The sequence below is a fragment of the Periplaneta americana genome, chromosome 12 (genome assembly GCF_040183065.1).
Source record: "Periplaneta americana isolate PAMFEO1 chromosome 12, P.americana_PAMFEO1_priV1, whole genome shotgun sequence".
Classification (NCBI taxonomy): domain Eukaryota; kingdom Metazoa; phylum Arthropoda; class Insecta; order Blattodea; family Blattidae; genus Periplaneta; species Periplaneta americana.
Window position 1 is genome coordinate 27,902,552 of NC_091128.1, and position 288,358 is coordinate 28,190,909.

The following is a 288,358-nucleotide window of genomic DNA, read 5'->3' on the forward strand; positions in this document are numbered from 1 at the left end:
TTAATATCACAATACCATAAAGTGAAATGATTAGAAGCAACAATTATATGAACTGGATCCCAGTATCTGAGCAATGTTTCATCCCAATAGTGTTCGAAAGATCTCTAGACTGTTTTATCAAGTGGTTGCAGTTCACAAACACATAAGAGTAAATGTAATGTCTGCGAACAAAGTAGTAATCTGTACTTAAATTATTTACATAGCCTACTTTAATTTTATCCCTAGATATTTATTATTATTATTATTATTATTTTATTATTATTATTATTATTATTATTATTATTATTATTATTATTATTATTATTAAAACTTTTGCAATCTGAAGTGTAAGTTCATACTCAACAATATAGTTAACTTATTTAATCGTCTTGTAAATTTTAATAGTTGTCGGACAATAAGGCCCGGGCCTTATTTACCTATTGTTGCTTGGGCCTTATTGCACGATCACAGACCTGATATGATTTTGAGGTTTTATCTGTGTCATGGAGATTTGGAAAAATTATTTTGAACCTGTATCTGGAACGATGAAATATCTCTCAAGCATAACATGCAATAACATTTTCAACATTCTGAGCATTGAAATATATTATTACATTTAACTTTACTTCCAATATTATAGTTTTGTCTCCTCAACAATGTTTCGGCTCATTTTCTTCTTGTTACTCCATTACTACCAACATAAGCTGCGCGCAAATTATTAGGTAGATGTTATTTTAGTTCCCCAACATGACTACAGAGTGATTACTCTTCCTCTTAGCCTTGATCCGCGAATTTCAACGTTGGGCCTTATTTCTCGATGGGCTTTATTGCCCACTGGGACCTTATATATAAATTATTTATATTAGCACAAGTCTACATTTAAGGAAATTTGATGTATGATGGAAATACTCTTTCAGTAACAGGCTTCTTATATTCTACCTTCTTCTTTAGGGACGAAAAAGATGGCTCCACAGGATCATTGTTTTTCTGCTATTCCTCTCCCTTCTGCACAAATTCTTTGGACCGATCCTAAAGAAGCGTCACACGCCTCGACAGTAACTATCTGCGTTGATGATAGGACACTTTCAACGTTCTCACAGTACTCAAGTTCTTTCAAGAAACAGTTAAGTTGATAAATAACACATTTACTAAGGCTTCTGATATCGGGCGCGACTGAGACATGATAGCGATTATAGTAGGCTTACTTGGTAAAAGTTCTGTTTGTTATGGGATATACTGTATTTACGGACGAACTGTAGCACAGTAGTGCCACAGACGAGCACTTGTCAATAACTAGCATTCGAACGGAGCGACAGTGGACACCAGAGGTCTGCATCGGACGTTTTCGCTCGAACGCAAAGTAGTTCATAGCATAAACCGATAGGTAGCGCACATGCATGATGGGTAAAATTGTTACGAGCGATAAATCCTCGAACGGTATAAGCCGAGCGTTAGACATTCGTACTTGTTACAGTGATGAACTGTGTAGTAACATCATAGATGTTTATAATTTCAAAACTTTGCAGTGTTTAACTAATCTCTCCATACTACAACTACAAAACTTGCTTTAAAATGTAATATAAACGTTGTTTTTTTTTTCCGCAAAGGAGTGATTTTGTTTTTGCCACATCTGATAGATGTTATTTAATGTAAATATAATTATTATAAACGGAGAACACAATCACGATAATGCAAGAACTGTATCAAGTTTTCTAGTAATAATAATAATAATAATAATAATAATCTCTAATAATTAGTGTATCAATCTTTGCGTCTGTAACAGTTGTGCAGCATGATTATTCGTTTTATTATATTTTCTGTGACGTTATCTCTGTACTAATGTTATTAATCTACTGCTGTACAGTCCGCGTCACCGTTTTTGGCGTGTGAAAAAGTAATGGAAACGTTAGCTTCGAGTGATTTACATTTGACGCAGTCAGTCTGACAAGTATGTTTAGCAAATGGCTGATATGATGTGTACAGGAAGTGGTACCATTCTCAGCTGCACTAGCAAAAACTCACAAACTGGGCACTATATATCTAGGACACACGCCAAAAACGCTGGCGCCAGCTATATCAATAATATTTTGTAAAACGTTTCTACATTGTCGCAGTATATAGGCGGAACACTATGTATGGACCTATCACATTATATATGTGGTAAATCAAATATTGAATCATATTTAATTAGCAATAATAACTGTGAATCGAATTTTTTCATACCATTTTATTTATAACTTCATGTTCCTGTTTTGGTACGTTCCATTGACTGTTCATTAAACGTTTGTCATAAACGCAGAAAATAAAGCCTTACAGTATTTTTACCTTGTGAGCAAAACATATGTGTATGTTATCTGTCGCCATCCATACAACATAAGACATGTCGGTGAGATGACCTTGTACTGTGCTTCTATTTATTACGAGCGTATCACGACCGATCGTATCTCACTCGAGGGTGCGGTACTCGACCGAGTTCAAGAGAGCGATTTAACTCCAATGAGCATTCTGGTGGGCACTGTGCATCAGTGATGGATTTCAGGCGACCAGCGAGAGCGGAAGTTCATAAAAGCAATGATGCAATCCGTCACTGAGCAGTACTTAACTGCCGGTCTTCTCGTCTCAGCCGGGGAAGGTGGAGTGGGGAGCTAAGGATAAATCTGCGATAACTCAATTGAGTTGATAGCGCCCAGGCCTGGTCTAGATCGTCATTCTCATATCATTCATTTTCAGGAACTGAACCTTCGGTCCATTTCGTTGCCACTGTTGTGAAATTTATTATGAACATAAGTAGAATATTCACAAGCAGTGGGAGTTCCATGTCATGTAGTGAGCATGGTTAAATGCTGCCCTTCGATGTAATGATTCTGTAAGACAAAAAGTTGCATCAGTTAAATTTTTAGGTTTGATTGTTAATGAACATTTAACATGGGATAAGCATATTTTGACTGTCTGAGAGAAAATTGCTCCAATGTCTGGTATTTTGAGAGGGCTTAAAAGATCTTTGCCTACATCTTGTCTCTTGAATGTATATTATGCTTTTATCCATTCTCATTTAATGTATATATATCATTTATTTGGGGACAAAATAAGAAAACTGCTTTGAGACCTTCACAATTTATTCAAAATAGAGCTTTAAGAAATTTATTGGGTTTTCATTATTTGACTCCAGTTAAATATCTACATCAATTTTCTTTCGTTCTACCAGTTGAATCAATTATCAAATTAGGTGCTGCTATTTTCATGTACAAAGTTATTAACAATTTAATACATACTAATATTACATTTCAGTTTAATAAAGATATACATACTTATTTAACAAGACAAAAAGACAATATATCTTTTTCTCAGTATAGCTCGGTAACTTATGGAACGAAAGAACTTGACCATTTTTTTAACAACAACGTTTAACCAACTTCCTTTAGAATATAGACTTTTACCAAATTGCCGGTGTTTTAAGAATTGTTTAAAAAATACGTTTTTGGGAAGATTACTTATTTTAATTCTTAGTTGATTTACCTATTTCATGGTTTCAAACTTTTTCTTCTTTCTGCCCAAAACTTTCTTATCTTAGTATTCGTTCTTATTTTGCTTCCTTTCTTTCATAAATTCTTGTGTTATTGTTTCTTTTTCACAGACTGTAGTTTCATTACGTTTTCAATTGCATTGTACAGGGACATCATTTTATTTTTACTAACATTTTTAATATTAACTTGCCTATACCTCTGGATCAACGCCGTTTGCTATCCCCTTCCACGACTGGAGTTCGATGATACTGGCGTAATATACAAACAAATCACTTTACTAGGTATAGGAGGGAAGAAAAGTACTTCATCCATTTACGTAAACTAGGAAATATTGCGCTTTTGAGTTTAATCATTTTCATTAGGTTTTTGTTTAATCAAAATACAGTACTGTATTAACAATAAGTGTTTCTACTCACGAACTGAGCTGTCCATGTGGACGTATTCATTATGCAGTGTTTATTATACTGTCTACAACACATTAGCGTACAATATAGAGAATGAAGTTAAATTGAAAAATAATCACAATATGGATATTAAAACACATTTCGATACCGGCTTCAGGTCTAATGTGCATTTTATCGCACTATAGCATATTGTATTTAATTCCAATTACCAGTTCTTCGTAATCCTCGGCCTCATCTCGCCAAATATCATCTCGCTATCACCAATTCCATCGACGCTAAATAATCTCGTAGTTGATACAGCGTCGTTAAATAATCAAATAAAAAAAATAAAAAAAAACCAGTTCTTCGTACTAGTAGGCCTAACTCATGTTGAAATAATTCTGTACCTACTCTATAAAAGAGTACCTTACGTACTGTAAATTCCATCTTCACTTCTGCCAGAAAAGATAAAATTACTCAGACATACTATCTACTGTCCGTCCAAGTGGTTATGTCGTAGGGTCGTAGAAAGGAGGGAAATCACGTGACAGTTAATTACTTAACGAGGCCCTTTTGTTTAAGTTATTTTAAACAGTTGTATAATATTACGTAGACGTCCACTTCTTAACAGAAATTAATGTTCTCAGAAAAGAGCTAAGACAGCCCAGCCACTAGCTGGCGAATAAAAGCTGGTTGGGGAAACCGGGATACGACGTAGGCAAATGGATGACAGTACCTGTGCGAAAATGATTCAATATTGAAAGCTCTTTCGTCACTGGAAAATGCGAACATATTTTTGGAACGTACTGTGGCTACTATGACTGTGTATGCGGTCTTGGATCTGTGTGGAAGACGGTTGAAGGGGTGGGAGTGAAGTACATTCAAAAACCCAGGTACAATAAAAATTTAAGTAAAAATAAAATGATGTCCCTGTACAATGCAATTGAAAACGTAATGAAATATAGGACGCACGCAGTACAAGGAACACAAAACCTGCTCTTATGAGAGAGAAAAATGTACACTTTCTTGCCGAGATTGGAAACCTGGTCCACTGGATTTGCTTGAACCACAACACGAAGTCTTAAGAGACAGTGTAACTACCACATTTTAATGATTTCAGGGAAGAAATTTCCAGAAATCAGAAAATGGACCAATTCTTAAATGCTATACAAGGCTTCCGCGCGTAATCTTTTCTCGGAATGCTTTGGTGTCTTTTGTTATTGCCATTTCGACATTACTTCACGTTGGCTCACCCATTCAGAACAGTTTCTGTAGTTTGGAAGAGAATTACATTATTTTATTTGTTTGAAGATACGAAGCCTTTTATATGCCTGTTTGTTCTGCGAATGGAAAAAAAGAACCTCATTTCAATGAGATACAATTTTCTAGCTCTTTCCTTCTTTTACGTTAAAAGAACAACAAACACACAAGAACCTTGCCCCTGGTGTTCTTTTATAACAGGTAATCGAACTCAACATCAGGAATTGAACTTGTAAAGTTTTAAACTGTTTTTCTTCTTTCAACTCTTTATTTCTTCAAATACTCCACTCTTCTTTCATTTGGTATTTCTTAGATACACAAAAGAAGGGAGCCTTCGCCTCAACTTCTCCTTGTTTGTGTCTACGTATGGTTGCTGTCATCACTTCGCCAAAACATCTTCCTTTTTGTTTTGTCTGGCCTGTCTTCCCTCCGCTGATACAAACTGCCTAATCTTTGCGTATGTCTAGCTTGGAGGTTAGACTTTCATATCTTATGAACTCTATTGTTACAAACCTGTACAACATTTTGACGTAAGCTTAAGTTCGTTTTACTCGTCTTTTCATATGCTTCTTTTCTCCTTTTTTCATTTTATATTTTTCCTCATATCATTTTCATCTTCCTTTGTTATATCGTCCTTTTCTACTTTTTTTTTTTGCCTTTCTCCGCACTTTTTTCTACATATACTGCTTCTCTTTTTCGATTGTAATTCTCTTCTTATATCTTCGGGTGCAATGCGTTTGCGCCAGATTTAGGCCCGATTGTATAAACCATTTAATCTTAGGTCAGAGGTTAAATTGATCCTTGTTTCAGCTTAACTTGGAATTTTGTGTTGTATAAAGTATAATCTGAGATTAATTTGTCTCAAACTAAAGTCAACTTTGACTGAAGAAATTTCTCCGATTAAGTTAGATGATCCAAGTTCAGTTATTTCTTTTCTGTTTGAAATATACGAGTGACAGATTGTGCAAATAAAATATCCATTATTAGTAATATTAATAGATATGTTAGGTACATTTATATATATATATATATATATTTCAATTTCTTGCCTTAATACACAAACATTCTTATATTTTATAAGGCTCTATCATGTTCAGCAGTATCAAATAACATAACCTATAATTATATTATGTTTATAACAACCATTAATTATTAATGGATATGATAGGTACATTCATAAATGTTCAATTAACTGTATTACTAAACGAAAATTGTCGTTTTATAAAGCTTTATAATGTTTAGCAGTATCAAACACCATAACATGATAACAACTTGGAGAACAGTCAACCTTCTTCTTATTGTCCGCCATTATTTACATTGCACAAAAAAAAAAACAGTGTCTCCAACTAAGTGTAATACGTAAAGTCGCCAAAAAGTAGTTGTAAAGTCGCTAGATTTCTCATTATCAACAAAGAAAGATTAAATTTTGTCTCTATGGGGTGCTAAAAAGGTCACTAAATCCCTATTTAAGCAATATAAAAGTTGAAAGAAATTGTTGTTGAAAAAGAGTTAAAGTCGCTAGATTGGCAATACTGAACAAACCTGTATAACATGGTCCGCGCATCACGTATTTCAGCTGTTTATGCGATGTTGCCAAATCCTTTTCACGTGAACTTAGATTGCATTTGAACCAAGGTAATTTGATCGCAGAAAAGTTTTATACAATAGAAGAAGTGTCTGAACTCGGTTCACTTTTCGATCTTCGATCAAAGTTGATCTTTAGTCAGGGAGTTTTATACAATTGGGCCTTATTGTTTATTTGCAATTGAAAAGTACGGTCATATTTAAGAGTAATGGGTTTGCGCCAACGACAGTTTTGGGTAAGAATTTTCATTTTTCTTAAGTCGGTAGAGCACGAAATCTACTAGTGCACGATACACAGATGGCGTGTTTTGTTTTAGTAGTACCATTGAGTGGGAGGACATAAACATTGTGAGGGAGACTAGTGACTAGTGAAGGTTGTCATGGAGGTAGTCCGAAGGTGCAGCAATAGAGGACAGGACTTAAGTTTCGCAAGGCGTACACATATGTAGATGGACGTATACCACAGTTTAGTATATACAGTTGCGAAGCTCAATACTTATAGTACTAAATATGCAAACCTAGACAGTTGAAATATGCATCCATAGATAGTTGCTAGCCACCAGGATCGCTACTATCGCCTCATCACAGACTCTCTCCCTAGCAGAGATAAAATGTATTGTACTTTTGATATCGTGTTCTTTTTAAAAATTAACACCTTCCTTCCACTATTGAAATACGAAATACATAAAGTTTATATATTATTTTCATAAAGTATATATTATATTTTATAAACTCACCTTCCTGGATCTTTCGAAATGAGGATAACTCTGATCTCTTTTTCTTAGAATTTATAGTGCAACAAACGTCTCCTTGTCCCATATTATTACACAAATTATTGTATTTTTAGCCATTTACAGTTATTACAACCGATAACGAACATTTCACAGTTTACGCAACTTTTCACAACAGTGCGAAATACGGCACAGTCAATGCCTTTTCGATCTAGACCAGGTCGTAATATATGTTCGGGTTTTCTATTTCAGTGTATGGAGCTCAGTGAATTATTATATTATAACTTTCTTGCGTATCATATCTAAGTTTTATTTAGTGTAATGTGTCCAAAAGTTCCCTTTACTTCTTGTTGCATAATATGTTGCAGAAATAATTACAAAACTGTGTTATATTGATGTGAAGAGAATTTTACATGTTAACATAATCTTTTCGCATCAACATTTTAAATTTAGAATGAAAGCTATTTTGAGGTTTAATAAAAAAGAATTTATATTGTGATTTTAATTTAGCACATCTACCTTCCTTGATAAAGACAGAAAATTTATCATACCACTCTTATGAAATTAGTGTACTTACGATTGTTACTTCGTCTCTTAGGTAGTAGATAAATACAATAATTCAATACTCAATTGTAGTATTAAAATACAGACAAATTGAATGTGCGGAGTATCATACATGACATTATGATGAATTATAATGTATAATTGCGAATTTAGGAATATAAGATATATAGTAAACATAACCTATAATATTTCCATATGAATGGCAGGGGATTGGAGACCACTAAAATTAGACAGAAAAGGGCAACTGGGACAGTAAACATAACCTATAATTTTAACATATCTAAATATTCGTGCGGTGCAACTGAAAATTATTGAATCGTGCATAAATGAATGTACAATAATTTCGCAATATTTAATCGAAATAAAGGCAGGTAGGTCTATTACACATACGAACAACGTAATTTTCACACAAAAAATAATATTACACTTTAACTCGCAAGGAATTATGTCTGAAGTGTCTCCTAATCATTGTTTTAAATTTTATTAATGGAATTACACTACATTTTAGAGAAATATATGTTACTTTTTATGCATTCCAATTAATTTATATGGTTGAAACGCCGCCCTTCGTGATCGGGTTAAGCGAGTCACATGGTCTGCCTTACGGCCTGTATTAGATCACGATGGCAGTGACACAGTCTATTGTTCCTAGTACACACAGCGCTCCAAGCGGCTAGCAACTATCGAGAGAAATGCAAAAAATCACCCCAAGCTTCGAGACTATATATACTAGACTGTGCGTATACGTTGGCGTTGTACAGTGAAGAATTGTCCTGCCAAAATAATAATCTTAAACAGTGAAACAAAAATTTTAGGTGGCTATAATCATTAAAGTAATGAAAGAGATCTTGTACGACAAAAAACACGTGCGTCGTGTAAAAGGAAAGCGACTAGTGACTTAAAAACCAGTTATCATAATATCTACAACATTCAATGAGAATCCAGAGCCTTGTGCTAGTGTATTGGATTTCACTGACGTTAAATTATTACGAGAAGCAATCTACAGATAACGACGTCACCATATGACGAAACTACCAACAACCTTACTTGAAGTTCACGAAGCTGTAACTGAATTGCAACCAATGTCCTCCACTAACGAAAATTTTGTATCGTATCGTAATATCTTAAATATTTTTTTTGTACCAACCTATGAACAAAACTGTTGCATATTACGTTTGCGTTACTGGCGCAATATACAGCAACCCATTTGGCGCAATTACAAGTGGTGCAATCATTGTGGCCCGATATCTTCCTTTCCTTTTATATTCTATATACCGGTAATGATAATAATAATAATAATAATAATGATAATAATAATAATAATAATAATAATAATAATAATAATAATAATAATGTCATCCGTAGCGTGACAGTCCATGAAGGGCCAAGGTAGACCAAACGACTGCTGATTTCACGCCTCCAGCCTCAGCAGAGGTGAACGATCATCCAATACGGTGTAACATGTGGTCAGCACGACTACCCCCTCAGCATTTATAAGTGGTTTTCGACACCAGATTTCGCTATCTATCGTAGCTCCTCAAATTCATCACGATGCATCACATTTCTTCCTTGATAAAATGTGAAAATGCTTCGAAATTCAGGAGTGTGAACGTGAAGTGGCAGACTATTGGAATGCGGAAGAATGATTTGCGATATATGACTCCGTCCCAAAATTAATTGAACTAAATAGATCCATTCTGGACTAATTATTTTTTTCCTACAACGAATTAATTATGATCGTTCAGTGTATGGGACTGCTGCCCGCTCAGCAACGTTTTCAGTAATTCTTCATAACAGAAAAACGTATAATCCACAGTTTGAAAAAGAGAGAGATTAGGTTTGCAGTAAAAAAAACTTCATTTTTCACAGGCATTTGGTCCCTTTATAAACATCAAAGGATTACAGATAAGTATAAGGACAGGAGTGAAACATCTATTTCAAAGCGGTGTCCTTAAACTCCTGGTAGAACCTGTACTTTCATCTTCGTTGTTCCAGAGTAAAGGTTAGCATTATAGTATATTATGCAACGAGCCTATAATGGTAGTAATTAAGACGCGAGTATGTTTATGAAACTCGCTTGCGCTCGTTTCATAAACATACTCGCGTCTTAATTACCATTATAGTCAAGTTTCATACCACTTTTTATGCTCGGCTATATTTCTAACTTGAAATTATTCATAAGTATTCATGTTATTCTTATCTGACTGAGGAGCGGAACTGACCTTGTACAATACCTCGTAAATTGTGAGATGTGCGCAGACGCGAAAGTATTCATTTTTTTTTTCCGAGAAACAAATGTCTCGCGCTAGTTGTCTTTCGATTGCATATCCGATAATAATGGATACTTGCGCTTTCATATTGCTACAATGCTATTTTCTGATTGGTGGAACACCTGAACTTTAATGAATAGGTGTGCTTTAATGAGGTCCATTAAAGGGCTGCTACCAGGTGTGTAATTACTACATGTCGGCATGGTCGAGCATAAAAAATAATAACTAAGGGATTACCACTTACTCCATTTCAATTATTTGACCTGATATCCTTCCTCACGTCAGCCAATCGGAATACTACGTTTTTATACAGCATTACCGCCAAATATCTGATTAATTGCTGTTAATGAATCAAACGAACTACTGATTTAACACAAAATATTCCACTAGGAATCAAGACATAGGCCTACTAATGTATGTAGCGAGGTTTTACTTTATAGGTTGTTAGACTTACCAGTGCGTTCTATTTCCGGCACTCTTGTAATATTTCTCCTCTTCTAAGAATATTATAACAACAATCCGTGGCACGACAGTCCATGAAGGACCATGACCGACCAGCCGGCTGCTGGCCTCATGTCCACATGCCAAAGCAGAGGTGGACGATCATCCAACCAGAATGGAACATTCGTGTGGTTAGAACGATGATCCCCCCAGCCGTTATAGCTGACTTTCGTAACCGGATTTCGCTACCTATCGTAGCTACCCAAGTTCATCACGATGGTGGGTGGGCACCAGTCCCATAAACTGACCGAAATTTCTTGAGAAAATTTCTTCCTTCATGAGAACTCGAACCAGCGCGCATTCCGTAACACGAGTCCTAGGCAGGATGCCCTAGACCGCGACGCCACGGCGCGGGACTTCTAAGAATATCACTTACAAATGGCTTTTAGAGAACTCGGAGGTTCATTGCCGCCCTCACATTAAGTCCTCTTTCGGCCCTTATCCTGAGCAAGATTAATCCAGTCCCTAGCATAACATCCTACTTTCCTGAAATCCTCCCACCTACGTCTCGACCGCCCCAAAACTCTTTTTCCCTCCAGCCTCTCAAGTAACACTCTATATTCATTTCTGAAATATTCATATTATAACATATTGTGTATGCTTGTGAGTTTGACTTCGTTTAATGTGCTCATTGCCATTGATGTGAAACAGAAATTTGTAATTTTATTTAATTAACCTTTTTGCATTCCGTTACAGATGCGTATGTATGATATATATATATATATATATATATATATATATATATATATATATTAGTTGCACCCGTGCGCTCCGCTGCACTTATTAGAAATAAATATAAAGAAATTACATAATTAAAATAGAACATTGGGTCCAGGGAACATTCGTGTTTGATAGAAGAATAAATCGTTTAATATGTTACTTAATTTAAATTGTATTTAAATACAAATCAAGCTTTCAGGTATAATTCCCTGTAAAGTTGATTTGAATAATTCGACCAAACCAAAGGTCTCGGGTTCGATACCCGGCCCCGGAACAATTTTTCCCTCGAAATTAAAATTCATTTAGACTACTGCCAATTTAATAGGTGATATAGTCCAATATTTCCAGTCTTAATAAAATTGGTTTCAGCTTTACTAACATTGCCATATTCCTCAGTTAATTTGGAACATATTTTTCCACTGTAAACTTCCTAAAGACAAAACAAAGACGCATACTTAGCACTGAAAGTCTGATAGTGGGTTGAAACTCGACTACATGAATTACAGGCTGATGTGCGACATTATCACATCCCCACATTCTGATTAAAACACTTCACGTATTATGTAGAACTGAATACTTAATTTAATTAAACACTTCCCTCAATATATACTTAATAGAACTAAATATTTACTTAATTTATGTGTACATTACAATAGTAAATTGTATAACACAAGAAAATAATTATCATATAGACAGAAAAGAGAAACTTCTATATAACTTACATGTAAACTGCCCAATTAACCAAAATGCACTGACGAAGAGCAAAGGTTTTGTAACTTTGTTATTATGGGCGGCATACTAACAATATGAATCAGAACCTCAAAACGTCATTAGTTTATTTTTGCGATAGCATGCTTCAAAGATTTTCCGATCACTTTAATGCGTCCTGGAGATGAAATGGTCGAGGTAACACTATTCATGCCAAAATATGCAGTGGAAACAATCAATGCTATAATTTGAATATTGCACATAAATAGTAGGGAAACATGCACAAAGAAAAGTTGTACAAAGTTCATGATGATGATGATGATGATGATGATGATGATGATGAAAGTGACTAGAGTGTTACATTGTTTGTATAAATCTGGCAGTTTACTTTCTTAATAAGTCTTTGTGTAAAATAAAATGACTGCAACACAAATTAGTACTACTGCCTATTTATATTCCTGATATCACCTACAAAGTGCTAGCTATCGAAAGATACCGACTTTTTAAAGAGAATCTAACGATTTCTTATATGAATGGGTTAGAAACACTGTGATAAAGCACTGTAATAACCAAAGGTCGTCTAATTATTTATTGATTTTGGCAGACCGAGAGAAAATGGACTAATGTTCTTCAGAAAGGGATGGTTTAATCTTTCTTGGTGGATGAAGATAAATATCAAAGGTCCTTCAGTAACTGTCTATTTTTTAAACCTAATGCATAATACAAAAGATTACATAAGGATACACATATAAAACACATATGCGACTAGCGCTTTCGCTATTAAGATAGCATCTTCAGGTCTGGTTTGCATATTATTAAGCTTTTCACATAAAGATATAGATGAAATGTAACACAATGAAATGTAATAAAGTACACGACGTGAGGAAATTACAATATTAAAATAACAGTGCAAAAAAGACAAAGTAAATAATGACTTGAAAAACAACGAATGGTTGTAATAATTCAAACCTCTATAACAGGCCTGCACAAATAGCGCTCGACGAGCGCGCGCGCTCCTTCGGAGCGGGAGAGCGGTGTTTACCGCTCGCCGAAACGGAGAGGAAGATACGTCAGAATGACATACACTTGCTGTAGGTAGAGGAAAGGGAAATGACCACCCATCTATCTAGTGGAGTGCAGTGTATAGGCCTATTCTCAGTAACTAGTTTCACGTTGCTTACCTACTGCTACAGTACAGTATGGAGGAATCTAAAAGACGGAACATAACATTTAACATTTAACGATTTGCAGCTCGAACTTATTGATCTTCAATGTGACCTAAGAGCTAAAGATCGTTTGAATAATACTACTAGCCTGGTTGAGTTTTACAAGACTAAACATTAGCAATAATATCCACGACTACACAAGCTGGCTGTGAAAATGATTGCTATGTTTGGCTCAACATTTATATTTGTGAGCAACTGTTTTCTATAATCAATTTTAATAAAGGCAGACATCGAACATCTGTAACTGATGTTTGATTATGATCAGTAGGCTACTGTTCCTTTCAGCTGCCAACAGCACAAAACCTTATTTTGTTGTACTGATAAATAAAAATATAACAAAATGATATTGTACATTTAAATAGCTATAGAATTTATATTACTTCCGTAAAATAAATATTTCTTTATTAATTAATAATAGTCCAAGACAGTTCTGCAAACACTGAACGGGAATTCATTTCATAAGCACTCGTAATGGTACTTCCTTTTGTATATATTTTGTACGAGATCCGCCCCTTCTTCTAGTCCACCCTATACAGAGCGCAGCTAATATCTGCATTCCGCTCATGAGCTGTGAGCCGGCTCGGAGAGCGCAAACCTAGTGCAGGCCTGCTCTATAAGATCTAGAAATTAAGATAGTAAAAAGTATGCCTTGAGATATCTATCTTAATTTCTAGACCTTATAGAGGTTTGAATTATTACAACCATTCGCTTGTTTTTCAAGTCATTTTTTACTTTGTCTTTTTTGCACTGTTAAGTTATTTTAATATTGTAATTTCCTCACGTCGTGTACTTTATTACATTTCATTATGTTACATTTTCATCTATGTATTTATGTGAAAAGCTTAATAATATGCAAACCAGACCTGAAGATGCTATCTCAATAGCGAAAGCGCTAGTCGCATATGTGTTTTATATGTGTATCCTTATGTAATCTTTTGTATTATGCATTAGCTTTAAAAAATTGACAGTTACTGAAGGACATGTGATATTTATCTTCATTCACTTGTTAACTTGTCGGACCAACATGTCTTTCAAATTTTGCTTGGTGGAAGAAAAATGTTCTAAAATGTATTAGATTTCTCTTCAAAATAAGCAAGAGATTTTAAAAACAATCTCCCTTAATTTCATTGAAAAATTTAACACCAATGATGTATACCGCTCTCGGAAACACTGAAGACCTCTGCTATAAATAGGAAGCATAAGAATATAATACGGGTCCACTGGCAAGGCTTTTGAACTTTGCGCGCTCACGGCCACACAAGTTACTTCGGATACCTGGGAGAGAGGATGTAATCTCCTCATTATACAGTGTTAAGCACAGGCTCTCAGCAAGGTAGGATAACCGTTAAAAGTGTCGTAATGCCACACGGTCCGGCCCAGTTGAACGTCCCACATAAAAGAAACCGTAATACTGTCATAAGGAACTAATACTACAGCCCATACTAGAGTGAATATAGACTAAGAACATAAATTAAAAACGAACGAAGGTTTAAATTATAGGGCTGCAGAATAGGACTTACAACCGGTTTTCATTCGACCGGTCAGAGAGCATCCATCAATGTAGAGCAGCCGTCGGCAAATTTGTACTCACGATGACATCACTGAACGTAACCCACAATACATAAGATGTAATATTAATCGAGGAGTATAGAGCACTCCGTTCGGATCCCAGTGGCGGACTTTCAACACAAGCATCTGACTAGACTACACAGTATTGATTTATAGATGGACAAATTATATTTTATTTCATCTTTATTTTACCTATAAAAATACGTCACAAATTCCCATTCTTAACACAACTCTTAAATTTTCGTCTACTAGTCACGATCTTTGTCTAGAGATTACAAGTTTTCGTTCAGAAAAGAAGTGTTCCGAAATATATTGAATATAGAGCCAAAATAGCAGCTATGTCAGGCGACCTATAATAGAATGACACGTATTTTCTGTGGAGAGCATTTTAAATAAATCTAAGCCAGTCTGGTGTGTTATTCCTGGTTCGACACCCAGCTCCGAAACAATTTTTCCCTCGAAATTATTCAAATCAACTTTACAGGGAGTTATACCTGAAATCTTGATTTGCATAATACACGTCACTGTTCGTTAACAGAAAACCACAATTTAAGTCACACAGAATTAGTGTGCACTCAATGTTGGTTGCTTGACGGTTGTCCGCTCACTTTGAGGTATGTGGATATAGAGGGAAAAATTGGATCGCTGTCTGGTAGAGTTCCCAGGTAGCTCAGTTGGTAGAGCGTTGGTACGTTTAACCAAAGGTCCCGGGTTCGATGCCCTGCTCCGGAACAAATTTTCCCTCGAAATTATTATGTTTTATTTAACGACGCTCGCAACTGCCGAGGTTATATCAGCGTCGCCGGTGTGCCGAAATTTTGTCCCGCAGGAGTTCTTTTACATCCCAGCAAATCTACTGACATGAGCGTGTCGCACTGAAGCGCACTTAAATGCCATCGACCTGGGCCGGGATCGAACCCGCAGCCCCTAGCATAGAAGGCCAGCGTTATACCGACTACGCTACCCAGGCCGACTTTATTTAGTGTTTAGAATTGTGAGATTCATATATATTTATATATGAAATTACATACATTGTATATAAAATATTTGGCATGTGTACTAGAGATGAACAAAACTGCCTGCCGCTCTCGCGCGCTGTGTTCGTTGCACTTGTATTTCGACTCTCGTCTCGTAACTTTCGTGCGCTTCAAGTCTTCCTCATCATTCTCTAAATAGCAATTGATCGGCGTGGAAAGATTTCGTAACTTCGAATAACATACATAATTGATAATTGAAATAAATAACATTAGAGATGTTTAATGCATACAAAAAGACAAAACAAAACAGTATCATAGTTATCAAAATGTTCTCGTGCTATTATCAATCAGATATTACCTACAGTATGGTGGCACAAATAGAAAAAATATCTCAAATACATTTACATTTCTAATAAACATAAAACAAACGTTAAATGAAAGAAAGATTGTACACTTGATCTCAAACATACGAAGAAAAATCCTAGCCTTTTAATAAGGGCCTCATAATTAAATAAAGATTAGGCAATGGCTTACTTTACACTGAAAGGTAGAGATCACGTTTCAATTAGGCTACTTTATTGTTTATACATATACTCGTATAACAGTTATAAAAACATGATAGTTAAGTTTGGTATAAACAACTATGACGATTCAAGGATGCTTGGCGTTCGAGAGTTGACTATTCTCAAAGTCTCGATCGTTCATTACAAGCAGTTAACGACGTAGGGAATATTGTCGTGCGGGTTTTCGGCTTTGCGGGCGCAGTTAGTCTTGATTTCTCGATCGTTGTTCAACTGTAATGTCTAGGGTAAAATTGCCTAATTCCGTGATACCCTAATTCCGTGATACATTTGTTCTCTGAATGGTATGGGATTGGGTATCTTGCTAGGAAGTTCACCGATGTCTCAAAAGTAGGAGAAAGATGCACTATTTCGAGAAAGATGTCTGGCGCTATGATCGAACGACAAAACTTTGACTGACATTCAATTAAAAAATAGTATCACGGGATTAAGGGTATCACGGAATTAGGCAACTTTACTCTACAGTATGTGTGATAAGTGTTTCGCAGACACATTGAGATCCTTCTGCTTAATTGACTTCTGTGGTGACTTACAGTGCATAATCATTAATCCCTTTACCAAATCCTTTTGAAATCAATGAAAATTAACATAAATTAATTAAGGATGTTGGACTCAGGAAATTACAACATTCTAGGAAATTTCATTAATCCAGTGATTGATGATATTAATTAAATCTACTGTTCTCCAACCAGGAGATCAATCGTGAATGGTATGTGCTTACTATTGCGTCATCGATTGGAGCGAAGTAGATAGATAATATTACCGTTATAGCGTAAGTTTAAAAACCATGCGCTCTCCTGCATATGTTATTTCCTCTATGGAGGGATTAAAAGACTAGGAGATTAACAGTGATATAATTTTGTAACTAGGGTAGTATAAATATGTGTGTATGAATGTTATGGTTTGTGCTGTGAGAGCTAGCCAATAGAGATACGAGTACCCACGTGTATGACCTTATGACATCTTATGACATCAACATTCATTCACAGCATTACCCCGCTCCGTCTCATTCCGCAGAGACTTTCTCGTGGTTGGAGTACAGTACATATCACATCGTTTTCATAAAGTACTAATTAATACTCTTTAAGTTTTAAGATTGTGCTATACTTAATTATTAATACTTACGTTAATTGTATGTATGAACTTTAAAAAATTGAAATGGTGTTTACGAGTAAATTAGTTGGGCCCGGACCCTCGTCTTATAGAAAAGGAATTTACCGGGCAGCGATCTCTCAAAGGTTGAGAACCACTGGCCTAGATGTCAATCAGTCTTTTACTACTTTTACTCTGATTTCGTTTAATAAAAAATGAATGTATTTAGACACCAGTGGCAATAAAGTGATTTCATAGAAACAAAGCTGAATGTATTTAAACACTTGCGACAATGAAGTTTCGTGGAGTGTAAATTAATTTCAATTTCCATAAGTTTTACTGCACAATCAAGCGAAGAACCAGTACATGACCGATCTGCTTACAAGTTTAATCGCCGACATACTGAAAGAAAAAGTACCAGAAAAGATTTCGGAATATGCATTATAGGCCTATGTCTTTCTGGTGTTAAATATTACTGTACCTACCAGGCATATTCAGAAGTGATATAATGTTGAAAGTTGTGTAATCAAGATGAAAAAGAAAATATTTATTGAAGATTTGGGTTTCTGAAGACAAATGTTTTCTCCTGATGGGGAAATCGTCCTCTGTGCAATAGTCTATGGCTTCTGAACACATATTACTTTAAATGTATTTTAATTTATACCATGTTCTTAAAACTCTACAATGTATTGTTACTACTGTATATACAAAGTGTTTAAAAAATACGGGGGATTATTTCAGGTATGTATTTCCCACATGTAGACAATCAAAATAGTTCATTACAACATGTGTCCGGAAATGCTTCATTTCGGAGTTATCGCCTTCACAACATTGAAATTCACCGGAACGTTTTTCTTTCCGCAGGTCGTTGCCGTCAAAGGAGACATTAAGAGGGCACTCTGACAGTTCATTCCGAGGCGAAGGTTACAGTCAGTGTTGTGTAGGCGTTAGACTGTGCGACATGTATTCAAATCAAGAGCTGGCAGAGATACTCTTCATGTACGGTAAGGCGGACGGCAATGCTGCGCTGGCTCGTCGTTTGTACCAGGAGAGCTACCCACAGCGACAATGTCCAGATCGGAAGACATTTGTATGTCTCCATTACCGTCTGTGCGAGTATGGAAAATTTAACTCTCCTGGTTTAGGAAGGGGACGACCAAGATCTACAATTCCAGAAGTACAGGAGGAGATTCTGGAGGCTGTGAACATGACTCCTTCTATCAGCACACGAAGGGTAGCGTTGCAAGTCAATGTTCCTCATACGACTGTCTGGAGACTGTTGAAAGAGTATCAATTGTATCCTTATCATTTGCAACGTGTACAGGCCCTGTCACCAGCAGATTACCCTGCACGAGTTAGGTTCTGTCAGTGGTTCTTGCAGCAGTGTGGTGTAAATCCGAACTTTCCTGCGTTAGTATTATTTACAGATGAAGCACAGTTCATACGAGATGGCATAACAAATTTCCACAATCAGCATGTATGGGCGTATGAAAACCCACGTGCAACTGTTCCATCTCATCATCAGGTGCGGTTCTCCCTCAACATGTGGGCCGGTATCATTGGTGATCGATTAGTTGGACCCCATGTACTTGTAAACAGACTTACGGGGCAGGCGTACACAAACTTCGTGGAAAACACCATACCTCATGTTTTAGAAGACACTCCACTGATCAATCGTCAACACATTCACTTCTTGCATGATGGCGCTCCTGCACACTTCAGTCGTACGGCTCGCCGGTACTTGTATCGAAGGTTTCCTGATCGATGGATAGGTAGAGGTGGCCCAATCGCTTGGCCGGCCTCCACGCTCACCTGATCTGAACCCTCTCGATTTCTACTTGTGGGGTCATTTAAAATCATTGGTTTATTCGTCTCCGGTGCCTGATTTGGAATCCCTTTGGAATCGAATTGTGGCATGTTCTGAGGACATACGCAATACTCCTGGAGTTTTGGATCGTGTTCGCAGGTCAATGAGACATCGATGTGAGGTCTGTATTGAAACAGGAGGTGGACATTTTGAACATCTTCTGTAATGACAACGACCTGCGGAAAGAAAAACGTTCCGGTGAATTTCAATGTTGTGAAGGCCATAACTCGGAAATGAAGCATTTCCGGACACATGTTGTAATGAACTATTTTGATTGTCTACATGTGGGAAATACATACCTGAAATTATGCCCCGTATTTTTAAACACCCTGTATATTTCAATTTCTAGCGTACGTTTTCAGGTTTTTAATGCATAATGTTCCGTGGTCTAGTTATCAGAATTTTATTGTTGTCTTTCTTTTCGAAATTTCTTTCTCTAGTTCACTAAGACTATTAAACCTTCTGTGTTCCATGGTTGAAATGTTATTTCTTCAGTGCTTGGGAAAAGAGACATAAGTCAGTTTCCACAAACCTTTTTTGATAAATTATTGACAACGTACACTGGTTTATGTCGATTTGATTTTTTTCTGTATGAATTATTGTAATGGGAGAAATACTTATGTATTTTTTTCCAAGCGAGCAGATGTTCCGTAAGTTGTCAATTAATTATCAAAAAATATTTGTGGAAACTGACTTATGTCACTTTTCCCAAGCACTGCAGATTTATCCTACGGCTTTTAACTGCTTATAAGCTACAGTTTAATGTACGTATCGCCCAATGTTTGGACCCTGTTAATTATGTCTCGGTTCTTCAGTTGTCTAGACTAGTCAAGTATAAGGGATGAGACAACAGGCTTCGAGCAATAGTATCCTCAGGATGATTGTTAATTCGAAAGGATTATAATTTTTTTGTTCCTACAGAATACATCTGTTATGGTAAAAATTAATATTAATAGGCCTACTATTAATTGTTACAAAAAATTTACGTAGATTCTTCGAGCAACACTACGTATTACTGTGGAATCCCGGCCACCAAGTCACTGAACTGAGTGCTCTCCTTGTGTAATGGCAGTTGACTTAATATAAAATGTCAACATACATGCCCAACTGGGAGTCAGGCCACAAAGGGAAAAACATTAAAGGAGAGGGCTTCGATCTGGTGCTGTGGATTGGACTTCGGCGTAGCTGAATGATGAGAGCGCTTGGTACGTAGAACCAAGGACCCGGGTTCAATCCCCGGCGCCGGAGCGAATTTTTCTCCTGTAGTATTAATTGTTACCATAACAGATGTATTCTGTAGGACAAAAAAATAATAATCTTTACGTAGATTCTTCGAGTAACAGTGCATATTACTGTGAAATCCCGGCCACCAAGTCACTGAACTGAGTGCGCTCTATGCATAATGACAGTTGACTTAATATAAAATGTCAACATACATGCCCAATTGGGAGTCAGGTCACAAAGGGAAAAACACTGCAGGAGAGGGGTTCGATCCAGTGCTGTGGATGAACTTCGGCGTAGCTCAGTGATGAGAACGCTTGGTACGTAGAACCAAGGACCCGGGTTCGATCGCCGGTACCAGAGCGAATTTTTCTCCTCTAATATTAATTTATACCATAACAGATGTATTCTGTAGGAACAAAAAAAATAATCTTTACGTAGATTCTTCGAGTAACAGTGCATATTACTGTGGAATCCCGGCTTCCAAGTCACTGAACTGAGTGCGCTCCTTGCATAATGGCAGTTGACTTAATATAAAATGTCAACATACATGCCCAATTGGGAGTCAGGCCACAAAGGGAAAAACACTGGAGGAAAGGGGTTCGATCCGGTGCTGTGGGATTGAACTTCGGCGTAGCTCAATGATGAGAGCGCTTGGTACTTAGAACCAAGGAGACGGGTTCGATCCTTGGCGCCGAAGCGAATTTTTCTCCTCTAATATTAATTGTTAATTCGAAACTTCGGAAAATATGGATCGCAACAAAGAATTGAAAAACACGAAATCATCGGTAGAAGAATATCTTGATATCTTAATTAATTAAAGAAGCATTTATTTTAAAAATATCAAATATGAATTACTGTACCTATACAGAGTTTTTCCTCTCTTTGTCAATGTCTTTCACTCATATACTTAAGAATTTAAGGAATATATTAACCAAACCTGACTTCTATGTTGCATGGAAATGACAGTTTAGATTCCTCTTGAAAACGGCTCAAGAAGTAAAATCCACGTTATACTTTCAGTTTTGTATTAAACAGAGAGTATGAAGATAAAAAAATAGAAGTTAGGAAAGAAAGAGAAAAACAGAGATGCCGAAATAGAGGTAAAGAGGGTAGAGAATAAATACAGTTAGTAGAATGAAGTAGTACAGGATTTTGTTCTCATCTCTGAGGATTGTTCAGTTCCTGCTTTCCTTCCTCTTTCTAATATATAAGAGCTGTCTCACCGTCTGTATCTGTTATATCAGCTCCGATAGCCTCGCCCGTGTAGAATGTCAATAGAGTCACTTGGACCCATTAATACCAAATGCGACCTCCTATACATACAGACACATCTAAAAGAAAAGATGAAGAAAAAATCAATACCGTTACAAGCGCTATCCATCCCTTGCGATTCTTTCTCTTTCCTGGACGATACCTTCGGCTATGTCTACTTCCTCCTACTCATTCTTATTTTCTTCGTTTCATTGTTCACACTAGAATTAAAAAATGTATCCAGTCTGCCTCATCACAGAATGCGACTATCTGTTGGAGTAACTCCAAGTTTCTTCCGGTAAAGTCTGATACAATGAACAATGTCACAAGGAGCTGTTATTACGTTGAATGCTTTATAATATTCTGTATATTCACCATATCCTAATTGATTGAAAAGAGAAAAGAGTTTAATTGACCTACATTTTTTTGCATTTATCGACTATGAAAAAGCATTCGATAGAGTTGACAGAAGCATTTTATGGAAAATATTAGAAACTAAAGGAATAAGAGTGGTGTTACAGTGTTTATATCTAAATAACACAGTACAATTGAAAACATCCCTTAATAATAAAATGGAATAAATAAATCAAGGAGAGTCCGTCAAGGATGTCCATTGTCACCGACACTTTTTAATTTATACATGGACGAAGTCATACGAATATGGCTGAATGAAATATCATTAGATTTTAAATTAAATGACATAAATTGTACTACGGTTTTATTTGCTGATGATCAAGTGGTCATTAAAGAGAGTGAAAATGCTTTACAACAGCCAGTCTTCAAATTAGATCGAATTTCATCAAGTTTTAATATGAAAATATCGACCAATAAAACAAAAGCGATGGCATTTATTGGATCTCAACCAATAAGAGTGAAATTGGTTATAGAAAATAAAATAATAGAACAAATCAACACTTTTACATACTTAGGTTGTTCAATAACATATGGCAAAAATGTGAAATCGAGGAAAAATTAAATAAATTCAACTATTTCTGTGGAACAATACGTAGAACACTGGGAAAGAAAGTGAGAAAGGAAACATTAATCAAATATTACAAAGTAATGGCAATTCCGTCCCTTCTATACAGCTGCGAATCTTGGGTTCTAAAGAAAAATGAAGAAAGAAGAATTGAAGCAGGTGAAATGAAATTTCTTGCATATGTTGCGGGTTATACACTATTGGACAAAAAAAAGAAATGAAGATATTAGAAAAGAATTAAAAATAGATAGTATAATTTAACTTATTAAAGAATATCAACATAATTGGAAAGAACATGTAAACAGAATGCCAACAAAAAGTATAACGAGAGCAGCCATGAATTATAATCCATCAGGAAGGAGATAATGAGGAAAACCAATAAAACGTTGGCGAGATCAATTTTAATGGAGGCAGAACAGGCCGAAAGGCCTAAACCTTGAAGAAGATGATGATGATGATGCTTTATAATAAAGAATATTTAATTTAATGAAAGATAAGTTGCGTAAAATAATTAATTTCAAGCCTTCTTGAGGCGATCACTTGCATTCAAAGGGAGCCGATGTGTACTTCCTATTTATTTCAAAGATCAGATATTTCAATGAACGTCCTGATGATCTCGTCTATCCGTTTGGCATTTACTGGATCCAACCATTCTGTGCAGAGCCAAAGAAAATATGTAAGACGAGTTTTCTCTACTCTTCTTGCATGCCTTATAGGCCTACAGTAAAACCTCGTTAATCCGGACTAATTGGAGAGATAAGTTGACCGGTTTAACGAAACTCCGGATTAACTGAAATAACCTAAAAGAACAGTAGAAAGGACATTATAATTCCGTTTATAGCGACAAAACACGTTTATTATTATGTATTTAAAGGAATATTCTTTTGGGACAGTATCTCCTTAGTTCTAATATGTAAAAGTAAGTTTAAAACAAGTTTCTTTAATTTCTCCAAACTCTTTTTTTTTTTTTGGCTTCCCTCCTGTTAAAGAACAGATACCTGTTTCTGCCCTTCAATCAATTCGTCGGAATAAGGCGATCTATTAATACCTGTCAGTGAATTAGATAGACTACTAGTTTACCACCTACTGACTAATATTGAACTTTGTTGTATCTGTATATGGAGATAGCTCTAAGGGCGTTCGGTCCCAAAATTGAAGATTCCGCTCTTCCCGTGTTTGTGTGGCTGACAGAGTGCTGCATTGGAGTTAAATCGCTCGCTTGAACTCGGTCGAATGCCGTACCCTCGAGTGAGATAAGATCGGTCGTGATACACTCGTAATAAATAGAAGCACAGTACAAGGTCATCTCACCGACATGTCTTATCTTATATACAGATAAGATACACATATGTTTTGCTCACACGGTAAAAATAAGGCTTTGTTTTCTGCGTTTATGACAAACGTCTAATGGAATGTACCAAAACAGTAACATGAAGTTATAAATAAAATAGTATGAAAAACTTCGATATACAGTTATTATTCCTAATTAATAATTATTCAATATTTGATTTACCACATATATAATATGATAGGTCCATACATAGTGTTCCGCCTATATACTGCGACAATGTAGAAACGTTTTACAAAATATTATTATATAGCAGTAAATTAATAACAATATTAGTACAGAGATAACGTCACAGAAAATATCATAAAACGAATAATCATGCTGTACAACTATTACAGACGCAAAGATTGATACACTAATTATTATTATAGATTATTATTATTATTATTATTATTATTATTATTATTATTATTATTATTACTAGAAGACTTGATACATTTCTTGCATTATCGTATTGCGTTCTCCGTTTATAATAATTACATTTACATCCAATAACATCTATCAGATATGGCAAAAACAAAATCACTCCTGTGTGTGTGTGTGGGGGGGGGGGACATTTACCTACAACATTTATATTACATTTTAAAGCAAGTTTTGTAGTTGTACTATAGAGAGGTTAGTTAAACACTGCAAAGTTTTGAAATGATAAACATCTATGATGTTACTACACAGTTCATCACTGTAACATGAAGAAATGTCTAACGCTCGGCTTATACCGTTCGAGGATTTATCGCTCGCGACAATTTTACCCATCATGCATGTGCGCTACCTATCGGATTATGCTATGAACTACTTGGCGCTTGAGCGAAAACGTCCGTTGCAGACCTCTGCTGGCTGATATTTAATTTCCTTTAATACCCTAATGACTAGAAGTCAAAACAGTCTATAAGCTGATAATATTATGGAATTGTGATAGCGAGATAGTATTTAGCGAGATGAGGTCAAGAATTCAACTTATGGTTGGAGAAAACCTTGGATGCGTTATGTCTTTCAACATCTGCACTGTGATCTTCTTCACAGTGAAGATCTTGCATCCCAGAAGTTTTAGTTGGTCGTCGGTGTATTTAGACAAAGATCCTTTGGCCCCAAAAGTAATAGTCTGAACTGACCGGTTTTTGATTGGGATGTTGTACTTGCTGCTGAAATAAGGCAAGCAAGGTTCATTTTTATTTTATATATTTTTTTATTTTAGTAGGTTATTTTACAATACTTTATCAACATCTAAGGTTATTTAGCTTCTGAATATGATGAAGGTGATAATGCCGGTGAAATGAGTCCGTGGTCCAGCACCGAAAGTTACCCAGCATTTGCTCATATTGGATTGAGGGAAAACCCCGGAGAAAACCTCAACCAGGTAACTTGCCCCGACCGGGAATCGAACCCGGGCCACCTAGTTTCGCGGCCAGATGCGCTAACCGTTACTCCACAGGTCTGGACAGCAAAGTTCATAAATGCCCCATTTTTCCTCGTCAATTTTGTTGGACTGTATTTTATCCGTACCAAATCTGATGGTTGGATCAAATATCATTCCTTGACTCTTTTTTTTTTTTTTATGGGACTACGTCAGCCTCCATAGTGGAATCAACCTGAGAGATGCGGTGTATTCCCTCATATACAGTGACATCATTTTATTTTTACTAACATTTTAAATATCAACCTGGCTATATCTTTGGATTAAAGATCTCGAACCGGAAACACCGTTTGCTCTCCCTTCCAAGGCTGGAGTTCGAAGATACTGGCGTAAAATACAAACCACTTTACTAGGTATGGGAGGAAAGAAGAGTAATTCATCCATTTATGTAAACTTGGAAATATCGTAATTTTGAGTTTGATAATTTTCATTAGGTTTTATTTAATCAAAATGCAGTACTGTATTACCACTTAGTGTTTTTACTCACGAATTGAGCTGTCCATGCGGACGTATTCATTATGCAGTGTATATTATACTGTCTACAGCACATTAGTGTAAAATATAGAGAATGAAGTTAAATTGAAAAATAGTCATAATTTGGATATTTAAACACATTTTTGAAAATGGTGGCCATTCATTTCGATACAGGCATCAGTTCTTTTGTGCATATTATCGCACTATAGACTATTGTACCTAATTCCAATTACCAGTTTCGTCCTTCGTACTAGTAACTCATGTTGAAATGATTCTATTCCTACTCTATAAAAGAGTACCTTACGTACTGTAAATTCAATCTTCACTTCTGCCCGATCCGAAAAGATAAAATTACTCAGAAATGCTATCTACTGTCCGTTCAAGTGGTTTTGTCGCAGGGTCGTAGGGAGGGGGAGGGGAAATCACGTGACAGTTAATTACTTAACGAGGCCCTTCTATCTAAGTTACTTCAAACAGTTGTATAATATTACGTAGACGTCCAATTCCTAACAGAAATTAATGTTTTCAGAAAAGAGATAAGACAGCCCAGCTACTAGACTTTACAGAGGGGCGAACAGAAGCAAGTGGGAGAAACCGGGATGCGACGTAGGCAAACGGACGACAGTACCTGTGCGAAAATATGATTCAATATTGAAAGCTCTTTCGTCACTGAAAAACGCGAACATATTTCTGGAACGTACTATACTCATTAACTCAATACTGCATACGCGGCCTTGGTTCTGTGTGGAGAACGGTTGGAAGTTTACTAGTAGAGGGAGTGGTAGTGAAGTACATTAAAAAACTCACGTACAATAAAAATTGAAGTAAAAATAAAATGATTTCCCTGTACTTCCCAACCGTGTTGTTTTAAAACATCGGCGAGCATAGAATCATCTACTTTAGAATTCACTGTTTCGAAAATACGAATAATAATGATAATTATAATGATAATAATTTTAATGATAATTATAATAACGATAATAAGAATAATACTAATAATACAAAATCCATTATTATCATAAATTCCAGAGAATAATCCTTTACATCTCTTCCGCCATTCTAGAGTTTTAAAATTGTTGGTTCAATTTTTCTAGATTAGGCTATCCCAAAATATAGATATTTCTCTCTTTTCATAATTGTATTGAGTTTTCGCTTACGCATTGTATACTACTTTTAGGCTGTGTTTCAGTAAGTTCGTTGCGCTTTCCACTCACCCAGTATTGGGCTTCTGGTTTGACAGAAATAACTTGAGACGCCCATTTATCTTGTAATTCTCATTTCTCCTCGTATATTACGTTGTTGGGAAAACATTTAAATATATTTGCTTGTTACGTACTTTGATTCCGCGTTTAAATTTTCACTTTTGATTGCTGGATTCCAAAAGCCTCATGTTCCCTCCTCGACCATTTGCCGAATCAACTTACCCAAATCCAATAACCCGAATGCTCATTTCCTCGAACGAACATTTGCCAGAATCAAATTTCCCGAATCTATTCCCCCGAAATCACTTACCCGAAACTAATAACCGGAATGCTCATTTCCCCGAATGTAAAACTTACCCGAACTCAATCATCCGAATGCCGAATAACCGGATTGTTGTAGTCATCGTAAAGAATGAAATGTCTGTTGCTAGGAAACGATACTTCGGTTTGAGATTAAATTAACCAGTTTGACATTAAAGTAACTGATTTCAGATTAAATTAACAAGTTTCAGATCAATTTAACAAGCGTGCATACTTTAGTATCATGGACGCTCAACCTAAAAGTATAACGTGTGATCGAAAAATGATACTTATTATGAACGGTTTCATTTATGTGAAAACTAAAATCGGCGAAGAAGGAAAAATCTATTGGAATTGTCAAAGAGTCCGGCACAAAGATCGGCGTGCAACCGTTTTCAGCTGGCGATCGGGAAACCTCATCCGAACTTCTTTCTAACACTAGCAGAGATTCAGCCTCAGCAAGCGTACACTGAGGTTATTGTGGAAGAGCTACGTCAGAGAAGAGATGTTCGGGCGCAACCTAAGAATAGTGGCTGTCGGTAGCAACCAGAACCAGAGGAATCGTCCTGGAATGCCAAGGATATGAGGAAGCATATAACAGGTTGGCATACTTACGTCGCATTCGCTATAATTTTTTACTTTAATACTGAAATTAATCTGAAAAAAGGAAATTCAGCATTAAACAAATAATAATGTAATATACAGTATGTATGGAATTTTTGTTTCATTTGTGTATTCCCATTCCCGAACATTTCCCGAATAACCCGAACGGTTTGTCTCGCTCATTGGGATTAAAATGTCATTTGTGCTAGATCGTGCGTATTTGCTTGTTTTCCGCACAGAACCAATACGCGGTAAGTGTGAAATACCACAGTCAGTATTCCCAACGTAACACACATAACAATTTCCCTCTTCTTACCGCTTAAGCGCGACATTCATTTTACTGATTTAGGCTTTTAACATATTATTTTTAGAGACGTTTAACATAGTAATAATTATAAATTGGAAACTTACCACTGCAATTTCACCTAAATTGCACTGTTAATTATTGTTTTTAAATATTTGCAAAAATTAAGTAAAGTCTACTACTCCACGAAACTTATTGCATTCCTGATACTTGTAACATTAAGGAAGCCGTGAAAAAATCAACTAGATTCCAGTTGCCGATGTTATTACTGCAATATGTTATATAAATAATATTGTTAAAATATTAAAATGAAAAATAAATCATTGCGTAACCTTACCGTTTGTTTTAAGTTCGCATTTATAGACTGGGGGAAAAAAAAAAGACAGACGTATATCACGGCCTGCTGGAGTATAGTAAACACAGAAAACATTTTATAGCAACAATGTTGAAGAAAGATATTTTGGTGTTCCGAAGTTGCCGTCATTAAACAGAAACCAACATGGAGATTTCATTGCAACTAATTAGAAATTCGTCTTTCAGGTATGTAATAAACGATCTTCGCACAAAATAATGTACGATACACGAGCGGTATGTTTGTTTTCATGTTCTCGGAAATTAAAAAAGCTCAACTACGTTTCGCTTTTTCAATCTTTTCCTCGACCATGAAAACGTCAACATACCGCTCTTGTAACGTATATTACTATTTCGGGATTGAGGACTATTAACGTTCGGGAAAATAGCGTTCGGGGCAACGGATTCGGGTTTATGGATTCGGAGAATCATCTATACGGGGAGATGTCCATTCAAGGCTTTTGATTCGGGATTTTCTACGGGAATTCATTGTTCTGAAGATATAGAGATATATTCTAATTAAAATCAGTGGTTACCGTGCTTAATTAAAAGTGCCTGTTATATTGAACACACTGCCTCTTTAGTTGTTAGTATCGAAACTTGAGTAACGTATCTGTGTTTCTTTGTTTCCAGGAGCAGTCATCCATTCAAGGTAGGTCACATAAAATTAAATTAACTTAGTCTAGATTAGCTTTATTTTGATGACTAGTCGACACAATACATCTTGAGACTACTGAGCTGGGACGAATGCTTCATAAACAGATAACTCATACTCTACGCCCCATACTTCTGTGTCTCTGAAACTTAGCTTAACTTGTCCTCTTTATCTGAGAGTGATGTTTAGTTATTTATCAACCTAAAGGGACTACCTCACCTTCACCCCTTTTCTTTAAAATATCCACATTGCACGATCCTCTTTACCATTGAAATTGAGATGTGAATAATGCTGAATTAGTTGTGTATAAGATTTAGGGTTTTTTCAATAATGTGTAAAAATTATGATGAATGGAAAGTAATTACCATTCCATTAACAAAGCCATGTAGCTCGAGAACTTGAAGAATTGACCACTCTGAATTTTCGAAAACAACTGAATCAAAGCAACAGAACCAAGATGGATGGGTGTGTATCGCCTTAATATATCACCTAAAACTGAGGGTCAGTTAAAGACAACAGTGTTTAAAATGCTTCTGCATAGTTACTGATGTATGATGGCGCTTTATAGACCAACGATCACAATCTGACAGTAGATCGCTTGAGACTTGAATGTAGTTTGAGACAGAGAACACACCAAAATATTCGTAGAGATTTGTATTTGCTTTCTCTGCCGACTAGATTTCGTTCCTTAGCAAATTTAAAGAATTAAAGTTCGTTTAATTTGTTTTTAGAAGTAACCATTAACTAAGATATAATAATTACCACTGTAGTATGCTGGTAATACTGTGTATTTCGTCAGTTGATAAAAGCACTGATTTCGTGTTGTAGTTTGTATCGTGGAGTTAAAAATTATGATAATGTATTATACCAGAACTGATGAGACCCAGAAACTAAGAAAATAAAATAAAAATATTAATAATTGATTAAATGGCGATCTTACTCGTGTTAATTATGTAAGCATGTGTGGCTTACAGCTGTTTCGATGTTACTTGACACCATCCTCAGAGCCTACTAGATCTCGGCGGTATCTCAACTTCGCTGCCTGTTGTATGGGTGAAAGCGCCGAGATCTAGTAGGCTCTGAGGATGGTGTCAAGTAACACCGAAACAGCTGTAAGCCACACATTCTTACATAATTAACACGAGTAAGATCGCCATTTAATCAATTATTTATATTCAAGTGTTAAAAGTAGTGTACGAAAGATTCAACATGGATAAAAATATTAGTGTTAGGCGGAAAGTTACCATGCCGCTGTTGCCTTAGCAGATTATAGTGATATATTGAGGGAAATCACTATTTTCGGCAAAAACTAAAATGTGTCGCTTTAATTTTTAGTAATAGAAGTGTCTTTACTGGCATTCTAGTAGTATTAAAAGGAAGAAAGAGGAACGGCGTAACAACACAGAAGAAGTACAGTTCAGAGGTGCTTATCGGACGGGACATGGATCATCCCTAAACATTTCAGTCTAATTGTAAGTAGGCTTTTTGTGCTTTCGTGGTAGAATGAGTAGGAGTGCCGATTGTGCTCCCAGGATGTTAGTTCCACCATCCGATACACTGCGTATTTCTCTCCAGCCTTAAAACCGTAAATCAAACACTATTGATAGTCTGCCGTACGTGACAGGTTTACATGAGTTAATATGATTAGGCCTACAGTAATTACATAACTTCTGACAATATAAAACAGCCGCAAATTCAGCTGTATCAAGAACACATACAATTAGAAAAGAATATCTTTGAATATCTAACATGAAATAATTACGAATCCTTAAACGTCAAACTTTACCTTTAAATTCTAAATTCACCTAGAGATAAAGGCTGCAAAAACGTAATTTAGGCACCCGAAATATGTCATATGATACACTAAAGTATGCTTACGAAGAAATTAAAACTATCATTTTAGTCACCTAAAATACATACAAATATTAAAATGTGTTAATGTAAACCCTAATGTTACAATCACTAGCAACTTGAAGAGCATAAATTCAGAAAACAAACATTAACTAATTTATTTATATATTTATTTATTTATTATTTATTTTTTTTAATTTTTTTTTTAGATAGATGCATTTATTGAGTAACATTTACATACAGATTTTATATTATCATAATTTTCTCTAAAATCCAATGCACGGATCTTCTGACCTTACGTGCTTTGTACCTAAAACAAGTCAATTTCTTACAGTGCCTTTGTCTGTTGCCTTTAAAATTAACTTTCAATTTTATTGATAATATATATTTTAATTTTTCTCTTAAAAAAAATGATTATTTAGATGGGCTGACTCCTTTCTTCAGTCCCGCGCCGTGGCGTCGCGGTCTAAGGCATCCTTCCTAGGACTCGCGTTACGGAATGCGCGCTGGTTCGAGTCCTCATGGGGGAAGAAATTTTCTCATGAAATTTCGGCCAGTGTATGGGACCGGTGCCCACCCAGCATCGTGATGCACTTGGGGAGCTACGATAGGTAGCGAAATCCGGTTGCGAATACCAGCTATAACGGCTGGGGGGATCATCGTGCTAACCACACGATACCTCCATTCTGGTTGGATGATCGTCCATCTCTGCTTCGGCAAATGGGCGTGAGGCCAGCAGCCGGCTGGTCGGTCTTGGCCCTTCACGGGCTGTAGCGCCACGGATTATTATTATTAACTCCTTTCTTCCGTTTCAACCTTTAAACGCCGGAAGAATTATACTACTATTATATGCATATTTTTCTACCTCCTAACCAAAGGTTCGTAAATCTGCATAATCGATTGAAATCTTGTTCGGTTCGTTAGTCGAGCGGTTTAAGGCACACAAATTATTTTCGGCCAGCATATTGTGCCTAAGATCGCAGGTTCGCATCCTGGCTACTGCAGTCAATTGAGCCTGTGGTAAAGGATGGGAAGGACCCTTTTAAAGCAATCGATGTAATAGTACGCAGGGTTTCATTTGACTGCAGTTGAAATGATTTTCCTCTTTTCAAGAAAAAAAAAACGTTACAATATAATAAATTTAAATCATTTTAAATTAGTTTAATTAAATTTAATGTTACATACTGTAAGATTTAAGAATACCAACGTACTTTATTAATAATACATGGTATTACTATTACTAGCCTCCTGGCTAATCTACAGAGTTTGCGGTTAATATATTAACCGCCAGTAATATAGGGTTAATAGTTTACATTTGAGTACATATCAATTATTTTTCTAAATATTCAGGATTTAAAATTTGTCGTTTATTATCTCAAACTGTCGTATTTTATGCTGGGAAAGGAATTTGAACACTTTAAGTGATGGATGCAAACGTAAATTTAGATAGCCTACATTTGAGATGCCTTATTCCTCAGGCTGGTCTTTATCCTCTCCATATTTGAGGGGCTCACAACCAGAATGGACCAAGTCCACCAGTGATCAATTTGTGGATTAATAGTCTACTGTCTCGGATGAACAAAACTTAGATTTATTCATTGCCATAACAAACCAAGTCCATAACTCATTTGTTACTCCACAGATGGCAGCATTTCCTACGGAAGGTGAATGTTGCTAAGCGTGAGCCAGGAACTTTAAGGCTCAATATCTCAGAACTATTCCAGATGGACTTGGTCCACTCTGGTTGTGAACCCCTCATTTATAACATTTGCCATTCTAAAGATAATTGCAAACCTAGGATGTGTTTTCATCACACTTCCATTTATCTCTAGTTTCTTCACTAACCATACCTGTTACATTTTTAAATTTCGTTTCTCTTGTCTTCACTAGAGAAGTTTGCTGCGGAAGTAATTTTGCATTTGTTTCATGTTTCATTATATACTGAGACAAAAAGAAAAATCAGATTAGATGTAAACAATATCCCTGTTCATATACTTTATTTAAAGGGGCCTGAATTAAATAAATCGAAATATCTCGCTTATTATTGCTTTTTGTGAAAAATTTTACATAACAAGCGTTTCTTTAAAAATGACTTCCGATAAGTTTTATTCTATGCAAAATTTTGATAGGACTGATATTTAAGGATATACAAGACTTTTAAAATAACATTACAATACACTTTCAACGCCGCCTCAGATTATAGCGTTGTTGTTCCTACAGTAACTCGTACGTGCAAAATATAAAATTTTTGAGCACGAAAAAAAAAAAAACACATTTATTCATTCCATGGCAATGGTACATAGGAGATCGTGAATTCTTACATTTTCGAAAGAATAAAATATAATTACATACCACTATATATGCTGTATCACTTTTTAAGTAATTTGAAGGGTTCAGAACCATATTGGGCCAAGCGCCATTTACTGAAGACGTAGAAAACAATATTTAAAATTAAGTTATTACCATAATTCAATGGAAATATATAGCAAGTAATATAGGGTGCTATTCATAGATATAGAACTAGCCTCGGCTCTCCACTGGTTACTAGTACAGAATTTAAATCATAACCTATCGCTAACACTGGTTTATGAATACAAAAAACGCTGATCATCTACCGGAAGCCCACGCTAAGATTATCTATGAATACGGCTCATAAAGTTTAACTTTAAAATTAAATTATATGTCAATTTTCATTAAACTATGGTTGCATGTAACAACAAATAGAAAACATGCTAAATGAATTGTCATTGCACCAAATGAGTGGTCTCTGGACCAAAATGATCGCATTTTAATTATTTAAATACAATTTAAATTAATTAACATATTAAACGATTTATCCTTCTATCAAACACGAATGTTCCCTGGATCAAATGTCCTATTTTAATTATGTAATTACGTTATATTTATTTCTAACAGGTGCAGCGGAGCACACGGGTACAGCTAGTTGATAAAATATCACAAGTAGAGGGACATCACTTTATTTTTACTAACATTTTTAACATTAACCTGGCTATACTCGGAAACCCTGTTACCCCCTTTCCATTACAGGAGTTCTGAGTTGCTAGTGCAATATGTAAACAAATCATTTTATTAGCTATAGGAGGAGAGAAAAGTAGTGTATCCATTTATGTTATAGGGAAATATAGTATTACGATTTTCAGTTTGGTCATTACTTTATAGTATTTTATCAAAAAACAGTAGAATAGTAACAATGTTTTTTTCACAAACTCAAGTCTTCAGGCGGTTATATACATTATGTAATGTCTACTTAATTCAGCATATTACTAACCTAATTTATTCCTGAGAATTTTGTGAGCACTTCCATAAGAAACCCCAATTTCTACAGCTAAATTCTTGACCGACTTATTAGGACCTGGCTGCATCCTTTCTCTAGCATCTTCTACAGCATTTTCTGTCACCTTTGTTGGCCATCTTACACTTTTCTTCCTTTCTGTACACTATGTTGCTCTAAATTTATCTACCAGATTACGAAAATATTCCGTAATGATATAATCAGGAAATTGTGGGGGGGGGGGAAACTGTTGTTCACATTCGGTTATATTGTAATTCCAGTTTCCATCATCGTTCTTCATACCTACAAATAGCAAAACAAAACTCTTGTTTAAATAATGCTGTTAAGTACCGTACCATATTATAGGGACCGTACTTTGGGTAACTCTAATCTTCACTTGTGCTCAGTCCACAGAGATAAATTCAGTTATGCTACACACCATACCTGTGTGAAAATAAACTTCAATAACATAAGCTTTTTCTTCTATAGAAAATGCAACATATTTCTGAAACACACTGTAATCTGTACTGTTTACTTCACTACTAGCAACAGCGGCCGTAAGTTTGTGTGACTGACGTTAGCAAGGACATTAGGGGTGGGAGTCAAGTACATTTAGAAACGCAGGTACAATGAAAATTGAAGTAAAAATAAAATGATGTCCTTGTATAATACCTATGACGTTCAGAAAAGGGAATCTGGCCAGTAAGAACCTTCGGTATCGTATGGTGGTCGTTGGTTCCAAGGTTTGCGGTTTCATTGTCGGCCTAGGACGATAAATTTAAAAAATAGATATAATTCTTAGCATAGGTAGCTTAATGTTATGAATCTCATGTCTTAGATTAGACACGAAAAAGAAACTTTCCTTAATAGAGGACTCTAGGCAAAATTCGTAGGTCATTTCTTGTCCACATTGAACACTGACACTGAATAAACTCTGCAGTTGGAAGCGTCATTAAATAATGCATAATGACTTTTGAATTACCTATTATAACGACTACTTTTTATTTTGGACTGGTTTGATCACAGCACAAATGTGACAGGATTTAACACGATTTATAATCTCGGAAAATAAAATTCTGTGGATTTTTACGAGGATTCCCAAAAGACCCCCTCGTGGAGATTAACTTTAATAACTAAAAATCGCGAGCTTTAAATAGCGAAGCAAAAACATTCGACACATGGGTTGTAAACTGAATAAAAACAGCAAAGTGCGTTATATACAATGATTATTTGTAACGAATTTTGCTTTAAAATACGTTGAAAAATACAATCAAACAGAATTTTGAACCTTCAGAACGGCAGAAGTTAAATAAAAAACTAATCTAACCGATGCTGAGGTGATTTTGCAGGCATAAGGTAACCATTGCTATCTTCCTGACTTTCTGGCAGTAGCTCATGTTATTGGTTATAGTACACCTGAATTATTTGAAGCTGTCCACTATCTCTATGGTTATAGAAAACAAAAAGGATATTATGGTCGACTGCAGCCAATATTAAAGAATTCTGTAGCCTATGTACTGGATGCTACATGTCGATGCGAAGAGATTTGTCATTTTGATTGCTGATGGCTATCTTTGTGGTTCTCGCAGTGAATGTAGCGAACATGAGTCTTCCTAGTGTTTCTATTCTCAATTTATCGCCTAGCATCCTGTTTCAGATTTTCAAAAAATAAAATCACTACTAGTTCATTCAAGACCTGGGGAGTACTGTAAAACTGAAGGTGTAATATAAAATGTCTAGCTAGTTTTCTTCTTCTTGCTTACACATATTACACAATATCAGCATCACCAAAATATAAACGAAGCTTGGTTGTTAAGTTTTGGGAAACTACTGTAATACCATAGCGAATTTTTCTAATTTTACTTGTCGACTGCTCATTATTGCTCTTTTTAGATTGTAGCCTGGTTCGTTAGGAATCTTTTGACACAGCTGCTAACGTTCTATCACTTCGCATTCTCCAGTTACACTGCCTCGGCTGCTGCTGGCCAGCCAATTCGTGCCTCAACATTCCCTCCTCCCGCGTATCGCTAGGTGACAGCACCAGCTCCAATTCAAGGTCACTTTGGATACATTGACTTTTCGTCTGTCAATTGCCTTTACTTCATTGGAGTATGTCGTGTAGTTTATAAATTATAGGAGCGACAAAATTCGCCTGAATGTGTGTCAGTTGACCCTGGGATGGCACCCTACTGTTGGACTGAATTTACAGACGTATTCACATAAAAATTGCGACCAGGTATGAAAAGGAAACGTTCGTAACTTGTTAAGTTATAGTCTAATCCAGGGATGTCGAACAGCGCTCTCAAACTGTGAAACGATTAATACTGTTTCCTACCAAAGTTGAGCTGAAATGACAGTCAGTAAGGTCAATTTGAGCTCGCTGTAGCGGTGTTCTGTACGCAGTGTGTTTATCAACTCTGGCGGCTGGGATGGATATGGAACGACGATTCAATAATAGAGAGTTGATAGAAAAGTATATATTTTTCTTAAAGGACTGAAAGGCACATTGCTTAATATGTACAAAGGAACTTGGATTATTAGAGGAGAAAAATTCGCTCCGGCGCCGGGAATCGAACCCGGGTCCTTGGTTCTACGTACCAAGTACTCTAACCACTGAGCTACGCCGAAGTTTCAATTCACAGCACCGGATCGAATATCTCGTCCAATCGTGCATATTACTGTGGAATCCCGGCCACCAAGTCACTCAATTGAGTACGCTCTTTGTATAATAGCGGTTGACTTAATATATGTCAACATATATGTCGAACTTGGAGTCAGGCCACAAAGCGAAAAACACTAGAGGAGAGGGATTCGATCCAGTGCTGTGAATTGAACTTCGGCGTAGCTCATTGGTTAGACCACTTGGTAACTTCAATCCCGGCGCCAGAGGGAATTTTTCTCCTCTAATAAATAATCAAAGACAACAAAACCTGAAAAAAAGATCTGGCCGAATATTAAAGTGAGTAACTGTACTTTAAAATGTTAACTGGAAAGTACCGAACTCGTACCATACAGTTGAAATTTGGCCCTCATGGCTTTACTTTCTTCGTTTGAGGAGGACACCGCTGGACAAGCGATGTACAGTATGTACAGTACGTTCAAGACTGAAAAACTAATTTTACGACGTCGTGCATCTAATAAAAAATGACCAAATTCAAACTTACTGTCTTTAATATATCTAAAACAACGGTTGTACCGTTTTCACTAACTTCACACAATGCTATAAATGTTGACTATATTCACAATATTAAAATTAACAGTCTTGATTGTACAGTTTCTCTAAATTGTGACTGTCCATGTTTAACCAATTCTAGTAAAGTTAAATATCTTGGAATATTAATTGATCTGCACCTTAGATGGGACACACTTATTGCATTTTTATGTGTGGGTCCCTATCACCACGGCATGGCGCGTCCTCAGGTTGCGGATCGAGGAGACGGCCTCCCGATATGGAGGGAGCTGTGAATAAATTGAATAAGCAGTCGCGGACAGTCGATGAGAGGTGGTCCTCCAGCTTGGGGGTTGGGCGAAGGGCTAACAACCCATTACCGTAAAAAAAAACCTTGTTACGAATCCTTCAAATAAGCCTCGGAATGGACTGATTCTCTGGCACGATCACAGCAAAGGAATAAGGTTTTGAGATGTGGTACTTGGAATGTTACAAGTCTATATAGAACAGGAGGGGTAACATTAGTAGCAAAAGAACTAGCTAGATATAGAATAGACTATGTGGAAGTACAGGAGGTTAGGTTAGATGGGAATGGCATAACACAAATAGGAGATTATTTGTTGTATTATGGGGAAGGAAACGATAATCACCAATTAGGAACAGGATTCTTTATTCATAAAAGAATAAAATCAACACTAAAAAGTTCGAATTTATCAATGTTAAGTTATCGTATTTAGTACTTTTGGGTAGATGGTGCGATATCGTACTTATAAATGCTCATGCCCCTACAGAAGAGAAAGACGACCATATAAAGGATAGCTTCTATGAGGAATTGGCTGTCAAAAAATCTGAAAGAACTTATAAAACAGTTATATTACCGGTTGTTCCTTATGGTTGTGAAACTTGGACTCTCACTTTGAGAGAGGAACAGAGATTAAGGGTGTTTGAGAATAAGGTGCTTAGAAAAATATTTGGGGCTAAGAGGGATGAAGTTACAGGAGAATGGAGAAAAATACACAACACAGAACTGCACGCATTGTATTCTTCACCTGACATAATTAGGAACATTAAATCCAGACGGTTGAGATGGGCAGCGCATGTAGCACTATGGGCGAATCCAGAAATGTATATAGAGTGTTAGTTGGGAGGCCGGAGGGAAAAAAAACCTTTAGGAAGGCCGAGACGTAGATGGGAAGATAATATTAAAACGGATTTGAGGGAGGTGGGGTATGATGATAGAGAATGGATTAATCTTGCTCAGGATAGGGACCAATAGCGGGCTTATGTGAGGGCGGCAATGAATCTCCGGGTTCCTTAAAAGCCAGTAAGTAAGTATATAATAAATTACGCAAAATTATATATTTGTTATACTTCATTCTTATTTCCCTATTAATACTTTAAGATTAATTTAGTTATCCTTGGGTCAATCTGTATTACGTTATGACATTGTCGGTTGGGGCAGAGTTTCTAAATGTATAAGAAAACCGTAGGATTTACTATAAGAGAGAACAATCAAAATTTATCTGAAAAAGTCTATTGATTATCTCACTAAGCTTCTTAATATTGGAGCAGATATATAAATGTACATTATTAATTTTCTTTCGTAACAACAAGAAAAATAGCATCATACATTGGCATAATTATAATACAAGAAGAAACATATTAAATCATTTTACTGAGTTGAATAATTTAATGGCTGCTGGTAGCAAACATCGCTTCAACTATGGCTTAAAAGTATACAAAAAATTAATTCCTCAGTATCCTGTTAACATAAGTACGGTTAAATTTAAACTTACAATTAAAGAAATATTAAGGGAACTTAACATAGTGTTAGATAAATAATTGAGGGATTAGCTGGAAGAAGGGCGTAACTCAGAAAACAAAGTTTTGAGATAATCAACAAAAACTATTTGTATCTCTTGACAGAATATGACACTATTCATATATATACCCTACTGTACAATATGTATATATAATATACATATTGTACAGTAGGGTAATACGTTCTTTTGTGATTACAATGAGTTCCATGTTTAATGTTTAAATATTGTACGAGAACGAAGCATTAATTTTTTTTTTATTTACGCCCTTCTTCCATAGAAGAAGGTTGAAAATATTGCAATACTGTCAGCTTTTCTATGTTTATAATATTGCTATAAGGAAGGCTACATATAGGTCTATACTACAATAATGAAGATATTTTATTTATTTATCTAAACGATAACAGCTCCCTGTATTAACAGGCTGCCATAGAGACAGAGCATATTGTGCAATAGGCAGTTGGAAGTATAAATAATATACATATGTTTAAGTTGAAGGGAGTCTTACAACAATGACAAGAAATGACTGAATAAATAAGTAGCTACTAATTAATTAGTTGAAGATCATTGTTGACCGTATAGATGGTTGCGAAGTATAAATATTGATCCTCTCAGAGCTGCAAGAACGATGTCATCAATTGCCTTCCTCTGGAGGCCGAAACGTTGCCAGGTCTGGAAGAGGAAACCGGGAATAGTTCCGCGCGCTCCAACCATAAGGCCTATTACTTCAATTTGTTGTAGACCGTATTGGTCCATGAAATATGGAACGGTACGTACATAGATGTCGTTTTTTTCCCCCTATTTACATCTTTAGGTTGGCTCTTTTGTTTTTCAAATCTAACGGTGGGATCGATGATGTAGCCATTGTTGTTATTTGGCGGGATGGCAATCATGTCTATTCTTCTTGTACTGCCATTGTCTGCCAGTCCGTGAACTTCTTCGAACACTTGAAAATTTATTGATCTAAACTGTTCGGCGATCATCGAACGAATTCTAAGGAGTTAAGGAGTACTTCACCGTGCGGACAAGAGTCCAGGACATGTGCTCGTCTCTTTCAGCAGTATTAGGAGACGAAAAAGTCTTTGTGAAAAAAGTATGAATATCATTATTGTTAATTGAATACGATTCATTTTTTGTTTCAAGTACTCTTCTGATCGTTTTCCTCCTCTGATTATAGAAAAGATACTGCGTGAGTTCATAATTGTATTGCGTTTTTTTTCCTATCGCGATCTCTCTTATTGGCCCTCACTGGATTACTTGAACTTTTGTAATTTTTGTGTTGTCACACTAAACGGTTTCTCCGTCTAGAAGCGTAATATTTGGTGGCCGGATGTTTGGGCCCGGGTAGAAAGTTAATACTATTTCTTAAGAAGCTCGAAAAATTTTGTACGTATGAATTGAATTCGCTATCATTAAGTTCAGCGGAAAATTTGTTTTTCCATTCAGAAACTTCATCCTTGAATGTTTTTAGGGAATTATCTGCAACATTATTACTCGAGGATTCATGATGTGTTTTGATAAGTTCAGTACTGTATCCATCATTATTGTAATTCACTTCATTACTTCTAGTTAATACATATTTCCCTGCTATCTTAGTTCGGTGTATATCAGGGTGTGAACGACTGATATGAATGTTGATACCCCTTTCGCTTTGAAAGAGGACATTTCGCCTCCAATCTTTTTTCACCACTATTTGATTTATCAACTACTGAAACAGATTGATTCAGCGACATTCTAACAGGAAAGAGAAGAAATAATTATGCTGAACTCGGAGACAGCATCAATAAGCAAATACTAAATAGTATGAAGCTTAGTTACCAAGATGAACAAACTGTAAAGAAGTTAATGTCAGTACACGAAGATGTAAATTTAGTCCACAATCACAAACACTTCATTACACTAATAACATCATTGATAAATAAGAATTTTAACTTTCAAATCCAACCACAACAGCAGCAAAACACAATGAAAATAAGTAAATAATACAACTTATAGCAACAACTTATACAATGTATGTTCCACAAAAAAGTATCTATATGTATGTTATTTTACTAAATTGTTATCACAGCATTAAAAATAATAATCCCAATTATTTCACGTTATAATTTTAACCGAAAGTACATAGGGTATAGTCTTACAAACACTATAGGGCTACTACTTTAAGTGATCTAATAACCTAACATAAACAACATCTAGAATCTTGTGAAGCTTATTGGAATGTTCGCCTCTCATATCTGTCATTACAGCATCACCTACAGTAGTTTCACTGTATGTTGTACAGTTATTACTCGTTTCTTAGATATTTTAAAAAAATGACAGAATAAAGGACTTGCATAAAAATTCTCCTCAGTCATGATACTATATTATATCCGAGAACTTTGTCATTGCTGTGGTTTTACAGTTGTTTGAACTTTGCTTAATAGTTCCTCTCCAAATACCCCATAAGAAATGTATCCTGTTGGTTTTCGATTCTAGTTTTTCAAAATCCTCAATGAAAAATGGCTTGTTCCTCTGTAGACATTTCATATTTCTTCTGGCAGCAACCGGCTTAAATGTTTTGCTGCTGACCTGTCAGAAATATGGTCGTTCCTAAATGGCTGACTGCTAGCCTGGATCTAACATTTTATAACACTGCATTCGCCTATATTATTAGTACCTTACATTCATTCTCCATTGCCAAACATAAATAGTAATACTGCATTTTTTTCACCATTTTTCCTGACCTACTTGTGCAAGCTTTGCCGTAATTCCGTCGTCGCTTTCTAGATTCATTCATTCATAGTGTTCTACCCATGGGCAGTTCTTTCACTGTCCTCCAGTTCTTTCCTATTTTCTGCCTTCCTCCTTGTCTCCTTATTGTATTGTATTGTATTTATTAACATTCCATGGTATTCATACATGCTTACAGCTAGACTATGGAACAAGTAAAAAAACTTAATACTATTATAAAATCTTAATTTATAGTCACAGTCTAGATGAAATATATACAGACGAGATTTACAATATAGTCTACTAGTACAACACATAGTTTTAGTATCAATTTCAGGAAGTGTTATTGAATGTCATGAATTCACCTACAGAATAGAAGGCGTGAGAAATTAGGTACTTCTTTAATTTGGCCCTAAATAATATTAAGTTTTGAGTTTCATTTTTTATATCGATAGGGAGGCTATTAAAAATTTTTACTGCCATATAACGCACTCCTTTTTGATAGCACGATAGACTTGCCGATGGAGTACGAAAGTCATTTTTTTGACGTGTATTTATGCTATGAACTGTTGAATTAGTTAGAAAGTTTTCACGATTACATACGAGGAAGACTATTAATGAAAATATATACTGACAAGCCATGGGCATTATTTGTAGTTTTTTTAAAATACTCCTACACGATTCCCTAGATTTGGCACCTACTATTATTCTAATTACTCTTTTTTGTAATAGAAATATATTGTTACTATCTGTGGAATTTCCCCAGAATATTATTCCAAAACTCATTACCTAGTGGAAATATGCAAAGTATATTGTTTTTAAGGTATTGATATTTACTATCTTTTGCATAGATCTAATAGCAAAACGAGCTGAATTTAGTTTGGGGGTAATTTCTTTAATACGATTTTTCCAATTTAACACATTATCGATTTTTAAGCCAAGAAATTTGGTTGTTGTTGTTTCCAATAGGGATCTATTGTTAATTATTGCGCTAGAAATTTGCGACGTTGAATTTGGACAGGATTTAAATAGAATTATGTTAGTTTTGTTACAATTTAATACTAATTTATTGACTGAGAACCAGTCACATATTTTAAAGAGAATTTCGTCTGTTGAAGATTGGAATGTGTTGGAGTTATTGGATGTAATTACTATACTTGTGTCATCTGCAAATAATATGGGATGACCTACATCTTTTATAAGGGGGGCAAGATCATTTATAAAGACTAGAAAAAGTAGGGGACCTAATATTGATCCTTGAGGAGTTTATATGATCCATATATCTTAATGTCGTCTATCTTCTTTTGCCCCGAACTCTTCTCCTGTTCACCATTCTTCTCAACCAGTGACCCAGCCAGTTCCTTTCCCTCTTCATGATCAGTTTCAGCATCATGCAAATCTAGTCTTTCAGGTGAAGCTCCCTGTAAAGGAGATTTGAATAATTTCCTGGGATCGATACCCGGCCCCGGAACAATTTTTCCCTTGAAATTATTCAAATCTCCTTTACAGGGAGCTTCACCTGAAAGACTAGATTTGCATAATATATACGTCACTGTGTACGTTAAGAGAAAACCACAATTCCAAGTCACACAGAGTTTGTGTGCACTCGATGTGGGTCCCTGGCGTTTCGTCAGCCCACGCGAGTTGTGTGGATATAAAGGGAAAAGTTGAGACGGTGTCGGGTGGAGTTCCCGGGTAGCTCAGTTGGGAGAGCGCTGGTACATTCAACCAGAGGTCCCGGGATCGATACCCGGTCCCGGAACAATTTTTCCCTTGAAATTATTCAGTTTCAGCATCATTCTTTCTTTATTCACTCTTTTCAACACAGCTTCGTTTCTTCTTCCTAGATTATTCTTTCATATTTTGTTAAACCATTTCCGTTTTCTACCTTTCCGATGTAATTCATTTTTACTGCTACTTTCCACATCAGAAAGGTTATATTCACTTCCTTTACGCGAAAGATAGGATAGATCAGAAAATTCGACAGACAACGTAAACACCCTTGCAGTTACCTTCGCCGGTCTTCGAACCACAGTAGTGAGATGGAAGACGGACGCAATTCAATAATACCTCTCTATTGCAGTCCCGATCACGAACATTTGATCATACGGGGGGTAACGTCTTCAATTTATATTTGTGTTTTGTTTCCATATTTGGCATGTACATTTTCGTTTGATGCATGTAGTAGTTTTTAATGCATTTTTGTTTCTATTATATTTAATATATATTTTTGTAGTTTCCTGACTGTAAGAATAATAAATCATTTATTCGCCAAAATATATATATATATGCGTGAAGGTCCATTCAAAATAAATATTAAATATATTTCAAATTATTCTATTATAATAATAAAGCACTCTTAACAATGATTATAATAATAATAATAATAATAATAATAATAATAATAATAATAATATTTGTAGATGTTGCAATTGCGAAAGAGACTGTACTGAAAAATAATGTGAATACAATAATTTTTTACATTCAAATGCTGGTGTTCTATTATAAACTCTACTCTTTGATATACGCGTATTTTAAGCTATTTTCTTTATCAACCTTTGTGCATTACCAGGCAGCTGGTATCTCGTCACTTATGGGGAGGAGGTAGCTACACAAGGTTAAAACCAGTAAATTAAAAAAAAATCCTTTAAAATAACCTTTGTTGTGTAAAAAATATATTTAATTAAATTTAATGCGAATGTAACCTTTTCAGCTGTTGTGACGCCATTTTAACGCTCTGTTGCACAAAGTTTTTAAATGGCATTAAAATTTGACTGAAATTTCCCGAAACTTTAATTTTTTGCTTTATTCCATACTAAAAGCTATATTTCTTCAGGACTATTAATGCTACGTGTATGAGATTTGGTACACATTTGAAGAGTCCACTGCAAGAATGATGGATGTCACTTTCTTGTCCAAATGAACCAATACTGTCAATGCATAGCTTAAGACATATAGAATGTACATACAGAGTTATTTATGGCATTAACACTGATAGTCATTGTCCAGTAATGATCGGAAAATCACAGTTAAGCTTTGAGCGTTAAGCATTTCAAACTTTCAATTGCTTCTCCTGCAAAATGTATTCCAAATGACATTCATCATTCTTGCAGTGAACTCTTCATTTGTTTATCTGAAAATTTTGAGAGCCAATATCGAAATTGTGATGCAACATTTTACAGAACATGCTTTTAAGATTAAAATGTTACATAAATTTTGAATTTATCTTTAAAAATTGCTGAATATATCTATTTTTGTGAATTACTGTATCCTCGCTTCTTCTTCTAATTTGGTCTCCAACTCTTTTTCCCAAAAATACCGAATTTAAGTTGGTAAATCAATGATACTTCTACATACAACAAATGAAATTTGTGCTTCAATTAGGAAAAAAAAAAAAGTCGAATTTCTGTATCTCCTTTCTGCCACAATTTAAGCTATTTTTTATTAAACTTTGTGCATTACCACGTAGTTGGTACCTCATCACTTAACGAAAAGAGATAGAAGTGAAGCAGACTCGTCTAATGCAAACAGTTGCCTTGAAACGACTGTCCTGATTCCCTCAGACCACTTGCCAACCCAAGTCAAGTCTTGAGGCCGAAGCGACTAGAGAACACGGAGGCTTAGACTCTAATTTCTTTTCCCGTCTATAGTGGACTTAAGGAGGGTTACTACATCGTGACTGGAGGACAGAAATGGTCGTGATTGCACCGACAGACAAGCTCATGTCTCGAGCTGTTAGACAACGAGATTGTTATGTGATTAGGGCCTCAGAAATAACGATTTGTAATAAATTAATCCGTTAGATTTCATTATGAATGTTACAAATGATCATTATTAAGTATTTTGCCCTTTTCTCCTCTAAATTTACATTTTACTTTTATCTTTCTTCTTTTATCCCACATTTTGCTTTCTTCCTCCTTATTTATACAGATTTTAATTGTCACCGTTTTCTCTATCACTATTTTTTCTATTACACTGATTAACAGCCATTTTGCATCTGGTTTGCGATAAATCAATTCATATCAATCTCTGGTTGTAGAATTCGAATCTGCCTTCGGTATTGCTGTGTCACTTAAGGCAGCGTTTCTCAAACTTTTTTGAACTGGGGACCACTTTTTTAAGTCAGAACAGTTCCGCGGACCACCTTACTCTTGTTTCCTTCGAAAGCAAATTTATCATTTTTGTAACATATTTTAATATCAGTATACTTATATTTTAAAATAGAATTAATTAATTAATTATAATACTTTTCTAATTATATTTTTGTAGCCAATCACAAGTAACTTATAACAAATTCTGTGCATTGTTGATTCATCGCTTGCCTGTTGGCAGTTGTTTTAAATCCTCCTTAGCCTATGTGGTACACGCTAGTAGTTGTTCAGGTCTCTGTTAAATAGTCCCATAATACATAATGGAAAACTGACTTCGATCCGGATCTTTGAAAAGAAAGGAACATGATGATACGCTTCATTTAGGCAGTGCTAATGTGAAGAAATATATTAATATCAGTGATTATAGTACCATTAAAGAAATATCTAGTCCTAGTGGTAGCTATTCAAAGAAAAAATACTTCCGTGAATATGACAAGAGTTATTTGAAATTGGATTTACTTGGTGTGGCAATGAGAGTGAACCAAAACCTTGGTGCGTTGTTTGTTACGAAGTGCTTTCAGACGAGTGAGTGTATGGAACTCGCGAAATTGAAACGGCACTTAGAGACGAACCACGCATCTGTAGAAAGTAAACCTGACGGATTTTAAAATAGGCGGAGTCTAAAATTTCTTATATCGTCATCTGGAAAAACAAATAAAATGGAGAAACATACCCGATTTTCAACAAGCAAAGATGCAATTTCAATGTGCAGACTGGGTGTCGGCAAAACTATCAAGACAGTCATCAATACATGAAAAGGTTCGGTACTTTGGTCCTCTTGTTATGAATTCTGGTGGTTCCTGGCTGGGTTAGAGGCTCGGCGCCAGATATGCAGGGAAACGGCACTTCATAGTACTTTAAATCCCTCTTTTGTTGCTGAGAGTAGAGTGGGAAGTGGGTAGACGGGTAAGGTAAGAAATTTCATAAAATATTAGTACTGGAAGAAAAAGTGAAAAGCGATTGCCATGTGTCATTTCCAAACTCTGAGATTTTCAGCTATAGTATCTTACGCAATTCATATGAATTTTATGTTTTCTTCTTTCTTTTATGAAGGATCACAAGGTCAAAATTCGAGGACCACAGGTGGTCCCCGGCCCATAGTTTGAGAAACGCTGACTTAAGGCTTTTGGGATATTTTATATTCTATATAGTATTTTTATATTTTTATGTTTTTCGTGTTCGCGTTTTTTAGGGAAGTTGTATAGTAAATTAATGGATATGATGCTGGTTACATCATATATTTGGCTGTAATATGAGACGGCATACAAAAGGAAAGCACTATCATCCCATTTTGCTGAAGGAAATTATAATTAAACAATGTAAATAATAAGACTTTGGATTAGTGCAAATTATTTAAGTGTCTTAGATGGTTTATATGATTTTTTATGTTACCAAGAAAGCTTTAGTTATGTTTATATTTAAAATGGTAAATATTTTTCAGTATTGTATTACTGTCTCTGTATTAGTGCTCTGTATCTAGAAAATGTGACATGATAGAAAAAAACTGATTTTTCCATTGAATTCAGAACCTCAAAATTAGGTAAAACCACTCATTTACAAACCAGATACAGAAAAAAAGTTTCAATTTGTTGACTAGTGTTGACTTTCGACACTCATTAATATTTACTTTATTTTCTGTCGTGATATATAAGAATCAGCGAAAGGAATAAAAAAAATCTATTAGCTTGAAATAGATACCGTTACATGTAAAATTGAGGGCTAATTTATTAAGGATTTGAATGGAAAAAAAGTACTCTCCCTTGAAATTAATTATTCGTACATTACAAAGTCCACCGCTATTAAGCTATAGTTAGCGGATAGCATGTTTAACCGTCAAACGACGAACCGGCGAACCGGCCCGGGCTTAAATCCTGATTTGAACAAGCTATCTGGCTAAGATTTTTCCAAGGTTTTCCCAATTGAAGCAGGATTACTTGGTAACTTTCGGCGTTGTACCTCGGATTCATTTCGCCAGTATAATTGCACTTTTCCTCTTCAATTATCATCATAATCATCATCATCATCAGCAGCAGCAGCGGTAGCAGCAGTAGTATCTTCTCCGTTTCTTTCCCATTTTTCGGGTTTGTTCCAATATAAAATGGGCTGTGGGCCGCCATCCAACTTGGATCCCGTGGTATGTGGTCATTAGTTGCTGGTGGTATTGGTATTTACCGTGGGTTCTCCCGTATAGCTCATAATGCTCGTGGATCTGGGATTGATGCCTATGCGGAAGATAAAAGAATTCTGTAGGCTTTAGGGGAGTTCGGTGGTGGCCCGCAGGAGAATCTGTAGCGCGAGGGACCTTAAGGAATGCACACAATTCCATTCTGGTTATCACAGTGGGTCCAATCTAAAGGAAACCGGAAACGAAAACGGCAACGAGAACGAGAACGGAAAAAAATGTTAAAATAAATGTATTTAAATGTGGAAATTCACAATAGTTAATTGTGATTGCTCACATTTGAATACATTTATTTTAACAATATTTCCGTTCTCGTCCTCGTTGTCGTTTTCGTTTCCGGTTTATTGTGAACCAGCCTTAACGGCCTACATGCAAGGGCAGTCCTCAGCCCGTGCCCCTCCTGTAAAGAGGTACTTACAGATAATAGATACATCATTGAGGAAGATCCACTGACATAATTTCAATCAGGAATAACCAGGCATTGATTTTCATTTCAGAATCTAACACCTACATTTATTAAAATTTGTCGCAGGTGGCGAAATGTTTCTTAGACTAAAAATTTGGCAAACCTTTTACTTTGAAAGATTATTAATGAGGGATACAAAGTACACCCTTTGTCACGGAAATTGATCGCTGTTCAGAGACCAAGTCCCACCTCGGAATAGCTCGGAAATCATCGTGTGTGCTGTGTATATGTGCACACGTGCGTTTTACATAGAGATATTCGAAGCCGTCTTTGTAAAGAGAAGAAAGAGCTCTATCGCTAGGCCATAAAGGCTTCGTAGTGAATATATCGCTTCGTGACTTATAGATAAGTCGTTGCTACGACTTGATTTCGACCTCGATGTGTAATATTCCCCTGTGTGAATCTTACGTTAACACGAATGACACAAAAATTAACGCTATAAGGGAGCGACCATTTTCCGTGTCAAAGGGTGTACCTGTTTAATAAGTAATACAATTTTATTGTATGTATGTATGTATTTATTCACACAGCAAATGGGTATATATCCGGGTGGCATTGGTAACTAATTACACTCAATAATGACAATTAATAATAAACACAACAAATAAATAATAATAATAATAATAATAATAATAATAATAATAATAATAATAATAATAATAAGGAGCATCCTAAATTAAATGAAGCATGATCACTTAAAATAACATTTAAAGTAAATCTAATTTGTATCTTAACCATAAGTTCGAAATAAGACCCACGAGTGTGACAGGTTCATACCTGCACAAGTACCTTTCGGCACTACTCTTATTTCGCTGTCAACTCACTCACTGCACTGATCCTATCCTGATTTCACTAACACTTCAGAAACATTTCACTCTTAAAATACTTTGCACAGCCACTTCACTGACACAAACACACTTCACTTACACAATAGACTTCACTGACACTACACACTTCACTAACACAGCATACTTCCTCACTGACAGAACACTTCAAATAACAAGATATCAATTACACCCTTTAAACAGTGTGTATAATATACTATCGTGTATTAGTAAAGTCCTTAAGCCTATTTTTAAATACATTTTTGGTTATTGGTAAAGCATTTAGTAAGTCTGCAGGGAAAGCATTCCAGTCCCTGATATTACGATTGAGAAAAGAAAACTTTCAAGTTTCCGTCCTCTGTCTTCTTTCCCTCAATTTATATGAGTGGTCGTTCCTTGAAGAGTAATTTGGCGGCTGCAATCTGTTTTTTATTTGTCTCCGCAGGCAGGCTCACCTTTGTATGTTTTGAACATTGCGCATAATCGAATTCGCGTTCTCCGGTCCATGAGCGTGTCCCATTTTAATGGTGAATTGTTACAGCACTTGAGAGCCCGTTTTTTAATCTTTTCCAGTATCTTAATATGTTCTAATCTGTAAGGATCACAACATGCAGAACCATATTCTATTACTGGACGAATTAGTGATTTATATGCAATCTTTTTCGATTTATCAGAGCCTTTTTTTAGTACCCTCATCACAAAGTGTAACGCCCTCCATGCCTTTCCCGCTGTGTCAGTAACGTGTTCCCCCCAGCCGAGATCGCTGCTAAATGTTATTCCTAGGTATTTACATTTGTTAACTTCCGGAATGGTTTCACCCCCTAGTAATAATACTTACTTACTGGCTTTTAAGGAACCCGGAGGTTCATTGCAACCCTCACATAAGCCCGCCATTGGTCCCTATCCTGAGCAAGATTAATCCAGTCTCTATCATCATATCTCATCTCCCTCAAATCCATTTTAGACTTGTAACATTCAAAGTACCAAATCTCAAAACCTTATTCCTTTGCTGTGGTCGTGCCAGAGAATCAGTCCCATTCCGAGGCTTATTTGAAGGATTCGTTACAAGCTGTTTTTTACGGTGATGGGTTGTTAGCCCTTCGCCCAACACCCAAGCTGGAGGATCACCCCTCATCGGCTGTCCGCGACTGCTTATTCAATATATTCGTAGCTACCCTCCATATCTGGAGGCCGTCTCCTCGATCCGCAACCTGAGGACGCGCCATGCCGTGGTGATAGGGACCCACAATACATGGCCCCCTAATAATAATAATAATAATAATAATAATAATAATAATAATAATAATAATAATAATAAATTTACGAGTACCGATACATTTCCTACAGCACCTGAAAAATGGTATTATACCATACTTTCAACTTTGTTCAGGCACAGCAAATTGGAATGTGAGATTTAATATTTGTTCTCTGTGTGGTTGTATTATTGGCTGAATGAAATTAGACCCTTCATTATTTTTGTTTCCAAAACCAAACCGTTGTTTATGGAGGATACAAGAAGAGACAGACAATCCACTATGAGTACGTTATTATGATAGCGTTCATAGTAAAAGGAAACAAGTGCCTGCAAATATTTAGGACTCCTAGGCTACAAGGTAAGCTTAGGCCTAGGCTGCTTTTAAACCATAATGATAAAATATAAATCCCTAAAACTTACAACTTTTGAAATTGTTTAAAATATGTATTTTAAGAAAGGTACTATACACTGGGTAACGGTATGGTACCGTTTGAGCAAGACTCAACTGTGACGTACACCTGACGCAACACTATCATACACAGAAATGGTAAACTAAATCTGATGACAGTTGGGATCAGTCTCAACAGTTTGTGTGATATATTGAGCTTCAATTCTTGCATCAACTTTAACTAATCTTTTATTTTTTTTTATTTTAGTACCGATAGATTATTTTACAACACTTTATCAACAGCTTAGGTTGCTTAGCGTCTGAATGAGATGAAGGTGATAATGCAGGTGAAATGAGTCCGGGGTCCAGTACCTAAAGTTACCCAGCATTTGCTCATATTGGGTTAAGGGAAAATCCCGGAAAAAAAACCTCAACCAGATAACTTACCCCGACCGGAAATCGAACCCGGGCCACCTGGTTTCGCGGCCAGACACGCTAACCGTTACTCCACAGGTGTGGACTCTAATCTCTTCTCCTTCCAATTGTTTTGTGGGTGTAATTGATTGATTGATCATCATCATCATCATCATCATCATCCGCTCTTTTTCTCCTTACATGAAATAAGGAATAATATCATGGACATGAGCTGAGAACTGTATCAATACGTAACAAAACCGGCACCTTTAATGAAACTATCAATGTCATTATTTGTTTTTCTATTATAATTATTATTCCTGTATTTCCTCTGTCGTCAATATGATTCCTATCACTTAGGTTTACTAACAGTATTGCTTGCACTACTACTACTACTACTACTACTGCTACTACTACTACTACTACTACTACTACTACTACTACGAATATGATTACTACGACTACTATTACTACTACTACTACTACACGATTATGATTACTGCTACTACTACGACTAACACTACTAGTAATACTACTACTACTATTACTACTACTACGACTACTACTACTAATACTACTCCACGATTATGATTACTTCAACTACTACGACTGCGACTACTAGTAATACTACTACTACTACTACTACTACTACGAATATGATTACTAGTACTACTACGACTACTACCAACTAATACTACTACTACCAATAATACTACTACGAATATGATTACCAGTACTACTACTACTACTACTACGAATATGATTACTAGTACGACTACTACTATTACTACTACTACTACTACTACAACAGCGAATATGATTACCAGTACTACTACGACTACGACTACTACTACTACTACCACTACAACTAATACTGCTACTACGAATATGATTACTAGTATTACTACTATTACTACTACACGATTATTATTACTAGTACTACTACGACTACTTTTACTACCACTACTACTACTACTACTACTACTATTACGAATATGATTATTAGTACTACTACTACTGCTACTACTACTACGAATATTATTACTAGTACTACTACGACTACTACTACTAGCACTACCACTACGACTAATACTATTACTACGAATATGAATACTAGTACTCCTACTACACGATTATCATTACTACTACTATACTACGATTATGATTATTAGTACTACTACTACCACCATTACTACTAATATTACTACTTCTACAACTATGATTACTATTACTACTACTACTACTACTACTACTACTACTACTACTACTACTACTACTACTACTACTACTACGACTACGATTATTACTACTATTATGATTATTACTACTACGACTATTACTACTACTACAAATTTTACTACGATTACTACTACTACGATGACGATTACTACTACTGCGACTATGAGTATTACTACGAGTACGATTACTACTACGAGTACGATTACTACTACTACGACTACGATTACTACTAGTACGACTACGATTACTACTACGAGTACGATTACTTCTACTACGACTACGATTAGTACTAGTACGACTACGATTACTACTACTGTGACTTCGATTACTACTGATATGACTATAATAACTACTATAGCTACGACTATGATTATTACTACTACTACTACTACGATTACGATGACTACTACTACGGCGTCTACGATTTCTACTTCTATTACGACTACGATTACTACTACTGTGACTGCGATTACTACTAATATGACTATAATAACTACTACAGCTACGACTATGATTATTACTACTACTACTACTACGATTACGATGACTACTACTACGGCGACTACGATTTCTACTTCTACGACTACGATTAGTATTACTTCTACTACGACTACGATTACTACTTCTATACTACTACTACGATTACTACTAATACGGACTACGACTACGATTACTACTTCTACGACGACTACGATTACTACTACTTCGACTAGGGCTACGATTACTACTTCTATACTACGACTACGATTACTACTAATATGACTACGACTACGATTACTACTAATATGACTACGACTACGATTACTACGTCTACTACGACTACGATTACTACTAATATGACTACGACTACGATTACTACTAATATGACTACGACTACGATTACTACGTCTACTACGACTACGGTTACTACTACGATTGCCACTACGATTACTACGTCTACTACGACTACGGTTACTACTTCGATTACGACTAGAATTACTACTTCTACTACGACTACGATTACTACGTCTACTACGACTACGGTTACTACTACGATTACTACGTCTACTACGACTACGGTTACTACTACGATTACTACGTCTACTACGACTACGGTTACTACTTCGATTACGACTAGAATTACTACTTCTACTACGACTACGATTACTACGTCTACGGTTACTACTACGATTACTACGTCTACTACGACTACGGTTACTACTACGATTACTACGTCTACTACGACTACGGTTACTACGTCTACTACGACTACGGTTACTACTACGATTACTACGTCTACTACGACTACGGTTACTACTACGATTACTACGTCTACTACGACTACGGTTACTACGTCTACTACGACTACGGTTACTACTACGATTACTACGTCTACTACGACTACGGTTACTACTTCGATTACGACTAGGATTACTACTTCTACTACGACTACGATTACTACTACTACGACTACGACTACGATTACTACTTCTACAACGAGACTACGATTAGTCCTACTACGACTATGATTACTTCTACTAAAAGTACTACTACTACTGCTACGACTACTACAGCTACTATTATTATAATTATTCTTATATTTACTCCAAGTACTACTACTACTACTACTACTACTACTACTACTACTACTACTACTACTACTACTTCTACCACCAATACCGTTACCAGTCTAATATCAAGATTGATACTCTTGCTATTACTGTCACAACTTTTACGTTTTCGATTCCTCGTACATTTTATTTATACTTTACATTATCTTACACCTTCTGCTTCTGCTCTGCCTTCAAATCTCTTCCATTTTACTGGTGTTTTTATGTTTAAATATGTTTCTTGTCTCTCTTTTTTGTAATTTTTAAATTTACTCCTTTTTGTTTTCTAGATACTTTGTTTCGTTTACTTCAGATTTCTATTACCCCCTTCGTCTAATTATAATTTCTTGCATATCGGTATTTACAATTATATTTCCTTTATCTTCCGCTTTCAGTGTTTTTTCCTACTATTCTACCTCGGTTATTACCTTCTTGCTTTTTATTCGCTTATACGGATTGTCAGCTTGATTTGTCTCCTATTTTTATATCTACAGAAGTAAAATTTATCCCATTAATATAATTAATGTTTCTGGGAACAATTTAATAACGTTATTAAATGCTTAGTAAGGAATGAACCTCTTCATTTTATATTTCTTAAGACTTTTGGCACATTCTTCCTCGATTATTAACATGCATATACAAAAGAGTCACCAGTTTTCCTTTGAACACAAGCAAGTACACGAGTTGTATACGTAGAATATAATTGCTTACATTAACAAGTAAGAAAAAAACAGCAACTTAGAAATTTCTCAGAAACTATCTACATTCCTACATCTATTGCTAGAGAAATCTCAGTTAACTTGTACGTTATTAAAGTAAATGTAATTATTTCACATGTGTTTGTCACATATTTATCTTGCAGCTGGGACATGTCGAAACCGTAGTACCATCGTTGACCTTAATGCAATTTTAATCCCGGAGTTGAAGCCTAGTGTAGGGGGAAGCAGGTCTGCCATTTTATTTTTCGCTTTCACATAATATATTACTCTGAAGGCGCCATATGGCTGGCATCTTCAGCATGGAATGTAAATGAAGTCCTGGAAATAGTGAAGGTTTCCCCTTCGCTACAAGAAGAATGAGTGTCGAGAAGGCAAGCACTGTTTTAAACACGCTAAATACCTTAACGCATTTGTGTTGCATACTGCAGTTTACCTAGAAAAATAGCAATTATGCTTGTTTGAAATGTTTAATTTTCTACAGTCTTTACTTATGAACGTCAAAGTCTATAATATTCACTATGTGGGAAGATGAAAATCACCTCAAGAGGTATACATTAAACTCAGTCAACTGAATTCCGTATATCTTTAAACAGACGTCGCAACAGGAAAATTATGTACAGGGACATCATTTTATTTTTACTTCAATTTTTATTGTACCTCAGTTTTTTAATGTACTTCACTCCCACCCCCTCTACTAGTGAACTTCCAACTATTCTCTTCACAGAACCAAGCGTATGCAGTCAAAGTCGCCTTAAGGTAGTAGTAAACACAAACAGTATTGAGTTAGTATAGTACGTTCCAGAAATATGTTCGCGTTTTTCAGTGACGAAAGAGCTTTCAATATTGAATCATATTTTCGCACAGGTACTGTCGTCCGTTTGCCTACGTCACATCCCGATTTCCCTCACCCACAAATGTTTAAAATAACTTAAATAAAAGTAATTAACTGTTACGTGATTTCCCTCCCCCCTTTCTACGATCCTGCGACATAACCACTTGGACGGACAGTAGATAGCATGTCTGAGTAATGTTATTTGTGCGGGTCGGGCAGAAGTGAAGATTGAATTTACAGTACGTAAAGAACTCTTTTACATAATAGGTATAGAATTTCAACATGAGTTACTAGTACGAAGGACGAAACTGGTAATTGGAATTAGATGCAATAGTCTATAGTGCGATAATATGCACGAAAGAACTGAAGCCTGTATCTAAATGAACGGCCACCATTTTCAAAATGTGTTTAAATATCCATATTATGATTATTTTTCAATTTAACTTAATTCTCTATATTGTACGCTAATGTGCTGTAGACAGTATAATATAGCCTACACTGCATAATGAATACGTTCACATGGATAACTCAGTTCGTGAGTAAAAACATTTATTGTTAATACTGTACTGTAGTTTGATTAAACAAAAACCCAATGAAAATTATAAAATTCAAAATTACTATATCTCCTAGTTTACGTAAATTGATGAACTACTTTTCTTCCCTCCTATACCTAGTAAAGTGATTTGTTTGTATTTTACGCCAGAATCATCCAACTTCAATCATGGAAAGGGGTAGGAAACTGTTTCCGGCTCTGAACCATTAAACCAAAGGTATAGCCAGGTTAATATTAAAAATGTTAGTAAAAATAAAATGATGTCCCTATATTATTCCACTACTTAAAGGACGGTCTCAGTATATTTGTATACTTAACACACCATCTGAAACTTGCAACATAAGCTGTGAGCAATAAATAATCAACCTATTTTAAAAAAACTGAAAAATACTTTGTTAAAAGCCTTAGACTTTTCATACACTAAATATTTAAAACAATTTAATTGTAACTTGCTTATATTTCATATTATATCTCATTTTTGTGATCCGTAGCTGTTATGTTAGCATTAAAGCTTTAAGATGTGGAACAAATCAAGAGTTGTAGAATTTTTTTTGCGAGATGAGATGAGGCCCAGAATTCGCCACAGATTACCTGATATTTGCCTTAAGCTTGGAGAAAACCTCGGAGAAAACCCAGCTCAGCTCCGAATCAGCAGGTAAGCGAGTCTGCTGACTGAGTTACGCCGTAGCTCTACAAAAAAATATACAGTAGGTACCGGTAGCAAGGAGTTTCGTCGGTTGAGCTATACGAAAACATACAACATATAATAATAATAATAATAATAATAATAATAATAATAATAATAATAATAATACTAATAATCATCATCACCATCATCATCATCATCCTTGCATGTATTGGACCTAGTGGCCCGTTACGGTCTCTTGCCAACGCTTGAACGGTCTGCCCAAGGATCTCTTGCCCACAGGATGGTAATTTAAAATTTGGCGTGGAATTCTAGAACGAGGCATTCTTATGACATGTGATCTCCAGTTTTGTCTGTTTTTCTGTAGGTATTCCGTAATCGATTCAATCTGCAGTTCTTTCATAATGTCAGAATTTATAATGTGATCCATTCTCGTGTATCGCTGTACGACGCATAAATCTCATTTCTGCCGCCGTTAATCTTTGTGAATCAATATTACGAACCGTCCAATCTTCACTACCATAACAGAGTATAGGTCTGGCAAATGTTTTATAAATTCTGGTGCGCGTGTGTTTTTGTACTAAGATTGGTTTGAATATCTGATTAATTATCCCCATTGCTCTGTTGAATTTAATAATTTTCTCATTCAAATCTTTTTCTTCTTTATATGAAATCTGGTAACCGAGATAACTAAAATTTTTAACTTGTTCGATGATCTTATTATTAATGCAAATTTTGCTACGGACTGGTTCCTTTCCTAAAAAAAAAAAGCCATCACTTTAGATTTGTCGGTTGAGATTTCCAAATTGAAACTTTCTGCCATTTGATTAAAGTTGTAAACCAAACGTTGTAAATTATCTTCTGAAATTGCCATAAACACAATATCATCAGCAAATAATAAGGTATTTATTTGGGACAAACGACTTATCGGTATACTTCAATGAGGTTTCAATCTCCATTCCTTAATAATGTGATTCATGTATATTATAAATAATAGAGTAGATAAACTACAACCCTGTCTCTCTCCTTGATTTATTCGTTTCCATTCTGAATATTTGTTTTCAATCCTAACCTGTATATAATAATTATTATAAATATTGTAAATAGCTGTTATTAATTGATTTGGAATACCATTATGTGCTAAAATATTCAACAATTTGTTTCTATCTACTCTGTCGAAGGCTTTCTTCATATCAATAAATGCCAGATGGGTTTCAATATTAAATTCTCTAGGTTTTTCGACCAAAAGCTTCAGTGTAAAATATCCATCTGCTCATGATCTGCTTTTTCGGAATCCATTTTGTTCTTCATCCAGTGTAGTGTCATAAAATTGGTTCAATTTAATTTTTAGTAATTTGGTATAAATAATATAATAATAATGATAATAATAATAATAGTAATAATAATAATAATGGTAATAGTAACTTTATTGGTCATTGAACATAGGCCTACATGTAAAGGCTGGTTCACAATACACCGGGAACGGAAACGACAACGGGACGAGAACGGAAATATTAAAATAAATGTATTTAAATGTGAACATTCACAATTAACTATTGTGAATGCTCACATTTAAATAGGCACTGGCTCAGCGAGGGAATTTGTTTTTAAGAATTCCCTCCACCCAGAGCCTCCCATAAAAAACGAAAAATTGTTGATTACAACATTATAACAGTGAGTTACTTTCAGTTATACAGAACTTTTTATAATAATGGCAACTCTCTCACTAACTACTCGTACTTCTCAAATATAATTTTCATCACTAAGAAAATGCAGGCCTACCTTTGGAACAACACAGGAGAGGAACGGCTTAATGGACTAATTCTCATGTACATATACTTACTTACTTACAAATGGCTTTTAAGGAACCCGAAGGTTCATTGCCGCCCTCACATAAGCCCGCCATCAGTCCCTATCCTGTGCAAGATTAATCCAGTCTCTATCATCATATCTCACCTCCCTCAAATCCATTTTAATATTATCCTCCCATCTACGTCTCGGCCTCCCCAAAGGTCTTTTTCCCTCCGGTCTCCCAACTAACACTCTATATGCATTTCTGGATTCGCCCATACGAGCTACATGCCCTGACCATCTCAAACGTCTGGATTTAATGTTCCTAATTATGTCAGGTGAAGAATACAATGCGTGCAGTTCTGCGTTGTGTAACTTTATCCATTCTCCTGTAACTTCATCCCTCTTAGCCCCAAATATTTTCCTAAGCACCTTATTCTCAAATACCCTTAACCTATGTCCCTCTCTCTGAGTGAGAGTCCAAGTTTCACAACCATACAGAACAACCGGTAATATAACTGTTTTATAAATTCTAACTTTCAGATTTTTTGACAGCAGACTGGATGATAAAAGTTTCTGAACCGAATAATAACAGGCATTTCCCATATTTATTCTGCGTTTAATTTCCTCCCGAGTGTCATTTATATTTGTTACTGTTGCTCCAAGATATTTGAATTTTTCCACCTCTTCGAAGGATAAATCTCCAATTTTTGTATTTCCATTTCGTACAATATTCTGGTCATGAGACATAATCATATACTTTGTCTTTTCGGGATTTACTTCCAAACCGATCGCTTTACTTGCTTCCAGTAAAATTCCCGTGTTTTCCCTAATCGCCTGTGTATTTTCTCCTAACATATTCACGTCATCCGCATAGACAAGAAGCTGATGTAACCCGTTCAATTCCAAACCCTGCCTGTTATCCTGAACTTTCCTAATGGCATATTCTAAAGCGAAGATAAAAAGTAAAGGTGATAGTGCATCTCCCTTGCTTTAGCTCGCAGTGAATTGGAAAAGCATCGGATAGAAACTTTTCCTATACGGACTCTGCTGTATGTTTCACTGAGACACATTTTAATTAATCGAAGAAGTTTCTTGGGAATACCAAATTCAATAAGAATATCATATAATACTTCCCTCTTAACCGAGTCATATGCCCTTTTGAAATCTATGAATAACTGATGTACTGTACTCTTATAGTCCCATTTTTTCTCCATTATGTGTCGAATACAAAAAATCTGATCAATAGTGTGGTCGTGCCAGAGAATCAGTCCTATTCCGAGGCTTATTGTAGGGATTCGTAAGAAGCTGTTTTTTTACGGTGATGGGTTGTTAGCCCTTCGCCCAACCCCCAAGCTGGAGGACCACCCCTTATCGGCTGTCCACGACTGTTTATTCAATATATTCGCAGCTACCCTCCATATCTGGAGGCCGTCTCCTCTATCCGCAACCTGAGGACGCGCCATGCCGTGGTGATAGGGACCCACAATATACAATGTACCATATACATAAAAAAATTCTCTGAATCAAAACAATGTACTCAGGAACTAGCTAAGAAACGCAGAAGGTTGAAATATACTGTTCGTCTGAAAAGTGTAATAAAAGAAATATGGTCATCGGCCATTTCCTATTTCAGCACATAAATATTTTTCATTTCGTCGCATGGAAATATTACAGTAAAATGAGAATTCAAATCTGTGTTCGCCTATTCTTGATATCTCTTGCTCTCCAAGTACTCTGTACGGGATATCTCGTTCGAAATTTATTCAAGATGAATAGTTCCTTGCGCGTGTTTGTCCATTCCGCTTTTTTTTTTACTCTTCTTCCCGTCCTGTCCGTCTGGTCTGGTCCTGTCCTTTCTATGTATCTAATCCGGTCCTTTCTATGTATCTAATCCTGTCCTTTCTATGTATCTAATCCTGTCCTTTCTATGTATCTAATCCTGTCCTTTCTATGTATCTAATCCTGTCCTTTCTATGTATTTAATCCTGTCTGTCTGTCCGTCCGTCCGTCTGTGTCTGTGTCTGTCTCTCTGTCCCTGTCTCTGCCTCTGTTTCTATGTGTCTGACTCTGTCTCTGTATGTCTGTCTCTATCTCTGTGTGCCTGTCTTCATTCTATTAGTGTACTCTTCATTCTATGCGTATATTTTTCACTGTGCGTCTCCTCATACAGGTCGTCAGTTGAGCTACACAAAAATATACAGTTGAACTTGGATAATTCGACCGTTTTTAATCCGAATTCGTGAATAATTATTGGAACTTTTCTCTCTGTCCCTTGCTATTCCTATACAGATAATGTTAAGAATAAAATCTGTAATTTAAATTTGACTTTCTTTAATTCGAAGTAGTTTCCCCCCCCCCCAGAAATGTCTCTCAAAAATTGTCTAAACGCGGAAATTTAAGATGTTAAATTTTTTCTCCGTGTTCCTGTAAAAGTTCATTGTTCCGAGGTTTGGCCTTCCCCCATCCACATCCAACACTTGCGAGTTTAGTTGTCGTTTGACGTTCCTGCTATTCAGTATGTTGCGAATCAGTTCCACCATATCTATTAGTAAACCGAGTGCTCAGTACAAGACTTTAACTTCTGCGAAAAAAAGTCACCGTCATTCGAGAAGTCGAAATGAGTTTGAAGAAAAAATCGGAAATCGAAAAAGATTACGGGATACCACCGAATACTTAGTCAACTTATCTGAAGAATAAGGACAATATTTTAAGTAGTGCCTCGAGTGAAAATCGAAACAATCGAAAAAGGTAAAGATAACCGGAAAAAGTTGATGTTGATGAGTGCGTGTTAAAGTGGATTAAGCAAGCACGGTATAAAAGATTCCTTGTTCGCACGAGAGTTGAAGAATTTTCTGCAAGTTTAGGTAAAAGTGAGTTCAAGACTAGCACCGGTTGGTTAGACGGTTTTAAAGAAAGAAATGGCATTTCTTTTTTTAAATCTCTGTGTTGTTAAAGTGGAAGTGTGAATCAAAATGCTGCAAATTCTTGTAATGATAATGTTTTGCAAATGATTGAAGAAACGCCGGCTAGAAACATTTTCAACGTTGATGAAACAGGTTTCTTTTTTAAATTTACACCAGGCAAAACTTTAGCCTTCAAGAGAGAACGTTCAGTGGGAAGAAAAGCAGTAAAGAAAGAGTCACTTTACTGATAGGGGATAATATGGATAGACGTGAAAAGCTATTTTTGCTCAAGATAGGAAAATCCGAGAACCCAAGAAGTTTAAGAAATATCAAATCAAACCATAAGAGTATAGAGCAAATAAAACAGCTTGGATGACTGCATACATTTTTTGCGATTGGCTGTTAAAACTAGGCAAAACGTACAGTAAACGAAATAGAAAAATTCTCCTGTTTATTGACAACTGCACAGCTCATAACTCTATTCCTCTTATGGACAATGTAAAGATTATCTTCCCCTCCCCGAACATGACTTCAGTTATGTAACCGGTGGACCAGTGTATCATTAATAATCTCAATCATTTTTATGGACGTTTTGTTGCACAAACTCTTTTGTCAGACATGTTGATGGACAAAAATAAGAACTGAAAGATAAGTGTCCTTGACGCAGCACGAATGTGTCGCACTGCGTCGTCACAAGTAATCGACAAAACTATAGTGAATTGTTTCTGAAAAGCAGGGTTTATCAAGAAAAATGAGTATGTTGACCCCTTAGATGAAAACGATGCCTCTCCACCGGATGCCTGGGACAACAGTACTTTTAATGAATATGTCACCTTGGACGAAAACGTAGTAGTGTGTGGAAGACTTCAGACCAAGACATTTCAGCAAAAGGTTTAAACAAGAATGGTGACGATTCTTCGGGTGAAGAGCAGAAGGAACAAGTTGAAGCTGAAGAGATACCAATTCCCTCATCATCGAAGGCGCTTCGTCATCTGGGTGAATTTCATCGGTACGTTGAGAGACAAGCCAACGTAAGTGGAGTTGTTTTTCAGTCAGTAAAAGTACTTGAAGAGTTTTCAAACCTTAACAGACTAAATTCTGCAAGGCAATTATACATTTATAGCTTCTTCTTAAAGTTGGAATTAATTTACGTATGGGATAAAATGTTCGATCAGTGTACTATACTACTGTATATTCTATTGAATACTGTTCTACAGTATTCTCCTTAGTATAAAAATGAATTACGGTATTGTAGAATTTAGTTAAAATATATAATTTTGTATTCTGTAGATTTAATTACAAATGAATAATCATAAAATATGAATTTTAAAAGTAATTTTGTAATTAGAATATTTGGATATTTTAAATTTTCCCCCCGTAACTTCATCTTTGAATTATCCAAGTTCCACTGTGCAATACATAGCAAGCAGATTCATTCCATTTACAGCATATATAATTAATCAGTTCAGTTGTACAACAATATGCCATACATAGCAAGCAGATAAATTCAATTTACAATTCATCAGTTGTGTAGAAGGTTATATGTAGAAATTTCGTCAATTCCGTTCTTAACCTTTTCTGATGTGCGTCGAAGCTTCAAGGTATTAGGAAGTGCATGGAAGACCTTAATACATGAATATAAGAGCTTAGGCTAACAGAGGGTAAATGGAGATCTGATTTGCTTCTTGTATTAAAATTATTAACGCTTTGATTAGTACTAACAGGTGGGTGCTCCTGTTATGGCCATGTTCCTGATATGGCCACCCCCCTATTGTGAGTTAGTTAACCAAAAAATCCGCTAAATTGCAGCAGCATCCAGTGAAAGGGTAACCTGGTATGTCACTTGATCGTTTTCCATCCAGTTAGGTTGAGCAATATGGCGTCAGTTGCCTGTTGTGCGGTTTTCATGTGACCTCTTCTTATTTTTCTTTGGTAAGTCTCCTTTGTTTTATGCATGTTTTTCAAAGACTTGTTTCATGAAAACCATCGTACTCCATTCAGTTTTTAATGTCTTGTTGATTGGTGTTGTAGTTGATGGCGTATCTTTTACGAGTTGTTCATAATCAAACGATTTTCGTGAAAGCTTACCTCCTCTTCACTTTTATTCTTTCACCTGACAAATTTACATGTCTTATAGCTGGGATTACGCAAAAATTTTGTATTTTAAGAAAAACAACTTAATGTTTTATGGAAAAACCTGTTTTGATTACACTTTTGAATTATAAAAAAGATTATTAAGTGTCATTTTTATTCATTTTACACCAAAATTATTTAATTTCAGCACAACTGCGCTATCAAAATGAAAACAATCACGATTTATAGAACATGGAACAAGGGTGGCCATATCATGTGCACATGTTCCTGATATGGCCACTAGGTAGACTTCTGGAATTTGGGACATTTTGGACAATTAAAGCTATTTTTATTGGGAAAGGTAATTGTTTTAAGGAAGTCCATTAGACTAAGAACGAGTAATAAAAAAGTGATTTAATTTTTTTTTTCAAAACGGCGGCTAGAAAAATTCTCAAACCTTAGCATGGCCATATCAGGGACACCTACCTTATCTTGGTTTTAAATATAAAAATCATCAGGAAAGACCAACTCACAAGACACTATGTACTATCGTAGCGAAATCAGCAGTTAGATTGACATCAAAGTAAGTGTCAAATGAGCTATTGCTCTTACATCATGTCATTTTGGACTAATATGTGTATGAACTTGGTCATCGTTAAACTTAAACGTAGAATTCTTTGTTTTCATAAGGAATCTCTAAGGAATCCGTATGTTTCTGTACAGCTATTTCTGCATTTCTGTTTTAGTGTTGCTTTTTAATTTGCTTAATCTTAGCAGTTGTTACCTCTATATAGTATCTCTTTCGCGCTTATCCAGTTTTAGTATTATTATCTACGTGTATTTATTGTGTTACTAAAATTAACAATGAAATAGAATACAAATTTATTATTCATATTAAACTTTACTGATATCCAATATAATGAAATGTAAAAGTCAACGTCTTCTTTTAAGTCTTTGCACAAACCGAAAGTGTTTTCTTTGTAGAATTATCATTCAATTCTTCAGGCTTCTGGATTAATTGTGTTCATGGTCGTTAATGACTTAGACAATGGGTTTACATTAGTTGAGACAGCCCAACAGGAGATTAGTCAGGCCCAGCCTCTGGGAATTGGATCTTAGTGGGGATTTATATCCGCGTTTTACTGTCCATGTAAAGCTAGAGGCGCCCATTCAACAGTTGTGATTGGATTCTCCTTCTCTTTGTACTTGTACTACCTTCATACATTCTAAATCTTATTTTATAAATTAAAAATATTCAGAAAATTAAGGTTAATTATAAAGCCTAATATTCAAACATATAACAATAAGATTAAAATATTTCCTATGTGTTTACATAATACAGAGAATGTTTATATATAAATTAATACAAAGGGTATTCTAAAGTAAGTTCCCCGTTTGATTTGTCCATAATTTTGGAAAATTTTAAAATTTTATATATATATATATATATAATTTAAAAAAAAAATATATATATATATATATATATATATATATATATATATAAAGACACTCTTTCAGCTTTCCCAATAACGGGACTGCCTCATTGATCAAAGCATAACACACAGAGTGAAAACAAAAACAGACTACAAAAGAGAAATGTGGGGAACGAACAAAACGGGAAAATTGAGTACAGTAATGATAATAACATACATATAACAGGCCTAAACGTAATAAAAAAACGGATTAGACGTTCAAACAAAAGATCTTCCTTTTTTAGGAAACAAAGTACAGGTGGTATTTTAAAATGGCAAGTGATCCTCTGATAGCAGTAAGGGAAACATCACGAATGAAGTCGTTGTTCAGCTGAAACTTCTTGCAGAAAGTGACAAAGAGGCGAGGTATTGCGCCCCTAGCGCCAACCATTAGCCCAGCTACTTCAATGGAATTGTGGGCTCATAAATTCTGCATTTTTCTGCGTGGACTTCAGCGGGCTGTTGTTCCTGTGCCTCGAACCTGACTGTCGGGTCGATAATGTAGGCGGATGTAGAGCCTGGTGGAATGGTAAGCATTTCAATTCGCCGACAGGATCCCTCTTGAGAGATGCCATAGACTTCTTCGTGTACAGTGAGACCTTTCTTCCTCAAGGCTTCGGCAATCATGGACCTGATTCTGTGATGTCTAGAGTTCCGCAGTGTCCTGCTGAAAGGACAGGCACCCAAAACGTGGCCTAGAGTTTCAATCTCACTGACGCAACGACGACAGTGGTTTCCGTCTCGGAACCTTCCTGGTATAGCACGCAGCGGACAAACATTAGCTGTCATTTTAAGTGCTAGTCTCCATTCACTGCTAGAACGCGAAATCCGTCAAAACCCGAAGTTCCTAGGAAATTATTGTTATAACTAAGCTCTTTAGGAAATTCTAGTTTTTACTTACGTAAATCAGTTACATCTAGAAATAACTATTTCTCTTTAGGAAATTTTATTTCTTACTAATATAATTAAGTTATAACTAGAAATAACTAATTGTTATTAGTAACAACCCCTTTAATGATTTCAGAACGTGTTTTGTGCATTATTTTTGAAGACGTAAATTGTTACTTCTTGAGGTTGTGCAAAAAATCTAGCTCCAACTATGAAAATTTCAACAAATGAAACTACAGAAATTCTAGTAGGACTGAAGTATGGCATGTTCATATTATGTAATGAGAAGCAACCTCTTATAACATGCTTGTAGTATACAAGATTTTTCGTAAAAAGTAAATCAGTATCAGTCGCCACCAAATCGTTTCAACTTTCACATGTATACACCCAGTTGTTTCTTTGTGTTTGCGAGACTGCCTGTTTCGACATCCTTTTAGTGCAATTTTTACAAACGGCTCACGTATTTTAATATATTTATATGTGTTTATGTAAATATAAATTGTGAACGTGCGAAATGTTAAATCATAGAGGTACAGTTCCAAACCTTGTTATTAGATTAAGAGACACGGGATCGCTGAACTTCAAAATGCGTGGGCCAAAACGAAAGGTTCTGACAGAAGCAAAACTTGATGATATTGGTGCATCACTTTAATAGATCTTTACGTCGTGTTGCACAAGAAGTAGGCGTATCAGCCCATACGGCTACTAAACTTTTAAAATTGAAACCTTACAGAGTTACTGTAGTCCGAGAATTACGGCCGCATGACAACGAAAGTCGAGTGAATTTATGTAATTGGGTTTACAAAACATTGTTCACGGTATAGTTGATCCAAATTTAATCATTTTCTCTGATGAGACATGGTTTCATTTACGTGGTTCTGTATGTTCACAGAACAATAGATTCTGGTGCACAGAAAATCCGCGATTAGTTCACGAAGTTCCCCTGCATGATGAAAAGATTGGTGTGTGGTGTGACGTAACAGCAAATCGAGTGATAGGACCGATATTTTTTGCAGATACTGGAAATTTAGAGAGGTATGGTACACAAATACTTGCACAGATTTATTAACAACTAGTCGTACCCGTGCGCTCCGCTGCACCTGTTAGAAACAAATATAAAGTAATTACATAATTAAAATAGGACGTTTGATCCAGGGAACAACTTTTACAACAGCGCAAGATAATCTGCTTCGCTCATTACCCAATTATTTTTGCATTGCATTTATTGCATATATATTTTATGTATTTTAACACGATTCAATTGAGCATAGTTAAAATTTGAATTATAAAATAATGGATTGCTAAGCTAACGTACTATTACTGCATACTAAATCAATACACTCTCGTTGTTCGTTAATTCTCTGAGATTAAAATGAGTGTACATAAATATTATTTTAAGAAATACAGAAAACGAATGTACAAAATAGCCTATCAAATTTTCTGTGAATAAGAAGCTATTTTAATCTTACCTGTCCTCGATTTACTCAAACGTTACTGTAATCACATTATAGCATTTTGTCCATCTAGAGAAACTATACTTTCCAATGGTGAAATAATTAATTATACAAATCGGTTAATTTAGCTTCTGATATTACTTCATACAAACACAGAAACATTCTCTGTAGGCTATGTTTAATAGCTTTTGATTGTTGATGTCCAAGGCCCCTGTTTCGATTGTTGTTATCCAAGGCCCCTTATAGACGAAGTCATTTGTTCTTAATTCATTGCACCGTCTTAGATGGCGTTATTTTAATTACTCATTTATCTCATTAAATATCAGTCCTATCAAAATTTTGTAAAGAATAAAACTTATCGGAAATCATTTTAAAGAAACTTTTGTTATGTAACATTTTTCACAAAAATCAATAATAAGCGAGATATGTCGATTTATTTAATTCAGGCCCCCTTATAACCCCCCTTTTAAATAAAGTATTTTGAATGCCATGTAGCCTAAAATCTAAGTTACAACGAACTTAATTTATACTCCAATTTTCATATAAATCGGTTCAGCCATTATCGCGTGAAAAGGTAACAAACATACAGACAGACATACAAACAAAAATTTCAAAAAAGCGATTTTCGGTTTCAGTGTGGTTAATTATATGTTAGGACCAATTATTTTTGGAAAATCGAAAATTACCAGAAAAATTTCGGCTACAGATTTATTATTAGTATAGATTATCTGATAACTTTTGCGTGTGAATTCAAATTTCATCAAAAGATGTCGGGAATGTCTGAATGCTAATGGACACCACTTTTAGCAACTACTGTAACACAGGTTAGTGAAATAAAATTATGATTGTGTGCATGCCATTAATTAATGACAGTTGTATAAATACAATACTCCGGAGATTACGCATCTAAAATGTCACGCTTTACCTGGCGCTCTACAGGCTTGCTCCCGCCCGCGTTCTTCGGATCAAGCGTGTAGTATCTAGGTGCGTTATATCTGTCTCTTTTTTCCGGATAACACAAAGTTTGGCTTATGATTCATACAAGTCTGGTGCAGGTTGAAACTCAAGCAGATACGTCCGATGTTAAGTTGAAAAGACAAATCTTGATTCCTTCTTGGCAGGTGTGGATTATCGAGAATATCTCAATTTCTCGCTGCGGTTTTGATCCCAAGTTCACATTGACATTACAGCTGCCGGTGGTATATCGGTTACTGTGCTAGCCTTTGAGTCCGTGGTCTACTGGTTCAAACACGTCCGAAGACGATGGGTTTTTAAAAGTGCGATAAATTCGTTAGCATGACCTCATTTATGAACGAAGTAAACTGGGAGGTCCGTGTCATTCATTTATCAACACTTAAATCAAACTGTTCTCCATAGAAGTTTCCAGACAAAAGGTATCATAACGGGTTCATAAGAGTGACCTATATGAGCAGGAGCTCCACCCCTAAATCCATTGTATTCTGTTCTATTTTTCCTGTATGAGAAAACAGGATATCAGATTTAAATTATTATTCATACCTTTACAGTTTTCTACCCAAGACTAGGTCTTTCACTGCAAACACAACATTCTCCAATCTTTCCTATTTTCTGCCTTCCTCTTAGTCTCCGCATATGATCAATAGGCCTATATAATATTGTCGTCTATCATCTGATTTCTTCTGCCCCGAACTCTTCTCCCGTTTACCATTCCTTCCAGTGCAACCTTCAGCAGGTAGTTTCTATTATCTGATATCTTCTTCTGCCCCGAACACTTCTCCCGTTCACCATTCCTTTCAATGCATCCTTCAGTAGGTAGTTTCTTCTCAGCCAGTGACTGAATGAATTCCTTTTTCTCTTCCTGATCAGTTTCAGCATCATTATTTCTTCACCCACTCTTTTCAACACAGCTTCATTTCTTATTCTGTCTGTCCATTTCACACGCTTCATTCTTCTCCTTATCAGCATTTCAAATGCTTCTTGTCGCTTCTTTTCACTTCGTCGTCTTGTTCATGTGTCTGCCCTATAAAATTCTACACTCCACACAAAGCACTTCACTAGTCTATTCCATAATTATTTTTCCAGAGTTCCGTAGGTGATACTTCCTTTGCCATAGCTGTCCCTCTTTTGACTTCCTGGCAGCAGCTCATGTACAGCTTGTAGTACACCCTAAGTATTCGTATTTGAAGCTGTCCATTCGCTCTACTGACTCATCTAGAATTCGTACCTGTACCTTTTTTCAAATTGTCTTCCACAGTTATCTTCATCGTATACTGCTCACCCCCTGCATTTAGGCCCTGTAGATAATCCCTTAGCTTCGTCTCCTCTTCTGCTAACAACGTCACGTCAACTGCAAACCTTATCCACTGTATTCTTCTTTCTCCTACCATCACCCCTCTCATGTCCTGAAAACAGTTCTTCACTAAATCCTCCAAGTAGATGTTGAACAGAGTATGTGATAAATGGCATCCACCTCTCTAATTCACTTCCTTCTGACTATCATGACTTTGACTCGTTGTTTCTTATATAAAGATGGCTGAACAGCTCTCTCTCTCTCTTCGCAGTCCACGCCGATTTTCTTCAGGATCCCAATCAGTTTATTCCAATTTTATTATTATTATTATTATTATTATTATTATTATTATTATTATTATTATCATCGTCGGAGACCGGAATTTAAGCATTACGAATCATTCAAATAGGCAGGCAGAAAGGCATCATAAGTAGCTAAAATAGTCAGGCAAAAAGGCATTATAAAGAGCTGAAATGCGCAATAAAAGGCAATTACAAAAACCTTGCACTAGATCCACAACCTTGCACTTTCCACAAAGGGTTTTCGACAGCAAGAAAAGCTTTACGTAAGTCGAATGCAAATTGAGATTTTCGGCTCGATGTTGCAATTATTGTTGGAAGCAAAGAAATCTCCTTCCCAGTAGCCTTGGAAAGTGCATTTTTGTGTTAGGTTGTACTAATATGTTGCGATATGTAATATTTAGCTAACTACAACAACGTCGCAATGAAAACTGAAAGAAAAATAACCGTTAAAAATAACGTTAGACCCGCACTCATTGTTGCTTCGTCATTAAACACAAGCGATAATTACAACGCTTACTTTATATATTTTTGCACGGCAGCACTCATTGCTGCAAAGAGAATATGAACTGACTGAAAGACAATAATATGCATTCGGTGAAGTCACTTTCATTGTAGCGGTTGTAGAAATAAATTAAAATATACCTGTAGGTAATTTTTAATCATAAATTGATAAATAATAGATAAATAATCAAATAAAGGCAAAAAAAGAATTTATTTTGTAAATTAGGCAGAAAAGGGCAACATAAAACTGTGATGTTTCAATCACAAAGGTATAATTCCTACAGATTTACTTTCATAATGAAGATAGATTTAACACATTTAAAAATACATTCTGCCAAAGTTCCGGTCTCTTATTATTATTATTATTATTATTATTATTATTATTAAACGATTTTAACGCAATATGTATTAAAATGTCTTCAAAATGAAAAGTTGTCAACAATTTACGACAATCATAAGTCGGTTTAAATTTTAAAAAGTGTTAGAAAATTATTAACTTAATATTTTCCAAATCAGTTATGAAAATAATTGTGATTTATTTCGACAGTAAACCAGAATATTATTTAAATATTTCAATAATTCCATTCGCATCTTCATGTCTCCCATTTCTCAACCACTTAAGAGTAATTCCGAGAACCAGATATCGGTGTCACCTGCATCTCTAAACTAGGATATAAAATGAACCATTAAGAAGAGAGAACAGGTATTCTGTTGCAATGTCAAAGGAGGCCGACAACTTTAAGTGTATTAAAAGTAAACGCAGAGAAGATAAATAATCATTATGATGTAGAATTTTATTTGAGGAAGATGAAAATGTTTACTATCTCGTTTATGAAATGTGTACAAAGTATCCTATCGTATTACTGAGAGAGAATTTTTATAATCATTATCATCATACTCATGATAACTATCACTACCGTCATAAAAATGTAGGTTGTTAGGCTTCATGACCTGTTCCGGCCCCTTTACTGATCCAGAATTCTTCTAAGAGGACGTAGTTGGCACCGTTTTCCTGTGTATTGATATTTTAGAAATTAAACTGGGTAACCTAATCCACGTCATAGTTCCAGACAGTCTCCATTTATTCCTGTACAGGCGTATTTTCACTTCAAACTCTGTGTATATTATATGTTTTTTTATGCTCGACCATGCCGAAATGTAGTAATTATACATCTGGTAGCAGTCCTTTAATGCATGTCATTAAAGTACACCTATTCATTAAAGGTCTGGTCTTTCAGCCAATGACGACTCAGGTTACAACTATTCAGCCAATGACAGGTCAGCTTTCTACAGATATAAAACCGCAAGTATCGATTATTCTCGGATATGCAATCGAAAGAGAATTAGAGAAAAGTCACGGAGGCTGGAAATCCAATACTGTCCAAAAGGTTATGTTCTGTTACTATAATAATTAGCGTTAATTGTAAATAATATTCAAATAAATTCAATTTGTCATCTCGTTTTTCAATGTCGAATTCAGTAATCAAAATTATACCAAGTTTAACGGATTACACAAGGTCAATGACATTATTGTTCCTCGGAAAAAAATCAATACTTTCGCGTCTGCGCACATCTCACAATTCACGACCTAGAACAAGGTCACTTCCGATCTTGTCAGATACAAATAAAATGTATACATCTGAATACTGTAATTTCAAGTTAGAAATATGGTCGAGCATAAAAAGTCGTATGAAACTCGTCTATAATGGTAATTAAGAAGCTCGTATGAAAATTATGAAACTCGCTTGCGCTCGTTTCATAAACATCCATACTCGCTTCTTAATTACTATTATTATAGGCTCGTTGTATAATGTACTATTATTTTATACTTATAGTTTTGCCATGTATATTTTACTTTTCATAAATTTCATCCTCACTGCATCAGTATGTGATTCACCTCTCCTTATAATGGCCTAAGGCTTACATCCATATAGAGTGTCTGTAGTGCCCAAATCTTAATCGTGTATGTTTCTGTATTTGGGAAGTTTTTCGAACTTTATTAATTATTTCTGTTTTTGGAATAAATCTTATAATTTTGTTATTATGTTTCGTTTTGATAGGAGCTTGAGCAGCCCAAATAATGCACTCGTATAATATGTTCCAATACGTTGTCGTTTATTCAATTTTTGTTCTGAATTCGTGCCTTAGTTTGAAGACCATTATTTTTGTTTTGTTACAAGACATCTTTAAACAATATTTGGCAGTAATGAATTTATTTATTTATATACTTATTTATTTATCTGCAAAAACAGAGCGCATACCCCAATAGTAGCGTTATACAAATTATGTTTTCTGCCTTAGGGATGACTCTTTAGTCTAATATTATTCATATAGCAATTTTTGTAATATGTACTCGGAATCTGTTATTTTTACTCGAACATTTTGCAAAAAATGATTGAATATCTTCATTTCTTGAGATTTTAATTATTTTTATATTGTCTTGTCTCATTCTTAGATTATATAATTAATATGTACCGTATTGTTGTGTAGGAATCAAGGGACATATTATTGCCGCGCTCTCATGGTCAACATGTCGGCATCATACAATAACGTGCGGTGTGCTTTCAAAACATAATTAGCCACCGGCGTGGCTCAGTCGGTTAAGGCGCTTGCCTGCCGGTCTGAAGTTTCGTTCGGGCGCGGGTTCGATCCCCGCTTGGGCTGATTACCTGGTTGGGTTTTTCCGAGGTTTTCCCCAAGGTAGTCTATGGCGAATCCTCGGCCTCATCTCGCCAAATATCATCTCGCTGTCACAAATCTCATCGACGCTAAATAACCTAGTAGTTGATACAGCATCGTTAAATAACCAACTAAAATAAAAAGAAAATTAAAACATAATTTTGCCGACCGATTGTTGCTCTGTAGGTTTCACTCTAAGCGTCACGTTGTCACGTCTACTTCCTCGATAAGAATAAGCACTAGTTTGTTATATTGTTAAATGGCTATTATTATTATTATTATTATTATTATTATTATTATTATTATTATTATTATTATTATTATTTCACATACGAGTACGTTGACATTCTTAACTCTTAATAATAACTCTTTAATAATAATTTTTAATCACATACCTTAATGTTCGTCCTCAGCACAAGACATTGCAACCTCGGTTTTAGTCCACGTGGATTAGACAAGTAGGTGTCATTTAATAATGGAAACAGCTTATTAGTTGCAACATTGAAATTCAGGCGAGTGATTGGAGCGGCGACATAAGAAATGGAAAACAATAATGCAATTAAGTTTCAAAGACCTCCCGATTGTTACGCACGAGGCCGCTCAAAGACCTACCAAATGTTAACCATGAGAGCGCGGCGATAATACCTGTCTAACACCGTTGTTAATTGTTATGAGTGATGTTTATTAATTACTTAAAAATGGCTTTTAAGACACCCGAAAGTTTATTGCCGCCCTAACATAAGCCCGCCATCGATCCCTATCCTGTTCAAGATTAATCCAGTCTCTATCATCATATCACAACTCCCTCAAATCCATTTAATATTATCCTCCCATCTACGTCTCGTCACCCCAATGGTCTTTTCTCCTCCAGTCTCCCAACTAACACTCTATATTGATTGATTTCTGGATTCGCCCATACGTGCTAGATGCCCTACCCGTCTCAAATGTCTGGATTTAATGTTCCTAATGATGTCAGGTGAAGAATACAATGCGTGCACTTCTGCGTTGTGTAACTTTCTCCATTCTCCTGTAACTTCATCCCTCTTAGCTCCAAATATTTTCCTAAGAACCTTATTCTCAAACACCATTAATCGTTATTCCTCTCTCAAAGTGAGAGTCCAAGTTTCACAACCATATAGAACAACCGGTAATATAACTGTTTTATAAATTCTAACTTTCAGATTTTTTGACAGCAGACTAGATGACAAAAGCTTCTCAACCGAATTATAGCAGGCATTTCCCATATTTATTCTGCGTTTAATTTCCTCCCGAGTGTCATTTATATTTGGTACTGTTGCTCCAAGGTATTTCAATTTTTCAACCTCTTCGAAGGATAAATCTCCAATTCTTATGTTTCCATTTCAATGTTTATCATGTTTTTTAATTTTATTTTTATTTTCATATATTATTTTAATTGCTGCGAGTATTGGATTTGACACGTTTTTATTTTTTAAGATGTTGTGTAACATCGAATGCCTTTTCAAAATCAAGAAAAGGACAATTTATTTGTTAATTGCACTCACTTTTTTTTCCCAATAAATTTAGGATGAAATCTGCATCTATTCAAGAACTTTCTATTCTGAAGCCACAATGTTCTAATTCAAAAGATTTTCTACATACAGGTTTTAATTTCTCACTTAATATTTTGAACAATAGTGAAAATGAGATTAAAATAGTTCGGTCATTTGAAAATAATGAATTAAAGAAGAACACAAAGAAGGGTATTGAAAGTGAAAGTCAAAAGTTGAATAACATTGGTAAGACCCCGGACTAGATAATTAGATCAAGTACACACAGATTTAAAAAGACAGGTCACGATTGGGAAAGAATCCAAGAGGAGAAATTGTGACAAGACAGGGCTTTGTAGAGGAGGTTATGTTCTCAGACGACGAAAAACTGAGTGGAAACATTTACTAATGATGATTGTGATGACGATGATGATGATGATTATGATGACAACGACTTAATATTTTGAATAACATGTATAATAAGTATTTAAAATCATCTTTTTCTGTAGTTCCTAGGGCCTTTCTTATCTCTATTTTTTTAATACTAATTTCATTTCGACTTTCTTATGGTATTCTTTCTTATATGCAAATTTGTTTCAGGAATTTAAGTAATTTTGTATTAATTTTTTTTTCATGAGTACTTGAATTACATATAAGCAAACTGTCTTCACCTCGGGCATTTCTTGACCACTTCTATTTCTTCCCCTTTTTACTTGATAATTCCCAAAATTTTGCGAAGTCCGATTTTGTCTATGGAAGTTTCAACCGTTTCACAGGCTTTTGAAATAATGGGAAAATATATTGATATCTAAATTACATTTAAAATTTCCTCCCTTATCATATCTTGATCTAATATTTTAAAATGTTATATGTTTAGTTTTATCCTATATAAACCATGTTCAATGTGTGAAACGAATTCCTCTCATAAGATATTTCCTTTTCCGTTCTATTACAAACTTCTGAGGTTTACCCAACTATAAGGCGAAAGCTATGTAGTCCCATAACAAATCTGATTCTTTTTACGAAATACTATCTCGCTATCACTAATTCCTCTCGCAGTTGTTACAGCTGATACTACTACTATTATTATTAATAATCGCGATCGACCAGGTCAATATACTGCGTCACAAAACTATAATGGCACACATGGATAATAATCTCATGGAAGAGATTAATAACAGGAAATAAATGTGCATATGCTGAAAACTGTAGTAAACTGTGCTGGTTGATGTGTGAGAGGTTCGCGGGTTCAAAGCCGGTCGAGAGTAATGGATTTTAGAGGTCTGTGCAGTTCGTTATATGATTTCCTTTTGATCCCATGTCATAGATGTACGGCATGTAAAATAACTCTGTCCCTGACACAGGACTCCAGGAAAAATTTGTCTGCCACTTTTGACACTGAATAACATGTTACAATTTACAAAATGATTACCTAAATATAATTACTACTACTACTACTACTACTACTACTACTACTACTACTACTACTACTACTACTACTACTACTACTACTACTACTACTACTACTACTGCTACTACTACTGCTGCTGCTGCTGCGGATGCAGTTACTACTATCACAGCTACTACTAATAACACGCCGTAGCGTCGTGGTTTAACTCACTGTCCTGTACATAGGACGCATTCACTTTATAGTGTCCTCTTATCTAGAGTTTTTGTAATATGTCACAGATTCTTAGTTGGTTTCTTCTTCTAAACTTTATTAAACGTACCTTGACTAAGAATTAGCTTAATAATGTATTTTCTTACCTCAAGTGCCGCATAACTTTAGCACTTGCACATAAAATTATGTCTGCAAGTGAGCATATCAAATTGATGATTTAGCTATCTATATGTTAGGATATGTAAGTGTAATACCTAGTTGGAAATGAAACACAAATTCTATCATACCTTGAAAATGGAAGTGGTCACATTCCATGTCCTAAATATAAGAACATTGGGACAAAATGGATTCTTTTTATATAATATTCATATTGTTGTATATGTTTCAACAAGAAAAGAGAATAAGCAGTTTTTGCCTTCTGGAGAGACAATTGGAGTATTTATATCATATCATAACAGGGTTCTTGAGGATTGTTTTTCACTCAGTATCATCCCACCTCCACCACATTCTGCAAATATTGATGGTGTTGCGATCATGATTGCTGAAGAAGCTTCTGACATACAGCGTGTTCAGTTCAAAGTGTGTCATGGCTCGCTGTATGCCGTCATGTGGCTAGTCGTTGAGCCTAGAGAATTCAATCTCCTACACTTCCGCAAAGGCGTATTACTTATGTGCCAGAGAAGTTGCCTGGCAAGTACGGCGTTCATTCTGAAGAGTACTTACCGATACATACGGTAACGCCTGTAGTGGCAGGAATGTGAACTGTTGGGAAACACGTACTGAGATGAGTTTTTTTCTTACTGTAGCGATATGGGGAGAGGGTTAAGACGATTACTTACGTACAGGGAACGGATTTATATGGACTAAAAATATATGAAATATGTAAATATATATGTAGTTATTTTTACCAAAATATGGAATTAAATATGGATTTTTACCAAAATATGGAATTAAATATGGACTTAAAATTATAAAAAAATGACTATGTACGTTAAATATTGGTACATTTTAATCAAACTAAACAAAAAATATAATGGACGTACCTTATCTTCCAATGTAGTTTCAACAAAACACAATTTTTATTGTCTGTTACCATAACAATAGGTTACAAACATTTCTTTCAAGTGCTGAAAAGTGAATCTTCTTCTATTGTCTCTGAGGATAGATTTATACTGACTAAAAGAGCGTTCGACGTCACAAGAAGTAACTGGTACATAATTCAATTTCACAATGTCTGCTGGGGATAAGTCCAAGTTAATCTTCACTGTTGATTCACCACTCATCACAGCAACAACCTTTTGTAGTTCTTCATATCCAGGGTTTTTTGAAAGTACAGTGTCCACCTTAGCTCTTACTGCATCTGCAACTTTACCTCTACCACGATTCAGTTGTTCCACAGTACTATTTATAATTTCAAAACTTTCAGATAGTGAAAGGTGCCTATTTTGGAGACTTTTGAGCGTTTGTATGATGCATGAAAATGTATGCTGAATGTGAGCTAAGTCATTCTTCACACTTATGTCACAGGTAACTGTTTTCGCAGTATCAATTGAGACTGCATCTTCAGAGTCCAATGCAAGGAGAACATTGTTAATAGAGTCTATATGTTCGGCATAATATTCAACTGCTTCTAGCCATGTACCCCATCTAGTTAAAATTGGCTTTGGTGGCAATGGAATTTCAGGGTACATTTCTTTCAACACGTTAACTCTACTGGGAGCTTTGAGAAATACTTTTTTCACTGATGAAATCAACAAATCTACTTTAGGGAAATTGTCTCTGACCACTTCTGCCACACGATGAAATGCATGCGCCACACAAGTAAAATGAGTCAATTTAGGATATACAACAGATAATGCTTGTCCAGCTTTGACCATATAAGGGGCAGCATCGCTAATAAAGAATAACACATTATCGTACATAATACCCTTTGGCCACAGGATACCCATAGCTTCGTTGAACAGTTTAACTATAGTTTTGTTATTGCACTTTTCTAGAACATCACAATGTAAAAGAATTCGTTCAGAATATTGTTCACTTAACAAACCGATAACTACATTACCAACAAGTCTACCTTCTTTGTCGGGAGTCTCATCAATGGAAACCCAAATTGAACTATCTTTAATTTCATCTCTTATCTTCTGTATTGTCTCATCGTAGATGGATGGAGCATACGTCTTCCTAAGTGTTGACTCATCCGGGATTGTATGTTGAGTATATTTTTCAAGGAATTCCCTGAAGACCTTATTCTTTAGTTTGTAGAGAGGAATATCAGCAGAGATGAGAGAACGGCACAGGTCGATGTTAAACTCAGATCTTACATTCGATGTTGTTGGTTGTGTTAAAAACAATTGTCTCTGCTTGGAATTTAGTTGTTTGTTGGCCTGATGTTTACTAGTTGTAATGTGTTGTTGCACCAGGAACTTTTGTGTAGATGATACTGCACACTGACACAAATTACAAAATAATATTTTATTGTCAGTTGATAAACCATCTTCTTTAAATTCTGAAATGTAACTTGTTAGTTTTGATTTTAAATTGACTGAATGACGTACTTTTGGCATATTTACCGTCTTTATAGTATGATTTACAAAACTGAACCTATGTGTACTCTGACTGGCATTTAACTGTTGAGCTGCACAACTGAAGTCTGTTAAAAATTTTAAATTAAATTAATACAGTTTTGTAACTTACTTTCCCATTGTTGATAGGACTGCTAATTTTCAAATAACTCTGATGTTAAAGGGATTACTGAACATGTGTTTAAATCTCTATTGTTGAAATGTATTTTTAAAAGTTAATGGAATTTTGTTTTGTTTTATTGTTAAACCTAATATAATATGGACTGTTTTATATGAAATATGGAAAATATATGGAAATTAACGAAAATATGTACTAAACTCTAAAATATGGAAAAATATGGAAAATAAAAGTAGGATTTTTCAACCCTACACATTGTGAAACATAAAGATAATGCAAAATATAAATTATATTAGCTTTATAAGTAAATATGTATTTACATATAAATCCTTTCCCTGGTTATTATTATTATTATTATTATTATTATTATTATTATTATTATTATTATTATTATTTTATTCTGTATGAAATGAAAAGGCTGAAATTCTTCAATGGCCTATATCGTCGTAATTATTAGATTCGGTTATCAGTTCACGAAACCTTTTACTCGGTGACTGCAAAAATAAGGTCCATTGTCACTTTATGAATCATCCTCCATGAAGCAAAAGTACATACGATTTAAAATTTAAAATTGCACTGTTGATTTTTTGTTTTCCACTGCGAATTGTTGGCTTCCAAAACTCAGCTGCCCTGCCATGACATTTTTCACGGAGGTCCATATTCTGTCAGCTGTTATATTCTGTTAATTAAGCGGGAAAACTCTGTCCAGTAGCTTTTCCCAACAGTTTCGCTGGGATAACTTGGTGTTAACGGCTTGTTGCCTTTTTTAACTGACATTAATTTTTCCCTAGGGTGGTGGGCTTCAGTGCTGGGCTGACCCTCAAAGGAATAAATGCTCTACGTTTCCAGTCCCCCACCCGCACTCGCTTTTGCTTACTCCTTTTGTCTAGACGTGACTAATTGTTCTTCTCTGTATACGTAATGAGTTTATATATCATTTTTAGGGAAGTGTGTGTGCCTTTGCACTAGGGGTTGTTTTTTCTATAAGCTACGAAGAGTAGAAAAACTGTGCAGAAAGGTCAGGCCTATTAATTTTATGAACGATGCTTCTAATGATACGAAATTTACACCCACACACACAGGGTACACAAGATTTTATTACTTTTTAAAACCTTTCTCTCTACAAGTAGGAGTAGGCTACTTAGAACTTCGGATAGATTATTCAACCAACATAACTTTAACATAAAATACCACAGGAGAAACTTGTTGTAAAATACTAATAACAGAAAATATTTCAATATCTATCAAATAACTCATACTGTGTAGTGCATCGTGAACTGTATGATGAAGATCTCTTTATAGTGCTGTTTAAACAACTTAGACTGCAATAATGCCAAAACAATATACTACATCAACTTATAGCACAACATCAGCCATAGATAGATAGATAGATAGATAGATAGATAGACAGACAGACAGACAGACAGACAGACAGACAGATAAAATAGCAAATATACAGCCCATAGACAACGTCAAAATACAAATATATAATACATGGCCTACAATAATATGGACAGATATTGAAATAAAATCAAAATTAATATACAATTGCCGGACAATTAATTAAATGTATTAAAGAAGTGTATAAGATCAGGTTAAAATGTACAAATGTGTCATTTACATGAGATTAAAATAATAGTATCTAAAACGTAATATTACTAAATTCATTGACACTTTAGAGTGGATTTGCCATCAATGCCTTTCTCTCTAGGCTTCTGAAAGTAAAATATGACTTCTTTATTATATGCATGGGTAAGGAATTATAAGGTTTATATTATATGGAAATAAAACTATTGCTTGCAGTACTAGATTTGTACTTAGTTAAATATGTATCAAATCTGGAACGGGTAGAATAATTATGAATAGAAGAGCAAGTATGTAGGAAGATTATACACATTACGCTTAGCATACAGAAGGCAATCGAGAATAAACATTGACGGCAACGTAGGTATTCCTAGTTGTACAAAAAGTGGTTTACAATGAGTTCTAGAAGACACACCACAAATAATTCTCACTGCTCTCTTTTTAAGAATAAACAACTTAGAAACCGAAGTCTGGTTACCCCACAAAAGCGTCTCGTTGCTTAAGTGACTATAAATATGGGCATAATAAATCGTAACTAAAGATTTATAACATAATTTTTGTCTGATGATTCGTAACATGAAAATTCCTTTATTAATTTTATTAACAAGATATTCTATGTGTGTACTCCAGCCCAGACCAGCTTCGAGGTGATTGCCTAGAAATTTAACTGAGGAAGACAGGTCAGTAATATTTCTGTTAAAAGAAATTTTAATATCTACAGTCTTATTAAAGGTGATGCTAAGTTTATTGGCATCACTCCAGTTTTTTTATCGTGAACGATGCTTTGTCAAACTGTCTTTTCATTAAAATATCATTATCCTGAGAAATTCCAAGTGCTAAATCATCAGCAAACATGAAAGTGTTAAGGCAGTCACCCTCAATGCTGTCTGGGAGATCGTTAATATATATAATGAAGAGCACGAGTCCAAGAACAGAACCCTGTGGGACACCAAACTTGACAGGTTTATATTGAGACATTGCACCATTACCATAAACAGATTGGTATCTGCCTACACTAGAATTATTAAAACCAAAAAAAATTCTGTTTTTGTATTAATATATCGTGAGAAATGGTATCAACATTTTTGGTAAAATCGTAAAAACGGCCAACCATTAACCTGGACTTTTCCAAAACACTAAAGCACTTCTCCACAAATGTAACCATGGCTTCAATTGTATTGAAGGAGGATCTAGAATCATACAAATAGACGATTATATTCAAGGTAATCTGCCATTGTATTATTTAATAAGATTTTAAATACCTTTGAAAGTGGAGGTATTATGCTAAAAGGCCTATAATTTGAATAATGTAACTGATTACCTTGTTTATGAACCGGAATAACTTTGGAATATTTAAAGATATCTGGAAAGGTGCATTTATCAACAGTAATCTCACTAGACGTTTTGATTTGTCTAGAGAAAATCAAAACTCGAGTGGGATGTAATTGACTATTACACGATTAGAAGAAAGTATATAAAGATTAGAAGTAACGAAGTACTCCAATACAATAAAATATTGACTTACGAAAATACAACTGTCTTCAACTGTATTATTGTACCATCTCAACATTACAAATATTACGCTAGATGCATGCTAGATGGCAGTAGTGTCTTTATACAGACACTGTAATGATTACTATTCAATAAATCTTAATATTAAACAATCTCTGATACGTGACTATCCATAATATCATATAGCAGAGCAGAAGCTATAACATAACCTAACTAATATACACAAGTGTTAGAAAAGTTTTAATTAACGACGATGACATAAAAAATAAACATGAATAATTTTAAAAGGAATAATTATTGAATGTACAATTTTCAAATTTGAATGTGGTTGATGGTTCATTTGATGTTATATTGGACGTGTGCGTAATAGAAGTGGAACTCGTTGATTTAGGCCTACACGGTGTATTCAACTTATTCAGAATTTCCGAATGAATAATTTTAAAAGGAATAATTATTGAATGTACAATTTTCAAATTTGAATGTGGTTGGTGGTTAAATTGATGTTATATTGGACGTGTGCATAATAGAAGTGGAACTCGTTGATTTAGGCCTACATGGTGTATTCAACTTATTCAGGATTTCCGAATGGTGCTCTTCATTTATTTGTAAATCGGATTTCAGAAGATGCATAGGTATGAGCAGTGATTTTTATTCATTCTTGTTCTTGAATGCCAATGCGAGTCATATTTGAAACTGCTGTGCATCGACTGGAGTGGTTTGTAATTTTATATATATTTTTGACGTCCAGACCAGCGCAGTTTCAAATGCTGGCAAACAAAGAAACAAATGCTAGGGACGATATAAAAATTAAACAAATGCTAGGGACGCGATAAAATTAAACAAATGCTAGGGACGCGATAAAATTGTGCGATAAGGAGCCATGATTGGTTGAAATACGTCCTTTCGTACCGTTTTATTGGTCAAAAGTAGTATGACGTAGTAAGAGTGTAATAGTCAATACAAATATGAGTTAATGACTCTCAGATAAAATTTGCAGCTGTTTTGATAATTTTTGGGCTTAAATCATAAACATCTGGACAAGAACTGTTTCCAAGTTTCAGAATAGCAGTGTAGACCTGCTGAACAGTTACATAATTAAGTTTGAAAACTGTATCTGGTTTATGTGATTTATTTATGAAGCATGAATAATTGTTGTTTCCTTTAAACATGTTAACAATTTCATCTACTAGACAGATAAAATGGCTATTATTTCTTCGGCATTTATGACGGGATGTTTGTTCTGGGTTTAGAGTTGTTATTCAGTAATTCAGAAACGATAGACACGTAGTCTTAGAATTATTAGTAGAGTAATTAATTAAATTAGAGTAAAAGAGCATTTTCGCCCTTTTAATGGCCTTATATTTACGTTTAAGTTTCTTGTTTTTATCCCCAAATTCTGACATTCCGAGATAAGTGTGATAGAGTAAACATGTTTCTTTAAGCTCTCAAAGCTCACTTGTAAATCACTTGGAACACTTACCAAGACTACTGTCTCTTTGTTTAACAAGAATCAAAGGAAAAGCAGTATCAATTACTTTCATTAAAACATTTGTAAAATAGTTGGGTTTATCATTAATACTATCAATATTGTAAAGTAAAAAACAATTTATAGCCTATTAATAAGTAAAGAAATAAAATAACGGATAGTGAAGTTGCTAATTACACGAGAGTATGTTGTGGAATTATTATTGTCATCAGTTATTAACGTATTTCTAGTTCAATTTGCTTTGAGGGAAGACTCCACTGAAAATCATGAAAATTTTTCCTAATTTTTTTTTAGCTATTTCACTTATTCAGAATTTATATTTTCATACCCCAAATGGATTCAGCTCAATTCCGATTACAAATACTCGTATGTTTACACTTTTTAAATTAAGGCTGGGAGGGGGCGTGGAATTTAAAGAGCTGTCAAAATTGTTTTTCATCGAAGAATTCTATTTAAAATTTCTGATTACAAATCTAGTAACTTTTTGTTGGTTCCCTGAAGTTACTAGATGAATGTAGCGGAGGAGAATATTAATTTACAAAAATATTCATTTTATTTTCTAATCTATTTTTCTGTGTTAATTTTTGTTGATTCAACACCAACTTTCTTATGCCAAATATTAATCAATCTGGATGAAATTTTTACTGCAAGTATTTATGAGATAGCTGCATGTTTCTATGCATTTATTTTGTGAGAAATGCTGCTAGTTTATTTTTTTAATATTTTTCTTAAAATAGCAGCATTAAGAAAAATATTAATAAAATAAACTAGCAGCATTTCTCACAAAATAAATGCATAGAAACATGCAGATACCTCATAAATACTTGCAGTAAAAATTTCATCCAGATTGATTAATATTTGGCATAATAAAGTTGGTGTTGAATCAACAAAAATTAACACAGAAAAATAGATTTGAAAATAAAATGAATATTTATGCAAATTAGCATTCTCCTCCGCTACATTCATCTAGTAACTTCAGGGAGCCAACAAAAAGTTACTAGATTTGTAATCAGAAATTAAAAAAAAAAAAAAAAAAAAAAAAAAATTCGATGAAAAACAATTTTGACAGCTCTTTAAATTCCACGCCCCCTTCCAGCCTTAATTAAAAAAGTGTAAACATACGAGTTGTAATCGGAATTGAGCTGAATCCATTTGGGGTATGAAAATATAAATTCTGAATAAGTGAAATAGCTAAAAAAAATTTGGAAAAATTTTCATGATTTTCAGTGGAGTCTTCCCTTAAATAAAATTGAATCGTGGTCAGAGAAAATAGTCGGAATGACTTTCGCTTTAGATCTAGCATTATGGATAGTGGTAACAATATTGTCAATACCTGTACCTCGGGAGTTGTTTAAGCCGGGTCGAGTTGGCTGACACAGTACTAGTCTAACACCGTAACTGTCAAACAGGATCTTAAGGTCGTCCACCGCATTGGTGTTGCCACAGAAATCAACGTTAAAGTTGGCTGCTAAAACAATATTAGCGTCAGGTTTAAAATTGTATATCAAATTAAACGTAGCTTATCATTTAATTCGTTTTGTGAAGGAGTGAATTTAGCATTGTTTCTATCAGGCCTACGATATAAAGCAACACAAACAAGATTGTAAGTTTGAATATCTTAAGTGCAACAAATCTCAAAATCATAAATAGTTACTAAATGTACAACGTTATTAACATTACGTGCTGAGATTTCATTTTCAACATAAATTACAACACCCCCATGCTGATCGTGGCTCCTACAATAGTAATTGGCAATATAGTACCCCGGAATTTTAATTAAGTATAATTCTTTCTTGCTAAGCCAGTGTTCTACAAGACACAATATATCTACATCTAATCCATTAACTAGTGATATAATATAGTTCAGTTTGTTCAGCATACTCCGAACATTCCAATGCAGTACTCTAATACAGTAGTGTCAGAGTTGTAAGCTCCGAAACCGGTTGTGGTGCTAGAGACGTCCAGTCGGAGCGTGAACTTGCTTATGTCTGTGGAAGCACCGGAGCTCGCAACGAATTATAGTGGAGCGCTCCGCTCCGTTTAGGCTGTGTCTGACAACGATGCTCTAATACCATTCGTGGAATGTGTGCTTATGTTGTCAGAGTTGATCCCTGTTACTTGTTTACAAGATTTTTTTTGTCGCAGGTGAAAAAACCGACGTACACAAACATTACTAGGCCATATGCTTGAATCCATGGCTAGTTCCAAATTTCATTGTAGATATCTACTTTGAATGAGGAATATACATCGGGATTTCTAGATGATAATTATTCACATTTTACTTCTGGAAAGTTAGGCTTTAGAAAATTTAACACATCTTCACATTTTGTTGAGGGTGGCAATCTGTAGACATGCAATGAAACCGTTTTAGGAACACCTTGTAATTTGCTGTTACTTGGGTTTGAGTCAAGAGTTTTTCCCAATAACTGGCATTCGTTTACGATTTTTACTTACAACTGTCGTCCATTTTTCTTTAAGTGTAGAAGGTTGGGGAGCATTAACAGAACTTTCTTGAGTTGTAACAGTCTTTTTTGTTTAGTAAAAGAACAATCGGCTGCATTTAAAGATTTTTTTCCGACAATTATACCGTTGTCACTGAAATTCACTATTTCACTGTTATCATCTTCCTTCATCGTTGCCTCCGTCTTGTTTTGACATACGTTGGTTTCCAATCCAGTCCGTTTCGTAAGAAGATCCACATGTTGATATAACAATTTTATTCTTTCTTGTAGTTCTCGTATGATTTCATCCTTCTGTTTTAACACGTAGTTTAAAATACTAATGTCAATTTTATTATCACTATCATTAATAGAATACAAAGCTTTATTAAATGCTTCGTCAATGTCGACATGTAACAGAGGATCACCTTCTTTCTTCTCGCAGCACTGCACTAAATTTTCGTCAAACATTTTCATACTAGGAAATACCTTTGCACAACTATTGTGAAATAAACTTTCACAGTTACTATATTTCAAACCTGACGACACTTTAGACTTGGATCTTGTGCAAAATTGGCTGGAAGATGCGATATTACTTGCAGCGGGACAAGACTGACGGAGCGGCACCACAATCACGTCCGCACTCGACGAGTGATTGGTTGAAACACATCGTTCCGTCCGTTTTATTGATAAAACTAGTTGTTTGTTGTTTAGTCAACTGTCCGAAATAGGTCTATACGAATATTGTTGAAAAATCATCCTACAAGGACGAGGTACCAAAAAAGACAACAAAATGTAGGAGTGGAAGTCGAAAATCAACGTCTGAGACTGTGACGAGCTAAATTCAAGATTACAGGCCTCTTAAAGAGGAGACCAAAAAAAAAAAAAACTTCATCTCCTCTGCTATACTTCCATAATTTCTCCGGAAGTGCGCTCTGAAGTAGGTTGGTTGCCAGTTTGGGCTGATTACGTGGTTTATTTTTTTCCCCAGGTTTTCTCCTTCTATAAAGGTAATCAGGTAATCACATGAGGAATTCTCGGCCTCGTTTCGATAATTCTACCTCGATATCGCATGTTCCTCATTCACTAAGTAACCTAGTGATTGATGCAACGTCGCTAAATAACCAACTAAAGGAAACTTCTACAGTTTGTCCGTGTACTTAAAAATCATTGATATCTGCGCAGTAGAAATCACTGCGAAGCTACTGCACTGCAATACCTCTTCACCAGACAATTTCTGTGAAGTACCGCACCTTTGAAGAAAATGTTAGAAAACAGGTAATGTTTAAATGCCTGCAGTGGGTTTCAATGCCTAAATTTTCAAGTATGACATAATGATAAAATGGGATGTTTCACAGAAAGAGAGATTAGGATGAAGAACATCCAAATTCACTGCTTGACACACAGTATTCTCATACAGGATTTCATGTTAAAAATCTGAAGTACTTTTAAAAAATATTCAATATGAAATCTATAAAAATAAATATTTTTCAACTTTTGTTACACAGTATTAAAATCACTGGTTTTGAATAAATAGAGTTTAAAGTTTATTAATATTAAGCTTTCTTACCTTCATCCAATTTTAATTAAAATTAAATGAATAAAGACTAACCTTACTAAAAATTTAATAGTAAATTCAGCTGTGTAGTACAAATGACTACATTATTATAAATATTGGAAGAAGAATTACAATTTATTATGATTGTAAAATAGTGGTAAATATCCAGAAGAGTAAGAATCGGAAAATTGAAATTGTGAACCCAATAGGTTAGGAAAGTTAGTAAACTGAACTCAACATTACATAGGGTAAACTAGGGTCTGTTGGACAGTCGGGCATGTTGGACACTCCGTACTTTAACGTGTTACCACGCCACTTGTGGGCACCACATTCAGCTAGAAGTCAATGACGGAAATAGCCCCACTCGTGGCTACTTCCTTCATTGACTTCTAGCTGAATGTGGTGCCCACAAGTGGCGTGGTAACACGTTACAGTACGGAGTGTCCAACATGCCCGACTGTCCAACAGACTCTAGTTTACCTTAAACTAACCGAAATTAATAATCAATTAAACTGACTCTAAACTTATGTGAATTATTAATATTACGTCAAGGAAAATAAATAATCTAGATAAAACTCAAAAGAAACCCATTTATGCCCACTGCCCCAGTAATGAGGCGTTTTATATTTTAGCCTCCCACTGTTCAGGAAGCCTTTTTTTCTTGTCGTACCGTAAAGTGGGGTGACTTTGAACGCCGAGGTGACTTTGAACAGTAATTTAGCGCCCTTCTAAATTAAATGCTGTACCGGTACCCTATTTCGAAAAAAACTGAACTAATTTATTGACAACTTAAACAGTTTTTTCGCAATTGGGTACAGAATTTAATTTAGAAAGGAGCTAAATTACTGTTCAAAGTCACCTCAGCGTTCAAAGTCACCCCACTTTACGGTAACTGTTTCGAGACATTAAGTTCGTACTACTGAAGAACGACAATGAACAGTTTTGGAGCCTTTAATTCTAGACCTAGGACGGACAAAGAAGAAGGTTTTATGAGAAGATGGCATCTACAAATGTGTAAGTAATTACTTGTGTACAGTGTTTAAATTTTATAGTAAACACTTGCCAAATAATGTAAGTCGAATATGCATTCATCATATTATTTCAGTCTATTTCAGTTTTCTTTCTATTACGTGTTACATTATACCGCCCCAGACGTGGGGCACTGGACACAATCGGATAGGGGGTTTTTTTTCTGGTATACATCATTGTTTTGTCTCCTTCCCGACTCACTGTAGACGAAATTATTGCTATTGTGAAGGAAGATAATAACATCCTGGATGCTGATATATTTATTAACCCTCCTGAGATAACCGTTTTGAAGAAATTTAACGTATTTCCATGTATGTGATAATTGAAAAATTGACAAAAAAAAAAAAACAAATTTACTAAAGCGAGGCCACTGTGGTCGCGTCTAAATGAGCGCTAGTTGCAGTTCTCTCCAGGAGAAACCAATCTCAACATCGGTGAAGCAATAATACCATATTTTTGTGTCATAACAGGAAACAACGTATTCAAATAAACCCATAAGATTTGGTTACAAGTCATGGCGCTTGTGTACACGTCTTGATTACCTTGATTTTAGGGGTAATAAATCGGCTATTGATAAGATTTTTTGTATTCGACAAATATTGGAGAAAAAATGGGAGTATGAGGGTAGAGTACATCAGTTATTCATAGATTTCAGAGAGACATATGACTCGATTAAGAGAAAGTTTTATGAATGAATGAATTTAGCCATTATGTCCCGTGAAGGGCAAAGGTCTCCTATAAAAGGGGTGGCTTTTTATTACTCGCCTGGTGAGCCGTGCCAGGCGACGTTTCTCTTTGTCGGTCTGTATACTTTTAAAACTAATGTATACTATCTAGCACTAGTTTTCATTGTAAACTATTAACACTATACACTGTAAAATTCCTAACTAATTCTAGTTCGTATTAGTCCTAGGTCTTTCCACTGAGATCTGACCCTTTCTTTTCTTGACAACTGTTTGCCCGTCGTCTTCACAAACATATCCGCCCATCTGAGTCGTGGTCTTCCCTGGTTAATTTCTCCGATGTATGGGTCACACATGGTGGTCGTGTGCGTCCATCTTGAGTGCTCCATTCTCGTCACTTGCCCCCACCCCCACTTCCACTTCTTCATATAGTATGCTTATTGAATTTGGTATTCCCAAGAAAATAGTTCGATTAATTAAAAAGTATCTCAGTGAAACGTACAGCAGAGTCCATATTGGCCAGTTTCTGTCAGATAATTTTCCAATTAACTGTAGGCTAAAGCATGGAGATGCACTATCACCTTTACTTTTTAACTTCGCTCTAGAATATGCCATTAGGAAAGTTGAGGATTACAGAGAGGATTTGGAATTGAATGGGTTACATAAGATGCTTGTATATGCGGATGACGTGACTGTATTAGGACAAAATCCACAAACTGTTAGGAAAACACAGATATTTTACTTGAAGCAAATAAAGAGTTGGGTTTGGAAGTAAATCCCGATAAGAGAAAGTATATGATTATGTCTCGTGACCAGAATACAATACGAAATGTAAATATATAAATTGGAAATTTATCCTTTGAAGAGGCGGAGAAATTCAAATATCTTGGAGCAACAGTAACAAATATAAATGATACTCGGGAGGAAATTAAACGCAGAATAAATATGGAAAATGCGTGTTATTATTCGCTTGAGAAGCTTTTATCATCCAGTCTGCTATAAAAAAAATTGAAAGTTAGAACATATTTAAAAAATATATATATTAGGCCTACCGGTTATTATGTGTGGCTGTGAAACTTGGACTCTCACTTTGAGAAACAGAGGTTAAGGGTATTTGAGAATAAGGTGTCCAGGAAAATATTTGGGGCTAAGAGGGATGAAGTACAGGAGAATGGAGAAAGTTATATATCCCAGAACTGCATACATTTTATTTTTGACATGACATAATTAGGAACATTAAATCCAGATTGAGATGGGCAGGGCATGTAGCACGTATGGACGAATCCAGAAATGTATCCTATAGAGTGTTAGTTGGGAAGCCGGAAGGAATAAGACCTTTGAGGAGGCCGAGACGTAGATGGGAGAATAATATTAAAATGGATTTGGGAGAGGTGGGATATGATGGTAGAGACTGGATTAATCTTGCACAGGATAGGAACCGATGACGGGCTTTTGTGAGTGCAGCAATGAACCTCCGGTTTCTTTAAAAGCCATAAGTAAGTAATAGTACTGGTCGGTAATGGTCATTCACGGGGTGTCGTGCCTCAGATAATGATGATGACGATTATTATTATTATTATATATATTATTATTATTATACTTATTATGATTATTATACATATTATTATTATTATTATTATTATTATTATTATTATTATTATTATTATTATTATTATTAGGTTTTCTCGTTGCCAAACTTTCAGAACGGCCCCGAGGTTCACTCAGCCTCCTATAAAATTGAGTACCGGGTCTTTCCCGGGGGGAAAAAAGCGGTCAGAGCGTGGTGCCGACCACACCACCTCATTCTTGTGCCGAGGTCATGGAAAGCATGGGGCTCTACCTCCATGCCCGCCAAGTGCCTTCTTGGCATGTTACGGGGATACCTTTTACCTAATAATATTAATGCTGAACTGCTCCCAAATACGTGTTTGCTTATTTGTGTAGCACCAGAATACAGGTGTTTATATTTAAGGTCTATGTTTGTTTGTTTGTTTGTAGTTCTATCTCTATAATATTCCACAATTTCAAGGAAATTTCAGACAATTTCAAGGAAATTTCAGATATATTGAAATTAGCGTTTAATCGCTTCCGTAGATTAACGGACGTTATGTCCACGGACGTAACGAGTTTACTTGAAATATTCCATGAATGCAACAATTTTGAGGTTATAAAGTTTTTCTTTTCAAGTAATGTATGAACTAGTCTACTCTACTTATTAAATATGTAAATTTAACTCTATATAATCTTTAGAAAACTCACTTGTCCACAGACATGACATAATCTTAGCAAAATCAAAATCCTAGTACTTCTAAAGAAATTATTTCACCAGTATATTAAATAATAACGAAAGTAATGTGCTTCCAATATTGTATGGGTGGCGGTGGCGTGGAATAGTCAGTCGTCTGCATTCTAGTGGTTTTTCTATGAGGTAATAGGTTTGTCCACTGTCGTGACTGAAATTCTTGGCAACTATTTCGTCTGTTGTAGAACTCATTGTTTTGATATCACCTACTTATGATATAATATAATATTGTTTTATTTGATGTTCAGTCTAATTGACATATCACAATTAAAAAAATTAATGGAATTTACATATGTAAATGATCATTGGTATTATGAAACTTAAGCAAACGTTTTCGCCCTTCGGGCATCATCAGGCATTTTTATAAGTTACAATATCTTGTACATTTTATGTCTTGTGGAATCTGTACAAACTAATTAAAACACAACCTATAATATAATGTCGAACCAACTATTTGAGATAAACTTGTGATGATTAACGATCTAAAATCTATACTAATAATAAATCTGTAGCCGAAATTTTTCTGGTAATTTTCGATTTTCCAAAAATAATTGGTCCTACCATATATAATTAATCACCCTGAAACCGAAAATCGCTTTTTTGAAATTTTTGTTTGTATATCTGTATGTTTGTTACCTTTTCACGCGATAATGGCTGAACGGATTTCGATGAAAATTGGAATATAAATTAAGTTCGTTGTAACTTAGATCATAGGCTATATGGCATTCAAAATACATTATTTAAAAGGGGGATTATAAGGGGGCCTGAATTAAATGAATCGAAATATCTCGCTTATTATTGATTTTTGTGAAAAATATTACATAACAAAAGTTTCTTTAAAATAATTTACGATAAGTTTTATTCCTTGAAAAATTTTGATAGGACTGATATTTAATGAGATAAATGAGTTTTAAAATTAAAATAACTGCCATCTAAGGCGGTGTTTTGAAATAAAAAACAAATGACTTCGTCTATAAGGGGCCTTGGACACAACAATCGAAAGCTATGAAACATAGCCTACAGACAATGTTTCTGTGTTTGTATGAAGTAATATCGGAAGCTAAATTAACCGATTTGTATAATTAATTATTATTTCATCATTGGAAAGTGTAGTTTCTCTGGATGGATATAATGCTATAATGTTATTGCAGTAACTTGTGAGTGAATTGAGGACAGGTAAGATTAAAATAGATTCTTATGCACAGAAAACTTGATAGGTTATTCTGTATATTCATTTCCTGTATTTCTTAAAATAATGTTTATGAACATATTCATTTTTATCTCAGAGAATTAACGAACAACGAGAGTGTATTGATTTAGTATGCAGTAATAGTACGTTAGCTTAGCAATCCATTATTGTGTAATTCAAATTTTAACTATGCCCAATTGAATCGTGTTAAAATACATAAAATATATATGCAATAAATGCAATGCAAAAAAATTGGGTAATGAGCCAAGCAGATTATGTTGCGCTGTTGTAAAAGCTGTTCCTCCTGAGATTCAAGAGCTCCCACAACAAATTAAAAACTTTCTAATTCGAGTACATCCGTTATCAACACTTTTTACATAATATATAATATAATATAATATAATATAATATAATATAATATAATATAATATAATATAATATAATATAATATAATATAATATAATATATAATATAATATATAATATAATATATAATATAATATAATATAATATAATATAATATAATATAATATAATATAATATATAATATAATATAATATATAATATAATATAATGTAATATATCTGTAGCCAAAATTTTTCTGTTAATTTTCGCTTTTCCAAAAATAATTGGTAATAACAATTAAGAAACATGTTAAAGAAATTGTCATTGCACCAAATGAGTGGTTTCTGGATCAAAATGATCGCAATTTAATTATTTAAATACAATTTAAATTAAGTAACATATTAAACGATTTTTCCTTCTATCAAACACGAATGTTCCCTGGATCAAATGTCCTATTTTAATTATGTAATTACTTTATATTTATTTCTAACGGGTGCAGCGGAGCGCACGGGTACGGCTAGTATAAAATACAGGTATAAAATTTAATATATAAATAAAATTGTCGCTGACCTGTCTGTCTTATATTTAAATTATGACATATGAAATTGCAAACATGATAAAACTATTTGGTTCCTCTTTAAACTTCATAATAGCTTTTATTAGTTGAATATTTGTTGAGAGTCTTGGTCTCTGGTACATCACTCGTTTTTTAGTGAAGTATTCTGAAATGTATTGATTATTCTAATCAATTTTGGATGGAATATCTTGTATAATACAAACGATAAAATTGTGATCGGTATACTCACATTTAAGAACGCACTGGGTTATCATGACGACAATTTCACTAAATCAATTTTGTGGGATTGGGTTTATCTGAAACGAAGTATAAATGCCAAATGTATAAGGCGTTAGATACGAGAAATTATGATACTTACTTAAAGTCTTCAGACTTACCTTGATGTATTTACTTCTCAAATAATGCAGTTCGGATTATAGTTTATTTCCAGTTTTGATTTACAACATTTTGTTTTAATCTGTTTGAGGGTTGTGACTTTTCGCATTCTTTGACAACATTTAATTGTACGAATAAAATCAATTTTCAAATTCAAGTGTATTTGTACTAGTTCACCTAGTTTCTTTCAATTTTAATATAAATAATGAGTGCTTAGAGTTATTATGTACGGAGGAAGGTTGCTGTAACAATAAAATGTTAGAATAGTGGCCCAGATACCAACAGTACAAAGTACACGATAAAATTGTAATACAGCTTAGAACATAACTTCATTCTATGAACTATTATCCTGCAAAATTTGATGAATAGGCCTATGTATTATATATGCGTAACGTACAAATAGACAATTGTACCTATGTCAAAAATGGAATATACAAAAAATACCTATTAGAATTTAAAATGACAGTGTGCCAAAATAGCCGTGTAACAAATTGCATGTACACTTAGCGGCAAAAAGAATGGGCCGACTCTTGGTCGTAGAAATGTTAAGTTCTATCGCGCTGTTCACTCGTGTAAACGTAACCCACTGCAAGGCATTGCTGTGGTGTCTCTTCATTGATAGTCATCCGTCTATAATGAATTAAACCTTACGAGCAGTGTGTGGCCCAGTGGTAAGAAGTCTGACATCCGTGCCAGAGGTTGTGAGTTTGCCTCCTGGTACGGTGAAATTATTATTATTATTTTTTTAACTTTTACTTAATTTATTAGTTTAAATGTGAAATGGCATTTGTTAACAAAATTCGTTATGCCTGCCTTTTAAAAATATTATTGGTCATCGCCTGTGGGTTATTAGTAGGTGAGACCTGATCTGTATAAACAAAAATACTTGTTACACATCCTAAAAAATCGGAGGCATATCAAACACAAATCAATAATTAAATTAACAAAAACAAACAATTTGTTAATATATTAACAAAACAAGGCTGTGGTGGGGACTAGTATCTCGTCCACAAACCACCTGCGTCAAAATCTGCCCTCATTCTGCGCGGCATGGAGTCCACAAAATTATGGAACAGGTCTAAATTCTTGGCCATCTTCTCCCACGCATCTAGAACTCTGTCCCACAATTCCTCAGGTGTCCGAACGGGTGGTTGTTCTGCCCAATTAGAGCGTAGGATCCTTTTGACTGCAGCCCACAAATTTTGAAACGGATTCATATCTGGTGAATTTGGAGGCCAGTCGACTGGGTCGACATCACGCCTCCCCGTAAACCATCTTTGAATCCGGTTGGCGGTGTGTAGTCTATCGGATGATTATCTTGCTGGAAGAAAAGTGTTCCTTCTGGATATCGTTTTCGGGCGGAAGGGATCATTACATTTGCCAAAATGTGTTCGTAGATTTCTGCCGTAAACAGACCGTGGATGCGTTCCAGAAGTCCTGTCCCATCGTATGACATCCACCCCCAACACGCGACCCTCACGCGAAGCGTATCTGTGGTGATTCATACAATAAACTAGGGCAGTACTATCATTGCTATTGGAGACAATTACCTCGTCGGAGAAAATGACATTTCTCCAATCAAAGTCCTGTCGGAGAGTAGCATACACAGAATGTTACTGGAGACAATTACCTGGTCGGAGAAAATGACATTTCTCCAATCGAAGTCATGTCGGAGAGTAGCATACGCAGAATAACCTATGCGAACCAGGGCAATGAGTTATTGTTTCTGTGCCATCTTCAAGCGTAATGACGAGACAGAACGTTATATTAACAGATAGTATTGCTTGAAAGAGAGAGGGAGGTTTATTATTTATTAGAGTTTGGGCATATTCTAAGAGAGATCGCCACATAATTATAGCTTTGCGACACATATGATGACAAGTTTGTAATAAAAAAAAAAGAAGATTTGGGGAGATTCGAACCTGGAGCTAATACTACTAACCTGAGCAATATACCAACGCCGTAACAACTTACGCTACTGCAACGGTTTATATCGCTTCTGCATAAAACATGGTTTTCCTCTTCATATTCGCTCCGGTTTATTTTGTATTTATCAATTTTATTACTATTTCACTCTTCATGGGTCCTGATGTATCTAGAATCAACCCGCCATTCGATTTTATCACATATTTTAGCCTCTTAAACAAAATACAGCAAATTTAAATGGTTTAATTATGTGTTACCTAGTGAACTACAGCGTTGACGAGACGAGCATGCGCAATGTATGTCTCTGGAACTTAGAAATTGTCGGCCGGCCCATTCTTTTTGCCGCTAAGTGTACATTACGTTCAATAAAGGAGATGAATTGTGTCATATGTGAGATCGTAGCAGGTGAAATATATGTTGTGTAACTTTTCTTGATATCAGATAGAAATATAACAAATCGTAGTAATGTGAAATGACTAATTGATTTACAGTGGGTGACATGTCCTGGCACGTCAAGAAGTATTCAGTTGATAAACAATAAGGGTACAGATTCAGTAAATCCCCAAAACTTCTTATGATCAGACATTCTCAATGTTCATAATTGTCTAGTGTTGGCTAAAGATATTCTCAAGAGACCTTACAACTCCATAAGGCATGAAACGCAAGTAAGAAGAAAAGCAAGAGGAAGATATTAAAGAATCGTCTTATTACAAGAGCAAAAACTTCATAAAGTACGCCTATCGTAGGTTAAATATTTGTTTTATGACTATGATTCTCAACTTTCTGACAGAAGAGATTTATAGATAAAATGACGATCAACAAGTGTTCAGAGCATAATTCATTTCTGTCATCTGTGAAAGATTAACACTTTCCCTTTTCTTGTAGCCTACTTTTTTCTTCCCCACTCCCATACACACACGGTCGTCAGCATATTGGATGTCAGACTCCAATCCCTTCCTCCGCCTCTTCTTCTGAACCTCACAGTTATTCTATATGTCTGTCTGTCTTGGTATTATCAGTCAACATTTCAATATCTCCTCTATTCCAGCTGTATTCCAGTTCTCCGCTACGCATACCGAATTATTACAAGGAAAACATTTTTTACTCCTTACAAGGTATCTCGACTTTCTGTGAAAACTTCTGTTATTTAATCGGATATGAATTTAATACGAAAACTTCCACATTATGCCTCCTCCTCCAGACAACAATATTTCATAAAATGCGCATCTCTATTTTTACTTGCAGATTGTATTCTATCTGCAGTCGCTATTTATTACATTTTTATTTCATTCATTTTTAATTAAGAGGGAATTCTCTAAAGCTTGTAAAATAGAACAGGTAGGAAAACCAAGACCCGTTTACACTATGTAGAATTTCATGCGATTGGCTGAAAGTTTTTCGATCAATTTTTGTAACGTAAGGAGAGGCGGTCCATTGGCTACAGCGCTAGACTCATATTCATTTCAATTCAATTTCAATTTATTAGGCCATTAAACATAAAAGTAATGGGGCTTTGTCTAATATAATACATTAGAAAAATTTAGCTATTACGAAAACTAACAAAATATAAATAAATTGTTAATGAAAACAATTTCAAACGTGATATATTAAAACTAACAAAATATAACTAAATTTGTTTAATAAAAAAATTCATTAGCAATTGTGTTTAAAACTCACCGACAGAGTAAAAAGGATTTTTGATAACCTATTATAAAATCTTCTTGAAAATGTTTGATTTTTGACTGGGAAGCTTATTATATATTATCATCACCAGAACAGAAAAATTAGAGTTAATCTTTTGTAATCTCGAATATAGAATATTGATTTGTTTTCTATTTCTAATTTCATGATCGTGAATATTGGCAACTAATGAGTAAATTGTCGATATTATGACGAGTGTAAAGAACTAGGACGTATACGTACATATTAATAATTGTTAATATCTTTAATTTTAATAAAAGTTGTCGACAATGTTCAAGATAGTTTGATTTTCATAAAATTCTAATGGCTTTGTTTTTCAAAATCAAAACATTCCCAGTTTTGGTACCTTTCGCACAGAAGATTAAGGCATGTTGGATTAGCGACTGAAAGGAAGAAAAGTACGCACATCTTACATAATTTTGAGAAACACAAGTCACTAGTTTCGTTAACAAATGTAAAACTCTTGATAACTTTGTAAAAATATAATCATTAGTAACGGTCAGCGCGTCTGGCCGCGAAACCAGGTGGCCTGGGTTCGATTCCCGATCGGGGCAAGTTACCTGGTTGAGGTCTTATCCGGGGTTTTCCCTCAACCCAAGATGAGCAAATGCTGGGTAACTTACGGTGCTGGACCCCGGACTCATTTCACCGGCATTATCACCTTCATCTCATTCAGACGCTAAATAACCTAAGCTGTTGATAAAGCGTCGTAAAATAACCTAATATATATAATCATTACGTTTCAACTATCTTAAGTTAAAGTCTATAAAAAGTACTAGAAATTTTGCATAGTTTTGGCATTTGTTCTTATATATTTGATGAATTTAGATAAAAGTTGTGTTGGTAGTCTTTTCTCAATTAATCAAAAATCTATTACATTTAAACCATTGAGCCATCTCTGATAAAAGTTCGGTGATAAGAGTATGCAATTAATTAACAGCAGAGTTAGAACATAATAGTAGTCATCGGTGTACATAATGGTTATAGCATTAATAAAATCGGGAAGGTCATTATTTACTATTATGAATAGCAGTGGGCCTATAATTGGACCTTGTGGAACCCCATAACATGTACAGGTTAAACTCTACCAATTATTACCCATTGCAACTAATGGATTTCTGTCGTGAAGATATGTTCTATAGATGAAGAGCTCAAATGCAAAACAAGTTATATCCCCAGAAAAGTTTTCTCAGAAATAAGCAAAATGTGCCACACAGTATATTTACAGTGTATTTTATAATTATTTTCCATCATCCAATTCCTTCTATAGTAACAAGATTTTAGAGCAAATATTGGCCTTCAATATTCTTCCTTCATCAAATTATTTAAATTTAAAAAGTGTATATGACTTGATTTGCACAAATCTGTGTGTATAACTTGTTTTGCACTTAATCGTGATGTGAGTAGATATTAATTTTGAACTTACTACTACTGTAAAATATTTAACAACGGATATGGTTATCAGTTCAAATTATATACATTATTATTTTCACAATATTTTACAAAATTACTGAAAAATATGAACAATTTTTAAGATTGCCTGCTGAAATTTTCACAGGAATAAAGACATAATTTTATGATTACCAGTGAAAATTACACACATAGTTGTTATCATTGCAAATTATACACATAATTTTCATAAAATATAAAATTTCTGAAAAACATAACTTTTTAAGACTGCCTGCCGAAATTTTCAGAAGAATACAGACCTAATTTTGGATACATTTTTAAAATGAGTAACAAAGAAAGTCCTTTCCAGACTTTAACTAATATTCTGTTCTTTTGGAGTATTTCTACACATGCTCTACAGGAAGTTCAAGATCAACACAATTACAGTTCTCATTGGAGTCATCATGGTCTTTCCTAGCTGCTGGCGTTAACTGTAATTCCTTGTAGAAAGTCAGTCTAGGATCTTCTCTAAAATTCAGTCCGCTCCTTGCAAGAAGATTATGAATATCCCTTATCTTGAGTGCAGATATCAGCCTCGAAGCATTTGTTGCTACAGGCGGGCCATGCATATGACCGCATCCTTTCTTAAGTAGTGAAACAGGAGAGCCACTGTCACTGAAGAAAAACGGTTATTGATAGTTCCCTGTACTATTTCTCTGTTTACTGTTAAAGAAGCAAATGGATCACTATACCTGGCTTTCTTTCTACTTTGCCTGTCTGTTTCATTACGTTTCCTCTTCCTGGACCCACGTTTTCCTTACCCGTCACCATATCTTCCATATTTTTCATTCTCATGCCACTCACATAAATACAACAAATTCAGTTTCCTCTCACAACATTGATTGCTACTACGGTAGCTATCAATTATTCAAATTATTTAAAATAGCAAAATTAAAAAAACCTGTTGCACATTACTTTAATAAAAGGAAAGATTGTATATAACTTAAACTGAAGAAAACAGCTTTTTGGATGTTACTTATTTTGAGTCAAACGCAGGTTTTTATCATCCTGTCAACTAGAGGATATAACTTTTTCTGCTCAGAATAACACACGTATAGACGCAGGGGACCACTTAGGTAGCAGTAGCAGCAAGAACTCTATTTAAAAAAATGGATATAACTTATTTTGCATTTGAGCTATTCAAATATTCAGAGTATTCTTCCTAATACCATGAAATTCTAATATAGATAAAATTAAAGTGTGATCAACACGTCCTGTGCACCCGGTTCGATCCCCAGCGTAGCACGATTTTTGTTGGGAAAAACCGTGCTTCCGGTAACACAGGTTTTTTCCGGGAGCTCCGGTTCCCTTGTGATATCCCAACATTTATCCAGTATCATCTCGTTTCATCGTGGTTGTAGCGTAGACGAGCATTCTGTGACGCACCTTGGACAGCGAAACTGTCGGTAAATTGGTTTGCACGACTGAATTCATATGGGTGAATGACAAACAGTGAAGTACCCACCATTAGTAAAAAAAAAAAAAAAAAAAAAAATCGTAACGCTTGTCACTGGCATATACAAAGGGGATCGTGAAGAAAGAAGGGTTGCTTTTCAAACTTATTGTGGTCATTTCAACTCCGTAACTGTTATTTTCGTAAAGAAACAAGAACTGTAATGTACAAGATGTTCAGAAATTAAGTATCGATTTTGTAGAGATAGGATGTTCAGGGGTAAGATGTGTATGGTAATAAATTGCAAGTACACTCTATTTCTGAAATGTGTAGTTGCTTCTGGAGTCCGTGCATTGCCTTTGTGAGAACAGCTAAACATGTGAATAATTTCGAGGGAAAAATTGTTACGGGGCCGGGTATCGAACCTGGGACCTTTGGTTAAACGCACCAACGCTCTTCCACTGAGCTACCCGGGAACTCTACCCGACACCGATCCAATTTTTTCCTCTATATCCACATTATTATATCCATAAATTATTCAAATTAACTTTACAGGGAGTTATACCTGGAAGCTTGATTTGCATAATACACGTCACTGTGCGTAACAGAAAACCACAATTTAAGTCACACAGAGTTAGTGTGCACTCAATGTTGGTTGCTTGACAGTTGTCAGCCCACTTTGAGGTCTGTGGATATAGAGGGAAAAATTGGATCGGTGTCGGGTAGAGTTCTCAGGTAGCTCAGTGGGAGAGCGTTGGTACGTTTAACCAAAGGTCCCGGGTTCGATACCCGGCCCCGGAACAATTTTTCCCACGAAATTATTCAAATTAACTTTACAGGGAGTTATACCTGGAAGCTTGATTTGCAGCTAAACATGTGTTCTGTCGTTACAAGTAACTGAATCTGCATAAACTTCAGCTTACTAGAAAAGGTTACAATGGTGATGTGGAGGCTAGAGGATTCGTCGTATGGTGACATTCCGACAAAATTTCAACGTCGATTCCATAAACCTGATCGCAGACAAAACACTTCACACGCTGGTGATCACATTTTAGCGTACTCGGATGTCCATCATCCTCTGAAGCATCATGAGATTGTCCACCGAACCATTTGCGCGTGGAGCTCTACCAGTGTGGTAATGGGTCGGATGAGAAAACATCCTTTGATAAATCCATACACAAACAAGTCATACGCTGTGCAGGTGGTGCAGATCCTGCAGCTGGTACGGCTTCTTCAGCGTGAAACGCAATACCTATGCGCCATCAACGCGGAATGTTCAATTCCTATAACAAACGCCGCACTGATTTTCGAACAAGTGCGATGAACAACCTGATGGCGCTTCAGAGGAAGATGGACGTCCTCGTACGGGCTCCGTTGTGACTGTGTGAGTACGCTTAAACTTGTTACCCCAGCGTGTTAAGTGTTTTGTCTGTGGGTCCAGCATTGTGGAATCGGAGATGAAATTTCGTCCGAATGTCACCACGTCTAGCCTCCACGTCACCAAAGCAACCTTTTCTGGTAAGCTGAAGATCATGCAGATTCAGTTACTTGTAACGACAGAAGACATGTTTAGCTGTTGTCACAAAGCCAATACATGAAATCCAACAGCAACTACACAGTTTAGAAACACGTGTACTTGCAATTTATTACAATACACATCTTACCCCAAAGCGCCGTATTTCACAAAATCCATACTTAATTTCTTAACACTCTGTATAAAAGAATAAAACCAAAAATGAACTTAAAGGAATTCATAGTGTAGCCCAAAGAGAAAATAATATAGTTTACTTTGAAACGCTAAGAAACATGTGAACAAGTTCAGTAAATCGGATATGGTGATGCAAGAGAGAAATAGCAATTACAAAACATAAATTAATGATTCACAGGAAAAAGATAAATTTGAAATCGGCACGTTTTTGGAACGAGAACATATAAATTAGTGAAAATACTGAAAGAAAAAAAGGCGAACAGGCGTAAAATAAATATTGAAATACAATTTAGAATTTGAGATTAGCAGTAGCAAATGATTGTCTGTTTAGGCAGGCAATATACTGTAAAAATAAAAAAATAAGATAAAGGCTGATAACATTAAGGCTAAATGAATGTATAATAATTACCATCATCATTGTCGTCATTTAATTATTTTTATGTTCCAAAGACAAAGACTCCTGTTTCTTTCATTTTCACTTCTGTCAGGGTTTTAAACCAACAATGTACATTCTCAAGTAGTGGAATTCTCTGGCAATGCAACCTGATTAAAATATCAGACAACAAATAATAATCATAGCAACAACGTGCTAAATTCCTTTTCGAAAGGAGAAACATTACAATTCCCTCTTTGGGATCGATTGTGGGCGCTATGGACGTGTAACTAAGATTTAATGCTGATTTCTAATAGTATCATTATTCGTAGATTAATTATATCTACTCCATTGAGTCACTACTAGAAATTGGTTTTTCTGTAGGTGTGATCAATTCAGATGCGCTTTCCACTAGCTTTGTAAAGTAGCAATAAATTTATTACAGTTTTGTACTGCAGAATTGATCATTTTTGTGCTTAACTTAAATATATTCTTCGATGCACAGTGCAATATCGTTTGTCTAATATACAGTCTTATAGTATACTTACTTACTTACTTACTGGCTTTTAAGGAATCCGGAGATTCATTGCCCCCCTCACATAAGCCCGCCATTGGTCCCTATCCAGAGCAAGATTAATCCAGTCTCTATCATCATATCCCACCTCCCTCAAACCTATTTTAACATTATCTTCCCATCTACGTCTTGGCCTCCTCAAAGGTCTTTTTCCCTCCGGCCTCCCAACTAACATTTTATATGCATTTCTGAATTCGGCCATACGTGCTACATGTTCTGCCCATCTCAGATGTCTAGATTTAATGTTCCTAATTATGTCAGGTGAAAAATACAATGCGTGCAGCTCTGCGTTGTGTAACTTTCTCCATTCTCCTGTAACTTCATCCCTCTTAGCCCAAATATTTTCCTAAGAACCTTATTCTCAAACACCCTTGATCTCTGTTCCTCTCTCAAAGTGAGAGTCCAAGTTTCTCAACCATATAGAACAACCGGTAATATAACTGTATTATAAATTCTAACTTTCAGATTTTTGACAGCAGATTAGATGACAAAGGCTTTTCAACAGAATAATAACAGGCATTTCCCATATTTATTCTACGTTTAATTTCCTCCCGAGTGTCATTTATATTTGTTACTGTTGCTCCAAGATATTTGAATTTTTCCACCTCTTCGAAGGACAAATCTCCAATTTTTATAGTTGCATTTCGTACAATACTCTGGTCACGAGACATAATCATATACTTAGTCTTTTCGGGATTTGCTTCCAACCCTATCTCTTTACTTGCTTCAAGTAGAATTTCCGCGTTTTCCCTAATCATTTGTCGATTTTCTCCTAACATATTCACGTCATCCGCATAGACAAGCAGCTGATGTAACCCGTTCAATTCCAAGCCCTCTCTGCTATCCTGAACTTTCCTAATGGCATACTCTAGAGCAAAGTTAAAAAGTAAAGGTGATAGTGCATCTCCCTGCTTAGCCCACAGTGAATTGGAAAAGCATCAGATAGAAACTGGCCTATACGAACTCTGCTGTAAGTTTCACTGAGACACATTTTAATTAATCGAACTAGTTTTCTGGGAATACCAAATTCAATAAGAATATCATATAAAACTTCTCTCTTAACCGAGTCATGCGCTTTTTTGAAATCTATGAATAACTGATGTATTGTACCCTTATACTCCCATTTTTTCTCCAATATCTGTCGAATACAAAAAATCTTATCGATATTCGATCTATTACGCCTAAAACCACACTGATGATCCCCAATAATTTCATGTACATATGGAGTTAATCTTCTCAAAGGAATATTCGACAAAATTTAGTCTTATAGTATACAATATATTATATATTAAATTGTATATTATAAACTGTTTCGTATAGGTAGAACTAATTCCAAAATGATACAACAAATATATAGAGTTATTGTAGATGCGTGGGAAAGAAGAACAAACCAAACGCACGTACCTGGGCAGCAACCGGGGTGTTTGGGGTATGAGGCATTATTTTCTTATTAAATTATTTACGATTGTAATGTGTGCTATTGATAGGATTGATAATCTAAACAAATAATTTATTCAACAAATACAATTTAAAGAATTAATTTAATAAGTTACTGATTACATAATGAGTAATAACATTTCGGACAAATTGTAAACGTAGAAAATCAATACAGGAATATATAATTATAGTTGGAGCCTGTATAAGTTCACTTGTCACAAAACATGTTCAGATTTTTATCTCCTTTCAAATCACAGTATGATGTACGGTTTTTATTGACCAGCGTTGTAATCGCGAAATGTAAGTAACACAATCGTTATTCTGCCTCATAACACAGCCATTCATGCTTTATACCTCTGACATGTGCAGATATTATTATATTTGTGTTGACTGTATTCGGAATATCTGGCTTTTTTTCGTACTATTTTAGCGTCGTTTTATCGGAGATTCCCAATTATTTTTCTTCCAGTTTCATTAGCACTTTTTACGGTTTGACGCGGGCCAGACGACAAAAACGAACAATTAATACTCAGATGCCTGAAGAAAAAGATTTCAATTTAAGCTTAAAAATTACAATACCGATATCTGTCTGATATAACTTATACTTCTAACGGACTTTGTTGGTAAACACTTTTCATCTATATGTAATAGAATATAGAACGTCTTAATGAGAGAAACGAGTGCAATATTCATTGAAAATTTAATGGAGGTTGAAAGTATAAGAGATAGTCAGTAATTTAAAATAATCTTGAAAGTGACTGACAGTATATTTCCCATATGAAAGAAGCTTGATTCACACCAGTATGCTGATGCAAGTGTCTTGCAAGTTTTAATATTATCCACTTATTTTTCAAAAAAACAAGTAGCTTATAATAAAATTACTCTCAAGTTCTTCTGAATTCTGGCTGTCATATAATTGAAATTTTAAGCTACGTTAGTTCTTATCAGGTAACATGGCATTTAATCCTTCAGAAACATTGTTTACACATGAGGGTGTTAAAATGTTTGAGAAGTCATTTGTACAGTTAAAGTTAATTTGGAAAATTATCGAAGATTTGAACCTAATTTCGTATTTTTGAAAAACAGGAAACTTATTTTGCATATTTATGCCATTTGTTAGATTAGGCTCATTTTTCTTCTCTGCTGGCCAGAGGACCACCTATTGGGAATCGCTGTTCCACATAGTAACCACATACAATACCAAGAGAGAATATGGAAGTTAAAAAGATAGTGACTGATTTCTTTGGTAAAGACTTTGGAATTACATGTTTGCGTTCTCTTTCTGTCTTTTGCTTTCCGACCGCTTTTTACTGGAATAAGAAACTTAATGGTAGTTTCAAAAGAGGGTTAGTGGGCTTCAGAATCATTAGAGAACAGTATACTTTCTTTGTCTTAATCTTCCAATTTAACAATTGCCCCTTTTCCATCTCTGTTTTAAGTATCAGACCTTCTTTCAACAAACTTGACAACGTGAAGTATCTCCTGCTTCTAACCAGAATATAAACCGCTCTTCTTCTGTATGTAGTTCTTCTATCGAATAAGTGAAATTTGTTATAACACAAAGTTTAGTTAATGTTATGTTTTATTTAACGACACTCGCAACTGCAGAAGTTATATCAGCGTCGCCGGATGTGCCGGAATTTTGTCCCGCAGGAGTTCTTTTACATGCCAGTAAATCTACTGACATGAGCCTGTCGCATTTAAGCACACTTAAATGCCATCGACCTGGCCCGGGATCGAATCCGCATCCTTGGGCATAGAAGGCCAGCGCTATACCAACTCGCCAACCAGGTCGACACAGAGAAAGTTTAGTCAAAATTAAAATATTCATTAATTTGCTCTGGGAGAGGGGAGGACTGGCTGAGAGGTCAGTGCATTCTACTTTCTCATTTAAAAAAAGTAGGCTATAAGAGAAAATTTTCCGATGTTACAAAAAGCCTACGAAATATTGTCAGCAAATTCGTCACCAAAAGGTGATTTCGAACATATAATAAGTATACAACGACTTACACTGTATGGAAATTAATCCTATTATGTATCTAAGAGTCAATTTCTCCGAGAATAATACGGATGAAACATAATTTTGATCTTTATTTTGAAATCGAAAACACAAAATTTCCGTGAATCCAGAATCCATCCATTTTTTATGGGATAAATTAAAAAATAAAATTATAATAAGCAATCCAATGCGTTTCCGGTACCCTACTTTGGAGAAAATAATTGAAGACCTCGCTCGAGAAAGACTGTAATATCAAATTTATGAAATTTGTGACTTCGGTGGAAAAAATAATTTTTAAGCATTCATTTGTAACAATAAATGAATGTATCCAATAGCTGAATAAATTTGTATCCTTGATCAGTAAAATGGTTCTGCTAGTAAACATAGACCTAACGAAATATGCCCTTGAAATTGCTGTATTTTCTCCTCAAACGTGTATTATAGACTTGTTGGTTACACCCTTATTCGAGAGAGATCTTCAATTATTAAGTTCCGAGTTATTGATTGTGAATATTTCAAACCCCTCCCCCCAAAGTACTACCTTTAGCGAAGACAGGCATGTCAGAAATCAGACTCTAAATGTGCGGTTATGTGCGCGGATCGCCGGTCTGTGCAGACTGCATCATTCAAGGGTTGCTCTTACCAGTTCGTAGCTGGAGGGGTGTACAATAATCTATTCTGCGCTTCTAGGGTTGGATTAAATAGGCATTTGGACATTATAAACATAGTTAGCAGAACGAAAAAAGACAGTTGTTATCAGTGTCTATATTTTTGACAATTATAATACAAGATACTTTAGGCTTACTCAGTTATACTCGTACTTCACAAATTAGTAGTTTGTAAAGTATAGTTTATTAATATGATATTTATACAGTATTTGAAGAAAAAAAATTGCAATAATTTCGAAACAACAAGAAACGAACAAGTATTTCATTTTACGTAATAGGTACTAATTATTTTAAAGTAATAGACCCTACTCTTTCATTGTTCGTCAAGCATTATTATTTACTGTGGCCATTGGTGCACAAATGTTGAAGAAAATATTATACTCCCAATTAATTACATGCAGTAGGTCATTGTGAAGTTTTTACACTGAAATAATTTCTTTTCTGTATGTCAATATAAATTAATATTAATAAATATAAATTAAGCTTTGAATTTAAATTCACATATAGTTTATTTGAAAACGTTGAGAGCAAGTATCGAAAAGTTGGGAGCGTTAATCAAAGAAATTAAAAGTGTAGTTCACAAATTGTGCAGCGACGATATTCTCTTTATTTCATATTTAAAGATTTATTAATATAAGTAAGTATATTGGATTAATATTGTGACGTGAGATGGAAAATTTGCCATTATATAATATTTCCAGAATATTTTTCCGCCTTGCAAATAGTTGTTTTCTTCTCTCCTTACAACCTCAAGAGCCTCACATGTATTCCTCACTAGATTCTCATCACTTACCAGTTTATGAAATGAAAGTCTTAAATCGTCCAACCTTTGATGACTGTGTTAGTACAGACTCCAAAACAACGTCATTCTCAAGTACGTTTTGCCGTGAGATTACTGATTAAGAAATAAGCGCTGCCAATATCATATTTTGAGAACTTTACTAATCTGATCTAAATTGTCACCTCACAACACTATTACCTCGACATAGGCTGATGAAAGCCTTTCATTTTAAAATATTTATTATTGTTCGCTGAAGAAAACATTATAACAACTATGTTATATGATTCGTAATTTCTCTTCTCCGTTATCTGTGAACTCCTCACTTTATTTATCATAACTCATTCACAGACACAGCCAAATCGGCACTCGTACTGAAACTGTGTTACTGAAACAAAAGCTGTTGCAGGTATTGTATAGCCCTGTCGCGTTCCCCTCCAAGGCGATTCACTCCTTCCAGGTAGGGGAATAGAGAGTGCACATCGCACAGAGACAGTTGCACAATGTGCAAGGTTTTGGTATGCTTGAGCGAAGAGGACTTCATTCTATGACGAGAGTTTATTTGGATACCATACATTTTCGTAATCTTCTACAAAGTATTACAAATTCTGACACAGTCTTCTTGACAATAAGTGTGATTGCCGTAATAAAAGAGCTTTGTTAGTTTCTATTTCTATATCTGTTTGAATTTGACAATTCATCAGTTGAAAGAATCCGTCACACATGTATATTCCAGAATTTGAGTTGACAGCGGATGTATACAGCATTGAGAAGAGTATGCTATGCGACACTTCTGCAATAATGAAAAGATGTGCCTATTTTTTTAATTGGTTATTTATAGACGCTTTACAAACTGCTAAGTCTATTTAGCGTCTGAATTAGATGAAGATGATAATTTCAGCGAAATGAGTCCATAGTCCAGCGCCGAAAGTTAACCAAGATTTCAACACGGGCCCGCTCATTTCACGGACAGACATATTCACAATTACTCCACAGCGGTGGACGCATAGCCTACTACCGGTATAAAATTTAGGTTGAAGTTACAGCAATGGATTCATTTCTTCTGTAACTAATAAGACAGTGTTGAAATTTTTAGAATTTTATAGGAAATACAGGGACGTCATTTTATTTTTACTTCAATTTTTATTGTACCTGAGTTTTTTAATGTACTTCACTCCCACCCCTTCTACTAAGGAAGTTCCAACTCCACACAGAACCAAGACCGCAGATAGCAAGCAGTACTGAGTTACTGAGTATAGTACGTTCCAGAAATATGTTCGCGTTTTCCAGTGACGAAAGAGCTTTCAATATTGAATCATATTTTCGCACAGGTACTGTCCGTTTGCCTACGTCGCATCCCGATTTCCCCCACCTGCTTCTGCTCGCCCCTCTGTAATAGCTGGGCTGTCTTAGCTCTTTTCTGAAAACATAAATTTCTCTTAGGAATTGGACGTTTACGTAATATTATACAGCTGTTTAATTTAACTTAAATAAAAGGGCCTCGTTAAGTAATTAACTGTCACGTGATTTCCTCCCTTTCTACAATCCTGCGGCATAACCACTTGGACGGACAGTAGATAGCATGTCTGAGTAATTTTATATTTTCGGGTCGGGCAGAAGTGAAGATTGAATTCACAGTACGTAGAGTAGGTACAGAATTATTTCAACACGAGTTACTAAGTATGAAGGACGAAACTGGCAATTGGAATTAGATGCAATAGTGTATAGTGCGATAATATGCACAAAAGAACTGAAGCCTGTATCGAAATGAACGGCCACCATTTTCAAAATTGTGTTTAAATATTCATATTTTGATTATTTTTCAATTTAACTTCTTTCTCTATATTGTACGCTAATGTGCTGTAGACAGTATAATATATACTGCATAATGAATACGTTCGCATGGATAACTCACTTCGTGAGTAAAAACACTTATTCTTAATACAGTACTGTACTTTGATTAAAGAGAAACCTAATGAAAATTATCAAACTCAAAATCGCGATATTTCCTAGTTTACGTAAATGGATGAACTACTTTTCTTCCTTCCTATACCTAGTAGAGTGATTTGTGTTTTACGCCAGTATCATCGAACTCCAGTCGTGGAGGGGGGAGCAAGCGGTGTTTCCGGTTCTTTAAAGGTATAGACAGGTTAATATTAAAAATGTAAGTAAAAATAAAATGATGTCCCTGTATATCTTTATAAGCAACTAAAATTACCTCTTACTTTTGAAAAGCGTATGTACTTTTAGGTAGGAGTAGGGTTAGGATTCCTTTGCACAAAATAATTATGTTACGAGTAAGTGAACAAAAATAAATTCTATATAGACTAATATTCAAGTTATTTCTAAATGCTGATTTTCTTAAAGTCCATCGCTTTGGCTGTGTGAATAGCGTGTGGACTTCCTATCCAAGCCTTCTATTGCCAGTTTGGACAATGGATGAAATTTATCTTCAGTCTACGGGGTTGGTTGCTGAGTCTTGACATGTGTGATGTAGAACATAACGAAACACTTTTGTAAATAGAAAAATAATATTAGAAATTATTACAATATGCGGTATTTGATTCTACCTAATTTTTCGACATATTAATTCTGTAAGCCTACTGTAGCAATCTAGTTTAACGATACAGTTTATAAATAATATAAAATGTTTTCAGGTTTTCTTTATGTTTTTTACATCAATTCCGTTTTATTTAATTTTTCTTTATTTATTTCTTCTTTCATTTTCTCTCTCTTCCACCTCTATTTTCTGCTATTCTGTGAAGAGTTATATCGTGCGTGTTGGGAAATATGTTAGCGTATGTGTGCCTATTTAATGTGATAACGAAGATCGAATATAAGGTACAATTTATTTATTTATTTATTTATTATTGCTAGTAAGTTTGAAACGAATACAAAAAAATAAATACAATGAAAGATAAACTAGCCCACTCCTAAATGAGTAAGACTCGTGCTCAAGAGGGGATTCCAATACAGAGAAAAATAAATTTGAAATTGAGAGTGAATGCAGATTAAATAGTGTTTAATATGTTTAAACCAAAACTATAAATCCAATACATTTTTTTTTATTAATTTGGAGAGGATTCGTGGTTGAAATATTATTGGAATAAAATTTGTTTAATAATCTGGGACCTTGACTCGTGCTACGATAATAAGCTGCATTGGTTTTACATTTTGGTTCAGACAAACGCAGAGAATTCATAGTTTTAGTTCTATATTTATGTATATACCTTTCAAAGTTATTAAAATTTCTATTAAAATATTTTAATAAAATAAAATAATACATTTGTTTAATGTTGAACAATTTGAAATGTTTAAACAACAATTCAGTTGGGTAATCTTTCTGCTTTTTTTAAACAAATTTTAATACTTTTTTCTGTAGTAAAATTAACGGATAAAGGTTGGATTTATAAGTTCCACCCCAACATAAATATAGATTGAAATAATGTTAAATAAATTACACGTAAACAGTTAATTGACAAAATATTTCTTAGAATAACAAAGTAACAATGTTTTACGTAATTGATTACAAATATAATGAATATGATTATTCCATTTTAAATGAATATCAATAATTATACCTAAGTATTTAATTTCATTAACTTCATTAATAACTGAAAAATTGCAATTGTTATCGGAACAATCATAATTATGCATTTTAATTTGTAATATAAAATGAAATAGCTATTGTTTTATCTCTATTAATTACAAGTGAATTTAAATCGAACCATTTTTTTATTAATTTTAAGCCGCAATTTGCATTATAATAAGTATCAGTCAAAGTTTTTCCACTAAACAGTAAAACAATATCATCAGCATACGAATATAAATCACCTTCATATTCTTTAAGGTCTATCATTAAAAGGTCATTAATATAATTATATTAAAAATAAAATCGGCCCAAGGACTGTTCCTTGCAGAACACCTATTTTTATTTTAATAAATTCACTTAATATATTATCAATTTTAGTAGCTTGAACTCTGTCATTTAAATAAGATTTTAATAAATTAAAAGCATTATTTTTAATTCCAACTCAATTTAATTTCTCTAATAATAAGTGATGACTTAAAATATCAAAAGCTTTTCTTATAACCAAAAATATACCAACACACTTAAAATCTTGATCAAGTACCTTAATAATTTTTTGTGTAACATTGAGAATAGCATTCTCTGTACTACAATTTTTACTAAATCCAAATTGTTTTTCCCTTAATATATTCTGCTTATTTAAATGATCTATTATTCTACTTTTAATACATTTTTTCAAATAATTTAGAAAAACAAGAAAGCAAAGATATAGGTCTATAATTATTCATATTCATTTTATCACCATATTTAAAAATTGGTTTTATGATAGCAATTTTTAATTTGTCAGGAAATATGCCATGCAAAAAATACAAATTAAATATATGTACAAGCGGTTTAGCAATATAAATTATTAAGCGATTTTATTAACTTTGCATTACACATATCAAAACCACATGATGTATTATCCTTCAAATCTGAACTAATTTTAATTAATTCTTCTATTGCAACAGGGTTAAGCTGCATACATGAATTTATTTTAATAAAGTTATTAGGTAAATTAATTTTATTATACAAACTGTTGTAATTATTATTGTTCCTATTGTTATTATTATTATTATTATTATTATTATTATTATTATTATCAATTGATTAAAGTTCTCGTTAACACTTTGTTAAAAACATAAAATTTACTAGTCATACTTTAAAAGTGTTAAAAATGTTAAAAATAGGTATATACCTTCGATAGACGGCCCGTTTCGACGCTATGTGTCGTCGTCTTCAGTGTCTCTTGAACCACTGGTGACCTTTACTCTGCGATGTGCAGTTGTCGATGGTAGGGATGGGGGTGTGTTGCTCCTATGGTGGGGGTTGGCTGTTTGTATGTTATGATGTATTATGACGTCAAATAATGTGTGCGTATCGAACTGCAGTTGTGTGCTAAGTATATATTGTGGGTATGCTATCGTATTCTTATATATTTCGTACTGTTCTAGGATGTTTAACTGTGAACTTTTTGGAGTGATGTGTAAAATTTCCATATCTGTTTCTATATTATTGTAGTCATGATTATTGTTGATAATGTGATCTGCATAATTTGGTGTGATGTAGGGTTTGGTTATAGCTTTAATATGTTCATTGTATCTTGTGTGAAAGACTCTTCCTGTCTGTCCTATGTAAAAATGTGGGCAACTATTGCATTTTAATATGTAAACTCCAGTTGAATTATATTTATTTGAATGTTTAATGTGGTTATTTAGGTATTTCTGTGTTGTATTATTTGTTTTGTATGCATCTTGTACTTTAGTTTTCTGAATGAAGTTGCAATTTTGTCTGTATTGGTATTGTGATATGTTAATGTTATGTATTTATTCTCGCGTGCTGTTTGTGTTGGTTTGTTCTGTTTTTGTTTTGCCTTTTTTATTAGTGTGTCTATTATGTTAGGGTTGTATCCATTGTCTTGTGCTATATATTTTATTGTGTTTAATTCTTCAGTGTAGTTGTCATTGTTCATCGGTATATTAATTAATCTGTGTGTCATTGTACGGAAAGCTGCATGTTTATGTTGTATGAGATGATTTGATGAATTGTGTATATGTGTTGTGGTTATGGTGGGTTTATCAACAATAATCATGACTACAATAATATAGAAACAGATATGGAAATTTTACACATCACACCAAAATGTTCACAGTTAAACAACCTAGAACAGTACGAAATATATAAGAATACAATAGCATACCCACAATATATACTTAACACACAATTGCAGTTCAATACGCACACATTATTTGACGTCATAATACATCATAACATACAAACAGCCAACCCCCACCATAGGAGCAACACACCCCCACCCCTACCATCAACAACTGCACATCGCAGAGTAAAGGTCACCAGTGGTTCAAGTGACACTGAAGACGACGACACATAGCGTCGAAACGGGCCGTCTGTCGAAGGTATATACCTCTTTTAACATTTTTAACACTTTTAACGTATGACTAGTAAATTTTATGCTATTATTATTATTATTATTATTATTATTATTATTATTATTATTATTAGAAGAAGAAGAAGAAGAAGAAGAAGAAGAAGAAATAATTTCCGTACCCATATTAGAAAAGTAAGTAGAATGTGATTATTTAACATAAACAGGAATGTAACTGAGATCATAAATTCAATTTTTTCTGAATTAAAAAAATATATATTGAGGAAATATGATATATTTCTAACGTTGTTTATTTTTTAACCTCATGTAAATTGTATTGATTTACATGTAGAAATTGTAAAGATTCCATGTTCGCAAGTTTAATGATATATGGATCTACGTTGTCACCGGAATCTTTCTTCCTCAAAGTATTAAAAAAACAAGATTGAATCTGCATCAGATTAGCTTGAAAGAAGTATCACACACAAGCACGTTTCATTCTGACAGTTTCTTTGCGGTCTTTGATGTTCCAGCGCGATAAAAACTTGGTACCAACGTTACAGATGATATATTCTACCGTTACAGATTCGTGGAGCTGTATGAAATATGAGTAAATTTGTAACCATATCTGTAGCAGATTTCTTCTCTCTATTGAAGCATAATATCTACCAAATTTTTATCTCTCCTGTAGAATAGTAGCATCTATCCCCTCTCTCTACTACGTTATTACTTTGAAATATAGGATCGGTGAGGATGTTGGAAGGGGTTGCAGATATTCAGGCGGGGATTTCGAACGTGTTCTTTGCCGTCTGTTCAATAAAGCGAGGGAGTCATTGTGATGGGGGTGAAAAGAAACCAAGCGTTTTATGTATTCTCTTTCTTTTTTCTTTAAATATGTAGTACTGCAAATCAGTGCAGAGGTCGTCTTTACTTCCGAACGGAATGGTACGTAACAATGCAATATAGACTGTCATGGTTCTAATATTGGATTTGAGATATAAAATGTGGATACTTGAAGAATAGGTGGGGGATGAATTACATATGATTCGTTCAGCCAATACTACCAGTTGTTCTGAAGTGTGTGTAACCACTTAAATAATTATATTCTTATGTATGTCATTCTTGAGTAATTATCAGAAGAATTATGTTTATAATACCCTTCCTTTACAAATCTTGTCAAAGCTTTCCATGTTTTGTTACTTGTTGATGGTTTAAATCAGGCCTGCACAAGGTTTGCGCTCTCCGAGCCGGCTCACAGCTCATGAGCGGAATGCATATATTAGCTGCGGTCTGTATAAGGGTGGACTGGAAGAAGAGGTGGATCTCGTACAAAATATACACAAAAGGAAATACTATTACGAGTGTTTATGAAATGAATTCCCGTTCAGTGTTTGCAAAACTATCTTGGACTATTATTAATTGTTAAATATTTATTTTACAGAAATAATAGAAATTCTATAGCTACTTAAATGTACAATTTTATTTTGTTATATTTTTATTTATCAGTACATCAAAACGAAGTTTTATGCTGTTGGCAGCTGAAAGCAACAGTAGCCTACTGATCATAATGAAACATCAGTTACAGATGTTCGATGCTTGCCTTTATTAAAGTTGATTATAGAAAACAGTTGCTTACAAATACAGGGACATCACTTTATTTTTACCAACATTTTTAACATTAACCTGGCTATACTCGGAAACACTGTTGCCCCCTTCCATTACATGAGTTTGATGTTACTAGTGCAATATGTAAACAAATCATTTTACTAGGTATAGGAGGAGAGAAAAGTAGTGTATCCGTTTATGTTGTAGGGAAATACGATATTACGATTTTCAGTTTGATCATCACTTTTACGGAATTTATCAAAATACAGTAGAATAGTAACATTTTTTTTTTTCAAAAACTCAACTTTTCAGGCGGCTATGTTCGTTATGCAATGTCTACTTTATTTAGCATATTAATTATTGGTGTTAACAAACAATATAGAGAGTGCATTTAAATTGAAGGGGTCATAAGTAAAGGGCTGTAAGTGCACTTAAATTACTTTTGGGAAAATTGGGTTTAAATATTTAAGCTTTCGTAAAATAGGTGAAATTGTTATTTAAATTTTAATGTGTGATGCGATTAAAATATCCCTTTGCCACTAAAATTTTAGATACTTTAGCTTACACTGGATGCACTTAACTCATGTTATTACAAATGTCACTAGCATTCCTTTGCTTCTAGCCACCTCAATTCAAAATAAGCTAATCTGAATTTTTAAACAAGTTGCTGAAAATGGTTGCCGTTCATTACAATGCAGGCTTCAATTCTTTTATGCATATTATTAAAAACATTTTGAAGCATATTCTCTGAAATTGAATTTATCGTTTCTTGAATATAACTTTTTAGTACGATATTATTAATATAGGTTCTTTCTTCTATAGAAAACGCAACCATATTTCTGAAACACACTATACACTGCAGTGTTTACTTCAGTGCTTGAAGACTTCGAATGCAACAGCGGCCGTAAGTTTGTGTGTCTGACGGGAGCAAGGACATTAGTGAAGGGGTGAGAGTGAAGTACATTCAGAAATGCAGGTACAATAAAAATGCAAGTAAAAATAAAATGATGTCCCTGTATAAACATTGAGCCAAACATAGCAATCATTTTCACAGCCAGCCTGTGTAGTCGTGGATATTATTGCTAATGTTTAGTCTTGTAAAACTCAACCAGGCTAATAGTATTATTCAAACGATCTTTAGCCTTAGGTCACATTGAAGATCAATAAGATCGAGCTGTAAATCATTAAATGTTATGTTCCGTCTTTTAGATTCCTCCATACTGTACTGTAGCAGTAGGTAAGCAACGTGAAACAGTTACTGACAATAGGCCTACACACTGCACTCCACTAGATAACTGAGTGGTCGTTTCCCTCTCCTATACCTATAGCAAGTCTGTGTCATTCTGACGTATCTTCCTCTCCGTTTCGGCGAGCGGTAAACTCCGCTCTCCCGCTCGTTGAGCGCTGATTGTGCAGGCCTGGCTTAAATAGTTTCTTTGAAGTATGAACTATTTGAGAGATGATTTGTGGAAGTTTTTATTTGATACTACATTGTATTGTTTTGCAGATAGGCTAGGCTTCACTAGTTGGTACGTACAAACGGCGAAACGTACTAGTTTGGTGGACTGCATAGGAAAAGTTCTTCAAGAAGAAACATTTATTCATACGTTGTTAGTAATGGCTGTTTGTGCAAACACGAAATTACCGGTAGATCTCCCTTGAGTGAAGAGCCTGTTCAAGTCAATTGAAGAGATGGATTCCAAACTGGCCTAAGTCGAAATGACAAGTTTCGATAAAAATGAGAAAAACTGATAAAATAAATATGACTCCTTCAGAAAATAAAAACATTTCAGACACTACATCAAGATTTAGGACAGTCACTAAAATAAACTTACAGCCTTGAAAAGGATAAATTGGAATCTGAATAAAGGAAATTATAATCTAAAAAAATGACTTAGGACACTTTGGAATCCACCTGTTCAATTGGCTGTCATTCTCATGCAGCCTACGAAAGTTCCTTGTTACATGCCATTCGAAAACGTAACACACTGAATGAAAAATAATAATCGGTTATGTGCCTATTATCACTTCATCTTCTTTCATATAGAATACAGCCGTTGCAAGAACTAAAGCCCACGGACAGACTAAAATGTGTCACTTAGGTTTTCCTGAATTTTAAGAAAAATAATTTTGTTTAGACGATTTCTAGAGCAGTAAAAATTCCAAACAGTTTGATAAACATCAATATAATTGTCCAAATATTAGTTTATTGATTACTACACGGATCATTCTTCGTTGAAACCATAGTGACAAAGATAATCTGTTTTGACATATACTGTGCACAGTCAATTCTACAGCTGAAACTTGAATAAACATATGAATTTAATGTTTTAGATCATCTTTCAGTTGATATTACGTGCTTTCAAATTTACTGTAAGTACCTAGTTCTGTTTTTGCTGATGATATGGCGTTGTTAGCAGAATGGAAGGTGATACTAAGGGTTATGCTATTATGCTACTACAGTTAAATGACAGTTGTTAGCAATATGAGATGAAAATAAATCAAAAAAAGAAGAAGACCATGGTTGTCGGAAGAAAACTAAAGAAGGTCAACGTGCGAATTCATAACGATGCAGTAGAGCATGTGGATAACTTCAAATAGGGTCTATGTACTTGGAGTGTACTGTAAACAATAACATGAGCTGCTGCCAGGAAGTCAAAAGGAGGAAAACAATGGCAAAGGAAGATTTTAAGAGGAAAAAGATCATCTGCATACCACTGGAAAAAGGAACTAATTAAGACACAGTTTTTAAATGTTTCCATTCGTAATTAATTTTAACACTGTCCTCTATTTCCTTGTGTTGTTTTAATGAGCAATTGCTAGTGTTGGCTGCGCAAAATCATATTTCTTAGTCACTTTAGTCTGCTTCAGTCACCTATTTAAATAACCAAATGCAGCTAATTTAGTCTCCCCAAACTGATTTGTTTTTGTGTTATACACTCGAATGTGAAAGGAGCCAGGTAGTCAGGAGGACAGCGGCAGGAACCATGAAAGTAAATCCTGTTAGGGATCACGAGCCCTTGAAGAAGGTAGAGTTTTATTGTAACAAACTTCTTGCACGGATTGTCAAGATCGATCAACAAAAATATGAGAGAGGGTACTCGAAATAAAGGGAAAACGTTTTTAAGAAAGCGATACGATGTGAAAAGTGAAATATTTAACATGAAATCTCCGTACATTAAAAATATTATTATAATGTTTTTATCGCTACATCGGAGTTCTCCAAAATTTGATCGTCGTTGTAATAATGGATACAAAATATTTGAAATATAGGAAATATGCAGGGATCAATAAAATTTATCATTGTAACATTGTTATATCAGTTTTCGTTGTATGGGTATTCGATTGTAATATTTAATTTTATTTTTGTTTTGTTGATGTACTACAGTTTATATTTTGATAAGTATTTTTGCTACATCACAATATTTTTTTTTTTGTATATATTTGAATCCTCTAGATTCAAAACTCCCTAAATACCATTTTGTTCAGTATACTGAGTCATGCCCAGATACTGCTTGCTAAAAATGAATTGTAATGATTTATATATTTTTAATTCAAAAAGCCACTAAATTTAAAGCAAAAAGTTTGTTAAAAGTTAGTGTTAGGTTGAAAATTCCCTCTATTTGCCACCAGTTACTGCAAAAATCCTTTAATTTGTGAAAGTGGATATAGGGGGATTTTGAGTCTATAGAATTCAGTTGGTGTAAAATACTTGTCAGTTATACGTATCGTTACTACGTTATTAGGGCGTTATTGAATAGCCATATTGTAATAATGTCATTTTCATTTATTATGTTTCTTTTCACCAATGCTTAATTTTTAATTCTAAATTGAAGTTCCATGATTCGTCACTACAAGAACGTAGGCTTAGTCGTTATTTCGTTTCATTCATTTACAGATTTCGAATTTCGATATTCGTTATACTGGATACTGTTATGGTAGTTACGAAAAATGTTAACATTCAGGGATCAAACTCATAGCTAGTGATTTCGCCTCATGACTCGAAACTGCTTGCAACTCCTCTGAGTTAAAACAACGAAAACTTCCGGAGATGCTAACTTTGAGCCGTATTTTAAGTAAATGTGGCAAGAAGTGTCATCAAGAAGTAGCCACGCGTAAATCCTGTGCATCTGATGTACAAATGTGTAGCAAATACGCTTGACTTGCTCGGTTGGCAATAAGAGTAGAATTTAACGCTTGAAGCGCATGTGCAGGGCATAAGCTCCTCGTAGAATTTCTTCCCCCTCTTGGACCTCGAATTATTTATGTATTCTTTTTTGTAAGAGGTCTGAATTTCTCATTACTTCTTTTTATTGTGGTATTTACTTTTGTTCCTGGTGACAAAATGTATTCGTATTCACTTTCTGTGATATTTGTAAACAACTCCAGTCAAACTCCGATTAATATTGAACCTTCGAAAGGAATATTTATTCATTAATTACTATTTGTTTGTTTCACATAAGAATAAGGGGCGTATTCATAAACGAGACTGTGGATGAATATTTCCCGAAGTCGACTTTAGTAGCGAAGTGTGACTTTGTTGAAAATCCTATTCAAAGACAATACTTCTGAGACTTTGACTTTGACAAGTCGAGATTTTACGATCGAATTCTAATGTTGGCAATCACAATAATGGTCTTCTAAACTAATTAAATTAATTCATAGTTGAAGTAGAGTAGGCATTTCCACAAACATAACCAACTTTTGAGTCACAAATCGACGAAACAATCCGTTGAGATTACACGATTGTCAGTCCTTATTGCAGTTTGTACAAGAATAATTATGTCATTGTAAAATAATTCTGAATACATAGAAGATAAGAAGATGCCGCTAATAACAGACTATGGAAGATATAGCTTGCGCAAGAAACGATTACCGAAAACCAATGGTGGTGTTGCTGTCTGTTTTGACGTGTGTATGTAGGCACGCCGAGTGGGGAGAGGTGCGAGCCGATGGAAGTACTGTCTCTTCCAAGAAGATGAACAAATGAGGACATCACTGTGGAAATAAAGAACGTAGCAAGAGAAAAATTCGAAGCTAATTAAACGCGTAACATATGTTTACGAAAGAAATAATAATACCGTGCGATGCAAGACACGTATTCACATGCAATGGAATAAACTAAAGTCGTAATGTATCTATGACAACGCAAGACTGATTCTCTCTCTTACAACTGTACTCTTGAATATCATTCGAGCTATCTCGTGACCTTTCCTGTCGCCCGGTCTTCCTTATCGCATTGTTTGATTCGCATTCCTTCCGTCGGTAATCCGTACTTGCGAGATCTATACCTGTTATTATCCTGTTGACGGTTGGCAGACGTATTCCCTGCAAGTCTCCAAACCTATTGAAAATTATCTGAAATCAATATGCAGAAAACAGTAGTATGACGACCGTACCATGATTATAAATTAAATGCATATCCAACTATATGGCGTATCCTCTATAGTAGCGTAGTCCAACCCGTGGTCCCCGTCCGAATGCGGCCCGTCCTTTTTAAGTTAGATTTCAGTACGATATTTTATATTAAAAGTTTGTACTTTCCGTTAGATGGCAGTTCATTCAAATATATCAAATCACGGACGTGGTCAAAGTAGTAGGCCAATGTTTCCTTCCTAGATATGACAGCAACTTATTACTGCTATCCTTCTTTTCTTGAATTACGGCCATCTAGGTGCCAAACTTCACTCAAGCTTGGTAATCCTTGCCGTGTGCTAACATCTAGTAGGCCCTATAGTTGAAAATGGCTGAACCAAAACCACAACGTGTTATAATGTAAGCATACACTATACTAGTTTGCATCAAAAATACGACAGATACCAAGGAGCCGCAAACAGTTGTGTGTTTAATGATTTGAAGCAGAAGTTGACTAAGCAGAAGAATATTTTTCTTCAGCCAACAGACACTACAGGTTTGACACCATCATATGGGACATGTTTGGAACTATTAAAAAGGGATGGAGAGCTCATTAAACGATGTGCTATAAAAATTGCATCTGCGTCTAGGGACAATAAGATAGCCAAAATGTTTGAAATAGTCTCCTTGTTCCATCCATGAGACGGGAAATGATGTTTTATTTACTCTGCACAAATGTGAATTCTATTCTCTTGCGCTAGATGAAAGCATAGATGTAGCTGATATCAGCTTATCTTGGCTATAATAATAAAGTCAGAATTTGAAATTCACGAAGAACTCCTGAAACTACAAGCTTTAGGAGCTACTATCAAAGGAACTGGCACATTTAGGGCATTCGATAAATCTATTTCTAATTTGGAGGTTTTGGTAAATTCTTAGCATATGGATCTAAAGCTGTGGTAGCCATAAATCTGGACTAGTAGGACTTGCTAGAGGAAAGGGAATACAATGTTTTGTTTTTCATTGCATTATCCGTCAAGAGGCATTCTGTAGAAAAATTGTAACAATCAGTTACACAAAGGAAAAAGTTGTAAATCTTACAAATCTAATAAAGGGGAAAATCTAATAACCTAAAGGGGGCAAAAGAGCTCAACCCCAGAGCATTTGTTCCATTGCTAAATGCTTTGTAAACAGAATATGTCGACATTTCAATGTATTGTGAAGTGCACTGGCTCATTGCTGGAAATTGTCTGAAGCAATTTTTTTCGGATTAAGGAATGGAATTCTTAACTTCCTGAAGAATGAAACTATTAGGTATGAATACCAAGAGCTGAGAGATACCCAATTCATCCACACACTTGCCTTTCTAACTGCTTTAACATCCCATCCAAATACTTTAAATTTGAAATTGCAATGTAGAAAATAAAATATCTCCCAGCTTCAAGGACATATTCAAGGATTCCGTAGTAAACTTAATATAATACAAATATCTTGCAAGAAAATGATTCTGCACACTTTCCACCTTGCCACAGTTGAAGGAAGAATAAAATAACGTAAATTTCAACGAGTTTCAGGAAATCATAAGTGATGTTAAGGAAAAGTTCAAGAACAAATTCCATTACTGAGACGCCCTAAAGCCAAAACTTGTACTCTTCAGCAACCCCAGGAAAAGGTACGTGAGCTTTGTGATTTTCAGGCCGATCAGTTCTTCCAGAACAAAAAAAAAATGTGATGTTCGTGAGAATTTGTGGAAGCTCATTTCAAATTATACTTTTTAAGCTATTAAAGCAATTAAATCAAAGACGAGAAATCGCATTGAAAGTGCTGCATTATAACCAAGACTGAAACTTTCCCTCACAAACCTTAAAGTGAACATTGAGAAGATAGTGTCAGAAAAGCAGTGCCAATCGTCACATTAACTTTTCCAATTTTAATGTGTGTCAAATGAGTAAATTAGTTCAAATTTGATGTTTAATTACCTATCTGCTTATTAAACAAAGTGAGTCGTTTGTATCTTTCACATACAGAGCTTAAAGTGGACATAGGAACTTGTGTCGGAAAAGAGTTTCAATCGTCATATTAAATTTCCTAATTTTAATGAGTGTGAAATGAGTAAATCAGTTGAAGTTTCCATGAATGTTTTGTTTGCTTATTAAGAGTTATATGAACGTGAGTATTTTAGAAAAATTATATATATTTTTTGTATTAAAAATTACGCAGAGTTTTCTGAATCCAGTGATTTAGTCTATAGTTTGTTCATTTATTTGTGCTACATAAATGGTCAGCTAAGATATTCACTTTTTACTTTAAATTAAATTTCACAAAAGTTGAAATTTTTCCACACATTTCGTAACTCCACAGCTATTAGAGATAGAATGCTGAAATTTTGCACACTGATTTCACATTCATTTATGCAAACGGCACACTACAATAATGCCCATATCTTTTAAAATAAAAAAAATAGGTAAGAAAACATGATGTAAATTTTAATAGGCCTATATTTAATATAGGACATATAAAACATTAATTCTTATAAAATTAACAACTCTACATGTCTGAGAATAGTTTACGTTTCAGAAATAAGTGTTTGTTACATGTAGTAAAAAGTTAAAGATGCCAGAGAAACCCTAACAATGGTATGATTGCAAAATGATAGAACTGCATTTTTTTCATGCTCTGATAAAACTGGCTTTAAACAATGTATTATTATTAGTAACTTTTTTATACTTTTGCCAGCTATTTAAGTTCTAATAAGCCTTGTTATGATACTTTGTTATTTTTGTCTACTTGTAAGTTCATTTCTTGTAACATTTTAGAAATTTAGAGCCTGTATTTTCTGATAATATTTGTGGTCGTTGACGTAAATATACGCTTAAACAAGTGAATTGTTTTGCATCTCCTACTTGCAGAGCTTAATGTGCATAAAGGAACTTGTATCAGAAAAGCAGTGCCAACCTACACAATAACTTCCTCTTTTTAATGTGTGTCCAATAAGTAAATTAGTTGAAGTTTCCAAGAATGTTTTGTGTTACATTTCGTGCCTGCTTATTAAACAAGTGAACTGTATTTTTTTACAATTTCTGAGATGCGTGAAATGAGTAAATTGAAATAACTGCTGAAGCTTTCCTGGCGACGTGATAATTCGAAATTTTTGTCGGGCTTCCAGCCAGATCATGAGTTGGTGATCCACCGACGTTTCGAGGATGTTCATCTTCCTCATCTTCAGGGTTAAATGATATCTAAGGGTCGAAAAATCGAAAGAGAATTGGGAGGACAAATTTAAAAGGTACGCAAAACGCGTCCTTGCAAGGGGTTGGGGGCTGTACAAAACTAAATATGTGATCTCCAACCCTGTTGGCCACTAGTCTCACTCCGGGTTAACCTACTCCACTGAAGGAGCTCTAGAAAATTTTGAAGGTGATGCCGAAATTGGACGTAAGCTCTTAGGTACCACATACGCGAGGGGGACGGAGATTTGATCAAGTGATCACGGGACGGGGCGAGGAGGAGTTGGCTGTTGTTTGCCGATAGGATGGCAAGACGCTGTCATCTGTTGTTCGATGACGAGGCATATGAAGGCCGTCGGAAGAGGCGCCGTGAATTCTAAATCTGCAATTTGAGAGGTCCCTGTCCTTTCAAATTGCAACTGAGTGACCTCGTACATTTAACAGACAATTTAGGGGTTCTGAACTAGGGCATACGTCATTTACAACAAAAGGGGAATATATATGGGGAAGGGCATAATAGGTCCGTGGCCCATTTCGTATAGGGCTCATCCTGACATTTGTCTTACGCCTTAGGAAAACCACGGAATACCTTAGGCAGGATGAGTTGTCTCATATAAGAGACAAGCCAATTTGGCTATTATGTAGGAGGTGATTGTTGTCATGAGCCTTGTTGAATCGTCTCAATTCAGAGACGAGCCATTTCGCTTTATGGTGACTCAATTACGAAGAGAGGGGAGAGATGTAATTATTAATTAAATTAGAGTAATTAGGGAGATTCATGGGGAGATGAGTGCAGGTCCGAGGCCCATTTCTTTTAGGGCTCATCCCGACATTTGTCTTAGCGCCTTAGGAAAACCACGGAAAACCCTTAGGCAGGATGAGTTGTCTCAATTTCAGAGACTAGCCAGTTGGCTCTTAGGTAGGATGAAGCTATGAATCGATGGATATATACTAGCCCATTGGCTCTATGATAGTTCCATCGATCAACAAATGTAGATATTGTTAGGGAGGGAATTTGTTTAGCCCAGTTAAGACAAGGTCATTTTAAAGCGTTTGCACTATCCAAGGAGTCTCATGGAGTTGAGTCGTGGCTACCAGAACCTGGGAGTAACGCCAGCTTCCCTGTCCTCCTGTCTCAATAGTATAGCTAATGGACCTGTCTGGTGTCTACGCCGTAACCTAGGATCATACTGGCCGAGGCCAGATATGAGCGGATTGGGGTTAGCACGAGCTTCCGCATACAGGTTCCTAGCCAATAGAGCAATGAACTCGTCCATGGTTGGCAACTCTAGATCATCATGGAACTTTCTTCTCGAGGCGACTCGGGGGAGATGGATAATGAGTCGAATCACCTGGTTTTGGATAACTTGGAGTTTACGGAGATTGAACACTGCCGCAAACACCCATGCGGGTGCGACATAGGTAATGACAGAGCGAATGAGGGCTTTATACATGGTAAGTCATACCCCCAGGTTGTCAGGAGTTAAGGCCGCCAGAATGGGATAGTGTCTATCAGCCTGTTGGCCTTACGAAGAAGGGATTGGTTGTGATCTCGGAAGTTGAGATGAGAGTCCATAATGATCCCTAAATATTTAATTTGGTTCATCCGCGGCATTTCTTGTCCGAAAATTGTGGGTGGTGGTGGTCTGTCTTCGAGCCTCGCTCTTAGTGAAAAGAGTATGGCCTGACATCTCTCTACATTGACCTTGATTCTCCAGTCGTGGATCCACGGCTGGAGTTGATCTAAGATCGACTGCAATCTACGGGACGCTAACCTGTAGGTTTTGCCCATCGCCAAGACGACAGTGTCATCTGCATAGATATACAGATGACTACTTCTACCATGGATATAGCGAAACGGGAGGTCATTAATTAATATATTGAAATATATGGGCCCGATAATGGATCCCTGTGGGACTCCTGCGTGAATTTCACGGGTGTGGAGAAACTAGTGCCTACACGGGTTTTGAATGTCCGGCCTCGGAGGTAGTTAGAAATGAGGCGTATCATTCCATCTGGGACTCCCATGCCCAGTAACTTAACGAGGAGTCCCTCATGGCAAACCTTGTCGAATGCTCGCTCGATGTCAAGGTAAGCTGCAGCTATTACACGCATCGTGCTCATAGCCCAGGTAATGTCCTCCGTCATGCGGAGTGCTTGGAGTGTAGTGGAAAGACCAGGGTGGAAACCGAACTGCTCGTTCCTGATTTGGGTAACACTACTTCAGTGAGGCGTCTATGTATGACCCGCTCCGCCAGTTTACTGAGACAACTGAGGAGACTAATAGGCCTATAGTTGCTTGGATTCGTCTTATCCTTTCCGGGCTTTGGAAAGAGAACTACGTGAGCCTCTTTTCAGGGAATGGGATAGTGACCGGAAGCCAAGATATTACTTATCTCTGCTATGCGCTTCATAGCTGACCTTGGGAGATGCTGCAATATAATTCCTTGGATACCGTCGGCTCCTGCGGCCTTATGAGGGTCGAGGCAACGAATGAAATGGGCGACCTCGTGAGTGTTCGTAGGTCGTATCGCATTTTCCGGCTCCCTGCTAAGGAGGTCTCGAACCGATTCCTCAACAGCTCTGATATGGGGCAAGTTTAAATTTTGTTCCACGGGCTGAAAAGTGGTCTCTAGAACGTCTGCCAGTGCGGTAGCCTTCTCCTCAGGAGTAAAGGCCGTGACATCTGGACCGACTATTAATGGGTGTATACATTGAGACGGATTGGACAGAGTTCGAGATACACGCCAGAAATCTGACATGTTTCTGCTGTCCATCGTCTCAACCTTGTATTTCCAAGCATGCACGACCTTTTCGTGAATCTCCTCACTGATCCGCCTGCGCAAGCGGTTCATCTGTACTCTGTGTTCATCTAAGCTAGTACGCTTCCACAATGTCCTGGCTCTATTGCGGGCGATCTTTAGGTCTCTAAAATAGGCTGGCAGTTACATTCGTCATGGTTGTAAAGACCGTTTCGGTATTGCTGCATCCATTGCCTTCTTAATCCACTCCGTCATGTCGCTAACTAACCTATCTATCCCTGCCGGAGTATTTCGGGCGGGAGTGATGCAAGCATAGCGGCTACCTGGTCTTGAAAGAACACCCAGTCTGCCGCCTTGTAATTGAATTTCTGAGCGGTGGGGGAGAGTTCGACTGGGTGCATGGTGTCCATGATCACCGGTAGGTGGTCGGATGGAAGATCATCCAGGGTTGTTAGTCTCGCCCTGGTTGTGAGACCTTTCAACAGAGCAATATCTAGGATATCGGGAACTTGATTTGCAGCATCTGGTACGTGTGTGGGGTCCCTAGGGGCCTTCACAACATTCCCGTTTCCTGTGGAATTTTGAAAAAGTCTATCGCCCTGCCGATTGGGGCGTCTACAATTCCAGCTAGCGTGCTTCGCATTAAAGTCGCCGGCGACTCTGAACCTATTTGTTAGGCTTGTCACTATATCTAAATCCCGTTCAGAGAGTGTGCCCGGGGGACTGTAGGCAGCCATAAGCAGAAAGGGGAATCTACCTATGTAGGCTCTAATAGCTACTGTCTCTAACGTCGCTAGCTGGGGAAGGATATACTCACAATGCGCGATCGTAGATCGAACGAACACCTCTACACCTCCGCCTCTTCTAACTAGTCTATCCAATCTATTATTTGAAACCCCGCGCATCTGAAAATTACTTGGGGTGTCAGGAACGTTTCCGTTACAAATGCTATGTCTATATTATTTACGTCTATAAATGCCCTAAACTCGTTTCTAACATGTCCAAGGCCCCTGGCGTTCCATATACACAACCTAGCAGCTCCGTCATTTCGTCTGGCCATTAGGGGAAACAAGGGAGGTTAGGAGTTTAAATATCTCCGGGAGGGCGGACATAGGATTCTCCATCAGGAGAACTATCGGCCTAGTTAATCCTTCTAGGATGGGGGCGAGCGGCAGGTTAGGGATAGCTAGTTGCACCGCTCCAGCAAAGTTCTGATCTTGCTCGAGGGTAGCACTTGGATCGGTCACGCCTTTCGAGGTGCTTGCAACAGCTTCCTGCTTGGCTGGTGGTACAGGGGTTGGACTTAGTGACTTTTCTGCGGCCCTTGTTGCGCATAGGGCGCTGGGATAATGGTTCTCCACTATTGGCAGCAGGATTGGGGATTGTCGCTGCCACGGTCGACCACAGAGGCGCGACGGGCATATCTATCAGGGGAGGGATTACCGTCTGCTGCTGCTGCTGCTGCTGTTGACGGACCCGCCCGAGTTCCATGCGTGACACCGCACGGGGCTCCCTCACAGGGGCTCAAGCCTGCTGCTGCTGTTCCAGGAACAGCTGCTGTTGCCTGGCAGCTCGCTCTACCCGCTGCTGTCCGAGCCACTCGTATTGGAGCGTCCGCTGTTCCTCGAGCTCTGCCCTCCTCCGCCGGGCCGCCCTGCTCGATCCTTTTGTGGCATCCCTAACTTGGAGAGCTACAGGACAACCTCCGTAGTTGGCGGTGTGATCGCCGCCACAGAGTGTGCAAGTAGCAGGGACATTGTTGGGCTTGGGACAGTCTCTAGTTCTATGGGGCGTGCGTAAGCCCGACACATTGGCTGTGCTCTGCAACTAGCCTGAGTTTGGTAATACCATTGGCAGTTGCTGCACTGAGGCGGACGCTTGCTGGGGACATAGTCCTCAACCGTAATCCGCATCAGGCAACACTGCCGTAGGGCTCTTATTCTATCCCGGCCTTCGGGGGTGTTGTCTATATCCACAATGACCATAGGAAGTTTGATCTTCGTCCTAGAGGAGTGCATCCTCGTCAGTCGCCGGACGGTGATGTCTTGGAAATCCAGGTCGCCCTGGATGTCCTCCTCTGTTGTATGAATGTCGACTCCTCTCAGTACAAAAAAAGAGGCTTCTCATTTTTGGGGCGAAGCAGGTTAAACGCTCCTCGCCGATCTCTCGGGAAACTGCAGAGATTTGCGTAGTCCCTGTCGCAGATGGTTTTCACAGCCGTCCCGCCACGCGTCCGGTATGAGCACATTCCTAGCGGTTCGAACTCCGCTTTGAACTCAAGGTTCAATCGGCCTAATGAATCTGTAAAGGCCGGGGTAATAATGACTGGGGGAATGTCCCCCCGTCTCCTAGTAAAGGCGGTCTCAGCAGCGCCTTCTCGATCTTCGTCCTCACTCTCCGAAACGTGAGTACGAGCGGGGGAAGAGGGTCGCGGAGGAACATCTACTACTTCAGGAGCAGTATCCATTTCCTGTTGAACTTCAGGAACGGGGGAAGTTCCGCATCCTGTATCTCGTCGCGTTGTGCAGAATTATTGGCCTGAGGGGCCGATAATTTCTCTAAGTTAGAGAGGGCAAATCTCTCTCCCACCCTCAGGGCAATTTCGGTGGGAGCGCCGCATTCTTCGGGGCAAGGTGTGCCCTTCTTTTTCTTCTTATTGGCCTTCTTGGCCTGTGGCGCATTAGAGCCCGACGGGCCTGGCTGCGGCTCCACTAGTGACTTGTCCTTATCACTGGGTCTATGAAGACCACTCGGACCAGGTACTACTGCAATAGCCGCGTCTGCGTCGACTTTGGAAGCTGCCAGCTTGCACTGGTCAGCCGGCTTTCTAACTAGTCCTGAGTGGACTGGGAGAGTCTGGGAGGGCCATAGATTTAGAATCTGGCACTGGAATCGGCGGTGTCCGTACTGGTCCCGTCGAGCGCAGGTCTCGGAGCTTCGGGGGAGGTGGAGGAGTATGGGCCGCGGGTATAGGCTGAACTATCAAGTACGACTCAGTGGGTCCTGCTTGATCAGTGCACTTAAGCAACCGCCGAACGCCACCGAATTCAGATGAGCTCATGATCTTCTTTTCCTAACTCGGGTCATTATTCGATCTCGAAGATCGAGGGGGAATATCACTAAGCGGCACGCCGTCCGCAGTGCAAGTACCTGCTAGGCCCCTGTCCCACTAGGGGTGGAAGCCCAGCAGTTCTGCCCGACCAGTCTCCGGAGCCTAGCCTGGTTAGCTACCGTAACAAGCGCTATGGAGCCCGCCGGGGACCGTCGGTGTGATTCGCTTTCTCTCGTAGGCCCCGAGAAGGGCCGGACGAAATATACCGCAGCCCTCAGAAGGGCCGGATAATAGTTCAAGAATGGAGGGCAGAAAGCAAATTAGCCCGAGGGCCCTGCCTTTAGGCAGTTACTCCGGGACCGGTACCGTCACTCCAAGGAGTGCGTGAACCAGTAACGCGCGGAGTCTCTCCCTAGCAGGAAGCCTGCCTAAGGATCAAGGACGGCTAGGGGTCTCGTCGAGAGAGGACCCAATCCCCGACCGGGATTCGCCTGGCCTAGGGAAGATTAGTGCACGCAGCCCTCAGTGGGCTGCGCGGCTATCTTCTCGCTGCGAGCCGGTGCGGCACGTGGACCACGTGGCCTGCGTTCGGCAATTCGAGCCTCACTGGCCGAGAGCTGCTGGGCTGCTGCGCTGTCTTAACTTGTAGCCGCTGTTTTGAAGTTATCCGATGGGCTGCCTTCGCTGCGAAACCGAAGATCTGCTGCTGCTGCTAAAAGCTCCAAGCAGTCTGACTTCTTCCACGTCCAAGAAAGAAGTCCGTCATCGTATCCCACCCATATCTAAGGGTACCCAGCTAGTGCCAGAGGGAGGAGTCAGACGAGGAGCTGTGCGCCGATTAGTTCTTATTCGTGCGGACCGCGGCGAGAGCGCGGCCGACGTGTCGTCGAGTAAATTGAAGTTTCCTTGAATGCCTTTTATTGTAAATGTAAAGTAAATGCTAGGCAGATATAACTTTAAATGTCTTCTGTAAAGTTACATCTACATGACATACCTCTTTTCTTTCCTTCCTTTAAGCTATTATTCAAATAGATAATTTTGAAGTTAGGGCCCTCGCCCAATCATATAGTATTTCTATTGGCAGTCAAGTAATGAAAGTTTATGCCATTAATCTTTACCTGTAGCGTAAATTGCGATGGAATAAAAAGTTGTATTAATGATGGAACAGTAATCGTCTTTGATTATTATTCATCAGTGCGTGTTGAAACAAGACGGGGATATATCATACTGTCTGTTTATCAAATCTCTACCTTGATTTCAAATATCTGTCCCTATAAACTTCAGTATGGATTTGCGCCTGTCTATTAATACGCTGACGAACATGAGAAGCTTTTAATATTATTTCCTGGATTTCCTCAATATTCTCGATAAATTCAACAATTTCCCAAATATCAACAATTTTCTTTATCTCCGCGAAAAAACGTCAAAATCAAAGTATATATATATATATATATATATATATATATAACAGGGAGTATTTTTGCAGCACTATATTAAAATCTCATTCTGTTCTGACATTCTCAGCAAGTTTTTGAATCCAAATCGATCTTCAACTTTAAGCTCGTTTAGAATGTCTTCTGCATAGTGTCTTTTACTAAGATATTGCCGCACCCACATTCTCATTTTCTTCCTTTTCAAGACCTTGTAACAAGCAATAGAGGCAATTACAAAAGTCAAATCATCATCTGAGTCCATTTTAAAGGGTCTGAAAAGGAGACACTATCTGCATTAAAATCTCATAAATTGTTTATGGTGGACTAAGCAAAAAAAAGTCAATTTTAACATGTTTAACAGTGTGGTCAAAGTGTTAAACGAAATTAGCATTAATATGTTCAATCAACATGTTGGGATGTTAACATTAAACAAATTAAGATTTAATATGTTTTTGTTAAATATTTAATAGTGGAGACGAGCCTTTAGATATGCATCCTGATAGTGCTGTATTTTCAAAATTGTCTCATAATAATCTCTTTCTATTATCTGACATTATTTGAAATATATTAACATTCTATGTATTTTAGCTTAATTCTGCTACATAGTTTGTATTTCAGTGTTTAATTAATAGTTCATAGTATTTTGTTATATTTCTTGTATACATGTAACTCTTATCTAAATCAAATTGTTAAATTATTTGTAAGTTTCATACATATGTAAGCTATGTATACTTTTTGCTGGTTGCGTGGAAGAGAAGGATTTACGGTCTTAACTCTGCCAGCTAAAATAAATCATTATTATTATTATTATTATTATTATTATTATTATTATTATTATTATATTTTCAGTGACTTCGATGTGAAGTTACGATTGAACTTTGCTTTCGTCAAAGTGTCGGCCGTGAATAGGAAAATGGCGACTTTGTACTTTCCAAAATCAACTTTGGTCGTAAGTCTCATTCATGAATACGACCCTAAATAATACCTGTTCCGTTACGGCCGAACCTATATGAACTTCACTCTGTCCTCCCGGTTTTGTTGTAGGCCATAGCCGGAGATGTCACGTTTTACAATGCTGTTTTATGGTGAGTTATACATTATACGCATTTTCCGGATGTGATTTGTAAAATTAATGGCAACATTGCTCTGTAACCATAACATACTCGCGTGATATAAATTCTAATTAACGCACATGTGGTTTATTAGTGTACAACATTCCTCCACCTGTAACAGAAATAGTGATCCTATAAAAATAATCGTGGACGTAGCATGTTCTGTAACATGAGTGACTAGAAATGTGTCGTAACTGTAAAGTTTATAATATAGTTCATGTCTTATTCCAAAATTACTACATTATATACGAGTAGAATGCAAATTATCAACTTCACAACTTGGATTATGTATTGTTCGTGTGTAAAATTGATGTATAGGTTTAACATTTCCACTCGAACAAATATTCCACTTACACTTCTTGACAGCAGTTTGGTTTCAAGTGTAATTCTTCCTGTAGTTAGAACTTGCGTTAATATCACATAATAGATCAAAATTCAGGAGTTAGAAACAAGATTGAAAGATACTTTAGGTGACATTTATCCCTTTCTTATGTAGCTGTTTATTTGTTTCTCTATTTAGTCATTCATTATTGACTTATGTATTTATTATTTACTAGCCGTACCCGAGCGCTTCGCTGCACTTTTTAGAATTAAATATTGACAAATCTAAATATAGTTTTGTAATTACTTAGTGAATAATAGTTTTTTGTATGTTGTAAGTCGTTTGTTTCTGAGTCATTTTGAAAGTTGTATTTAAAACTATCAATTTAACTGTTATTATCATGCAATACTTCCTGGGGTTCTTCAGTCAATTCTACTTTTAAGATTGACACTATCCCGGTCGGGGCACGTTATCTGGTTGAGATTTTTTTCGGGGTTTTCCCTCAACCCAATATGAGCAAATGCTGAGTAACTATTGGTGCTGGAACACGGACTCATTTCACCAGCATTATCACCTTCATCTCCTTCAGATGCTAAATAACCTAAGACGTTGATAACGCATCGTAAAATAACCTACTAAAAAAGGTAAAAAATTGATCTGAAATGAAATATACTTGTAAGAATTGAAGGCTCTTACTCTTAGCTGGAAGAAAATTTCCAATTAAATGATAAGCCTATGCTTGTACTTTAAATGATGGAGTAGAATTGACTTTATGCATTTATGCTCGACCATGTCGAAATGTACTAATTATACACCTGGTAGCAGTCCTTTAATTCATGTCATTAAAGTACACCTACTCATTAAAGTACAGGTCTTCAGCCAATGATAACTCAGCTTACATGTGTTCAGCCAATGACAAGTCAGCTTTGTACCGTTATAAAACCGCAAGTATCGATTATTCTCGGATATCCAATCGAAAGAAAATTAGCGAAAAGTCACGGAGGCTGGAAATTCAATACTGTCGCAGAAGGTTATGTTCTGTTACTATAATAATTAGCGTTAATTGTAAATAATATTCAAATAAATTCAATTTTTCATCTCGTTTTACAATGTCGAATTCAATGATCAAGGTTATAATATTATAATATTATCCAGTTTAACGGGATTACATCAAGGTCAATGACATTATTGTTCCTCGGAAAAAATCAATACTTTCGCGTCTGCGCACATCTCATAATTCACGACTTAGAACAAGGTCACTTCCGATCTTGTCAGATACAAATAAAATGTATACATCTGAATACCGGTAATTTCAAGTCAGAAATATGGTCGAGCATAAAAAGTCGTATGAAACTCGCCTATAATGGTAATTAAGAAGCTCGTATGAAAATTGTGAAACTCCCTTGCGCTCGTTTCATAAATATCCATACTCGCTTTCTTAATTACTATCATTATAGGCTCGTTGCATAATGTACTATTATTGCATAGTATATTCTTTTTTTATCTATTTTAACACAATTGAATTGAGCATAGTTAAAATAATGGAATGCTAAGCTAACGTACTATTACTGCATACTAAATCAATACATTCTCGTTGTTCGTTAATTCTCTGAGATGGAAATGAATGTGGTACGCCTACATAAACATTATTTTAAGAAATACAGGAAACGAATAATATACAGAATAGCCTATAAAGTTTTCTGTGCATAAGAATCTATTTTAATCTTACCTGTCCTCGATTCACTCAGAAGTTACTGTAATAGCATATAGCATCATGTCCATCTAGAGAAAGTACACTTTTCAATGGTGAAATAAAAATTACACAAATCGGTTAAGTAGCTTCTGAGATTACTTCATACAAACACAGAAACACAGAAACGCTTTCGTTTGTTGTTGTCCAAGGCCCCTTATAGACGAAGTCATTTGTTTTCGTTTCATCACAGCCCATTAGGTGGCCAAAATAAAACGCATTGTTATTTTAAAACTCATTTATCTCATTAAATATCAGTCCTATCAAAATTTTGCAAGGAATAAAACTTATCGGAAATCATTTTTAAATAAACTTGTGTAATGTAACACATTTCACAAAAATCAATAATAAGCGACATATTTCGATTTATTTAATTCAGGCCCCATTATAACCCCCCTTTTAAATAACGTATTTTGAATGTCATATAGCCTAAATTCTAAGTTACAACGAACTTAATTTATATTCCAATTTTCTTCGAAATCCGTTCAGCCATTATTGCGTGAAAAGGTAACAAACATCCAGACAGACAGACAGACAGACATAGGCTACAAACAAAAATTTCAAAAATGCGATTTTCGGTTTCAAGATGATTAATTATACATATTAACACGAATTATTTTTTGAAAATCGAAAATTACCAGAAACATTTTGGCTACAGATTTATTATTAATATAGATTTATTCATTTACATGTTGTTATGTACTTATTTACATTTATGTTTTATTTATTTACTTATTTATTTTACTTATTTAGTTATTCGGTTATTTCTTTTTTTGTTCATTGTTTCTTGTTTGTTTGTTTGTTTGTTTGTTTATTTATTTAGTAAAGTATTTAGTTATTTGCTTGTTGAAATGCATTCTATGACTATGGAACAAAGTAATGGGAAATATAAATTGTTAAATATATGATGTGACGTATACAAATGGCTACATAAATTATGGACATTTAATAAGTACGGTAAATGTAACGGTCTTATTGCCTACAATACCCTGATCTGGGATAGTAAAGTGAATAAAATATGCCCCGATAATTTCTGCATTCTTTCTTTCTTGTTGTCCGAATCAAGCAATTAAAATTAATATTCTTTGTGTCTGGTGCCATGGTCACATCCTCTTTTGGACATCCATTTCTCTTATTTTGAGAGATTTTGACATTTTCTGCATCTTTTGTCATTGTTTTCATTACTCAGTCTCCTTTTTTACTTTTTTTTTTTAAGTTCGCATTGTGTCCTCTATTATTAGTAACATTTCGGAATAAACAGCCCGAGTACCAGGATATTGTGACTTACATAATTACGACAGGATTATTTTAGTCGTAGATCCTTTCTGAATTTGACTACTAGAAAGTTTTATTGTCAAAACTAAATTAGGACTTTCCTAAGTAAATAATATCTTACATAATGAATATTGTTGTTAAAGGAGCAGAATCATAAGCCATCTGATTTCTTGTGGATTTTTGCAATCTTAGCATACTGTAATCTTCAATACAATATTCGACAACTCATTACGAGAAGTGCACTAGCCAGAGCTACTGTACACACTATTTCTTCATGATTTGGAGGAAATTGATAGTCGCTTCGAAGTTTTCAGATATTATTTAAAGAAATTTAATCCACAAATCTTAAAAATGTAAAGAGAATCTGTCACTTACAAATAAAAAAATCTGTACAGTTCGTTTGACACCAAGCACGTTTATTAAAATACATATCAAACGGTTTTAATTAAGAGACGAAGTGTTCCGAACTTTATTCTGCAGTTAATATAACATTTTTAATTATGTGAGAATGATTACTTCCGTGTTTTATTTTGTTTCTAGAAAGATAACCCCTTGTTCTGTAACTATATTGTGGCAGTAATCATAAAAATGAAAGAGTAGTCGCTTTTGGTTTAAAAGATGAGATATTTTAAACAACATATTTGAGGCACTCAGAAGCAAAGTGATACAAGTGACATTTAGTAAGTTTCGAGATAAGTGACTGAAGTTGAAACGGAAATTAAAAAATCTGTTGCAGGACTATGTTGCTGTAAATTTACAGTTGTATATGTTGGTACCTATATTTTTTAACTTCTAAATAGAAATTGTCTATTCTAAAACAGTTTAGGAAAATAGGGTCCCAAAGTCACTTGTATTATTTTGCCACGAAAATATTTTTGAGGAAAAGTAATATAAGTGCAAGGGTTTTCAGTATTTTTATATTATTTAAAACAAGAACAAGGACATTGCTTACAACATTGAAACATTTCTGTCTTAACAGCACTTGAGCTTTCTCGTTTTCATATTATAACAAAAAATGTGTCTGTATAACCGAAAGAATCAATCAATCAATCTTCTTAATGTGTCCAGTTGTTTGCAGACAACATAAAGTCAACCATAGTCCACTGTAGTATTTTCAGTTCTTCTTTTTCATAGTAAATTAGGGGTATTTTGATCCGTGTTCATTATAGACGCCTGTTACTAGTAGTCAGAGTTGGGGTGTAGTCAATATATACTGCAGAGATGTGTCTTCTACAACTGATACTGATGATTTTAATTTACTTCTTTTGTGGTTTATGGATGGACAGTATAGAAGAATGTGTTCCAGATCTTAACATGATTATTACACCACAGACAAGTAGGATTATCACAAATGTAAAATTGGTGTAGGTACAATTGTGTGACAATGTGACCTGCTCTGGATCTTGTTAATAATGTTTGAACATGTCTGGGCAAGTTTTTGTAAATTTCCATGTCATTTGGTTTCTTTTGTACAGACTGTGAAATTTTTCCTTTTGTCAGAAGAGAGCCAATTGTTGATGCATAAGTTTATAAAATGAAACTTTACTGAAGTAAAGACATTGGCTAGAAATATCACTTGAAGAGATCTTGGTTGCAAATATGTTGCCTGTTTCGCAACGTTATCGACTTTCTCGTTTCCAGGTACCCCACAATGACTAGGTATCCATTGAAATTTTATTTTCTTTTTCAGTTTTTTTAGTTCACTTAGTTGTTTCTGAATTGGAATAATTCTATGTGCGTATAGGTGCGGTACATATTTAATTATATTAAATATAGCCCCCTTGGAGTCTGTAAGTATTCAAATAGATCTTTCAGAAATTTGAGTAACACACTGAAGAGCAGCATCAATAGCTAGCAATTCAGTGTCAAGACTGGAGGAGGGTGAACATGGTATGAAGTATTTCGGAATATGGAGGAATTTCATTTACAACTGGAGTTTTAGCAGTGAGTGTGTCTGTGATATAGACTGGTATTTCTTCTTTATTTATTTTGTAGAAATTACATAGGATATTATCTGACAGTTTGAAGAACATCTGAGATCTGGATGAGGCTTGCAATTTTAAATGTATTTTAGATCCTTTTTTAATACATAGTGTCTGATTGGTTGAATATTATATTCAATTTCTAGGGCAACAGTTGATGTGGTTTTTGGTACTCCGAAAGAAGAGGACTAAGAAAATTTCGAATTTTAAATGAAATTCAGTCTTAGTGGCTGTTCATTACGTCATTAGCCTCAACTAATGAAGTCACATCTCTCTCTGCTGAAACATCTATGTTTCTGTCATGAAGTGCATCTGTAGTGTTCCTACCGCGAATATTCCTTCAACTTCCTCTTCCATGCATTTTCCACGTCCTACAGTCCTTATTATAGGCCCATCCTAATGCTTCAGGTCATCCAAGAAAGAGTGGCGTATGAGTGGGATGAATTTCTTTAGCTATTGCAAGTTGCTCCACTTAGCAAAAGTTATCATTATTGGATCACTGTATAGTTGGTCCAGCTCAATGTGTGCAGGCCTTCCACGTAGATGTTTCGAATATGTAATCTATTACCTCTCTCCATTATGGCAAATGAGTTAGTCATACACAGAAGAAACGCAACAACAATATGTAAACAACGCACTTGTATTAGTTTGCCTCTCAGTCAAAAGTCTGTATGCATTGTAATACAAATGTAAGGCCAACATGGAGCAGCACTGACTGGAACTGCACTTATATTACTTTTTCTGTGAACAGAAGTGATATTAAAGATTTAGAATATATACTTATCTCACTTTTTTAAAAAATGTCACTTATATTACTTTGCTTCTGAGTGCCTCATTTGATATAATTCTGAATACTTTTAACGTTATTTGCAATTATTCTAATAATAATTTAAAAAAGAAACTGTTCCACTTCAGAAACAACTTTTGGAGTGAAGTTCTTTAGATGACATACTGTTATTTTAAAATAAAGAAATATTGACCTTAAATGGAAGGATAGACCTATTTTGCTAATTCTTGATAAATATAACAAGTAAGTTACATTGCAATTACATTCTCCTTAATATATTTCTCTACCGTATCTCTCAATATAAATCATCTGCAATAAGATTGTGTACAGTTCCAGAAACAAAAATTGGCCAGATACTTGAAGCTCCTTATAGAGCACAATTCAAACAACAACGACTTAACAACGGTTTTCAACCCAGTATTACTTTAATAGTTTTACAGAAAGGTATTTCACAACATGTAAAAAAAAAACACGAAATTACTATGAAAATGAAATAAAATAAATACCTGAGAGTTATTGTGTAAACAAACGCGGTACAATACGACAACCCGAAAAGTGACCATTCATCGCAAGGATTTCGACAGCTCTCTGCTAGCATGCTTGCTCGCTGATTACAAAGTTCAGGGTTCGGATACTGTTGAGGAAAGAGTTTTTGAAAATTAATTTTGCAGGTTAACCCATGCAAATTAGCTGCTCTAGAATTTAATGTTGCTTGTCGGGGGTCTTTTTTGACACCAAGCATATTTGTTGCAAATAAATATGAAATTTTAGAGGTTTATGTACTGTGTACAGATATATATATATGTATATATACGGTATATAAGGAAATGTAAAGTTTTTATTGCACCCAGATTTACTTATTAAGTTTAAACAATGAATTAATTAATTATTTTAATTATTGTAATGACAGATTATTTATTCTTTATCTTTGTTTATATTGTTTCAGTTATCAGGAAAAACTTTAATTTATCTTGAAGTAAAATGCAAAAAGGACATTTTTATTGCAGTTATTATGTATAGACAATTAATATATTTATTATCATCAACTGCTGTAGTAAAAAGTACAAGAACCTTATTTTACAAGGACAAGCAATTACTCTTGAATCTATAAACTTTTACCTATATCCTACATGGCAGACTATTTATGCTGTATTTGTGCTTATTTATATCAATAGCTATTACAAGTAAAAGTTTAAATGAAAAATAAATGTAATTACAAAATAAAGACCTGTTCTATACGTAGCTGTGGACATACGCCCCAAGGAATAAATATGGAAAGAATGTATTTATGAAATATTTTTAATTGTAAAGGAAACTAAAATAACCAAGGATAGCATATCTATCTTACTGGAACGGTTCGGAGTATATGGATGTAGATATTAGCCACAAAATATGGTGTAGGTCAAAAAAGACCGTAGGCAAGTATCGAGGGTTAATTCCGTTCACCATCATCTTCTTCTTTTACTGCACGATTGATAAATATTCATCTACTATACTATTAAGAATAGATAAATTTTCATCGCTTCTTTCCAGATGCCTTTCGAGTTACAACAGTCGACGTAAAATGAATTTCAATATCTGCTAAAGCGATCTCGTGTGTATCATTTCTTTAGAGCACTGAGCATGCTCAATGTGTTGAATCTGGTGTCAGGCAGCCATTTTTTTTATGGAACTGCACTTAAAGTTGAATTCTCATGTCAATAAAGAAAGATCCAATTGCATTCTCATCTATCACTAAGCTTCACTCTCTGGATAATCTCTAATGTCTTCCAATGTATCATTTTCTACAAATACTAACATATCTTGTGAAAGTAAATTCTATTGAGAATGAATAATGGCACACTAAGAAGAAATTCATATGCAGATTTAGATTTTATTTGCCATAAAACACAGTAACTTACATTAAGCCCCACCAGTGATTGTCAAGAATCTTTGACAAACAGTGCTACCATGCTATCATTCTCAAGCGAAGAATATCCCCTCTAAAGTTTAAGCGTACTGATTTGTTTTTAAGTCTTTACCTTTATTCCTGTATGTTTACTCTGCAATTTAATTTTGATTAACACTTCTAAAATTCAAATTATGCATGTCTATACGATGATGGAGGAGAGAAGAGCTAACACCACTCTAAACATAAATTCACGTCTCTGCGGTTTAAAGTTCTATTACAGAAAGATTTTTTTGTACTAGTTTAATAATTTATTTTCTTCACAGAGAAGGAACTTCAGTTTCCAGATTAAGTTTTAATATTCTTCCTTCGCAGTTGTTAATACTTCCTTCTTTTGTGTCATGACATTTTATGAATAATCATTTAATGTTTCCTAATCTTGGTATAAAGTGTGTTGTTGTTTTCCGCAACTCGTTACTAAATACTAAACAAGGACCACATTTAATGGTGCCCTAGCATGACATTTCCTTAAATCAAATATTTTAATTTGCTAATGCGCATTAATACAACATTATTATTTAATTTACCAAATAAGTAGCGTCAAAAAATATAGGGACAATACAAGAATTATTGTCTCGCGTTGTTAAAACTTGAAGAGATGTGAATTATACCTTAAAAACATCCTTCTAACAACTTTCTCTTTAAATGGTTGATCCACTGCTGTGAACTAACGGTTAGCATGCCTAACTGTGACAGAGCGGGCGAGGGTTCAAATTCTGTTCGGGACAAGTTAAATGATTGAGTTTCTTCCGGGGTTTTCCCTCAACTCTTGAAGAGCAAATGCTGAGTGAATTTCGGCCCTGGACTCCGGACTCATTTCGCTGACATCATCTTCATTTCATTCAGACGATACATTACCATTACAGTTGATAAAGCGTCGTAAAATAAACTAATTAAAAATAGAACGATTGGAGTGAAGCTTATTTTGCTTAAAATAGCTTGTAACAACTTGTTTCTCTTTTATTTCCACATGGAAATTCGTGTATTACACATATTACTTTCTTTTTTTCTCGCAAGGTACATTCACGAAATGCCTCACTTATAATGATATAAAATCAAATTCAGTAGAACCCCGATTTTCCGACACCCTATTAACCGATTGGTGGATTATTCGACCATCTTTCTTTCTATCGCTCGTTTTTATTTTTGCTGCAAAAAATATGAAGTACTGTACATCACATTAGTACACATTTTTTATGGCCTGTTTTTTTACAAACATTTACCCTTGCACAGTGGTCTACTCTAGAATGATCGCAGCATCTAACTTCTATGCAAAATGTCTTCCACAGATATCAAAAGTAAACATGTTGTGCTACGGAAAAAAGTGCAAGTAACTGAGTGATTTGGGAAAAGAGAAACTATGGTTCATCTCGCATCAAAATACGAGATAGGAATTACAACTGTGCGCAATTTAATGAAAACAAATTTAAAGTGTATAAAGTATGTAAATCTACAACATGAGACCTCTACTATTCCTATCTTTCCACAGACGGCCGTCATAAGGAGTTTCCTCGGCCATTAAAAACCCGTAACTGAAAATCAGACTTAAATTAGTTAACTTCTGATCCACTACCTAGCCTGTTGAAACAAAATATCACGGAAGAAGTTACGAAATTCTATTATGCACTTAATTTATGGAAACCTTTTATGGTACTGATTATCCGAATTTTTCGATTAACATTTCACTCTACCCCCTACATTACTAAGGATAATAGAGGTTATACTGTACAAGGCAAAGTTCAAATGTAATCAATGTTTATGGTACCAATTGTAGCTGCCCATAGTGGTAATTATACGATATTTATGAGCCTAGATAGATATTGGTATAATAATGAATATGAAAGGAAACTCATCTATAAATAATAATTATTCTATTAATTTTAGCTGTCCTTACATATACTTAAACTTGTTTGTGGGTGTTGATGTAGAAATCCGTTAAGCACAAAATATAATGTAAACGACAATAAGCACATTGAATTAATGATGCATTTCTGCAATTGGAAGTTGAACAACTCGAATGTTCTGTGTCACAGATAACATTGACAGGAGCTTCAACTGGAAAAGTAGCTTTCTTCCAGGCACGCTTAATCATGTTAGTGAATAAGGAGACATTGAAGTGATTATGGATAAGTGCATGCAGGTTGATGGTAGCGTTACGGCTATGCAGGCCAATATCAATGTTGTCAAGTAAAACTCTCACAAAAACGTTTGGCGAACATCTTCCATTGACGAAAAAAAAGTATACATTCAACGGTTTAACAAGGGATGTTGCATCAGATGGAATTGTTGAGAATGTTTTTAAGTTACAATGCATAACTTTCCAACTAACAATATTGTAAACTGCCTTGAAATTCCAAACCCAGGTTGATCCAGCTTCGAAATCAAACACTATTTTCAATTTGATCAAGAAACTGGAAGACGCCAATATCACTGAAATCTTGGAGAACGACGAACTGGTGCAAATGGAACAAAACGTGAGAAATTGAAGGTCATATCGGAGTACGTGTGGCCTCATTTTCAAGAGGTAGGGGTTAATCTAATTGCTGTGCATGATATTGATATAAGGCAGTGGGCGTGTACGGAAGCTAGAGAAATTGGATTGACTAGTATTCAAGTCACTGACAGGATCGTTCCTAATTATTCAACAGCGGAAATTCTGAATACCGACCAGTCTGGATTTAATATTATGAAATGTACGGAGATCAAACACTATCTGGCATAGGTAAAAGAGACAAGATTGTCGGAGTTAAATCAGTATGTGGAATATCACATGCAGGCTATACAATTCAGCCCATTGTATCCATGGAAGTTAAACTTCTCTCTCCACTTCTTAATGTCTTACGTGAACAAAGTGGCACATTTGGTACCCGTATGAAACAGAACATGATCCGACCTCCTAACATATATACATAACTTGTTCAAAATCAAGCAAAGTGGACACAAGAATTCTTGAACAATGGCGGGATAACTGCCTCCCTTCCAATGTTGAAACAAAATGTTGTCTCGTTCTTGATTCATTTTCACTCCATCAGCAAAAACTGTTCGTAATTCTGGATAAACACATACAGGTAACAACCATTCTGTCTGGTGCAACTTCCCATGTTCAACCGTTAGATGTATACTTTTTCGTCAATGGAAGAAGTTCTCCAAACTTTTTTGTGACAGTTTTACTCGACAACATTGATATTGACCTCCAGAGCCGTAACGTTACAATCAACGCGCATACACTTATCTATAATCAATTAATATTGACCTCCAGAGCCGTAACGCTACAATCAACGCGCATACACTTATCTATAATCAATTAATATTGACCTCCAGAGCCGTAACGCTACAATCAACGCGCATACACTTATCTATAATCAATTAATATTGACCTCCAGAGCCGTAACGCTACAATCAACGCGCATACACTTATCTATAATCAATTAATATTGATCTCCAGAGCCGTAACGCTACAATCAACGCGCATACACTTATCTATAATCAATTAATATTGACCTCCAGAGCCGTAACGCTACAATCAACGCGCATACACTTATCTATAATCAATTAATATTGACCTCCAGAGCCGTAACGCTACAATCAACGCGCATGCACTTATCTATAATCAATTAATATTGACCTCCAGAGCCGTAACGCTACAATCAACGCGCATACACTTATCTATAATCAATTAATATTGACCTCCAGAGCCGTAACGCTACAATCAACGCGCATACACTTATCTATAATCAATTAATATTGACCTCCAGAGCCGTAACGCTACAATCAACGCGCATACACTTATCTGTAATCAATTAATATTGACCTCCAGAGCCCTAACGCTACAATCAACGCGCATACACTTATCTGTAATCAATTAATATTGACCTCCAGAGCCGTAACGCTACAATCAACGCGCATACACTTATCTATAATCAATTAATATTGACCTCCAGAGCCCTAACGCTACAATCAACGCGCATACACTTATCTGTAATCAATTAATATTGACCTCCAGAGCCGTAACGCTACAATCAACGCGCATACACTTATCTATAATCAATTAATATTGACCTCCAGAGCCCTAACGCTACAATCAACGCGCATACACTTATCTGTAATCAATTAATATTGACCTCCAGAGCAGTAACGCTACAATCAACGCGCATACACTTATCTATAATCAATTAATATTGACCTCCAGAGCCGTAACGCTACAATCAACGCGCATACACTTATCTATAATCAATTAATATAGACCTCCAGAGCCCTAACGCTACAATCAACGCGCATACACTTGTCTATAATCAATTAATATTGACCTCCAGAGCCGTAACGCTACAATCAACGCGCATACACTTATCTATAATCAATTAATATTGACCTCCAGAGCCGTAACGCTACAATCAACGCGCATACACTTATCTATAATCAGTTCAGTGCCACCATATTCACTAACATGATTAAGCGTGCCTGGAAGAAAGCTACTTTTCCAGTTAAATGTGATCCATTCGAAGCTCCTGTCAATGTTATCTGGAACACTGCAGATTCGAGTTACTGCAGAAATGCATCATTCATACAAGGTGCTTATTGTCGTTTACAGTTGTGCTTAACGGCTTTCTACATCAACACTCACAAACATGTTGAAGTATATGTAAGGACAGCTAAAATTAGTAAAATAATGAGTATTTATAGTCGAGTTTCCTTTCGTATTCATTATTATATAAATGTCTATCTAGACTCATAAATATTGTATAATTACTGCTATGGGCAGCTACAATTGGTACCATAAGCATTGATTACAGTTATATATCTATGTATATATACAAAACAAGTTACATTATATAACTGTTTTAAATATATTTATATAACACTTGTTAGCCACCGGCGTGACTCAGTCGGTTAAGACGCTTGCCCGCTGGTCTGAAGTTGCATTCGGGCGCGGGTTCGATCCCCGCTTGGGCTGATTAGCTGGTTGGTTTTTTTTTTTCGTGGGTGTCCCCAACCGTAATCTGAATGAAAGGTAATCTATGGCTATTCCACGTTAAACATTCTAAACTGTTTAACACGCAAAAGTAAATACATAGGACAGACATGGAGAAATTTCAAAGTCAGATGTGGAGAACACATATCCAATTTTAGAAATAGCCGTAGAAAATCGAAGTACACCAATCATTTAATAGAAACAGGCCATGAGTTGGGATATAGTACAGAACCTTTAACATTATAAACTGATGTAATAATAATAAATTAATAAATAGTGCTAAAGAATTTTATATAACCAAACATTATTATCAGGATGTTATAATAATGAATGAAAATTTGGTTCATAATTATAATCCTTTATACACTCTCTGACCCGTTTAAAAATTGTCCTTCATTTCAACACAGTAAATATCAATACACAGATACGAGAGCAGTACGCACTCAGTAACATCAAGTCAGTCGAACATATACACGCGAGTCAAACAACTCATCACAGTCCTCATCAATATTATGTAAGTACAGAGAAAAAGGACGATACATAGGATTTTAGAAACGTTCTTTTTACAAAACACGTAATTGTTTCAGATCTCAAAATCGAACATATGGAGATTATCAGTCAAGTAACATCGTCATCCAATCTTCTTTTTTATGATAGTATCAATATTTGATCATGTTGCAAAGTTGGACTTTACATTCAGTAATATGATAGATCTGCTTCGCGTGTATAGATATCAATTCCCATAACTTATGGTATATGTCAAAGAATAATTGAGGTACTCAGAAGCAAAGTGATACAAGTGACATTTTAAAAAAACTGAGATAAGTGTATATTCTAAATCTTTAACGTCACTTCTGTTCAGAGAAAAAGTAATATAAGTGCAGTTCCAGTCAGTGCTGCTCCATGTTGGCCTTACTCTCGTATTACAATGCATACAGAGTTTTGACTGAGAGGCAAACTAATACAATTGCGTTGTTTACATAGTGTTTTTGCGTTTCTTCTGTTTATGACTAATTCATTTGCCACAATGGAGAGAGGTAATATATTACGTATTCGAAACATCTTCATGGAAGGCCTGCACATATTGAGCTGGACCAACTATACAATAAGGATAATTTTTGCTACGTGGAGCAACTTGCAATAGCTAAAGAAATTCATCCCACCAATACACCACTCTTTATTTGATAACCTGAAGCATGAGGAAGGGCCTATAATAAAGACTGCATTACGTGGAAGAGAAAGTTCATAGATGTTGCAGCATAGAGAGATGCGATTTCTTCAGACGAGGCTAATGACGTAATGAACAGTGACTAAGGTTGAATTTCATTTAAAATTGAATATTTTTGTAACTCATTTCTTTCCGAGTACTAAAAAACAAATCAACTGTTGCCCTAGAAATTGAATGCAATATTCAACATATCAGGCACTATGTATTAAAAAAGGATCTGAAAATACATTTAAAATTGCAAGCTTCATCCAGATCTCAGATGTTCTTTAAACTGTCAGATAATATCCTGTGTAATTCCTAAAATAAACAAAGAAGAAATACCAGTCTATATCATAGACACACTCATTTTTAAAACTTCAGTTGTGAAATTCCTCCATGGAAATGGGTAATTCCAGAACATAGCACACAAATTCCAGGAAATCATTCCAAAAATGATCCTCCATACATTCTTAAGTTAGATGCCATGGAACTAATCTGCAGCACATATAAGGATCACCTTCAAATTTATACAGATGGATCTCTAAAACCTGATGATGGGACATCAGGAGCAAGTATTATATTCCAAAATATCAAGACAGTTACTTCATACCATGTTCATCCTCCTCCGTCTTGACACTGAATTGCTAGCTATTGATGCTGCTCTTCAGTGTGTTACTAAAATTTCTGAAAAATCTATTTGCATACTTACCGACTACAAGGAAGCTATATTTAATATAGTTAAATATGTATCAAACCTATACACGCATAGAATTATTCCAGTTCAGAAACAACTAAGTAAACTAAAAAAAATCCAAAAGGAAATAACATTTCAATGGATACCTAGTCATTGTGGTATACCTGGAAACGAGAAAGTCAATAACGTTGCGAAATAGACAACATACTTGCAACCAACCTCTTCAAGTGATATCTCTATCCAATGCCTTTTCTTCAGTAAAGTCTCATTTTATAAGCATATGGATGAACAATTGGTTCTCTTCTGAAAAAGGAAAAAATTTACAGTCCGATCAAAAGACACCAAATGACCTGGAAATGTACAAAAATTGCCCAGACATGTTCAAACATTTTTAACAAGACCCCCAACATGTCAGCTCACACAATTGTACCACCTTTCCGATACTCCTACTTGTCTGTGAAACAACTGAAACACATTCTTCTATACTGTCCAAGCATTAACCACAATACCAATTGCAGAAGACACAGCTCTGCAGTATATATTGGCTACTGGCAACATTATTCAAAATACCCCTCATTTCTCATGAAAAACAAAAACAGAATAGACTATAGTGGACTTCATGTTGTCTACAAACAGCTGGATACGTCAAGAAGATTGACTGAGTGATTATTTCGGTTACACAGACATATTTTGGGTTATAATATGATAATCAGAAAGCTCAAATGCTGTTATGATAGAAATGTTTCAATGTTGTAACAAATGTTCTTGCTCTTGTCTTAAATAATATACAAATACTGAAAACCGCTGCACTTATATTACTTCTCCACAAAAATATTTTCGTGGAAAAATAATACAAGTGACTTTAGGACCCTATTTTACCTAAACTGTTTTAGAATAGTTAATTTCTATTTAGAAGTTAAGAAATATAGGTACCAACATATACAACTGTAAATTTACAGCAACATAGTCCTGTAACAGATTTTTTAATTTCCTTTTCAACTTCAAAGCCATTTTTCTCAAAACTTACTAAATGTCACTTGTATCACTTTGCTTCTGAGTGCCTCAATTGTGTTCACACCAATACAACATTAATGATTTTAACTAATTTTAATTCATCCTGTTTTCTCGACAATTATAGAATTCAATGTTTTTTATACATAGCACAGCAATTTTAGTATATTTTAAACTATCATTCCCAGTCTTCATTGCATTTGTGCACACATTTTCACAACCCTATGTAACATATTACATTTGATATTTTGAAATATTTTATATTGTTACTAGTGATCTGTGCAGCAAATGCTGCAATCTACAGTACACTCTATACCAGATGTCTTTGGAGCAGACCATAACTACGGTCTTGATGCAACTCGTGTTATCGCTGCGCTCCCATTGGTTAGCGAGTCATTACTTAGCTGAGAGCGTTGTAGACACTAGCGTGTGCATATCCTGGTTATGAGACGGTATTCAGAGACGCGTCCACTACTACAGTTCTATTGCGTCTAGCATCTGTGCGGTATATGAGCAGACGACAGCAGTACAACTAGTGACTGATGCAAGAAGGTATGTTCGAAGACACATTACTTTAATTTTCACTTCTCGTTATATGAACGTAGTCGGTCACTTAATTCATACACAGACATTTAGTATCGTGTGAACCGTGCTCTCTTGCATTCCGTTCCGTTGTTTATATCTGCTCCAAAGACATCTGGTATAGAGTGTAAGTCCATTAGACGTTAAAATAAAATTTTTTTTCAGATTTATTTTCAATGAAGAATACCAGACATTTTGAAAGTTATTTGCTTCCATAAAAATGAAACATGAATGTTTTTATGCCAAATACTTTTTCTTTAACCTATCCACCTTCAGTTTTTGAGTTTCAAAGCGAAAACGCAAGTAACAATGTCAGGACGATCAATGGATTTTTCATGTGGGAGTAAAGGAATAGCTATTTCAGTTCATTGTGGATTGTAGGCGAAAGTTGAAAATAATGTCAGATTTGCTATGCTTTCGAACAATAGACATAGCATCTTGGTATAGCTGCTGCATGGAGATCCTGAAATGTGGAGGGTAAAATCATTTTATCCTGTTAAGAGATCTTGCTGAAATGATCGGCAGACTACGAAATTTTCTAGGCCTCTTATTTTATCAGTAAGTAATATCTTTTGATCTTTCCTTAGGAAGTGTAATTTTTGCGCTCTCTCGAGACAATACTGAAAAGAATGACGCATATAAATATCTACACTACACAGCCATTAAGTGTGTGAAAAAGACCCAACCCCACTTGATTAATAACTATAAAAATATTTCATTTTTAATAACAATATTATTATCTTACATGAGTTTTGTAGTTTATATATGTTACATAGCCGCCACTCTGTAAATTATGAAGATCTAATTTCAGATATTCTCTACATCTAATGATATTTAATTTCTAATGGTAATGTCATCAAACAACCTCAAGCTTTGTAGATTTTAATATCCAATACACAGCTGTACTCATAATATTACATACCGCAGAGTCAGATCTGTAAATTATTTTTAGTAAGCCTTGAAGTTTTTAATACCGGTAACCAATTGAATTTGAGCTGTAAATATGTCAGCAATCCAGCAGGTCATGGCCTTCGTGTAATATTGGTTGTTGTAGGTGTGTTTTGTTTTATTCTGAAATGCAATTAGTTTTCAAAATTGATGAAAGGTGGATTTTGGAAAATAGAAAAATTATGTAGGAAAACTAACGCTTAACTGAAAGTTACCAATTTTCTGATAATTCTTGGATGCCGAGCTTGATAATGACTGGTCATTCATTAAATTCCGTTCAGCCGTTTTCCCGTAATTTCCATTACCAGTTGAAATTACATATATCGCCTCATGATACCCCTATGAGGGCGAAAACGTTCGTATTTGCAATGTATTCGTAAGAAATGTTATATGAGTATATATTTAAAAGAGTTATATTATGTAACTTGTTTTTGTATATATTTTTAATATTAAGTAATTAAAATTGATAATTATAGAAACTTGATATAGGTATACATTATTGTCGTGCATTTCAGATCCTATGTTCGGTTCAAGTTTGTCGAGTATGGCGAAGTTCGGTATTTGTTTATGTTCGCTCTGCAAAAGGCGGCCTATCATGTTTCTGCGATCTTGTTAGGAAAATATTCGCTGATCTCCACTCCCACCCCTTCATGTTTTAACCGCTGAAGAATTTTGGCATATATCTTGTGAAAAGTTTCTCATATGGAACAAGACGAATTTTGTAATATTTTGCTTGGCTCTCTTATGTTCGAACATTGCAGGAGACTAGTATATATTTTCATCGACTTATCTGAAAATCGACATGAATTGTATACTTTAAACCTCGTTGCAATAGTAAAAAAATTATGCCATTTACCATGATATTGCAAGATCTCAACTATAGTTGTAATATTTTCTTACCAATTTAATATGGCTCATTCAATAATTAGTTATATTATTGGGGTAACATCTGAGTTAACAGCAAAGGAAACATTTTTGGAAGAGTCACATTGTTGCAATGCTCAGAAGTAATCTCCTCCAACATGAAGAATCCGTCTCCACACCTCAGGAAGACGACGGATGCCATCCACAGCGTCTTGTTGTAGTAATCTTCGAACAGACTGCTCTACTGCTGCTATAATTGCCTGCCTGGTTTTAAAGCGAACTGCTCTAAGTGGTAATTTCATTTTCGCGAAAAGATCAAATCACATGGGCTCCTATCTGGGGAGTATTGGAGGATACTCCAGAATTTCCCAGTTCCATCTGCTAAGTAAATTAAACACAGAGACAGCTATGTGAGATAGAGCACCATCATGTAGCAGTAGCAAAATAGGATGAGAATTCAGGAGATTTGGACGTTTACAGAACACATCTCGTCGTAAATGGTGCTGCAGAAAGTAACCATTCACATTATATCCCTCAGGAACTGAATGAGTGACAAGGACACCGTCAAAATTATAAGCAACAATGAGCATGACTTTAAGTGGATCCTGTTTTTGTCGATAATTTTTTACCTCCGGGAATCATTGTGCCGCCACTAATTTGATTGTCTCTTTGATTTTGGTTGGTAGCGTCGAATCCCGGTTTCATCTAAAGTTGTAATACATCTAAGGAAACGCTCGCCTTCACGTCCATAGCGTTCTAAGTGCAATCTCGCTGTTTACATTCTATGCCACTTGTTTTCCTCTCTAAGATTGTGTGAAACTCACCGAGCACAGAGCAAATCTTTAATGTCTTCTTAATAATGTGAAGAATGTACCAGGAGCAATTCCAAATTCCCTTGCTAGTTCAATACAAGTCCGAGAACGGTATTCTTCCAGCAGTACTCTTACAGCGTTCACATGCACTTCATCACTTACCGACTGTGGTCTATGTCATCCTATACAATCCAAGGTCGTGAAGGAACTCATCCACGATTCTTGCAGCGTGAGGACGGGCATTGTCATGCATTAACAGGAACTTGTGACCAATAAGTGGGGCATATGGTACCACATGTTCAATTAGACTCTCTTCGATGTATCTTGGAGCAGTCAAAGCACCTCTATTAATGAAAACAAGTTCTGTGCGAGCATCATACTAAATTCTATCCCACACCATTACTGATCCATCTTGGAAACTGACACGTGAACTGAAGGTAAATGGAGAAAAACGTTCTCCTTCTATTCTCCATACACTTTCACGTCCATCTGTAAACTAAATCTCGATTCATCTGTAAAGAGCACTTTCGCCACTCCCCAGATTCCGATTAGCATGATTGTGAGCAAAACGCAATCATTCAACACTATGTTGCTGGAGCAATTCTGAGCCTTTACCTGGTCTTCTGGATTTCAGCCCAGATTCATCCAGACGTCTTCTTACAGTTCTTTCATTCACGTCAACTTGTCTTATTTCCCGGAGGGCTCTTCTGGTCTCAAAAGCTGTGGAATGGCGATCTCTTAATGTGTTTAGGACAATAAAATGGTCGTCACGAGCTGAAGTTACTCGTTTTCTCCCTGAACAGAGTCTCCTGGAATAACTCTTGTCTATCTAAAGCGATGGTACACCAGTTGTACGGTCGATCGAGGAATCCCAGGTTCTGCAGCCATATAACACTGACTATTCCCATCTTCTATCAATGCAACCACGTTTACTGAATCGGTAGGACTTGGCGACGTTTGTATACAATGAAGTACTCCAATACTGCGTCAAAAGAGCTTAGCAGTCTGTAGACGTCTTCAGTTTGGCTTGACATAAGTCCGAGACGTTTAGACACAATATTGCAAGAAGAACGAATCTTCTTTTCAGATCGTTGTTGGCTATTACGTATTTAGTATTACATTGTTTCGTATCACAAAATAAATAAATGTTTAAATGAATCTCAGCACACCTACAATTATTTATAAATTTCTGTAATTGTAAAAAAATTAAAGAAAATGTAGGTGACACGGTTGTTTTTGTCGGTGAGTGTATATTTGTTTTTTTTTTTTTTTTTCACAGTTAATGCATTCCTTATATGTTTAAGCCTATAATAATATTATCATTTGAAATTTTGTTTTGGATGTGACTAGTAACCCTTATCGAAAATCTTCCTCCTTGTTTTCGCGCTCAGCCGCTTCTAAATCTCCATGATTCATGAAGAAATAAAACTCGCTGCCATGGAGTTCGAAACCGCTCCCTTCTGCGTGACACTTAGACGCAGCAGACATATACGCTACTAACAAGCAAACATTCTCATGGGGGCAGATAAAAAAGTTAATTGATTTTCTTCCACCATGCTGATAATGTGAAAACAAGTGCTTTTACTAATTTTGGCCACTCGAAAGCAATTACGAGGGCCCCCCAGAAAATAAGTTTCTTTGGGGTTGTTACAGAATGAAAACACATTTTCATAGAAGGATTTATTGGAACAGATACAACTAGTGTTGAGGTATTTTTTAACATGTTCCCCACTTGAACTGATATATTTCTCATAATATAGGACCAACAGAGAAATGCAGACGGCTATCGCACACTGTTCCGATCCTGGGCGGCAGACTTCTACGAATCTAGGATACAAACGTTGATCTCACGTTATGACAAATGTTTCATTTCCGGTGGAGAATATGTCGAAATATAGTTCAAATATGTGTGTATATGTTCCATAAATTTTTCTATGAAATTGTATTTCATTTCTGTAAATTGCCCCAGAGAAATTTACTTTCTAGGGTGCCCTTGTAATTGCGCTCGGGGTGGCCAAAATTTGTATAAACACATATTTTGACATTAATAAAAAATTTAAAGTAATAATTTCTTTTAAAACAGCTCTGCAAATTTACATTTCCTCATCTGCCTTTGGGCAGAAAACTATGAATATATTAATGTAAATTTACAGTCTAACTATTTTAAAAATTGAAGTGTGAAGCAACAATTTCTATTTGGTTAAAGTAAAAAGTACCTAAAAAGCTTTATAAAATCTGTAAAGTCTATAGATTTTAGCAAAATGTAATGATAATTAAAATTATAAATAACACTAATAATGATTGGAAATGGAAATATAAAAATTGGAGATTTATCCTTCGAAGAGGTGGAAAAATTCAAATATCTTGCAGCAACAGTAACAAATATAAATGACACTCGGGAGGAAATTAAACGCAGAATAAATATGGGAAATGCGTGTTATTATTCGGTTGAGAAGCTTTTATCATCCAGTCTGCTGTCCAAAAATCTGAAAGTTAGAATTTATAAAACAGTTATATTACCGGTTCTTCTGTATGGTTGTGAAACTTGGACTCTCACTCTGAGAGAGGAACATAGGTTCAGGGTGTTTGAGAATAAGGTGCTTAGGAAAATATTTGGGGCTAAGCGGGATGAAGTTACAGGAGAATGGGGAAAGTTACACAACACAGAACTGCACGCATTGTATTCTTCACCTGACATAATTAGGAACATTAAATCCAGACGTTTGAGATGGGCAGGGCATGTAGCACGTATGGGCGAATCCAGAAATGCATATAGAGTGTTAGTTGGGAGACCGGAGGGAAAAAGACCTTTAGGGAGGCCGAGACTTAAATGGGAAGATAATATTAAAATGGATTAGAGGGAGGTGGGGTATGATGATAGAGACTGGATTAATCTTGCACAGGATAGGGACCGCTGGCGGGCTTATGTGAGGGCGGCAATGAACTTTCGAGTTCCTTAAAAGCCATTTGTAAGTAAGTAAGTAAATAATGATTGTAAGCTAAAATAGGAGAGGTATAATTAGACAATACCTGATTCGTTCCCTTATTTATATTTGCTGGTTTTTCTGGTAATATATCCAAAACAACACAACATTTTTCTCGAATTTTTTATTGCCCTTTATTAAAGGAATCATTCATCATAACTAATAACATGACAAACGGTTCACCCGGTATAGTACCAAATGTGAAGTTCACATTATGGTAACAGTTGTCCATCACCTTTGCAAGATCTTAATCAAAATTGTAAATATCCTGTAAAGTACCATGTTATCAAGTAACCAATTGTGATATCTTATGTAACGCATGTAGTATTACTCCAATGTAATGGAAAATGCTGATTTGTATATAAATACAATTTAAAAATATGTACATACGTACGTGAGTGCAGCGCGCACACATATGTACAGTACACACATACACACAAACACACACACGTTTTTTCAGTCTCAAAGGGATCACGAGGTAACGAAGGTTTTGCATAGTAAAATGGCATTAAGGCTTGCACATCCCTGCACTGTTCCAGACGATGGAGTCTGGGTCGAGAGTGCTCGTGGAACTTTTTGATAACAGCAAAGGAAGACGAGAATAAAAGAAACTCCCCACTTCGCTCCCAATTGGAATATTGGGGCCCGTATGCAGACGGCTTTTCTTTTTCTGCGTGATGATCATTTGTCGCTCATTTCTTATCAGACAAATAATAGAATTTCTCTTTCACTTTATCGTTTTCCCCCATTCATATATGCAAGAAGGGACGGGGTAAACTTCGGTAGAATCCAGTGGCGGAATACAAAAACTCCTTCGCTTTTTAATACCAGATACAGTACATGGCAGTTGCGCTTCTGAGTGAAGTACGTACATTGTTTCCATATAATTATTCAACTCTGGCAGAGCATAAAATAATTCGGATTTTAAAAGCGTGTATTAAGATTTAATAACTTCGGAATATATATGATAAGACTTTCTTGTGTTAAATTCTAACGTACCTTGTTTACATGTTTCGACCTTTTATGGGTCATCCTCAGAACTGGTCGTTGTTGGTTTTGGCGCCTCCTGTGAGGGTGTGTTCGTGTGGTATAATGTAGAGTCAAAGAGTGTGTGTGTGTTCTGAAATTGAGTTATGTGGTGAGAATTTCTTTGGGGTGTGTTTTCGTGTGTCTGTATATTTCATATTGTTCTAGTGTGTTTAGTTTCTGACTTTTTGGTTGGATGTGTAGTATTTCCATGTCTGTGTTGATGTCTCTGTGGGTGTGGTTAGTATTTGTGATGTGTTCTGCATATGTGGAGTTGTTTTGTAATTTTGTTATAGCTGTGATGTGTTCTTTGTAACGTGTTTGAAATGATCTGCCTGTTTGTCCTATGTAGAAGTTGTTGCAGGTGTTACATTTAAGTTTGTATACGCCAGTGTGGTTGTATTTGTTCGTTTATGTTGTTTGTGTGTTGAGATGTTTTTGTAGAGTGTCATTTGTTCTGCATGCGATGTTGTAATTTAATTTCTTGAATGAGGTTGCTATTTTGTGTGTGTTATTGTTTTCGTATGTTAGTGTGACGTATTTTTTATGTTCTTGTGTTTGTGTTGTATTCTTATGTTTTTTGTGATTATGTTTTGTCTTATATATTATGTTGTCTATTATGTTAGGGTTGTATCCGTTTTCTTATGCTATGTATTTGATTGTGTTTACCTCTTCGTTGTAATCCTGTTGGTTCATTGGTATGTTGAGTAGTCTGTGTACAACGAAGAGCTAAACACAATCAAATACATACCACAAGAAAACGGATACAACCCTAACATTATAGACAACATAATACGTAAGACATAACATAATCACAAAAAACATAAGAATACAATACAAACACAAGAACATAAAAAATACATCATACTAACATACGAAAACAAAAACACACACAAAATTGCAACCTCATTCAAGAAATTAAATTACAACATCGCATACAGAACAAATAACACTCTACAAAAACATCACAACACAAACAAACAAATACAACCACATAGGAGTATACAAACTCAAATGTAACAACTGCAACGACTTCTACATAGGACAGATAGGCAGATCATTTCAAACACGTTACAAAGAACACATCACAGCCATAAAAAAAAATTACAAATCACCTCCGCTTATGCAGAACACATAAAAAATGCTAACCACACCCACAGAGACATCAACACCGACATGGAAATACTACAAATCCAACAAAAAACCAGAAACTAAACACACTAGAACAATATGAAATACACAGACAGACGAAAACACACGGCAACGAAATTCCCAACACACAACTCAATTTCAGAATACACACACACACTTTGACTCTACATTACACCACACGAACACATCCTCATAGGAAACAAAACAAGGGGCGCCAAGACCAACAACGACCAGTTCTGAAGATGACCCATAAAAGGTCGAAACATGTAAACAAGATATGTTACAATTTAACACAAGAAAGTCTTATCATACATATTCCGAAGTGATACAGTGTTAAAAGTTGTGTAATCAAGATGTATATTTAATAACTGCAATGTTTGTGATGTTTCGGAATGTTATACGTTCCATCATGATGTTCGTATTACCCAATATCTGAAATGTGTGACTAATGGTTTCCATGAGATAAGTTTGATTACCCAAAACAAATTAATCTCTTTTTACCAGCATGTGAGTGCATAATTTGCTTGACAGAGAATTGATTGTTTCCAAATGAATCGTAGCTTGTAATACTGTAAAACAATAATTTGCATATCCACAATCATTTTCAATAAACCAGGGCGAGGATGGAGGAAAGGTAGGGCCGAATATTAAACTGTCCTGTGTTAGAATATTTTAGCTAATAGGAACAGAGTTTGGTGCCAGAGAATTGTGATAAACAATGAACGACATATATATCAATCAAAATATTAAGACTATTGAGTCTTGTTTTTATTTTGTATTTAAACGCAAGAATTTATAATTTCCGTTATGATGTGGTGAATTTTATATACGATATTTACTTAAAACGTCTATAATTAATTTGCCTTTGTAATGTCCCATATATTACATTTTTTTTCGATTTTGGGGAGATATATTGGAGTTATAATTACTACAGCTTTTCAGATGAGGGGCTCCATTCAAGTACAGGTAGATGACTTCCTGAGATTGAGAGATAGGTTACGCCTCTGAGGACAGAACGTGCATCCAGTTCCAAAACGGCGGAGATATGAAAGCTTAAGAATCAATTGAAAAATTAATTCTTCCACAAAATATTGTTCACATACGAAAAATTCTTCTCAATGATTAATTTTATTACTACTTTCTTATTAGATTATATCGCTGAACTGCACAAAATTGTCCAGAACTACTACTTCGTTTTCGTGAGAAAAATAATATTGTTGGTATATTTTATGTTGACAGATCAAAGAGTGAGTACTGTTGTGGGAGAATATCTAATTCAAACTTTGCAAACAAAGGTGATAAACTTCACATTTGGTACTATACCAGTTGAACCATATGTTATGCCATTAATTTTGGTTGATGATTCCCTTAATAAAGAACAACAAAAAAATTCAAGTAACATTTTGTTGTGTTTTGGAGATACTAACTGAACAGCTTGCAAATTTAAACATGTGAACGAATTGTGATATCGTGCAACGTTGCAATCAGTGGCCAATGCACAATAGTCTGTTATATTCTATTGAACTATCTCTTCACGGAACGTGTTTGGGGAGTGATAGGTCATTGCCATGTAGATTGTTTTTAATGACGAAAGAAAAATATGCAGAAGGTGTACTGAATAATTTTTCTCTTTTAAACATGTATAATGAAGCTGCAGTCAGTGTTTTACTTTAACCAAATAGAAATTGTTGCTTCAGACTTCAATTTTTAAAATAGTTAAACTGTAAATTTACATTAATTCATTCATAGTTTTCTGCCTAAAAGCAGATGAGAAAATGTAAATTTTCAGAGCTATTTTTAAACGCATTTTAGTTTAAATTTATTGTTTACATTTCTTGAAGTCTCCTCTATCGCTCCGAGCTGTAGTACGTATCTGTTGATTCCAGAAAAAACCTTATGCAGCGTTGTCACGGTTCCGTACAATTTAAAATTTCTTTCAAATTTAAGAGTCAAAACTGAAATTCGTTCAATAATTTATTATCAGAATTCACTAGTCTCTTGAACTCCTTGAGGATATTGAGAATATAATGAATAGGTTTCGTAAAATACGCTACTAATCGTTTGATTAAAGACATTTTGTTCTCCTGATACCTAAGCAAAAAAAGAAAAATTGTATTTCACTTTTCCTTCGAGATATTTCGAAGATTAATCCCCTGAAATTAATTACATGACTTATGGACCACCATTGTATACATTGACGAAAAAATTAAACCAACCAACAGGAAATTTAAACTTCTTTCCTTGTAAGTTATTAGGACGTATTGATTACGAGCAATATGTGTTTAAAGAGCTGCAGTGTTCTTTAAATAAACAAGACATTCCCTTTTGCCTTTTATTTAAAATCGTTTTATTTCAAGACTAATACGATTTCTGATTATTGCATATAACGATTTCTGAAGCGTTCTTAAAATCTGTCAAAAAGACCAGCGTACTCTGAACAAATAAACAATGTCGCCATGATAGATTATTAGAGCTACTGCTGAAGAAAGCAGTAGTACATGCCATGTAGCTAATGTTTTCAGTACAGTACGCAGTAGGCTTACAAATTATGAGGGGATGTTTGAGTACCCCAAAAGATATGGCGCAGACCGACCACGTGCAACAAATGAACAGGATGCTTTCAATATTCGTCATTACTCTGTGATCGCTTCACATCATCATCAATAATAATTATTGCTCATCACTTATTTGCAGTGACAGGTGGACATTTTGCGGCTTAAGTGAACAATACCGGAGCGGGCGTATGGTAATTGCGTAGAAGAGGCTAGCTGCTTTCATATGTCACTTTTGAACTACTCTTACATCTCATAGGCATTACTGTTAACTCTGATATTCGTTTGTTATATTCATGGACATAATTTTATTTTTACTTCAATTTTAATTGTACCTGAGATTTTTAATGTACTTTACTCCTTCTACTAGTAAACTTCCGCACGTCCTATATACAGCTAAAGTCGTCTTACGGTAATAGTAAACAGTACTGAGTTAGTGAGTATAGTACGTTACAGAAATATGTTCGCGTTTTCCAGTGACGAAGGAGCTTTCAATATTGAATCATCTTTTCGCACAGGTACTGTCGTCCGTTTGTCTACGTCGCATCCCGATTTCCCCCTCTCGCGACTGCTCGCCCCTCTGTAAAGGCTAGTGGCTGGGCTGTCTTAGCTCCTTTCTGAAAACATTACTTTCTGTCAGGAATTGGACGTCTGCGTACTATTATAAAGCTGTTTAAAATAACTTAAATATAAGGGCCTCGTTAAGTAATTAACTGCCACGTGATCCCCCCCTTTCTAAGATCCTACAACATAACCACTTGGACAGACAGTAGATGGCATGTCTGAGTGATTTTATTTTTTCGGATCGGGCAGAAATGAAGATTGAATTTACAGTACGTAAGGTATTCTTTTACAGAGCAGGTACAGAATTATTTCAACATGAGTTAGGTACTAGTACGAAAGACGAAACTGGTAATTGGAATTAGGTACAGTAATTTATATTGCGATAATATGCACAAAAGAACTGAAGCCTGTATCGAAATGAACGGCCACCATTTTCAAAGATGTGTTTAAATATCCATAAGCTTACTATGATTATTTTTCAATTTAATTTCATTCTCTACATTGTACGCTAATGTGCCGTAGACAGTGTAATATACACTGCGTAATGAATACGTCCGCATGGAAGGCTCGGTTCGTGAGTAAAAACATTTGTTCTTAATACTGTACTGTTTTTGATTAAACAGAAACCCAATGAAAATTATCAATCTCAAAATCGCGATATTTCCTAGTTTACGTAAATGAATGAATTAGACTACGTTTCTTTCCTCCTATATATAGTACAGTGATTTGTATGTATTTTACGCCAGTATCATCGAACTCCAGGCGTGGAACGGGGTAGCAACCGGTGTTTCCTGTTCTCAACCGTTACTGCAAAAGTATAGCCAGGTTAATATTATAAATGTTAATAAAAATAAAATGGTGTCCTTGTTTTATGTTCGTTTTTGAGGTTCAGGAATACTATAGAAGGGTTATGGCGAAGTCCTTCCGTAGTCCTTGACGTGATCCTTATCGCTGTAATTATCACTCTTCATGTCGTGGTCCTTATCGTGATTGTTGTTGTGGTGTATATCATTGTTGATGTCGTAATCTTTATCGTGGTCCTTGTTTTATCGCAGCCGTTAGAGCGGTCCTTTTTGTTTTCTCCATGGTCCTTGTCACAATACTTGTTGCAATTGTAATGTTCTTTATCGTTCTACTTGTTGGCCTTGTCATGGTCTTTATAGTGCTATTTCTTGTTATTGTAATGTCCTTATCTTGTTAAATTTCGAAGTCCTTATGGTCCATGTTGTGATTCTTACCGCGATCCTTGTTTTGTTTGTCGTTGTCCATGTCGTGATCCTTATCGTGATATTTGTCGAGGTGTTAATCGTGGTCCATATCTGTGAACTTATCGTTGCTCATGTCGGAGTCTTTATTGCCATCCTTGTTATAGTGCTGTCCACACCTGTGGAATAACGGTTAGCGCGTCTGGCCGTGAAACCAGGTGACCCGGGTTCGATTCCCGGTCGTGACAAGTTACCTGATTGAGGTTCTCCCGGTGTTCTCTCTCAACCCAATATGAGCAAATGCTGAGTAACTATCGGTGCTGGACCTAGGACTCATTTCACCGGAATTATCACCTTCATCTCATTCAGACACTAAATAACCTAAGATGTTGATAAAGCGTCGTAAATTAACCTACTAAAATAAAAAAAGTCATGGTGCTTGTCGCGGTTCACGCCCTGATCCCTATCGTGGTCCTTGTCGGGATTCTTATCCTGGTCCATGTTGTGATCCTTATCGTCGTCCTTGTCGTGAACCTTATCTTTGTCCTTGACGTGATCCTTATCGTGGTCCATATTGAGAATGTCATTGTCATTCTTATTTTGAAGCTTGTCGTGTTTCAAGTCGTGATCCTTAACATGGTCTCTGTTGTAATCCTTATCGTGCTTCTTGTCGTGGTCCATGTTGTAATTCTTTTCATTTTCCTTATCGTGTATTGTGTCATGTTCCTTTTTGAGGTCCTTTTCGTTCATACCTTTGTCCTCTTCGTGGTCCTTACGAAGGTCATGGTCTTTATCGTTGTCCTTGTTGTCTCGTTAATAGTCCTTTTCGTGGCCCTGGTCCTTGTCATAATACTTATCGTGGTTCATATCGTGATACTTATCGTAATCCTTGCCGTGGTGTTTGTCGTGTTTCTTGTCGTAGTATATTATCGTGGTCCTGATCTTTATATTTATCGTGATCCTCGTTGTCTTCCTAATAGTCCTTTCGAGGTTCTGGTCCTTGTAATTCTTATCGTGTTCCATGTTATGGTATTTGTCATATTTCTTGTCGTAGAGTCTGTCGTAATACTTCTAATATATTATCGTGGTCCTGACATTTGTCCACTTCGTGATCCTTGCTATCTTTGCCGTGGGTCTACATTTGTCATTTCAAAATTAATATTCTCTCACTTTGGCGAATGACTTTCGTGTTACACGGTATATTTCAAACTTTCATAAGTGGTAAACGATCAAAGACGTTAAAAGAGGCCTACACCGGAAATAGAGAAACAACTGATGACATTTTGCACTGGTGTTTACTTTGGAGTAGAGTGAAAATAGATCTACGCACTCAGAACCAGATGTCTTCCTCGCTACGTCGATACCGCGTGAACCGCGCTGTAGAACTTTAACTTGCGACGACCAAGAGTCGTCTCATTCCTTTTTGGGGGACCTGTACGTTAAATATAAGTAATGTGTGAAATTAGTGACATTGTGAGTGATACAAGATATAAAATAGGTAATAAGTTACGGCATAAAGAAGATGAGGAGCAAAACAGAAGGGGGAGTGGGTGTAGAGAAGAATAAAACAGGAGTGTAATTTCGTTTTTATTTCCGAGCAAATAAGATGACGTCACGAATGGGAGTATTTTAAATATTCGCCGCTACGGTATTGTGCACAATTTTTCTTTCCAAGTTGTTGGATGAAAGTTAAATTTTCTTGGGTTGCAATCCAGAATATCACTTGTTGGACCAGATGTATGTTTTGCACATCAGCATATTCACTAGACAGTTGTGTACAACACAAAACAAATATCTTCCATTCCTCAGATGAGTCCTGTTTGTTTCCACATCCCCCATTTGGACAAGAGAGATGGTATGGCAGAGACCTGGATAACGGTATGTACAGCTGTCAAAAAAAAAAAGTGGCCGCACTCGTGAACAGCGAATATTTTCAAAGTCCACTTCGGGTCGCGGCGATGTTACACGATGCATGTGCTTGTACAAGCAGTTCCCGAACTATGAAAGTGTTCCATGTCTGCGCCTCGTAGGCCAGCGGTAGAGTGCTTGTTTAATGATTAAAAGGTTGTGGGTTCGGGCCTTCTTCAAGTTTTCATTTTATTTTTTAATCGTTCTTTAGCGATGTAAATGCTATTCAAATTATCATTTATATTCAGTTATCGTTCTTTATGGATAACACGTTATTTATATTTTGTTATCGTTTTTTAGACATATGAATAAAATTCAAGTCATCATTTGTGTTCTGTTATCGTTTTATAATGATATGAATAACAATTATTATTATTGTATCTCCAATGGTGGTTAGCCCTATTTTACATATGTATGTTAGGGCTATAGTTTCATACACAAAAAAAGATAAGCATAAAGAGAAATGGAAAAGAAAATTAAATTAGCTTACGCGATGTAAACAAAACATAAACAAATCGTAAATTAGGCATTGTGATTGCAAAATAAATATCAGGTATCAATTTGAAACAAACAAAAACATTAACAACACACATACGTAACACTTCTATTACACAAATACGCAGCTTTCCGTACCATACATCACAAATTAATACACAATAGCCACACAAACACAATCAAACTATAATTACGACATTGCGACGACATCAAGCATCCCATAACTGACTCACATACATAACAAATCAAGCATCCGTTACAACACATACACGTCAACATAGTAACCACACTTTTAAAAGTTACAAATTTGGCTCCAAGAAGAATAAATAGGAAACTGTTACTAATTACTATTCTTCTACAATTTCTTAAATACATCTGTAATAAATCTGTGATATTCTGATATGAATAATATTCACGTTTTTTATATTGTTATCGTTCTTTAGCGATATAGATAATATTCAAGTTATCATTTATATTCTGTTTTCCTTCATTAGCATTATAAAATAATATTCAAGTTATTTATATTGTTATTGTTCTTTCGCAATATAAATAATCTGTATTTTATGTAAGTAATTATTATAACACAAATAACCATCTTTCTTTGCAAAATAGGTTATTCTATTTAGATAATTAAATAAGTATTATATAATATCTTATATTAATTAAACAAACCGATATTTATCATTTATATCCGGTTATCGTTCTTTAGTGATACTGTATAAATAATATTCAAGTTATTTATATTGTAATCGTTCTTTAGCGATATAAATAACATAAATTTAATATTAGGTTTGGAAAAATCCAGTTGCATAATACTGGTATTAGTTTTTCTTTTTGTATTATTACATTATACTATCTTGAACCACAATAAAATGAAAAGGAGTAACGAGGAATTGAACCTGACACGTTGAGATCTAAATTTCGACGTTCGTCCGCTGAGCTACGAGAGCAAAAGTGTGGAAACATTTTCGGAAAAATTGGCCCAATCACACTCTAAGATTTTCTGATGATTCGTAGAAGCTAGTCCAGGATGCGGGGGGCAAAGGCTAATTGAGATTTCCCGGTCTCTGATCGGGTCAAACATCCTGATAGAATTAATATTTAACCCTTGCCGTGACTTTCGGTGAAGTCCGGAGGGCCCAATTAGTCAAATCCACTCTCCTCATCTCCACGCTTGGGTCCCCTGGAATTTAATAAGATACGAAAGAGATAGTGGTGTGCGGAAAGCAACGGGATGTTACCGCATTTAGGCCTATCCTTCCCAAGAAAAACTGCAAACACGAACAAAGGAAGCTTTTAATAGAAGAAGAAGGATCTTCTGCGGACCTGTGGAAAAAGAACTAAGGAAGAGACTAGTGAAGTGCTTTGTGTGGAGTGTGGCATTGTATGGGGAAGGAACATGGACATTACGACGAAATGAAGAGAAACGAATTGAAGCATTTGAAATGTGGATGTGGAGAAGAACGGTGCGTGTGAAGTGGACAGACAGAATAAGAAATAAAATTGTGTTTGAAAAGTGAGTGAAGAAAGGATGATGCTGAAACTGATTAGAAAGAGAAAAAGGAATTGGTTGGGTCTCTGGTTGAAAAGAATAATAGACGACATTAGGATATGTTGATCATATGCGGAGACTAAGAGGAAGGCAGAAAATAGGAAAGATTGGAGATTGCTGGGTTTGCAATGAAAGACCTGCCCATGGACAGAACACTTATGTATGTGGGTATGTTCAGAATGCCTGGAATATCGTGTCTAAGAACAGTCGCTATTTGCAAAGAGTAGTCGATTCCATGCCCACTCGACTGCAAGATGATCGAGATAAGAGGAAGATAGACTAAATATTGAATTGTGGCTTTTTGTTTTGTTTTTTGAACGCTTAATTGTTTGAATGTTTTAAGGCCGACGCCAGTAAATTTGTTTTGTTTATGCCACGAAAGATATTTTTATTGAGAATAAAATCTTTTTTTTTTTTTCCATTTGCAGCCACAATATCATAATGATAAAGTCATGGCATAATATATATTTATGAACCTGATGTTAATTACTAAAATAATTGTAAAAGAGGAAGGAGCCATTATGTATAGTTTGTCTCTCTCAAAAACATAACAAAAAAGAACATAAAAAGCACGAGGTTGTAGTCGAACGCAGGACCTCATGAATAAGAGGCCTGAACGCTACCATTATGCTATCGAATAACACCCAGTATACTTCAGTTATAACTGTAGATATCAGGCAACGTGGTCCAACAACATGTAACATCGCCTGTCTCCGAATTATAGCGAAGATACCCGAAGGGAATTTTGTTTCAGGAGAGCGGCCACTTTTTCTTTTGACAGCTGTACAGTGTGTCACTGCGCACAATGAAGATTCAGTCATGGTATGGGCGGGCATAAATAGCGCCATTGCTCACTATCGATCATGTATCATTGACGTCGGCCAGATTTGTCACAGAATTTTTCCAAATAATCTCATTTCATTTGCTCCATTTGTAGCCGATAATTTCTACATAACGTTGTCCATATATTACAAAAACCCGTGAAAAATTATACAAGACTTTCAAATTAACACTCCGAAGTTTCTAGTCCAGACATACACCTCATAGAATTTGTATGGGGGGAACCGGATAAATGAATTCGGAGAAGAGTAAAATCTCTGAAAACTCTGTACAATTTTTGAGAACTACTCTTAACAGAACGGAATATCATCGCTCAAGAAGAGATTGCTGACGTCATCCGCAGTATGCTTTATGTCTAAAGGACGTTTTTAGAGCTCGCGAGGAAAACACAGGATGTTAAAGATAGAAGTGTCAGAAAAATGGGAGAGGCAGAAATCCTGTTAATTTTGAAATGTCAATATTGAAATATATATATATATATATATATATATATGTAATTTTAATTCGTGCGTAGACTGCGTTTTAATAACGTTCATTCGAATAAAGGACTTTAGTATTTCTCTTGTCTTGTATTTTTTTCCGTCACCTATATATCATTTGCGCTTTATCTTTTTCAGCAAAATTGTAGTGCACAGAGTATATTTCACCTTAATTATCATCTTCTTACTTCTCATTTTATTTTCTATTTCTTATTTAGTAATGATGTACCTAAAAGTGAGTCTACGTATATTAGCAGCATTTCATGCCTCAAAAAAAATATGTTGCTTCTGACTTATTATTATTTGCTACTAGGTTTTTTTATTATTCTTGCAGGTGGCCAGTTAAGAACGTTTGGTCCTGAAAAATGGAATCCAACAATTTTTAACTTTTCTGAAAATTTTATCAGACACTTTTAATGGTATTAACATATTAACTGTATTTACTTTCAATTTTCTGCCAGAATTATTACTTATGTTATTGAGATTTCAGTATTTTTCAACAATATCGGATTAAAATTACTCCAAGAGTCATACATTTTGGCTTTGAACGTTCAAATTACGACAGAAGTTCCTAAACTAACATGTGGATAGAACGTATTAATTGCTTTCGTTTTGTGGAGAATATCTCAGATAAAACCAGTGCAGTTGCTGAAGAAAAAATGCCTAATACCCATATATGATAGATGATGATGATGATGATGATGATGATGATGATGATGATGATTCAAACAAAAATGTAAAATTTATTCATTTCACGTTCCAATTTTTTATTATTTGAGTGTTTAAAAATACGTAACTATTACTTACTTACTTACTTACTTACTTACAAATGGCTTTTAAGGAACCCGAAGGTTCATTGCCGCCCTCACATAAGCCCGCCATCGGTCCCTATCATGTGCAAGATTAATACAGTCTCTATCATATCCCACCTCCCTCAAATCCATTTTAGTATTATCCTCCCATCTACGTCTCGGCCTCCCTAAAGGTCTTTTCCCTCCGGTCTCCCAACTAACACTCCATATGCATTTCTGGATTCGCCCATACGTGCTACATGCCCTGCCCATCTCAAACGTCTGGATTTAATGATCCTAATTATGTCAGGTGAAGAATACAATGAGTGCAGTTCTGCGTTGTGTAACTTTCTCCATTCTCCTCTAACTTCATCCCGCTTAGCCCCAAATATTTTCCTAAGCACCTTATTCTCAAACACCCTGAACCTATGTTCCTCTCTCAGAGTGAGAGTCCAAGTTTCACAACCATACAGAACAACCGGTAATATAACTGTTTTATAAATTCTAACTTTCAGATTTTTGGACAGCAGACTGGATGATAAGAGCTTCTCAACTGAATAATAACACGCATTTCCCATATTTATTCTGCGTTTAATTTCCTCCCGAGTGTCATTTATATTTGTTACTGTTGCTCCAAGATATTTGAATTTTTCCACCTCTTCGAAGGCTAAATCTCCAATTTTTATATTTCCATTTCGTACAATATTCTGGTCACGAGACATAAACATATACTTTGTCTTTTCGGGATTTACTTTCAAACCGATCGCTTTACTTGCTTCAAGTACAATTTCCGTGTTTTCCCTAATTGTTTGTGTATTTTCTCCTAACATATTCACGTCATCCGCATAGACAAGAAGCTGATGTAACCCGTTCAATTCCAAACCCTGCCTGTTATCCTGAACTTTCCTAATGGCATATTCTAAAGCGAAGTTAAAAAGTAAAGGAATATGTAACTATTAAGAAAAAATAATTTTTATCTTATTTTAAGTTTCTGTCCTGACATACAGCAAACATTTTCTTTAAATGTAACAAAATTTGTGGACTGTCTGAAACTTGAAAAGTTAAATAATACTGATCTATTTAGATTAAAACTCTTGAGTTAGAATAAGTTCGAACCCTAGAATCCGTAACTTAATCATGAATTATATTTTAACTATTTTTTTCTGTAGGCTTACCTGTGTTTGTTCTACGGTAGAACATTACTTATGAATAATTCACAAGTTCACTTCTTGACGTGTAGTATATTTTAAATACAAATTAATATAATAACTTCTAACAATAATTTCATACAGATTTATCTTCTTCCAAATTAATCGAATTAAAATTTACGGAGCATATATAAGGTACAAATTTCTTTGTGAATTTTGGAATTTTCTGTCAATGTTGTTGGCTTATTGAAACCAGTATATCCCATCGCTTGTTCTCTTAGTTTTCAAATGTTAGTTCAAACCTTAATGTTTATGTATACCCACGGATTTATTTACACTGTAAATGACATGACGAGATTGTTTGTGAATACCGTGATTGTACATGTTTTTGTTGAATTAGTGGTACGCACCACTCTCTTTCCAAATTTCCTCTGTCGAGTAACGTTATTTATTCTTCGTGATTATGATCACAACATTACTGAAGTCTGTCGTCAACTTTAGTGGAAATTGTACCTTATACACTTACGCTTCAGAGAGTTATTCAAAGATTACAGTAAATCCCTCGTGAATTAAACTACTGTATGTTGTTCATTGCAAAAGGAATAGATAGAAATATCACCTACATTTATTTACGCTATATGATATTGAATACTTCTTGCATGAAACTCATACATACTATCTACACAAAGTGAATGATGTCGCAGTTACCGTCAACAGAACATCTAATACTCCAAAATAGATTAATAGGTAGTATAAAAAATTCAAAAGAGTCCGTGTTATAATTATGTTAGTGGCTTGTGCAGCAAATGCTGCAAACTAAGTTCATTAGAAGTTCAAATTAAAATTTTTCAAATTTAATTCCAATGAAGAATACCAGACATTTTGGAAGTTATTTGCTTCCATAATAGTGAAACATACTCCCTCTGAATGATTTTATGTAAAATACTTTTCCTTGAACCTATCCATCTACAGTTCTTGAGTTTCAATGCAAAAACGCAAGTAACAATGTTAGGACGATTAGAGAATTTTTCATGTGGGAGTAATGCAGTAGCCATTTCAGGTCATTGCTGATTGTAGGTGAGAGTTAAGAAAATTTCAAGTTCCATTAAACCAAAGAAATATGAAATTAAATTTGATTTAGTTTCAAGACGCAGCTAAAATAGGAAACACGCCTCATTACTACCTAGGAAAATTAGAGAAGCACACATATAAATATAAATATATATATATATATATATATCACACTGCCATTAAATATATGAGAAAGACCCACATCACTTGACTAATAACTATAAAAAATTTCATTTTTAATAACAATAATATTGTTACCTTAAGTAAGTTTTATAGTTTTCAGTAACATTATATATAGCTGTTATTCAGTAAATTATAGAAATGAAGATATAATTTAAAATATTCTTTCTCTGTGTCTATTTAGGTCTACATAAAACCTCAAAAGGTTTCACTTTCATATCATCAATATAGCATTAATGTGTGTAATTAGTGGCAAATAGGTATACTCACATAATTGTATTAACTATAATAATATTTCGTTTTTAATGGTAATAATCTCATTAAATATTCTTAAGTTTTGTAGTTCTTAATATCCAATACACAGCTGTACTCGGAAAACTACAGACCAGAGAATCAGACCTGTAAATTATTTTTATACGCCATCTGAACTCTAAATATGTCAGCAAACCTGCAGGTCATGGCCTTCGTGTAATATTGTTTATTGTAGTGTGTGTTTTGTTTCATTCTAAAAGCCATTATTCCTCAAAACTGACGACAAATGGATTTTGGAAAATAGGGAAATGATGTAGGAAAATTGACATTTCACTGAAAACTACCATTTTTTTCTGAAAACTTTGGGTTCCAAGCTTCAAAATGAGGAGTCATTCATTAAAATTCGTTCAGCCGTTTTCCCGTCATTTTCATTACTAGTTCAAATTATATATAGATAGTGTTAACCTATATTAGAGCCATAGTCAGTGCTTAGCGAACTCTTTCAGTCTTTAAAAATATTGCAAATGAGCTCCAAAAAGAGATGAAAAGATATGTCCTTATTTCTCGATCTGTTCCAAGTCACTTACAATGCCGAATTCAACAAATAAAATTCCCAAAATAATAGTTCGATAAATGAATTGTGAGCTGAAATTTTAATACCAGTCTATCGTGAAGGAGGAAGTTGCCGTAGGTTGTACTAACGATAATCAGATTTTACTTTGCAAATACCAAATCAGAAGCTATCAATTTTTGAAATCCAGAACCGGTACATCAACATCTCGAACAAATTGTTTATTATGGGTCATATTAACGAGTTCATAGTTCATGTAGACATTATTTTAAAACATATCCTCATTTATTATAAACTCAAATAATATAAAATAGAATTTCTCTCTTTTATCACTGTAACATTAATCCAGACGTTTGAGATGGGCAGGGCATGTAGCACGTATGGGCGAATCCAGAAATGCATATAGAGTGTTAGTTGGGAGACCGGAGGGAAAAAGACCTTTAGGGAGGCCGAGACGTAGATGGGAGGATAATATTAAAATGGATTTGAGGGAGGTGGGGTATGATGATAGAGACTGGATTAATCTTGCACAGGATAGGGACCGCTGGCGGGCTTATGTGAGGGCGGCAATGAACCTTCGGGTTCCTTAAAAGCCATTTGTAAGTAAGTAAGTATTGAGAAAAAACACATTTTTGGAAATAAGTGAGGTAATTTTTTCAATAATACAATAATTGAGGGGTAGGGTGCAAGAAAGGCACTTCTCTCAAATGCAAGTTTTGGGCAAATTGATGTTGAAAATTCAAACCGTAATAATGTGATCTATGCACGCCTTTACATTTTGACTACTCCTGACTAGAGCTGGGGACGGAGCGAGTAGAACTGTTGAGTTACTCGGTTCTATCGGTTTATGTGCTTGGCAGCGGAGCATCGAAGTTACTCGGTTAACCGTAGCCGTTACAAGTCAGTTCAAACGTTCAAACAGAGTTCACGTGTTTTACTTAATTCTAGCAGACAACAACGTAGGTACTGTTGTATTTAAATATTTTCTACTGCAGGACAAATTATTTCCTTATACCTAAAGCTGGTTGAAAGGCCTCCAGTATTGAAGAGGAGTTCATCCTATTACATGACCTGTCAAGTGTGCCTAATGAACACTGACAGGCTGAACATATTACTGTACATAATAATAATAATAATAATAATAATAATAATAATAATAATAATAAGGAAGTGTAGTATATTTTTCTTCTATTTGTGTTTATTTGATTTGTGTTACCTCATCAGTCATCATGTTATTTGTATTTATTTCTACGAATTATGTTACCTAATTACTTTAAATTATCAAAAATATTACTCTTCACCAAAGAAAACATGGTTGTATTGAAGGCAAGTAATGTTATAAAATAAATAAACATTATGTTCTTCAGTTTAAGATTCCACGTTTTATTGATTATTTTATCCACTTTCCGTAATAGCAAATAATTGTGTGTGTTATTTTTAAGTGCTTTAGGCAGCGCTTCATGGAGCCCGTTTCTTTCTATCTTCTTTTTTACTTAGCTGCAGCGTTTAACGTTTACCTCACATGTTAATTTATTAGCTGTTAGTATTATAAATGATTTTATCAACAGTAATCTCACTAGAGGTTTTGATTTATCTAGAGAAAATCAAAACTCGAGTGGGATTTAATTGACTATTACACGATTAGAAAAAAGTAGGTTATATAAAGATTAGAAGTAACAAAGTATACAATAAAATATTAATTGGCTTACGAAAATACAACTGTCTTCAAATGTATTATTGTACCATCTCAACATTACGCTAGATGGCAGAAGTGTTTTATGATGATGTTTTCTTGTTACCGGTATCAGTTGTGCCAACTATGGAATCATCATTGAACTCTGTGGCCTGTTACTAGTCAAGAAGGCTTTGTTGATTCAGTTTCATTTTTATTAAGACAGTTGCATTCCACTTCAATTATCCGAATCCCAGTAATCAACGTCACTTGATAGATGATTTTCAATATATCTTAATATTAAACAATCTCTGATACATGACTATCCATAATATCATATAGCAGAAGCTATAACATAACCTTACTAATATACACAAGTGTTAGAAAAGTTTTATTTAACGACGATGACATAAAAAATAAACATGAATAATTTTAAAAGGAATAATTATTCAATGTACAATTTTCAAATTTGAATGTGGTTGGTGGTTCAATTGATGTTATATTGGACGTGTGCATAATAGAAGTGGAACTCGTTGATTTAGGCCTACATGGTTTATTCAACTTAATCAGGATTTCCGAATGAATAATTTTAAAAGGAATAATTATTGAATGTACAATTTTAAAATTTGAATGTGGTTGGTGGTTCAATTGATGTTATATTGGACGTGTGCGTAATAGAAGTGGAACTCGTTGATTTAGGCCTACATGGTGTATTCAACTTGTTCAGGATTTCCGAATGGTGCTCTTCATTTATTTGTAAATCGGATTTCAGAAGATGCATAGGTATGAGCAGTGATTTTTATTAATTCTTGTTCTTGAATGCCAATGCGAGTCATATTTGAAACTGCTGTGCATCGACTGGAGTGGTTTGTAATTATATATATTTTTGACGTCCAGACCAGCTCAGTTTCAAATGTTGGCAAACAAAGAAACAAATGCTAGGGACGCGATAAAATTAAACAAATGCTAGGGACGCGATAAAATTAGACAAATGCTAGGGACGCGATAAAATTGTGCGATAAGCAGCCATGATTGGTTGAAATACGTCCTTTCGTACCGTTTTATTGGTCAAAAGTAGTATGACGTAGTAAGAGTGTAATAGTCAATTTTATTTCATCTGCCATATATAACAACACTGAAAGTTAAATAGGCCTTTCATACAAAATAACTCCGCAAATAGTTGTAATCACGCAAATGAAATTTGCAAACGCCATTTTGCAATGAAAAGAAGCACTTTTTTCTTGTCAATTGGCAAAGCGAAAGCGCTTTACTACAACGCTTTTAAAACACTCTTGGTTTAACTTTCAAAATACGTTCTAAAATCGACTCAATCTATTTAAATTTTAAATGTGCCGCCAAAAATTTGTACACGGTTCAACCGAGTAATGACGTCACAATAACTGCTCCCAACCGAACCGCTCGTTCCCAGCCCTACTCTGACCTCTATGATCACAGTATTGAACTACAACTTGGTGATCATATCCATAACAGATCAAAGAACACAATAAAGCGTTTTACTCGAATAAGGCACATCCTCTAAAATGCCCTTCTTGCACCCAGCCCCTCAATTATGAAATTGAGAAATAAGGAAAATAAATATTACAAGAGAATATAATTTCATGCCCGAAGAGAAATCGTTAAGGAATGATAAACTTGATCCTGAAATAAATTCATTCCATTTTGTAAAGCTTGCAGGAAGTTAATAATTTTAACAAGAAATAAACTTGTGATATTTACTTTTTCACTTGTTGCAGGTTCTTCTTACTATCATACACGTATACACTTCTCTTGAATAAAAATACAAAAATATAGATATTGCAAGTACAACTTATAGGCTACCAGTGGCCGGCATGTTCCGTGCTCTGTGACGTCATACCACGGAGTCTCCACGCTCTTTGCTCGGATCTGCATACTGAGCACAGCATAGGGAGAAGGTTCAACTGAACAGTGGCGATACGGCGCCTGTGCACTGACAGAGCGCGATCTATTCGTCTGAGATAGTATGGGAACATTACAATTACAATACATTTGTACGAAAATAAAACTGTACGACCGTGATAAATCAATATAACGAAATATTTTGGTTTGTAATCAATTTCATATACTTAAGATAATATGAAACAAAATACAGCCAGCTGCAGAGGCGTTCGCATATATAAAATGAGGCTATAAACATACAAATACAGAATAGAAATAAATACTTTAAGCCAGTTATCGGCAGCGTTAGTGGTCTGTTACATCGTCACTCAGAGCAATCGTGCTCTCTTTTAAGAACATCGGTTCCAGAGTTCTGAGGGCGAAGAATAGCTTCAATACTGAACTCTACAGTGTCGACCTATAGGCCTACATCTAATTTCGTGCATATGATTATTTTATACAATTTTGCTCGTTTTTGTTTCCTTTTCGAGACAAAATGTTTTTTTTTACATGTAACATTCCTTAGCGTATTTTGGAAAAATTATTGATTTAATTCTCGATATGCTCAGTTGGTTTAAGAGAGCAGTGTATTATGATAACAAATGATTGAAATAATTTCAGTTTTATCCTTTAAATGTGTATAAATATGATACGAAGAAATCTACCTTTTCGTTCAGCAAAAGGAAATTTACAATGTTACATTTGTTCGGATCAAATTTCTGTACATTTAAAGGACAGAACTAAAAGTTCTTTCAATCAATTATTAATCTCTTAAATTCACTGAGCATATTGGGAATTAAACCAATGGCTTTCACAAAAAACCTATGAAATATTTCATTTACAATAATAATTTTTATCTCGATAAGGAAGTAAAAACGAGCAAAATTGTTTTTAACTTGTTGAATTGAAATATTTCAAAGAATAAGCCACTGAAATTAATGACATTACGTACAAGTCATCCTGTATAGTTACAATACAACGTATAAATAAAATCATAACTTAACCAATTCCACTGATCCACTTATTATTATACAGGGACATCATTTTATTATTACTTCAATTTTTATTGTACCTGAGTTTTTGAATGTACTTCACTCCCACCCCTTCTACTAAGGAAGTTCCAACTCCACACAGAACCAAGACCGCAGATAGTAAGCAGTACTGAGTTACTGAGTATAGTACGTTCCAGAAATATGTTCGCGTTTTCCAGTGACGAAAGAGCTTTCAATATTGAATCATATTTTCGCACAGGTACTGTCCGTTTGCCTACGTCGCAACCCGATTTCCCCCACCTGCTTCTGCTCGCCCCTCTATAATAGCTGGGCTGTCTTAGCTCTTTTCTGAAAACATTAATTTCTCTTAGGAATTGGAAGTTTACGTAATATTATACAGCTGTTTAATTTAACTTAAATAAAAGGGCCTCGTTAAGTAATTAACTGTCACGTGATTTCCTCCCTTTCTACAATCCTGCGGCATAACCACTTGGACGGACAGTAGATAGCATGTGTGAGTAATTTTATATTTTCGGGTCGGGCAGAAGTGAAGATTGAATTTACAGTACGTAGAGTAGGTACAGAATTATTTCAACATGAGTTACTAGTACGAAGGACGAAACTGGCAATTGGAATTAAATGCAATAATCTATAGTGCGATAATATGCACAAAAGAACTGAAGCCTGTATCGAAATGAACGGCCACCATTTTCAAAATTGTGTTTAACTATTCATATTATGATTATTTTTCAATTTAACTTCTTTCTCTATATTGGAAGCTAATGTGCTGTAGACAGTATAATATACACTGCATAATGAATACGTTCGCATGGATAACTCACTTCGTGAGTAAAAACACTTATTCTTAATACAGTACTGTATTTTGATTAAAGAAAAACCTAATGAAAATTATCAAACTCAAAATCGCGATATTTCCTAGTTTACGTAAATGGATGAACTACTTTTCTTCCTTCCTATACCTAGTTGAGTGATTTGTGTTTTACGCCAGTATCATCGAACTCCAGTCTTGGAGGGGGGAGCAAGCGGTGTTTCCGGTTCTCTGAAGGTATGGACAGGTTAATATTAAAAATGTTAGTAAAAATAAAATTATGTCCCTGTACAATTGTAATGGCTTGCCGCTGCGCGATTGCTGTGCTTCTCTTCAGCTGCTCATCTAGTTTGGCCTTGCTCCGACGTCACAAATGCACAACTTGCCGACCACTGACCTATACAGTGTAGGACCTGGCCAGAAGGAAACATCACAGAGTAAGCTGGGAGGGGGGAAGTTGTCGAACTGATGAGAAGTGGTGACAGGCTGAAGGTCTGGCCATTCGGCTACCGCAGAGGTTATTACAGATATACTGATTCGTCAATGTTTTTATGAAGCTTGTACTATAGAGGTTATCAGTTCGGAATCTGGCGAATAGGGACGTGGTTTGAAGTACTTTTGTTGTGAGCAACAGTTGATGCATTTCTCTTGCATTTGTCACAGGGCCGATGAGGTGAGTTCCATATAATAGGCTTTCAATTGAGAAACGCAATATTTAATCTTCACCAGACCCGATTAAATCCATAAAATGAATTTGCTTCTGGCAGACTGTCTACTTATATTATATAAAGTATGTAATCATTGTATATACACCTTCAAAACTATCATATTTATATTTACAATATGTGTGATTTCTTTATCTCTAGAAACTTAACATAGCCTAATATTTTAGTAATTCAGTGGCATAATTGTACTCCTGCACAGTGTCTGATAATACAGTTGCTCAGAGCTGCCATAACATTCATCAGGTCCGCCGAGAAGGGGGGACAATGGGGGCGAGTGCATATGGGCCCGTGAGCAATAAGGGTCCGTCAGATTAAGTGAGTCTGATTACTTTTTATTATCACGGATAATTATTTACAGATATATACGGGTACTATAAAATTTTGTAAGAATATTTGTTACATAAATTTGACATATTAACTCAGCAATAGTAGAATTAATACAAATTACCACTTCATATGTAAATATTTGACTTTTATATAATGGAATATCGGTTTCCCGCATTAACGTTCACCGACACGACTATTGAGGATCCCGGCATTTGCCTGAAGTATGTTCCCGTCGCTTGTACTGAACACTTCCAATTATTTATTGGCTTGTTCTTTTTAACTACTGGTACCGAATCCCCCCTGGCCCACCGCAATATGCTAGTGGATTCTCTTAAACTGAAGTCGCAGGATCGCGTTTCCTTTTGAGTACATTGTATGTTTCGTGTCGAAACTTTTGTCTTTTCCTTGTCGTTTGTCTATTAAATTCTGTTCATTGGTGTTACCGGTTATAGTTTAACTGCACAATGGACAAGTACAGGCATAAGTCGGGAGCTGAGAAGCACAAGGAGAGACAGAAAAAATTGGAAGATATTAATATGGGTGCTAGACTGCGTGAAAAATATTATGAAAATATTAATAAAAAGATCAGTGATGAGCCGAAATATTTAAAATCAATTCATATCTCTAATTTAGGGCCAACTCCACTGAAACCTATGAATCTCCTAAATAGCCTGAGGGAATTAAAACTGGATAATTTATTTCGAAATATTTGTATAATCATTAGAATATTCTATACAATTCCTGTGACAGTTGCTAATGCTGAAAGATTCTTCAGCAAAATGAAGGAAATAAAAAATGTATTTAGATAAGCAATGTGTCAAGACCCACTGAGTGACCTTGGCTCTTTAGTCTGGAGAGCGATCTTGTTAGGTTCTTAAATTTTGATGACATAATTGATGATTTTGCATCAATGAGAGTCAAGGAGAGTTGTTTGTTGATGTTGGACTGCAAGTTAGAAATTACAGATGTTTAAGAATAATGTTTTATGAGTATAATATATTGTGCTAATGTGAAGTTTTGCTAAAAGTTTTCATTGTGATAAAAGTGTATATTTTTTAGTTCGTATCTGTGTATGGAGTTATCTTTGTTTATTTTGCAAATAATTATTATGGTTAGAATAACTGGTAACTTATAATTGTTACTATTTCAACGGGGTCCGAGTACAGTATTGCATAGGGGCCCATAAATTCTGTCGGCGGCCATGACATTCATCACTACCTTCATATCTGTCATATACAGATTTTAAGACATTTCCTTATATTCATTTAAACTTTCAGAGATCTGGAATAATAACTCTAGCTATTATACATTGCTTTCTTAAGATAAGTTATTATACATTATTCACTGCTGGAAAACTATGTGGCAACCTGTAAACAGTTTTCCTTTCTTTAGCTTCAGTTCCTTGTTCAATTCTCTATTGCCTCATGTATGTCTGGAGCTTATAGCAACAATGTTTTTTCTGTTTTACTTCTGAATCACATGACTGTCATCTCGACGTCTTGGCTTTGGATAATGTTTGTAGAATTCAAGTTGAATATGATTCAAGCTCATAATGTTCAACAAGTAAATGACTTTAACATAACCTGATATATTCTTTCAGATTCACTTTTTTATCTCTGTGACAATCCTTCTCAACCCTGCCGGGAGTCTGTGTGAGAGCATATATTAGTGTTTATTGAACTGTAAAGCAGTTATGTACAGTCTGTCTTGTTTGTGAAGGCAGACGTAAAAACAATGCAAGGAAGAACAATATGGTCTTGTTTTAGTTTTGTGACGCTGCGTCAAGTGCATAGGAGCGTATTGTGTGGAAGTAGGTTAGTAGTCTCGTAATAGCTCGTTTAAGTAATTCATTAAATTTGCATCTATTCGCTATTGAAAGCGAACAACGATGAACCTACTCGAGTTAGAACGGACAGAACAAAAGCGGTAACAACATTAAGGAGGAAAAAGAATTTATTTCACTGGAGATCGGAATATAGACTCAACACACATTCACGAAGATTGGGAATAAAGTTACCTTGTTTCCTTTACAGAGTTTTTTTTTTTTTTGAAATATTTTCTTCTCTGATTTGATATAATAGACTTGAAACTAAGCATTTATGGACTTACCTCATATTCATCAATTTTGAATTAAACGGAACTTGTTTTAGCAACAAGTTTTTTAAAATTAAATTGGAGAGGACACAATTTATTACAAGTGGGACTAATGAAATATCATCGAAAATTATATAAAATTAAACTTACATGGTAATAAATAACGTTAGACACATAGTCTAAAATGAATTTTCGTAAAAAAAATTAACCTATGCTATATGATACTTTGAGGCCTAGCCTATATCTAAACTAAGGATATTACATTTTTGTTGAATTTAGTTTGAAGTTTTAATATGAATTGTTTTAACATACGATTTCCTGGTGGAAGTTTGGCATTGTAAAGTAAATAATAGTCACTATTGTTTGTGTATGTATGTATGTATGTATGTATGTATGTATGTATGTATGTATGTATGTATGTATGTATGTATGTGTGTATGTACTGTATGTATTCACACTGCAATGGGTATATACCCGGTGGCAATGGTAACTAATTACACTCAATAATGGCAATTATTAATGAACACAATTAATAAAAATACAATTAATAATAAATTAATAGTAATAATAATAATAATAATAATAATAATAATAATAATAATAATAATAATAATAATAATAAAGCAGGGAGAATCCTAAATTAAATGAAGCACGATCACTTAAAATAACATTTAAAGTACGGTAAATCTAATTTATATCTTAAACCTAAGTTCAAACTAAAATCCACGAGTATGATATGTTCATATCTGCACAAGTACCTTTCAGCATTACACTCATTTCGCTGACGACTCACTCACTGCACTGGAACTACGACACATTTGACTGATGCTACCCTGATTTCACTATCACTTCAAAACATTCATTGTTCAAATGCTATGCACTGCCACTATAAACTATAGAGTAAAACTTCACTGACAGAAACACACTTCACTTACACAACACACTTCACCGACAATACATTTCACACTTCATTAACACAACACACTTCTTCACTGATACAACACTTCAAATCAAAAATATCAATTACACCCTTTAATTTGTGTGTATAATATACTACCGTCTATTAGTAAAGTTCTTAAGCCTATTTTTAAATACATTTTTGGTTATTGGTAAAGCCTTTAATAAGTCTGCAGGTAAAGCATTCCAGTCCCTGATAGTACCAGTCCTCTGTCTTCTTTCCCTCAATGTATATGAGTGGTCGTTCCTTGAAGAGTAATTTGGCGGCCGCATCCTATTTTTTATTTCTCTCCAGGCAGGCTCACCTCTGTATGTTTTGAACATTGCCCATTATCGAATTCGCGTTCTCCTGTCCGTGAGTGTGTCTCATTTTAATGGTGAATTATTATGACAACGCTTGAGAGCCCGTTTTTTAATCTTTTCCAGTGTCTTAATATGTTCTAATCTGTAAGGATCCCAACATGCAGCACCATATTCCATTACTCGACGTACTAGTGATTTATATGCAATCTCTTTGGATTTATCAGAGCCTTCTCTTAGTACCCTCATTACAAAGTATAACGGTCTCCATGCTTTTCCCGCTGTGTGAGTAACGTGTTCCCCCAGCCGAGATCGCTGCTAAATGTTATTCCGAGGTATTTACATTTGTTAACTTCCGGAATGGTTTCACCTCCTAACGTATACGATGCGACTATTTTATTTATTTTCCTTGTAAAGCTGATGGCTTTGCTCTTTAGAGAATTTATTTTCATTTTGTAGGCCATTGCCCAATCGTTTATTCTATTGACGTCATTCTGGAGAAGAGTAGTAGCTTCAGAACTTTTTATTTCCCTGTATACCGTACAATCATCCGCGAATAAGCGAACCCTAGACAAGATATTAACTGGCAGATCATTTACAAAAGCCAAGAATAGAAGAGGCCCCAAGACACTCCCCTGCGGGACCCCGGAAGTAATTTCAATTGCACTCAGTAATTCCTCTCCCACCCGTACTCTCTGAGTGCGGCAAGTTAAAAATTCCTTGATCCACTGCAGTACTCAGAAGTCAAACCCCGTTGATTGTAGTTTAACCAACAATATGTCGTGTGGGACTACATCGAATGCTCGTAAAAAGTCAATAATCATTGCATCTACTTGGCTATTTGAATCTATTCCGTCTGCTAAATCCTGACATACAGTTACTAATTGACTCTCACATGAATAGCCCCCACCCCCCGAAACCTGCATAAGCTAAGCTCCGGGATGAGTTCGATTTCATCTTAGTCTGATTACTTGTATGTTTTCATTATATGATACTATCTAACTGTAAGGCTAATATCAAGTAATCCATGGTGAATCTGTGGAACAACTCTTTATATGCCTTTTCTTCACTGCCCAATAGCACCAGATATTTGCCCTTGATGAAGCTGGTCCCAATATTCAATAAGGCTTAATTACAAATGTTCAATATAACGATTTATTGCCTTGTAGTAAGTTTCCTTTTGTAGTTGGCTCCACATAAAACTGTTCATAGATTTTAAGCTCTGGACTACAGGGTTACCATAAGTCTCGTGCTATTAAATCAGCAAAGTTCATCTATAGGTATTCAAAAGTGTATTTTCTCAATGAGATGGCGCCCCATCTTGCATAAAGCAAATAATATACAATGAGTCGGAAGCCTTGAGGGAAAAAGACCTTTGAGGAGGCCGAAACATAGATGGAAGGATAATTATAAAATAGATTTGAGGGATGTGGGATATGATTGTAGGGAATGGATTAATCTTGTTCAGGATAGGGACCGGTGGCGGGCTTATGTGTGGGCGACAATGAATTTCCGGGTTCCATAAAAGCCATTTGTAAGTAAGTAAGGTATTACCCCATTTCCCATAACTATGGTCCAGGCACCCAGCTATGATCCAAAACGCATTATGTACTACTTAGTCCCCCAAGAGTTCGGTGTTTGCCATTTAAGGCGCCACTGTGATGGAATTATGTTCCCCATAAATGCTTCTATCTACCATTACACGTGGCAATGATATGGATGCTTAACAAGGTCAGTGTGCATCGTTCTATTGAATGCGCGAAGACACGAAATTATTCAGTTTGTGTTTGTCTGTTTTATTAAGCTCTCCTCTGTAGAACTGGTAAATTATAGATATATGATTGTTTGTACAATTAAACCTGGCTATATAGCGTTTACTTTCACGTAATAATTAGACTGGCAGAGGTTAAGGACTCTAAGTAAAAAATGTTTAACCTCAAAGCTAGAAGTCAGTCCTCAACTATGTACCATAATTTTTCGTGGACCATAGTTGTATTTCATTTTGAAATATTTGTTTTAATGAAATGTGAACAATTTGATTATTTACTTCTGCAAATACGGTATCTCAGTATATTCTAAAACACCATTTAACATTATAGTCCAGTAAATAAGGAAACAGGCTGTTCCAGCATCAATATTACTAGCACGAATGATGGTCCGGTAAAACGAAAACTTCAGGGTAGAAGGAAAACAATCGTCCCTGGAAGTGACTATGAGAGCGATGAAATTGAATTGGATACAAATTATGATGTTTCCGGTGTACTCTCCATATTTACAGACAGTGAGTCAGATGTGGAAAAGAAGACGAAATCTCTTAAAATAATGCTAAAGGCACATAGTTACATGGTAGTTACATATGAGGAGGAATTGTGGCCAGGGAAAGTTTTGGAAGTGAAGAACAATGGAGCTGTTGTTTCATGTATAGTAAGAAGCGGCAATTATTGAGCTGGCGAGAAATGGAAGACATTTTATTCTATAGAAAGGAAAACATAATAAAACAAATTGAAGACCCCATATGCGTCTCGAAAAAGAGAGATCTGTTTTCAATTTCAGAATTACAAGAGAAGTGGAGATTCGAAGGATAGAAATAAGCCTACTGAATATAGTTCTCAGTATGGTAAATAAACGTTATTATTGAACTTATGTGCATAATATTTTGCTAAGAATGTGTTAGTTTATATTGATACCATACTTTTGTTCTTTAATATACACTCAACGGCAAAAAAAATCGGGCCAACTACCTTTTATTTAAATTTTTTGAAAATTGTAGGATTTTTTAAATAATTGTTGGTGTGCTGAGGTTCATTTAGTTATTCATTTATTTTGTGATACGCAACAATGTAATACTGAATACGCAATAGCCAACAATGATCTGAAAAGGAGATTCGTTCTTCTTGCTATATTCTGTCTAAACTTCTCGGGCTCATTTCAAGCTATGCTGAAGAACTCTGTAGACTGGTAAGCTCTCTTGAGGCAGTATTCGAGTACTTCATTGTATACAAATGCCACTAAGTCCTACCGATTCAGCAAAATGGTTCATTGATAGAAGATGGGAATAGTCACCGTTATGTGGCTGCAGTTCTTGGGACCACAAGAGCCTTCCAGAAAATAAGACAAGTTAACGTGAGTGAGAGAACTGTAAGCGGACGTCTGGATGACTGTGGGCTGAATTCCAGAAGAACCAGCAAAAGGCCCAGAATTGCTCCAGCAACATCGTTGAACATTTGGAAGAAAATTGATACAATTTATAAGTTTTTACACCTTTTAATTATATCCATTTTTGGCGTTGAAAATAATAGAGCAAGTGATAATAAAAAAAGGGTTTTTTTTTTCTGGGAAGCAACGTTTTCTTCATTTCATAATGGGTTTTCTGATTCTCACCTCATAAAAAAAATTGAGAAATTTTAGGTGACCCGGTATTTTTGTCGGTGAGTGTATTTGTTCATTATTGCAGGAAAACGACTTTCAGATTTCACTTGTTTATTGTGTGTTTATACAATGAGTACTAATAAAAAGAATCCATGTACTTTTCATTTATTTTTTATATTTCTGTGCTAGATTATGTTTCTACCTTTAAATTAGAAACTCAATGTATTGATTTATGAATAATTACAGCTCCAGCTATAGTCCATTCATGCTTTCAAGCATGAATGTATAAGTGGACCATAGTTGGGCAACTAGGAATACAACTATGTACCAATGCTTATTATTTTTTAACACTTGTAATTAAATAATTTCAAACATATATGCCAATATTTATTTAATATACACTTACAAGAGTCCGAAGCCAAAATCTGGATGAATAGTATTGAATATACAAAGAAAAATATGAAAAATGTGGACCACAATTAGGGGAAACTACGGTACCTCTTTCTGGAAACATTCGAGATATGATATTTGACAGTTTGATTGTGCATTCAGCTTGATTCTCTCTTCAACGAAGAGTAATTTATGTTTCCTATTTTTGGAACTTCCGCGGAAACCATCACAATCTAAGACATGTATTTTTTTTAGTAGGTTATTTTACGACGCTTTATCAACAGCTTAGGTTATTTAGCGTCTGAATGAGATGAAGATGATAATGCCGGTGAAATGAGTCCGGGGTCCAGCACCGAGAGTTACCCAGCATTTGCTCATATTGGGTTGAGGAAAAACCCCGGAAAAAAACCTCAACCAGGTAACTTGCCCCGGCCGGGAATCGAACCCGGGCCACCTGGTTTCGCGGCTAGTCGCGCTAACCGTTACTCCACAGGTGTGGACTCTAAGACATCTAATTTTTTCATGGAATAATATAGGTATCAGATGCTAATATATTTTTCGAAGCCATAGTGCAAAAACGCTGTCATTTTGAGTGTTTTTACGTGGCTCAATTGTATTTTTTCATCTGTGAACCATACTTTTTTTTTTAATTTTTGCTCTACTTCCGAATTCATTCAAGATTTTGAAGGCTCTAGCTAGTAAATATCTCAGTAGAGTTATACAGGGACATCATTTCATTTTTCATTCAATTTTTAATGTACCTGAGTTTTTTAATGTACTTCACTTCCACCCCCTCTACTAGTAAACTTCCAACCGTTCTCCACACACAACAAAGCGTATACAGTCAAAGTCGCCTTACGGTCATAGTAAACACGAACAGTACTGAGTTAGTGAGTATAGTACGTTCCATAAATATGTTCGCGATTTCCAGTGGCGAAAGGGTTTTCAATATTGAATCATATTTTCACACAGATACTGTCCTCCGTTTTTCTACGTCGCATACCGGTTTCCCCTACCCGCTTTTGCTCGCCCTCTGTAAAGGCTGGTAACTGGGCTGTCTTAGCTCTTTTCTGAAAACATTAATTTCTGTTAGGAATTGGACGTCTACGTAATATTATACTACTGTTTAAAATAACTTAAATGAAAGGTTAATCAATTAAATGTCACGTGATTTCCCTCCTTTCTACAAGCCTGCGACAAAACCTCTTGGACGGACAGTAGATAGTATGTCTGAGTAATTTTATCTTTTCGGATCAGACAGAAGTGAAGATTAAATTTACAGTACGTAAGGTACAGTTTCCCTGGAAAAGGATGAGACGATTGAATATTCCTAAGTCTCAGATGTAAGACACTGCTCATGATGGGAGTCCAGAGCACTGATACACAAGATAACGAATATTGAGTTACTTAAATTCAGGCTACTTGGTTTGTTACTAGCATCGTTCCGAAATTCACTTCAAAAACTGCAAAAAATATGATAATATTACGTAAATAAAAGATAAATGTATACATAAATCGTGTAGTTAAATCGACAATGGACCTTCATGACTAGATCGACACTCCGCACAGAAAGGAAAGCTTTCGTGTCGTTGCAATAGCGCAGACGGTAAGACTTCTGCTTGTTTTGTAGAAGAGAGCGAGTTCGATTCTTAGTCTACACAACGATTTTTTTTACCTAAATAACGTTGAAATAGCTAAGTAACGTTGAAATAGAGTTTTACAAAGTCCTGAGATTAAGTGTTAATGGTTGCAAACTATACAAAATTACAAGTTATATTATAAACGTTAATCTAATGAATGAATTTATACACACACACACACATATATATACAATGTAAATGCATATATATTAAAAACTATCAATTAAAATGAAATTTTAAAATGTATATAATAGACAAACTTTTACAAAGGTTAAGAGTCCTTAGGCTATGTCATTTGTTGAGTAATTATTACAATATTTCATTAATAGCTTTCCCATATATGTAAGAAATGCACTCGCACAAAACCATTTTTCTTCAAAGTATGGCTTTGGATTATTTCATTCTCACCCCTTCAGTTAATTTTAACCAATTTATCTACGTGTTTGCAATAGTGTTTAATTTAAGTGCACTCAATTTTATTTATGTTATGATTGAATGAAAAAGCACTGTTGCTGTTATTGACTAATTACATATATTAATACTAATTATTAAATCCATCTGTTAAGTAACCAATTGCAGTATCTTTTGCAAAATCTTGAATGTTTAAGTTGTCAATAATATTTCTGTACTATATACTATAATACGTTAAAAGAATTTGCAATAGATTTGGGATCCTCTACTTTATAATCATTGGTTTTAATCAAAAAATATTTTCTTTCTTAGGATATCTACAAGTTTAAATTTAATAATATTCCGAATAGGTTTAATTGCATTATCTGAATTTTGTACTTTTCTATTCATATATATTCTATTTACCTCTTTCATAATTTTTGATAAATTACACTGTACTTCTTGCAGTATTTAAGAACATGAGGATCATTACATTGCAACTCATTACATATAGATTCTTCTTTTTAATACATGAGATTTTGAAATCCCTGTGTTATCTACATGGTTTTACTTTTGAATTTTTTCACAACATTGAGTGGAGAACATCCACTGAAGTGATTATGAAATTAAGTGAAAAATTCAATGCATTTACTCTTAATATAAGTAGTACGAGTATCATATATGTTTTTCCAAGATTCATTTTGTAGACCTAAATGTGAATAATCACTAGATACAGCATTTACGATCCTTTCTTAGTATTTAAATTAATATTTTGAAATTGTTCAGTGACATTGGAAACACTTAGGATTTGTTTATCATGTTCAGACAAGCCATTGATTATAGGTTCTGTCGAATAGGAATTCAGTCTAATTCTGTGTACAAAACATTTATCAATGGCTGTGCTACTTCAGCTTGTATGCTGTGGGAAAATGACTCTGCGACTAAGGTTTCCAGTTTCAAGGAGTGAATTTAATTTACTTTTACGGAAAAGTTCCGAGAGATAATCTATGTTTATGTCACTACAGATTACAAATTCCATATGAGATTTCTAAAGTCTTTTCTTTACAAATTCAATGTTTGCTGTAAATATTAATAAATAGTGTAAGAAATATGAATGATTGTAGTTAGAGTTCTGATTTACATTATAAAAAGCAAGAAGTTACATTCCTCCGCAAGATTCGAACTTTCGATGATGGTTTTGTCGTCCAACGCACAACCACGGACCTATTCAATGCTTATGTTAATAACCTACAATTTAGCTGTAGCAATGTGGTGTCATAACTTGGGGTTTGTTTACTTAATGTAATTAGATTTCATTTTATTATTTTCGCAACAATTGGACTTCCTGTTATGTCCTGTTACTTAAATATTTAATTTAGGGTTGATTTATTAACTCTTACTGTGCAAGATGCCACTTATTTCAATAATTCTATATCACGTTAAATAGTCATTGTCTACACTAAAGTAATATCGTTATCCCTCATTTCTCATCTTAATGGCCAACCGACGTGACATGAGACAGCGAGTTACAGCTCTAGTTGAGGCTGGCTATGGGGCTAGATCTGCTGGCCGTTTGGTCGGTGTTCCTAGAAGTACAGCAGCGAGGTGGGTTCATCGTTACCAAAATTTAGGGGAGGTCGAAAATCGCCCTATTCCTGGGCGTCCGCGGATTTCTTCATTGGAAGAGTATGCTCTCTTATTCTAGACAGTTCGACGGGAACCGTTTCTGACTGCTAACGAAATAAGAGCAGCATCTAACTTTCTTGGCTCTTCACAGACTGTGATCAGCAGGTTGAGGAACTGCGGTATTAGGAGCCGGAGGGCTGCGCAAATGGAAATATTGGGGGAAGCACAAGATTTCGACCGTCTTGCCTTCGCTACCAATCGAGTGGATTTCGATTGGAGAAATGTAATTTTCTCCGACGAAACAACAATCTCGAGTGATTACGAAGGTCCTGTCCGTGTCTATCGTGAGGATGGTCTCCGACATGACCAGTGCTATGTTCTCCGACGTGAAAGGTCGGGGCGCTTTAGCATACCGTGTTGGGGGTGGACGTCTTACGATGGACCTGGCGTTATAGAACGCATCAATGGCTGGTATAATGCGGGAACTTACGAGCACATTCTGGAAAATATATTCCTCCCCTCCGCCCGAGAAAGTTTTCCCGAAGGAACTTTGCTGTTCCAATAGGATAACCATCCCGTGCACTATGCTGCAAGCATTCAAAAATGGTTTCAAAGGAGACCCGAGATCGAAATGATTAATTGGTCTCCGAAGTCACCTGATTTGAATGTCATCGAAAATTTATGGGCGGAATTGAAAAAGAGAAGGATAGTCACCTATGCCTACCGACGCCCTCGAAATCGAGACGAATTGTGGGATCAAGTTGTTGACACCTGGGAAGATCTCGCCGGGGATCAGAACTTATTCCACAATCTCGTGACATTCATGCCGGATGGACTTAGAGCTATAATAGAAGCTGATGGCATGTGGACAAGATTTTAAGTTAACAGGTCTCTTTTTGATTCTTATGATTTTTGTTTGAGGAAGAATACTTTTAACTTCCAAGAAAGATTTTTTTTTTTGACGAGGTTCAGCCCACTTGTAAGACCCAGAAATAGGGCATAAATTATTCCATATTTTTGACAAATTAGACAGTCGAACTCTGAACAAATGAATTACACCTCAATAAAAAAAAAGTTTTACCCGGGATCCAACACGAGACGCTTCGGTTATAAAGTGGAACCGACACGCTACTATATGAGGTACCGAGACAATACAGTGACAGCAGCAGTCCCTTAGCAGGAATTTGCCATTCGGTACAGAGAAGCAATGATATTTTGTGACTCGAGCTATGTTGTGAAATCCTAGCCTTAAATGGCAGTCTTCTTCGTGATCCTTATTCAGGTCCTTGTCCTTGTTGTGGTCCTTGTAACAATTCTTGTACTATTTGTCATGTTATGTATCGTTACGTCGATATCAAGTGAACCGCGCTGTAGAACTTCAACTTCCGACGACCAAGAATCATCTCATTCTTTTTCAGGGTAACTGTACGTACTCTTTTATAGAGTAGGTACAGAATTATTTCAATATGAGTTACTAGTATGAAGACGAAACTGGTAATTGGAATTAGGTAGGACTAAAATAGTTTATAGTGCGATAATATGCACATTAGAACTGAAGCCTGTATCGAAATGAACGGCCACAATTTTCAAAATTGTGTTTAAATATCCATATTATGATTTATTTTTCAATTTAACTTCATTTTCTATATTGTGCGCTAATGTGCTGTAGACAGCATAATGAATACATCTGAACGGATAACTCAGTTCGTGAGTAAAAACACTTATTGTTAATACAGTACTGCATTTTGATTAAAGAAAACCTAATGAAAATAATTAAACTCTAAATCGCGATATTTCCTACTTAACGTCAATGGATGAACTACTTTTCTTCCCTCCTGTACCTAGTAAAGTAATTTGTTTCTATTGTACGCCAGTAGTCTATTACTTTTATTTTTTATTTTAGTAGGTTATTTTACGATGCTTTATCAACAGCTTAGGTTATTTAGCGTCTGAATGAGATAAAGGTGATAATGCCGGTGAAATGAGTCCGGGGTCCAGCACCGAAAGTTAACCAGCATTTGCTCATCTTGGGTTGATGGAAAACCCCGGAAAAAACCTCAACCTAGTAACTTATCCCGACCGGGAATCGAACCCGGGCCACCTGGTTTCGCAGCCAGATGCGCTGACCGTTACTCCACAGATGTGGAGTAGTCTATCATCGAACTCCAGTTGTTGAAGGGGGTAGCAAACGGTGTTTCCGTTTCTTAACAGTTAATCGAAAGTAGTATTAGAAATGTTAGTAAAAATAAAGTGATGTCCCTGTACATTACTGCTTTAGAAACATTCAAATTATAAATTCATTTTATGAATAGTCTGAAGAGTGACTTAGACCTATACCTGTGTGTCATGTTATCTCAAAAGTATTTGTACTTGTACCTTTAACTTCATCTTCATTACAGAGATATTTATGCACTTATTCTTTACAGTAATTTTATCCCGCGAAGAGAGCGAGGTCTTCCACTCTGACTTTACGGCTGATGCTGCAGATTGTTTTCAATGTGCTAATGAAGCGTTAATCATTTGAGACAAATTGTTCTAGCTGAGCGTACTTCACAATTTGATTGGCAGAGAAGTTATCATTCATGTAAATGTTTAATTAAAATATTATCTTGGTTTGTTAAGAGATAAAATATTCCTTAAATAATAATTCAATGCGAAAGAAAACAATCCATAAAGATGATTAATTATCAAATGGTAAAGTCTACTATATTCATGTAACAACATAATGGTTTAATGGACAAAAATGTTCGATTATGCCTTACAAAAGGGAAATACAAAATGTATACCGTACATTTCCAATCCACAAAAGCTGGTAAATTTCCCCTTGATAGAAACATTTAAATGCTATCATTATCAACTCAAATAATGGGTACATTAACAAACAGTGTGCATGTTTTCCCCACTCTGTGTAAATACAGGACTTTCATTTCAAAATTTGCCAGTCCAAATAACCATTTATTTCAATTTAATTTAATTAACACATCAATTTAAATATTGAGGGGAAAGTTTAAATCCAGTATTAAATTGTACTTTAAGTTTTACCCCCTCACTCCCAAACCCCAATACTTTGAGATTTAAATTTGAAATATTATTCAATAAAATCTTTATTACATCTCATTATTTGCTCCTACATATTTAGTCTTCTATTGCCATTCTTTAAAACTTTGAAACAGAATATAGGATAATGAAAGCCAAAGTACTACTTTGCGTTATTTTTGTATGTTTTTGATAAAATGGCAATGCTATATAAAGGAGTTCCGAAATCGGCTGTAGGGGAGAGTCGGGTAGTATCGGACATCGGGTAATATAGGACAGTGAGTTTCTTTCAGTTACCACACGATGATAGTACCTGATTAACATGGTTACGTTTCTGTGATGTGGCATAGAGAAACGTAACCATGTCATTCCGGTACTATCATATGGTGGTAGATGTAAGAAACGCACTGTCCGATACTACCCGATGTCCGATGCTACCCGACTCTCCCTTATTACTGAATAGCAAATAGAGCACAATTTTAACATTTAATTTGGTAAATGTAATTAATTTATTTTAGAAAATCATCCAAAATAAATTGTGTTTTCATTCTGCAACTAACTGACAATAACAACAATCGAGGTTTCCAGGGAACGATATAAAACAATAGATGTGGGAAAAAATAAGTGAGATATACGTAGTGTGTCTAAAAAGTTCGGTGAATGGTGTCATATCTGAACGGCAACTTGGCGCATGCGCTTGGAGAGAATCGATACACAGCATGCAATGCATGTGACTGGCAGTGTAAACAGACTGCGACCAGTTGAACGCAGTCAGTATGAGACGAAGTGTCACAGCGCAATGGAACAACGTGTAAACATCAAGTTCTGCTACAAATTGGGGAAGACTGCAACGGAGACACATGGAATGTTGGTGCAGGTGTACGGGAGGGAAGCCGTGAGTAGAAAATGTGTTTACGAATGGTTTAAACGCTTCCGTGAAGGGAAGGAAACAATTGAGGATGAGCCACGTTCAGGTCGGCCATCGACAAGCAGAACCCCAGAAATGATCGAGAAAATGCGACAAATGCTGGCACAAGATCGGCGACTGACTCTAAGATTGATTGCGGAGGAATTGGACATTAGCAAGAACACGGTGCACACCATCGTCCGCGATGATTTGGGTAAGCGGAAGATCTGCTCCCGATTTGTGCCCCACAAGCTCACAGACTAGCAGAAAACAAAATGGATGGAAACTTCTAGTGATTTCATTTCCATGTGTGACCAGGATCCATTGCTTCTGAAAACCATCGTCACGGGAGATGAGACCTGGTACTACCAGTTCGATCCGGAATCAAAACGGCAATCGATGTCATGGTGTTCACCGACTTCCCCGCGACCAAAAAAAAATTATTCCGTCTGCAAAAATCCAAGGTGAAAACAATGTTGATCGCCTTCTTCGACAACAACGGCATCATCCACAAGGAATTTGTTCCTGCAGGTCAAACCATGAATGCTGCATTTTACCAGTCCCTTTTGAACCGATTGCTACAGCGTATCCGGCTGGTTCGGCCACAGTTGCACAGGACTGGAAAATGGATGCTGCTCCATGACAATGCCCCTGCACACTGTGCGATCCGTGTGCGACAATTCCTGGCTCAGAAGACGGTAAATGTTCTTGAACACCCTCCGTACTCCCCTGATCTGACTCCTGCGGACTTCGTTCTGTTTCCCCGCTTGAAGGCGGCCATGAAAGGTGAACGTTTTGCGGACGTGAATGCCATCAAAGACTAAAAAGTTCCGGGAATGCTATCAGAAAACAAACAAAATAAATATACAAACAAATTTTCTTTATTGCCCATCAAAATAGTCGCCACCCGCTACAACACACTTTTGACAACTTTCGTACAGCTTCAGGAAACTATCAGCAAAGGTCTCCTGTGGAATCGATCGCAGAACGGCTGTCACACGATCTTTGATGGCATTCATGTCCGCAAAACGTTCACCTTTCATGGCCGCCTTCAAGCAGGGAAACAGGAAGAAGTCCGCAGGAGCTTGATCAGGGGAGTACGGAGGGTTTTCAAGAATAGTTACCATCTTCTGAGCCAGGAATTGGAAGAGTTCGGTGAATGCTATCAGAAAACAAACAAAACAAAGATACAAACTAATTTTCTTCATTGCCCTTCAAAATAGTCGCCATCCGCTACAACATACTTTTGACAACGTTCGTACAGCTTCTGGAAACTATCAGCAAAGGTCTCCTGTGAAATCGATTGCAGAACGTCTGTCACACGATTTTGATGACATTCACATCCGCAAAACGTTCACCTTTCATGGCCGTCTTGAAGCGGGGAAACAGAAAGAAGTCCGCAGTAGCCAGATCAAGGGAGTACGGACGATGTTCAAGAACATTTACCATCTTCTGAGCCAGGAATTGGCGCACACGGATCGCACAGTGTGCATGGGCATTGTCGTGGATTCTTTAGTAGATTATTTTACGACGCTTTATCAACATCTTAGGTTATTTAGCGTCTGAATGAGATGAAGGTGATAATGACGGTGAAATGAGTCCCGGGCCCAACACCGACAGTTACCCAGCATTTGCTCATATTGGGTTGAGAGAAAACCCCGGAAAAAACCTCAACCAGGTAACTTGCCCCGACCGGGAATCGAACCCGGGCCACCTGGTTTCGCGGCTAGACGCGCTAACCGTTACTCCACAGGTGTGGACACATTGTCATGGAGCAGCATCCATTTTACAGTCCTGTGCAACTCTCGCCGAACCCGCCGCATACGCTGTAGCAATCGGTTCAAAACAGACTGGTAAAATGCAGCACTAATGGTTTGACCTGCAGGAACAAAATCGTTGTGGATGATGCCTTTGTTGTCGAAGAAGGCGATCAACAGTGTTTTCACATTGGATTTTTGCAGACGGCATTTTTTTTTGTCTCGGGGAAGTCAGTGAACACCATGACATCGATTGCCGTTTTGATTCCGGATCGAACTGGTAGTACCAGGTCTCATCTCCCGTGACGATGGTTTTCAGAAGCAATGGATCCTGGTCACACATGGAAATGAAATCACCAGAAGTTTCCATCCATTTTGCTTTCTGCTAGTCTGTGAGCTTGTGGGGCACAAATCGGGAGCAGATCTTCCGCTTACCCAAATCATCGCGGACGATGGTGTGCACCGTGTTCTTGCTAATGTCCAATTCCTCCGCAATCAATCTTAGAGTCAGTCGCCGATCTTGTGCCAGCATTTGTCGCATTTTCTCGATCATTTCTGGGGTTCTGCTTGTCGATGGCCGACCTGAACGTGGCTCATCCTCAATTGTTTCCTTCCCTTCACGGAAGCGTTTAAACCGTTCGTAAACACATTTTCTGCTCACGGCTTCCCTCCCGTACACCTGCACCAACATTCCATGTGTCTCCGTTGCAGTCTTCCCCAATTTATAGCAGAACTTGATGTTTACACATTGCTCCATTGCGCTGTGACACGTCCTCCTACACAGACTACGTTGAACTGGTCGCAGTCTATTTACACTGCCAGTCACATACATTGCATGCTGTGTATCGATTCTCTCCAAGTCTCTGAAGAACCATGCGCATGCGCCAAGTTGCCGTTCAGATATGACAGCATTCACCGAACTTTTTAGACACACCACGTATGAACAATTCAATACACTTTCAAATTTATGTTTCGGAACATAGGGGAGCTATTTAAAAGTTCAAGGGGAAAGGTGAGAGGGTGAAACCAAAAATGCAATTAACACTACTTTTAAACTTCTCCCTAAATTGATGTTTTATTTTAGTTTAAATAAAATTTAATTGGTGTAAACAATTATTAGAGTGGAAAGTTTTTCAATGAAAGGACAGTATATTGCAATATTAAGCTCCTTTGCATGCCTTTCGTATATAATTTGCTCGAATAACTTTTCGTCTTTTTGCATGATACGTATATACATTTCAGTTCTCTAAAGGTAATTTTTTTATTCAGAAACAAAATAGTGCAGATGGAGTGGAAAACTGAGAGAAATGAAAGGCACAAGATTTGATGAAAAGTATTGAAATACACAACCAAATGCAACAAAGAAGTTGAGAGTCCGAAAGACAATGGTGAAATGAATTCAGAGTTTAGGAATGATTTCTGCAGTTATAGTCCTTGTTACTGAAAGGAACGTCATGATTAGACTTCGTTGAATTGCCACACGCAGCATGCAATCATGTTGCCGATGTACGGTAGTATAGAGGAGGTGAGCGACCGCCCGGTCTCGTAGTATAAGCAGTTCATGTTAAGAGTTGTGACCGGTTCAAATAGATAGAGCAGCTACAGCTAATCTATACCTATGTAAGCACTTGTTTTTGCATTACTGTTGTTGGAATAGTCAAAGTTTAACATTTGTTCAGTGCAGACAAGAATTCATTCAAACATACTACAATGAGAGTGTTGCTGTTCCAAATAATTGCTCCTGGAATACCCTTGCCCCCGCAGCCAGTCTTGACCCGTTGGGAAACGTAGTTGGATGTTGTTAATTCTTATGCACAACATTACGGCAAAAACAATGGAGTAATTGATGAATTGGATAGCACAGACAGTTCCGCTGTTGCAGCTGTAAAATCATTGCCTTCTGAAAAGCTATTGAAGGATATTCTGTTCATTTATTCTAATTTTAAAATCGTGTCCAAAAGCATCATCCCGTTAGAATCGTCTAAACTAAAACTCTCAGGAGCCCTTAATATAGCGGATAAAGTATCACAAACCGTTATCCAAAATAACAATTCATTAATTTCAGAAAAAGTGAAATGTAAGTTGAGAAACATTATTGCTAAAATTTCTGCCTATTCACAACTTCGTATTATAAATGATGTACCATCAGGTCGCGACAAGACATCTGAAGTTGGTGTACTAAAAAGTAGTGACTTTCCTTTCTTCAAATATGTACAGTTACCCTGAAAAAGAATGAGACGATTCTTGGTCGTCGGAAGTTAAAGTTCTACAGCGCGGTTCACTCAATATCGACGTAACGATTCCTAACATGACAAATAGTACAAGAATTGTTACAAGGACCATAACAAGGACAAGGACCAGAAAAAGGATCACGAAGAACACTGCCATTTAAGGCCAGGATTTCACAACATAGCTCGAGTCACAAAATATCATTGCTTCACTGTACCGAATGGCAAATGACTGCTAAAGGATCTACATTCTGGACTGCTGCTGTCACTGTCTTGTCTCGGTAGCTCATATAGTAGCGTCTCGGTTCCACTGTATTACCGAAACGTCTCGTGTTCGATCCCGGGTAAAACTTTTTTTTTATTAAGGTGTAATTAATTTGTTCAGAGTTCCTCGACTGTCTAATTTGTCGAAAAATATGGAATAATTTATGCCCAATTTCTGGGTCTTACAAGTGGGCTGAACCTCGTAAAAAAAAAATAAATCTTTCTTGGAAGTTAAAAGTATTCTTCCTCAAACAAAATACATAAGAATCAAAAAGAGACCTCTTAACTTAAAATCTTGTCCAAATGCCATCAGCTTCTATTACAGCTCTAAGTCCATCCGGCATGGATGTCACGAGATTGTGGAATAGGTTCTGATCCCAGGCGAGATTTTCTCAGGTGTCAACAACTTGATCCCACAATTCGTCTCAATTTCGAGGGCGTCGGTGGGTGTCTTTTTCAATTCCGCCCATAAATTTTCGATGACATTCAAACCAGGTGACTTGAGAGGCCAATTAATCATTTCGATCTCGAGTCTCCTTTGAAACCATCTTTGAATGCTTGCAGCATAATGCACGGAATGGTTATCCTGCTGCAACAGCAATGTTCCTTCGGGAAAACGTTCTCGGGCGGAGGGAACGAATATATTTTCCAGAATGTGTTCGTAAGTTCCCGCATTAAACCGGCTATCGATGCCTTCTATAACGCCAGGTCCATCGTAAGACATCCACCCCCAACACGATATGCTAAAGCGCCCCGATCTTTCACGTCGGTGCACATAGCTCTGGTCATTTCGGAGACCATCCTCAATTTGACACGACCTGGACCTTCGTAATCACTCGAGATTGTTGTTTTTTGGAGAAAATTACATTTCTCCAATCGAAATCCACTCGATTGGTAGCGAAGACAAGACGGTCCACAGCTTGTGCTTCCCCCAATATTTCCATTTGCGCAGTCCTCCGGCTCCTAATACCGCGGTTCCTCAACCTGGTGATCACAGTTTGTGAAGAGCCGGGAAAGTTAGATGCTGCTCTTATTTCGTTAACAGTCCGAAAGGGGTCCTGTCGAACTGTCTCGAATAAGAGAGCATCCTCTTCCAATGGAGAAATACGCGAACGCCCAAGAATAGAGCGATTTTCGACCTGCCCTAAATTTTGGTAACGATGAACCCACCTCGCGGCTGTACTTCCAGGAACACCGACCAAACGACCAACAGATCTAGCCCCATAGCCAGCCTCAACTAGAGCTATAACTCGCTGTTTCATGTCACGTCGGTTCGCCATTACGATGAGAAATGAGAGATGACGGTAATACTTTAGTGTAGACAATGACTATTTAACGTGATATAGAATTATTGAAATAAGGAGCATCTTGCACAGTAAGAGTTAATAAATCAACCCTAAATTAAATATCTAAATAACAGGATGTAACAGGAAGTCCAATTGTTGCGAAACTAATCAAATTAAATCTAATTACATTACGTAAACAAACCCCAAGTTAAGACTAAATGTATTGAATTTTTCACTTAATTTCATAATCACTTCAGTGGATGTTCTCCACTCAATGTTGTGTAAAAATTCAAAAGTAAAAAAATGTAGATAACGCAGGGGCTTCAATATCTCATGTATTAAAAAGGAGCATCTATATGTAATGTGTTGCAATGTAATGATCCTCATGTTCTTAAATACTGCAAGAAGTACAGTGTAATTTATCAAAAATTATGAAAGAGGGAAATAGAATATATTTGAATAGAAAAGTACAAAATTCAGATAATACAATTAAACCTATTTGGAATATTATTAAATTTAAACTTGTAGATATCCTAAGAAAGAAAACATTTTTTTATTAAAACCAATGATTATAAAGTAGAGGATCCCAAATCTATTGCAAATTCTTTTAACGTACTATATTATATAGTACAGAAATATTATTGACAACTTATACATTCAAGATTTTGCAAAAGATACTGCAATTGGTTACTTAACAGATGCATTTAATAATTAGTATTAATATATGTAATTTGTCAATAACTGCAACAGTGCTTTTTCATTCAATCATAACATGAATAAAATTCAATGCACATTAAATTAAACACTATTGCAAACACGTAGATAAAATAGTTAAAATTAACCGAAGGGGTGAGAATGAAATAATCCAAAGCCATACTTTTAACAAACATTGTTTTGTGCGAGTGCATTTCTTACACATATGGGAAAGCTTTTAATAAAATATTGTAATAATTACTCAACAAATGACATAGCCTAAGTACTCTAAACCTTTGTAAACGTTTGTCTATTATTATATGTATTTTTAATTTAATTTTAATTGATAGTTTTTAATATATATGCATTTACATTGTATATATATGTGTGTGTGTGTGTATAAATGCATTCATTAGATTAACGTTTATAATATAACTTGTAATTTTGTATAGTTTGCAACCATTAACACTTAATCTCAGGAGTTTGTAAAACTCTATTTCAACGTTACTTAGCTATTTCAGCGTTATTTAGACAAAAAAATTCGTTGTGTGGACTAAGAATCGAACTCGCACTCTTCTACACAACACGGAGAAGTCTTACCGTCTGAGCCATTGAAACGACATGAAAGCGTTCCTTTCTGTGCGGAGTGTCAATCTAGTCATGAAGGTCTATTGTCAATTTAACTACACGATTTATGTATATATTTATCTTTTATTTACGTAATATTATCATATTTTTTTCAGTTTTTGAAGTGAATTTCGGAACGATGCTAGTAACAAACCAAATAGCCTGAATTTAAGAAACTCAATATTCGTTATCTTGTGTATCAGTGCTCTGGTCTCCGATCATGCGCAGTGTCTTACATCTGAGACTTAGGAATATTCAATCGTCTCATTCTTTTCCAGGGAAACTGTACGTATTACATCGTGTGATGTTGAAGGTACATTTTCTTAAAATAACAACTGTTTAAGTGACCATCTGAGGAGGTTACTTTGCAGTCGCTCAAAATGTACGTAACTGTTCACTGTAATGCACATATTCAAGGATGATGTGAGTACCTTACATTAAATTTTAAGAGTTAATATATCTCACTATAAAATAATTGTGTATTTACATGTTTAGACATTTCCTACTTCAATGATCATTCATTATATTTCTTGAATGCAGGATACAGGTTTTATTGTAACCGCAGTATACTGCTCAGTGTTTACATCAGAGGCATACTCCAGTCGTTGCACGTCAACTTCTCATACAGTCTATACCGCGAGCGCAGTAAACCTTACGATTCTCGTGGAAATTCCACGAAGTCTAGTTATAATACTGGTGCTTGTGTAAAATGTAGGTTAGTTCGTCATTTTAACCTTAGGCTACTTTGCATAACACCAGACACGTTATTCAATGAAAATGTCCTCCTTCCATTTACTACAAGGAGTAGTGGGCACTATGTCGCCTCTTTTATTATGGGTAATACCTAAGTCATATACTAAAACGCTTCGGTTTATCTCACAATGTCATCTAGACAATGGCATCTCTTAGATCCGCCACTTTTCTCAGCAACGGATGAAGAACCGTTGGTGCGTCTGGCGTCACACCGAAAATGGGATCCGATTATTTATTTCCTTTCCTCCGCCCTTACGTAGCTGTCACCGATCTCTTTATACTCCTCCTCTTTCTCCTCACCTTCTCCGTGAGCTAGCTTTTCTCTCCCCTCTTCCTGTATGCCGAAGGCGTTGTGTTGGTTGTAGGATTTCTATCTTACGAGAAATTACAAAAAATTTTATTCTACTGTTACGTTAAACAAAACCAGAAAAGTTTCGTCTTGGAATGAGATATATTCATGAAGCGAGATCTCGATTTACGAACAGTTTATAATGTTTTTTAAAGCATTTATCTATTTCAAAGATTAGAAGATTACATTGCAAGAAACTACTGTGAGTGGTTACTGATCATATTATTAAGAACCACTTGATAAAAATCACATAATTCATTTTTCAGTGGTTATGTATGTATTTATTTGCATTACAAATGGGCAAACAGAGGTTTGAAGTATTATCACAGTCTAATATATACAGTCACGAAGCTCAATTCTTACTAAACATGCCAACAAAGATAGTTGCTCACCACCAGGATCGCTAGTATCGCCTCATCACAGACTCTTTCTCTAGCAGACGATAAAATGTATTGTACTTTCGATACCGTGTTCTTTTGAAAAAAAAAAAAAAAGTAACACCTTCCTTCCACTACTGAAATATGAAATATGGTCTACATAAGGTTTATATATTATTTTCATAAAGTATATATTATATTCTATAAACTCACCTTCCTGGATCTTTCGAAATAAGGGTAATTCTAATCTATTTTTCTTACAATTTGTAGTACTACAAACGTCTCTTTGTCCCATATTTTTATCAACAGTAATCTCACTAGAGGTTTTGATTTATCTAGAGAAAATCAAAACTCGAGTGGGATTTAATTGACTATTACACGATTAGAAGAAAGCATATAAAGATTATAAGTAACAAAGTACTCCAGTACAATAAAATATAAATTGACTTACGAAAATAAATCTGTCTTCAAATGTATTATTGCACCATTACGCTAGATGGCAGTTGTGCCAACTATGGAATCTTCATTGAACTCTGTAGACGGTTACTAGTCAAGAAGGTTTTGTTGATTCAATTTCATTTTTATTAAGACAGTTGCATTCCACTTCAATTATCCGAATCCCAGTAATCAACGTCACTTGACAGATGATTTTCAATAAATCTTAATATTAAACAATCTCTGATACGTGACTATCCATAATATCATATAGCAGAAGCTATAACATAACCTAACTAATATACACAAGTGTTAGAAAAGTTTTAATTAACGACGACGACATAAAAAATAAACATGAATAATTTTAAAAGGAATAATTATTGAATGTACAATTTTCAAATTTGAATGTGGTTGGTGATTCAATTGATATTATATTGGACGTGTGCGTAATAGAAGTGGAACTCGTTGATTTAGGCCTACATGGTGTATTCAACTTATTCAGGATTTCCGAATGAATAATTTTAAAAGGAATAATTATTAAATGTACAATTTTAAAATTTGAATGTGGTTGGTGGTTCAATTGATGTTATATTGGACGTGTGCGTAATAGAAGTGGAACTCGTTGATTTAGGCCTACATGGTGTATTCAACCTATTCAGGATTTCCGAATGGTGCTCTTCATTTATTTGTAAACCGGATTTCAGAAGATGCATAGGTATGATCAGTGATTTTTATTAATTCTTGTTCTTGAATGCCAATGCGAGTCATATTTGAAACTGCTGTGCATCGACTGGAGTGGTTTATAATTATATATATATATATATATATATATATATATATATATATATATTTTTTTTTTTTTTGACGTCCAGACCAGCGCAGTTTCAAATGTTGGCAAACAAAGAAACAAATGCTAGGGACGCGATAAAATTAAACAAATGCTAGGGACGCGATAAAATTGTGCGATAAGCAGCCATGATTGGTTGAAATACGTCCTTTCGTACCGTTTTATTGGTCAAAAGTAGTATGACGTAGTAAGAGTGTAATAGTCCAAATTATTGTATTTTAGCCATTTACAGTTATTACAACCGATAACGAACATTTCACAGTTTACATAGCTTTTCACAAAAATGCGAAATACGGCACAGTTAATGCCTTTTCGATCTAAACCAGGCTGTAATATTTGTTCGGTTTTCTATTTCAGTGTATGGAGCTCAGTGAAATATTATATTATAACTTTATTGCGTATCATTGCTAAGCTTTACTTAGTGTAATGTGTCCATAAGTTCCGTTTACTTCTTGTTGCATAATATGTTGCAGAAATATTACAAAACTGTGTTATTTTAATTTGAAGAGAATTTTACATGTTAGCATAACCTGTTCGCGTCAACATTTCAAGTTTAGAATGGAAGCTATTGAGTTTCAATAAAAACGAATTAATATTGTCATTTTAATTTAGCACATCTACCTTCCTTATTTTTAGACAAAACATTTACCATACCACACCTATGAAATTAGTGTACGTACAATTTTGTGTTACTCCGTCTCATAAGTAGTAGATAAATACAATAATTCAGTACTCAATTGTAGTATTAAAATACAGACAAATTGAATGCCCGGGGTATCATACATGGCATTATGCTTAATTATAATGTATGATTGCGAATTTAGGAATATAAGTTAAATATAGTCAACATAACCTATAATTTTCATATGGATGGCAAGGCATTGGAGATCACTAAATTTAGACAGAAAGGGGCAACTGGTACATTAAACATAACCTATAATTTCAACATATCTAAATATCCGTGCGGTGCAATTGAAAATTATTGAATCGTGCATAAATGAATGTACAAGAATTTCACAATATTTAATCGAAATAAAGACAGGTATTACACACACACCAACAGCATAATTTTCACACCATAAATAATATTACACCTTAACTCGCAAGTGAATTATGTCTGAAGAGTCTCATAATCATTGTTTTAATTTTTATTAATGGAATTACACTACATTTTAGAGAAACATTTGTTACTTTTTATGGATTCCAACTAATTTATACGGTTGAAACGCCGCCCTTCGTGATCGGGTTAAGCGAGTTACATGGTCTGCCTTACGGCCTGTATTAGATCACGATGGCTGTGGCACAGTCTATTGTTCCTAGTACTCACAGCGTCCCAAGCGGCTAGCAACTATAGCGAGAATTGCAAAAAATCATCCCAAGCTTCGTGACTGTATATACTAGACTGTGGTATTATTATTAACTGTAATTATTGTGTGTAATTAAGTTACCATAGTCGTTGACACAACACGCTTCAGTGATACAACATTTCAAACAATTACACCAATATGATTCTGTAGAATCATACTTATAAACCATATTCAACTAAAATGTTTAGTCTAAGACCTTCTTACGAGCTATTTTAAACTAATTTGCAAAAGTGGAATTCAACTCATACATAATCCCTCAAGATGAAATAAACTTTCATATATTTCGACTATTAGACGTTGATAATAGAGCAGTATTACCTATAAATACATTTATTCGAATTATCGTAACAGCAGCAGACGTTTTATACTCATGAACAATTAATAATTCCAAGTCTTGGTCTAGAATCACACTTATAAACTATATTAAACTAAAATGTTTAGTCTAAGACCCTCTTACGAACTATTTTAAAATAATTTGCAATTCAAACCAAAGGAATTATATGCTTCTCAGGCTAAGTAAATACATAGGCTATCACCTTAATTTATGTAATGTAACATATCTTTGTAAAATTTACACTTTATACACAACATTTAATGGTATTTTAGAATCTCCTTAATGAAGAACAGTTGTCAAAGAGCGCTGCAGGTATGCATAGATCTTATTTGCAATAGCACCTATTAATTTTTATTTTTCTTATTGGATATCATAAAGTACAGATTTCGGTAGTAAAAAGCATCACCTCAACAAATGGAAATAATTAGTCTAATTTTATGAGCCCATTACTAACACGAGCGAAATATATTATTTTAGTAGCAGTGATTAAATATTGACTGTACTCTTGTAAAGAGAGTTATAGTTCAACTTTCAATTGCTTTCTTGCAATCTATGTGTTATTTTTTTTATTTTTGTGTGACATAGTGGGAATAATACCGTACATATGTATGTTTTTTTCAATACGAAGGTAATGGTAAAGACATCCCCATGACAGGCCAAATCGGCCCACATGCTGGCGAGAGGTTACAGACAATCGGTATTTAATAGCACTAGGGATATCTGTCCTATATGCCCGCCGCCATTACCTCAAGGAAACGCCCCTGGTACCCATTTGTTTTAGAAGCTGAGTTTTTTTAAATACATTATATAAAAATTAAATATCTTAATTTGAAGACATCGGAATAGCTAAAAATCTCATTTTCTGTTAAGGGGAGAGGATGGTATTTTTTGGTGAAACATGAGTAAATTTTCAAAAAATAAAAAGAATTCTTTAAAATACTCTGTGATATTGTGGAATGCATAGCATAACAATTCGTGGGTATTTGTGCCCTTATCGGATGTTGAGTCGCCATTTTTAAACTTCCTGCGTTATGGATTTTTAAATCACTCGCCCACTTTTATTGTTGAGTAAATTAAATTTTCAAAAATTTTTTTCCTTTAAAATACCCTATGATATGTGCGAAATGCATTGCATAACATTTTGTGGGTATTTGTGCCCTTACCGGATGTTGAGGCGTCATTTTTAAACTTCCTGCGCTATGGGTTTTTAAATCACACGGCCGCTTTAATCGTTTTCCAGTAACTTCATTTTTTTTTTTGCTACATTGCGAGGCAAAAATGGATATAATTTCTGAACTATTAAAAATACATGCATGAAATTTAGAACACATTCTTTAGACTATTAGGAAACTTTTCTCTGTAACAGAATTTTGTTAATTATTTCATTTTAAAAATACGTCCGTTTGCTTGCAAGAAAGGAAATCAGAAAATTGTTATTAAATTTTAATTGTTTATTTTACAAACGTAGGGACTAATATCAAAATTCTGTTACAGACAATTTGTAGAACATGCTTTTGCAAATACATTGCAAAACTTGTTTGAATCTATCTTTAAAAACGGTTTAGATATATCGGTTTTAGCACAATCCTGCATTGGTTTTTTTTTTTCAAATTTGGGTCCTCTAATATATATATATATATATATATATATATTTAATATTTTTATTTGGTTGAGTTGCCACAGCTATGAGCTCTATACATACAAAAAAAATGATATTTTGCACCAAATAGGAAAAAAGTTTTAGAAAATAACATCCTCTCCCCTTAAATTTCGGAAATTAAAACACTATTAACAAAAAAATTACAATCATTTGCATAAGAAAATTTCTTCTGTTGCTTGCGTTTCGAAGCCAACAGTTTGAGTTCACAGAATGAAGAAATAAATTAGACCAAGATATGACATTATCAGCAAACGTCTGTATGATACATGATAAATATTGTCAACATAGAAAAGCATAAGGGAGAATTTTCTCGACAAAGATTTGAGATAGACTACTGGAATCAAGATAGCTCCGATGACAGTCCGTCGGAGGATGAAAGAGTTGGATTTCTTCTGTCGCCGTCCATCTAAGAAACCATTCCCGAAACAAGCCACGATGGAGAAGCGTCTGTGTTGGGAAAAACCCACCAGACTTGGACTGTTGATGATTGGAAAGGAATGGATTGTTTGTTAGTTACATGATTTATTTGTTATTCAGAAATGTAAGTGATTTATTTACAAAACTGCTTCTTTTTCAATTCTGTTTTTCGGATGAATCATCCATACACATATACTTTCCGACAAATCTGCGTTTGTAATGAGGCACAAGGGGAAAAATACAATAATGACTATATTGTAAAAAAAAAAGTTATACTGTAATTATTCCTTAAGTATCATGGAGTACTCTGGCATCAGTGGTCACAGAACTAGTCACCTTAATATTGTTGAAAGTAGCCTATCATGAGATTATCAATACATCAAGGCTCTGGATACCCGGCTACTTCCACAACTTCGGAAGCTAATGGAGAGGGAAGATTTTGTAGACATTTTACAGATGAACGCCATTTAATAGAGAGATACATCAGTGTTGGCATCACAACGTATGAATTAAAAATAACTGCCTCATATGAATTTGTAACATGCCAAATAGAGTTAAAGCTATAATCTCTGTGAAGAGAGGTGTGACAAAATATTATTTGTTATAATACCTTCCTAAATTCCTCTAGTATTACACATTAAATCTATATTAATATTGCTGTTAATACCAGTTTGAGAGTAATAAAGCTTATTTCAATTGTGAACAATACATTTTGTGTTTTACTATTTTGTTTTAAAGATTCAAAATCTTTCTTAAGTTCTGCGTGTGGACGTCATCATTTAAAGTATTCTTTGTGAAGATGATGTTATAATGTTCCTTAAATACGCATTAACTTGCATAAATTTCAACTTTTGATTCAACGCCTGTTGTGGTTGAAAGGTTAATGTCACTAACTAGCAAGTTTTGTACACGCAGGATATTTAACAATAAAATATTTAATTTAAAAGGTAAACAGTAATGTAAAATTAGGGAATTTTGAACTTAGAATAATTCAGCTTCTAACGCCACCGGCGCAGCTCTGGTGGTAGCGCGTTTTCCTGCATAAGCTAAGCTCCGGGATGGGTTCGATTTCCTCTTAGTCTGATTACTTGTATGTATTCATTCACTCCATTCATTCATTCATTCATTCATTCATTCATTCATTCATTCATTCATTCATTCATTTACTTTATTCCGTAGATCTTACATGAGCAATGAAGCTTTAAGATGTGGAATAAGTCAAAATTTTACAATATTACAATTACAATTTTTACAAATTTTTACATTTTTACAATTCTAATTTTCCACAATTTTTACACTTTTGTGCAATTTTTTACAATATTTTGGCGAGATGTAGTGAGATGAGATAAGGTCCGAGGATTCGCCAAAATATTACCCGGCATTTGCCTTTTGGTTGCGAAAACCTCGGAAAAATCCAACCAGGTAATCAAATCAAGCCCGAACGCAGCTCCGGATCAGCAGTCCAGCGAATCTGCCGACTGAGCTACATCGATGGCTCTACTAAAAGTATACAATACATAGCCAATCAGATTATTAAATTTACAAACGCAAACGATCATTCATCAGTTGAGCTATAATACAAAACAAGTAAGTTAATTAAATTTAAGGCATAAACAATTCGACCAGTTGTGATATACAGAAATTGATCATGCATATCATGCAAACTACGTCAAATTACAAACACAAACAATTCATCAATAGAGCTATACAGATTACTATTCTATTTAAAGCATATACAATTCATCGGCCAAAACGATACAAATATATACAATGCAAAGTACCATACTTTCATTAAGCTATACAAATTTGTGCAATTAATATCAAGTAGATTAATTCAATTTACAATCATAAACAATTCATCAGTTGAGCTATACAGACTACTATACAATTTACAGCATATACAATTCATCAATTGAGCTATACAGACTAGCATTCAATTTACAGTAGGCCTATATACAATTCATCATTAGAGCTACACAGACTAGTAATCATTTTAAAAGCATATACAGTTCATCAAACAACCTATAGAAACATATACAGTCAAATTAGTTCAATTTACAAACTTATTTTCGTTAAGCTATACAAAAATTGTACAATTCATATGAAGTAGATTAATTCAATTTATAAGCTTAAACAATTCATTAGTTGACCTATACAGTATACTATTTAATTTACAGCAGATACAATTCATCAGTTCTGCTAAACAAAAATATATAATGCATAGTAATTACTCGTAGATTAAGTCAATATAAAAACATATTTTAGTTGAATTATATGAAATTGTACATGTCATTTAGGTAGAATAATTCAATTCACAAGCATAAACAATTCATCAGTTACGTAGAAGGTATGAGTATATAGAAATTTGGTTAATTCTTTTCTAAATCTTTTCTCGTGATTCTTCAAATCCTTAAGATAATTAGGCAGTGCATTGAAGACTGTTATACATGAATAGCGAAATCCTTTTTTAAAACAGCTTAGACTAACAGAGGATAGGTGAAGATCTGATTTGTCTTGTATGATACTATCTAACTGTAAGGCGAATATCAGGTAATACATGGTGAATCTATGATCATCGTCATTAAATAACCTAGTAGTTCATACAACGCGTTAAATAACAGACTATAATATCTCAGCAGATTATAATTAATGGCGTTGACCGTTTTGCTATGAGTGTTGTTGTCATAGGAGCTGAAACATAATAATAACATTTACAAGAGATAAATATCTTCGAAAAATGACTGCGTAGGCGTACAACTTGTGTGTGTTGCTGTATATCCTTCAAACATTCTAACTTTTCGTGATTCTATTTTTTAGTGAACGCGGAACTTCAGTGTGCCAATCATACTGAGTGCTATTCCTTTTAGTCTATTAAATACGACGTATAAAGTCTTTCTTACATTTTATATAATATATTGTTCCGGTGCACTGAAAAAGAAATACGGCGTTATCAATACGAATTTTCATCTAGTACATCGACAGTAAAGTAAATACTTACAATGAGAGGGAATGTAAATATAAAACTCGTCACCTTTCCATAGATTTTATATGCAGGGGAGAGTTGGGTAGTATCGGACAGTGAGTTTCTTTCATCTAAAACCAGATGATAGTACCTGAATGACATGGTTACGTTTTCTTGAATGTCGCATAGTTACGTAACCACGTCATTCAGGTACTACCATCTCTGGTAGATGAAAGAAAAGCACTGTCCGAGATTACCCGATGTCCGATACTACCTAACTCTCCCCTATACATGGCGCAGTTGATAGACCGAAGTTACATACCGTCGCTGCGCCTCAAAGCTCCGCTATGTGTTTTTAATACGATTTTGCAGGAAAAAGAAAGGAGGACTATCACTTTTAATTTTCTTGATTTTCAAAGTTACTTTCGGTATAATTTCATTCATTACAAGATAAATGATTGAATTATGTCGAAAGTAGCTTTGAAAATCAAGCAAATTAAAAGTGGCAATGCTTTTTCCTCTGTCCTGCAATATCTTATTAAAAACACACAAAGGATTTCGAAAGCGCAGCTATGATATGAGCCGTTCAGAGTAGAAGTGGTGTAAGTCAAAATTGGGTAATGAGGTTTAAAGTAAAAATTCTGCAAAATACAGCGTAAAGTAGCAATTATTATGTCCTTCATGCTATCCACTCACTACTAATAGTTTAAATAAATTGAATATTAATGGCTATTTGCGACGGTTTACCTGGTGCCACGAGTCGGTTGCGCCGTTTTGTGATGGTTGCCCTCTCCTTCATCTGCCGCGTCGCCGACAGAGTAGAAGTCGGTTTGCTCAGTTGGACGTCGGTGAAAAAGATGTTGTCCCCCGGTAGAGGTGATCTCTTCTCAGGGACCTTGTGGTTTTGTGGGTGTAGGATATAATGTGATGTTTGTCATTCACACGAAAAGAAACCAAGGAGTAAAGTTCCACTAAGTATGTTTATTCGTATCACGTCCCTTACTTGAGTCCAAGCGACGGAATACTGGCTGTTGTCTTCCGTGTGATCTCGGCAACGTAATTATCTCGTCTAACGCCAGTTTAAAATCACTGCTACCACTTTTTGAGTAAATCACAAACTAAAAAGTGCGCAATCTCCACTTTATCACTTCGATCGGCTTAATGGCCGTGAACTATATCAGAAAATCGATCGGCTCAAAATGCCGAGAACTTTACGACGTACGCGATCGGCTGGAAAGCCGAGAATTGTATGATATACGCGATCGGCTCACAGGCCGGTGATATTCTGAGTAAACTCGCGATCGGCTCACAGGCCGTAGACTGTATAAGTGAGCACGCCAATCGAAAATCGAAAAATCGAAGGAGAATTGGGAGGAAAATTTAAAAGGTACGCAAAACGCGTCCATGCAAGTGGGTTGGGGGCTGTACAAAATTAATATGTGAGCTCCAAGCCTGTTGGCCACTAGTCTCACTCCGGGTTACGCTGCTCCCCTGAAGGAGCTCTAGAAAATTTTGAAGGGGAAGCCGAAATTGGACGTAACCTCTTAGGTACCACATACGCGAGGGGGCTGACATTGATCAATTGATCACGGAACGGGGCGAGGAGGAGTTGGCTGGTGTTTGCCGTTAGAATGGCAAGACGCCGTCATCTGTTGTTCGATGACAAAGCATGTGAAGGCCGTCGGAAGAAGCGCCGTGTAATCTAATCTGCAATTTGAGAGGTCCCTGTCCTTTCAATTTGCGACTTATTTAGTGACCTCGTATATTTAATAGAATATTTATATTATCTGAACTAGGGTATACATCGTTTATAATAAGGGTGGAATATGTATGGGGAAGGGCATATAGGTCCGTGGCCCATTTCTTATAGGGCTCATCCCGACATTTGTCTTACGCCTGAGGAAAACCACGGAATACCTTAGGCGAGATGAGTTCTCTCATGTATAAGAGACTAGCCAATTTGGCTATTATGTAGGAGGTGATTGTTGTCATGAGCCTTGTTGAATCGTCTCAATTTTGAGACAAGCCATTTGGCTATATGATGGCTCAATTACGAAGAGGGGGACAGATGTAATTAGTTAATTAATTTAAGTAATTAGGGAGATTAATGGGGATATGAGTGCAGGTCCGTGGCCCATTTCTCTTAGGGCTCATCCCGACATTTCTCTTAGCACCTTAGGAAAACCACGGAAAAACCTTAGGCAGGATGAGTTGTCTCAATATCAGAGACTAGCCAGTTGGCTCTTAGGTTGAATGACTCTATGAATCGATGGATATATACTAGCCAATTGGCTCTATGATAGTTCCATCGATCAACAAAAGTAGATATTGTTAGAGAGGGATTTTGTTTAGCCCAGTTAAGACAAGGCCATTTTAAAGCGGTTGCACTATCCAAGGAGTCTCATGGAGTTGAGTCGTGGCTACTAAAACCTGGGAGTAACGCCAGCCTCCCTGTCCTCCTGTCTCAATAGTATAGCTAATGGACCTGTCTGGTGTCTACGCCGTAACCTAGGATCAATCTGGCCCAGGCCAGATATGAGCGGGTTGGGGTTAGCACGAGCTTCCGCATACAGGTTCCTAGCCAGTCGAGCAATGAACTCGTATATGGTTGGCAACTCTAGTTCATCATGGAACTTTCTTCTCGAGGCGACTCGGGGGAGATGGGTAATGAGTCGAATCACCTGGTTTTGGACAACTTGGAGTTTACGGAGATGGGACACTGCCGCAAACCCCCATGCGGGTGCGGCATAGGTAATGACAGAGCGAATGAGGGCCTTATACATGGTAAGTCCTACCCTCAGGTTGTCAGGAGTTAAGGCCGCCAGAATGGGATAGTGTCTAACTATCAGCCCGTTGGCCTTACGAAGAAGGGATTGGATGTGATCTCGGAAGTTGAGATGAGAGTCCATAATGATCCCTAAATATTTAATTTGGTTCATCCACGGCATTTCTCGTCCGAAAAGTGTGGGTGGTGGTGGTATGTCTTCGAGCCTCGCTCTTAGTGAAAATAGTATGGCCTGACATTTCTCTACATTGACCTTGATTCTCCTGTCGTGGAACCACGGCTGGAGGTGATCTAAGATCGACTGCAATCTACGGGACGCTAATCTATAGGTTTTGCCCATCGCCAAGAGGGCAGTGTCGTCTGCATAGATATACAGATGACTACTTCTGCCGTGGATATAGCGAAACGGGAGGTCATTAATGAATATATTGAAAAGTATGGGCCCGATAATGGAACCCTGTGGGACTCCTGCGTGAATTTCACGGGGGGTGGAGAAACTAGTGCCTACACGGGTTTTCAATGTACGGCCTCGGAGGTAGTTAGAAATGAGGCGTATCATTCCATCTGGGAATCCCATGCCCAGTAACTTAACGAGGAGTCCCTCATGCCAAACCTTGTCGAATGCTCGCTCGATGTCCAGGTAAGCTGCAGCTACTACACGCTTCGTGCTCATAGCCCAGGTAATGTCCTCCGTCATGCGGAGTGCCTGGAGTATAGTGGAACGACCAGGGTGGAAACCGAACTGCTCGTTCCTGATTTGGGGCAACACTACTTCAGTAAGGCGTCTATGTATGACCCGCTCCGCCAGTTTGCTGAGACAACTGAGGAGACTAATAGGCCTATAGTTGCTTGGATTCGTCTTATCCTTTCCGGGCTTTGGAAAGAGAACTACGTGAGCCTCTTTCCAGGGAATGGGATAGTGATCGGAAGCCAAGATGTTATTAATTATCTCTGCTATGCGATTCATAGCTGACTTTTGGAGATGCTGCAATATAATTCCTTGGATACCGTCGGCTCCTGCGGCCTTATGAGGGCCGAGGCGACGAATGAAATGAGCGACCTCGTGAGTGTTCGTAGGTCGTATCCCATTTTCCGGCTCCCTGCTAAGGAGGTCTCGAACCGATTCCTCAAGAGCTCTGATATGGGGCAAGATTAAATTTTGTTCCACGGGTTGAAAAGTGGTCTCTAAAACGTCTGCCAGTGCGGTAGCCTTCTCCTCAGGAGTAAAGGCCGTGACATCTGGACCGACTACTAATGGGTGAATATATTGAGACGGATTGGACAGAGCTCGAGATACACGCCAGACATCTGACTTGTTTCTGCTGTCCATCGTCTCAACCTTGGATTTCCAAGCATCCACGACCGTTTCGTGGACCGCCTCACTGATCCGCCAAGCAAGCGGTTCATTTCTATTCTATGTTGATCTAACCTAGTACGCTTCCACAATGTTCTTGCTCTATTGCGGGCGATCTTTAGGTCTCTAATTTAGGCTGGGAGCTGCAGCCGTCCCGGTTGTGAAGACCGTTTCGGTATTGCAGCAACCATTGCCTTCTTTATGCACTCCGTCAGGTCGCTAACTGACCTATCTATCCCTGCCGGAGTGACTTCAGGGGTGAGTGGCGGAAGCGTAGCGGCTACCTGGTCTTGGAAGAGCACCCAGTCTGCCGCCTTGTAGTTGAATTTCTCAGCGGTTGGGGAGAGTTCAACTGGGTGCATGATCTCCATTATCACCGGTAGGTAGTCGGACGGAAGATCATCCAGGGTTGTTAGTCTCGCTCTAGTTGTGAGACCTTTCACCAGAGCGATGTCTAATATGTCAGGCAGTTGATTTGCAGCAGCCGGTACGTGTGTGGGTTCCCTAGGGGCCATCACGACGTATCCGTTTCCTGTAGAATTAAGAAAAAGCCTATCGCCTTGCCGATTGGGGCGTTGACAGTTCCAGCTAGCGTGCTTCGCATTGAGGTCGTCGGCGACTACGAATTTATCACTTGTTACTATATCTAAATCGCGTTCATTTAGTGTGCCCGGAGGACTGTAGGCAGCCATAAGCAGAAAGGGGAGTCTGCCTATGTAGGCTCTAATAGCCACTGCCTCTAATGCCGCTAGCTGGGGAAGGAGATTCTCACAGTGCGCGATCGAAGAACGAACGAACACCGCTACACCTCCGCCTCTTCTACCCGCTCTATCTTGTCTATAGACTTTAAACCCCGCGCATCTTAAATTTACTTTGGGTGTCAGGAACGTTTCTGTTATAAATGCTACGTCTATATTATTAGCGTCTAGGAAGGCCCTGAACTCATGTCTGTCATGTCTAAGGCCCCTGGCGTTCCATATACACATCCTAGCAACTCCGTCACTTCGTTTGGCCATTGAGAGAAACGTGGGAGGTTAGGAGCTTAAATATCTCCGGGAGGGCAGACATAGGATTCTCCATAAGGAGAACTATCACTCTAGTTAATCCTTCTAGGATTGGGGCGAGCGGGAGGTTGGGGTTTGCTAATTGCAACGCCTCGGCAAAGTGCTGGACTTGGTCCAAGGTAGCGCCTTGACCGGTCGGGCCTTTGGAGGTGCTTGCAATAGCTTCCTGCTGGGCCGGTGGGACAGGGGCGGAGATGGGCTCTACCGTGGTAGCCTTGGTGGCTTTTCTGCTGCCCCTGTTGCGCTTAGGGCGCTGAGAAAGGGGTCCTACTTTATTGGCAGCAGTTTGGGGGGCTGTCGCTGCCACGGTGGACCACAGAGACGCGGGAACGGGCACATCCAGAAGCGAAGGGTTGTCCGCCTGCTGCTGCTGCTGCGTTTGCTGCTGCTGTTGGCGGACCGGCCCGAGTTCCGTGCGTCGCTCCGCACGGGGCCCCTGCACAGGGGCGCGAGCCTGTGGCTGCGGCTGCTGTTCTCGGAACAGCTGCTGCTGCCTCGCAGCTCGCTCCACCCGCTGCTGCCGGAGCCACTCGTATTGGAGCGTCCGCTGTTCCTCAAGCTCTGCCCTCCTCCGTCGGGCAGCCCTGCTCGTTCCTTCCGTGGCATCTCTAACCTGTAGTGCTACGGGACAATCTCAGTAATTGGCGGTGTGAGCGCCATTACAGAGTGCGCATGTAGCGGGGACATCGAGCGGCTTGCGACAATCTTTAGTCCTATGGGGGCGGGCGCAAGCTCGACACATAGGCTGCGCTTTGCAGCTAGCCTGCGTTTGGTAGTACCACTGGCAGTTGCTGCACTGAGGCGGGCGTTTGCTGGGGACGTAGTCCTCAACTGTAACCCTCATCAGGCAGCACTGCCGCAAGGCTTTCATCCTATCCCGGGTTTCGGGGGAATTCTCCACATCGACAATGACCATTGGGAGTTTGGCCTTTGTCCTTGATTAGTGCATCCTCGTCACTCGCCGGACGATTATGCTTTGGAATTCCAGGTCGCCCTGGATGTCCTCCTCATCTGTGTGAATATCTATTCCTCTTAAAACGAATCGCAGAGGCTTGTCGTTCTTGGGGCGCAGCAAGTTGTACGCTACTCCCCGTTCGGTCAGGAACCTGCAAAGATTTGCGTAGTCCCTTTCGCAAACAGTTTTCACGGCCGTCCCGCCGCGCGCCCTGTACGAGCATAAACCCAACGGTTCGTATTCGGCCTTGAACTCTAAGTTCAGTCGGCCCAGCGAGCCTGTGAAGGCTGGCGTAATAATAACGGGTGGGATATCACCACGTCGCCTAGTGAGAGCAGTCTCAACATCATCTTCCTCGTCCTCACTCTCCGACACGTGAGTACGAGCTGGGGAAGGGTGGCGGGGAACAGCCTGATCTACCTCAGGGGCAGCAGCCGTCTCCTGTGGGGCCTCAGGTTCGGCGGGGGGTGCTGCCTCCTCGGTCACGACTTCAAGAGTCGCCGCCTCTAATTGCTCCAAGGTAGAGAGAGCCGATCTCTCTTCCTTCGTGAGCTCACTAGCGGTAGTAATGCCGCCTTGCTCAGTCTTAGCTGAGCCCTTCTTCTTCTTTTTGGCCTTAATGACCTGAAGTGCGCCGGACCCAGATGGAATCGGCGGCACTTCATCAGCTAAGACTGTAACACCACGGCTATTCAGCCCGCTAGGACCGGGCAAGTCAATACGTGTCACATCTGTGACCTTGGGAGCTACTTTGGGAGGGGTGGGCTTTCGTGGGAGTCCTGAAGAGACTGGGATGGTGGTAGGGGGACGAAGCTCAAGGATCTCCGCAACGGGGACCGGGACAGGCGGCGTCCGTATAGGACCAGCCGATCGCAGGTTCCGACGCCTGGGCGGAGGAGTAATCTGCGCGGGACGCGACACGCGCAAGTAGGAGGTGGTGGGCCCTGTCTGGCTAGTGCAAACTAGCAACCGCTTTACGCCACTTGCAGTATGTTGGCTCGTGGCCTTGTTGCTCTTAACTGGAGCCATTCGAATTAGAGATTCGATCCTGTCAGGGGGGGAAACCTAATAGGCACTCTGTCCGCAGTGCAAGAACCTGCTAGGCCCCTTTCCCACTAAGAGTGGAAGCCCAGCAGTTACGCCCGACCGGTCGCCGAAGCCTAGCCCGGTTAGCCGATCGCAACAAGCGTTGCGGAGCCCGCCGGGGACCGTCGGTTTGGTTCGCTAATTTCGTTGGCCCTGATAAGGGCCGGACGAAAATTTGCGTAGCCCTCGGAAGGTCCGGGCAATAGTAGAAGAGTGGAGTGCGGAAAGCAAATTAGCCCGAAGGCCCTGCCTTTGGGCAGTCACTCCGGCACGAAGGCACAGAGTCTCTCCCTAGCAGGAAGCCTGCCTAGGGGCCGAGTACGGCTAGGGGTCTCCTCGAGAGAGGACCCAATCTCCGACCGGGATCCGCCTGGCCTAGAGAAGTTATTGCGCACAGCCCTCCGTAGGCTGCGCGGCTTTCTTCGCGCTGAGCGCCGGTGCGGCAATGGAACCAATAGGCTGCTCTTTAAGAAGTGCCGATTACGTAGGTTTCCGCCGCCTGGCCGACAGAAGTACGATGCTCGGCGCCTCGAGCCTCCCTGGCCGAGAGCTGCTTGGCTGCTGCGCTCGCTTGCTGCTGTAGCACTGAAGAATCTGGTTGGTTGTCCGCGGTAACTGCTTTCGCCGATGCGCCAATCAGAAGGCCTCAGGACACGTCTTGCTCCTTTCACGTCCAAGAAAGAAGTCCTCTGAGCACGCGATCGGCTCACCGCCCTTTTAAATACTAGCTATGGTGACGCGCTCACCAGACGCTACTATTGTTTGCTAGCTTCAAACACGCTACAAGCGCGTTCCTAGACAAGGAAAAACCCCCGCTTCTGAAGCCTATGCTATGCTAAAGTTCAATATCTTACCTCGCGTCTACTGGTTTAAATGCGATAGGCGCCTGCCAGACTGTGAGAAGAAAGTGCCTATTACACGCTTCGCTGATCCCCGTCGCGTAGGTTAGACACCTCAAAGAAATAGAGAAATATCTAAGATGAAGCTATACCATGACTTATATAAGAGAAAAATATCTTCCTATAACTGGACCACCCGACTACAGCTTCATACTTTGCGCTGTATTTTACAGAATGTTTACTTTAACCCTCACTACCTACCCGTTTCTGACTTACACCACTTCTGCTCTGAACGGTTCATATGTCAATGACAGTAGTTAGTGCACCAAATAAGCTCATTCGATATTTCAAGTAACAATTTTATTCAGACTACCAATTCCATATTAAAATTCAAACAGAATTGTCAGAAAAATTGTAGGCATCGATTAAATTAAAGCAAAGGGAATTCAGAAAACGAACATAATATATTACAAGTCAGTTCAAATTATGATGATATAGACACAATTGCTAGTAGACAGATGTTATGCAAGAGGCATATATTTCCCTGCAAGAGTCAACAGAGTAATAAGTCTACAAACCAATATAAATAAATCAATATAAAAATGACATGATTGTGACGATGTCACGTGGTTATTCTCGTTAGTCATTACACTGCGAAGAGGCCGCCATGCACCACTCCATACGCGAGTCCTCCTGGTTCAACTACAGTAGATACTTGCGCCTCGATCCTCTGTTGTAGGAAGAATTTAGGTGTCGTTTAGAATCGAGTGGAGTATTGGAATCTGCTGCACTTCGGTGTCTAGTCTTCTCATTATGTTCAGTTTGCTTAAGTTTACATGAAGTTGTTTCTATGTACAGATTTGTAAGAAACTTTCGAATCGATTACATTTTTTGTAACTTACTGTGAGTAAACGAAGTGAGTAGAGAGGAGAAGTGAACGGAATGAGCAGAGAGGAGAAGTGAACGGAATGACTAGAGAGGAGAAGTGAAAGAAAGGACTAGAGAGGACAAGTGAACGGAAAGATTAGAGAGGAGACGTAAACGGAATGAGTAGAGACGAGTGAATGGCGTGAGAAGTGAACTAGAGGAGAGAAGTGAACGGAAAGATTAGAGAGGAGACGTAAACGGAATGAGTAGTGACGAGAAGTGAACGAAATGAGTAGAGAGGAGAATGGAAGTGGAAGGTTAGAGAATAAAATTAGCGGAGAAGACAAGGGTAGGGAGGGATTGGAGCGTAGGGAGAACAAAGGAACGGACGGAGAAGAGAGTCCACAAAAATTTAATTTTGTAGAAAGCACAATGGAACTATGAGTATAAAGAGTACAGTGGAGTGAATTGAGTAAATTGGACACGAGAACATTGGGAGTAGAGAGCACTTAGGAGCATCGTGAGTAAAGAGACCATGGAACGAATAGTATAGAGAAGACTTGAGAACGGTGAGATTGGAGAGGACAAGGGATCGCGGAGTGTAGAGAGAATAAGGAAATGAGGTGAATAAATAGTTTATGAGAACGGAGTAAAGAGCACTAAGAAGCGACGAGAGTAGAGAGAACAATGGAAACGAAATGTAGAGAGGACAATGGAATGACGATATAGAGAGGATGTAGGGACAGAGAGAGGATAAGCACATGGGAACGGAGAGAATATAGAGGACTTGGGAACAGTGAGAGTATAAAATTGAGAGTTAAAAGTAAAAGGGAACCGAGAGTTCACATAGGACAAGGGAAGGGTGAGTATTTGGGGATAAGGAGACTTTGAGAGTGGTTAGAGCAAGGGAACGGAGGGAAATGATGGGATTAGAGAACGTTGAAAATAGAAATGACAAGTGATATTTTCGAGTAGACGAGAGAAGGGAACAGTATATACTTGGTGGAAGGGTAGATAGAATATGCGGAGGAACAATGAAAGGAATAGATTGGAGAGACATAAGAGATAAAAAGAGTCGGGAGAGAAAGAGGAAATGTGAAGTAGAAAAGTATATTATTATAAGGGTGTAGAGCAGCGGTCATTAGCACAGTGCACCTCTTGCTAGCGTCCCTTACCCGCGGATAAGAGACCGCACTATGGTGTATACGCGGCTGCTGGCGGGTATGCTCTGTCCCTCTTCTTGCTGCACGACGGGGCATATTAAAATGCACTGCTTACCCGTTATCCATTTCAGCGAGTGTTGACGATCACTAGTATAGAGGAATGGCGGCAGAAAAACTGAGGAAAAGGAGACGGAGGAACAGGAGAATAATTGATAGGCCTAATTAAGAGAGTAGAGAGAAAAAGAGAAAGAAGAAAGTAGAGAGAAAAAGGGAAGGAAAATAATATGGATGTATAGGGTTTGATAATGTAAGAAGAGAAAGGGAGTGTAGAGGGTGAAGAAATGGTTAACGAACAGAGTAGAGTGAAAATGAGGAGGAAGAGGGGAAAGAAGACTGAAATGAGAAAAAGAAAAGTGACGAAGTATATACAGCCAATCCTTCAGATACGAGTCCATTTTCCCCGCCTGTTTTGTTCGTGTTAATATTAGCTAAAACTACAGTTGACTCGTATGAAGCGGCGGCTTTGTTGATAGGCAACACGGTAGACACGTGAGTCAATACATTTCCGCTGACGTGCAGGAAGGAGGGAGATGAGATGGTCGGAATAACTGCATGTTTCCATTACCGCGTCTCTCAAGTGTTAGACATTTCAATGGGCTTACCGGCCCAGATAGCGCGGCTGTATTCAAGCTGCACTTATCTTTACTTCTTTCCGTCAATGCTTCAGTGGAGTCCATAACAGAGATATCACATCATTGTATCTGATGTGTCTAGTATAAGCTTACGTGTACGTAGTTCAAAGCTTCTCCGTTAATTTTCGTGTATCTATAGATTTTCAATTTTTGCCATAAGTCTGTAGATAGCGACTAATACATGAAATTGTGATACGGCACAAATATAGCAATACAAGACTAAATAATAGGCTACAGCAATTCACTAGAATCCAAGGATATCAGTGAGTTCCAAACTCTTTATTTATTTATTTATTTATTTATTTATTTATTTATTTATTTATTTATTTATTTATTTATTTATTATTTATTTATTTATTTATTTACTTATTTATTTTATTAATTCTGGTGTAGTTAAGGCCATCAGGCCTTCTCTTCCACACCACCAGAAGTACAAATACAATAACAGAAATAAAAAGGAAAAAAAAAACACTATAAACAAAGTAAAGTCGCACAAAAATATACACAGGTTGCAGTCACACAAACTTTAAATGAGTGATTAAGTATAATTAATTGTATCCTAACTAATTAACTAATATAAACAAGAAGCTTGCGATTTTAATCTGGAGTAAAAAACACAAATCAACACATCCAACAATACCTAAAAAGCATTAAATAAGACAAAATTTTTCAATTTAATTTTGAATTGTGATAAAGTCCGGCAGTCCCTGACGTCATTAGGTAACGAATTCCAGAGACGAGGTGTTTCTACAATATAGGAGGATGAGTATAGAGACGTTCTATGATGAGGGATAGAAAGAATTGCTTGATACCGGTTTCGAAGAGTTGTAAGAAATTGAAACGCGCGATAGGAGATAATTCGGAGTAAAAATATGCATGATTCTATATAGAAGAGACAGTGAATGTATTGTTCTTCGTTCCTTCAGACGCACCCATGAAAGTAAGTGGTTATGGTGCAATGAAACGAACAATCAAACAAAGGTACGATCTGGATGTATAACAAAATCTAATCTTAAAAACTGTTGGCGATACTTTCTTCCCTGGAAGGCTAAAACTTCTGGACTCTTAACTGAAAGAATGCATATTACGAAGTTAATACATATTACATGATCAAACATTGTATGCGTGTCGCTACAATGAAGTAATTTTATCTTGCTCCGATTGATATTACTTCTTACAGCTTATTTTCTTGAAATGTTACTCAAAACACATAGCCTACTTAAATAGAATAACTTAACATACAGCCAAATTATAAACTAAACTTTAGTTTTCTGGATTGCACACAAAAGATATTATCTATAAGCCAAACATATTTTATGTCTTACTTATACATTATAGTAGTTTACTACTTGGGTACGAGATATACACTACCGGCCAAAAATTTTCGATCAGCTATGAAAACAACTATATACTTAATTTCAATGTACACACACATCGGAAAAACTAAATAGACCAACAAAATAAATATTTTCTCTCTCTAGCATTATGATATGATAGAATATTCGAAACTAAATCCCTATTTTAACCACAAATCCAGAGTTGCGATAGGTGATCGAAAATTCTTTTCCGATAGTGTATATAAGGAAGTTCATTACGCCCGCGCGGACATTAGACATTTATAATATGCCTACGGGCCTATAAAATTTGCCAGGCTATTACAAGAGAGTAATGTTTTCAATTTAGAGAACTTCTGTAACTAAACAAAATACAAAATACAGAAATGAATCAAACAAAACACGAATAATTAGTCTTTAGTGGAACTGAAATAGAAGTTACATGATTACACGCAATAAAATTGCAAAAGAGTAATAGGCCTAATTTGTTTTCAACTTCAGTAGTCAATTCACGAATTTACTGTGGAATATTACATTCACTTATTTTATATCAGTTTCTTAATAACAAAGTTTCTAGTTACCATTTGATTATTAACTTCAGTGTTGACTATGACGTCTATAAAATTGACAAACATTAAGCGTATTCAGTGAGATAATTCCGATGCGACAAAAATGCTATTTTGAATGGAATTTTTATAATATAATCATGATGATCATGTTAATGGCCGTGACTTACCTCTTTCAACTTCACAAAACACACACACTTTATTACCTTTATTGCAAGGAGAACAACGCGGATATCTGAAATTTAATTTATTTAAAAACAACTGAATAATTCAGGTTATAGAAACATAATTAACCGCCATTAATCAATAGCAAAATGCATGTTTTCTCTACCCTAATTGAATAAACCAGAGATGGTAGGAATAGAACAAGTGAATTATAAAAGAAAACCAAACATTTGAGGTTATACACATATGCATGAGTATATGATTTTAACAAGATTATAAACCTAATAATTTTATTAGCTCTTTTACCATCAACTCTTATTTGTAATAACTGTTTGATTGTTGATATTTTCTTGGAGTGAATATGCATGAGAACAGAATTACTATACAAGCAGAGATGGTGGTAAAAAAATGAATGTAGGATAAAAAAAATCAACGTAAGAGAAAAAAATATCGATTATTAATTTTAGAGCACCATGCTATGTACTGTCAATGTAATCAATCGAATGTCAATGAGCTGGTTGCTTGGCTGCATGGCGCTCGCTTGGAATTATCAACAGTAATCTCACTAGAGGTTTCGATTTATCTAGAGAAAATCAAAACTCGAGTGGGATTTAATTGACTATTACACGATTAGAAGAAAGTATATAAAGATTAGAAGCAAAGAAGTACTCCAATAAAATAAAATATTGACTTACGAAAATACAACTGTCTTCAAATGTATTATTGTACCATCTCAACATTGCAAATATTACGCTAGATGCATGATAGATGGCAGTAGTGTGTTATGATTAGCTGTCTTCGAACATAAAATATACTTTAATGCTCGAAGTTAGCTGTTATTTTGCTATCAGTTGTGCCAACTATGGAATCTTCATTGAACTCTGTAGACGATTACTAGCAATGCCTTCTCGATCTAGATCACGATGGCAGTGTTACTAGTCAAGAAGGCTTTGTTGATCCAGTTTCATTTTTATTAAAACAGTTGCATTCCACTTCAATTGTCCGAATGCCAGTAATCAACATCACTTGACAGATGATTTTCAATAAATCTTAATATTAAACAATCTGATACGTGAGTATCCATAATATCATATAGCAGAAGCTATAACATAACATAAATAATATATATATATATATATATATATATATATATATATATATATATATATACAAGTGTTAGAAAAGTTTTAATTAACGACGATGACATAAAAAATAAACGTGAATAATTTTAAAAGGAATAATTATTATTGAATGTACTGTTTTCAAATTTGAATGTTTTAGTGCTTGGTGGTTCAAATGATGTTATATTCGACGTGTGCGTAATAGAAGTGGAACTCGTTGATGTAGGCCTACATGGTGTATTCAACTTATTCAGGATTTCCGAATGGTGGCCTTCATTTATTTGTAAATAGGATTTCAGGGAAGATGCATAGGTATGACCAGTGATCTTTATTAATTCTTGTTCTTGAATGCCAATGCGAGTCCTATTTGAAACTGCTGTGCATCGACTGGAGTGGTTTGTAATTTTCTGTTTTTTGACGTCCAGACCAGCACAGTTTGAAATGTTGGCAAACAAAGAAACAAATGCTAGGGACGCGATAAAATTATACAAATGCCAGGGGCGCGATACAATTAAACAAATGCTAGGGACGCGATACAATTGTGCGATAAGCAGCCATGATTGGTTGAAATACGTCCTTTCGTACCGTTTTATTGGTCAAAAGTAGTATGACGTAGTAAAAGTGTAATAGTCAACATAATACCCTTGATACACAAATAACTAATTTAACTTAATTTTTAATTTGTACACTTTAAATAGATACACATTTGTGACCAATTTACATAGTATATTGCAATCAGTTTAATATTTTTTTCTGTTGTTACAAAAATTCGGCATTTAAAAGTTAAAATTTGTCATTTTATCGCAATTCGCATTAGTCCACTTACACGCAAAAAGTGGGTTAATAGCTAAAAGAGATTTGAATATTGTAACAATAAGGCTCCTGTAGTAACTATACTTTACTTAAGCTTGAGTTTGTTTGAACTTAGAATTTTTGCTGCGATAGTAGAAACAGTCTGTTTATAACAATTAATTTCTCTGAAATATAGAATTCTGAGGACATACTTGGGACTTGGAAACTAATGAATTCATGCAAGATACAGATTTTCAAAAAATCGTTCGAGCCGCTTTCGATTTGGACATTTCTGCTTTCGATTTTGTATAAGAATCTATTATCTTTTTTCTCAAATTATACCTTGAGTGCATCTTTTCACAATGAATTTACTTATAGATACTGAATATGAATAAAGCCCGCCATAATTTTCATTAGACTGATGAGACGGTAAGCAACAATAAGAAATGGATGTAGCCTATGCAAGGAAACAAGATTCGCAAAGTTACGGCGTCATTCGAAAAGTGACATGGACAGGTTGAGGCCTGATTAGTTTTAATTCACAGCGTCATTTTTCGGCATTAATTTATCGAGAATTATACTCTATACTGCAGACGTAATTTGTTTAATTTTCGACTACTGAAAATATAGTACTACATTTTATGTGTAATTTCTTCATAATGTACATATTATAAACGATGATTTCCTGTTCTAATTTGCACTGTATCGTCACGAACTAAACCGAACTTCACTGCCTTCCAGTCAGCTGTATATAAATATTTTAATCTTGACGTTACCGTAGTTTCCCCTAACTATGATCCACATTTGTCACATTTTCTTTGTATATTGAGTACTATTCATCCAGATTAAATGAAATTTTGGCTTCGGACTGTTGTAAGTGTATATTAAATAAATATTGACATATGTGTTTGAAATTATTTAATTACAAGTGTTAAAAAATAATAAGCATTGGTACATAATAGTATTCTGAGTTGCCCAACTATGGTCCACTCATATATTCATGCTTGAAAGCATGAATGGACTATAGCTGGAGCTGTAATTATTCGTAAATCAATACATTGAGTTTCTAATTTAAAGCTAGAAACCTAATCTAGCACTGAAATATTAAAAATAATTCAAAAGTATATGGATTCTTTTTATTAGTACACTCTATAAACAAGTGAAATTTGAAAGTCATTTTTCTGCAATAATGAACAACTACACTCACCGGCAAAAAATCCGGGCCACCTAAAGTTTCTCAATTTTTTATGAGGTGAGAATCAGAAAATCCTTTATGAAATGAAGAAAACATTACTTCCCAGAAAAAAAAAACTTATTCATTATCATTTTCGCTATTATTTTTAACGCCAAACAATGGATATAATTAAAAGATGTAAAAACTTACGAATTATATCAATTTTCTTCCAAATATTCAACTGATTTTGTGTCCACCCAGATCTTGGTAATAGCGGGTATTACCTCACCGTGACTGTATGACTGTTACCATTCGCCGATTCAACCCTCCGATTAGATTCTGGATGTCAGTCTGGTCGATTCTATTCCATTCTTTACTTAGAACATTTCGGAGCTGCTGTAAGTTGCTGTGAGGAGTTATTTAAAAAATCCTACAGTTTTCAAAAATTTGAAAGAAAATGTAGTTGGCCCGGTTTCTTTGCAGGTGAGTATATATTAAAGAACAAAAGTACGGTATCGAAATAAACTAACACATTCTTAGCAAAATATTATGCAAATAAATTCACTGATAATGTTTATTTATAGTACTGACAACTACATTCATTAGGCTTATTTCGATCCTTTGAATCTCCACTTCTCTTGTAATTCTGAAATTGAAAATAGATCTCTCTTTTTCGAGAGGAATTTGGGGTCTTCAATTTGTTTTATTATGTTTTCCTCTCTATAGAATAAAATGTCTTCCATTTCTCACCACCTCAGTAATTGCCACTCCTTACTAAACATGAAACAACAGCTCCAACACTTCCAAAACTTTCCCTGGCCACAATTCCTCCTCATAAGTAACTACCATATAACTATGTGCCTTTAGCATTAATTTAACAGATTTCGTCTTCTTTTCCATACCTGACTCATTGTCTGTAAATTTGGAAAGAACACTGGAAACATCATAATCTGTATCAATTCAATTTCATCGCTCTCATAGTCACTCACAGGGAGGTCATTTTCCTCGTACCCTGAAGCTTTCGTTTTACCGGACCATTACTCGTGCTAGTACCATTGATGCTAGAACAGCCTGTTTCTTTGCTTATTTGACTATAATATTAAATGATGTTTTAGAATATACTGAGATACCGTATTTGCAGAAATAAATAATCACATTGATCACATTTTATTGAAACAAACATTTCAAAATGAAATACAACTATGGTCCACGAAAAATTGTGGTACATAGTTGAGGACTGACTTGTAGTCTTGAGGTTAAACATTTTTCACGCAGAGTCCTTAACCTCTGCCAGTCTAATTATTACGTGAAAGTAAACACTATATAGCCAGGTTTAATTGTACAAAGAATCATATATCTATAACTTACCAGTTCTACAGAGGAGAGCTTAATAAAACAGACAATCACAAACTGAATGATTTCGTGTCTTCACACATTCAATAGAACGATACACACTGACCTTGTTAAGCATCCATATCATTGCCACGTGTAATGGTAGATAGAAGCATCTATGGGGAACATAATTCCATCACAGTGGCGCCTTAAATGGCAAACACCGAACTTTTGGGGGACTAAGTAGTACATAATGCGTTTTGGACCATAGTTGGGTGCCTGGATCATAGTTATGGGAAATTACGGTACTTCATCCTGTGTTACTTGTCCATAGTACACAACAAAAAAAAAATCTTCCCTTGCTCGATCCAGAAGAAATGTAGACACTATTTCCTAGGCGGTTGCGTGCTCTATATTGAATGGAAAAGAACTTCATTAAAACAAATCTTTTTTCTCTTGCGAAAATGAAGAAATTGGAAAATCTTTGCAGATGTATGCAAGTCAAGGCTGGTCCACAATAAACTGGGAACGAGAACTAGAACGAAAACGTGAAGCGAAAGACGTGAAAGTGAAAATTTTTTATTCACAATAAACAGAGGACGGAAACAGCTATTCATGTCGATATTTACGTCAATAACGATATGTAAAGCCAATATTACGCATTATGATTTTATTTGTGTATAATTGATCGTTGGCGTTCTCTCATGAGTACAAGCCAGCCTTAATTAACGCAGAGTAACCTACTTGAAAATTTATGACACGGAATATTTAAGAATTTGTAGCACATATTGAAAGTGATTGTACTGAATTTCGACTTAGGTACGAGCAATGAATGAAAAAGGAATTACGTCGCGACCTCCTTGCTATAAAATATTCGACGACCAAATAGCTTTATGGTGACAGCAGAAAGAATATATTAGGCTGTGATCGGAAACCAGAATGACAAAGTTAAAACTTTATTAACTTTCACGTTCCCGTTCCCGGGCTCAGGTAAACTTTTCATTAATTGTGAATGCTCACATTTAAATAAATGTATTTTAACAATTTTTTCGTTGAATAATTTCGAGGGAAAAATTGTTCCGCAGCCGGGTATCGAACCCGGGACCTTTGGTTTAACATACCAACGCTCTACCATTGAGCTACCCGGGAACTCTAACCGACACCGATCCAATTTTTCCCTCTATATCCACAGACCTCAAAGTGGGCTGACAGCCGTCAAGCAAGCAACTTCGAGTGCACACTAACTCCGTGTGACTTAAATTGTGGTTTTCTGTTAACGAACAGTGACGTGTATTGTGCAAATCAAGATTTCAGGTATAACTCCCTGTAAAGTTGATTTGAATAATTTCGAGGGAAAAATTATTCAAATCAACTTTACAGGGAGTTATACCTGAAATCTTGATTTGCAATTTTTTCGTTCTTCTCATTATTGTTTCCGTTCCCTGTTAATTGTCCACCAGCCTTTATACTATTCATACTTCTCTTTACAGGTCTTCTGCACTAAAGGCTGGTTCACAATAAACCTGGAACATTGTCGTTTCCGTTCCCACTTTATTATGAATCAGCTTTTACTGATAGTCTAATATAACTTGCTCGTTTAGGGACGGAATGTTATTTAGGATTAATTATAATAATCCGTGGCACGACAGCCCATGAAGGACCACGACCGAACTGCCGGCTACTGGTCTCACATCCACATGCCGAAGCAGAGGTGGACGATCATCCTACCAGAATGGAGGTATCACGTTGTTAGCACAATATCCCCCCAGCCGTTATAACTAGCTTTCGTAACCGGATTTTGTTACATATCGTAGCTCCTCAAGTGCATCACTTTTGTGGGTGGGCACCGGTCCCATAACAGCCGAAATTTCTTGAGAGAATTTCTTCCCCTATGAGGACTCGAACCAGCGCGCATTCCGTAACGCGAGTCCTAGGCAGGATGGCTCAGACCACGACGCCACGGTGCGGATTAAATAATATAAAAATGGTAACAAAGCGAATTTTAATTTTTTAAAACTGACCTAACGACTTCGTCCGTATAAAAGTTAGTTGGTTTATTTCAATATTTTGTTTATTTCAATACTATATATTCTCATTTCCATTGTGAAGTTTTGTATCCAGTTGACACTGGAATAACAGATGAATATAGAATGAATATAGGGCATCATACGGCAGAAGGCAGGTGGGATTCGAATACACGTAACTTTAAAACTGTGCCTTAGTTATTTGCTACTGTCGGTTTTGCAGTTTATTGCTCAAATCTACATACAACATTGCAAAATTCGGACACTGTGATGATATTTCCGTTATGGGTATATTAGAATGTGCTCGCAAACCCATTTTCATGTATTAGTCACTTCCGCTCGCGTCATCTCATTCAGAAGAATAATTTGTAGGAACGTTATAATTAACTGCAAGTACGGTAATTTGTCTAATTTGCAATCCATTATCATTCTTACAATTAGTACAGTTTTCGATATTTGCACGTAACGGTTGTTAATATTTCAAGCATAATAAACTACCGTAGATGTGCTGGGCGATAGTCACTTAACCCTTTTCCGCATACTGGGACAGATATGGCACATATCGGTTTTATTTTCATATAACTTATACTATAAGCATATATTTCCAACTGCATACTGGGATAGATATGGCACACTCAAAAGAAAAACTGGATTTGACCATATGTAACATCAGTTGAGAAAGAGGGAAATAATTAAGTTATTTGAATATTAAACCAGTGTGTCGAAAACTGTCCCATGCAGGAGTTAAGATAGTATCGATAGTATTAGCCACTGTTGTTCTTATGATCTATAGTCCTATGGGTAATTATAATCAAAAAGGTTAATAGTTGTTACAAAGAATTTTGATAATTGGTTGTAAATTGAATATATTTTTGAATTTATATGTAAACATGTACTAAACTATTATTTTAATAATATATGTACACTGAAATGAGTCTGAATTACATGCCAATAATATACAATATTATAGTGTGTCATTAAAGATCCAAAATTAGCTATCATTATATGTTTTTTTTTTTTTTTTTTTTTTATATATTTGGCAATTGCTCCAAGGATAAGCTTCACATCACTAAAATCATTTTACACTTTGTTGGGATGCAGACAATTGCGCCTTTCAATAAGTTTTCAGTTTTGGATAACAGTTCTTCCGAGGGAACTGAAGATCCCAGTGAATACAAATACTTCCTGACCAAATTACTTAGTTATGAGTAAATGGTGTATGATAAAAGGAACGGATAAATGGAAACAGAATACTGAATTTGCGTAGTTGAATATTAAAAATGAGTGCGTGCCTGAAATTTGCGTAATAGTTAAATAGGGATTTAATGTAAAAATGTATTTGATAGTAAAGTTGAGTTTATAAATTATATATCAGAATAAATATCTTCCATCATTTTCTAGATTAATGGCTGTCATGAAAACTGGTTCTTCCCAATCAGAAAGAGATAATCCAATATTTTAACTCTCATTATAAAGGGACTGTATCCTTCCCGGGTCTACTCTGCCATCTATGTGAGATATGTAGAACACTTTTATTCTACCCAAAATTTCAAAGTGAAGGCTCGTATGAGTCGTTCGTTTACGACTCAAAAGAATACTTGGAATTATACACTGGGATATGTTTTAAACAAAACATGAATGATTCGTAATGTCTGATTGAATCGTTCAAAAAGAATCGTGTTGCCCAGCTTCAATTTGTAATCATTACCTTATAATATTATGAATGAAACAATTTGAAATTTGACTATCGACAGTTTGGATAGTTGAAGTCGTAGTACTATCGATTATCGCTCATCACTAGCTAGGACTAGAGATCCGACTTTCCACGATGAAGACCAGGACCTAAATCTCTGTCCCAAGTTAAATTTGTAGTAGACAAACACAGCGCTTGATAGTAGCTTTCCGCGAAGTATCCCGTTTCCGTTACCGACATTACATCATTTATCCATTATTATCATTCTACTCTACAAAAGATGCAGAAAAACTACCAAAGATTTACTTATTCCTCAGGATATATTTATGACGATAGAAATTAGTTACAGTGATAGCCAGGTCGCTGATAAAACATGATAAGATTATAGTTTTCTTATCATGTGTCATGAATTTATATCTACGACAGTGACTGCCTTCAACCAAATGCCACACATAATTATCTTTAGATACAATAGAATTCGTAAGATGTATACAATATTAATATAGGCTACATTATTCACAATACTAAATTTAAAGCCTATCCTTACCAATATGCGAAAACACTGTCGAATTCTGCCTTAGACTTCAATAAAGAAGATAAAGAAAAGAGAGGCGGTGGAAAAGAGAGAAAATGGAAGATCGATTCTTTTTCATTTTCTGAGACTACATCTTCTTCTCGTCGTCATTCATTTTCAATCTGATTATTAAATTAGGCTAAGGCTCTTCAAAAACAGGCGTAATAATACCGACTGTTTTGCACTTCCTGCAGGCTTTAACGTCTAATTCTTTGGGTTCACAAATTCCTGTTAGAGTAAAATAATTCAGTATACGACTTTCGTTTTTAGACGAGGAAATTAAAATACCGTAATTTCCCATAACTATGGTCCAGGCACCCAACTATGGTCCAAAACGCATTATGTACTACTTAGTCCCCCAAGAGTTCAGTGTTTGCATTTAAGGCGCCACTGTGATGGAATTATGTTCCCCGTAGATGCTTCTATCTACCATTACACGTGGCAATGATATGATGCTTAACAAGGCCAGTGTGCATCGTTCTATTGAATGTGTGAAGACATGAAATCATTCAGTTTGTGATTGTCTGTTTTATTAAGCTCTCCTCTGTAGAACTGGTACGTTATAGATATATGATTCTTTGTACAATTAAACCTGGCTATATAGTGTTTACTTTCACGTAATAATTACACTGGTAGAGGTTAAAGACTCTGCGTGAAAAAATGTTTAACCTCAAGGCTACAAGTCAGTCCTCAACTATGTACCATAATTTTTCGTGGACCATAGTTGTATTTCATTTTGAAATATTTGTTTCAATAAAATGTGATCAATGTGATTATTTACTTCTGCAAAATACGGTATCTCAGTATATTCTAAAACAGCATTTAACATTATAGTCAAATAAACAAAGAAACAGGCTGTTCCAGCATCAATAGTACTAGCACGAATGATGGTCCGGTAAAACGAAAACATCAGGGTAGAAGGATCTCAACCGTCCCTGTGAGTGACTATGAGAGCGATGGAATTGAATTGGATACAGATTATGATTCAATTTCAGAATTACAAGAGAAGTGGAGGTTCAAAGGATCGAAGTAAGCCTAATGAATGTGGTTCTCAGTACGATAAATAAACGTCATCAGTGAATTTATTTGCATAATATTTTGCTAAGAATGTGCTAGTTTATTCTGATACCGTACTTTTGTTCTTTGATATACACTCACCTCCAAAAAAAAAAACCCGGGCCAACTGCACTTTCTTTAAAATTTTTTATAATTGTAGGATTTTTTAAATAATTGTAGGTGTACTGAGGTTCATTCAGACATTCATTTATATTGTGATACGTAAAACTGTAATACTGAATACGTAATAGCCAACAATGTTTGAAAAGAAGATTCGTTCTTCTTGTAATATTGTGTGTAAACTTCTCAGACTCATTTCGAGCTAAGCTGAAGATGTCTACAGACTGGAAAGCTCTTTTGAGGCAGTATTGGAGTACTTCATTGTATACAAATGTCACTAAGTCCTACCGATTCAGCAAAAGCGGTTGCATTGATAGAAGGTGGGAATAGTCAGCGTTATGTGGCTGCAGTTCTTGGGATTCCTCGATCGACCGTACGAGTGTATCATCGCTTTAGAGAGACAGGAGGTTATTCCAGGAGACCCTCTTCAGGGAGAAAAGGAGTAACTTCGGCTCGTGACGACCATTTTATTGTCCTAAACACATTAACAAATCGCCATTCCACAGCTATTGAGACCAGAAGAGCCTTCCAGAAAATAAGACAAGTTAACATGAGTGAGAGAACTGTAAGAGGACGTCTGGTGAATGTGGGTTGATTCCAGAAGACCAGCTAAAGGCCCAGAATTGCTCCAGCAACATCATGTTGAACGATTACGTTTTGCTCACAATTATGCTAATTGGAACCTGGGGGAGTGGCGACGAGTGCTTTTCACAGATGAATCGAGATTTAGTTTACAGATGGACGTGAAAGAGTGTGGAGAAGAGAAGGAGAACGTTTTTCTTCATATTCCTTCAGTTCACGTTCATTTTCCGCGGTGGATCAGTAATGGAATGGGGTGGCATTTCGTATGAAGCTCACACAGAACTTGTTTTTATTAATGGAGGTGCTTTGACTGTTCCAAGAACACATCGAAGAAGGTCTAATTTACATATGGTACCATATGCCCCACTTATTGTTGAAGCGTTCCTGTTAATGCATCACAATGCACGCCCTCATGCTACAAGAATCGTGGATGAGTTTCTTCACGACGTTGGATTGAATAGGATGCCATGGCCAGCAAGAAGTCCTGATATAAACCCTATTCAACATATGCCCCACTTATTGTTGAAGCGTTCCTGTTAATGCATCACAGTGTACGCCCTCATGCTACAAGAATCGTGGATGAGTTTCTTCACGACGTTGGATTGAATAGGATGCCATGGCCAGCAAGAAGTCCTGATATATACCATATTGAACATGTGTGAGGACTGCTAGGGAAGCAAGTTAGAAGTCGCCTAACTCCTCGCAGCAACTTGCAGCTCCGAAATGTTCTAAGTAAAGAATGGAATAGAATCGACCAGATTGACATCCAGAATCTGATCGAAGGGTTGAATCGGCGAATGGTAACAGTCATACAGTCATGTGGAGGTAATACCAGCTATTACCAACATCTGGGTGACCACAAAATCAGCTGATCTTTTGGAAGAAAATTGATATAATTTGTAAGTTTTACACCTTTTAATTACATCCATTGTTTGGCGTTGAAAATAATAGCGCAAATGATAATGAATATGTTTTTTTTTTTTTTTTGTTCTGGGTAGCAATGTTTTCTTCATTTTTCATAAAGAATTTTCTTATTCTCACCTCATAAAAATTGAGAAACTTTAGGTGGCCCGGTTTTTTTTTTTTTTTTTTTGCCGGTGAGTGTAGTTGTTCATTATTGCAGAAAAATGACTTTCAGATTTCACTTGTCTATTGAGTGTTTATGTAATGTGTACTAATAAAAAGAACCCATGTTCTTTTCATTTATTTTTAATATTTCTGTGCTAGATTATGTTTCTACCCTTAAATTACAAACACAATGCATTGATTTACGAATAATTACAGCTCCAGCTATAGTCCATTCATGCTTTCAAGCATGAATATATGAGTGGACCATAGTTGGGCAACTCAGAATACAACTATGTACCAATGCCTATTATTTTTTTAACACTTGTAGTTAAATAATTTCAAACACATATGTCAATATTTATTTAATATAAACTTACAAGAGTCCGAAGCCAAAATTTCATTTAATCTGGATGAATAGTACTGAATATACAAAGAAAAATGTGACAAATGTGGACCATAGTTAGGGGAAACTACGGTACTCTTTTACTGTCAATTTCATTATGTATTGCAGCGAAATAAATAAAGATTAAAGTTGCTATTCATAGACATTTCGCTAGCCCGCGCAACGAGAGTGCTAAACTAGCCCCGGCTATCCACTGGTTAATTATACGGCATTCATATTGTGACCTTCATTTCACACAACAATGTTGCTTTTATTGACAACAATAATGACCTTCTATAACTGAATATAAACACTCCCGTCAACAATAGGGTTTCCACTTACACACAGCAACACAGTATTCGTTATTGTAGTCCACAGACGACAATGGCAATTCACTTGGATTATTGAGAACAACAATGTACTCCTAATCTCAACTAATGTTCACAAAGCACTATTTAGAAACAAAACTGTCAGTTCTCAGTTTACAGTTCGTTTGCCTTGGCTAGTTCTTCTAGCTCATTCACTCAAGTTCACAGTTTATCGAACCCAAGACTTCCAGAGACAGTCCACTGAACTTCGAACTCAGGGCCCCCAACTGCAGTCCACTGCACGTCGAATCAGTTACTCCGGATACGCCGCACTCGCCTGGACGCTCACACAAGTGCGGACACACTCAAGTCGAACTCCTGTCTCGAAGCTGGCTTCACTGCTACACAAGACTGACTGGCTTGCTGTCCGAAAAACTGAACTCGCTACTCTTCGCGTCCTGTATTTATTACTAAATTACACGTTCTCGTCTTTTCGATATCCAGACGTTTCGTTACAACAACCGGCTCGCGTAACTTTTCGAAACTTCCAGCTTCCCTCTCTTGCTTGACACCGGCCAGTCTTCCTCTACGTCCGTCGTAATCGGTTTTCTTCCCCTCTCCCTTCGCCACGTGCCGCGCCGCCTCCTCGCGCCCCTTCTCTTCTGCTGGCCGCGCACGAAGTTCCTCGAAGAGGCCAGGAACGACGAGAATATTCGGCCTGCCGTCACAATATCATAACACATCGATAACACTGGTTTATGAATACGAAAAACGTTAGTTCGCTGATCATCCACCGTAAGCCGCGCTAAGAATGTCTATGAATACGGCCCCAAGAGGCGAAATTATGCGACACATGTACCATATAAATGCAATTACCTCCCATGTTATCTTTGATTTCCCGTTGTTCTCCTTCTGTTACCCTAGCTCTTCTTGTCTTTCCTTTTCTGTCCTTTTCTTTCCCATGTCCTTCTTGTCTTTCTCTTGTTCTCCGTGTGTTTCCCATGTTCTCCTTGCCTTCCCCTTGCTCTTGCTTTCCTGTTGATCTTCTTCTCTTCTCATTGTTATTCTTTTCTTTCCCTTGTACTCTTTGTCTTCGCTTAGTCCTTTTTATATTTCATCTTTTCTCCTTACATTACCCTTGTCCTGATTCTTCTCCTTATTATACTTGCTTTCCCCTTGAGCTTCTAGTATTTACATATTTTCCTTGCACTCCCGTTGTCCTTCTATTCTACTATTCTCCTTTCATTTTACTTTTTTCATTTCTCTCGCCACCCGCACGTAGTTGTATGTAAATATATACAGAATAATAAAGCTATGAACCTTTCGACAGGTGGTCACATCCACATGTAGTTTCAGTTTATAACAACCACACACACTTCTATGTAAAGACATGCAGCATTCTAAATCGATGTGATAAGTGAATGCCGATCTTAATAGATTTTTTTATTAATGGGGGGTACTTCACTGTTCGCCACTCATCCATACGAAGCCAGGTGTGTAAACCAATTTACCGACAGTGTCGTTTCTCAGAGTGCGCCATTATGTTGTGTCTAATTTCATTATAATGTATCAAAAATTATTACGGTAAGTACAATTTTCAGAATGAAAAGAATACTACAAAGTAAGCGAAATTTTTTTTGGGGGGGGGGGGAAACACTGTTTTCGGTAGGGTTCTGCTTCTGATATTTGAAAATAAGGAAAACGTTCAATGATCGACGCGACATTTTTTTTTTCATTAGAGTACAAGCTAAACAGTGCATACATCACATTCGGAAAAAGGAGAAAAATACAAGTATAGGCCTACGACGGTACAGTATAAAACTTCATTACGTAATGAAAATTATTCAGTAATAAAAGGAGAGTTTTCAATTGTTGAAATACGTAATTCTTGTAGTTATCTCTTTCATACTATTTTTTTTTAGTTTGATCGTTTCGTTCATTCATATCATCGGAGCTTCGAAACTGGTTCCTTTGCCCTTTAGAACATTTTAGCATTTATATATTTTTTCTCGATTCAAGAATTTTTCATTATTTCTGTGCATTCTGTACATATAATGATATAACTATGTATTTCTCGATATAAGGAAGGCGCTTGATAACATAGGCCATAGTCACTTACGCAAAGCCCTCTCTGTCACTGCGGCTCATAAGTTACGGAACTAACTCATTTCATCTTAACTCTCCAGAATGACCACACAGGTTCAAGTTAACACCGGGAATACTGAACCCATTCTTATCCTTCGACGAGTAACGCAAGGATCTCACAGTCACCAACGCTCTACAACAGGGATGAGACGATATTAGCTCCCAATCATGGTAGAAGAGCTCGACCTTGATCACGAGCGCATAGCGCATCCACTACGTAGCGTCGTAACATAGACAACTGGGATGTACAGTTTCCCTGGAAAAGAATGAGACGATTGAATATTCCTAAGTCTCAGATGTAAGACACTGCGCATGATCGGAGACCAGAGCACTGATACACAAGATAACGAATATTGAGTTACTTAAATTCAAGCTATTTGGTTTGTTACTAGCATCATTCCGAAATTCACTTCAAAAACCGCAAAAAATATGATAATATTACGTAAATAAAAGATAAATATCTACATAAATCATGTAGTTAAGTCGACAGTGGACCTCAAGACTAGACCGAAACTCCAGCCAGAAAGGAAAGCTTTCATGTCGTTTCAATAGCTCAGGCGCTAATACTTCTGCATGTTGTGTTGAAGAGAGCGAGTTCGATTCTTACTCTACATCAACGATTTTTTTTTTGTCTAAATAACGTTGAAATAGAGTTTTAAAAAGTCCTCAGATTAAGTGTTAATGATCACAGACAATACAAAATTACAAGTTATAATACTATAAACGTTAATCTAATGAATGCATTTATACACACACACACACACACACACACACACACACACACACATACAATGTAAGTGCATATATATTAAAAACTAACAATTAAAATGAAATTAAAAAATATTCCTAAGCCACACAGACAAACTTTTACAAAGGTTTAGAGTCCTTAGGTTATGTCATTTTCTGAGTAATTATTACAATATTTTATTAGTAGCGTTCCCATATGTGTAAGAAATGCACTCGCACAAAACAATTTTTGTTAAAAGTGTGGCTTTGGATTATTTCATTCTCACCCCTTCAGTTGATTTTAACTATTTGATCTACGTGTTTCCAATAGTATTTAATTTAATAAAAATCAATTTTATTCATGTCATGATTGAATGATAAAGCACTGTTACAGTTATTGATTAATTACATATATTAATACTAATTATTAAATACATATGAAGGGTCCAGGGGAAAAACCTGTTAGGTCCAAAATTATCAATTTTTGTTTTGGATGCCATGAAATACCTCAGGCAGTAGAAATTTCAGTGGTTTAATTGTACAGAGTAAAAACTTGATTAAGCCAGATATATTTGAAGAATGATAACTCAGATACAATATAATGTAATGGACCTTGAAACATTAAACTTGCTCTCCTGTAAAAACAGTAAAATGTGACTTAGCAGGTTCTTCCCCTGGACCCTTCATATGTTAAGTAACCAATTGCAGTATCTTTTGCAAAATCTTGAATGTTTAAGTTGTCAATAATATTTCTGTAATATACACTATAAAACATTAAAAGAATTTGCAATAGATTTGGGATCCTCTACTTTATAATCACTGGTTTTAATGAAAAAATATTTTCTTTCTTAGGATATTTACAAGTTCAGCTTTAATAATATTCCGAATAGCTTTAATTGCATTATCTGAATTTTGTACTTTTCTATTCAAATGTATTCTATTTCCCTCTTTCATAATTTTTGATAAATTACACTGTACTTCTTGTAGTATTTAAGAACATGAGGATAATTGCATTGCAACTCACTACATATAGATTCTTCTTTTTAATACATGAGATTTTTGAGTCCCTGCATTATCTACATTTTTTTTTACTTTTGAATTTTTTCACAACATTGAGTGGAGAACATCCACTGAAGTGATTCTGAGATTAAGTGACAAATACAATACATTTACTTTTAATATCAGTAGTACCAGTATCATATACGTTTTTGCAAGATTCATTTTGTAGACATAAATGTAAATAATCACTAGATACAGCATTTACGACCCTTTTTTAAATTAATATTTTGAAATTGTTCAGTGACATTGGAAACACTTAGGATTTGTTTATCATGTTCAGACAAGCCATTGATTATAGATTCTGTCGAATAGAAATTCAGTCTAATTCTGTACAAAACATTTATCAGCTTGTATGCTGGTGTGGGAAAATTACTCTACGACTAAGGTTTTCAGTTTAAAGGAGCGAATTTAATTTAGTTTTAAGGAAAATTTCCGAGGAATAATCTACGTTTTTTTTTATTTTATTGGGTTATTCTACGACGCTGTATCAACATCTAGGTTATTTAGCGTCTGAATGATATGAAGGTGATAATGCCAGTGAAATGAGTCCGGGGTCCAGCACCTAAAGTTACTCAGCATTTGCTCGTATTGGGTTGAGGGAAAACCCCAGAAAAAACCTCAACCAGGCAACTTGCCCCAACCGGGAATCGAACCTGGGCCACCTGGTTTCGCAGCCAGACGCGCTGACCGTAAATCCACAGGTGTGGCCTAAATCTATGTTTATGTCCCTGCATATCACAAAATCCATATGAGATTTCTAACGTCTTTTCTTTACAAATTCAATGTTTGCTATTAATATTAATAAATAATCTAAGTAATATGAATGATTGTACAGGGACATCTCTTTATTTTTACTTCAATTTTTATTGTACCTGAGTTTTTGAATGTACTTCACTCCCACCCCTTCTACTAATGAAGTTCAACCGTCTTCCACACACATCCAAGACCGCATATACAGTCATACTAGCCTTACCGTCACAGTACGTTCCAAAAATATATTCGCGTTTTCCAATGACGAAAGAGCTTTCAATATTGCATCATTTTCGCACAGGTACTGTCGTCCATTTGCCTACGTCGCATTCAGGTTTTCTCTCTCTGTAAAGGCTAGGGGCTGGGCTGTCTTAGCTCTTTTCTGAGAACATTAATTTCTGTTAGGAATTGGACATCTACGTAATATTATACCCATACAACTGTTTAAAATAACTTAAATAAAAGGGCCTCGTTAAGTAATTAACTTTCACGTGATTTCCATCCTTTCTACGACCCTGCGACATAATCACTTGGACGGACAGTAGATAGCATGTCTGAGTAATTTTATCTTTTCGGATCGAGCAGAAGTGAAGATTGAATTTACAGTACGTAAGGTACTCTTTTATAGAGTAGGTACAGAATTATTTCAATATGAGTTACTAGTACGAAGGACGAAACTGGTAATTGGAATTACATATATTAGAACTAAAGCCTGTATCGAAATGAACCGCCACCATTTTGAAAAATGTGTTTGAATATCCATATTATGATTATTTTTCAATTTAAGTTTATTCTCTATAGTGTACGCTAATGTGCTATAGACACTATAATATACACTGCATAATGAATACGTCCGTATGGACAGCTCAGTTCGTGAGTAAAAACACTCACTGTTAATGCTGTACTGTATTCTGATTAAATAAAAACCTAATGAAAATTATCAAACTCAAAAGAGTGATATTTCATAGTTTACGTAAATGGATGAACTAATTTTGTTCCCTCCTATACCTAGTAAAGTGATTTGTTTGTATATTACGCCATCGAACTCCAGTCGTGGAAGGGGATAGCAACCGTTGATTTGAAGGTATAGCCAGGTTAATGTCAGAAATGTTAGTAAAATTAAAATGATGTCCCTGTAGTTATAAGTCAGATTTACATTATAAAAAATGAGAAGTCATATTCCGAGGCAAGATTCGAGCTTTCGATGTTTGGTTTTGTCGCCCAACGCTTAAGTACGGACCTATTCAATCCTTATGTTGATAACGTGCAATTTAGCTGTAGCAATGTGGTGTCAAAACTTGGGATTTGTTTATTTAATGTAATTAGATTTAATTTGATTAGTTTCGAAACAATTGGACTTCCTGTTATATCCTGTTATTTAAATATTTAAGTTACAGTAGAGTTGATTTATTAACTCTTAATGTGCAAGATGCCACTTATTTCAATAATTCTATATCACGTTAAATAGTCATTGTCTACACTAAAGTATTATCGTCATCCCTCATTTCTCATCGTTATAGCTCTAGTTGAGGCTGGATATGGGGCTAGATCTGCTGGTCGGTGTTCCTGGAGATACAGCCGCGAGGTGGATTCACCGTTACCAAAGTTCAGGGGAGGTCGAAAATCGCTCTATTCCTGGGCGTCTGTGGATTTCTTCATTAGAAGAGGATGCTCTTTTATTCGAGACAGTTCGACAGGACCCCTTTCGTACTGCTAACGAAATAAGAGCAGCATCTAACTTTCCCGATTCTTCACAGACTGTGATCAGCATGTTGAGGAACCGAGGCATTAGGAGCCGGAGGGCTGCGCAAATGGAAATATTGGGGGAAGCACACGCTGTCGACCGTCTTGCCTTCGCTACCAATCGAGTGGATTTCGATTGGACAAATGTAATTTTCTCCGACGAAACAACCATCTCGAGTGATTACGAAGGTCCTGTCCGTGTCTATCGTGAGGATGGTCTCCGACAAGACCAGCGCTATGTGCACCGACGTGAAAGATCGGGGCTCTTTAGCATATCGTGTTGGGGGTGGATGTCTTACGATGGACCTGGCGTTATAGAACGCATCGATGACCGGTTTAATACGGGAACTTACGAGCACATTCTGGAAAATATATTCCTTCCTTCCGCCCCTAGAACGTTTTCCCGAAAGAACATTTCTGTTCCAGCAGGATAACCATCCCGTGCACTATGCCGCAAGCATTCAAAGATGGCTTCAAAGGAGACCCCAGATTGAAATCAATAATTAGCCTCCGAAGTCACCTGATTTGAATGTCATCGAACATTTATGGGTGGAATTGAAAAAGATAAGAATAGCCACCTATGCATACCGACGCCCTCGAAATCAAGACGAATTGTGGAATCAAGTTGTTGACACCTGGGAAGATCTCGCCGGGGATCAGAACTTATTCCACAATCTCGTGACATCCATGCCGGATTGACTTAGAGTTGTAATAGAAGCTGATGGCATGTGGACAGGATTTTAAGTTAACAGGTCTCTTTTTGTTTCTTATTTTTTTTAGAAAGAATACTTTTAACTTCCAAGTAAGATTTTTTTGACGAGGTTCAGCCCACTTGTAAGACCCAGAAATTGGGCATAAATTATTCCATATTTTTCGACAAATTAGACAGTCGAGGAACTCTGAACAAATTAATTAAACCTCAATAAAAAAGTTTTACCTGGGATCGAACACGAGACGATTCGGTTATACAGTGGAACCGACACGCTACTATATAAGCTACCGAGACAAGACAGTGACAACAGCAGTCCAGAATGAAGATCCCATAGCAAGCATTTGCCATTCGGTAGAGAGAAGCAGTGATATTTTGTGACTCGAGCTATGTTGTGAAATCGTGGCCTTAAATGGCTATCTTCTTTGTGATCCTTATACTGGTCCTTGTCCTTGTCGTGGTCCTTGTAAAAATTCTTCTACTATTTGTCATGGTATGTATCGTTACGTCGATATCGAGTGAACCGCGCTGTAGAACTTTAACTTCCGACGACCAAGAGTCGTCTCATTCCTTTTAAGGGTAACTGTACATGCATATGCAGCGAATAAAGGCAGCAATTAACACAATAACTTGCGAATGTAAATTTATGGCTATGTAATAGGGCTAATTACTAAGTTATTTAATACACATGTACATATATAATCAAATCGCAAAGGGAAGGGGTCTTTTAGGAACAAAAAGAGAAATAGGAAAATTTAATTGTATGTAAACCATTTTATTGTTAAAAGCAATTATTTATTATGTAAATACTTCACTTCATTAGTTAGGAGAAACTAATAGGGTCTACCTGATCGACGTGTGTGGTATCTAAGTAGTTTTGAGTGTTTGTTGAAAAAATAATATTGCAATATTGATTGAAATAGAGTATATTGATTGTGTGATTGTGAAAATGTAGTCCTTACTCTCCAGTCGTGATCATGTAATGAGTTTTCTTAAGGTGATTTGTGAGATGCACGTAACATGAAAAAACGAATTGATTAAATTAAGATATTGAGAGCCATCGTAATTTTTGGGTCAATTATTTAAGGGGATATGTATGACTTTTAAAACTTCCACAATTTCGGCCAAAATTTGTGAAATTTAAACTATATAAACAGATCTATAATAATATCAACTGTACAAAATTTGGTGCAATTAGGCCTAATAGTTTTGAAATTATATTTTTAAGTATATTTTATATTGACGTTACTAAAATACCTCCTTGTATCAAAGTTTTCAAAATGTTTAGTTCATATTTGCTCAGAATCTTGAAAATAGTTATTGGAATAAAAGTGAATTAGCATTTTGAGCTTAGTAATAGTATACGTTAAAGTGGAATCAAAGATAAAATATTATTTCTAAATTAAAGAAACACGTAGTCTAATAAAAGTAAATATCCAGAAACAAGCAACAAATAAAACATCAACAATACATTTGAAATAAAGAAATAAATGGAATCTAGATACAATATACTGACCCAAATGTAAATTTATTTATCTTCGATGTCAATTCCAAAATGAATTTATTTCTCTCTTCTCCTGAATAATGCCTATATATTTTTTTCATATTGCGTCTCATAATGCCGTTTTATGGTGCTTTTTTTGCAAATGATATTTTTTTACATAACAAACACTGGACTTCATCACCATGTTCGAAGCATAAATATTGTATCTTCCACTCTTCCTTGAAAGCTTTAAGCGCTTCCGTTGTGTCATGATGCGCTGTGTTCTAAGATCCGTACATCCTTTAGCAATGTTTACAGGTAAAAGAGCTCCGCGCGTGCGCAGCGGGCATAAAATAGCTCTCGCTTGCAATTATTAGTCGCCATTGCAAGACTGCTGTACAACATCTTGACAGATCATATCCTCTGTGAACTGAGTGAGACGGAAGTATCTACTGAGTATGGGTATCATTTACTCGATCTGCTTTCTGTTACAGTACTAGGAATTGACGATACAGTCGTAATCGGGAAAGATGTAAATTCTGCTATCACATTAACTCAAATATCTCTTCAGAAATTTTAGGAAATTGGTTTGGGTATCCTGTGCTATTTCTATAAAAAGGGTGAATTATCGGCTATACCACTTGATATTTTCACTGGTCTTATCAAATCCATAAATTACCATGAATATGTTAACTATATAGGCCTCAATTTTTCTAATGTTCTTGTCTTCGATTTCCGGAGAATCCTAATTCAGTTAAGACAAGTTAGGTCTGCTTTCCTCCTCACCCTTGTTACATCCCAATCAGAAATTTAATATTTGAAAATCTTCAATATGTTGGACTTTAATATATCACTTTTTTCTACATTCCCTCCGATAAAATAATTCCTAACGAATTTCTTCATAATGCAGACAAAATGATCAAAACAACGTTAAAAGAAATACCTACTGATACTCCCGACTCAATGCTTTACATTAATATTAGGTTTAAAGGTCTTTGCTTATTTCGTGCATTCTGGGAGGCCCATTTTCAACAAGTTACTAATTGCCAACTATTATCTCCCTCAGAAAATCCCTGTATTGATAATATACGCGATTTCGAGGCTTAAATTTCAATCCTCAATAGCTCAGTGGCCACTTATACACTTGAACATCTCTATTAACGATATGATGAATAAAAGGGAAAAGATTGATCTAAGTAAAATACGGAAAATCTTACGCCAGCAAGAATAATAGAAATTATGCTTACTACCACAGAATAACAAAGAGGTTGTTTGTATATGAAAATTACACTCCAGCCAATACCTGGGTTAGGCAACACAAAGACCTCTCTGATGGAGGGATGCTATCAAGATGCCTCAGTACGCGCCATTCCAGGCAGATCCCAAGACAGTAACCCCTGCAGATGATGCCACAGCGAGATTGAAACACTTGTACATGTTTTGGGATCCCCTACTTTTTCCGATGCTCTTCGCAACCAGAGACATCACAGCATCCGATCAAAACTTGCTGAAGCTCTACAGAGTAGTGGATACACCACATATTGAAAGTCCACGGATTAACTGAAAACAGCAGTGTACCTCGAATTGGCATTATCGCCTTTACAACTGACACCCAAGTATCAGGTTTGAGTCTCACAGAAGCCAACTTGACGAGGTGTACGCGGAAAAAAACAGTCTATGAGTTGGAAATTCCGTACTACAAAGTGCCTATCATGTTAGCGATAAGGGCTGCTAGAATTTAATGGTCTGTTTATGGCACAAGAGGAACCATCACCATTATTCTCCTTTCTTTCTGCATACTCTTTAAAATACTAATTGCGATCATTAACGAAGTATCTATTGCCTCATTGGAGCTATCAATTTACATCCTACGACATCATCTTTATTCTACGTCATGAGCTACCTTTCTAGTGCGACTTTCTTTGCCCTTTTGCCACGTTAAATTTTATGTTGAACAATATATTATAAAATTCGACGTTTTTAAGAGGCAAATTGTAGATACATGAGCCAAACGACATGGTAAAAAATGAAGATAATTGTTGGGGATGTCAATTATGAAGATTATATAGATAATAGTGTTCAAAATCATTACCGGTGTTATAATTTTAAGCAATAACACTGATCCAGAAAATCAAACATTTTTTATCATCAGAAATGAAAACATGCGTCTCTAGACCAGTTTTTTATACTGATTACGAAAATATTTTTTAATTTTTTTTCTAGCACGTATAGTTCTTACAGTACAGTACATTGCGGTAGGATATATTGATATCCATAAAACTAAGACCTAAAATATGATGAAATTATAATAATAAACATACCTTCTGTGATTTAAATATAGTTGAATTCCTCTTTTTATGGTTTTTGGAGCATCCCGGTACAACATCTAGCAGTAATGCGCCATCATGGAATGATTCCAGAAACCTTGGTAACGTTGCTCCATTGACTTTATATCATGGTGCAAATGTTCCCCTTGCTCATCGCTTATTTAACCAAGATTTCCTGGGAAGAATTCTAGATGGGAATGCAGAAAATGAACTTTTAATGACACACGACACCCAAGTTTTTTGTATGAGTGTAGAAGTTTTCGCACACCATTCTTGAAATCAGAAGCTTTCTTCATTATGACTAAGAAATTGCTGCAAACCCATTTGAACTTTTTCCAAGCTGCTTGCTCTTTGTCTGTCAGAATAGCAAAGAAAGCTTCATCTTTAAAGATTTCTCGGATTTGAGGTCCAATAAAGATACTTTCCTTCCATTATATTTCGCCATATCGAGGAAATTTGTCTCTCAGATATTGAAATCCTTGTGACTCTATCTTCGCCATAGTCTTTACTATGCACTTTATTAATTCCAATTTTATATGTAGAGGAAGAAGAAACAGGCTACCTTCTTGAGATTCATAAGGAGTTGGTATTTAACAGAATGATCTCATGATTCATACATCTTCCTCAGTTTCCAGTCATGTTTAATATAATTCTGATCTGTATTGTGGCTATCCCAAAGGCGTCAGAAGCAGCAAAACCTTGTGAAGTCAACTTGCATGCCCATTAACATGCCAAAAACCTTGAAATCTCCACAGATATTTCACTGCTAACGATCATAACAAAGTGTCTCTAGTAGCAGTTTCATGTTGTCATAGATTTTCTTGAGTTGCACAGAATGGGCAATTGGAATGAAAGTTTCAAATTACATTATGGAGAAATAGGCCTACAACCTTCAGACTTCGCTGTGAGGAGTCAATGAATAGTCTCCACTCTGACGGTATGTACTCTTGATGCAGTTCTGTGAATAGGATATTAATAATTACAAATAATAGTTTATTTAACGACTCTCGCAACTGCCGAGGTTATATTAGCGTCGCTGGTGTGCCGGAATTTTGTTCCGCAGGTGTTCTTTTACTTGCAACTAAATCTAGTGACATAAGCCTGTGAAATTAAAGCATACTTAAATGCCATCGACCTGGGCCGGGATCGAAACCGCGCCGGGATCGGGCGTAGAAGACCAGCGCTATACCAACTGCGCTACTCAGAGCGACGTTAGGACATAACTGTTATGACTAGACTTAGTGGAATTGCCACGAGAGTCGTAAGGTTCACTATGCACGCGGTATAGACTGTATGAGAAGGGGGCGTGCAACAGATGGAGTATGCATTTGATGTAAACACTGAGCAGTATACTGCGGTTACAATAAAACCTGTATCCTGCATTCAAGAAATATAATGAATGATCATTGAAGTAGGAAATGCCTAAACATGTAATTACACAATTATTTTATAATGAGATGTATTAACTCTTAAAATTTAATGTAAGATACTCACATCATCCTTGAATATGTGTGTTGTAGTGAAGAGTTACGTACATTTTGAGCGACTGCAATATAAATCTCCTCCAATGGTCACTTAAAAGTTTTTATATTGGGGAATGTGCGTTCAACATCACACGATGTAATACGTGCATATTTGAAGAACGGAAAGTCACTACTTTTTAGTACATCAACTTCAGACGTCTTGTCGTGACCTCATAGTACATCATTTATAATACGAAGTTATGATTAGGCAGAATTTTTAGCAATAATGTTTCTCAACTTACATTTCACTTTTTATGAAATCAGTGAATTGTTATTTTGGATAACGGTTTGTGATACTTTATCCACTATATTAAGGGCTTCTGAGAGTTGTAGTTTAGACGATTCTAGCAGGATGATGCTTTTGGACACGATTTTAAAATTAGAATCAATGAACAGAATATCTTCCAATAGCTGTTCAGAAGGCAATGAATTTACAGCTGCAACAACGGAACTGTCTTTGCTATCCAATGCATCAATTACCTCCATTATTTTGCCGTAATGATCTACATAATAATTAACAGCATCCAACCACGTTCCCCAACGGGTCAAGACTGGATGCGGGGTAAGGGTATTCCAGGGGCAATTGTTTGTAACAGCAACACTCTCATTGTAGTATGTTTGAATGAACTCTTTTCTGCACTGAACAAATGTTAAGCTTAGACTATTCCAACCACAGTAATGCAAAAACAAGTGCTTACATAGGTATACATTAGCTGTAGCTGCTCTATCTATTTGGACCGGTAGCAACTCTTAACATGAACTGCTTATACTACGAGACCGGGCGGCCGCCCACCTCCTCTATACTACCGTACATCGGCAACCTGATTGCATGCTGCGTATGGCAATTCAACGAAGTCAAGCTATGACAATAAACCATTGAACCATCAAACACAAAAAAAAATTGTTTAAGTTCTGATTCCTTATACGAAAATGGCGAACTCTGACATCATCCTCTAACATGGTCCTTTCCTTCAGTCTAGAAACAAGAAGTTCTGCTTTGTATTTCGATAAAGAAAGATCTCTAATTAAATCAATCAATTCCTGCTGATTAAGAGACTTTTGGGCTCTGAATTTTTCCCTGGGACATATTCATCATCATGATCATCATCTAAATTCTAAACCTTGATCAATTATGGAACCGTCTTTACATTCTAGCAGTTCGAGGATCAACTAAAAAATAAGTTATTTTTGAAAAGTTGCCTTTGTCTTTTCTGTTGCATCAATTTAATATAATTAAGTAACACGGCAAACTAGCTGAGGATGTTATGAGAATTAAACAATATAAAAAATATTTTACAATTGTGCATCTATAGTGTTCTATCTCCTTAAAACGAGAGAATTTTCTGAGGTTGTTAATACCATTTTCACATGAATGACAATCTATCATGTCTCCGAATTATCTAAAAAACTATACGTGCTAGAAAAAAACTAATTACGGATTTGAAATCAGCAGTCCAAACCTTGCCAAATCCGCATGTTACTTTTCTTGATGAATTTTCTTTGTAGACCAGTGTAATTAGGATGACAGTGACGTAGACAACAACTATGGCATGAGCCATAGTAAAGTAGATAACGAACATAATAGTGATTATACTGTTGATGAAATTTATGGCAGTAATAAAGAAGATGGTGAATAATATAATAGTAATAGTAATTATGAAAATTATTATCGTAAATATTGAGGTGATGATAGTTGCGATAATGATATAGTTGATTATTACAATAATGGTAAAGGTATGGCGAAGTTGAAATCTTAAAGATAAAGTACTGGTGGTAGTAATGATTACATGGTAATGGTGAATCTGTTGATAATTATGTTGTTCATTCATAGAAAGAAGAGTTGAAAAATGACATATACTTAGGAAACGATGAAGTTATATTTTATCCTAATCTATCCTATTCTATCCTAATCTATATATAATTTGAACTGGTGATGGAAATTACGGGAAAACGGCTGAACGGATTTTAATAAATCACCCTTCATTTTGAAGCTTGGAACCCAAAGTTTTTCAGAAAAATAGTAGTTTTCAGTGAAATGCCAATTTTCCTACATAATTTTCCTATTTTCTAAAATCCATCTTCCGTCTGTTTTGAGAACTAATTAATTGCATTTTAGAATAAAACAAAACACAATACAATAAACAATAGACTATTACACGAAGGCCATGACCTACAGGATTGCTGATACAGAGTTCAGATGGCTCAGATTCTTTCACATCATAATCCAATATGTCGATCTTCATTTGTGTAATTTTTTGATAACGTATAGGTCTGATTCTCTGGTCTGTAGTTTTCCGATTACAGCTGTGTAATGGATATTAAGAATTACAAAACTTAAGAATGTTTGATGACATCATTACCATTAAAAATGAAATACTATTATAATTAAGGCAACACATAATGGTATACTGATGATATGAAAGTGAAACCATTTGTAAGTAGACGCAGAAAAGGAATATTTTATATTAGATCTTCATTTCTATATTTTACTGAGTAACGGCTATATATATATATATATATATATATATATATATATATATATATATATATATATATATATATATATATATTTCCGAAAACTATAAAACTTACGTAAGGTAACAATATTGTTATTAAAAATGAAATACTTTTATAGTTATTAATCAAGTAGTGTGGGTCTTTTCCATATATTTAATGGCAGTGTGATATAGATATTTACATATCTGATTCTCTGATTTTCCTTGGTAGTAATTGAGTCATTTTAGCTGCGTCTTTAAACTACATCAAAATTAATTTCATATTTCTTTGGTTTAATCGATTAGATTTGTGATCGCTGCCAAGCATATTTTGTTGTAGGGAAAATAGCATGCCATTTCACTTCTTGCTACCGTGATGAGTAAGTTTATTTCCCACAACCAACAACGAATGAAACACTGAAACTGCTAACGATATACGAAAGATATATAAGATTCTACAACTCTAACATATCATTCGCCTCATTTTCCACATCTCAGCAATAGATACCTCACAACAGCCTATATTACAGAAAATATACGGGATAACATTCATTGTTACACAAATTAATCCAGCAGTATTTGTTACATCAGTATTGTCTAGAGGAAGCGCAAATTTACAATTCTTAAGAAAAGACCAAAAGGTATTACTTACTGATAAAATAAGAGGCCTACAAGATTTTGTAGTCTCCCGATCATTTCAGCAAGATCTCTTAGTGGGAAAAAGTGATTCTGCCCTCTACATTTCAGGGTACTTCACGAAAGATGCAGCAGCTATACCAAGATGCTAAGTCTTTTGTTCAAAACATGACAAACCTTACATTTTCTTAACTTTCATCTACAATCCGCAATGACCTGAAATAACTACTGCATTACTCCCACAGTATTTGGCATATAAAAACATTGAGAGAGAGAGTATGTCTCACTATTATGGAAGCTAATAACTTTCAAAATGTCTGGTATTCTTCATTGAAAATAAATCTGAACAATTTTTGTTTGAGCTTCTTATGGACTTAGTTTGCAGCATTTGCTGCACAAGCTACTAGTTATATTATATATTTACCCTGTCTGTTCTATTCCATTCCATGTATACTATACTATTCTATTCAGTCTATTCTATTCTACGTATCGCATTCCAATCTATTCTACATATGTTATTCTATTACATTCCATCTATCCTATTTTGTTCTGTTTTATTGTATTCTATTCTATACAGGGTATTTCAAAAGTGTTGATAAAAATTTAGAGATGAGAAATAAAGACGAGAGGGAGCAAAAACGTTTAAGCAAACATTGGCCCGCAAAATAACCGTTTTCTAGAAACTGCCATCTTTTTGCTCGTTGGCGCCTGCATACGGTCAAGCGCTAACATTTATATTTCGTAGATATGCCGCATTCTCCCTATCCCATTTCCTACTAAGCCTGAGACGATATTATCTATACAAACGAAATGGTGAACGATGGATAGGTAGAGGAGGACCTGTACCTAGATCATAGGATTTAAATCCTTGGATTTTTATATATGGGCTTATGCAAGAAGTCTAGTTTACACAATAGAGAAATGCCGCAGCAACGGATTGTAGATGCCTTCCAGCAAATAAAGAATGATCCAGGATTATTCGAGTGCATTCCTGGATCTTTGCGGAGAAGACCAGACAGAGGCATTCAAGTGCATGGTCAGCATTTTGAACACGTGGTGTAAAATTTTTAGTTCGCATGTTCATACTATACTGTACCTTGTTTATCCACAAACTTTACTCTTATTCAAGTAAAAGTGTTTATTTGGTGTATGTTTAATCACTTTTCTGTGATTTTGAAACCAAAATTACTCATTTTACTGTCTCGTGTTTGATAAATTAAATAAAATTGTTAGTGCTTTTATTAGAATTAGTACTTAAGTATTCAGTGGGCCCCAACCAACACAACATGGCATTATCTCGTAAACGATTACGGGAAGTTTTTTGCTTCCCTTCGTCTTTACTTCTCATCCATAAATTTTTGAGCATCACTTTTCAAACATTTTGTATATCGTATTCTATTCATTCTTTCCTATTCTATTCTATTTCTCCTGTTATATTATATCGATGCTGACGTTTGGGATGCTAATCCTAGTGGTGCTGGGAATTATTATGATGATGGTGGTAGTGGTGGTGGTGGTGGTAGTGGTAGCGGTAGCGGTACCTTTGGATCAATAAAAGCCGTAACTTACAACTCAATTTCAGACAAGTCTCTCCTCCAGTCTACTGCTTGCATCCGCCTAATATCATTTCAGCAGACACAGCTCAGCTGTCTGTCTGTTCATCTGTCTTCTGTGGTTGAAATGCAGGCGCCTCGTAATCAGAGAAGAGCGGCTGAGTTTTTAAAACACTAAGTTAACTCCAGCCGTGATTACAAGATGGACGGAATTCTCTAATCTGCTCTAATTGCTAATTATGCAAATCTCGCCAGAAAGAGGGCCACAACTGGTCTACTCGTAATACCTGTAGCTGCCTGGTCCACTCCGAATTGTAAACATGTGTGAGTATGTGGATGTGAGTTAAGCTGTGAGATTTGTGGTGAAAAAGGATTGTAAACGGTATTGCCTTAAAGTATTTTGGTTTTGCTTCCCATATTATTCCGTCTTTGCTTTACTGTAACTGCATAATCGTATTCATGACTAGTAACCCGACAGTTCAAAAACGTCATTAAAAAGTAACAACTGTACAAAAGTGAGTGGAAATAAAATTAATATATAAATTAACAGAAACAAAAACTACCAGGCATCTTTAAAATATTCACCCACACCTTGGTACTTAGAAATGTACAGAGTGTCTTACCTAACTCTGCGACCTCATATATTTTCGAAATGAAACAACATGTAAAAAATCTACATGCCTGCGCAAGTATATTTTTCATATCTTGTCTCATTTCGAAAATATTTGAGGTCGCAGAATTAGGTGAGACACCCTATGTATCTAATCATTACCATCATCATCGTCATCATCATCTTGTAAGGTTCAAGTCCGTAAGTTCTGTTCGGTTTCAGACCACAATAATTGTACTATTCATTTTCTGACCTGTCTTCCAGGGTTTTTGCAGCCTTGAGATCTACAGAGTGATTCATAAGTCACTGTACATACTTCGTGAGTGTAATGTAGGGTAAGAATAAAAATAAAATATTAAATATAGCACTTTTTCTGAAATTGCTTTATTTCAGATTTTGTAGCAGAGTGTGAAACACAAACAAAACAAAATTACCTCCTCTCATAGTTCAACTAAACAAAGGGATAACAAATTCAACACAAGCAACGTACAATACATTTACCTTAAAACCTGTTCAAAGTGACATCCATGAAGGTGAAGATAGTGACGTGCTCGTCGTCGTATCGCTCTTGGAATGTTGCAGATCCCGTTCAACTCATTCGGCACAGTTTCACAGCTATTTTCAATTCACTGCTATAGTTATGTTACGTTCGAAATGTCAGTACCATAAACGAGCGCCTTGAGACGGCCCCAAAGATAGAAGTCTAGGGGGTTGAGATCCGGTGACCTGGCTGGCCAAGTAACTGGTCCTGCACGACCTATCCACATATCGGCATATGCAACATTGAGATACTCCCTTGCCCCACGACTGACATGTGCAAGGGCATCATCGTGCATAAACCATAAGGTGGTTTGTGTTGCGAGAGGGACATCTTCATGAAGCAGACCACCCAACTCATGTTCCAAAAACAGTCAGTACACTCGGCCAGTCAGGCGCGGTGGTAGAACATTCTGTCCGATTAACTGATTGTCCACCATACCACACCAAATGTTCACTACAAATCGATGTTGATATCCTCTGAGCGTAATTGCATGAGGGTTGTCGTAAGCCCACATGTGCATGTTATGAGCGTCTATGATATCCCCACGGGTAAACAGGGCCTCATCAGTAAACAGTATCCGATGACTGAATATTGGATCAGCAGCATGGCGCTGGAGTAACCACTGGCATTAATGCTGACATCTAGGATATTCTACAGGTGTCAGCTAGTGTACTTTCTGCAGGTTAAATGGATGTCATTGCTGTCTCCAAGCAGGTGCCGCGCCATACTGTTGATTGGGGAATTCGTACTGTGGCTTAGGGTACTTATGGTCGGATCTTCACCTACCATTTCCATAATGTTCTCCTCGACACCCACTCCATGCTGTTGAGGCCGACTTGGCCGTGACACATCACGAATGTCATATTCCGTCATTCTGTTTGGAAACAATTTCATGTACCGTCGGCTTGCTTCTCGTGAATTGTTTTCTGCTGCGCCGTAAAGGAGGTGTATATCCGTGTATTCATTGTCTGAGTACAGTACACAACAACTGAAGCCTATTGAACTATCGACAGAATGTAGTATGTAGCTTTCTGCAGTGTAATGGACAAGGTGCCGCTACAGTACAATAGCGCCATAGAGTATAACGGACCACATCTACATACAGTAAACAAGTATTTTCTTGTCGGAACGAACTGTGTACTGGGATGTACAAATAAACATCTATTACAGTCGTTATGTAGGCGAACATGACACGCCCGAAGGCTCTACTGGCCCATATCTTTAATACATTATGCATCATAATCCTGAAATAAAGCAACTTCAGAAAAAGTGTCGCATAACATTTTACTCTTATTTTTACCTCTACATTACACCCACGAAGTTTGTACAGTGACTTATGAATCACATGTAATTTGAAGTAAATTGTACCGTATTCTTTCGTATTGCATTATATTTACAACAGTGCGTATTCATCTATTACATCGTTTGTTGAAAATATATTGAATTCTCTTATTTCTACTTATTTATATTCAGACACTTGCCTAAAAACCACATTTCTACCTCTTCAATTCTTTCTCGTATCTTTTTAGTAATCGCCTAGAATTCTGACACATATACAGAAAGAATCAAAATGTTGTGCCGAAGCTTACGGAGCAAATAGAGAAGTCCATAATTATAGGCCTACAACAATTATCGAATAAGAAACAAATGTTCGGGTAGTAATTCTGTGTCAATACAAGGCTATAGATGTTAGGAAGTACATGATGAACAACATATCAATAAATATATTACTCTAGTCTATTGAACTATGTAGACACACGGATTACACAGCAACATAATAATGTTGAATTTCTGTCTGATATGTACAGTAACTCCAAAAACGTTTGAGCTCATAATATTTTCAAAGTATCTCTTGGGTACATCTGTGCATATGTTAATCGCTAATCAGTTCACACGTTACGGAAAATAATATTGTATTATTTAAAGTCTTTTCCTCCGTCCTTATCTTTATTACATTATTCTGGAGAACTAAATGGTTGAATTGAATTGATTGACCTTTAAACTAGTTCATTTTAATAAGTCGCAATCGCCTGCCCACATCTCCCACGGCACGCCTAGCATGGCACGGCTTTTCTCCCATGAGTAAGTTGTGCGTTAACTAAGAAGTAATGTGACTAGATTAAGCTTATTTACAGAAGGTGATCATAATGACGTCCCTCTGCTGCTAGAGAGGCCTGGCACCTTTTGAACATATTAAATACCTGAAAAATTTCAGCTGCCGAAAATTGTTGAAATCACAATCACTTAAATGTCAAACGAGGCAACGATTTTCTCGGAACTCTTTCTAAGGCCGCTCCTATCTCGTCTAAATTTTTCTCGCTTAGAACGCTTGGTTTTATAGTTTTTTATGTTAAACACGGATCCAGTGTCATAGGATTCTATGCATAGACATTTCGCTAGCCCGCGCTACGAGCGTGCTAAACTAACCCCGACTATTACTCAGGATTCATATCATATCATATCGCTAACACTGGTTTATGAATACGTTAGTTCGCTGATCATCCACCGGAAGCCCGCGCTAAGAACGTCTATGAATATGGCCCTTTAAGTTTTTCTACTAACCTGCATATCGTCGATTTATTGGGAATATACATATACGTCGGGAAATTTGTGTATAAAACCAAGCTGACATTTCACATACGACTCTGATCTTGTAGGGTCGTATTCATAGACATTTTTAGCGAGGGCTTCAGGTGGATGATCATTGTTTTTCGTATTCATAAACCAGTGTTAGCGATAGGATATGATCTGAATTCTGCACAAGTAACCAGTGGATAACCGGGGCTAGCTTAGTACGCTCGTAACGCGTGCTGCGAAATGTCTATGAATAGCACCTTATAGTTTAACACAATAAACACTCGTTGCTCCCTAGTGTATAACATAGTGAACGAAACTACATACAATAAGAATGAATAAACGTGTACTCAATCACACAGTAAACGAAACTGAACGAGGCTGAGTAATACGCAGTGTTTACAGCTGAGGCGCCTGCAAGACTAATCTTGTTACGAGAAACGGGGGAGGCCGCCAGCTACGCAACCGATGAGTGCTGACTTCCTGCCAAGCTAATGCCTTCCAAGCCGGAGATCTCGAGTCGCGTCGTATGTGAGAAACACGTTGTCATGAGAGTTGTAAACGATACCATACAAAGAGATTATAATATATATATATATATATAAATATAAATAAATAAATATAAATATATATATATATATATATTATGGTTACATTTTACAGCCACTCATCGATTCTAATCACTACTGTACCTCTAGCTGCGTAGCTATCACGCAGCTCTCCGACTAGTTCTTTCTCTTTCTGCGAATTATCAGATTATCTGCACCGAACCAGGAAATGAAGACAAAGTTCTCAGCCTAACAGCAGATTGAAAGAGGTTCACCTCAACTTCTGCCAGAAATCCGTTATTAAGAAACCAGTGTTGAACCGTCATTGATGTATGAACTGGATGATTATCCTGCTGGAAGTGAATAAACTGTCCTTTGGGATAAATTAGGTCAAGACTGAAATCAACCAAAAACTCAGAAGGTTTTGATATATCGCGGCAGTGAGAGTTTCCGGAAGCCTCAGTAGCATCTCGCACAGTGAGATGTCATCCAAGTCCAGCAATGAATACAAAAATAGTAACTTCGTAACTTCTGTGAGTAGTGGCAACGTATTTAGGATCATACCTGGCGTTGGATCAACGATACACACTGAACTGCCCCCATTTCCATCCGAAAATGTGGCCTTATCGGTGAAAACTACATCCTCCCAAGCGAAATTCAACATTTCCGTGGTATACAGTATGACAGGCGATCAGATATTTGAAAATCTGTCAAATAGTCCTTTTTAGCGGCGAAGTATTTTTTAAGTCTCGCATCACTAAGTTGGTTGCGAACAATCTACACTGAAAGACGAATTGGACACAAAGTTCAAAAGCATAGTATCTAGGCCTACTTTTATGGAATTTTTCATAGATTCTCATTCCTACAGCAGATTGAAACGGGTTCACCTCATCAGCTGCCAAGAGGGCCTCATCTTGCTTACTATTAGAGATGTGTGGGCGGCCTGTAGAATGCCTTTATGCTACCTGTGTAGTATCCCGATAAAGCTTGGCCCATCTCCTAGCTGTAGAGAAAAGAACGCCATATCTCTGACCGGCCTCAGTTGCAGAAAACCCGCCCGTACAAGAGCTAAATCTGCTGACATTTCTCTAAGCTTCGCCATTTCATGAATGATCTATCCTGACCACTGACCCGGGCAATGGATTGGAAGAGGACGTCCGATTGCATGACCAGTCCGCTCCCCTGTTTTAACGCTTCTCGATTTCTTATTCTGGGGAATATCAAGAGCCTCGATTATGAGACATCTCCACACCTGTAGACAATCCGGAAACGTTAGTGACCAGGATACTTGCACCACCTAATATGAATCGAAAGATGATCGGGATATTTGGGAGAGTGTACGAGATTTCCCTTAGAAGATGCAATATCTGGGTTGAAAATGGTGTTTGCAAATTTCGAAAAAAAAAAAACTTTTCCTAATACCCACAAGGCATCACTTATGAGGCAACTAAGCCAGGAGATAATTAAGAATTAGACATTAAGACTTAACTTTTCGCAAAATATTATCTTTAAAAACACTAACCAAAAACACCATCTGAGATGAAGTGGAAAATATATCTTGAAGAAAAAAAAAAAGAAAGAGCAACAAAATTAATACACTGGAATCGAATTCGCAATCCTCAGATTATGCCTGAACCATGTACGCTAAGCTTTCACATTTTATAGTAGAGCTGCTGTGCGTCGTACTGCAAAACGTTAATGGATATACCTATTTAAAAGTGATGAGTGTATTTTGTATAAGTTTAATTTTTGGCTGTGGGCTCTAGAACTATACAAGAAGAAAAGAAAAGAGAAAAAGGGTAAAATATAAATGTCAACCATAAAACATGATTTCCTTCTCTACTAAGGACAAACAAACAAAAATTAATAAAATATTCTTCGACCTTGCTGCTGCATGTCCTTTCGAAGTCGATCGGCTATAAAAGCAGCGAGATTTTCGAAGTAAATCTTGAAAGCGAATTTTTCCCAAAGTTTCAGTACTACCGACAAGAGTTCATCCTTGGTTTTTCGTCAGCGACGGCGTTTTCTAATAGTTTTGTGCATTATGTCCCAGACAGTTGGAGACTGGCCTAGTTCCTAAAAATATTGTTTTAATTCAGCTCATTGGGGTTCAGGTCAGGAAAATTCGGGTCTTCTGTCTTCGCAGTAACCTAGAATACTACAGGTCAAGGACTGATATAAGCGAGTTGGAGCTGGCACGGGTTACCTCATACAGGTTTCTAGCTAGTCGAGCAATGAACTCGTCTACGGTTGGCAACTTTCGCTCATCGTAGAACTTCTCTCTCGAGCCGACTCGCGGGAGATGTGTTAAGATGCGAATCACCTGTTTCTAGATAAATTCAAGCTTATGGACATGGTCACTGCCGCGAACCCCCATGCGGGTGAGGCATAGGTTATGACAGAGCGAATGAGGGCCTAATACATGGTAAGTCCTACCCCTAAGTTGTGAGGAGTTAAGGCCGCCAGAACGGGATAGTCTGTATGAACCCGTTGGCCTCACCAAGAATGGATTGGATATGATCTAGGAAGGTGAGATGAGAGTTCATAATGATCACTGTGTATTTTAATTTGATTCATCCACGGAATTGTTTGTCCGAAAAGTTGTGTTGTGAGGGTATGTCTTCGAGCTTCGCTGTTAGTGAAAAGAGAATGACCTGACATTTATCTACATTGACTTTGATTCTTCAGTCACGGAACCATCGCTGGAAGTGATCTAAGACAGACTGCAATCTACGGGACGCTAACCTGTAGGTTTTGCCCTTCGATAAAGGGGCAGTGTTATCTGCATAGATTGTACAGATGACTACATCTGCCGTGGATATAGCGAAACGGGAGGTCATTAATGAATACATTGAACAGTATGGGACCGATAATGAATCCATGCTGGACTCCTGCTCGAATTCAACGAGGAGTGGAGAATCTAGTGCCTACACAGGTCTTCAATGTACGGCCCCGGAGGTAATCTAAAATGATCCATCTGGGGATCCCATGCCCAAAAACGTAACCAGGAGTCCGTCATAACAAATCTTGTCGATTGATCGATCGATGTCCAGGTAAGCTGCACCTACCATACGCTTTGCGCTCATGCCCCAGGTAATGTCCTCCGTCATGCAGAGTGCCTGGAATGTAGTGGACCGATTAGGTATCCGAACTCGTACTTTCTGATTTCGGGCAACACCACTTTAGTGAGGCAGGCGTCTATGTAGACCCGTTCCACCAGTTTGCTGAGACAATTGAAGAGTTGATAGGAAAAACAACCCATGTCAAAAAAAAAAAACACTTTTTTCAGGGGAGCGAAAAACATTATATCTCGTTATGTAAAAACGATAAGAAACTTAAAGTAAAGGTATAAATACCCCAATACTTTATGAATATACTGCTTGTATTTTAAGCATACCCAGACGCCACATGATTTTAGCTTTCCATTAGTACCAATATCTCATTTTCGGCTAAAACTGACATGGGTTGTTTTTCCTATCAACCCTTCAATTGAGGATACTCATGTGCCTATAGTTGCTTGGATTCGTCTTATCCCTTCCGGACTTAGAAAAAAGGACTACATGTGTCCTTTTCAGGAATGGGATACTGAACGGAAGCCAAGAGGTTTTTAATTATCTGTGCTATGCGCTTCATAGCTGACCTTGGGATTTGCTGCAATATAATCCTTTGGATACCGTCGGCTCCTGCAGGATTATGGAGCCAGGCGACGATTGAAATGGGCGAACTCGTGGGTGGTCGTAGGCAGCCATAAGCAGAAAGGGGATTCCGCCTATGTAAGATCTAATAGTTACTGCCTGTGACGTCGTTAGCTGGGGAAGGAAATACAGTGCGCCATCGTAGATCGAACGAACACGGCTACACACCCGCCTCTTCTAACTAGTTTTCCTATTTATAGATTTTCACCTCCCCCTCGCATCTGAAATATCTTGGGCTGTCAAGAACGTTTCTGTTACAAACAGAATGTCGATATTGTTTACGTCCAGAAATGCTCTAAACTAGTGTCTATCATGTCTAAGACCCCTGGCGCTCCATATGCACATCCTAGCTCCGTCATTTCGTCTAGCCATTAGGGGAAACCAGAGAGTTTAGGAGCTTAAGTAACTCCGGGAGGGCGGACATAGGATTCTCCATGAGAACTATCACTCTCGTTAATCCTTCTAGGATTGGGACGAGAGGTAGGTTAGGGTTAGGTTGTTGCACCATCTCGGCAAAGTTCTAAACTTGCTCGAGGGTAGCATCATCATCTGTCAATCCTTTCGAGGCCCTTGTAACAGCTTCCTGCTGGGCTGGTGGAACAGGTTATAGGTGTTCTCTGCCGTGGTAGTCTTAGTGACCTTTCTGCTGCGCTTAGAGCGCTGGCATAATGGTCCTGCACTATTGGCAGCAGGATTGAGGATTGACTTTGCCACGGCCGACTACGGAGGCGCGACGGGCATATGTAGCAGGGGAGGGATGACCGACTGCTGCTGTGCGATTGCTTCTTCTGTTGGATCCCGCCCGAGTTCAGTGCGTGGCACCGAACGGATCGCCCTCACAGGTGCACGAGCATGCAGCACCTGTGGCTGCTGCTGCTGTTCCAGGAACAGATGCTGCTGCCTTGCAGATCGCTCCACCTGCTGCTATTGGAGCCACTCGTACCGGAGCGTACGCTGTTCCTCGAGCTCTGCCCTCCTCCGCCCGGGCCGGCCTGGTCAATCCTTCTGTGGCATACCTAATTTAGAAAGCTACAGGACGACTTCCGTAGTTGGCGGTGTGAGCTCCGCTACATAGTGTGCAAGTAGCAGAGATATTGTTGTGCTTGGTCCAGTCTCTAGTTCTATGAGGGCATGCGCAAGCTGTACTCTGCAACTAGTCTGGGTGTGGTATTACAATTGTCAATTGTTGCACTGAAGCGGATACTTGCTGGGGACATAGTACTCAACCGTAATCAGCATCAGGCAACATTGTCGTAGAACGCTAATTCTATCCCGGCCTTTTGGCCTGTTGTTTATAACGACACTGAACATAGGAACTATGGCCTTTTTCATAGAGGAGTGCATCCTCGTCACTCGCCGGACGGTTTTTCCTTGTAAATCCTTTTGTCGACCTGGATGTCCTCCTCTGTAATGTGAATGTCGATCCCTCTCGGTACAAAACGGAGAAGATTCACATTTTTGGGGCGAGGCAGGTTGAACGCTACCCCTCGATCTGTCTGAAACCTGAAAAGATTTGCGTAGAATCTGTCGCAGACGGTTTTAACGTCCGTCTCGCCACGCGTCCGATATGAGCACATGGGAAGTGGTTCGTACTCCGCTTTGAACTGAAGTTTAAATTGGCCTAATGAACCAGTAAACGCCGGGGTAATAATGACTGGCAAATGTCCCATGTCTCCTAATAAAGGCCGTCGCAGAAGCGCCTTCTCGATCATTTTCGTTCTTATCTCCGACACGTGTGTACTAGCGGGGGAAGATGGTCACGGAGGAGAGTCTACTACTTGTGGAGTAGTAATTCAGGAACGGGGGGAAGTTCTGCACCCTGTATCTAGTCGCTTTGTGCAGAATTACAAGCCTGAGGAGCCGTTAATTTGTCTAAGATAGAGAGGGCAATTCCGTATTCCTTACTCAGTGCAACTGCGGTGGGAACGCCGCCTTCTTCGGGGCAAAGTGTGCCCAACTTTTTCTTCTTATTGACCTTCTTGGCGTGTGGCGCATCACAGCCCGGTTGGTCTGGCTGCTGATTCACTGATGATTTGCCCTTGTCACTGGCTCTGTAAAGACCATTGGGACCGGGTACTACTGTAACAGCCGCATCTGCGGCTTTCGAAGCTGCTAGCTTGCGCTGGTCAGCCGGCATTCTAACTAGTCCTGAGGGGACTGGGAGTGTCTGGGAAGCCGCAGATTTAGAATTTCTGCGACTGGCACAGGAATAGGAAGTGTCTGTACTGGTCCAGTCTAGCGCAGACCTCGGCGTTTCGAGGGCGGTAGAGAAGAAGGGGCCGCCGGTTTGGGGGTAACTCTCAAGTACGTCGCAGTGGGTCCTTCGTGATCAGTGCACTTAAGCAACCGACGAACACCATCCCGACTTCAGCTTGGCTCACTATCTTCTTTTCCCTAACTCGGATCATTATTCGATCTAGAAGATGGAGTCCTGCAGGTTTCCCTAAGTCCCACGCCGTCCGCAGTGAAAGTACCTGCTGGGCTCCTGTCCTACTGGGGTTGGAAGTCCAGCAGGTCTGCCCGACCGGTTGCCGGAGCCTAGCCCGGTTAGCTACTATAGCAAACGCTGCGGAGCCCTCCAGGGATCGTCGGTGTGTTTCGCTTTCTCTAGTAGACCCTGAGAAAGGACGGACAAAATTTAGCATAGCCCTCAGAATAGTTTAAGTATCGGAGGGCTGAATGCAAATTAGCCCGAGGGCCCTGCCTTCGGGGCGTGCGCCGGTCACGTTTGAAGTCCCTCTGCTGACGACTGTTGTCAAAAGTGTAAAAAGGCGAAACGGGAGTGACGGGTGAAGAGGAACCGAAGTCTGTGTGGGAGTGTGATTTTACGGTATAGGTGTTGATATAGATGTTTTGCTTAGGTCTGCGTTGATGTTCTTCTACTTCCTATGATTACACGTGGAGCGATGGGAAACAGGAGTGAATCGCAGAAGGTGACGAAGTTTGTGAGAGACGTGAGGCGACGATGTTCATTGGCAAGGGTAGAGGGAGAAAATCTAAAATTTTACAATTGTTGGCCCTATGAAACTCAAGGGGGCTAATTTGAAAAAATGCTGCTGCCTGGACTTAAACTATAATTTAGAGGTAAACGAGAGTGCCTGAGGAAAAGTCAAGACAAGACAATGTAGAAATGAGAGAGGGAAAACGCGAGTGATTGCAAAAAGAGGAGAAGATTTTGCTCGAAAGGGCGTGCGAATTCAGTGGGTACGAGAACTGAGAGACGACAAACAGAAGTGGTGAAAGGTTCTCGCCTATGGAAGCCGTGCAAATATGGGCCGCGATTCAACGACAGACGAGAACCAACTCCAGCTGTCAAAGATATGCAAACATGGCCGGGAATTCGACGAACACTGGAGGGAAGATGGGGTTACTCTCTGGTAAAGAGTTCTGCTGTCAAATGTCCGGCGATGGGCGTCCACAAATAGGGAAGTTAAGGACAGAAAACATGGACGGGAATTTGACGAACACTGAAGTGAGAAGAGGGTTACTCTTTGGTAACGAATTCCGCTCTCAAATAGCCGGCGATGGGCGTCCACGGAGAGAAAAGTTAAGGATAGAAAACCCAATGTTTCCTAAGAGAGTTCGAATACGTGAAATAAAGACAAGCTCTTTAATGGAAGGGGTGCATGTAGTCAAGAATATCGATACTAAGATAGATTCGTTAGGGAGTTTGGAACGTGGAAGCGGAGACAGAGACGGCGATCCCTTTCTGTTCCATGGAAAATGACGGTCGTGAAAACCCGGTCCGAAAAAGGACAGCACTCTGGATCAGAGAAATATATGTTGTCGGTTGCAGGGTGAGAATGTTAGCTGTCTCCTCTAGCCGGCAATGAATGACTCTTTGGATATTTGTTCTGCCTTCTTATACACACTTGGAATTCGTTCCATTTCTCACCCTCTTTGGCGTGGGTTTGACCGTTATGTTCCTATGACGACAATACGCCTGCCAAAACGTTGTGTCTTGTAGCTAACCACGCGTTTTCTTTTTTGGTCATGTGGTCCGTCGACTGCTTGCCGCCAGGCTCCCACCCTCTTCTGCAATATATAACTGGGATGCGTGCATCTGGCTTTAAATGCGGGGGAGATTGTTGTTAGGGACATGCGTTAATGTCTTTCAATTATAACTTGAAAATACCAGACATAAAGAATTCGCACCGGCAGAAAAGACATGACATACAACGGCAGTTACTCCGAGAATGGGATCGTCACTCCGGGGATTGCGTACACCAATAACGCACAATAGTCTCTCCCTAGCAGGAAGCCTGCCTAAAGACTAAGGATGGCTAGGGGTATCATCGAAAGAGAACCCAATCTCTGAACGGGATCCGCCTGGCGTAGGAATGATTAGTGCACGCGACTATCTTAGCGTTGCGCAGGAACGACACGTGCACCAGTTGTCTGCTTCTTAAAAAGTGCCGAACACTTGGGACTTTGACGCCTTGTCGGAAGATGTCCTGTGCTGGGCAATTTGAGCCCAACAGGCCGGGAGATACTGGGTTGTTACGCTGTCTTAATTTGTAGATCCTGTTTTGAAGTCTTCCGATGAGCTCCGTTCCCTGCGAACAGAATATCTGCTGTTGCTATAAGCTCCCAGCACGTCTGATCTCTTCCACGTCGAAGGAGGGCCAAATAAGGACGGTGGCTGAATTGAATTGAAGTGTAAGTGGAAAAGTGAGAGGAGAAATTTAAAAGGTACGCATAACGCGTTTTTGCAAGAGTGTTTGGGGATAAAAAAAAAACTGAATATTTGAGCTCCAAGTGCGTTGGCCACTTGTCTCCGCATTACACTTCTCCACTAAAAAAGCTCTAGAAAATTTTTGAGGGGAAAAGCCGAAAATAGTCGTAAACTTGTATATGGTTGGGAAATCTTGTTCATCATGGAAATACCATCTGGAGGAGACTCGGGGAGGGGGGACGACTTATGATTTCAATCACCTGGTTCTGGATAACTTGGAGTTTACGGAAATGGGTAACTACCACAACTCCCATGTTGGTGTGGCATAGGTAATGACAGAACGAATCAGGACGTTTTTCATGGAAGTCATACCGCAGTTTGTCAGGAGATAAGACCGCCAGAATGAGATAGTGTCTATCTGCCCGTTAGCCTTACGAAGAATGGATTGGATATGATCTCGGAAAGTTAAATGAGAGTTGATAATGATCCCTAAGTATTTAACTTGGTTCATCCCTGGCATTGCTTGTCCGAAAAGTGTGGGCTGTGGTGGTCTTCCTTTGAGTTTCGCTCTTAATGAAAAGGGTATGGCTTGATATTTATCTACATTGACTTTGATTCTGCAGCCTTGGAACCACGAATAGTGGTGATCTAAAATCGAATGCATTCCTACGGGACGCTAAGCTGTAAGTTTCGCATATCGCCAAGAGAGCAGTGTCGTCTGAATAGATATACAGACTTAACTTGTACCCTGGGATGTAACGAAACGGGATGTCATTAATGAATATATTGAAAATTATGGGACCGATAATGGATCCTACTCGAAGGGTGGAGAATCTAGTCCCTACACTGGTCTTGAATATACTACCTCGATGGTGATCGGAAATGAGGCACACAATTCCATCAGGGGCTCGCAAAACCAGGAACTTAAGCAGGAGTATCTAACGCCAAATCTTGTCGTTTGGTCCCCCGATGTACAGGTAAGCTGCAACTACGACACGCTTCGTGATCATGGCCCAAATAATGTCCTCCATCATGTGTAGTGTCTGGATTGTAGTGGAACGACTAAGATGGAAGCCGAACTGCTCGTTCCTAATTTCGGGCAAGATTACTTGTGTGAGGCAGGTGTCTATGTATGACCCGCTCCTCCAATTTGGTGAGACAACTGAGAAGACTAATGTGCATGTACTTGCTTGGATTCGTCTTATCCATCCCCGGTTTTGGAAAGAAACCTAGGTGGGCCTTTTCCAGGGAACTGGATAGTTGATAGGAAGCCAAGATTTTATTAATGAACTCTGCTATGCCCTTCATGACTGGCTTGGGAAATACTGCAATATAATTCCTTGGATACCGCCGGCTTCTGCAGCCGTATGAGCATATTTGTCGAATGAAATGGGCGACCTTATGAATGTTAGTAAATCGTACCCCATTTCCCACCTCATTGCTAAGGAGGTCTCAAAACGACTCCTCAACAAATTTTGTTCCACGCGTTGAAAAGTGATCTGCAGAACGTATGCCAGTGCGGTAACCTTCTCCTCAGGAGCAAAGGCAGAGAAATCTGGAACGACTATTAATGGCTGGATAGATTAAGATGGATTGGACAGATTTCGATATACACGTCTGACATGACATGTTTCTGCTGTTCATCGCCTCAGCGTTAGATTTCCAAGTATCCCCGACCGTTTCGTGGACCGCCTCACTCATTCGCCAGCGCAAGATGTTCATTTCTATTCTATGCTCATCTAAGCTAGTGGATTTATTGCGGGCGATTATTTAGATCTCTAATACAGGCTGGGAACTGCATCCGTCACGGATGTGAAGACCGTTTCGTTATTGCTCCATCCATTGCCTTTTTGATGTAGTCCGTCATGTCGCTAACTGACCTATCTATCTCTGCCGGAGTTACTTTGGGTTGGAGTGATGTAAGAGTAGCAGCAATTTGCTCTCGAAAGAAGACAGTCTCCTGCCTTATAGTTTAATTTCTCAGCGAAGAAGGAGAGTTAGACTGGTTACATGACCTCCATGATCACCGGTAGGTGGTCGGACGGAAGGTCATCAAGAGTTTCAATCTCAGTCTTGTTGTGAGACCTTCCACCAGGGCGATTTCCAAAATGTCGGGGAGTTGATTAACAGCATCCGTTACTCGTCTGTGATCCCTAGGAGCCATCACGACGTATCCGTTTCCTGTAGAATTCAGAGAAAGCCTATCGCCGTCCCGATTGTGGCAATTACAGTTCCAGCTACCGTGCCTCGCATTGAAGTCGCCTGCGACTACGAATCTTTCGAACAGACTTGTCATTGTACCCAGATTCCGTTCAGTGAGAATACAGGCTGACTGTAGGCAACCATAAGCAGAGAGGAGAGTCTGGCTGTGTAACGTTTAATAGATCCTGCCTCTAACGCCGCTAGCTGGGGAAGGAGATCGAAATTTGAACGAACTCCTCTTCTACCTGGTCTATCCTGTGTATAAAGTTTAAAATACGCGCATCTAAATCTTATTTGAGGTACCAGGAACGTCTCTGTTACAACTGTTAGTCTATATTATTAGCGTCAAGGAAAGCCCTAATCTCGTGTCTATCATGTCTAACGTCTCTGGTGTTCTATATACACATCCTAGGAAAACCGTCATTTCGTCTGGAAATTAAAACTAACGAGGGAGTTTAGTAGTTTAAATATCTCCGGAAGGGCAGACAAAGGATTCTCATGTAAGTACGATCAGCCTCCTTAATCATTCTGGGATTGGGCCGAGCGGGAGTTTGGTGTGTGCTAATTGCAACGCTTCGGCAAAATTCTGGAAATGGTCGTAGGTACGGCTTGATCGGACTGGTTTTTCTAGGTGCTTGCAATTGCTTCCTGCTCGGCTGGTTGGACAAGGGCGGAGATTGACTTTGTCGTGGTAGTCTGAGTGGCTTTTCTGCTGCCCCTGTTGCGCTTGCAGCGCTGGGAAAGTGGACCTCCAATATTGACAGGGGATCGGGATGCTGTCGCTGCCAAGGTAGACCATAGAGGATCTACAACCGTCATATCTAGTAGAGAAGGGATGGCTGCCTGCTGCTAATGCTCCTGCTCTCGGCGGTCCTGATCGCGTTCTATGTGTGGCCACGCACTGGGCTCACGCACTGGGCTCCCGCACAGGAGCGCGAGCATGCTGCACTTGAGGCTGCTGTCGCTGTTCTCGGAACAGCAGTTGCTGCCTTGCAGCTCGCTCTACGCGTAGCCACTCGTATTGGAGCGTCCGCTGTTTCTCGAGCTCTGACTTCTTCCGCCGGGCCGCCCTGCTCGTTCCTTAAGTGGAATCTATAACCTGAAGTGCCATAGGGCAGACTTCATAGTTGCCGTTGTGAGCGCAATACAGAGTGCGCATTTAGCTTCAACGTCGTGCGGCTTGCGATTATCTCTAGTCTTATGGGAGCGCACGCAAACCCGACACATAGGCTGCGCTCTGCAAGTAGAATCCATGTGGCAGTATCACTGGCAGTTGCTGCACTAATTCGGGCGCTTGCTGGGGACGTAGTCGTCAACAGTTACACTCATCATGCAGCACTGCCGCGAGGCTTTCATCTTATCCCGGCCCCCGGACGGCAATCTCAACATCTACACTGACCATTGGGAATTTGGCGTTTGTCCTTGAATAGACCATCCTCATTAATCGCCTGACGGTGATGCCTTGAAACTGCAAGACACCCTGGATGTCCTCATCCTTGTAAAAATCTATGTCCCTCATTACGAAACACAGTCTTTTCATTCTTGTGGCGCAGCAAGCAGTACGCTAATCCCCGATCCGTCAGGAACTTGCAAAGGTTTGCGTAGTCTCTTTGACATACTCTTTTAACAGTCGTCCCGCCTCGCAGCCTGTATTAGCGTAAGTTTAACGGGTCGTATTTGGCCTTGAATTCTATATACAGTCGGCCAACTGAGCCAGTGAAGGCTGGAGTAAATTGACAGGTGGGATAACCCACGGTTCCTATTGAGGGCCGACTCAGCATCTGCATCTTGCTCTTCCTCACCCTCCGACAAGTGAGTAAGATCTGGTGAAGGGGGTCGGGGAATTGCCTCATCTACCTCAGGGGAAGCAGCCGTCTCCTGCGAGGTCTCAGGTACGGTTGGGATTTCTGCCTCCTCGGTGAAAACTTGAACAGTCGACGCCGCCAGTATCTCTAAAGTAGAAAGACCAGCTCTCTCTTCCTTGCTGAGCTCAATGGCGGTGCAAATGCGCCTTACTCAGTGTCTGCTGAGCCTTTTCTTTTTGGCCTAAATGGATTGAGTTGCGCCGGAGCCAGATTGCACAGGCAGCACATCATCAACTTTCACAATCTTTGTGACTTTATTGTCTGTGGCTTACTCACTCCTCTAGGAACAGACAAGTCGGTACATGTCACCTCTGTGACGTAGGGAGCTACCTGCTTGGTGGAATTACGAGCATGTTTAGAAGAGACTGAGATGCTGAGAGGGGGACGAATATCCAGGATTCCATCGACGGGGAAAGCAAATTAACCCGAAAGCCCTTCTTTGGGCAGTTACTCTGACAATAAAGCACTTAGACCCTCCCTAGCAGGAAGCCTGCCTAAGGACCGAGGACGGACATGTGTCTCCTCAAGGGGGACCCAATCACCGACTGGGATCCGCCTGGCCTAGGGAATATTAGTGCGCCCACCTCTCCGTGTGCTGCGCGGCTGAGTGCAGACTCGTGGCCCATTTGTTTTTTGGGCTCATCCCGATATTTTCCTTAGCGCCTTAGGTAGAGCACGAAAAAAACTTAGGCAGGATATGTTGTCCGCACCGGTTGATAATTATCCAGGAATCAAACGCATTAACAGAATAATCTCCGTACAGACAGACATAGCAACGCAGATGATAAGAATTTTCGTACAATTCGTACCAAAAACTGACATTTTACTGGCCGGAGTCAAAATAGTAGAACGTTACTATAGAGTAGAGCCTTCCAGAGAAACTACCTTTCACAGACCGTGCCTTAACTGCGTGCAATACGGACACACAATGACAGATTGTCACAAGCCCAAGACCTGCTTCAAGTGCGGCAATAATCCTGACCATTGTAGCCACAACTTTCTTACCCAGATAAAATACTACGTCACGTGTAACAGCGATACACACTACACGACCCAAACTCGCTGTCTTAAATATATCCACGCATTCACCAAACAATCCAGACAAATACCACACATGTTCCTAATTGATATACCATAGCCAACACTGCCACCCATACCCAAACCATCTCAATCCTGCATCTTTCCCCTCCCGCTACCTAATCCTGGACTCTCGTATGCACGTGCTGTTAAACAACATACAACGTAATCTATAGATGATACCGAGACAGACCAAGGCAATTCTAAGAGCACCATTGAAAAACTGGTCGAGGGTGCTCTGCTTACTCCTATGCAGCAGATACAGACTTACGTCGACAAGCAAAACACTAGATTAAAGAAAGACATTGTGATATTCACAATATCCCACCTACCTACAGACACCAACCGCATGATTCGACACACAACAATGTCCACAGCCAACCAGACAGCTAGGAAACGAGTAACCTACCGCTTGGTGGGTAATATGCTACGGGTATCCCTAGCGCCTTTTCTACGGCGGGACTAATGGTTAACAAAAACTAAGCCCAATAAATAAAAGGGTCATGACGGTCTGACACCAATGGTCATACCTCTCATCTAAAACATTTCTCACATGATCTCACACCACGCTAATTCTACAACGCTTCCTACGTAGGTCTGAAATTTCCATTCGTTCATCCGCCACGTCACCTATTATATTTTGAGACACCCCGACATGAAGAAGGCAGTTACGTCCCTAAAGAAGGTAGTACCCATGAATAGGGATACGGAAACATGCATTGCATCGTATCGCAGCCACAGTCTCAGCCAAGCTACGGAGGGAGTACTGTGGCACTTGTGATTAGGGATGCCACTGAAGGAACGGGCAGGGCGGCCCGGCGGAGGAGATCAGAGCACGAGGAATAACGGAACTTCCAATACGAGTGGCTCCGGTAGCAGCGGGTAAAGCGAGCTTCCAGACAGCAGCAGTTGTTCAGAGAACAGCAGCAGCAGCATCAAGTGCAACAACCTCGCGTCCCTGTGACGGGATCCCCGTGCAGGGCCACGCATGGAACTCGGGCAGGTCTGCTGACAGCAACAGCAAAGGCAGCAGCAGTAGCAGCTGGTGGCCACAACTTTCTACTACATATGTTCGTTGCCGTCCCTCTGTGGTTCATCGTGGCAGAGACAGCCCCCCAATCTGCTGCCAATATGGCAGTACTCTTTGACGGCGCCCTAAACGCAACATGGGCAGCAGAAAATTCACTCAGGCTACCACGGCAATATCCAACTCCACACCTGTCCCACCAGTCCAGAAGGAAGCTGTTGCAAGCACCTCGAAAGGCCAGATAGAACAAGGTACTATCTTCGACCAAGTTAAAAAATTTCTCGATGCGTTGCAATTAGCGAACCCCAAACTCCTGCTCGCTCCAATCCTAGAAGGTTAACGAGGGTGATAGTTGTCCTTATCCTATGTCTCCCGTCCCGCAGATATTTAAGCTCGTAACCTCCCTCGTTTGCCTTAATGGCCAGGTGAAATGTCGTAATTGCTAGGATGTGTATATGGACTTCAGAGCTTTCCTAGACGCTAATAATATAGACTTAGCATATGTAACAGAAATGTTACTGACACCCCAAGCGAAATTAAGTAGCGCGGGATTTAAAGTATATCGACACAATAGACCAGGTAGAAGAGGCGGACTTGTAGTGGTGTTCGTTGGATCTTCGATCGCTCACTGTGAGTATCTCTTTCCCCAGCTAGCGGCGTTAGAGGCAGTAGTTATTAGACTCTACAAACGTAGACTCCCTTTTCCGCTTGTGGCTGCCTACAGTCCCCCGGGCACACTCACTGAACGGTATCTAGGTACTGCAGTCGGGAGAACAATAGGCTATTAATAAATTCAACACAAAACGGATATGTCGTGATGGTCCCTAGGGAACACACAATAGTACCGGTTATTACTATTCAACACCCCTATATTTTGGAAATCGTCCTGGTGGAAAGTCTCACAACTGAGACTAACAAATCTGAATGATATTCCGTCTGACCACCTACCGGTGATCATAGAGATGAAGCACCCAGTCTAACTGTCCCCCACCACCGATATATTCAACTATAAGGTGGTAGACTGGGACTAATTCTAAGACCAGGTAGCCGATACGCTTACATCACTCTACCCCAAAGTCACTCCGGCAGGGATATATAGGTTAGTTAGGGCCTTGACGGGAGCATCAAGAAGACAATGAAACAGCAATACCGAAAATGATTCACAACCGCGCCGGATGTAGCTCCAAGCCAATATTAGAGACCTAAAGATCGCCCGCAATAGAGCGAGGACTTTGTGGAAACTCACTAACTTAGTTGAGCATAGAATAGAAATGAACCGTTTGCGGCTTGGAAGTCCAAAATTGAGACGATGGACAGCAGAAACGTGTAAGATGTCTGGCGTGTGTCTCGTAACCTGTCTAATCCGTCTAAATCTATCCACCCATTAATAGTCGGTCCAGACGTAACTGCTTTCATTTCTGAGGAGAAAGCTACCGCACAGGCAGACGTTCTAAAGACCACATTTCAACTCGTGGAACAATATTTAAATTTTTCCCATATCAGAGATTTTGAGGAATCGGTTCTAGAACTCCTCATCAGGAAGCCGGAAAATGGGATACGACCTATGAACACCCACGATGTCGCCCGTTTCATTCGTCGCCTAGGCCCTCATAATGCTGCAGGAGCCGACGGTATCCAAGGAATTATATTACAGCATCTCCCAAGCCAGCTGTGAAGCGCATAGCAGAGGTAATTAGTAACATCTTTGCTTCCGGTCACTATCGCGTTTCCTGAAAGGGGACCACGTCGTTCTCTTTCCAAAGCCCGGAAAGAGTAAGACGACTCCAAGCAGCTATAGGCCTAGTAGTGTCTTCAGTTCTCTCAGGAATTTTGCGTAACGAGTCATTCATAGACGCTTGCCGCACTGAAGCACTGTTGCCCCAAATCAGGAACAAGTTGTTCGGCTTCCACCATGGTCGTTCCACTACATTCCAAGCACTCCGCATAACGGAGGATATTACCTGGGGGGTTTGAGTACTAAGCGTGTCGTAGCTGCAGCTTACCTTGACACCGAATGAGTTTTCGACAAGTATTCGCATGAGGGACTCCTGGTAAGTTACTGGGCATGGGAGTCCCAGATGGAATGGTACACCTCATTTCAGATTACCCCCGAGTCCCTACTTTCGAGACCGTTGTAGGCACTAGTTTCTCCACCCCCCGTGAAATTCGAGCAGGAATCCCGCAGGGATCCATAATCGGTTCCATAATTTTCAATATATTCATTAATGACCGCCCGTTTCGATATATTCACGGCAGAAATGGTCGCTAGTATAACTATACAGACGACACTGTCCTCTTGTCGATGGGTAACACCTTCAGGTTAGCGTCCCGTAGATTGCAGTCGATATTACATCACCTCCAGCAGTGGTTCTACGCCTGGAAAATAAAAGTCAATGTAGATAAATGTCAGGCCATACTATTTTCACTAAGATGGAGGCTCGAAGATATATCACCACTCACAAATTTCGGACAAGCATTGCTGTGGATGAACCAAATAAATACTTAAGGATCATTATGGGCTCTCATCTCACCTTCCGAGATCACATCTAATCCGTTCTTTGTAATGTGAACGGGCTGACAGACACTATCCCATTCTGGGTTGAACTTAACATATAAAAAGCCCTGATTCACTCTGTCATTACCTATGTCGCACCCGCATGCGGGTTTGTGGCTGTGCCCAATTTCCGTAAATTCCAAGTTATCCAGACTCAGGTGATTCGAATCATTACTCCTCTCCCCGGGACGCCTCGGGAAGGATTTTCCATGGTGAACTAGATTTGCCAACCATATACGAGTTAATTGCTCGACTGGTCAGGAACCTGTATGCGGAAGCTCGTGCCTGCCCCAACCCCTCATATATGGCCTCGGCCGATATGATCCTATGTTACGCCGTAGAACCCAGACATGTCCATTAGCTATACTCTTGAGACAGGAGGGCAGGGAGGCTGGCGTAGGTCCCACGTATTGGTAGTGAAGTCTCAACACCATTACACTCCTTCGATAGAACAACCGCTTTGAAATGACATTGCCCTAACTTCGGCTGAACATAATCACTGCCTAACACTATCCCCCCTTGTTGAACAATGGATTTATCAAAGAGCCAATTGGCTAGTATATGCACCATTTCATTGAGTCATTCAGAGCCAACTGCCTATTCTCTGAAATTGAGACATCTTATCCTGCTGAAAGATTTTTCCGTCGTTTTCCTAAGGCGCTAAGACAAATGTCAGGATGAGCCGTAAAAGGAAAGGGCCACGTACCTGCACTCACATACCCGTGACCCAATAATAACTCTAAATTTAATTAATATTTTACATCTGTACCCTTTCGGCTATTTCATCCTAATTGAGTCATCATAGAGCCAATTGGTTAGTCTATATTTTGAAACGATTGAACAAGACTCAAGTCATAATTCAATCGACCTCATGCTTAAAACCCAATTGGCAAGTCTCTTATATTAAGACAATTCATCCTGCCTAAGATATTTCCGTGGTTTTGTTAAGGCGTTAAGACAAATGTCGGAATGAGCCGTAAGAGAAACGTGCCTCGGACCTATTCGCCCTTCCCCATAAATTTCCCCATTTCCTAACAAAACGACGTAAATGCCCTAGTTCAGAATGAATAAATTACCTGTAACATTGGCGAAGTCACTCGTCTAGTCGCATTGCGAAAGGACAGAGAACCCTTTCAATTTTCAGATTTAGTATTTGCAACGTCTCTTCTGAAGGCCTTCACCTGCCTTGTCATCGAACAACAGACGACTGAGTCTTGTCGACTTCACTTGCACTGCGAAATGGCAAAGCACCTTTCAATGTGCAAGCTTACTCCTGTCATCCGAACAGCAAGCAAACGAGTCTTCTCGACTCCACATGCAATACGAAATGACATAGTTCCTTTCAATGTTCAGACTAACAACAGCCAATTCTTCCTCGTCTTGTCCCGTAATCACTTTGATCACATTTCCGTCTCTTCGCGTCTATGCTACCTAAGAGGTTACGTCCATTTTCGGTTTTTTCCTACAAATTTTTCTATAACTCCTTCAGTGGAGCACCGTAACCCGGAGTGACGCAAGTAGCCAACAGGCTTCTAGCTCACATATTCAGTTTCTTTCAGCACCGAACACTTTGCAAGGACATGTTTTGCGTATCTTCTTAATTTCTCCTCCCACTTCTTCTCTTTCAATTCAATTCAGCCACATTCCCAGTTGCTACCGGACGTTAAGAAGATCTTTGCGCTTCCGTGTGCAACAACACTGACGATGTCTGCCGGAATAGCAGACGAAACGTATGGTAGCAAAAGTGCCAACAGACAACGGCCATTTATCCCGGATAACGTCGAGCCATATAACGCCGGCCGTGAAAGCCTACATACCAAAACTGGACAGAGTTTGAACAAACGGAGGATCTGTCAGTCTTTTTCACAAGATTTAAACCTCTTTGGGATTACCTACAAGGATTATAGAAACAGGCAAGAAAAGAACAGAATATTCAAGGATTTCTCTTAGGAAAGTAGTCCAATGCTGGATAAAATAAAAAGAAAATCGTAATATCTTCACAATTTAAATTCGGTGCAAAGGAAGTCAGGAGTCAGCACACATAATGTTCAATGCGCGAGCCAGGAAGAATATTTTCATGTGTCGAAATTTTTGGGACGAGAATTGCATGTGTGACTACTCTCAGTAATGTGACAAGTTTCTGTTAAAATATATTATTTCATTTATTATTTATTGAATGTATTTATTTGTAAGTCTTTATTATTAAAGTTGTCAAAAATTGTTATTCTTATGGTAGCAAGTAAACTCTGTTGGTTTCCTCCTAGTCAATAATACAAAAGCCTTATTTTGGAGGTGCTAATAACTGTTATGTTGGCGGTAACTATTGCAAAATGTTTGTAATCGATACTGTCAACAGCTAAAAGAGCATTAAGACATATTTCATAAAAGAATATAGAAAAGGAAACATGTACATTTACATCAAATAAAGACATGTCGGTAGTAACATGGAGCTTCTCCAGCAGGGCTCATGAAGTATGTCTTCAGATCTTCTCCTGCCTCTTTGCAGTACTGGCGACTTCATGAGGTTGCAGTATACGTAGAGGTAGCATGCTATTTTAAATCATATTTTTATGACGCTACAATCCAGAATCCAATTCTTCCTTGTCAAACGTCCTTGTACGAAAATTGTTAATCTGGTTTTTTGAATATCAAATTATGTAAAAGGTGTATTGCCGTAACCACCATTCTTGTGTTGTTAAGACTGAATAATATTACGTTTCTACGGTTCTCAAGACTGTAAATCCGGCATGTTCTCAAAACAGTTTTTCCTACTCCCCTTCTCATGAAAGTCTGTGATTGTATACCCAAATATCTTATCGTTGATTTCTAAAATGGCATGACTTTAAAATTCGGGGAGTCATAGCAAAAGCATCAACTGACACCAGATTGAAAGGCATAGAATTTGTTCTTCCCATATATGCCAATAGGTTTCTGGCATATTGTAGACATTACCATGCCGGACTGTTAGTAACGACGATTTCATCAGAATCTCTACAATTTAAGAGTGTGCTCTAAAACTTGTTCAGTTCATTTGACAATTTTTATGATTTATACATATACAGGGGCATAATTTCATTTTACTAACATTTTCTAATATTAACCTGGCCATACTTTGGATTAACGATTGAGAACCGGAAACACCGTTTGCTACCCCCCTTTCACGAATGGAATTCGATAATACTGGCGTAAAATACAAACACAGTTCGATAATACTGGCGTAAAATACAAACAAATCACTTTGCTAGGTATAGGAGGGAAGAAAAGTAGTTCATCCATTTACGTAAACTAGGAAATATTGCGAGTTTCAGTTTGATAATTTTCATTATGTTTTTGTCTAATCAAAATAAAGTACTGTGTTAAAAAATAAGTGTTTTTACTCACGAATTAGCTGTCCATTCGGACATATTCTTTATGCAGTGTATACTACATATACTGTCTATAGCAAATTAGGATACAATATAGAGAATTAAGTTAAATTGAAAATTAACCATAATATGGATATTTAAACACATTTTTGAAAATGCTGGCCGTTCATTTCGATACAGGCTTCAGTTCTTTTGTGCATATTATCGTACTATAGACTATTGTACCTAATTCCAATTACCATTTTCGGCCTTCGTGCTGTGGTGTAGTTTATGCTGCGGGGATTTTTATGTTATAGTGGTGGCTACATTGTTCTTTTTTATTTTGTGAACGCACCCCCATTTTCTTCCCCTCTGATTGGAGAAAGAAGGGAGCGGTACGCTGTCTGCTGGAGGAGCTAGGAGCGGCTTCGAGAGACGGCACTCTTGTTCGCAGCGAGACAGAGAAAGGACGACCAGTCTCCAACTTTCACTTGAGAATTCTTCGCTTGTTTGCACTTCGCCATCGTCGGGGTTGAGTCTACCCGCATGGTTGAAAGGGAACGACTCTGATTGTGCGTGGGACGCATCACCGATAGAACATCGCTTTCATATTGCAGTTACATAGACCCGGTGACGGTCTGCTTCATCTCTAACAGAGCATTGACCAGCTCTGTTAATTACAATATTCTAGACAGTGTGGGATGGTTAACATCCTTTATACGAAAGTAAAGTTTCTTCGTGTGTATGGTGGTATTAATGGTAATAGTTTGTGAGTCGGCGACGGCGTATTCTACACGGACCAGCACCGGCATTCAGCTAAAGGTTGGAGTGTTGAACTTTATTGGATTTATCAGAGCTCGTGTGCCACGGGGAACTGTACTTTTCTTGTGGGTGTCTGATCACTCCTAGTGTGTATATTACCATCTTTTCACTTCTTATTCCATGTTAGTTGTTAGTACTCTCTCTTTCGGCAATTTATGCCGTTATTAGACTTTTAGTATTTAATATCTTTCTATTACCCCACCCCCTTGCTTGGGGTTATTCTTATGTATTCACAGCTCATAACTTGTATAATATTTGTAACTTTTTTTCTCTCTACTTTGTTTGTGGTTTATTAAATTGTTTTGTTCATGATGGCTTTTCATATAATTACTATTGTTAGAGGCAACCAAAATCCTTGAACGATACGATCCTTTTTTTTTCCTTCCTGAGTTTTTCCCAGGCACGCCAACACGACAGTACTAGTAAGTCATGTAGAAATAATTCTGTACCTCCTATATGAAAGAGTACTTTACGTACAGTAAATTCAATCTTCACTTCTGCCGGATCCGAAAAGATAAAATTACTCAGACATGCTATCTACTCTTCGTGAAAGTGGTTTTGTCGCAGGATCATAGAAAGAAAGGGAAATCACGTGACAGTTAATTATTTAACGAGGCCCTTTCATCTAAGTTATTTTAAATAGTTGTGTAATATCACGTAGACGTCCAATTCCTTAAGAAATTAATGTTTTCAGAAGAGAACTAAAACAGCCCAGCCACTAGCCTTTACAGAGGGGCAAGCAGAAGCGGTTGGGGGAAACAGATGTGACGTAGGCAAACGGATGACAGTACCTGTGCGAAAATATGATTTAATATTGAGAGCTCTTTCGTCACTGGAAAACGTTCTACACTCACTAACTCAATACTGTTTGCTATGACCGTAAGACAACTTTGACTGCCTACGCGGCCTTGGTTATGTGTGGAAAACGATTGGAAATTTAGTACCGGGAGGGGGGTGGGAGTGAAATACTTTCAATAATTCATGTACAATAAAAATTGAAGTAAAAATAAAATGATATCTTTGTATGTCATTATGTTTGAGACCTCTATCACATTTTAAGCTAGTTATCATCCAAAACAACGCCAATCCTGGTGTAAAAATTTGTGTTGTTATGCATGTTACTTGAAAATTTGGTCAGTACTTAGACCGAAGGATACAGAAACTAGCCCAGTCCTGCCACACGTATTGGGAAGTTTTACATGTTTCCGCTTTGCTCTGTTCCCACTCTTCAGCAAGACATGTAAAACGAGCGGGCCCGGGTTCAAATCCTAGTTGCGATAAGTCACCTGGTTGAGAATTTTTCCTGGGTTTTACCTCAACCCATTAAGAGCAAATTCTATGTAACCTTCGGCGTTGGACCCTGGACTCATTTCGCTGGTATTATCACCTTCATTTCATTCAGACTCTAGATAACCACAGCAATTGTAAAATAACCAAAAACAAGACATACGTAAGCACATGTGGTAGTCAACAAATGCCATTCAATGGTAGGTCTAGGTTTTCTCTGTCTTGAACATCTTCTACGCGATATGGTAATGGCGACAGCAGCAGCAACTACTGCTGCTGCTGTTTGTAAGGACATGAGAGGAATGAGTGAATCCATACATTTCACCAGCTCTATCTAGAATACCCCGTGAGGCTGGGTCTTAACAGGAGAGTAAAATGTCCGACACTAGATCTCAGACACATAGTTTCCGTCTTAACACGGATACTGATGTAGCGACATTGCTCAGTTGCGGCTGATTGACTGAGGAAAGTGAGGCTGGACCTCAGTCACTTGGCTTAACTGAAATCAATTTTTGTGTTTTTATATAATATATTAGTGATGTGAATGAAGCATATATCGCTGTAGAAGCATTTCAAAAGTTTGTGGTGTAGCTATATAGACCTGTTTTGCAGTAAAATTTGTTCCTGAGGCCAGGATCGCTCGTGCCGGGTCTGGCTTCTGAATTTCGTGTGATTTCGCGACTTTTAAGTCGCACTAGAAAAGCTGTAGTTGAGGCACAATTCGTCTGGCCTCCTGGCCTAGTCAGCTTTCACTCCTCCCTTCAGTGGATCGGTCTGAAGGGTAGAATGGAGTGGGACTAGCAGTGGTAACTTGTCTTCCTAAATATAAAAAAAAAATTCAGGCTCTTTGGCAAGCAGAGACCCACACTGTTCTCTCCCCTTATATCTCTGTTTATGACTTAAGGGAGGTTGTTGTATTATTGTACTTCGTAGTACAGTAGTGAATCTGGGCCAATGTTGTTATGTGTTTCGGGAAAATATAAACAGAAACAAATGCGAGAAATAATGATGATGTAGTTAATTCATTGTTAGAGTATTCTTTTTCGAGAAGAAATGATATTGAAAGAGAGGAAGTTTTAAATAAAAAGATAGCCTACCGAGATACCTGCGCCATCGCTGACAATTTTTCTGACATATAATCTTAAAACGCGAGTTTATATTGCATTCTGATATGGGCAACATAAATGTTAAGTGGTAATGTGGTGCAAAATAAACTTTTCTGTTGGCCTTGTTTGTTGCTGTCAAAGAAAAAAAAAGAAAAAGGAAAGAAAGAAAGGGGAATTACAACGCGCAATATTGGTTGCTTCATCAATCACTGAAACTCGTAGCATAACAATTTATTTTGTGAGTGACATTATTATTTTTGAATAATAATAATAATAATAATAATAATAATAATAATAATAATAATAATAATAATAATAATAATAATAATAATAATAATAGAGTATTAATGATAATAATATAATAACAGTACTATTTAATATGAATAAACATTTCCTATTTGGGGCACTTCAACTAATTGCACCTCAACGAGGATTTCAATCACCTGCCGCTACTGGCCAGCGTAAGAGACGCTAGCGCTGCTGATGACCGCTGTTCTTGGTCCTCTCCGAATACAACAGAATGATAATTATGGGTTTTCTTTTGTTCGTGTGCTCGAAAATCATCTTTCAATTTTCTTTTGTTTCTTAATTTTGTTCACTGTAAAAAGCAATTGAGGTTTCACCCTCATGTTTGCATTTCTTGGTAAAATCTGATGAAATCTATGATAAAGCATGAGTGAAACGGAGAAAAATTCTCTCCGGCAACGGGATTTGAATCCGGCTTTTCATCTCTACGTGCTGACGCTCTATCCACTAAGCCACACCGAATTCCCATCCTGAAAAATTTTCTCCGGCACCGGGAATTGTACCCGCCTTTTCAGCTCTACGTGTTGACGCTCTATCCACTAAGCCGAACCGGATTCCCATCCTGAAAAATTCTCTCCGGCACCGGAATTTGAACCCGGGTTTTCATATCTACGTGCTGACGCCCTATCCACTAAACCACACCGGATTCCCATCCTAAAAAATTCTCTCCGGCACCGAGATTTGAACGCGGTTTTTCAGCTCTATGTGCTGACGCTCTATCCACTAAGCCATACCAAATTCCCATCCTGAAAAATTCCCTCCGACACCGGGATGTAAACCCGGGTTTTTAGCTCTACGTGCTGACGCTCTATCCACTAAACCACACGATTCCCACCGGACTCATCCTTCACCATATGATGACGCAGAATTTCTGCACGGAAATATCATATGTACTTCGGTACATCGTAATAATATCTGATGAAATCTACTAATGATAATAGGAGACGTATTCTGCTGCTTGAGATTTTTTTTGACATTTCATACGTTACAATTGAAATTTGAATATCATATCAAAGTGGTGCTTGTAGCATTACATTAATATAACTGTAATTTTGTGCCAAAAGCCTTTGTTTGTCATAATGTACTCCAATAATCTCTTTCATCATTTTTTTTATTTTCTCCACTTAATACCTAAACAATTTCTGTTTTATGAAAACTTGTTTTACAAAATAAATATAGCCTGTCCCACATTGATGTAATAGGTCTGATGCTGGGAGCACGAGGTACCACACCCTCCTTCTTTGCCAACAAATGTAAAAACCTGAGGCTAACACACAGCATTGTGAAGGAAATAGCCATTAGTGCCCTCAAAGGATCGGTTCAGATATTGAGAAATCACTTGTGAGGGAATGATAATGGAAATTTCAAGTTATCTTAACCGTTGGCTGTTGATTGGTTTAGATACCAAAGCCAATAAATCCGTACTATTATTTTTTCTCGCTGTATATGGCATTCAAATCATTCTAATCTATCTGATGATATTTTTTCCTCCCCTTTCTTAACTGTAAATGGGCACAAACGCTACTTAGGTTTAAATTTTTCTGACATTTTGTATATTCGATTCCCTAACCGTTTCAAATGTATATCATTTTAACTTTTAGGTTTGTGTCCAAATTATATGTAATATGCTTTGTCAAATCTGGCAACCTTTTCATAAGGGAAGCTAAATTTAAATTATATAATATAACTTATATTTTCTGAATTATTTTCCTATCTGCTACGAATTATTTGATATTTTTCTTGAATATTGACTTACTTTACTTAGTTATTTAAATACGGTGTATCAGCTATTAAGTTATTTAGGTTCAATAGAATTGTGATATCGAAATCATACTTAGCAAGATGACGCCGAGAATCCGTAATAAGATTATCTGATATTCGCCTTACGGTTGGAAAAAATTCTGAACATACGACCGAGCACAACTCGCCTGTCATCTGAACTTTGCCTTTGCCTGAGTGTAACCTTTACATAGTTGGTGAAGCGGAGGTTTTGATCATTTTATATGCTTATTTGTATAGTCCAATTGTTTAAAAAGATGGCATTATATGAAACTAGTGGCTTGTGCAGCAAATGCTACTGCAAACTAAGTTCGTTAGACGTTCAAATAACAATTTTTCAGATTTATTTTCAATGAAGAATACTTGTCTTTTTGATAGTTATTTGTTTCCATAATAATGAAACATACTCCCTCTGAATAGATATTTTTAGGCCAAATACTTTCTCTTGAACCTATCCAACTTCAGTTTTTGAGTTTCAACGCGAAAACGCAAGTATCAATGTCAGGACGATAGCAGTAGCTATTTCAGGTCATTGTGGATTGTAGGCGAAATTTAAAAAAAATGTCAGGTTTGCTAAGCTTTCGAACAATAGCATTTTCGTATAGCTGCTGCATGTAGAACTTGAAATGTAGAGCGTAAAATCATTTTATCCTACTAAGAGATCTTGCTGAAATGATCTGGAGACTACAAAATTTTCTAGGCCTCTTATTTTATCAGTAAGTAATACTTTTTGATCTTTTCTTAGGAACTGTAATTTTTGCGCTCTGTCGAGCCAATACTGAAGACAATGACAGATATCAATATCTACACTACACCGCCATTAAGTATATGAAAAAGACCCAACCCCACTGGGCTAATAAGTATAAAAATATTTAATTTTTAATAACAATATTATTATCTTACTTAAGTTTTGTAGTTATATATAGCAGCCACTCAGTAAATTATAGAAATGAAGATCTAAATTAAGATATTCTCTACATTTGCTTACATAACCTCAAAACGTTTCACTTTCATGTCATCAATATAGCATCAATATTATGCACAATTAATGAAAAATAGATGCATCATGATATTAACTATAATAATATATAATTTCTAATGATAATAATGTCATCAAACCACCTCAAGTTTCATAGATTTGAATATCCAATACACAGCTGTACTCAGAAAATTATTATATACTGCAGAATCAGTTTTAATAACAAATTGAATTGAGTTCTAAATATGTCGGCAATCCTGCAGGTCATGGCCTTCGTGTAATAGCCTATTGTTTATTGTAGTGTGTGTTTTGTTTTGAAATTCAATCAAGTCGGCCGTGATTCGATAAAATTAGTTCTCAAAACTGACAACAGATGGATTTTGGAAAATAAGAAAATTATGTAGGAAAATTGCCATTTCACTGAAAACTACTATTTTTCCGAAAAACTTTGGGTTCCAAGCTTCAAAATGAGGGGCCATTTATTAAAATCCGTTCAGCCGTTTTCCCGTAATTTCCATTACCAGTTCAAATTATATATATATATAGAAGATATAGCCCGCGAAACACTGCAACGGGGAAGGTGGACGGAGGGAGATACAAGAGGAAAAGTTACGTAACACCTTCAATATTTCAAATTTTAATAAGCTGATACGGACAGTGAACATACCCAAACTATAGAAGGGTTTATATCGATATATATGTCCTAATTTTTTTTTTAATTTCTGTATGATTTGATTTCTTTTTTTCTGTTATTTTTTACACAACTTAGACATTAAGATAGATCTGTAATTAACTCATTAAAATTAGGAGCCTGCTTGTAGCGAATTTTAAACTGAGGAACGAGATGTTCGTCTGCCATACGCGAATTTATTTTAGATTTCACAAGTGATCCTGTTGTGTTTACTTGAATACTACATAACTATGAATGAACAAGTGATGGCTAAGAGGAGGGAGATCATACCTTACTCCTCCACCCTACTAGTGTGTTAAGGGATTCACTCGCGAATCAAGAAATGATGACTACTGGTATAGTCCATATTAAGGTAAATTGTTGTTTACCGTCGAATTGTGCTAATAACATTTGACCATAAACGTGTATTAAGTGATTTTGTACTGTGTTATTTTCCAAATAAATAACTAAAACTATCTGATAATATCAGATAATTAGTTTTTTTATTTTCAGTCAATCATTTATCATGTCCCCTACTAGGGGAAGGTCTTGTCTTTGTTTGGAATCCTCGCATAACATCGTTAAGATGAGAAGGCCACAACCTCTGAAAACCTCTACTGTACAACTTTGGTGAGTATTAATATTAATTTAAAGCCCTTTTCAGGCTTTAATCACTTAATTTTCTCTTCAAAATTCTTAAGACATCTTTTTGATTATCTTTTCAGATATTATGCCTTTCACCGCGGCGAATACACTGAGAATTTTCTTTCACATCCATTTTACTATAGTCTTCCAACATATTGAACTTTATAATGAACAAGTCTTAGCCTTCAGTTTTACATAATAATAATAATAATTTTTAAACTATTTTAATTTTACAACTCTGGCACATTGCCTGCCATTTTAATATACTGTACAAATTATAACTACATTTACTGGAAGGTTAACACTTTAAGAAAAGTAAGCAAGGTTAAACTTTTAATTGTGTTTTATAAGTGTGTTTTATCTTTATATTTTTCACCTACTTTCAAATGTACTTGTCTGTTAGTAAACTATCACCTGAAGATGACTTGAAAAGTAAGTCGAAAATATTCGTGATGTATATTAATATTAAATTTTGTAACTTGATGTAACAGAATCTACTTCTGCCATCTTAACATGATAAATGATTGACTGAAATTAAAAAAAAAAACTAATTATCTGATATTATCATTCACAAATTTATCTGAACTCCATATGACTTTTAAATTTAATAATATCTGGCTAAAGTTAAGTTTAAATGTTTTCTTCCCCCTGCTAGGGGAAGATCTTGTCTTGGTTTGAATCGTCGCATAACATCGTTAATTTATCGTTGCGAAAGTTTTATCTTAACATAGAGAGACAAAAGTGTAGTTTAAAGACATGGCTAGCTCAAGATTTATAGGACAAATAAGGTGCTTATCTAGAGCATTAGCTGTATTATATAGTTTGAAGGCATTAAATCGCTATTTAATTGTCATGATAAAATCTGTTAATCTTTATCAAGGCAAGATATATCATCAAACAATAAGATCCAAGCTTTGTGAAATTTTCTATTTGTTTCTCTTGTTTCTGTCTCTGTTTATAACACGGATCGGCTCTTAAAGCTTCCACCCCTTCAATTTATCACGTCAAGTCAAAATGGAAAGACAAAAAAAAGAGAGAAGATATAACAAAAAAGTTATAAAACAACAACGGGGAACAAAAAGTATTTACTTCGGAACGTAACATATATCTGATGCTGGCCAACAGACCAGCCAGTCAACCGGGAAGAACTCCAATACTATAAGACAGGGGACAGTTCTCTGACGTCTTGTCGGGGGTGAGGAATAAAGGGTTACAGAAGAAATGAAATTGATTTTTCTTTATTCCATCTCCATCTTTTTTTTTTATTTTCTCCACTTCAAAACCTTACGGCTACTATTCTTTCATTTTAACCCATATCACGTACAGTACAAAAAAAAAAAAAAGCTCAGCGATAACGCGTCAAGAAAACCTTACCCCCTTCTACCTCCTTCATTCTATATTCGCCTCAGAAGAGGAATGGAATGAGTGGCTTTTTGTTAAGAATCCGTCAAACTCCGGTAAATGTGGTGGCGATTCTAAGATATTCCTTTCTTCCTTTGCACTGCTACGAGTTTCATTGTTCTCTTTGTTCTTGATTGTTGAATATCAGCCAAATTTTCCTGTTCTATGATTTCTTATAATTTTCAGTTTTCTCGTTTATTAGAACATAACTGAAAAATCTACTTCCTAGAGATATAGAATGAAACAAATCTGCGCTCTATTCTGCAATTAAAGAGATCGCATTTGATTCGAGGCTGTAGTGTTTGAAGCAGTAATACGTTTATGCTTTTATTTTAATTTCCCAGCTCGTTAGCATTCCGTCATTATTCTATAAGTACCACACTGGAATCTCATTGTTTCCACATTCTAAGTTCATTTATTGACAAAGAAGCAAAGATTTATCTTACACTGATCATTTCTCGTGAATGTCTAATTTGGCTGAAAAAAAGTAAATATATAATAATAATAATAATAATAATAATAATAATAATAATAATAATAATAATAATAATAGTCTAATAATAATAATATAGAGCATTATAGCAACAGAATCAAAAGATTCTTATATAAAAGTTTTGATATTTTATATATTGTACATAAACTCTCATGTGTTATCGTATAGTGATTTGCTTATTTCGTTCTACTTTCTTAACTTATTCCGCATATTGACGCTTCAAAGTGACTATAGGATCCATGGAAAACAGTGAATGAAATGAACAGTAAGTCAACAAAAATTAAAACATAGACGTAACCTAATTATTAGAGAAAACACATTTTTCCAAGAAGTTTCTCGAGATATTAAGTGCTACGTACTCAAAGTGAACTTCTCATTACATATATTTTTTTTTAGATAGATAGCTGGATTTATTGAGTAATATTATACATACCGATTTTATATTATCATAATTTTCTCTAAAATCCAATGCACGAGTCTTCTGACCGTACGTGCTTTGTACCCAAAACAAGTCCTCCTTTGTAGGTTCCCCCCACCTATGATTATATCCAACTACTCTCTAAAAGAACGCACATATTAAAATGGAAATGGCACATCATATAATACATCCTAACCTAAAAGGCATAAAAGTGTCCAGTTGGGTGGATACTATTATCCCTTCCTCAGTTCCCGTCACAAACTTCAATAGCTGAAGTTCTAATCTTTCTCGCCTTCAAGAGGAACAATCCAGTCTTTTGTTCTCATTCTCTATTCCCCATGAGGTCAAGACATGCAAGCGAACTCCTATTCTGACTTAGCATCGAGGGTGGTAAATATTTTCTCCGTACATGTTCCAATTCGACACGCTGTAATAAAATATGTTTATAGGAGTCCTTTTCTTTGCAAAGCGGACAAAGACGCTTCCCTTCCTCGTTGACAATTTTATTACCCTTCCATGCCCCATGATCTTAGCCATGCTAAACCTGCTCTGCTGTCTTTGTTAAAAGCGTTTATGTAGTCACACCTCCCCCAGTTAAGCATGAGATCTGATTGTAAATGTAGTGATGACTTTTCCGAACATTGGAGCTCAATCTCTTGCCTCTCGAAATCAATTAAACGCATCTTCACATTACGCTATACATTCCTCCTGTTATTCTCTCCTTTCTCCCACACTCATCTCATTCCTATATGATGCAGCCCTCTCTGCAGTTTATAAACCCACCCCTTTTCCCAGCCCTCTCTTTGTTGAACTTTGTAGCAAATCGACCGTAGAAGCGACTGATCCCCAAATATAATTTTTAACCAGAATTTTATCACCCTAACTTTCATATGAAGTACTTCGTTTTGAAGCCCAAACTGCTTTAGCACTCCGCAGTTAGCTGGGCTTCTGCCAATTCCAAGTATTCGTTTTAGGAAGTCAGTTTGTACCTTATTTAGATTTCCCGCATTTTCCCAACCCCAAATTTCCGCCCCATACAACATAGATGACCTAAGCACAGATCCATATACAAGCTCCAATGTTGCTGCAGGAATATCTGGCACTTTAGTGATCAATTTCAATACCTCCGCACTCTTTACCCCGCACTTGCGTTTCGTTATGTCAACATGCTTAGTCCATCTCCCGTTAATTGATAAAGTAACCTCTAAATACATGAAATGTTTTACGTTTTCCAATATGTGCCCGTCGTATGTCCATGTCTCATCCCTGCTATATACAGATCCATTTTTAAAAGTAATTATCTCGGTCTTGTCTGTATTAACAGTCATGCCCCATTGACTACAATAATTCTCCAAGCAGTGAAGTTCCTGTTGCAGTCCATTTATTGTGCACCGTCCCTTCAACTCCTTTTGTGTATTTATCTACTTTAGCTTGCTGGCGACTTGAGTCTTTATTGACTTTCGAATTCTTTCGTGGATATTATTTCTTCTACAGTCTCAAAAATATATTTTAATTTTGAAACATCTTTAAATATGCACAGAAAAATAAAATTGAGGATTTGAAGGGAATATGGGCGTAACTAAATGTCAACGTTTTAAGATATTAACATTTGAAATATTTTAGTAGATACATAAAATTGGTGTTTTTACTTACGTATACATGAGTAATAATTCATGTCATTGTTTCATATGTCAGATAGATAAAAACATTTTCACTAGTATAATAATATATTTAAATTAAGAGAGATACTGTTATTACAAAACATTCATTTAAGTGCCCTCTTTCCATTCAGTGGCATTTATTTGGTGTAAGAAGAGCAAAATTTACACATTTATTCAATTCTCTATTGAGGTATTAACTGAAAGAAAGGTAGCTTTTGCATAAGGAATATCATATATTGATAAAAATATTTTTTCTCACTTCAAAATAATATGATACAAACAGTTCAATCTTACTTGCTGTGAAAGCACTGTTTCCAAATAATAGTGAAGTTTACACTTCAAATGAAAACTAATAGTTCAAAACAAATAAGAAAGAAACACGTGACTTGAACCAATATTATGTAATACCATATATTGAAAAAAATCTAATTTGCTTCGTGAGACTTGGCAAATACTGCTTCTGTGCCTTGACATGAAAGCGCAGAGAGTCCTAACATCATTCTCCTTCCCAGGCTTCACAGGGTTTGGTGAGACACCAGAAACATCTACATCTATTGCATGCTGTTATGTTTTACCAAACGTAAATGGACGGTAAGGACCCGTGAAACTCACAGATGCGGACACCGTGCCTATTGAAGAAACTGAAGTCTTGTGTAGGAGTAAATCTTGAAATCTTTATCTTTGGATGTAGGTTTCTTATTCTTGAAAAGTGGTTTCAGTGTTTGACCCCAGTCAAAGATAAGCTCACCTGCTTCAGTCACTTCAAATGGGACTAGATTCAGACGACAAGTTTGGAATATCCGAACATACTCTTCAAATGTGTATATATTTTCTTTTTTCTTCAACTTCTGGCTGTACATTCCAAAGTTTCGATTGCATTGATTATAAGAGTGTCCACGAAC